Below are 288,358 nucleotides of genomic sequence, written 5' to 3' on the forward strand. Positions count from 1 at the left end.
TATGTATAATTCCACATGTGTTAATTCATAGTTTGGATGCCTTCAGTGTGAATCTACAATTTTCATAGTCATGAAAATAAAGAAAACTCTTTGATTGAGAAGGTGTGTCCAAACTTTTGGTCTGTACTGTATATGTAGGGCAATGGACAGTATCAGTAGAACAGTGGATGGTATCAGTGGGCAGGGACTGTTGTCAGTAGTTTATTTTTATTTATTTTTTTACTATTACATTTTACAATTTAATTTTATTGATTATTTTTTTACAATTTTTTTACAATCATTTTTTATTATTTTCTTTCACAATTTTTTAGGAGCACCATTGGGGGGTCTTTGCTGAGATATCAGGGGCCTAAACAGACCCCTGATATCTCACTTTTGAGACAGAGAAAGGGGTTGAGGACAGAGATTCCAGAGTCCCTTTCTTTGCAGCCAAGCAGCAGGGGGAATCTGTGCAGCACAGGATGATTAGGGTGTGCCTGGGCACACCTGGCTGGCACACCCTGTGTGCACTCCAATGGGTAGGTTCCAGTTTAGCTTGAAACTGAAGAGGTGAAGAGAATATTTGGACAGCTGCATATCCTAAGAACCACCTTTATTATCCTATTTCATGAGACAGCAAACAAGTACAGTGAATAATCATAGCCAATGATTGGCTATGGCTATGATTAAGTGCTGTTAAAGCATGAAACATGTAACTTCTTGTACAGCTCCCTCTTCACTGAACCTGTTTGCTGTCTCATGGAATAAGACAATAAAGGTGGCTCTTAGGGTGTGCGGCTGTCCAGGTAATCTCTTAACCATGATCCTGATTTGTAGTATCCAAGTATTGTCAGGTAGCGAGCACTTCCTTCATTCTCTGCCTGACCTGCACTGAGATATAAAGAATGCTTCTATATTTCCTCTTGACACCATTTGCACTGGAAATGAAGGAGTTTTTGCCATCTGACTCCAACTGCATATTTTTAACCATAAAAGGGTTTGGGGTATAACAAAGCTGACTCTTCAATTTGGGCAGTAGTTGAGTGAGCCTCCAAAAACATGTCTTGCCCACGTCCCCATTGGTGACTATGCCTGCCACTGTCCCCTGTGACATTCTGTGGATTTTGACATGAGGCTGACCGCTGAACGCTCAACCTTGACATCTCCAGAGATGAAAACAGCAATCCCACCACACAGCACCATATCCTTTATAGAACAATGTAGGTACCCCTTTAAATTAAAACAAAGCTACTAATACCAATGACTGTTGTAGTGCTCCAGTATTGAGGATTTCTTGGGCTGTAGGCAATCACCATCATCACATGTTTTGGGTTGGTCTCAAAGTCCAATGGCTGCAAGATGAACAGACTGCCAGAGGTTTCTCCAATGTGAAACAAGGAAGACACTTTGGTGAATGAATACATAATAAGAGCATTGTCTCCTGTGTCCGCATCTGCTGCAGAAACATTCAGTATCTAAAAAAAAAACAATCATGTTAATGTAACATAGGAAAGATAGACAGGGAGTGAAGCCTTGTATGGGATTTGTAATTGCTCAGTAGAATGAGAATAACATCTTGTTGACAGGTGTTACATTTTCTGATTTTTAATATTGTATATTAGGTACCCTATTTATCGGGGTATTGCGCGCTCCGGTGTATAGCACGCACCCCTAAAGTGGACCCGACATTCCTGTACAAAAACATTTTAGTACTTACAGTTTTGGTGTCTTGCGCGGCATCCATCGGCGGCCTCGTCGGGTCCGGCGTCCGTCTGTGGCTTCGGGTGTCCCCGCATCGTCCCCGCTTGATCCCCGCTTTCCCGCGCCGAGTTTGAATACTGCGCCGGCATATACCGAGCGCAGTACACTTGTGTATAGTCGGGCAGGCTTGGCTACTCTCGCGCTCACGTCCTGTACGTCCAGGACGTGAGCGTGAGAGGATCCGAGCCTGCCTGACTATACACGAGTGTACTGCGCTCGGTATATGCCGGCGCAGTATTCAAACGCGGTGCGGGAAAGCGGGTATAGGCGTATACCGCGCACCCACGATTTTGCCCTGATTTTCAGGGCAAAAAAGTGTGTGGTATACGCCGATAAATACAGTATTTGTAAAGAGGTTGATCTTATGCTATTTACATTGTTAAAGCGTAGCTCCACCCTAAAGTGGAACTTCCGCTCATCTGAACCCTCCCCCCCTCCGGTGTAACATTGAGCAACTTTCAGGGAAGAGGGGGGTGCAGATACCTGTCTAAGAAAGGTATTTGCACCCACTTCCGGGAACACACTTTGCGGGGACCTGCGGGTAGTGCGTCACTTCCCTACCTGTCCCAAAGCCCCCCCCCCCCCCGTTGTGTTTTGGGAAACACACGGCTCCCAGAACACAGCAGAGGAACAGTGAGGACGGCGCAACGCGTCTCGCACATGCGCAGTAGGGAATTGGGCAGTGAAGCCGCCAAGTCTTCACTTCCTAAATTCCCTTACCGAAGATGGCGGTGGGGGCAGCAGAGAGACGTGCGATTGCTCGTCTTCTGCTGCTGACGTCGCTGGACTCCAGGACAGGTAAGTGTCTATTTATTAAAAGTCAGAAGCTGCAGTATTTGTAGTTGCTGGCTTTTAATATTTTTTTTTACGGTGGAGCTCCGCTTTAAGGCTTCTTCTCACCTACATACATGGTTTATCTCAGCGGTGCACCACATGATGACTGCATAAAAGGACTGAACCACTTTTCTCCCCAGCGCTGGTTCTGGCAAGCTCAGTAGATTGCTTTACAAAGGGCCTTTCCTAAATATACATAATATAACTGCATACTAACATTTATATGTAAAGTTGATCCAGGGAATGACCGATTGCCTCTCGGGAGATCTGGAAGGATATTTTTCCCTTGCTGGAGCAAATTGGATCATGCTCTGCTGGGGTTTTTTGCCTTCCTCTGGATAAACCGTGAGTGAAGGATTGTGTATATGGGATTATATGATATTTTTTATTTATTTATGTTTTGTTCTTTTTCCCTTTTATAGGTTGAATTAGATGGACTTGTGCCTTTTTTCAACCTAACTATGTAACTTTATTTAACCGCTTGCCGACCGCCTCCTGCAGATATACGTCAGCAGAATGGCACGGCTGCGCAAAGTAACGTACCCGTATGTCACTTTGAATTTGGTCACGCGCCTGCCACGAGCTCCGTGACCATGCCAGTGGAATCCGCTGGCTCGATATCCGCCGGGTGCCCGCGATTGTGTCACGGAGCTGAAGAACGGGGAGATGCCAGTGTAAACACAGCATTTCCCCGTTCTGCCTAGTGACAGGACACTGATCGTCTGCTCCCTCTCATCGGGAGCAGTGATCAGTGTCATGTCACTGCTAGCCCATCCCCCAGACAGTTAGAATCACTCCCTAGGACACACTTAATCCCTTCAGTGCCCCCTACTGGTTAACCCCTTCACTGCCAGTGTCATTTACACAGTAATCAGTGTATTTTTATAGCACTGATCGCTGTATAAATGACAATGGTCCCAAAATGGCTTCAAAAGTGTCTGATGTGTCCGCCATAATGTCGCAGTCACGATAAAAATCGCTGATCGCCGCCATTACTAGTAAAAAGAAATTTTTTTTTAATAACACACGGTCGGATTTTTTTGCAAACTTGCTCATTTTGAAGTTTGTTGGTAAAAACAGACTTAGTATCTAATATACTGTAGTAGATTGTGTTACATAAGCGGTGCTGTTTTCTGCCATCAGTATGAGAAACTTCAGCGCTGCTGCAGAATACATAGAAAGTTGGTATTAGCGCTTCTCCGCAAATCAGAGGAAGCCTTGTATTTTTTCAATGAATACAAGGCTTCCTTTTATGGCAGAGGTGGAGATCATGACCCATTCTGCCTGCATCTCCACTTCACCCAATTAGAGAAAGCTATGTTATCATTGAAAAAATACAAGGCTTTTGAATGACAGAGATGCTCTGATATTGACTATCTTTATATCCGATAGAAGTGTCTCGTACTGCTATCGGAAAAAAGCAGTTTACTGTATTATAGCAAAATGTTCTACTGTATATTAGAGAATAAACAGCAGCCAGTGCATTCTGGCATGCAAATCCTTTATTTGGTCCAAGCTGGACCAAATAAAAATGCTAAAAATGAATCTGGATTGACGCTTATGTCTTTACATTTTCTATAAATACTGAGGATAGATACCACATACGGAGCTTCATTTTCCTTTACAGTAACTTCATACAGACTTTGTTCAAATATAGGAGGGTTATCATCAACATCTTGAACAGTAACACAGATCATTATTCTGGATAATAAAGGGGGAGTCCCAGAATCCTGTGCCTGTAAAGAAAAATACAGGAGTGTAAAATCCCAAGCAGCAAATTATCTTACATGATTTCATAAGTAATTATGTGACACCTTGCAGTGTATATAGTGTAATCTGAATTGAAGCCTAAGTGCAGCCAAAATAAAATAAAAAATGAAAAATCAGCACAAGGGACATAACTTACAATCAGTATGGTATGTCCCTTGTGCTGATTCCTCTTCTGTTAAAAAAAATACTCCTCTGTACATGCTCCCCCATCCCCACGGCCAGTGAAGTGGTGGTTTACAGAACTAAGGGGCTGTCACAGGCTCTCACCAAGAGAGGGTGACAACACTACTCCTCCAAAGATACAGTACAATGACTGTCAGAATGTATATACTGGCAGGATGACCAGGTGAAAAAATGAATTCTAAAAAAAAAAAAAATGCAGCCACAACATGTAGGCACTGGTAAGTTTAGTACATTACATTTTTGCTCCTGGGTATGCTTTACCTAATTTCAGGGCAGGTTTATGGGGAGAAAACAGTTGAAAAGAGTTGGTGTCTACATTTCATACCAACACAAGCAATATGGCAAAGAAGCAGAATGCTGATTTCAGACTTACTATTACTGTGAGTTCATAGCTATCTGTTGTCTCTCTATCCAATGGCTTGTAATTGGACAATTGGCCCGTAGAATTGTCAATGTGGAAAATGCCATCAAAGTCATTTTTCAGCATGTATGTCACAGAACCATTATTACCGTTGTCTTTGTCAGTTGCCCTTATGAGTCCCAAATCAAGGAAATTCTCATTTTCCTGGCATATGACATTTTTATGAATGACAGGTGAGAATACTGGAACATTATCATTCATATCGAGTACAGTAACAACAACCTATGAAAAAAACACAGAGGTCACATAGATTAGTGCTAATCAAGGGTTAGCAGATCTGATCAATTCAAATTGGTGACTACAAATTGTTTTGATCATTCTTTGTTTGCCTTTGCTTGCAGTAAAACCAATGAAAATTGTCAGGTCACCTGTGGCCAGGTGACAAATGCACCCTGATGGAGACAGGGGTGCACCGCAAGGTAGTGAACCCAATAACAGACTGCTGCGGATGGACAGGAAACGTGAACCCAAGATTCCCCAGGGTGCGGAGTCTAAGGTCCAGCAGGTGCTCACCAGAGCCTCTGGTGGTGAGAATGGCCTTCGCTGCAACTGAACCCAGGTCACTGCCCCTGGGGTCCCCCAGGTCACGCTCCGTAGGGAGAGAGAGGAAACCGTCACTGAGGACACAAGGGATGGTGATGGGTAAGCCGAGGTCAGGGCAACAGGCAGACAAGGGTAACCAAGGGACAGGCCAAAAGGTCAGGGTCACAGGCAAACAGGAGTAGTCAGAGACGAGCCAAAATCGGTACACAGAAAGGTAAATGTAGCACACGGCAGACAGGAACAAGCTAACAAACAAAGTTGAACAGCAAAGCAGACCTGCAGTGCAACAGTTAATATAGACTTCCTGGGATGGCCTGGGTGGGACCATACAGGGAGGAGAGATGATAAAAGGCAGCCAGATGAGGGAGTCAGGCCTTTAATGAACAAAGCTGTATTACAGTTACATGAATAAAATACAAGGCATACAGAATGCTAAAATATGCTTACATATAAACATGCACACGCTACCTCCATCAAGTCCAACCTATGTGTGTGATTATATGTCAGTATTACCTTGTATATCCCTGTATGCTGTGGTCATTCAGGTGCTTATCTAATAGTTTCTTGAAATTATCAATGCTTCCCACTGAGACCACCGCCTGTGGAAGGGAATTCCACATCCTTGCCACTCTTACAGTAAAGAACCCTCTACGCAGTTTAAGGTTAAACCTCTTTTCTTCACATTTTAATGGTGGCCACGTGTCTTGACAGTCTTTCTTTCTGTTATAGTGTGGCTTCTAATGTTGTCCCTTCCTTTGCCTGTACTTTTATTTTGGAAAGTTTGCTACCCATGGACATAGTCCTTTCAAATTGGGTACATTTTCTACGAGGGGTGCATTTTTGTCTACAATTTCTGGATGGCAGCTCAGTACCATAAATTCCATTTGTCAAATACTGTATGTCAAAAGGTCAGGCTATTGTTGACTCTTATTGAAAGAACTACAATTAATATAGAAAACATCAATCATAAATAAAATATAGTCCATAAAACAGCTATAAGTCCATGAGTAAATGCCCAAGATGCCGCTGGGGTGTGAGTCCATAGGATCTTGTGGGATTTAGGTCATTTTGATAATATTTCTGCCTATGTGTGTATAACCTTTTCGTTTTTAATTCAGAGTTTTTACGCAGTACTTCACAATTGTTAGCATTGTTTTGGACACATATAGGATAATAATATCTTGATGTATCCATCTGTGATCCATATTCATATATGAGGACAGCAGCCTCTTTAAGGCCTTCCATTGATCTTTAGAACAAAGGATATCTTGGACAGCTGCACTCCAAACCAACGTAGCTTTATTTTAAAATGGGAAACAAGCACTACAAGCCACAGCAATGGAACTTAGGACACCTGATGCATTTCACACTACACTTAGGGGTAGATTCACTAAGACTTACGACGGGCGTATCAGTAGATACGCCGTCGTAAGTCTGAATCCCCGCCGTCGTATATTTAAGCGTATTCTTAAACTGAGATACGCTTAAATATTGCTAAGATACGACCGGCGTAGGTCTCCTACACCGTCATATCTTAACTCCATATTTACGCTGGCCGCTAGGGGCGTGTACGCTGATTTACGCCTAGAATATGTAAATCAGCTAGATACGCCAATTCACGAACGTACGCCCGGCCGTCGCAGTAAAGATACGCTGTTTACGTAAGGGGTTTTCAGGCGTAAAGATAAACCACCAAAAACATGGCGCAGCCAATGTTAAGTATGGACGTCGGAACCGCGTCGAATTTTCCAAATTTTACGTCGTTTTCGTAACTCATCCGTGAATGGGGCTGACCGTAATTTACGTTAACGTCGAAAGCATGACGATTTGCCAACGTCATTTGGAGCATGCGCACTGGGATACGTCCACGGACGGCGCATGCGCCGTTCGATCGAAACGTCATTTATGTGGGGTCACATATACATAAAACACGCCCACAGCTTCAACATTTAAATTAGGCGGGCTTACACCAGCCCTAATACGCTACGCCGCCGTAACTTCGGCGGCAAAATCTTTGAAAATACCAAACTCGCCTCTCAAAGTTACGGCGGCGTAGCGTATAGGAGATTAGCTATTCCTGAAGTAAGACTAGGAGAAGCTACATTCTACTTGGTCTCCAGTGTTTCTACATTTAGGACCTAATGCTTTGCTTCTTGCAAGCATTTACTGTATACTGGCATGTTGTCATTTAACACATGTAGCGCTCTGAAGAAGATGCTTGATTATTTTGGGTTCTTTGTACTGTGCCTCGACTCCAAGAACTACTTTGTCCCCTGTGACACCTCTGGTTGAACAAAAGTTGCTGCAAGCACATATAAAGACAGGAGTATAGATACCTTTAACTTTGCTGTGAATTACTACCAGAAAATAAACACAAGACCGTTTAGTGGCAAATTAACTCAATATATTGGTACTGGTTAGAATAAATGGTGGTTTGAGCATAAATGAGCACACAGGAGGTAAATTTGAACACAGTCTGCTAGACAGTGTAACATCTATGTCAAGGTAACTTAGAATAGAGTTCTGTACCACTATACTGGAATCAACACATGAATCAGCAATAAACGGAGCATATAAACTTTAACTGCAATGTGAATAAGAATACTGCAACATGGTTAGAGTGCACTCTAAAGGAATAACTAGAATATGGTGCAGCATCCCCTAAGAAGTAAAGGAGCAAAAATCTCTGTGTATCAACTGTAAAAGTGCAGTCTTTAGTCCTGACTCTTCAGCTGGCTAACGTTGGGGCCCATTGGTACCATTGGTGCGCATGAGAAAAATCACAATAAAGCCTGCAGGCTGTAACAGAGCTACAAGACAGCTGTGTAGTCAGGTTCTTAGGCCGGGTACTAACGAGCAAACATGTACGATGAAAGCGGTCCGTCGGACCGTTTTCACCGTACATGCCTGCCAGAGGGCTTCTGTACGATGGTTGTACTAACCATCGTACAGAAGTCCGCGCGTAAACAATACGCAGGGCGTGTCCGCGTCGTCGCCGCGACGATGACGCGGCGATGACGCGGAGACGTGGGCGGGCCTGCCATTTAAAGGCTTCCACGCATGCGTCAAAGTCATTCGACGCATGCGAGGGACGGCGGGCGCTCGGACATGTACGGTAGGTCTGTACTGACGACCGTACATGTCCGAGCGGGCAGGATTCCAGCGGACGGTTTTAAAACACGTCCAGGAATATTTGCCCGCTGGGAAAAGGCCCGGCGGGCAAATGTTTGCTGGAATTTGGCCCGCTCGCACCTACACACGACCGAACATGTATGCTGAAACTGGCCCGCGGACCAGTTTCAGCATACATGTTTGGTCGTGTGTACGGGGCCTAAGGGCTCAGTCTCTAGTGGCAAAGGGTCATAGCAGCAAGGCCCTCTCACTAAACCCTGTGACACAGCAGCAAGGATTCCTCCAGTTGGATGTCTGTTCACTGTGGGTTGCCAGGAGCAACTCTGCTCCTCAGCACGGCATGAACTGTATTCTGGTGATGACTCAGTACCCACAGGTCAGAGCTCTGCACGCTCCAGTCCTCAATACAGCAGAGGACTCACTCTCTCTCACTCTGTCTTTCCTCTAAAAATAAAGATAAAAGGTCTGCAGTCACCGGTGATACACCTCCATCCCTGTCTTTCCTCTAGGATGGTCCAGGATGGTCCCTACAGCACAGAGCCAACTATTTTCTCACTCTTTCTCCCCGCACTGGCATCTCTACAACACAGCTGGCAACTGCGCTTCTGTTCTCTGCGTCAGCGGTTGGGGGGGGGGGGGGGGGACTGGGGGATGAAGGATAAAAGAAGAACGGCACAGGAATGCACTGCACAGTGCTCTTTTAGCAAAAAATATCATTTAATATCAGTTTAAAGAGCAAACAACTAATGCAAAATTAAATAATCCTTACCACAACAGCTCCAGTACTGGGTGGTTCCCCTGTATCCACAGCTTTCACCATCACACTATAACTGTCTTGATCCTCTCGGTTCAGCATGATGCTTGTTATGATTGTCCCGTTGTCAGTAATGGAAAAAGTATCTGTGTATGTCTCAAGGGAATACATTACTAACAGATCTGGCCCAGTATAGAATTGTACTGTCCCAACTTCAGTTCCTGGTGGAATCCCTTCATCAGTGCTGAAATTGTAGCTGGAATGCAGAAACCCTGTGCATCCTGTTGTTACTGTAACTAAAACTGTAGCTGGAAAATACATTTAGAACAGCAAGATGTTTGGAAACTGTCTGTAGTTATCAAAATTAATGTATTTCTTCACTTTAGGCAGTATTACATTTTATGTTAGGTTTTGCATTTCCTAATAATTCAAACACAATTGTAATAATTACATACATGAAATTTAGAAAAGGTAGGCGTCAAAAATAACATTGACATTATTTTCTTCCTTTTATGCCTCTAACATACCTGGGAACTTTCCCAAGTAACTGAGGGATGATTAACCTCCCTGGCGGTATGATTCTTTCAGAAAAAACATGCTGAAAGCGGTACCATTATTTGCAAGGAAATTTGGCGTTTTATATTGTAGGCCTGTAATTTTTAGAAATAACTCACTTAAATCTGACCAAACAAGATTCTAATAGGCATCCCGGGTATGACATTTTTTTAAAAACAAAATTATAAATTATAATATAATAAATAATTATAAATAATTATAACAAATAATAATATAATTATAATAAAAATTATTCAATAATGTAATCAAATTAAAATCACTGAAATTTGCTCAGTTGCAGAATTGTTGCTGTCATTATTTTATTTTTTTTATGACGAATTTCCCCACAAATCGCTATCGCACAATTCTGCAAGTGATTATAATTTATTATCGCTGTTTTTTAGCTGATCTAAAACTATTTTTGACATAAAGGGACACTTTTGGTTGCTATGGACAATCTACAGTTTGCAGGGAGAAAGAAACGTTTTTATTATATAAAATGACATGCATGACACAGGACAGACCACTAGGGACAAGGGGGGTGTGTTTTTTTTTACATACAGTACTGTAATCTATAAGATTACAGTATACTGTATGTATAGTGTTTGTTTACTTTTTTGAATTTGGCGCCGTTCTCCGTCCCCGTGCGTCGTAACGTCGCAGGGAACGGAGATCGGCGTCACACGGAGGCACTGTGTGAATCGAGCGAGGTCCCGCTCGCTCACACAGCGCGGTGGCATCGCTGGATCCAGGGACAAGGTAAGTAAAAAGTGCCTGTGGATCTAGCGAGGCAAGCCCGAGTCTGACTCTGGGTTACCGATCGCAGCAGGAAAATCTAACCCCGAGTCAGACTCGGGAACACCGCCAGGCAGGTTAATAAAGTATTGTATGTCATACTTTTAGCATAAATATCAGTGCAAATTAAAAATAAGTGTCCTTACTCAAGTTGGGAGTGTTTGTCAAGCTGCGCTAAATCACTTTAAAGCCCTGTATACACGATCGGGATTCCCGGCGGTATAAAGTCCGCCAGGAATCCCGATGAGAAACCCGAGAACCTGCTCGGTAAGTTTCCCCGTGCACACATGGCCGGGTTTTCCGTCAGGAAAACTGCGGGAAGAGCTTTGGCCGGGAATCCCGGCGGTGTGTATGCTCCCTTGCAGTATTTCCCCATAGGAAAACTGCTGGGTTAAAAACCGCTGGGAATCCCAGCAGGAAAATAGAGAGCAGGTTCTCTATTTTCCCGCCGGAATTCCCGGCAGTTTTCCTGTTGGGAAAACTGTGGGGAAGCATACACACGGCCGGTTTTCCCGGCCAAAAGCTCTCCCCGCAGTTTTCTTGGCAGGAAAACCGGTCGCGTGTGTACGAGGTTTAAGGCTCAATCACACCAGTGCACAGATCAATACACCCTTGAATTAGGTTGTGTAAATCCACCCAGGAGGTACAGTTGTGGGACCAAGTCTCCGAACAAGGTCTGTCTGCATTCAGAGCCATGCATCAGTCCCATATGGGGGTGTACTCAGGGTTATTCTTGCAGATTAGTGAAGATCTATGTAGCCCTCATCATGTCATTATACTTTACAACCCTAATAATATAAGATTGTATTCATATTGACCCTTATATTATTATTGTACATCAGGCTTATAGCAATCCTGAGTTTAAGGTAGCAGCTCTATCCAGCAATGGTTGCATGATATCCAATCTGGTGCAGGATTCCATGAGCGCTTGTTTGTTGTGTTTGAGATTAAGCCTCATTCTCAGATCCAATTTTTTCCTTTTTTGATACTTTACAACCCGACTGCATGTAACTGGTGGACCTCCTGTGTTTATCAAGCAGATAATTATGGCCCTCTGCATGGATATATTGTTTTGTGCGCCCAAGTGAATGAGACCTCAAAGTGATATTTGACAGTCTCTATTACAGTAATATCTGAAAGCACTTGCACCAATGTTCTAAATTAAAAACTGTTTTAAATATACACCATTACCACATTGGCATAAATACTTGCTCACAATCCCAGTCCTGTCTGACGGCTACCAGTCACTATGCTTGGCTTCACCCTGACTAGTTTTGTCTGTTGACATCATCAAAGGGTCGATGTCAACCAGACGAAACTAGTCAGGTTGAAGCCAAACATAGGGCCAGATTCACAGAGAAGATACGACGGCGTATCTCCTGATCGGGACCCCCCCCCCGCTACATGCGGCGGTCGGATCCCCTAGGGGAGCAATTCGGCACGACGGCGCGGCTATTCGTTTATAGCCGCTCCGTCGCGATCGCTCCCCGGAGCTGAAGAACGGGGAGAGCTTTATGTAAACACGGCTTCCCCGTGCTTCACTGTGGCGGCGTATCGATCGAGTGATCCCTTATATAAGGGAGACTCGATCGATGACGTCAGTCCTACAGCCACACCCCCCTACACACAAAGTGAACACTAACTCCTACAGCGCCCCCTGTGGTTAACTCCCAAACTGCAACTGTCATTTTCACAATAAACAATGCAATTTAAATGCATTTTTTGCTGTGAAAATGACAATGGTCCCAAAAATGTGTCAAAATTGTCCGAAGTGTCCGCCATAATGTCGCAGTCACGAAAGAAATCGCTGATCGCCGCCATTAGTAGTAAAAAAAAAAAAAATTATAAAAATGCAATAAAACTATCCCCTATTTTGTAAACGCTATAAATTTTGCGCAAACCAATCGATAAACGCTTTATTTTTTTAGATATGTTTTTGGGGGATATTTATTATAGCAAAAAGTAAAAAATATTGCATTTTTTCAAAATTGACGCTATAATTTTCGTTTATAGCGCAAAAAATAAAAACCGCAGAGGTGATCAAATACCACCAAAAGAAAGCTCTATTTATGGGGAAAAAAGGACGCCAATTTTGTTTGGGAGCCACGTTGCATGACCGCGCAATTGTCTGTTAAAGCGACGCAGTGCCGAATTGTAAAAACCCCTTGGGTCATTTAGCTGCATATTGGTCCGGTCCTTAAGTGGTTAAAAAATAACGTCGTTTGCGTAAACCGTCCGGGAATACGGAATTACGATACGCGCGTCGCCGTTCAAAAAAATGACGTCACTTCGCGCAAAGCACGGCGGGAGTTCGGAAACGGAGCATGCGCGGTAGGTCCGGCGCGGGAGCGCGCCTAATTTAAGAGGCACACGCCCATTTGAATTGGCCCACCTTGCGCCGGAGGCCGCCGGCATAAGTTTTCATCACGAGTGCTAGGTGAATCGGGCACTTGCGATGAAAAATTGCGGCGGTGTAACGTATCTACGATACGTTATGCTGCCGCTCATCTATTTGAATCTGGCCCATAGTGACTGGTAGCCATCAGACAGGACTGGGATCGTGAGCAATCATCCCCGTGCTACAGGAAGCAGTGTGCGGTAGGAGACGCCGAGTATCCACTGTGCTGACGGTTCATGATATATCCAATGCTGTTTGATCAGAGTTGTTTGTGAGTGCGAATTTTATTGGTTTTGGGAATGTCTATTTAATAAATCTTTTAAACGGGTTCACACTATGTCAGTTCCCTTTATTTCTCTATGTAAATTCTGAGGAATCAGAGCGATCATTTGTGAGAGATTGGAGACACCTGCCGGAGACCGTCTTTATACTTTATGCCTGCAGTTCTTATCTCTGGGGTAAGAGTTTAGACTGGAGGGGGCTTCTATCTGCACAACCCCCTCCATTTCCTCTGAGTACGTGTGTGGTGGTGACATACACAGGACCGCAGCAAGATTGTCTTCTCTTTTTCTCCCTTTGGGATTAAGTGGACTATTTACATATATTTACCTTTCCCAAATTATTTTCGGGCTCATTATATGGACTTTATACCATTATTGTACATCAGGCTTATAGCAATCCTGAGTTTAAGGTAGCAGCAATGGTTGCTTGAAATCCAATCTGGTGCAGGATTCCATGAGCGCTTGTTTGTTGTGTTTGAGATTAAGCCTCATTCTCAGATAAATTTTTTCTTTTTTTGATACTTTACAACCCGACTGCATGTAACTGGTGGACCTTCTGTGTTTATCAAGCAGATAATTATGGCCCTCTGCATGGATATATTGTTTTGTGCGCCCAAGTGAATGAGACCTCAAAGTGATATTTGACAGTCTCTATTAATATCTGAAAGCACTTGCACCAGTGTTCTAAATTAAAAACTGTTTAAAATATACACCATTACCACATTGGCATAAATACTGTAATGGGAAGGGTAATGGGAGGAAGCAAGTAACAGTACTGCAGAGGGGAGACAAACGAAAATTAATTCTAGTGCAACACTTTTATTTATTTGGCTCATACAACGCTAAATAAGCGTTCTTAAAGCGGAACTTTACCCATAACAACTTGATAAAAAATAATCTTCTTTAGCAAGGAATATACATTCCACATTAATAATTATTCTACCAAAATGAGTGTGTGCTGTAAATTGCTGCCATTTTGCTGAAGGCCAGAACAATAGTAAATATTTAGGCTGTCAGCAGGTCGGCCTCTAGTGGCTGATTTTCAGCATGATGCCAAAATCGAAGAGCAACTGAGCATGTGCAGAGCAGGGTGAGACAATGTATTACTGGATTTTATACAGTATAGGTACTTATTTTTACTGTTTTACCTGCAAATGGGGCCAGTTTGAGGTGATCTATCAGGACTTAATTTTCTGACTAAAGTTACACTTTAAGGGCCAGATTCACGTAGCCCAGCGGATCTATAGATCCGCTCGATCTACGTGAATTAAGATCCCCTCCCGCAAGTTTAGGAGGCAAGTGGCTAATTCACAAACCACTTACCTCCAAACTTGCGACGGCGGATCCTAAATCCCCCAGCGGAATTCAAATTCCGCGGCTAGGGGAGTGTCATATTTAAATCAGGCGCGTTCCCGCGCCGATTTAAATGCGCAGGCGCCGTCCGTGAAATTTCCCGGCGTGCATTGCTCCCACTGACATCGCTAGGACGTCAGTGGTTGCGACGCTTACGTAAACGACGTCCGTCCTTTATTCGAGAACGACTTACGCAAACGACGTTAAAAAATGTAAATTCGACGCGGGAACGTCGGCTATACTTAACATTGGCTGCGCCTGATAAAAGAAAGGGTAAGTATACGACGGAAAACCGCTACGGAAACGACGCAAGAACACTGCGACGGGTCCGCGTACGTCCGTGAATTTGCGTATCTCGCTGATTTACATATTATTTATCGTAAATCAGCGGGAACGCCCCCAGCGCCATTTTTAAATTGAAAAAAAGATCCGACAGTGTAACACATTGTAACACTGTCGGATCTAGCCCTATCTATGCGTATCTGATTCTATGAATCAGGCACATAGATAGGACCAGTTTACGTCAGAGATACGATGGTGTATCTGTAGATACACCGTCGTATCTCTTTGTGAATCTGGCCCTAAGAAATTAACACAAAAAATCATCAATGCGCCAATCTTGGTTAACCTCTCTGAGTGAGTCTAATGCCGCAGACACACGACCATTTTTAATGGTCTAGAAAAAAACGATGTTTTTTTCAACCCGATTATTGTTAAGCCTGCCTTGCCCTACACACGATCATAAAAAAAAAATGCTCTAGCAAAGCGCGGTGACATACAACGGCACTATAAAGTGCCCTTGGGGCTGCTTTTGCTGATTTTGTGTTAGTAAAAGTTTGGTGAGAGACGATTCTCGCTTTTCAGTCTGTTACAGCGTGATGAATGTGTTAGTAAAAGTTTGGTAAGAGACGATTCGCGCTTTTCAGTCTGTTACAGCGTGATGAATGTGCTATCTCCATTACGAACGCTAGTTTTACCAGAACGAGCGCTCCCATCTCATAACTTGCTTCTGAGCATGCGTGTTATTTTCACGTCGTTAAAGCCTACACACGACAATTTTTTACGACGTTGAGAACGTGAAAAACATCATGAAAATGTAGAGCATGTCCTTAATTTTTAATGCCCATTTTTAACGTAGCGAAAAATGCTCTGGAGCCCACACACGATCGTTTTTAATGACATAAAAAAAATCGTGTGTACACGGCATTAGACTGGGGCAGGGGAAGGGCCAAGAGCACTGCACCAAAATGGCAAACATTCATTCAATGGCTTTTTAGCGGCACACAAATATGGGGCCAACATTGTTGTGGTTTAGAACCCAAAACAGACATTTATCAAAAGACAATTGGATAAAAGCCAGAATTCTTTAGGAAAATGTACCGTATATACTCGGGTATAAGCCGAGTTTTTCAGCACTTTTTTTGTGCTGAAAATGTCCCCCTCGGGTTATACTCGAGTCACCTTTTTGTGCCTGATCTCCTGGATTTTGGGGACCCGGTACCAGCCCGCCGTAGGTCCTCTGAACCCCAAACTTGCCACACATGTAGCCCCACTCTTCCTCTACAAGTGTGCAAAGTTTTTTGTCCGGAAGACCTACGGCCGGGCACCCCTTCCATAGAATCCTGTGTTAAATGGTAATTTCACTGGTGAATTTGCAGAGCCGGTACCGGCCAGTCGTAGATCCCCTGGAACTTGGCACACATTTAGCCCCATTTCTCCTTTACAAGTGTGCAAAGTTTTTTGTCTGGGGGACCTACAGCTGGGGAGCACTGATTTTTTTCAAAGCCGGGCACCCCTTCTATAGACTCCCATGTTAAACGTCAGTCTAGTCATGGACACAGTGAGGCATGGACACAGTGAGGCATGGACACAGTGAGGCATGGGCACAATGAGGCATGGGTACAGTGAGGCATGGGCACAGTGAGGCATGCACATGGACACAGTGAGGCAAAGTGAGGCACAGTGAGGCATGCAGATGGACACCCTAGGCTTATACTCGAGTCAATACGTTTTGCCATTTTTTTGTGGTAAAATTAGGTGCCTCGGCTTTTATATTCGGGTCAGCTTATACTTGAGTATATACGGTATTACTAATAGAATCACTTACCATTTGAAGATAAAATTGGAACCCCATGATCAGTAGCAATGACGATTAGCGGGTTGCTACTTTCCATACAAACAGCAGGTATATTGCTTGTTCGAGATATTACTCCACTTTGTTCATCTATAGAAAATCCATGATGGGGTTTTGAAAACCTGCAAATATTGTAGCATCTTTTAGGCTGGGTTCACACTAGTGAAAATTGGATACCGGTTTCCCTGCATCCAATTTGCATGACAGCAAATGGCTCTTGAAGCCAGTTCACACATCTGTGTGTGTAAGATTTTTATAACCATTTCATTATCTTTTTATCTTTTTAATACCAAAATTAAAGTATCCTTTTATAAAAAAAAACATCATTACCTGTAAGATATCTGTGAATTTTTTCCAATATCCAAATCTTTAGCGGACACTACAAGAACTGGGTCTCCTGTTTTCGTTGCACTCAAGGTTAGGTGTACAGAATATACAGACTGTGTAAAAGTCGGGGCATTATCATTAACATCCTGGACAGCTACAACAAGATCTGCAAAACTCTGTGGAAATCAAACATATTTTACTGATACATATAGCACATAGGACACGTTACATCCTTACTGACATGTAGCAGTCATTTTACTGATATAGTTTATTTTTGTAAATGCACTAAAATATAATATGAACTGTAAAGGCCTATGTTTTGAATAGAGTAGGGACCTTTATTGGTTTTAATTGCTGCTCTGTCCTTTTGGGGAGATTCAGCCTCTTATTGGGACCCATTAACACTGTCCCCAGAGAGAAACAGGAGAACAATGTATACAGCTTACACAGAAACTGGAGTAAAGTGGAAATCTGCCAGTGGGGACAGCCATCAAAAATGTACTAACTCTACTCCACTATTCAAAATTGTAAAAAAAAACATGTATCTCTCATTTTACTCTATTGCTGAGAGATATGTTTCTTCGGTAGATGCCCATACTTTGATTTTTAAATTACTCTGTAATCAGTAGGGTCTGATAAAGACACATCGCCTATTAATGTACTATAATGTTCAATAAGCCATTACCAATTCCTGTTGACTATATACAATACTCTAAGAAAAAAGGGGGGGACCACCCGAAGGTGTTTGGGACTTTAAATGAGAATACCTCTGTGATGTATCTCCATCCTTGTGTCTGGACTTTATATGAGATTACATCCATACTATATCTCCATCCCATATGTGGAAAATTGCAACGTCCCAAATTCCCTTCGTTGCAATTTTATATACAATACTCATTTTTGTTGTGGTGTTGTGCTTTATTGTTTTAATTACAGGTAGATCATCCATATGTTCATGATAATCACAATACACAGTCAACCTAAAATGTATAAGTCATCTTGTGTCAGCATAGCTGATTGGATAATATGTCTAAATAAAACAATTACCCCATTACCTTTCGTGGTGGCATCCCATTATCTGCAGCTATTAAGAAGATCACATATCTATCCTTAGTTTCTCTGTCCAAGGATCCATTTACAAGGATAATCCCATTCTACGGGATAAAAGGCAATACATATTATTGTGAAACCTAGACCATGCTTTTCTATTTGTGTTGAGCCATAAACATAAAAATTGCTCAGTGAAGACAATGGGCCAGATCCTCAGAGCGAGTACGCCGGCGTATCTACTGATACGCCGGCGTACTTTCAAATTACCCGCGTCGTATCTTTAGTTTGAATCCTCAAACCAAGATACGACGGCATCTGGGTTCGATCCGACAGGCGTACGGCTTTGTACGCCTTCGGATCTTAGATGCAATACTTTGGCGTCCGCTGGGTGGAGTTCTCGTCGTTTTCCGCGTCGGGTATGCAAATTAGCTATTTCCGTCGATCCACGAACGTACGCGCGGCCGTCGCATTCTCTTACGTCGTCTCTAGTCGGCTTTTTCCGGCGTATAGTTAAAGCTGGTATTTTGCGGCGTATAGTTAGATTTGCCATGTTAAGTATGGCCGTCGTTCCCACGTCGAAATTTGAATTTTTTATTTTTTTTTGCATAAGTCATCCGTGAATCGGGATGGATGTAACTCACGTCCAAGTTAAAAAAATTACGTCCTAGCGACGTCATTTAGCGCAATGCACGGCGGGAAATTTCGGGACGGCGCATGCGCAGTTCATTCGGCGCGGGGACGCGCTTCATTTAAATTAAACACGCCCCCTACCCGCCCAATTTAAAATCCGCCGCCAGAAATACACTACGCCGCCGTAACTTAAGGCGCAAATTCTTTGAGGATTTGAAATTCCGCCAGGTAAGGTACGGCGGCGTAGCGTATCTTTGATATGCTGCGCCCATCTATTTCTCTGTAAATCTACCCCAATGTTATTACAAAGAATTGCAGATCAACCAAGATGTGACAAAACATAATGATGATACCACACAATTAAGCTGGGTGTTGTATTATAAAGATTATCACTTTCATATAGGAGTACTTTATTTTCTGTGGTCAAATGGTATAGATTTGCTATGGGTCTTTTTTAATAAGTCTACAGTCTATTTACAAAATTTAGTAACTCTTAACTATCATAATCTATAATTTATTAAAAAATAAACAAAACCTATTTCTTATCAGTCGCCATGCTTGAAAGCAGTTTCCTCCCCACCATAATGAAATAATGAAATATGAAACTCTTGATTAAAACCATTTAAAGCGTATCTAAACCCAAGAACTCAAATGTAATATTATGCCGCTAAACAGTTCTTAGATAAGACAGAAATGTTGGCTCCCTAGGCTGCCCTCCTGACTTGGACTACAAACGCCTCCCACTCTTCATAGCTCCAGAACATAGGGATTATAATATTATTTGAGATTTTAGTTCAGTGCACAGGAGGTTACAAGAGGTTACAAGAGGTTACAAGGACTTAGCCCTTTGCCTGAAAAGGACTAATGCAGCCTCAACATTGAAAGAAGGGTAAGCTTTTGTTAATATACTTTAACTAACCTCTTCACGCCAGTGCCTCCTGGCCCTTTGAGTGGTTTAGGTTGCCGGGAGGTGGGGGCGGAGCTTAAGATCATGTGGCATGATTGTCTGTCACGTGATCATAAAAACTCAGATTGCAAGCAGAGTTCGGGAGCTTTCGGTTAGGCGCCGGCAACAAGGCGCGCACTCTCAGCACAGCTGTAGTGACCGCAGTTCATGCAAATATGTGGCCTCTCGGCGCCAAGGACCAGGCGCACAGAGGCCGCAAATTTGCATGCGGCCGGCACCAAGGGGTTAATCTCAAGTGTCTATTGACTCAGGTACATTACTACCACTACCCTTAACTGTGTACCATATTTTCTAAACAATCCATTATGTTTCGCATACAGTAATTAAAAATACTTTACTGTGCCTGTTTTACATGTGGTTTAATATTTGATGAAAATGCTATAATAAATTTACTAAAATAATAAAAAGAGTACCTTTAGAATTTATCAAAAGTATCTCTTGAGGTACACATATTTTGGTAAAGAGTCAGTTAGAGAATACCTATTCTCATTGCACTGTGCATGTATTAAAGTGGTTGTAAACCCTTAGGCCTTGTACACACGACCGAACATGTCTGCTGAAACTGGTCCGTGGACCAGTTTCCGCGGACATGTTCGGTCGTGTGTAGGGCCTACCGGACAATTTTCCGGCCCAGCGGACAGGTTTCCAGCGGACAAAAGTTTCTTAGCATGCTAAGAAACATGTCCGATGGAAAGCTGTCCGTCGGACATGTCCGATGGTTAGTACAACTCATCGGACATGTCCGCTGGCCCGAAATCCCACGCATGCGTCGAAGTGATTCGACGAATGCGTGGAAGCATTGAACTTCCTGGGTCGCGCACGTTGCCACGTCATCGTCGCCGCCACGTCACCGCCATGTCACCGCGTATTCTGTCCGCGGGGAATTTGGTCTGATGGTGTGTACACACATCAGACCAAATGCTCCCAGCAGACATGTCCGATGAAAACAGTCCGCGGACTGTTTTCATCGGACATGTCTGGTCGTGTGTACGAGGCCTTACATATAGCCACTAAAGTGACTAACCTGTTGTTTGATACAGAAAGATAAAAAAAAATCCTCCTCCATAAATTGCATCTGTTTATCTGCAGCCCTCTCTCCTCTATGGCCTTCTAAAGCACACAGATCAAAGGATTTTTCTCAGCTCCAGAAGGCAGGGGGTGGTGATCTGAACTCACACATGACACTGCATGAGAGGAGAGCTCAATGTAATCTTAGACCTGATTTCGAGGGAATGGACACACCCCATTTACACTTACTCATAGGAAAAAATACGCAGTTGAGGCTGTCAATCAGCTTCTGTGTCCTAAAATCATGGTCAAGTCAATCTGTTGGGATTTTTTTAAATGTGACTCTCAGAAGTGATTAAAGCAGTCTGCAGCAGGAGAAGAGACCAGATAGGAATGACACTAGGAGCTTTGGATTGAGGCTATTGCACACTATAGAATGATATGCTTTATTCACTTTTTATTTCAGAGGTTTACATCCACTTTAAATAACCATAGATGCTTTTGTTTTGAACTACAACCCATACAACTATAAAAATCACAGTTAAAGGATACTGAATATAAATTCTTACTTTTTGTACAATGAAAATGTCTTTATTTTCAGAGGTGACTGTAGTTTGTCCATTTAATCCTGCATCCTGGTCAATAACCTTCACTTCACCTAGTGGGAGAGGAATAGTATAATCCCCCTCAGGGACAGTAAAAAATAGAGGCTGGTTTTCAAACTCTGGATTATTATCATTAACATCCGTTACAGTAATAATAACCAATGTGCTGGAATTCTGCCTAGCTGTCTCTGCGTCAAACACCCAAACCTGAAAAACATGGAACGCAATTCAGAGTTCATTTTGCCATAACAAAAAAAAAAAATTGATAATTCACATTCATCAATTTTTATATCATGTGAGGGGGAGGGTGCAAAAATGTGATTAATGTTGTCTTTAACAAAGGTTCTACTGCAATGGTCTATCAAAAATAATTCCTTTACAACCATAAATACAAGGGGCTAGATTCAGAGAGAATTTACGCCGGCGTATCTATATATACGCCGCGTAAATTCAAATCTGCGCCGGCGTATCTTCTTTCTGTATTCAGAAAGCAAGATACGCCGACATTAGCCTAAGATACGACTGGCATAAGTCTCTTACGCCGTCGTATCTTAGGGTGCATTCTCACGCTGGCCGCTAGGTGGCGCTCCCGTCGTTTTCGGCGTAGAGTATGCAAATTACCTAGTTACGCCGATTCACAAAGGTACGTGCGCCCGGCGGTAGTTTTTTACGTCGTTTGCGTAAGGCTTTTTCGGCGTAACGTTGCTCCTGCTATTAGGAGGAGCAGCCAATGTTAAGTATGGACGTCGTTCCCACTTCGAAATTTGAATTTTTTACGTTGTTTGCGTAAGTCGTTCGTGAATAGGGCTGGACGTAATTTACGTTCACGTCGAAACCAATACGTCGTTGCGGCGTACTTGAGAGCAATGCACACTGGGATATGTACACACGCGCCGTTCGTAAAACACATCAGGTCATCACACATTAGCATAAAACACGCCCCCTTCCACATTTGAATTACGTGGGCTTATGCCGGCCCCATTTACGCTACGCCGCCGCAACTTACGGAGCAAGTGCTTTGTGAATACTGCACTTGCTCCTGTAAGTTGCGTCGGCGTAGCGTAAATACAATACGCTGCGCCGCCGTAACTAGGCGCGCAGGTACCTGAATCTGCCCCAAGGATTGCAGGTTCAGATAAAGGTGAATAAAGTTCAAATTTTACATTTTCAAAAGAACAAAATAGTATTGTACAGCGTTTTAATGCAAGTTCATACTGTATATGATAGATAGTGTATATTGGAAGAGCTGGAAATCTGACATCACCTCCCTGCCTCTCCAACTTGCCCAATCAAAAATGCTTTTGCATTCATTAAGAAAATTGCAAATTGGCCTCTGAATGACACCTTGACCCCGATTGGGTGACCCCCTGTGTTCACAGTAAAGCAGGCCAGCTGCTTGGCATGGGAAACGGAGATTACTGTAGTAGCTGTCCTTACTTCATTCATTTCGAGCTTCCATGGGGACATACATACATGTAACTATGTAAAAAATGCAATACCTAGAATTCAGATTTAAACAAGAAATATGGGAATTGTTTTTATTTTGGAATTATACTTACGTAGGTGGATGCAGCATTGGTCCGATGCTGTATCTGTCCCCTGCCGGCTCTAAGGCTAATAACCAAGCGATCAAACACCGCTGATCGCTCAGTTCTCACAGCTCCCTGAGCTGTCAGTCACCACTGTCTGCTCTGCCCATCTAGCACTTATTGGAGCACTGGGCTGTGAAGGGGGTGGGTGGGAGCTGCTAGGTCAGGCTCTTAGCAGCTCGCTGAGAGGCTGAGCCGGGTGCTGGTCCAGGCATGTGGGCGGATCCCGATGTTCAAGATCTTTCCTAAGCCTGGACTGGCTCTGTGACGTCAGCTGTCAGCGGGCTTTAGCCCGTTGTCCACTAAAATAGGTCACAGGAGTGTAGAACGAACTGTACTTCTGTGATCCACGGGAAAAGTACAGACAAACAAGCTTTGGCTGTACTTCTCCTTAACGGCGGGTTTACACTACCCACAGAGAAAAACTTTTAGGTAGTGATCACACAGATGGGAAGCGGCGTCTTGTGTTTTTACAGCAGCAGATACTCTTTCTCCTTTTTTTCTAAACTTTAATGGAATGTCACAAAGTGCCAGCTTTCCATAGTTTTGTATGACAATTTGACAGTGCATTTAGCCAATTGCCGATGCCTCACTTAGAAGTATGGTGGAAATATCGGCATTGTTGCGCTGGATCACGTATCTAAAACGTGATCCAGCACTTCCGGGTAGGGGGCGTGCTCCTGCCTGTCTGGCTGTACTGTGTTTAGTCACAGCACAAGCCAATCAGCGGGTGCCAACAAATGATTGAACGCCGGCACCCACTGATCGGCTCCAGCATGCACTCGTCCACGATGTCACAAGGGGGCAGGACCACCAGGTGACATAGCCAGGTAGCCCCTTACCTATATAAGAACTGTCAAATGGCAGAGCCTGCAGTAGGCGGCCAGCCTTCATGGACAGCGGGAGCGTTTTTTTTTTCTTTTTCGGATCGGCGGTGCACGGGTGGCTTTATTTACAATGAATTTACATTGGGGGATACTGTTTTTTGTTTTTTTAACAGTTAACTAATAATAACTTACCTTGACGAATATTTGAGTTGTTAATTCTCTATCAATTTCACCATGACTCAGATACATCACTCCTTTTTTGTCAACTCTGAACTTAGTGTCATTAGTTGTAAAATATCCACCAGACAGCGCTTTCTGGAAAAATAAAATAAAAGATCATATGTTTTGAAATAACATCATATTATGACTGTATTCATTAGTAAAACTGAGAATCCATATTTAAGACAAAAAGAATCCCTTCATTAAATAAATACCTTCACCACCAAACAGGGTCGGTTCTACCACTAGGCAAAATAGGCAGCTGCCTAGGACACACTGCTGCCTAGGGGCGCCCGGCCACTGGTGTTTCTACTCTCCTCTCTCTGCAACAAGCAACTTATGCTGCGTACACACGATCAGGCTTTTGCCCGGCCAAAAGCACATCGTAATTTCCGATGGAATTTCTCTGATGGGGCATACACGCCGTCGGAATTTCATGGGTATACATGGGCAGGACAAATGAGGTGGAGTCAGGGGTGGGACCAGTCAGGGGTGGAACTCTAAGAGGAAAAGGTGGAGCCTAAAGAGGAAGGGGTGTGGTTTACAGGTGACAGGGCAGGTCTTAAACAGGAAGGGGTGGGTCGTATTTAAATTAGGTGTTCACCTTCATGCGTTTGGATGCGTAGGATTGCCGGGTAGGCTAGGGAGAACCGGATTTGGTTGTTGTGCAGAGTTGAGTCAAGGGGGGTGCGGTAAAATTAGGTCAAAAATCATTGCGCCAGCCCTGCCATCAAACATCATGTAAATACAACAACAAAAATATAAATTATATTAATCCAAGAAACAGATTAAAAAATAGAGCAAAAGACATCCCAATATGCACACCAACAAGGTTAAAACCTCTAAAAGCAAGCCCAAATCCAATATCAGCAGTCCACAATAAGAAAATTACAGAGTCCCTAGCTGGAGTGACCCAGTTCACAAATATGCAAAGATAAATTTAATTTGACCAGCTATGGATAAATATCAAGCAATGGGGTTAATTTGTTAAAGACAAATAGGCTGTTAATTTTACAAGATTAGTTGTAAGGGAATTTTCCCGAAAACTTAGTGACTGTGGTGAAATTTCACTTTGCAAAACAATATCCAATCATGTGCAAGAAAAAAAATGCATTTTTGCTTCCACGTCATTGGACGATGGAAGTCAGCAATGCTTCATCTCATTCACTAAACTCTGGGGGAAAATCCCTTGCAAAGTCAAACCTCCCTTGCAGTCTCGTTGCCTTTTGTATATTACCCCAATGTGTATATTATTATATTATTATTATTATACACGATTTATATAGCGCCAACAATTAACGCAGCGCTTTACAATGTAAGGGGGAGGCGGGGGCAGCACAATTACAATACAGTTCAATACAGAAATAATAATAAAATAAAATAATAATAATAATAATAATAATAATAATAATAATAATAATAATAATAATAATCACAAATCACAGTGAGGTTCTGGCTGGCAGGATTTTGGATGATATGTTTGGACTTGCTTTGTGATTGAGAGTATTGATGGGTGGTCAGTGTTCTATCAATGCTACCCAAATGTTTGAGATGAACAAGATTTGCTGTAGAAATAAAGGGATAGGTATGGAAGATGGAGTAGTCCAGAACAGGGGGCAGATTGTTGGGGAAGGGTGTGGTGCAGGTGGCAGATATGAGGATTAGTATGGCGAGAAATTGGAGGTGGAATAGACTTGTAGTACAGGGAAAAGATAGAGAGTATTAATCACTGTTGGGCACTGACTGGCATGATTGTTAATGGTTTGCTTGTGTCAACTCAGTTTCTCCTATACAAATGGTAAGGACTCCAGGGTGAGTCCTCTGAGACCTCGTACACACAACCGTTTTCCTCGACAAAATCCATCAAGAAACGTTTTTTTTTGCAGAGAAAAACGGTCGTGTGTATCGTGGATTTCGATGAGAAAAAAAGAGAACAAGCTCTCATTTTTCTCGTCTGGAGTCTCAATTTCCTCGTCGTGTTTCTCGTTGGGCTGGTTTACGACGAGAAACACGTTCGTGTGTATGCTTAGAAACCCGCGCATGCTCAGAATAAAGTATGAGACGGGAGCGTACCTTCGGTAAAAGTAGCGTTCGTAATGGAGATAGCACATTCGTCACGCTGTAACAGACTGAAAAGCGCGAAACGTCTCTCACCAAACTTTTACTTAACACGCAGTAACATGAGATTAGTAAAAGCAGCCCCAAGGGTGGCGCCAGTGGAATCAAACTTCCCCTTTATAGTGCCGTCGTACGTGTTGTACGTCACCGCGTTTGAGAACGACGAGATTTTGTCTTGACAGTGTGTACACAAAGAAAGCTTGACAAGATTCTCGACAAGCCTGACAAGGAACTCGTCGAGGAAAACGATGTTTCTTTTACGACGAGTTTCTCGGTCGTGTGTACGAGGCCTTAGATTTTGTTTTCTCAGAATCTTAAGTTCTGGTCTGGGTCCTGGAGCCTGAAAACCTCCATTCCTAGATCCACATCTTACCTGGTAGCTAGACCTCATTGACGGTCTCAGCCATCCACAGGCCTTTATGTTAGCTGACTGATACTTAGGGCTCTCTCTGTCTCTCCAGTGAAAACCTACTGCTGTATGAAAAGGCTGAGTGCTGACAGACCACTAAAAAGATGCTGCCTGTTTGTTTTGAGGAACCCATTAGAAGGCACCCTGCTAGTCATGAACTGACCTGCATTGAGTTAGTCGCACAGATGTGCAAGTGTTTTGTTTGTTTAATGCTACAGACTCACTAGAGGTGTACAATACTGTACGCCCAAGCAGGGCCATGTTTACCTGCACAGGTGTTCCCTGCATTACCCTTCAGGCAGTCCCATTGATGTCTATTGGTACACAGCAGCTGCTGTATCCCAATATGACACCTGTGTCAGTGTTGATGCGGGCCCCTGAACACAGACAGTGTAAGTTCGGGGACCCACACCTGCATGCAACCGCACCCACATGGGAGTCATATTGGGAAACAGCAGCTGTGTCTGTGCAACCGCTGTGTCCTAAAATATATAAATGGGACTGCCCACATAGGGATGCATGGAATACCTGTGCCTACCTACATGGTCCTGCATTGGTGTACGGTACTGTCTTCCAATAATGCTATCTTGAAAAGGAAATAAAGAAGAAAAATCAGACTATACAGGCCAGGCACAGAGTCTAGAAGTCATACATAAAAACATACAATGCTTATTGAGAGGTCCTCATGTGTCAACGCTTTTTGCTAAAGTTAGCTTCATCAGGACTCATGAAAAAACATTACAGCAATCATCTCAGCACCAAAGCACCAACACACAATCAGCCCCCTGGGCAGGCATCGGAGCATTAAGGGGAGCCCAATGAGACACAGAGGTAGTCAAGGTATATCACCTAATATTGCCTTAAATTTCTCCTGTATAGATAGCCATGTGTGTCCAGGCAGAAAAAAGCTCAGATCAAAGATCGGATCTCTCAAAAGGGCCAACTGTTCATTCAAGGAATCAATTTCATCAACAAGATGGTAAGAGTCCAAATCTAACCATTTGTAACTGAAGGGTTAGGAAACCAGGAAATAGATCATGAGAACTCCTAAAGATACCAGGCTAAATGTAACTACCCTCATAAATGCATTGGTCAGCCATGGGGAGCCCACACAACGTGTGCAAGATGCATCCAAGATGGAAACTGTCCAGGTGGCCGATACTGCCGCAGCAGTTGAGCTCCCCTTGATGCTCTGATGACTGTCAAGGGGCTCTTTGTGTGTTGGTGCTTTGGCGTTGAGATGGTTGCTGTAGTGGTTTCATTCGTCCTGATGAAGCCAACTTTGGTGAAAAGCGTCGACACACGAGGACCTCTCAATCAGCGTATGTAATCTGTAAAGCATATCAACATCCATTGTTGTATGAATATATACAGACAATCTCATAAGCACAACTTCAAAATTGTTTTTAATTACAAAAAATACTTACTGTATGATTTTTGTTTTAATGATGTTATGTAATAAAATTCAGTTTTTTATATGACTTCTAGCCTGTATAGTACAATTTCTCTTCTTTTTAATTTTTTTTATTTATATAGTATGAATGTTGGCCACGAGTTTCACATTCATGTTTTCAATAATGCTACCTTATTTATCCCATAGTCATAATGTGTAATGCCACGTACACACGATCATCCGATGAAAACGGACTGATGGATTTTTTTTATCAGATATCCGATGAAGCTGACTTTCATCAGTCTTGCCTACACACCATCAGTTAAAAATCCGATCGTGTCCAACGCAGTGACGTAAAACACAACGATGTGCAGAGAAAAATTAAGTTCAATGCTTCCGAGCATGCGTCGACTTGATTCTGAGCATGCATGGATTTTTGACCGATGGATTTCCCCACAGACGATCGTTTTTTCCTATAATTTTTTTTAACCATCAGGAAGTTTTAAAACAAGTTCTCCGATGGGAAAAAAAACCGATGGGTCCCGCACACGATCGGTTCGTCCGATAAAAACGGTCCATCGGACCGTTTTCATCAGACGAATCGTTCGTGTGTACAGGGCATAAGCCTGTCAATATTTTAAAGGGGTTGTAAAGGTTAATTTTTTTTCTAAATATGTTCCTTTAAGCTTGTGCATTGTTGGTTCACTTACCTTTTCCTTCCTAAATGTTTTTTCTCTTTGTTTTCTTTGTCTGAATTTCTCACTTCCTGTTCCTCCTCAGTAAGCTGTTCAGTAAGCTGTTCTGACTGACTTTCCACCACTCGGATGATGGTGGAAAGCTTACTGAGGAGAAACAGGAAGTGATAAATCGAAGGAAAAGGTTAGTGAACCAACAATGCACTAGCTTAAAGGAACCTATTTAGAAAATAAAAAACGAACCTTTACAACCCCTTTAAGGCCTCATGCACACTGGGCAATAAAAGCGCCACTTTTAGCCTAGGTTCACACTGCTGCAAATTCAAAATCGCGGTAAAATGCGCGATTTTACCGCGATTTTGCCGCGATTTCGGCCGCAATTTAATGTAAATCGCGGCCCGAAATCGCAAAAAGTAGTACAGGAACTACTTTTTGAAATCGCAGATGCGGCGTCGCACTGATTAGGACAGTGCCATTGCCGACAATTGCCGCCGATTTGAGATGCGATTTGACATGTCAAATCGCATCTCAAATCGTTCCAAATCGTACCCAGTGTGAACCAGGGCTCTAGCACATTTGCTTTTTTTTTTTCTAAACGCCCCTCAGTGTTAGCCAATGTCTCCATGCACAAACACGTGTGTACAGGCGTTTAGCGAGTTTAGCGCTTGAGAGTTAATTTATTTCAATAGCCAGAATACATTATTAGGCCCCTTTCACAAGGCCGGTTTGTTGCGGCAGCCGGATTCCTGTGGCAAGAATCGGAGGCTTCTTGCTGTTAAAATGACAGGGTTTTGTGATCAGCCCATTTAAACAAATGGCGGGCAGACAGTAGCCACTGCTGATCGCATGTAGCTGCACACAAAGCGATTAGCTGTGGTTCGGGACAATGTTGGAGCCTGAATGCAGTTGACTGTGTTGTAGTGAGATGACTGCGTCCAGGCTCAGACATCTGTCCCAAACGGCAGCTAATCACTCTGTGTGTGTCTACATGCTGATCGCATAACCTGGTCATTCCAGAATCTGCAGATTCTTGCCATAGGAATCCAGTGGCCACAACAAACCACCTGTGTGAATGGGGTCTTATTCTGGCTAATGAAATTACCGTAGTTATGGCCCAAGTGTTTGCTGTGCCTAAATACATCTAAACACACCTAATTGTGTTTGCAAAAACGTGGCTTTAGGCGTAATTATGATGCCTATTTTCTCCTGCCAGGTATTCAGGAGAGTTGGGCAAACACCCGGTGTGCATACAGCCTTAGAATGTGCAAAATGACAACGAGGGGAACTGTGCACTGGACAGTAGGTTAAAAGTAAACAATGTGATAGTGTGGGAATGTTATGATCTTAGCTCAGGAATGTAGATAATTTGTAACATTCTATGAATGAAGGCCCGCTAACAATGTTTTCATTGTTTTACAATATGTACGCGTGTCTTCATTCATAGAAAATCTTCTTCTGGTGCAGTTAACCTGTGAAAAAAAACTGCAATGAAACAAAGTAAAAAATATTTGTTAATACTAAACTTAAGTGCTAAATACCACAAAACATAAATGTTTTAACATATTTGTTAAATAATGCTTTTTTTTTGTAGTGAATTGACTACTTTTGAGGTAAATACTGCATGAGTTATTTTAAGGCAAAACTATTTATCTCTTTGTAAATTGCCCCCAGAGCCCAGTAGTGCCCTCAATATATCATGTATTATATATATATATATAATCAATAATCAATATAGCATCTATTACAGCAAGTTCATTTGCAAGGCCTATTAGGAGACATGGGGCACAACTTACCTCATCTTTGTCACTGGCTTTAAGTAGCAAGACCTGCGATCCAGGAGGTAAGTGTTCAGGTACTAAGGCTTCATAAACGGACTGTGAGAACTGAGGAGGGTTGTCATTTTCATCCAAAATAGTAACAAGGACCACAGAATCTGCACTTTTCAGATGATTATTTTGCTGAGTAGCCTGAACAATAAAAATGGCGGGAATCACACATGGTATTCAGGGTTTTCCTGCAGTGTATGTGAGATAATACATCAGCTCCTGTCTTTATGTTATTTCTGTGAGTTCTTAAATAGAACATTTATCTAATAAAAGAGTTTTTCCCAAAGTTTTGGTATTTATTAATATACTCGTACCCTGAATGTTTGAGGGGGGACTATTCCATGCTTTACATTCTATACATTCATAAAAGAACATGTCTCTCCTGTCTCTGCCATAAACAGACCTCTTTTTACTTCCTTTTCCTGCTCCACCAGTGATTAACAATTGTCAAACGCTAGACGCATTGCAGCCAAACTCCAGCCAAACATTTAATTCCATTTTGAGCAGGGAAAAGTAAGAGCTTGTTCACATTTGACTAAATTTCTAACGCTTCACAAACTACCCCACAAACACTTATTTTTAAATGGCAAGTGACATTATAGGAAAATAAATAATTTTACCGCCCCAAATGTCTGCAAGAGCGGTTACCATAGACTTGAATGGGAGGCACTGAAAGGCTTCAAGCGCCTTCTGACTCGACGTGAGGTTTCCATTTTGAAATGAAGCGATGCTAATGCTTTATGTTTTGATATTGTGAACAGCCCTGTGTGCTGTCCATTGTATCATTTACATAGGCGTTTGAGGGGCTTTTTAACGCCCCTCAAATGCCTGCTTTTAATGCCAGTGTAAACTTAGAGCCTCTGTCAGGTTTTTACCTCCATTTCTTTTCCTGTTGAGGAGATTTTACCTCAGGTCTCTGAATGGCATCTGTGCTCAGTGGACCACCTCCTTTGTTTACAAGGCATCAGGCCGGGCACTCTGCACAGGGCCTGGAAGCAAGTGGAGATCACTGGAGTAAGGCCCCTTTCAGACGTCCGCTCTGCTCGTCCGTTCATTACAAGTCCGTTTACGGACTTGTAATGAATCCCTATGGGATCGCGTCCGTTAGTGGATGGAGCATCCGCTAACGTCCGCGACCATCTGCGTCCGTCGGGATCCGCTTTTGCGAACGGAAGAAACCCTATTTTTCTTCCGTCCGGCGGAGCGGAGCGGATGCAGACAGACAGACGGTCCGTCTGCATCCGATCCCCCATAGGGGAGAGTGGAGCAGAGACAGGGCGGTCTCTGCACTGTGTGCGGGGACCGCCCTATCCGCCGACAGTTCAGCGGGGATGACGGAGGATCCCTGCTGAGCTTTGGCTGACACAAGGAGCGGACACAGAAACGGTCCGCTCCGTGTGAAAGGACCCTAAGGGTGTCTACTTCAGTGATTTCCAGTTTCCAGGGGCATTGGCAGGTACGTCATATAGATAGTTACATCGGTCCATGCTGGATCAATGTAATGCCCTGTACACACGATCGGGCTTTTGCCCGGCCAAATCACATCGCAATAGAACATGTTCTATATCTAAACTCCAACGGAATTCCCCTGAATATCCGATGAAAAAACTTAGATGGGGCTACACACGATCGGAATTCCGATCGTGTGTACAAGGCATAAGAGATATGAGAGCAACTTAGAAATAAAAACCCTCCCCACCAACCAAAATACTATATCTATACGTGATAGTGCACCCAAACTCACTAAGAAAAGCAAAATACCCTACATGTTTCACTCTAAGAAAGATCTTCGTTGGGGGGTGCATAAAATAAAATAAGTGCTCAAAATGAAAAGGGCTGTAGCCACCACATGGCAAATGGCAACTCAGCTTCTATAGATACTTCTTGACAGCGTCATCTAGTGGAGTTTAATTACTTCCGCTCCGGAAGGTTTTCCCACCCTCCCACCCCTTCATGACCAGACCATTTTTTGCGACGCGGCACTGTCCTTTTTTCCCCAGAAATATAGCTTTTTTTGGTGGTATTTGATTACCTCTGCGGTTATTATTTTTTGCGCTATAAACAAAAAAAGACAGACAAAGAAAGAAATGAAATGCGGTGATCTGAGCCTGGAGTTCAGTGGAAATTACAAAGGAGCTAGCGAGCAGAGGGTCTTGGGGGGAGCGAAGAGAATGGTTTTGTTTGTATTTTGAGAAATGTGTTGTATATGGTTTACCTAATCGCCCCCAATGTATACATCAAAGTTTGCACAAAGATAACAGAAATAAATAATGGTATATTTTCACTTACATATATGATGTACTAGAAAACCGTAGTACTTTTCTCAAGAAAAATAAATACCTTAATGTACACTCTGATGGATGATACAGCCTCTCTGTCCAACTCTCTAACAAGTGAAATAACTCCATTGAAATTGTTGATGAAAAAAGCAGTGCTGTACTCAGCAGGGTGAACTGCAATAGAAAAATACACAATAAGAATCACCGGTATTTCTCATAATGACCAAGATTCACCGTACACATACAGAAACTGTTTAAGATTTCAAAAATACATTATGATGTTTATCTTTCAGAATATAGACAGTGTATATTCAGTTAGCACATTATTGCAGCATTTACATATAATAGTAAAACACAATTGCTACACACTCAATCTGCAACAGTGTAATTTTTTTGTAAAATGTAATACAATATGATAACATGGAGGCATTCTGTACACAGCAGGTGTACAGAATGCCTCCAAAAATTTAATTTCTTACTTCTGTGAAGAAGTCTACACTAAGATACAATGCAGATATTAGGCATCCTCTGCAACAAAAATTATTTATTTTTTGTGATAATCCCCAAGGATTAATTACTTGTAAAACTACATCTTTTGTCATCAAAATGTGTATCAGGTGATTATGATAAACCAGACCCTCCAATTCAAAAAGCACTCTGCACAGGACATGGTCAAACCAAGAGCTATAAATAACTTCAGAGAAGAAAAAGGTAGGGATCTGCAACAAAGTTTGTTAAAATCCTTGCCGTGTTTTTGCTCTCAACAAAAATGGAGTTACTCATTAAAGCTAAAGTTTAGGTATGATTTATATTACAAATTTACATTGATCCAGCTGCTGCTATAACTATAGTACTACAGTGATTTGCAGCTTCCACGGGAATTGGCTAAGTATTGGAAAAGCATTCCTAAATTGGTCCAAGCTATCAATGTAACTTTGCAGTAAAAATCATACCTAAACTTTAGCTTTAAAGTAAATTTTTATTGAAACTTTACAATTTACACGTTTAATCTCCAAATTTTTGTTAAAGCGGTGGTTCCCCTAAAATACAATTTTAACATTGCTTTTCCCAAATAAATTACGATTAGAATCGGCCGGTTTTATTAAAAAAAAAAGGTCCGTACATACCGTTTGTTATATTCAATCCCACCGCCACTTCCGGGTACGATGCTGGCGGTGGGCGTTCCTAATTGATGGACAGGCATCCGACCGACGCATACATCGCGTCACGAGATGCCGAAAGAAGCCGAACGTCGGTGCGCATGCGCCGTATAGAGCCGCACCGACGTTCGGCTTCTTTCGGCATCTCGTGACGCGATGTATGCGTCGGTCGGATGCCTGTCCATCAATTAGGAACGCCCACCGCCAGCATCGTACCCGGAAGTGGCGGTGGGATTGAATATAACAAACGGTATGTACGGACCTTTTTTTTTTTATAAAACCGGCCGATTCTAATCGTAATTTATTTGGGAAAAGCAATGTTAAAATTTTATTTTTAGGGGAACCACCGCTTTAATATAAAATATACAGATTGTTTGAATAACCACTAGAGGGAGTAATCCCTATGCTCTGGCTTTTAGCGACTATATGACTTTTAAGAAATTGGAGAGCATTAATGACCTGGCTGATTATTAGACTTAGGCCCCTTTCACACTGATGAAGTTCCGCCAGTGGATCCACCCACTCAGCAGGGGATCTCTTCCACTCTTTTCACTTAGCAGGTGGATGACAAGTCCCTGTCTGCTCCACTGATGCAGTGCAAACACAGCCCACTGTCCTCTATGGGCTGTTGGATGGAAACAACTGTTTTCATCCAACTCTCATTTGATCCTATTTTCCAGATGGATGGGGAATGGCTCCCCATTCGTCTGTTTTCAGTGGACAGGATCGGATGTCGGCGGGTGTCAGCAGACATATGTCTGCTGACATCCACCGCTTCATAGAGAGCAATGGATGGTCCAATATGGTCTGCCTGATAAACGGACAGGTGGACCGATCAGTCCGTCAGTGTAAAAGGGGCCCTACATTGCAGGAAGAAGAAGAAAAGCACAACCACTGCAAAAGTGTCTGTGCTTGATTACACTCTCCATAGTACATAGTCCCAATCCATCTTAGGAGCGAGAGGGTGTGGCGACATTCCTAAATACAGTGGGGCCATGTGCTGAATTTTGGATCTTGGCCCCTTCAAGGTTCTCCTTCTAAGTATTTCCAAATGTTTGCAGCTATGTCATCTTTGGTACCTGCTGTCACATATACTGCTATGATTGTAATATTTGTTCTGGCTTCTGGCTGTAACATAGAGCTGTACAGGAAATCTATTGGTAAAGCTTACCATTACTGATATTGTAAGTCACTGTTTCATTAATGCCGATATCACCATCAATAGCTTTTATTTCCTTGGGATGGGTAGATAATTTACCCTTCTGGAATAAAATGTTAAACCATTATGTCAGTATATACCAATACATAATAATAACCATAATATATGTATTCGTTTTGATTCCTTCATCCAACATAACCCTGGTCACACTACACCACACAGGACTGATCCTAGGGTCACAGGCGCCTGGGTGCAGAAATATTTCTGGCGCCCCACATGGGCGTGGTCATTTTACTAACTCCTCCCCTTTACAAATGTTTCTATGGCAACGTCTCAACCACAGAAATGCTCCCCCACAAAGTCTTCGTTACCCTGGGATCTTTACACGATCTCTAAACAATAAACAAAATACAGGAATAGAAGCAGAGTACTTATTGGGACCTGGAGGGGGACCTCTCTGATGGACACAGAGAAAGCTTCTGTTAGAGAGTCTGTTAGAAAGACCCCGAGACACACTACAGACATGATACAGGAGTTGGTCAGAGACTGCAGACATAGTACAGGAGATGATCAGAGACTGCATACATAGTACAGGAAATGATCAGAGACTGCAGACATAGTACAGGAGATGATCAGAGACTGCAGACATAGTACAGGAGATGATTAGAGACTATGCAATCTATCATGCCATAAAACACCTAGAGTAGGGGCAGCCCAGAGCATGTGTAAAGGGATGCAGGGGATGCCATCCTCCAGCACACTGAACACTGTGACTCACCTCGGTTCTCTCTGCAGTCCGAGATAGAGATTGGAGGGGGAGGCATTCCAAATGGAGTTGGTAGAGACAGTGTGGGATCCCAGACTCCCAGTGTGAGGAATTCATTCCATGCCCATCAGCAGCCACTGAAAACTAGAACCCTCCTGTCAGGAAGAGGATTGACCCCTCCCCCGAGCACTGCCAGAAGGAGGGGAGAACTCTGGCACTTTGGCACCCCCACCTCAGCAGGCGCCTGGGTGCAAAGCACCCTGTGCACCCGGCCTAGGATCGGCCCTGACACCACATTCCCACCCATTGCCAGTAATATGCATCTCTTTGGGGTCCAAGAAGAATCATAAACATGTAAAATAGGTATATATCTCATACTATTGTTATACTGTATAACTCAGCCTACTCCATAGAGCATTCAATATGGCATATTTACCAGGCAGGGTGTAATAGCATAATGTATAGTGGTTTACTTACATGGTTTTCAAGAACTGATGCTTCATATAGAGGGTAAATAAAATGAGGATTCATAGTGTCCACGTCTTTTATGTCTATATGAACCGGAACTCTGCTAGAATAGCCTTTTTTATCCTATTTACATTTTTTTAATAAAGATTGAATTATAAAGGGATACATATTAAAAATACATAGATCAACACATTGATGTTGAAACTTAATCCAATATATATATATATATACATAGCATTGATCAGGTATACCAAGATGAATAAGGAACATATGTAAGAAGCTTCTAAGACTCTTTCACAAGGGCAGCCATGGAGCGGTAAAAACAAGTCGTTTTTTGGTGGCCCCTCACCCTCCCAACCACACATCTATATTGCAGTGCTATGGGGCTGTACGCATGTGACACTTTGCTTCACAACAATTTTAACTTGGCTTGCAAAATTTAACTGGAGTCTGTCAAAACTCACCCATTAAAGTCAATGAGTTTACGACGGGATTGCTTCCTGAACTCTACCGCCCCACAGGGACCACTAGTAAAAACAGATTTGTTTTCCCTTTCCCTAGAAGAACAGTCTAGTCTAGAGGATATCTTTTTAAGATTTTTCGCTTGAGGAAACTTTAAATATGGGAGGGGTTAGGGCATGGGATACTCAAAGATGCTCAGTAACATTAACAAGAGGACAGTCTTCTCTTTAAGTGAATGTTGGAAAGTCTATGCCCCCGCAGCTGAAGACCATGAGGTAACTTTCTAAACAGTCTAAGACCTCACAGCTAGGGATCATGAGGCAAATCTCTTTCACATTTGGTTACCCTGCATCTATGCAGAACTATTGGTAGCCAATGCGATTCCCAGAACACTGCACAGTTACAGGTGTCAATTTAGGGTCTTTACTTAAAAACAATACTTTACTTCAAAACAGTACTTGCACACTGCTATGCTCAAAAAAATATTATATAGATAACAGTGTCTTAATATTATTTAGATCGCTCACACCAAACACCCTCTCACAAATGTGTGTATGCTAAATAACCAAAACTGAAAATGGTGCTGTGCTCCTTTGCCAACAACTCAGTAGTGATACAGATATCATTAAACATTAACCAAAACTGTGATGAAATACCTTGACATTAAAATATTGAAAAAATTATATACATAAACAGAAAAATTCAAGTCCTTCTATGGTGTTGCAAAATCATCAACTATTTTTAAATATGTAGTCCATCCAAAAGACAAATGCTACAGTCCTTGTTGTATAGTAACCAGCAGTATCCCCCGGCGGAATTCAAATTCCGCGGCTAGGGGGAGTGTAGTATTTAAATCAGCCTTGTTCCCGCGCCGATTTAAATGCGCATGCGCCGTCCGTGAATTTTCCCGGCGTGCATTGCTCCCAATGACGTCGCTAGGACGTCATTGGTTTCGGCGTGAGCGTAACTTGCGTCCAGCGCTTTTGTGAATCGACGTACGCAAACGACGTAAAAAAAATAAATTCAACGCGGGAACGACGGCCATACTTAACATTGGCTGCGCCTCATAGAAGCAGGGGTAACTATGCGCTGGGAAAACCCTTAGGTAAACGTCGTAAAAACACTGCGTCGGGCCCGCGTACGTTCTTGAATTGGCGTATCTCGCTGATTTACATATTCTTGGCGTAAATCAGCGAGAACGCCCCCCAGCGGCCATTTTTTAATTGCAGTTAAGATCCGACGGTGTAACACAGTTACACCTGTCGGATCTTAGGCATATCTATGCGTAACTGATTCTATGAATCAGTCGCATAGATACGACCGGCCTAACTCAGAGATACGACGGTGTATCAGGAGATACACCGTCGTATCTCTTTGAGAATCTGGCCCATAATCTTGATCTTCTACAGATTACCACCGCTTTGTGTAACTCATCACCAGCATGCAATTGTGGCTTTCCTCAACCAGATGTGCCCTCATCTGGGGGATATGACCAATAAATGGTCACTATGCGCCTTTTTCCCACCATTGCGGATATTTTTGATCCAATGATATAGACACCGCCCAAGTCTTATTTCCTCTCCTCCGCTTCACCTCCTCTCAATCAATCAACATGAAAATAGACTATACATAGTGCTTAATATTTTATTAAAAAACAAATGTAGATACACTCACATTTGTAGGGATATCCCCCTGAGCAAGCCACGTGACCTGTGGCGTAACAAGGGGAGGGACTGACTGACGTCAGGGCGTGTTGTGAACACGAGAAAATGTGGTGAAACGAGCCCGGGAATACAGTAATGTTATAGGATTTGGATGCTTTTAACAGCCTGGTGCACTCATTGTATCAACATTATTTTTTTTTATAAAATATTGAATGTTTGATAAAGTTATTGAATCTGTGTAGAAGATCACAATCATAAATCTACACTCTGCTGTTACTATACAACAAGAACTGTAGCATTTGTCTTTTGGATGGACTTCATATTAAAAAATAGTTGATGATTTTGCAACACAGTAGAAGGACTGGAATTTTTCTGTTTATGTATATAATTTTTTCGATATTTTAATGTCACTGTAATTTATCACAGTTTTAATTTATGTTTATTATTTAAAGTGACAGTATCACTACTGAATTATTATAATAGGCACGTGGCACAATTTTCAGTCTTGGTTATTTTGGGTCTTTATTTACCAATCCACAGGACAGCTGCCACCTTCCAGCTTTCTCCAGACATGGTCCAGTCAGTTAAACAGTCCTTTTCCAGACCAGTTCTCTTGTGATATGGCCCTGCACCCAGCTTCTAGGAAGACCAGGCCCTCAGCCCTGACACCACTGAGGTATCTAGAACAGCTATACAATCCAAGGGATGCCTAAGGAGAGCAGCCCTCAAGCCTTGGTACCCTCATGAAATAGAACCCAGCTCTTTAGTGCTTCAGATTATTTATCACTTTTCCAGCCCCCTTCAGGACACTCCTCTCCAGGGATTGGCTGCAGCATGATAACCAGGCTGGTTATTTGAATCTCCTGCCCTAAGCTCTGGAAGCAATCAAACTCCCAGCTTGTGAAACCCTGAACAGACCAGAACAAGCAATCAGTGCTCCCTTGACTAAGGAAGGAGCCAAAAAGTAAATTTGCCTAGCATCCTTCACTAGGAGGTGCTACACTTGTGTACTTTTAGACTTGTGCACAGATGCTTGAGCTCAACAAACACAGTTAAAAAAAACAGTTAGAATTTAAAAGTACACTCCAAACAAACTGAAAATAAAACCTGCAAATGCATAGACAACACGTTCTACCTGCTAAGGAATATTTTCTTAAAACAACAATCCACCTCTCTCCCTTCTGTCAGAAATCTGGTGATCTGATGGCTCTTTGTGCTTACCTGTACATAAATACACCCACTGTAAGCTTCCTGCTGTTTGTTAACTACAGAAAACCTGATGTATTAACTATTTTGCTGCCAGAGCAGTTTTTGCACATTTTAGGCCTGAAGATTAGTTAAACCCCCCAAATATTATATATTTTATGAAAGCAGACACTGAAGAATAAAATCGTGGTAGTTGCAATTTTTTTATGTCATGCAATATTAGCACAGTGCCTCTGTGCCCTACCCAACAACACTACTGCAAGATAGAACGGTTAGGTTGGTGACCTTTTTCTTCTCTGCTGTTGATAAGCAATAGATCACTGGCCTGTTACAGCTTATAAGAAGTTAGGGACAGCACCACACTGAAAGAGTTATCACTTGGGTGCATGTTTAAGAACAATTGCTCATAGGACTACGCAATGCAGTACTGCCAAATGAAAGATAAAGTGACGAGCGCAATAAAGTGACTGTGTATCCAATGTGTTAATCAGTGAATGAGACTGATAATAAACTAAAAATGAAACACAGTGCTAAAAAAGCATCAATAATGAATGAATGATTTGGCCATTCATTCATTATTGATGCTTTTTTAGCACTGTGTTTCATTTTTAGTTTATTATCAGTCTCATTCACTGATTAACACATTGGATACACAGTCACTTTATTGCGCTCGTCACTTTATCTTTCATCACTTTACTGTATTTTTATTTATATTTATACACCATCAGATTGAGCAGCATTTTCACCCCAGTCCATTACACTTTTTAATTTCTCATCTCAAGGTTTACTAGGTAGACGCGAGAGCACCCCCACATTACCTTAGTACTGCCAAATGACCTCAGACTGATAACCCTTGAAGCAGGAAGGGCTGTCACAGGTCTGCCCGTGTCCACCAGGCACAAACTGAATGAGCATGAATTTCAATAATTCGACATCTGTCCCGTTCGGACGTATGGATTTCCTGCTGAACTAACTTGTTTTGTCAAGATTTTGGGGTTGTGTTCGATATGTGCAAAGAGAGATCACCCAAATACTTAAAATTATAACATTTATTAAAAGTACCGTATTTTCCGGCGTATAAGACGACTCGGCGTATAAGACGACCCCCTAATTTTCCAGGAAAAATTTTGGTTTTGGGATATACTCGCCGTATAAGACTACCCCCTTCCTACTAGTCTTTCTGGAAGCTGAGGGGTAGCCAGAACAACCGCTGACAGAAACAACCGCTGACAGAAACAGGCTTTTTTCAAGCCTCACTATGCCATTACATGCCCCACTATGCCATTACATGCCCCACAGTGCCATTACATGCCCCACGGTGCCATTACATGCCCCACTGTGCCATTACATGCCCCCACTGTGCCATTACATGCCCCCACTGTGCCATTACTTGCCCCTACAGTGCCATCACATTACATGCCCCCACAGTGCCATCACATTAGATGCCCCCACAGTGCCATCACATTACATGCCCCCACAGTGCCATCACATTACATGCCCCCACAGTGCCATCACATTACTTGCCCCCACAGTGCCATCACATTACTTGCCCCCACAGTGCCATCACATTACTTGCCCCCACAGTGCCATCACATTACTTGCCCCCACAGTGCCATCACTTGCCCACACAGTGCCATCACTTGCCCCCACTTACCCCCCCACTGTGCCATCACTCACATTTTGCAGGCTGGTGACAGTCTCCGTCTGCTGCGAGCGTCCATGATTTCAAAGCCGCGCCGTCTTCTTAGCGTGTCCTGTGATTGGCGGAACACAAATTTTCCCAGTAGCGCCTCTGTTCTGTGTTCCGCCAATCACGGATGCCTTCTCATCTCGTCCGAGGATGAGAAGGCATCCGTGATAGGCGGAACACAGAACAGAGGCGCTGCTGGGAAGTTTTGTGTTCCGCCAATCACAGGACAAGCTGAGAAGACGGCGCGGCTTTGAAATTATGAACGATCGCAGCTGCACGGAGACCGTACCCGGCATATAAGACGACCCCCGACTTTGGATGCATTTTTTTGCATCCAAAAAGTCGTCTTATACGCCGGAAAATACGGTAATGACAGATACAGATAATGATAAAGAAAATATAACAAGAATACTTAAGTAAAGATGCTGTTTCGCCAAGGAGTCCCCCATAAAGACATGGCTGGGTAAGCAGACCAGACACTTGCATGATGTATGATGCAGCTTTGGAGATGGGACTCTGATCATCTGGCCATGCTGCATGTGCAGGGGGACTCCATGGCAAAACGGCATCTTTAGTATTCTTGCCATACGTTCTTTATCTTTATCTGCATCTGTCATTTCTTTTAATAAATGTTATACTTTTAAGTATTTGTGTGATCTCTCTTTGCCAAAAAATGTGACAAAACAGGACTCAACTACATGTGAATGGATCCCTAAAGGTAAATATACAATAAGCTCTATGACAGTATTATTGGGTTAGCTGCCTTACCATAGCTTTAGCAATCAGAGCGTATTTGTTAATTGTGTTGAATTCCAATGGTTTGGCCAGTACAATTATTCCTCTTAGGGGGTCCATATGAAAATAATCACTGTGTTGCCCCTATGTGATCAAAGGAAATCAATTTAGCATAGTTTAATATTCTACTTACATTCTACTAATGAAAATTACTTTCATTATCTAAATTAGAGTAGAGAAACCATAGCTGGACTCTCTGTGTATCTATAGGCAACATAATCGATTTGTCTCTTCTAGGCACAGTCTGGGGAATTCAAAAATAGTGTTGTAGACACATTTTAGAATTACGTTTCAGAGACATGACATCAACATCAACCTATCCATGTGACACTGAGAAAGAAATGTCCATACTGCCATCACACTGGCAGGCACATGGTCAAGGAGTTTCAAATAGAGGTGGGTGGAGCCTGGTAGGGAACTGAGAAATTATTTTACCATCCGGCCCATCAACAGGTATACTGTGAGCAATCATAAACCATAAACTGACATAGTCTAAGGGGCCATTAGACTGACCCCAGAATTTAACTTGAGGGCATAGTTCATTACAACAACGTCAATTGCTGGCAAAGTCAAAACAGCCAATAAAGCTGTGACAAAACATCAGAGCAGGCGGGTGGGTGGTCAACTTTTCTGTCAGCTGACTCTCCTCATGTCAGAGGGGCGTGCCTCAATGTAAACCTTCTAGAGTCCGGGCTCTGCCCCATTCCCTTGATTTAGATCAGGGATCTCCAAACTACGGCCTCCAACTGTTGCAAAACTACACATCCCATTGTAAAACTCTGCAATTCACAACTATGACTAAGCATGATGGGAATTATAGCTCCTGAACAACTGGACTGCCATAGTTTGGAGACCCCAGATTTAGATCAACTCCCGCTGTATGCAATGCTTCCATTAGTCAAGGCTCCCTTTCCCTAGAGGGGTTCAAGGGGCCTTCATTATTGAATCCCCCAAGTATATTTTACAGCAACATTGCTCAATCTGTGATCCAGGGACCACATGGCACCTTCAGGCTTTCCCCATATAACTCTTTGCGATGGCAAAGTAGCTACAGGCATGATGAATTTTCACCTGAAATTCAGCAAGAGTGATTCTGAATACTGTTGTGCATTATGCTGGGTATCATAGTTTGCATAGTTATATGTGAACAAATTTACTTATGTTTAGGTGGGCCCTCACATTACATGGTACTTTTAACTCTAAAGAAAGTTGTACAGAACATATGCAATTAGATTGTACAATGTATGGACAGCTTTAATGATGGCCAAATACAGTTCCCTGAAGGTTCAACACAGGTGCTCTAAAGCTAGAGCTGACATACTGTACATCATTCCAAATAAAAAAAATAATGAACACATTAAGAAAGAAATTCGCAGGAATGTATGAGATATCAGAGGTTACACAGCAACAATGGAGTAAAACAAAAATCATATATATATATATACTATAAATAAATAAATACTGTATAAATATATATATATATATATATATATATATATATATATATATATATATATATATACAGTATATATATACACATATACAAACACAAGTGTTTTTACTGGATAATACTCTACTCACCAAAAGAGTGTATTTCAGAAGAGTTGTAGAGTTGTCTTTAGCCTCCACATGTAAAATCACAGTATTGATATCACTTGTCTATACAGAAAAAAATGTATACGGATTAACTGATATTCAGATGTTGTAAACGTTGTGCCAATCAAACAATCATTCACACAATGGCACCACAGTAAACTGTGGTAATACATGGTCAACGTAAATAAAGAAATTTCTGTCATTTGTCATATGACTCGTAGATTCTGAATCAACACATCATGCCTGCAAAGATGAGGTACAACTTTTGGATTTAAAAACATATTCATTATCTGATGCAAAATCTGTTTCTTCCTTCATACATTTGGCCTTTTGTAGTTTAGTTTAACTTGAGGAGAAGATATGGACAGCCGCACACCAAAGAAACCTTAAAAAGGTGGCCTTTAATGGTAAAAGGAAAAAAGGCACTACAAAGCACAGAAAGCAGTGGTGTATATATACTGACGCGTTTCGTCGTAGTTTAGTTTGTTTTTGCATTCAAGCTTTCCAGAATCTGTGAGCTGCTTTTAAATTACATTGTTTCTTGCACAGAAAACATTAATGAGTTTCTTGTTGCATGATACTGTTTTTATTTCTTTTTTTTACATCTTTAACCACTTGATTTCTGGAAGACTTATCCCCTTTCATGACCAGGCTATTTTTTGTGATACGGCACTGCCTTACTTTAACTGACACTTGCACAGTCACACAATACTGTACCCAAAAAAATGAATGTACATTTTTTCCACAAATAGAGATTTCTTTTGGTGGTATTTGATGACCACTGTGTTTTTTATTTTTTGCGCGATAAACAAAAAAAATACTGAGAACATTTTTGGCCTGATGGCTGATTTCTCTTCTAGGTCTTCCTGAACTCACGGCCAGGTCTATAGTTGCGTTCATCCCTCCCATGATCCGAACCGTGCCTGGGCTGATCTCTTTTCTGGCCTAGCAGCCGAAGATCCTGGGGCAGGAAACCTGACTTGCCACCCGTGGCACAGATAATGGCACCATCTAATTTATTGCCAAAGAGAGAGGAACCTTTAAAGGGGATCCTACACCACGCCTGTTTAGAGGCAGGATCGGCTACCAAAGGGCGCAGCCACAAGGTGTGCTTAGCAGTGACGGATGAAAGCATGACCCGTGCCACCAAGCAAATTATGTCGAGAAAAGCTGACGCCAGCCTCAGCTTATGCACAGCCGAACTCCTGGCCACTTCTTCAGAGACGCTTCTCAGGGACGCATCCAGGTCATACGTCAAGGCTTTGGACAGGGCTGCAAGAGCTAGTTTACAGGCCATACCTGCTTGTAACGGTCACCACCGTTTACGACCTTCCATCCCATCCAAGACAGCTTATCGACACTCCACAATCAGGCAAACGAACACGGCCTATAAGATTTCCCTCCAGACACGAGACACACAGCTCTGTGTTCTGGTTTCAAATGTAATACAACTTTAATGGTTTCTTTCAGTCTTATATACAGTACAAGGCATTAAAGGAACAATCAACTCCCCACCCACACATCACACCGTGGGGGCTTCAATCACATTCTTTAAGCTAATTACTAATCATTCTAGACATGTCGGTGCCGGCCTATAATTATCATGATCTAACATCTAATCACTGCACATTCCTTCATTAACAGCATAACAAACAAAACACCATCACACACAATGATCTCTTCTTAATCCATATCCCCAGACAGACGTTCTGTCTTCGCATACAGCTTGACCAAAAGGTATTTACACCTCTGAGCATCAATAGGCTTAAAGCAGTGTTATCACACAATGAAAGGTCTTCCAGAAGCAGACTCAATTAGCATGTCACTAGTCAGGGCTAATCATAGAAATTAGTCACTATTGACTGGTTGCGTCACAATTAACCAACATCTTGCAGTATCTCAAAATCCTGCAATATGAACTATCAGTGATGTCCCCTGTCCTGTAATTTAGGACATAATTTCTCAGTCACCCTATGGCCCTATAGGACATAAGGTGACCCTAGACATAAGACTCCTTGGTGACGCCGGTACAGGAGTACCCCTCATCCTTACAAAGTCTCTGGGTGTCCCGGGTCATTCTGTTACATCTCTCCCCTTTCGGTGGGAGACTGACACAGGAGGAGACCCCGAACGGGTTGACTCCGAAGTTAGTCAGTAGTACTAGTCCTTCAATGCTGGTATCCATACCGTACCCCAAATAAATTGCTCCAAACAAAGCATTACTCACCCCGCCAACCTCTGTCTCTCTCAGAGAACCTGCCTGCCGCTGAGGAGAGGCCTGGACTGGCCCTTCTCCCTGGAGTCCTTTCAGCCGCTGGAGAGAAGACAGGGTGACTGGGCTCAGTCCATCATGTGGTTGGGGATCTGGGCCAACTGGACCCCATCCCTGGGGTATACCAGTGGAGACTGAAGTCCCATCCACTGGTAGGTGAAAATCCCCCGATCCTTGCAAAGCCAAGCCGACATCCTCCTGTTTCGGTGACGCACCATTTTCTGGGGTTGTGTCAGTGGAGACCACAGTCCCATCCACTGCCCCAGGAACTCCCTCTTCCGTTAGTAGAGAGCAGAGGCTTGTGGCACTCTGCTCTGTTGCCAGCTCTTCCGCTGGGTTGCTTTGAGTGGAGACCACAGTCCCATCCACTCCCACAGGAACTCCTTCTCCTGCTAGTTGAGAGCAGAGGCTTGTGGCACTCTGCTCCGTTGCCAGCCCTTCTGCTGGGTCGCTTTGAGGGGAGACCACAGTCCCATCCCCTGATGTCAGCTCGAACTGCAGTTGTGTGCAGCAGCCAGTAGCATCCTGCCCTGCCGCCAGCGTTTCAGCTGGGAGTAAACGCTTTACCACCACAGCTTGTTGCTTGGGAGAGGGGCCAATTGCCCCGGCTCCCTGGAACTCCACTTTCATGGTGACTGGCATCTGTACCTCTCCTCTCTCTTCAGTTGGTGCTGCTGTGACTTCTGCTGCTGCAGCACCTCTTTGCTGTAGCCAAGTGGCATCCACAGCCGCTATAACCCGGTCTATGATCTCCGGTGGAGGATTAGGTCCATACTGTGCCAGTTCACGTCTAACAGCCCGGTCAAAAAACTCTTCATCGGGTGTCCTGTCTGTTATGCTGGGCCTTTCTGTTAAGCTGGGCCTTTCAGCTCTATCTATTTGGACAAGCTCTGTAATAATGTCCCTTCTCTTACGATTGCAGGCCGATCTGCCCCGGCTCTCCAGTAAGTCCTTGAGGGAAGAGAGCTTCAGCCGTTCATACAGCGTCTCCATTGTCCTGTGTCCTTGTATCCGTCCTTTAAGTGATGGAATTATCCCGCTGCTAGCCACCACTGTAACGGTCACCACCGTTTACTAGGCATGTGCATTTTGTTTCGTTCCGAATCGAAATTCGGACAAATTTTTCATTATTCGGACATTCGGATGCATACGAATTCCCGAATTGCAATATTAATGAATTTACCGAATCTGAACGAACGTTTTCGATTCCGAATCGAAAACCCGCGGACAAAATTCGATCGGAATTTGAATTTTTTTTTTTTTTTTTTAATTCCGATCGAATTTCGTCCGTGGGTTTTCGATTTGGAATTCAATTTTTTTTTTTTTTTTCGAATTCCGATCGAATTTCGTCCGCGGGTTTTCGATTTGGAATTCGAAAAAAAATTTTTTTTTTTTTTGTGAATTCCGATCGAATTTCGTCCGTGGGTTTTCGATTTGGAATTCGAATTTTTTTTTTTTTTTTCGAATTCCGATCGAATTTCGAAATTATATTCGAAGAGAGAATTTTCGAATTCGACCGGATTTTTTGAAATTCGGTCGAAAACGAACGAGTTCCGAAAACGAATTTAACACATGTAACGAACCTAACTTAATGAAATTAATTAAATAACGAATTAAAACGAAACGAAACAAAATTTTATCCTTTTGCACATGCCTACCGTTTACGACCTTCCATCCCATCCAAGACAGCTTATCGACACTCCACAATCAGGCAAACGAACACGGCCCATGAGAATTCCCCCCAGACACGAGACACACAGCTCTGTGTTCTGGTTTCAAATGTAATACAACTTTAATGGTTTCTTTCAGTCTTATATACAGTACAAGGCATTAAAGGAACAATCAACTCCCCACCCACACATCATACCGTGGGGGCTTTAATCACATTCTTTGAGCTAATTACTAATCATTAGAAAAAAGGTGGAGTTGCGCTAACAAATATAATAGTGGTGTGTATCCCGTAATCAAGGGAATAAATCAAAAAAATATCCAGTGATAAAAAAGAAAAAATTATAATAAAATATTTTTCTCAATAATGAAAACTAAAAAGTCTTGACAAAAAATGTGATAACTGTGATCAAAAAATCATAAGTCATTCATGTGAGTAAACAAGAACATAGGTGATTTGTTCAAAGATGGTGGAAAAATCTGGAAAGAAATCAAACGGTGAACATGGATCCCAAATATCTGGTATTGATGACCCTTACCAGATAGATTGATCCTTAAGGATCAGGCCAAGCAAGCAGCCACACACCTGGACTGCACAGGGGATCGGAATCTTTAGGATCCTCACAATAGGTTCTCCAGCAGAGTTTCCAAGAAAAAAACAAATATACAAAAAATAGTGTGATACTGTATGGAACACTTAATGGTAAATATCACCCAGTGACTGGCAGACCAACAGTGAAACAAAAAGACCACCACCACAGTACACACTGCTCCTTACCAGAGCCCTAGGGGTGACGTCAGCACGCGAGAGAGGAATTCGTTCCATTACCGGCCGGAATTGTTTTATGCTGTTTTATCTCAACTATGCTGTAAGTGCATTACCTTTTTACCTAATAAATCCTTAAATGATGTCACACTATTGTGAGTTCTCTTCCACATGTGTATACACCATCTGAATATTCGTTTGAGGATCGATCTGACCATTCCCTATCCTGCTGCACACATCTCATTTACTGTTTGCGCTAGCCATCCCTAGGGCTCTGGTAAGGAGCAGTGTGTACTGTGGTGGTGGTCTTTTTGTTTCACTGTTGGTCTGCCAGTCACTGGGTGATATTTACCATTAAGTGTTCCATACAGTATCACACTATTTTTTGTATATTTGTTTTTTTCTTGGAAACTCTGCTGGAGAACCTATTGTGAGGATCCTAAAGATTCCGATCCCCTGTGCAGTCCAGGTGTGTGGCTGCTTGCTTGGCCTGATCCTTAAGGATCAATCTATCTGGTAAGGGTCATCAATACCAGATATTTGGGATCCATGTTCACCGTTTGATTTCTTTCCAGATTTTTCCACCATCTTTGAACAAATCACCTATGTTCTTGTTTACTCACATGAATGACTTATGATTTTTTGATCACAGTTATCACATTTTTTGTCAAGACTTTTTAGTTTTCATTATTGAGAAAAATATTTTATTATAATTTTTTCTTTTTTATCACTGGATATTTTTTTTATTTATTCCCTTGATTACGGGATACATACCACTATTATATTTGTTAGCGCAACTCCACCTTTTTTCTATTGTTCACTTTTGTTTGTATAAACATTTGAGTTTGCGGCTATGTATATGTTTACTTGATAAGCGCACTTTTTCTTCTTTTTGTCAATTACTAATCATTCTAGACATGTCGGTGCCGGCCTATAATTATCATGATCTAAGATCTAATCACTGCACATTCCTTCATTAACAGCATAACAAACAAAACACCATCACACACAATGATCTCTTCTTAATCCATATCCCTAGACAGACGTTCTGTCTTCGCATACAGCTTGACCAAAAGGTATTCACACCTCTGAGCATCAATAGGCTTAAAGCAGTGTTATCACACAATGAAATGTCTTCCAGAAGCAGACTCAATTAGCATGTCACTAGTCAGGGCTAATCATAGAAATTAGTCACTATTGACTGGTTGGGTCACAATTAACCAACATCTTGCAGTATCTCAAAATCCTGCAATATGAACTATCAGTGATGTCCCCTGTCCTGTAATTTAGGACATAATTTCTCAGTCACCCTATCGCCCTATCGGACATAAGGTGACCCTAGACATAAGACTCCTTGGTGACGCCGGTACAGGAGTACCCCTCATCCTTACAAAGTCTCTGGGTGTCCCGGGTCATTCTGTTACACTGCTTTTATATAAATCCGCTTGAGGTCAGTATCGATTCGCCTCTCTAGGCCATCCTTGAAGGATACAGTATTTTACAGTGCAGGGTTGCCAACCTCCAGCAGCATTTTTTATTGACAAAACATGGAAAATTTACAGGCAGAGCACATTTTTTACTGGCAACCTGAGAAGTTACAAAACTCCTTTTGAAAAATTACACAGTAAATATTTGAACATTATAAGCATGATATGGAAACACTTACAATACCTATAACAAAGTAATTTGCTTGATTTACACTTAAAAAGTCAACACATCATGAAATTATTAGCCCCTGATATTTACTGGCAGTTGTAAAAAATCACTGATATTTACAAACTGTCAGTAAATTTACTGGCGGTTGGCAACCCTGCTCCAGTGGGAGAGTGACGTGTCTCACCAATCTCATTAAGACTGTGTCAATAAGGGGAGCTGACTCCAGATTTTTCACGTCCTCACGTTAGAACGGATACATTTTTGCCACTTTGGTTAGCAAGGAGATCTTCCTCTCGACGCCACCCCATTTGTCAGTAATAATCTCGCCAAATTCCACAAAAAGGGGAAGTTTGGGTGCCTTTTCTTGAGGCGTTTGAAATATTTCCTCTATTTGGAGGGTGCCTCCACTGGCTCTTCCCACCTCAAAGCTTCCTTGTCTACTTTGACCAACGGTGGTACTAAGGAAAAATAAAACCCGCACTGGGGTCGTCTACCTCCACCTCGCTGTCTGAGGCTTCAATTGAAGAGTGGCTTGGCTGGGAGGGACCCAGAGCCCCAAGATTGTCTCCCACAGGGGCTGACACTGTGTCGATAGAAGGGTTATGGGTACGGACAATTTACTTATGGATTCCTGGACCACCCATCTGACCAGTGATTCCATTTGTTGGTCTCCACCCTCTCTCTCACTCACGGCTCGGGTATAGCATGGTTCGCAGAGCGATTTGCCTTCAGGGACCTGAGACCCACATCCCCAGCAAGCTTTTCTTTCAGAGCAGCTGGAATGGTGGTGAGGTTTTTGGCTCTTCTCTGTGTTGCCTAGACCTAGAGGGCAATCTACGGTGTCTGGAACTTAAAGAGGAATGACGGCCTTGTGATCTAGGGTGGTCTTTATCTTCACGTGCCGTATGTTGGTGTTCAGGCCTAGAAGGGCTAAGAGAAAAGATAAGAGTAAACAGCTCCTGGTCAAATGAACCCAAACCAGAGAGGAAGAAAGGGAAAACCAATCCTACCTGCAGCGTACACAAGGCAGTGACACATCTATGGCAGAAACAGCTCAGTAACTAAAGATGTAACCATCAAAATGGACATGAGACAGAGCATGACAACAGCCAGCAGCCAGAGAGCCTGCAGCATATGCACATGCCTCAGCAAAAAGACAAAAGTGCCTGAGGAAGCCGCTGCATAAGCCTGCAGTATATTCTCAAGGAATAGAAAACAAAGAATACAGCGCGCAGAGGTTAAGTAGATGTCACTTTATAGTCTTAAAAATATTGAGAAACGAAAAAACATAAACATGAACTGATAAAATAGCAGCAAAAATAGCAAAAAATGGAAACCAAAAATCACTGTGGGGAGATGGTAGAAAGTACTTCCAAAAAGTGAGCACACTGTGGTGTGGGGGAGATGATACGATACCTCAGCAGCCGCTTTCACACCTCCATGCAGGAGGATGGGGACAGGCAGTAGAGGGGTGGTGTCCACACCGAGAGCAATCGATGGTACAGCTCACATGCAGGGAGGGATATTGCTGGTCACCCAGTTGCAACAGAGAGTCCGATGGGAGTGGAATCCTCCTCACGACTGAGAAATGGAGCGGCGGGGAAGGTCCTGGATGGATGCGGCCGAGCCGAGCCAGTGACGCCGCCGCGTCAGTCAGAGCGAGGAGGGGCGGGATCTCCACTGTGTCACAGAGAGGAGGGAAGGAAACGGTGTCCGGACGCCGTTGTACATCGATTGCTCTCGGCGTGGACACCACCCCTCTACTGCCTGTCCCCATCCTCCTGCATGGAGGTGTGAAAGTGGCTGCTGAGGTATCGTATCATCTCCCCACACCACAGTGTGCTCACTTTTTGGAAGTACTTTCTACCATCTCCCCACAGTGATTTTTGGTTTCCACCTTACCATCACTTCTGTGCATGCATTGTGGACTGTCTATCACATTTTATGCATTCATTTTTTGCTATTTTTGCTGCTATTTTATCAGTTCATGTTTATGCTTTTTCGTTTCTCAATATTTTTAAGACTATAAAGTGACATCTACTTAACCTCTGCGCGCTGTATTCTTTGTTTTCTGTTTCATTGCCCATGTCTCCTAGTGGTTGACAGCAGCACGGAAGGTTTTTAGTATTTCTTTTTTACAACACAGAACACTGTGTATCACCGTTGTCATGGTGTAGCGCTACCGGTGGGATTTTTTTGTATTACTTTATTCTCAAGGAATAGCTGCTTTGTTTAAATCTGCCACTGTTGATGACGTCACCACCTCCTGCAGCGCACCTGCACTGGGACCAATGGCGTTTATGCGGATGCGCAACCACCGCCATCTTGCTGGAACCGCGTATGCGCAGACCAAGCCTCAGTTTCGAGCAGACAAGCCTAGGAAACCCCTGAAGTGGCAGACTGGGATGCAGGTGCGTTCCAGCTATTATGGCCTTAGACACCAGAGCCAGAGAAAAAAACGGAGACAAACGACACAAATACACTGCTGCCATTAAAGATTGTTTGTTATCACCACAGCATGGCCACGATCAGACCTGGAACGAGGAGCTGCTGCTGCACTCGCTGCACGACCAGGGCATTTAAAAGGCCACCCGCTAATTGCTGTGACGTTTGGCCATATTGCCACTTGCCTGCCAATGGCCAGGCTAGTAAGCTCTTCATGGCACCGCATTTATCGCCCGTATCCACCCCGCTAATAGCTGGGGTTTTCTCGACACCAGAGAAAAAACACCTGAATCCACAACATTGCGTGCATACCGCCAGCCCTGGATCGCAGATATCTTCACAAAAGGTAAGACTTCATCTTGGTCCTCTGAGGAGGACAAAAAAGGAAAATGGCTTTTGGCTCGGAACAAAGATTTATGGGAGTGGGGTTCTACGAGGTATGAAGGGGCGTGGCTAAACCCCTATGTATACTGCCATGGAGTCTGTCAGGAAACACTTTTTTTTCTTTCTGCTATAAAACATATCCAATAAAAAAATTGAAAAAATCGAATTTCTTCATCTCTTTAGGCCAATATATATTCTGCTACATGTTTTTAGTAATAATGGCGGTGATCAGGGGGCAGGGGGACTGCGATATTGCGGCTGTCAGTTGGACGCTAACTGACACTTTTGACACATTTCTGTCACTGTACTAATGACACTGGCTGGGAAGGGTTTAAACATCTAGGGTGATCAAAGGGTAAAATGTGTTTTGGTGTACACTCTGTCCTGTTTTTACTAGGGGAAGAAATGGATTCTAGTCCCGGCTTTGCAGGAATACAGAATCCATTTCTTCCCCCCTGTCAGAGCAGTAATCTGCCATGTTTATATAGGCAGATCGCCATTTTGCGTTCTTTACAGAAGATCAGCGCACGCAGGAGGATATCAAGTGCACGACACCCACAACTCAGATTCTGCTGTAAATATTTACAACCGAAGCGTCAGACCGGTGGCACGCGCCCCCTGCAAGCAGAAATGCCAAATCACATACTGTATATATATGTGATCCAACACTCAGCTGCCACCCTGTAGCAGTAAAACTGCTATAGGGTGGTCAGCAAGTGATTAAAGCAGACTCTGTGACAGAAGCACCATAATTATTAATGCTTTCTGTTTTACACTTTCATCCACAAGCTTGCCCTTAACCCTTAACATATTCCAATGTCAGTTCATCATGTAGACTATATACAGAACTTCTAACAGGTTATGGGCACAGTCATAGCCCAGAAATCCAGAGAAATGCTGAGAAACCAGGCATAGCCCAGGCATAGCCAGCTACAGCAAATAAGAAGTGCAAGATGCAGCAACAGAAAGAACACTGCAAAAGAATAAAATAAAATGGCCAGCAACAAAGCTGTGACAAAGCTTACATTTGCAAATCTGACAAACCAGAACTACCAGTCTTGGAAATCCAAGATAAAAATGCTGCTAATAAGAGAAGGTACATGGAAATGTACAGTATGAATTAATTTAAGACAGAACACCCTTCAGATGAGTGAATAGAGAAAGAGCAAAACGTTCAGAGCACAATCTCTCTTAAGCCGTGTACACACGATCGGTTTGTCCGATGAAAAAAGACCGATGGACAAAAAATAGAACATGTTTTAAATTTTTCCTATGGATAAAAAAACGATAGGAAATTCCGATCGTCTGTGTAGAACTCCATTGGAAAAAAATCCACGCATGCTCAGAATCAAGTCGACGAATGCTCAGAAGCATTGAACTTAATTTTTTTTGGCTCGTCGTAGTGTTTTACGTCACCGTGTTCTGGCACGGTTGAAATTTAGGCCCAGATTCACAAAGAACTTACCGCGGCGTATCTCGAGATGCGCGGCGTAAGTGTATATATACGCCACCGTATCTATGCGCCGTACCCACAGAACCAGATACGCCTGAAAATAGGCTTCTTCCGACCGACATAACTTTCCTACGCCGGCGTAGCGTGGGCGCATATTTACGCTGGACGCATCTGTCGCTCCCATTGATTTTGTATTCAAATATGCAAATGAGGAAGATACAGCGTTTCACGACCGTACGTGCGCCCGACGCAGGCTACGCGCGGTGCGCGTAAGCTGTACGTCCGGCCTTAAGTTACCCCTCATAAAGCAGGGGTAACTTTGCACCAGATGTGCACAGGTCAGCTGGAGAGCAGCTGCAGCAGCACCATTACGGACGAGATGAGCAACCACACTTGCAGGACAACACATCCGTATGCCAACATGCCAGGGGCAGGCATGGTCATAGCACTACTAGTGTGTTCAGAGGCGCGTAGAAGGAGGAGGGCACAGGAGAGGATATACCGGCCGCGCATGAACGGGGATTCGGAGGTGTATCGCATCTTCAGATTCAGCACTGCTGCCATCCTGGAACTAGCCACAACCCTGCATGATGACATCACCAGCAAGACACATCACGCACATGCAGTGCAGCCACTGGTCAAAGTACTGGCAACACTGCATTTCCTCGCCAGTGGATCATTCTAGCATACAAGTGGAGTCGTGTCTGGGATGTCACATACACACGACCGTTTTTCTCGGCAAAAATGTTCTGCCAACATTTTTCTTGATGGATTTTGCCGAAGAAAACGGTCATGTGTACGAGGCCTTACTGTCTTGTGCATGATTGACCACTGTCAACACCAATTAAGCCCGTCCCCCTTACACCATACACCAATGAATCCCTCTTCAGTACTTCATGACTAACATGCTATGTTTTGGGGATGCACGCGGACCCCTTCCTAAAACAAATGTTTTTTTGTAGGTTGGTGGATCATCAGTCATCTTTCATCTGTTAGATTAATACAAGGTACAAGTTTAAAAAATGACTTACCTCTAACAAGGATACTCTGTAAATATCTTGAACAAACACTGGTCCATCACTATGCATTTTGTTGGAGGTTATGTTCTGGGCATTCTTATTGGTAAGAAAACATAACATTTTTTTTTTGTGTGACCAAAGCATCATTGACATTTCCTCATTACCGATACCTAACATTCCTAAACATGCCTTACTTTACATAACACATATGTGAGCAAGAGTCTTTCCTGTTCTATACCTGAATTCTGATGTTGGATTTGTAAACCAGAAGAAGATGAGTTTTTTTAAATTAGAGTCAAACCTACCTATCTCTTCCCCAATGCCATAGACCTCATAGCTTTGTTGGAAGTGGCAAGTCTTTACAACTGATGCCCATAATTATATCTTTCCATGTTTGTGGAGATAATGCATTTCCTATGGGGATGTCAGTTTGGAACAGTTAATTTAGTTACTCATCCACTAGACATAAAGGCCCAGATTCTCGTAGGAGATACGACGGCGTATCTCCAGATGCGCCGTCGTATCTCTGAGTCTGAGCCGTCGTATCTTGGCGCCTGATTCAAAGAATCAGATACGCCAAAATTTAACTAAGATACGACCAGCGTAAGTCTCTTACGCCGTCGTATCTTAACTGCATATTTACGCTGGCCACTAGGGGCGTGTACGCTGATTTACGCCTAGAAATATGTAAATCAGCTAGATACGCCAATTCACGAACGTACGCCCATCTGTCGCATTACAGATACGCCGTTTACGTTAGGCTTTTCCCGGCGTAAAGTTACCCCTGCTATATGAGGCGTAACAATGTTAAGTATGGACGTCGGAACAGCGTCTAATTTTTCACGTTTTACGTCGTTTGCGTAAGTCGTTCGCGAATAGGGCTGTGTGTCATTTACGTTCACGTCGAAAGCATTGGCTTCTTGTGGGTTAATTTGGAGCATGCGCACTGGGATACTTTCACGGATGGCGCATGCGCCGTTCGTAAAAAGCGTCATTTACGTGGGGTCACATTAAATTGACATAACACAGGCCCACATCTTCCACATTTGAGTTAGGCAGGCTTATGCCGGCCTATTTACGCTACGCCGCCGCAACTTTGGTTTGAGATACTGCACTTGCCTGTCAAAGTTGCGGAGGCGTAACGTAAATAGGATACTTTACGCCCGCACAAAGATACGCGCTTCTACGTGAATCCGGGCCTGAGTATTCTGCCAGTTAGGGATACAGACAGCAATACAATATCACTTTCGACAGAGGTTCTAACTCTTACCTACTCTGTCAAAGACAAAGAAAAAAATGTTTTTGGTAGAGTTGGGCTTTGATATTTAATGGTCCCCTAGCAAAAATGTATATTTTTGCATGTATAATGTCAGGCTGTTTTTATTATAAGAAAAATTAAGCCTGACCAGAAGGTTTATAGATATTTGTTAAATTGAGATTGCCATGTACAGTGCCTTGAAAGAAGTATTCACACCCCCTGAATTTTTCCACATGTTGTCATGTTACAACTAAAAACGTAAATGTATTTTATTGGGATTTTATGTGATAGATCAGGGGTCTCCAAACTGCGGCCCTGGGGCCAGATGTGGCCCTTTGCTTGCCTTAATGCGGCCCTTGGGGCATTATTCCATCCAATTTAAATGGGGGCATAATTCTTGTTGCTGACACCAATGGGGCACTATTCCTCCAACTGACACCATCAATTCTTTCCATTAACACCAACGATGGGGCACTAGTCCTCCCACTGTCACTATAGATATGGTATAATTAACTCCCAATGGGCACCTGGAATTTTTTTTACTCCCAATGGCGCTAGTCTGGCCCCCCTAAAGTCTGAAGGACCGTAAACTGGCCCTTTGATTAGAAAGTTTGGAGACCCCTGTGATAGATCAACACAAAGTGGCACCTAATTGAAAACCTATTAGAGTCTGCAAAAGATTTGAGACTGGGGCAGAAGTTCACATTCCAACAGGACAACGACCTTAAACATACAGCCAGAGCTACAATGGAATGGTTTTCGAACAAAGCAAATATTCATGTGTTAGAATGGACCAGCCAAAGTCTAGACTTAAATCCAATTGAGAATCTGTGGCAAGATTTGAAAATTGCTGTTTATAGACACTCTCCATCCAATCTGACAGAGCTTGAGCGATTTTCCAAAGAAGAATGGACAAACATGTCACTCTCTAAATTTGCAAAGCTAGTAGAGACATCCCCAAAAAGACTTGCAGATGTAATTGCAGAGAAAGGTGGTTCTACAGAGTATTGACACAGGGGGGCTGGAATCCTGGATACAAATGCACCCCACACTTTTCACTTTTCAAAATTTTGAAAAACATTTATAATTTTCCTTCCACTTCACAATTATGTGACACTTTATATTGGTCTATCACATAAAATCCCAATAAAATACATCTACATTTTTGGTTGTAACATGACAAAATGTGGAAAATTTCAAGGGGTATAAATACTTTTTCAAGGCATTGTAAATGCACTGAAGGGACTACAATCACTATTAAGTGCAATTCCAAGAATAAGCAGCATAATGGATTTCTGGGCATTCTGGGCCAGATTCACAGAAGAGATACGACGGCGTATCTCTGATACGCCATCGTATCTCTCAGAGTATCTATGCGACTGATTCATAGAATCAGTTCCGCATAGATAGCCCTAAGATCTGACAGGTGTAATTGACTTATACCATCGGATCTTAGGATGCAGTACCTCGGCCGCCGCTGGGTGGAGTTTGCGTTGTTTTCCTGCGTCGGGTATGCTAATGAGCATTTACGGCGATCCACAACGGTTTTCGCGTTCGTTACGTCGTCGCTAGTAATTTTTTCCTGTTGCAAATTTACACCTGCTTTAACATGGCTTAACTTTAGTCGAGCCATGTTAAAGTATGGCCGTCCTTCCCGGGTCGAATTTCAATTTTTTTTTATTTTGGCGTAAGACGTCCGGGAATACGAATGGACGCTACGCATGTCGCAGTTCTAAAAAATTACGTCACATCGCGCAAAGCACGGTGGGAATTTCCAAACTGAGCATGCGAAGTTCGTCCGGCGCGGGAGTGCGCCTAATTTAAATGGTACACGCCCCATTTGAATTGGCCGGGCTTGCGCCGGACGTGTTTACGATACACCGCCGCAAGTTTACAGGTAAGTGCTTTGTGGATCAGGCACTTACACTGAAAACTTGCGGCGGTGTAACGTAAACGGGTTACGTTGCGCCGCCGCAAAGGTACGAGAATCTGGCCCTAGATCCCTAACTGCAAGAACTTTTTGTACTGTTACCCATCTACCCTTGAGGCATATCTAAACCCAAAATTTTTATGGATTGTACCTAACAGTCCTTAGAAATGGTTGCTGCATTGGTTTAATTTTCCAAGCTCTTTTCTCATTTCTTTTTCACCTGGTGATCTAGCTCACTGACTGTACTGTTACTTTTGAATAAGTCATAGAGATAGCTCTGGGCTTCCCTCCTGATTTGAACTAAATAAATCTTCCTCTGTTTATTCATTTGGTATGGGGGGGTAGTCTATTTCTTATAGCTGTATACATTTGAGCTTTCAGTTCAGCTCATGGGGAGTGAAAAGGACATAGCATGTCTGGCAAGAACAGATCAACAAGAATTTTCTAAAGTAGCAGAAAAATTAGTTTAAAAATGAAAACCAATGCAGTGACCATATCTAAAGGTTTTATACGTTGCTATCTATCTATCTATCTATCTATCTATCTATCTATCTATCTATCTATCTATCTAAGACCTACAAAGATGCCAAATTGCTGATCTGTAACATTTTACTTACATTCTCTCGTAAGCAACCGATTAGATCAGTCAGTGCTTCATCCTACAGGAAAATAAAAATTATCATCAATAGGTAAGAGCAGAATGAGTACATTTGGGTGGTGACACCAATAGAGAAAGTGGTGTCACCATCTTGGCTTTACCGTCTTGCAGAAATGTGTGAATGACAAAAGTTGAACTGGGCTGTATTACAAATTCTTTGGCAAATAAAACAGTTCTATTTTGCCTCGTACACACGGCTGGACTTTCCAAGAAAAAAGTCCGACTGGCTTTTTTTTCCTCGGAAAGTCCGGACGTGTGTAGCCTCCATCTGACTTTTTTTGTCGGAAGTCCGACGGACCTTAGATAGAGAACCTGTTCTCTATCTTTCCGATGGACTAACGGCGGACTTTTGCATGGTGCGTACAAGGCATTAGTGTATCTCAACCTTGCGTCTTGCTGTTGGTAGGTGCGAACCTAGCAGGACCTTAAATTGGAAGCGAAGGTCATTTAAATAAATTCTGTTGGGATGACCTCAGGGAGAGTTGAATGCTGAAAGAGCCAGGTAATTGTGGGTAGAGCGGCCAAGGAGGATCCTATTTGAGGTGCAAAGTGGAAGCAACAATTGTGCAGTCAAGTTGCAGTTTAGTTGATTTCTTCCTGTGCGAGTCAGGCCTCGTACACACGACCGAGTTTCTCGGCAAAAACCAGCAAGAAACTTGCTGGGATTTTTTTTTTGCTGAGGAAACCGGTCGTGTGTACATTTTCCGACGAGGAAACTGTTGAGGATCCCGTCGAGCCAAAAAGAGAGCATGTCTTCTTTTTCCTCAACGGGAATGGAGAAACTTGCCTTGTCGAGTTCCTCGACAGCCTAACAAGGAACTCGACGAGGAAAACGATGTGTTTCGCCCGTCGAGTTCCTCGCTCGTGTGTACAAGGCTTCAGACTTCTCTACCAAAACTAAACAAGTAAACTTACCAACAGTATTGTTTCTTCTACTCAGGTATGTGATCGTGAAAATTGTGCTTCTGCTACTGTCAACCTTCAAGCCTTTGCTCACCTGCATTGAGCTAAAACATAATTTTTTTTTTAGCTAGGGGCTCCTTCAGAACGGCAGCTGGAGGGTGAGGGGGGCGTTTAAGATGGATGGCTAAGCTGCAGTTTTATGCCTCTTGATCGCTCACCTGAACTGTCACAATACAGCAGGACAGGGCTGTACACGTCCTGCTTTGCATCATCTGGATTTTTAACCTGGGGTGAAGGGTTTGACAAATAGCACCACTTGTCAAATTTGCTCATTGAATTCACTGGAAAAATGAAAGAGCCTAAGAAATAAAATTTTTAAAGGTTTTTATTGCTGTCTGTGTTGCCATGCCATGAGTAAAATTTGCCCAAAAGTTGGCCATACACACATATATATCTTCTGTTCATTCAGCCCCTAGGAAGAACAAAATAAATCGTATAGATTCCTCCATTCTGCTAAACAATTTTCTCTGCTGGTGCCCCCAGCTGGCAGAATACACAACTGTGACTGTAGCTGATTTGCTGCAGTCACTGATTGGCTGATAATTCAGGTCAAAGTTTGTCGAACCAGGTGGCGTCAATAGGACCACCCAAAGATTTGGGCAGATTTAGCAGAAAATGGACAAACTTCAATCCGCGTATGACTAGCTTTAGTTCTTTTGACTCCCTGTGTCATGAATTACCTCGGCCACCAGAGGGCGCTAGCGGCGCATCGGCACGCGCAATGCGCGCGCAACCACGGCATCGCGCTCGTGCACGCGCGCACCGGCGGTAACGGCGCACGGGAGCGCGCACCGGCGGTAACGGCGCGCGGGCACGTGCAGGCGTCCATTTGGCGCCAAAACAACCTACTTAAAGTGTCCTGGGAGCCTGGCCCCTTGCTGTCCGGTCTGCAGCGTTTCCTGAGACCACCTGTACCTGTACCTGTACCTGTACCAACTACTCCTGCTTGATCCAGATCCTGATACCCGGCTTGTCTTCATTGTTCCTGTCTTCCGCCTGCCCTGACCTCGGCTTGCTCTGACCATCCTTCTGCCTGACCCCTGGTACTCCGCTGACCGTCTGTTGCCGACCCGGCTAGTCGACCTCTCTGTTACCTGGGCCTCTCCTGTTACCAGTCCGGCTGCTCCTGCCTATCCAGTCTTCTGGGACCCTGTCCAGTCTTCTGGGACCTGCTGCGGCCAGACTTTCAGAATACCTTCCTTTCCGGCTTACCTGCTGTTCCAGTGCTCCTGCATCCAGGCTGCTACTTACCGGCCTGCACCTGCCTCTCAGAGACTTCCTTGGACTCCGCAGAAGCTCCATCCGGCCCCTGCACCAGCGTCATCCCTGGCGCTTGTGCGACTCTGCATTCCCGCTCCCCCTGTCTACTCTACCAGGGGTCCGGGATCAGAGGAGCAACAGCAGCCACTTCCTGCACGTCGGGCTCATCCTTAAGGTACGTGACAGTACCGGACAGCCATGTCCGAGCCCGCGCAGGGAGTGGATCCGATGCAGGAACTCTGCCGCCATTTGGAAGGACTAACCCAGGCCGTCCGAACCCTGCAAGAAGGTTACACACGTCTGGAAAATCGGGTCCAAGCCTTGTCCACTCCTGCCACAGCCTCTGCGACTTCAGGAGCATCCGCTTCGCCATCAGTAATAATGCTGCCACCTGAACCTAAAGTTCCCATGCCCGAGAGGTTTGCGGGAGAACGTAACAAATTCCGAGCCTTCCGCAACGCTTGCGAATTATACTTCGCCCTCCAACCCCGGACTTTCTCTCTGGAAGCTACTAAGGTGGGCTTCGTCGTTTCGCTACTGTCTGGCGAACCGCAAACCTGGGCTCATCGCCTCATGGAGATCAAGGATGAATCACTTGACAACTTAACCGCCTTTTTCCAGGCTATGTCTCTGCTTTATGAGGACCCGCATCAGACCGCCACTGCAGAAGCCGCATTACATGCTCTACAACAGGGTCGCAGACCCGCCGAAGACTATGTGTCCGAATTCCGCAAATGGTGTTCTGACACAACCTGGAACGACTCGGCTCTCTGCTACCAGTTTCGCCTTGGCCTGTCCGAACCGCTAAAGGACGAGCTGGCCCGGGTAGGAGTTCCTGGGACCCTGGACGCTTTAATCAACTTGACCATCCAGATCGATCGACGCCTGAGGGAGCGCAGGACTGAAAGGACCACTGCCCCATCCCGTCCGGTCTGGATGATGCCACGGGTACCTTCCACGTTCAATCCACCTCTACCAGCGCCCACAGCCTCTTCTACCCCTGATAATTCAGAGCCTATGCAGCTAGGCCTCCTTCGCCCTTCACTTACTCCGGAGGAACGACAACGCCGTAGAGCCAACAACCTGTGCCTGTATTGCGGGGAGTCCGGACACTACGTGAGGACCTGTCCTGCCAAGCTGCGTAAGTGTCAATCCTTGTCGTCTGTATCCCTACCTGTCCGTCCAAGCAATTCCACTCATCTGGCTATCCTTGTTTTATTCCAGCTTCCAGGAAGAACTATACAAACCAGCGCCATTATTGATTCAGGAGCCTGTAGCTGCTTTTTGGATCAATCATTTGCCTTCAGATATCAGATTCCTCTCCGCCCCAGGTCTACTGGACTTTCTGTGTACTTAGCAGACGGCTCGGTGTTAAAATCTGGTCCCGTTACCCAGGAGACCCAGCCTCTTGCCACCACCATTGCCGATAACCACCACGAACTCTTATGCTTGGATGTGATCAACTCCCCTCTGTTCCCTGTCATACTGGGAGTACCATGGCTCCAAGTCCACAACCCCCAGATTGACTGGGCCACTGGTAAAATTGACTTCAACTCTCCATTCTGCCGACAGCATTGCCTGCAACTACCGTCTCCACCCCTGCCATTACTCTGTTCGGACTCTGACATTGAGACTCGTCAATCCGTCCCAGAAATTTATCATGACTATCTGGATGTTTTCAGCAAAAAGGGGGCCGAGACCCTCCCACCCCACAGGGCCTATGACTGCCCCATCGAACTCCTCCCTGGTGCCGAAGTCCCCTTCGGAAGGATCTTCCCCTTAACCGGACTTGAACTTGAGACCCTGAAAACCTATATCGATGACAGCTTGAGGAGGGGGTTCATCCGTGCCTCCACGTCACCCGCGGGTGCAGGCATCTTTTTTGTTGAAAAGAAAGACCATTCCCTTCGCCCCTGTGTGGACTACCGGGAACTCAACAAAATAACTATTAAAAACAGATACCCTCTTCCCTTGGTACCCGAACTATTCCAGCGTCTGGGGTCCGCGGTCATTTTTACTAAATTGGACCTCCGAGGGGCCTACAACCTTGTCCGCATACGCGAAGGCGATGAGTGGAAGACCGCCTTCCGTACCCGTTTCGGGCACTTTGAATATCTAGTCATGCCCTTTGGGCTCTGTAATGCTCCGGCAACATTCCAACATTTTGTCAATGACATTTTTAGAGATTATCTGGACCTCTTTGTGATTGTCTATCTGGATGATATCCTAATCTTCTCCCCTTCCCTAGAGAAACACCGTGTACATGTGAGGAAGGTGCTTGAACGTCTCCGTATCCACGGACTGTACGCAAAACCCAGCAAATGCGAATTCGAGCGCCCCAGTATACAGTTTCTGGGACTTATCATCTCTGTAAGGGGCGTTGAGATGGATCCTCAGAAAGTTTCCGCAATACTTGACTGGCCAGCTCCGACTGACAGAAAAAGTGTTCAGCGATTCGTCGGGTTTGCGAATTTTTATAGGAAGTTCATCAAAGCCTTTTCCAACATCATTTCTCCTATAACGGACTTGACTAAACTGTCTGCTCGGTTTCGCTGGACACCAGAGGCCCAAGCAGCCTTCGAAACCCTGAAAGGCTTGTTCACCTCGGCATCCATTCTGAGACATCCCGACGCAAGCCTGCCCTACATTCTTGAAGTGGATGCATCTGAAACCGCGGTTGGAGCAGTCCTCTCTCAGAGGCAGGGTCCCAAGGCATTGCTATATCCCGTCGCTTACTTTTCCCGTAAACTATCTGAAGCAGAAAAAAAATTACGATGTTGGAGACCGAGAGCTGTTGGCGATAAAAGCCGCCTTGGAGGAGTGGCGGTACCTCCTGGAAGGAGCAGCGCACCCGATTTTGATTTTTACAGATCACAAAAACCTGGAGTACCTAAAGGTAGCCAAGAGACTTAGACCACGCCAGGCCAGGTGGGCACTTTTTTTTACAAGGTTTTCATTCCACATCACGTACAGGCCAGGGTCGAAAAATGTCAAACCGGATGCTCTTTCCCGCATGTACGCCAGTTCGGAGCCTCCCAATCCTCCGGATACTATTCTGTCATCAGGGAACTTTTTGCTACTACAAAGAGACTTGGTACCCCAGATCAGGCAGGCATCCGCTGGCATTTCTTCTCCACCTGATCCGGAGCTACAATCCAGGGACGGTCTGCTATGGTACCGGGATAAGATCTTCGTACCCGAGGGGCTGCGAGTTAATGTTCTGGGCTCCTGTCATGACCACAAGCTGGCTGGGCACTTTGGGATACAAAAGACCGCTGAACTTCTGCAACGCACCTTTTGGTGGCCCCAACTTCTAAAGGACTGCAAAGAGTATGTGGAATCATGCACTACGTGCATTCGAAACAAAGGTAGTAAACTCAGAGCCTGGGGGCTCCTTAAACCATTACCCGTACCGGAAAGACCTTGGAGAAGGATCTCCATGGACTTCATCGTGGAACTTCCCCCATCAGAGGGCTTCACCACTATCTTTGTGGTAGTGGACAGGCTGTCTAAGATGGCACACTTTGTCCCCTTAAAGGGCACACCCTCGGCTCCAGAGACGGCTAAAGCCTTCATCAGAGAAATTGTCAGACTCCACGGCGTTCCTGCGGATATTGTGTCCGACCGTGGAGTACAGTTCACATCTAGGTTTTGGAGGGCACTTTGCAGTAGTCTCGAGATTGGCCTATCGTTTTCCTCAGCATACCACCCCCAGTCAAATGGGCAGACGGAGAGGACGAATCAGACCCTTGAACAGTATCTCCGCTGCTTCTCGTCCTTTTCGCAAGAAGACTGGGTTTCTCTGCTGCCCTTGGCGGAGTTCGCCTATAATAATTCTATCCATTCGGCCACCAAACAGTCTCCTTTTTTTGCCAACTACGGGTTCCACCCACTGTTCCTCTCTAATTCTGTTCCAGAAAGTACGGTACCCGCCGTTCAAGACACCTTGGATTTCTTTAACTCAAATAACAGGATCCTGCAGGAAACCATGACCCAAACACAGGAACGTAATAAGGAAATCTTTGACAGGAGAAGAAGGGGGGAACTCAACTTAGTACCCGGAACTAAAGTTTACTTGTCCACTTTGAACTTAAGGCTTGCATGCCCTACGAAGAAATTGGGTCCTAAATTCGTGGGTCCCTTTGCTGTCAAGAGAAGGATAAACGAGGTGGCCTACGAACTTGACTTACCGGAGTCCTTTCGAATCCACCCGGTGTTTCACGTGGCCCTGCTCAAACCGGACGTCCCCAACTCCTTCCCTGGACGGGATACCGATCCCCCAGAACCAGTATTAGTCGACGGTGAGGAGGAATTTGAGGTGGAATCTATCCTGGATTGCAGGAAGAGACGCAACCAAATTCAGTTCCTTGTTAAATGGAAGGGGTATGGGCCAGAGGAAAATTCATGGGAACCGGAGGACAACATACACGCCGAAAGACTAATTCAGTTGTTTAAAGACTCTCACCCGCTGAAGATGACTCAGTTGGGCATCCGGAGGCTGCCCCTTGGGGGGGGGCAATGTCATGAATTACCTCGGCCACCAGAGGGCGCTAGCGGCGCATCGGCACGCGCAATGCGCGCGCAACCACGGCATCGCGCTCGTGCACGCGCGCACCGGCGGTAACGGCGCACGGGAGCGCGCACCGGCGGTAACGGCGCGCGGGCACGTGCAGGCGTCCATTTGGCGCCAAAACAACCTACTTAAAGTGTCCTGGGAGCCTGGCCCCTTGCTGTCCGGTCTGCAGCGTTTCCTGAGACCACCTGTACCTGTACCTGTACCTGTACCAACTACTCCTGCTTGATCCAGATCCTGATACCCGGCTTGTCTTCATTGTTCCTGTCTTCCGCCTGCCCTGACCTCGGCTTGCTCTGACCATCCTTCTGCCTGACCCCTGGTACTCCGCTGACCGTCTGTTGCCGACCCGGCTAGTCGACCTCTCTGTTACCTGGGCCTCTCCTGTTACCAGTCCGGCTGCTCCTGCCTATCCAGTCTTCTGGGACCCTGTCCAGTCTTCTGGGACCTGCTGCGGCCAGACTTTCAGAATACCTTCCTTTCCGGCTTACCTGCTGTTCCAGTGCTCCTGCATCCAGGCTGCTACTTACCGGCCTGCACCTGCCTCTCAGAGACTTCCTTGGACTCCGCAGAAGCTCCATCCGGCCCCTGCACCAGCGTCATCCCTGGCGCTTGTGCGACTCTGCATTCCCGCTCCCCCTGTCTACTCTACCAGGGGTCCGGGATCAGAGGAGCAACAGCAGCCACTTCCTGCACGTCGGGCTCATCCTTAAGGTACGTGACACCCTGTCACTGGGATAGGGAGTGAAGGAAAATTGCTTTAGTGAAGACACAAACAGCAAACAAAACACCCTTGAATTGTATAGCGGTGTCAGTGGATGTAATGGGAATTACCCAGCGGAAACATAGGGAGCAATAAAACAGGCTCTTATGATTCACCACTCTATCTGAAATACACATTTTGGCTAGAACAGGGTTCAAAATGCTGGTTCTTGTTATGATTTGGATATAGACCTAATGAAAAGGTAAAAACAAAAAAAGATACGTAGATTTTACCAGAGTGGTTTTTCTCAATGTCTTCTTGGTCTTGGATGCTGTTTTTCTGAATATGTCATCATATATAGGTTCCAATCCGATTTTGTCCTCTGTGATCTGATTGCCTTGCAGGTGAATGGTGTTGGTTTTAGGGAATTGTTTAACATCACCTACAGCAGAAGAAATGTTATCGTGGGTTCCATGATTTACTATAATGGGCTCTATGATTAATTTTGAATCTGTAAACCAGGGCTTTGTCCTTAGTTCTTCCCCTTGCTGTCTGCACTGTCTATGATCGGAAGTGGCCTTTTATGTCTGTTATGCCGCGTACACACGATCGGAAATTCCGACAACAAAATCTTGGATTTTGTTCAGACGGAATGTTGGCTCAAACTTGTGTTGCATACACACGTTCACACAAATGCTGTCGGAAATTCCGAACGTCAAGAACGCGGTGTTTTTTTGTGCGTTGGGATTGCATACAGATGATCGGAATTTCCGACAAGAACTTTTCTTGACGGAAAAATTGAGAACCAGCTCTCAAATTTTTGTTGTCAGAAATTCCGACAGAAAAAGTCTGATGGAACCTATACATGGTCGGAATTTCCAACCAAAAGCTCACATGGAACTTTTCTTGTCGGAATTTCCGATCATGTGTATGTGGCATTAGGGTCTCCTGAGACAACATTGTGTCACCAGAGTTCCTAACTTTTCCAAACTGACATGGTCATAATAAAGGTCAATTATGGTATCTTCCTCCTTTTGTTTTGTTCATCCTTTGGCCTCTCTGTAATGTAAAATAACCACGAGGATGGGAACTAATTGAGAAACAACTTTTGAGTTTGCATTGGTGTGACACCAAATCTGGTGATATATCTCCTTTGTGTTCCATCCCTCAGGACAGAAAAACAAAACAAAAAAAAAACAACATTTTAATTGTGTCTAATAGGCAAGGCTTTCTTTTGTTTTTGTGTTATAGGACATTGGCTGACCATACACAGCAAATTTCAGCCAATTCATTATGAAACAAGCAAAATTCACTCAGTGGGTGCCCCTGTTGGCCACTTTCCACACAACATCCTTCAGAAAACAAAATACCGGGGCTGAAATTTTTTGGCCAAACAGCAGCTGCATAAGCCAAAATACCTGCTGTTTAGGTATTTTGACAGCTGGCAGGGATGGCTGTCAAAATACAATAGCTGCAACATGGAATTCTACTATGCATGCTATATGGCGTGGATGGAGGAATCTTTTCAAATATAAACGTGAATTGCCAGTTTGTGTCTAAAGTCATTTACAGTTGCTTAGCGAATAAATGGCTGTCTTGGGAGAAATAAATATGAGCTGGTGATTTTCCAATTTTCCATTTCAGAATACTGTATGTGCAAATTATAACCCTGATGCACAACAGCTCTATCCACTTTGGGGCAGGTCCACAAAATAATTAATAGATACGCCGGTGTAATTTTAAATTTCCCGCGTCGTATCTTTGTTTTGTATCTACAAAACAAGATACGACGGCATCTGGGATCGATCCGACAGGCGTACGTCTTATTACGCCGTCTGATCTTAGGTGCATTTTTTTCGGCCGGCCGCTAGGTGGCATTTCCGTCGAATTCCGCGTCGAGTATGCAAATTAGCTAGTTACAGGGATCCACGAACGTACGTCTGGCCGACGCATTTTTTAACGTCGTTTGCGTTCGGCTTTTTCCGGCATATAGTTAAAGCTGCTATATGGTGGCGTACTCAATGTTAAGTATGGCCGTCGTTCCCGTGTCAAAATTTTAATTTTTTAAGTCGTTTGCGTAAGTCTTTCGCGAAAAGGGATTTTAATAGAATGACGTCACCCTCGGAAGCATTGGCTTGTTCCGGTTTAATTTTGAGCATGCGCACTGGGATACCCCCACGAACGGCGCATGCGCCGTTCAAAAAAAATGTTGTTTGCGTCGGGTCACAACGTATTTACATAAAACACGCCCCCATCACAGCCATTTGAATTCCGCGCCCTTATGCCGCCAAAGATACACTACGCCGCCGTAACTTACGGCGCAAATTCTTTAAGGATTCGACAAAAAATAAGTTACGACGGCGTAGTGTATCTTAAATACCCTGCGCCCGGCGGAAAAATGCGCGGAGGTACATGAATCTGCCCCTTTGACTTTAACCTGGCTAATATGTGTACATATTTAATGACTTCACCCAAACTTCATAGGCATACCTACATTTTAGTTCTGAGGCACTAAACCAAAGCACTGTGCAGCTTTTAAATGTTTTATGGATACACCATTTTTATAACACATGTAAAATATAACATTGTACATAAGATATTCTGTGTATAATAAATGCTATATTTTATGAACACTGTTCAGAGAAATGTTTGAGAATACAAAGTAACATTATTGTTACTTTGTATTTACTCTGCTTTACACATATACAGATCAAAGGGGTAAGCTTCAATCTGTATATGATGACAGTTAAAACCAGATAAGTAAAACAAAAATTGCTCTTATTTAACCCCCAAATAAACCTATAGTTTACCCTAAACAACCCTAATATGTCCTCTCTTCAAATTAGATATTTTTTCCTGACATTTTTACTTGTTTATTTCTATTTGTCTAAAGCTAGGTTCACGTTCCACATTTGTGTTCCTATTTTAATGACTTACGGAGGGGAAATAATATTCCTGACCACGAAAACGTAGCGTATCTACACGTTATACCGAAACCGGGTCGGGATCACGAAGATTGCGCTAACTATTGCCCAATCTCCTTGATCAATACAGATCTAAAGATATTGACGAAGGTGCTAGCATTCAGACTAAATACATTTCTTTCAAAATACATCCACCCTGACCAGGCTGGATTTGTCCCCAACCGTCAGGCATCAGATCAGACTCGCAGAGTCATAAACTTAATCTCGGCAGTCCAGTCGGACTGGGACTGTAAGGGACCTAGGCGGGGAATGCTGCTTTCGCTTGACATCCAGAAGGCATTCGACTCTCTCTTGCGGGAATACCTTTTTGATGTATTGCACCGTTTCGGTTTCGGCGAGCGCTTTCTGGTCCTCTTGCGAACGCTGTACTATTCTCCCTCAGCATTATTGAGATTGAGGGGCTATTCATCCCCACCATTCGATATCAAAAGGGGAACAAGGCAAGGCTGTCCGTTATCGCCGCTGCTATTTGTTTTAGCAATTGAGCCTTTGGCAATAAAAATCCGTTCGAGTCCGGATATCAAGGGTATCGTTTGTGGGGAGGACGAGCACAAGTGCTTGTTCTTTGCAGATGACCTACTATTGACATTGTCGTCGCCCAATACTTCCCTCCCTAACCTATACGCGATTTTGCAACCATTTTCAGAAATTTCAGGACTCCGAATTAATCATGAAAAATCAAGAGCACTATATCTTTACCGAAATCAACTCAGGAGACTCTTGAGCGATCGCACAGGTTCAAGTGGGACACGGAAGCTCTTCCTTACCTCGGTATAAATTTGACCTCATCTATTCAAGCGTTGTATAGGCAGAATTACCCAGCCCTATTTAAACGCCTATCAGACGATTTGGCCAGATGGCAGATTCACCCCCCTTCGTGGTTTGGCAGATTGCACTCAATAAAAATGAATGTACTACCCAAGGTTTTATATTTGTTTCGTACCTTGCCTGTGTCACTAGTTCGATCTGACCTCCACATATTCCAAAAGAAGATTTTACAATTCATCTGGGGAGATAAGAGGCCTAGGGTGAATAGGGGTACTATGTACACACCAAAGCAAAGGGGTGGCTTGGGACTGCCTGACCTTATGAAGTACTTTTATGTGGCCCAGTTGGCCCAACTTACGAGGTACCATTCTCAAAAGCCTAACGCAATATGGATGACTATGGAATCCTATTCCTGTCGCCCTGATTTGATATCTCATATTATGTGGCTTCCTATGAAGGACAGGCCGGTCATACTGTGTCCTACACTGTCCTTCTCGTTGGAAATTTGGGACAGGCTCTCCAGGACTAGGACGTTTAAATCCCCTCACAATCCGTTAGCATCCTTGTTAAAGAACAGGGATTTCACCCCGGGCCTCTCTCCAGTAGGGTTTCATAGGTGGACAAATAAGGGTCTTTTACGAATTGCCGATCTTTGTGATCACAAAGGGATATTGTCGGAGAGAACATTAGTTGAAAAATACCAAATGCCAGTAACTGAACGCTTTAGATATACGCAACTGTACCACTTTTTGCAAACTGTCGCCCGTAAAGGCGATCTAACTACTATGACTTCTATTGAATATTTATGTAGGCAATATGATAAAGTCAGGGGCCATATTTCTGCTATTTATTCTATCCTGTCATACTCCTCGAAAAAGCTGGGCTATATGCTCCAATCGGAGCAGGATTTGCAGGAAACTTTCGAGATTGATGAATGGCACAGGCTGTCGGAATCGGCGTCTCGATCGATCATGAATACTTCCATTATAGAAGCTAACTACAAGGTCTTGCTGAGGTGGTATATGGTCCCGGCTAGACTGGCCGCTTTTGTGCCGGGTGCCTCTCGGGAATGCTTTAGAGGATGCGGACAGACGGGATCCACATACCATAAGTGGTGGACCTGTCCTAGGGTCCGGAGATTCTGGATCAGGGTGTACAATTTCATCTACTCCCTGACCCAGATCAATTTAGTTAAAGCTGCTAAACATGCGCTCCTGGGGGGGTAAGATACCTGACGCTTCAGGATCCCAGAGAAGGCTGGTGGCATTCATATTCACCTCAGCGAAAATAACCATAGCGAGAAACTGGAAGTCCGCGGCCTTGCCATTTGATCAACTTAAATACAAATTGTCCTGGCATATGTTGAATGAGCGGCTAACGGCAATCACGCAGGACAAGATGAAACAGTTCCATAAAGTCTGGGATCCATGGATCTGCTACTTAACTGGTGATCCTGGGTCGAGTGGTTCTAAGGCCTAGTACACACGAGAGGATCGATCTGCGGAAACGGTCCGGGGGTCCGTTTCCGCGGATAAATCCTCTGGCGGATTTCGATCTCATGGTTTTACTAACCATGAGTTCAAAATCCCCGCGGAATTCCCTCCACGGTGACGTGACGTGCCGTCGCCGCGATGATAACGTGGCGACGTGCGCGACGCTGTGATATAAGGACTTCCACGCAGGCGTCGAATCATTACGACGCATGCGGGGGATGGATTCGGACGGATTGATCCGGTGAGTCTGTACAGACCAGCGGATCAATCCGTTGGACTGGATTCCAGCGGATCGATTTCTTAGCATGTTAAGAAATTTTGATCCGCTGGAAATCCATCGGGCCGAAAAATTTCCGTGGATAAATATCCGCTGGATTGTACACACCAGGGGATCTATCCGCTGAAACCGATCCGCGGATAAATTCCAGCGGATGGATCCTCTCGTGTGTGCGGGGCCTTAGGTTTATCTTGTGGATTATTTTACGGTGCGCGGAGCCTCAACTCTCCCCCTTCCCCCCTCTTCTTTCTCATCCCACTGTCTCCTTTCCTATTGTTCTCCAACGGGGCTGACTCCCCCTTTTTTTGCTTTACTACCTCCTTTTCACATATCTGGAGTGTTGTTTACTAACGTCTAAATTGCCAATTGTATGATGTGGATTTATATATGATTTGGGGGGTCATAACCCTCGTAGGCAATGGCACGTTGTGATGGTGAACAGATTGTCAAATCATTATCTATAGAAGGAAGTTACGTTGATATGTATTACTTTTTGTCTGTGAAGAAAACTAATAAACACTATTGAAACATAAAGCTAGGTTCACACCGGTGTGCTGCGGTTTGGGCGCAGTGCGATTTACCCGCAGTTGTAAGTGCACTCCCACTGACTTCTATTAGATCATGCATTTTCTGAAAGAGCAAAGATGCAGCATGCAGGTCTTTGATGCACTTTCATAAAAAGCACAGTCTAATAGAAGTCAATGGGAGTACACTTAAAACCGCACAAACAATCGCGTTGCACCCAAACCGCAGCACACCAGTGTGAATCAGCTCTAAGACCCCTTTCACACTGTAGCGTTTTTACAGCGTTTTAGTGTTAAAAATAGCGCTATTAAAACTCTCTCAATGCATCTCAATGGACCCTTTCACACCGAGTCCTGCAAGCAGCATCTTTGGAGCAGCTTTTGGGCGCTGAAAAAAAACCGCTCCAAAAACTCCCCTCTCCATTGAAATGAATTGAAAGCGCTCTTTAAAACGCCTTGCTCTTTCACACTGAGGCGTTGCACTGGCGGGGCGTGGAGAAAAGTCCTGTAAGCAACATCTTTGGAGCAGCTTTTGGGCGCTGAAAAAAACGCTCCAAAAACGCCCCTCTCCATTGAAATGAATTGAAAGCGCTGTAAAAACGCCTTGCCCTTTCACACTGAGGCACTGCAAAACACCCTAAAATGTTGGGGTCTTAGCGGTGCTTTACCAGCATTTGTTCGGGCGCTGGCAGTGTGAAAGGGCTCTGAAAGCACTCAGGCTTTCACATTGGGATTGCAGATGAGGCTTCTTTCAGGCACTTTACAGGCTTTTTTTTAACGCCAAAGCGCTTGAAAAACGCTTGAATAACGCCCGAAAAACCTGTGAAAAGGGCCCAACTTATAATATTTACACTTTTATCATTTTTATTAATTTCTTTTTATTTTTCTCTTTAATTTAATTTGTACTTTGCAATGCTCTCTACCAGAATCATAAGTATGCACATCCTATTGCATTAGGGTGTGCACCCCTTATCAAAAAAACAGTGAATGAATGGGAAGTGCTCTGTGCTGAGTGGCTTCCTGTTCATTCACAAACTGAAGCATAGTAAACACAGTTTGCTATGCCTCATTTATGAATAAACACAGTGAGCGAGTGTGTTTATTTAGAAAAGGAACTATTTACTAGCCCCTTCTTCCCCACTCTTCATCCTGAAATATCCCCTGCAGCAGGGGGAAAGGAGAGGAGGGAAGCCAGCAGCACTGCAGGGTGGGGGGGACCTGGAAAGTAGGGGAAATCAGCAACACACATAGTAATTAGGCACCTAGCACGCCCCCTGCGCACGCCTATGACCAGAATTATAATTTTAGCATAATGTTAATATAAAAATTATTATACATTTTTAAATTAGCACTGATCAAAGTAGAAAACATTTGGTGCTTTTTTCTCTGGGTTGCGTAAAAAATGAAATAATATTTGCAAGACAATATCACCCAAAGAAACAATTTTGTCTTAGAAATAAACAATAGACTCCATGTTATACTTTGTTATCTTAGGTAATGACAAAATGGTTGCCAATAAACTGGCTGATAGCAGAAAAGAAAATTGCTCTGGTCCACAGGTGTGAGAACTGAGGTTGTTAAACAAGGTACCTGAGTTTACCATATGACATGTCACAAGATATTTACTCTATTTCTACATTTACATAAGGATAGATTCTGGGGAAATTATCATGAATACTGTATATAAACTGTAGAGTTAGCCTACATTCACATGTCTGTTACACAGACCTAAAAAAAATCTCCTGGTTATAAAGCAAATAGCAAAAGTTCCTGTGAAAATAGATCCATTTAAATCAATTTAAATATTTAAATAGCATTTTAATTTAAATCTTTTTTTGATGGTGTTACGGATTCTCACATATACCCGGTGAAGTGAACAGTCTCAGATGATACACAGAGATGAAACAGATCCTCCTATGGAACTTTAACTTGTATATCTGCGGTCTTCAGCTGTATATACTGTTTAGAAAGTGCACATCGTGTTAGAATTTTCTCTTCCTCATTCAGCAGTAGCAGTGTAGTCTTGGATTACACTGAGAGACAGCTGATTGGAGGAAAGGCACACACCCACTCCAGATAGGCAGAGACTTTCAGAGCTGTGCTGTGACAAGTCAAGCTGTCTGCTAATCTGTTTATAGCAGCCTTCCTGACACAAATATCCGCCTGGTTGTATCACCTGTCGGAGAACCTGTCAGAAGTTATCAGGCTGATAATAGAAGAACGAAGCAGGAGAAAGCCACAATACTTAGTGCTTTGAAGAGAGATAAGAAAACACTGCAGATATACAGTATATGCCCAGCTCGCATTTCATGAATCAGGTTTACATCCACTTTAAGCCGGGTACACACAAGCTGAATGTCGGGACTCGGGAGACATTTGCTAGTTAAAAAAAAACGCCTGACATTTTGCCAGTGTGCATGTTAGACAAGCATGCTGGAAAATGGCGGAGAGCTCTGATCGTAGTGTACTGGAGGGGGGGGGGGGGGGACTGCACCCTGTCAGAACACAACAACTCAGTGGGGGAGATAGATGTACTGGCTTTGCATAGTGAGTACAGCGGCTCCGACCAGAGCTGACAGTTTTTATTTTTTTTAACCCACTGGGTTGAACTGAAAAACGTTATAGTGTGTACCCGGCTTTAATGCCTGCTTTTTTGTTTTGGATGTACTGTTTGGAAGACAAAGTACTGCTGCAAAAAAAGGACTATGCATATGGCAGAAAACAAAGCTTATATCAGCCAACATTTGTCTTCTGTATATTTCAGATTGCCATTTGGCTATTATGTACAGTGCATTTTAATCCAATCAGATCCTCCAGTATGAGCCACTGCATAAGGTACAAACCACTCTGCTTCTGACCATCTAACCTGGCATTATGGAAAATAATTTATTAACTAAGCTCAGGAAATTGTATTTAGAAAAAGTAGAACAATGCTCAGGAGCTGGGTATAGTGGGCCAGATTCAGGTACAAATGCGGCGGCGTAACGTATCGTCTATACGTTAAACCGCCGCAAGTTTTCATTGCAAGTGCCTGATTCACCAAGCACTTGCGTGTAAACTTACGGCGGCGGCGTCCGGCGCAAGCCCGCCTAATTCAAATGGGGCGTGTGCCATTTCAATTAGGCGCGCTCCCGCGCCGGACGTACTGCGCATGCTCCGTTTTGAAATTTCTGCCGTGCCTTGCGCGAAGTGACGTCATTTTTTTGAACGCCGACGTGCGTAACGTACTTTCGTATTCCTGGACATCTTACGCAAAAAAAAAAAAAATATTTGAAATTCGACTCGGGAACGACAGCCATACTTTAACATGGCTCGTCTAAATTTAAGCCATGTTAAAGCAGTCGTAACTTTGCGACGGGAAAAAATACTAGCGACGACGTAACGCACGCGAAAACCTTCGTGGATCGCCGTAAAAGCTAATTTGCATACCCGACGCTGGAAAACTACGCAAACTCCACCCAGCGGCGGCCGAAGTATTGCATCCTAAGATCCGACGGCGTAAGTCCATTACACCTGTCGGATCTTAGGGCTATCTATGCGTAACTGATTCTATGAATCAGCCGCATAGATACTCTCAGAGATACGACGGCGTATCAGGAGATACGCCGTCGTATCTCGTCTGTGAATCTGGCCCAGTGTACCTACTGATGTGGGTCCTATAGGAGGGTCTGTCAAATGACATCCATTTAAAAGGCCCGCACATCAGCTACAAAGCTTCAGCTTGTGTATTCTACAACTACTGTACAGTCCTGTTATTCCACATGTCATGTAACCTTCAGTCCTTGTATTCCTCATATCATGTAGCCTTTAGTGCTGGTATTCTTCATTTCTTGTAACCTTCAGGCCTGGTATTCCTCATATCATGTAGCCTTTAGTACTGGTATTCCTCATATCATGTAGCCTTAGTACTGGTATTCCTCATATCATGTAGCCTTAGTACTGGTATTCCTCATATCATGTAGCCTTAGTACTGGTATTCCTCATATCATGTAGCGGAGCCTTTAGTACTGGTATTCCTCATATCATGTAGCCTTTAGTACTGGTATTCCTCATTTCTTGTAACCTTCAGGCCTGGTATTCCTCATATCATGTAGCAAAGCCTTTAGTACTGGTATTCCTAATTTCTTGTAACCTTCAGGCCTGGTATTCCTCATATCATGCAGCCTTTAGTACTGGTATTCCTCATATCATGTAGCCTTAGTACTGGTATTCCTCATATCATGTAGCGGAGCCTTTAGTACTGGTATTCCTCATTTCTTGTAACCTTCAGGCCTGGTATTCCTCATATCATGTAGCCTTTAGTGCTGGTATTCCTCATACAGTATCATGTAACCTTCAGTCTTGGTATGCCACATGTCATGTAACCTTCAGTCCTGATATTTCTTATTTCATGTAACCTTCAGACCTGGTATCCAACATTTTGTGTAACCTTCAGGCCCTTCCAATCCTCATAGCATGTAACCAACCATCTGTCTTGGTATTCCACATTTCATGTAAACTTCAGTCCTTGTATTCCACATTTCCTTGTCAAAATATCTTTTTTATGTGATTCAAAAAAAATTGTACAAGTAACACATAACAAATACATTACATAGGGGAGAAACTCTGTTGCACATATACAATAATATATTAATCCAATGAAGATTTAACTGATACAATATTTGATACAAAATTTTAGTTACTATCGAAAACATATAGGCAGGAAGCTATAAAGCGATTCTCAGTACAATAACTTCTTGTATTAATAAATTCCTAAGTTAGAATTTCGATCAGTACAAATAAATATCAAGCTAATAATGAGAGTGTTGAAAAAATAGTACTGAATCAAAAACCAAAAAGAAGTAAAAAGAAAAACCGAGAAAAAGAGAGAGGGCGTAAAATAAAGGAGTCTGCAGGACTAGGCCGAGATCCACTGCCACCGACTAAAAAGCATAATAGGTATTTACAATGCTTAGGCTACCATGGTATAAGTACTTTTAGGTAGATTCAGGTAGAGTTAGGCCGACTTATCAGTAGATAAGTCGACCTAACTCAGAATCTACGCCGACTTATGTTTAAGCGTATGCTCAAACAGAGATACGCTTAAACATAACTAAGATAAGACGGCTTGCGCCGTCCTATCTTAGGTTGCAATTTTTCAGATGGCCGCTAGGTGGCGCTTCCATTGCGGTCGGCGTAGAATATGTAAATGAGTTGATACGCCGTTTCACGAACGTACGCCCGGCCACCACAGTAGTTTTACGCCGCTTCCGTAAGGCATTAGCAGGCCTAAAGTTATTCCACCTATTAGGTGGAATAACAATGTTAAAGTATGGCCGCCGTTCCCGCTGCAAGATTCAATTTTTTTTCCGTCGTTTGCGTAAGTCGTCCTCGAATCGGGATTTACGTAGTTTACGTCCACGTCGAAATCAATAGGCCCGTGCGGCGTACATAGCCGCAATGCACACTGGGAAATGTAGGCGCCCGGCGCAGTCTAAAAAAAACCTTAAAAAACGTGAGGTCAAGCCTCATTATCATTAAACACGCCCCCCCCCCCCCCCCAACACATTTGAATTAGGCGCCCTTACGCCCGCCCGCTTTAGGCTGCGCCGGCGTATATTAGCAGGCAAGTATATTGAGAATCATTACTAGCCTAGCTAATTTACGGCGGCGTAGCCTAAACACGCTAAGCTACGCCGCCGTAACTTTATTCCAATGTACCTGAATCTACCTATTTGTTATAAAAGGATATTGGCATTGCATAGGTATTCCACAATTCATGTAAACTTCAGTCCTGGTATTCCTCATTTCATGCTACCTTCAGGTCTGATAGTCCACAAGTCATATAGCCTTTTGGGTCTTTATTTCGCACGTCATATAACCTTCAGCCCTGGTAGTCCAAAGCTGCAGAAGCGTTTAGCTGAGGTATTTGAATATCCAAAATTTACTACTGATTTTAATCCAGGCTAAAGTTCTCCAATAAGATCAACCCGCATGTTTTTTTTTATAATACTTCTCATCCCCAAAGTGATTAATTAACAATAATATTTATATGAGGTTTAAAAATGTCCTATAATTATGCAATAAACTATGGAATGAAATATGCCAGTAACAGAGCTTAATAGATAAAGTTAAAATGACTTACCATTTGTCCATTGCGGCAGTGTAATAATACTGAGTATGAGATAAAGGAGAAATTCCTTTAAATGCAGATCCATCGAGGCATAGGATAAGTAATAGAGCCGCACCCTTGATGTCCTTTTCTTACTTGTAGATAATTGGGTACGTAACATAGAACACTACTCATCTCGTCATGATTAAACAAAGAGTCATCACACACAGCCAGGCACTGCATATTAAATTATGGTATTATTTGACAAACATATTTACAGCATGATTTATTCTGTAAATAGAGTAGATCATAGTGTTGTGTTCTTTTTTTTAAAAAAACTTAATCATTTTCTACAGCAGATGTCCCTGGACACCAATTACTATATGTATATTTCATGAATATTCATCTATTTGTCACCCATCTGTAGCAAATGAATAGCCTGATAGTCAAACTTTACCATGTGGACTCTGTATTAGTCAATTACTTCAGTTTTTTTCTGTTCTCACGCACAACTTTGTAGGTCTGTAAAAGGTTCTTATTTATCCAGGTTAATGTATAGCTAGCAGTAGTTAGTCACATTCATCTGGACTTCTGTAATGTTGAGCCCTGATTCACACTGGGTACGATTTGAGATGCGATTTGACATGTCAAATCGCATATCAAATCGGCGGCATTTGCCGGCAATGGCACTGTCCTAATCGGTGAAACGCCACATCTGCGGCGCTGCACTGATTTCAAAAAGTAGTTCCTGTACTACTTTTTGCGATTTCGGGCCGCGATTTACATTGAACCCTGCACAGATGTCTCTTAAATCGCAGCCGAAATCGCGGCAAAATCGCAGCCGCGATTTTACCACGATTTTGAATTCGCAGCAGTGTGAACCTAGCCTCTAGGTAATATTCTGATTATCCAAGCTGCTTCTTCAGTTTTAGTTAGCACCAGGAACATACCTCGTTCAGTCACCTTAGCAAAATGACCATGCAGACACTGATTTCCCCAATAATATGATGGTAGGTGTGAAATTTGCGAAAAAAAGTGCAATAGCGTAAGGAAGGGTTATAATCCCTGTTTGGAGACAAATGAAGATAAAACCTATCAGAGAGATTTCCCTTCCATTCTTGTCCCATAGCCATAACAGAAAGTGGTAAGAAATCCTTCCAAAGTGAGGGAATCCCTGGTTTTCGCCAGATTCCCCAGAACTAGTGTCCCAATTTGAATATTTCCCCTCTATTACTGTTGTGTAGAGAGCCCAAAATTTGGGATTTTCTTTTACTTTTGATGATAAAGGTAAACATGTCAATTAGAGAGGATACAGTTACACGGACAGCAATATTGACAGAACACATAGACAGATGTTATAATCCCTCTCTATTTCGTCCAAAATTGAAAAAAGTTTAGTCTTTAGTTATACTTTAACCACTTGCCTACTGGGCACTTATACCCCCTTCCTGCCCAGGCCAATTTTTAGCGCTGTTGCACTTTGAATGACAATTGAGCAGTCATGCAACACTGTACCCAAACAACATTTTTATTATTTTTTTTCACACATATAGAGCTTTCTCCATCAGCTTTCTCCATCACTCCAGCCCTCTAGTCCACGGGCAGCTTCTTCCCCTCTTCATCTCCTCTGTGTCTTCCCCGTGTTAGTGGAAGGGAGCCTGGCTATCACCGATCATCATGTGGTGTGCGGTGAGCTGTCATCAGATGCCTCCGCTGCCACTTTGTACATTTGAAAGCGCTGATCACCTTTTATAATGTAAGTGTTTTTACCTACATAAAACATTGGTACCTTTCAGTTTTACGCTATGTGTCTTTCTCTTCTTCTCCTACATCTCTACATATTGGTTTAAATTTTGGCCCACATTGGGTACCCCTGAAAGCGACCTTTTTTTCTGATTTGATCCTTGGGTTCCTCTCTGATTGACGTGCGAGATGTCTCCGTAAGGCCTCGTACACACGACTGTTTTCCTTGACAAAATCCATCAAGAAAATTGGTGGCAGAGCTTTTTTGCCAAGGAAAACGGTCGTGTGTATGTTTTTCATCAAGAAAACTGTCATGGATCTAGACGAGAAAAAAAAATAGAACATGTTCTCTTTTTTCTCGTCAGGAGTCAAAAATGTCCTCGTCGTGTTTCTCGTCGGACTGGTTTACGACAAGAAACACCTTTGTGTGTATGCTTATAAACCCGCGTATGCTCAGAATAAAGTATGAGACGGGAGCGCACCTTCGGTAAAGGTAGCGTTCGTAATGGAGATAGCACATTCGTCACGCTGTAACAGACTGAAAAGTGCAAATCGTCTCTTACCAAACTTTTACTTAACACGCAGTAACATGAGATTAGCAAAAGCAGCCCCGAGGGTTGTGCCAGTGGAATCAAACTTGCCCTTTATAGTGCTGTCGTACGTGTTGTACATCACCGCGTTTGAAAACAACGAGATTTTGTCTTGACAGTGTGTACGCAAAGAAAGCTTGACAAAATTCTCGACAAGCCTGACAAGAACCTCGTTGAGGATAACAATGTTTCTTTTACGACCAGATTCTCGGTCGTGTGTATGAGGCCTGAGAATTGCAGTCGATGATCCAGGCCTGAGAGTGGTTTATACCCTGCTTTACTGACCCTCTGGGCATATGTCCATTAGGGTACAGTATCTCTGGTAAGCCTTCCTTTCAATGATAGGTGGTGGATTTCTTTACTGCACTTCCTTCCGAGGCATTGGGACTATTATCACCAATTTTCATCACATTGGACTTTTTTTTCACATATATTTATTTAGATTTTATATATACACCATCCAGTGTCTATACATATACATCACTTTTTTGGTTGATATAATGAAAATATTGGACTAAGGATCACCCCTTTCTTTTTAAATGCTAGCCCCCATATCAAAAACAAATAGGTTACTAAAGTTACTAAAATTCTCGTAAGACAAAATCCCAATTTCGGAAGTGATGTGATGTATTGTATTGTATTCATGAATTTCCATTCATGCGTGGACTTGGTCACTCAATGGATTTTGTACAAATACTATACTAAATACATGAAAATTGTTTGTTCTGTTATCTTGAGAGAACATTTTTAGTGCTCATCCCTTCGGATATTTTTTCATGAGCTGTCGTGATTGGATCTTGAAAGCTCTGTATTGGTCACTCAAGGGTTTTCGTACAAATACTATATTAATTACATGAAAATTGTTTGCTCTGTTATGTTGCAAGAAAAGTTTTAGTGCTTGTGCTTGTCCCTTCGGATATTTTCTCATGAACTGTTGTGATTGGCTCTTGAAAGCTGTGTAAGAACGAATAGATTATCAGATGCTCCGAATGTGTTTTTTTCCCAACAGATATTCTCATTGTGTGTAGTAGACATAAAACAGAAAGCGTGTTACTGCCAGAATCACCAGTTGTAAATAAAAAAAAAAAAAGAAAACAAATGCAGCCATCATATCTAAGGACCGTTAAGCTGCAGTAATTGGTTTTTGGACTTAGATACGCAATACGTCCAGCCCCTGAGATAAATTCATGGTTGATGATAACAAAAACTCTGCTCATATAAATTTAAAAAAAAATGTTAAGTACTGGTTTAAGAAAATAAACAACACCATTTTTTTTAAATAAGTTTAATTAAAAAGAGGATTTACAGCTAAAATAACACTTTTGGAAATTAATTCTAGCAGCATTCCAAACAGCAGAAAACTTGCCAAGCAAGAGGTAAAACAACTAATAAATAATTTCAGCTGTCCATATGGACAAATTAATAAATCACAATAAATTCTTAGCAGTACACATTCAAAGTATACTGCCTATACTTATGTTGCCCGTCCCGTGCCAAAACGAGGTTTTGATCTGCAAAGAAAAAGTGCCAATAAGTTAACAAATGAGTGAAAGTTTCCAGATAACAGAAGAAGGCTGCTGACAAAAAAGGAGTGAGGCCGGGTTCACACTGGGACAACAAACACTCTGACAACATTGGGACCTTATGTTGCATGACGTGTGAAAATCAATGTTTCCCTATGGGAGCCGTCTTAACTGGTCCGACACAAGTCTGTCAAACTTTGAAAATGCTCCCTGCACTACTTTGGTCCGACTTTGGTCCTACTTTAGCCCATATAATATCACTGAAGTCGGATCAAAGTAGGATCCTTGTCCTAACCAACCGACTTATGACATCTGATATGGTGATTATAGCAGCAGTAAAATAAATTTATCTCACTCTGGGATTGTTTTGATTGGTCAAAAGACAAGTCAGACTATCTCAAAGTCAGAGCAAAATCTTATCTTGTTCATTCAATTTGGATGGAAGTAGGACCAAAGTAGGACAGATGCCACAGGGCAAAGTAGGATGACATTTGTAAAACAGTCGTAGTGTGAACCCAGCCTAATGCACACACACATCTTCAATAAATCAGGGAGATTTGAAAGCAGAATAGTATATTGATGAAAAAGTAAATGGCGGTGATATTCGGGAAAATATGTATATCAATATCATAAACATTTGTGAATAGTGGAGATACATGAAGGTGCCACATGGGAACTTTATATGTAAAAACGAGGACTTTGAATTGTATCCTGTGGCACAACGCTGTATCCTGGCCTAGGCCAACAAGGCCCAGGCCTAGGGCAGCACTTTGCCGGGGAGCAGCACGTAAAGAGTCCCAACCGTCTTATAGGGCTGACTGGGCTGAGAGGTAAATTAGTCGAGTACCCCTATACATTGGTCGCAACTGTGGGGGGCGCTGCTTCTAAGTTTGACTGTTCTATCATCCTGGCCCACAAACCTTCCTCACTGTGCTATATGTTTTCTGCTGTACCATTGGCATGGTTATATCTTCTAAGTCCTCTCCACAAAATTATCAGAAATTTGTGCTTAAAGTAGAACTATAGGCAACACTTTTTCTTTTTTTTTCATTTTGTTTCATTTTGGATAGAGTAAGGGAGGGTTATAGCCCCCGTCAGTTTATTTTTTACCATCGCTATCCTATTGCAGAGATTTCCCTTCACTTCCTGCCCCATAGCCAAACAGGAAGTGAGAGGAAATCTAAATTAAGGGAATCCATTGCCTCGCCCCAGGCCCTCAGAACTAGTGTCCCCACTCGAAAATTTCAGGGTGGGTCTTAAACAGAAAGAGGCGTGGACTTGACAGGAAGGGGTGGATCATATTTAAATTAGGGGGTGCACGAGTTTAGTCAGGCCTAGGGCAGTACAAATCCTAAATACACTACTGCTGTGGCCAACAGGAAGCCGGAGAAGAGACAGACAAAGCAACAGAATTAATTGAACAAAAGGACAGTTGAATGGGGTCAACGTCATTAGTGGAAGACAAAAGCAGAAATTGTTACAAAAGTCAAAGTAGAATACAATTAATGGCTATGTGAGAAGAACAGTGATCTTTTGCAATTTCCTACTGAAGAAACCATAGTGATTTCCTATGGAATCGCTCACTAATTTTACAGTGATATGTAGCTCAGTGATTGAGTTTGAGCAGTGTTTCATGTCAGAAACCAGCACACCAGCAACAATTGCTCTGAATTCACCTCTATTGATTAACAGTGGCGGCTGGTGTTTTTTTTGTTGGGGGGGGGGGGCCGGCAAACAACCACCCACCCCCCCCGCTGCTAGTTGTACTTATCCCAATGTGGCGGGTGGCTAACATGGTGGTGCAGTAGCTCGGCTCCGAGTCCTCTCCTCCACTGTGGCTTCCAGCTCCTCCCCTCCTCCTTCTAGGCGTCCAATAGGATCGCCTCTCCTTTCAGCCAATCGGGTAACCTGATTGGCTGGGAGGAGGATCAGTGTTACAACAGCGAATATTAATTCGCTGTTGTAACAAACCTGAGTAGGGCTAAGAGCGCACACTCTGCGAACCGAGCCCACCCTATTTTGAAGCCTATTAGAGCCTCTCCCCATTGGAATTCATGCACTGATGTCCTGAAAGGGGCCGGACGCATGAAAAGGGAAGACGCCAATGGACAGGGGGTGGCGCCTGTGCACTCTTAATGGACTTGATTAGCTACAAATCTCTAGAGAGCAATTTGTAGCAGAACACTGTGGGGAGTTAATAAAACTGGTGCACTGAGCTGTGCATGGTAGCCAATCATTTTCTAACCTCAGCTTGATCAATTAAGCTTTAGCAAAAAAAAACTGAAAGTTGATTAGTTACTATGCAGAGCCACACCAGATTTAGAATTCTTCAGTTTTAGTAAATAACCCCACTAAGCCAAGGCTGTAGCACTATTTAACCTAGTAGCAGTGATAAATCTCTTCTTAATGACAAATAGACAGTGGTCTTAAAGGTGGTCATACACATATCGATTTGTGATCGATCTAGGTATCAGTAATCTCAAGCAAGCGATATTCATGAATTAAAATGTTAAACAATAGAGCACAAATGGTATTATTACCATTTATAAAAATGATAATTTAATTCATCTGATTACGATGGGTTGACGAACACACATGCACTTACTAAATCGATCAAGTGGTTGATCTTTGGTTTATGATTCTTACTCATTTAAGTACATTTTAGTCACATTGAATACATACTTTATGTGGCCACTAAGATACCAGCATTGTAGCTGTATAATGTAAAGGAAAGTAATGGATACATTTTGAAAGCCATTTAAAATGTCTAAAGTCCCCCTCCAAAAAGAATTCTGTTTTGTATTAAATTGAAATAAAAGTCTATATTTTTATTACTATTTATTACGTCTATATATTCTTAACCACTTGACCTCCAGAAGATTTACCCTCCTTCTTGACCAGGCCATGTTTTGCTATATGGCACTGCGTTGTTTTGACTGACAATTGCGCGGTCATGCAACGCTGTACATAAATGAAATTTATGTCCCTTTTCCCTTTTTTTGGTGGCATTTGATCACCGCTAGGTTTTTTAAAAAAAGCAGACAATTTAAAAAAATATATATATTTTTTACTTTCATCTCTAAAACATATCCAATATCTCAAGCTGGGCTGTATGCGTCTATAGACATACACAGCATGGCTTCCCCACGCCTCTGCCCCTCTTCTCACAGGATTCGACTGACGGCAACAGCAGCCAATGGCTCCTGCTGCTGCCTATGTGTCCTGTGAGAAGAGCAAGAGAGTACCACGCTGGATCGAGAAAGGACTCAGGTAAGTGTTTGGGGGGGAAGGGAGGGGGGCAAGTAGTGGTGGAACAAAACTTCATGAGCATACCTTAATATAGTGAATTAATCACTATATTAAGGTGGCAACATTTGGGGACCTCACAGGGGTGCAGAGTGAGCTTTTATTGCTGTCTACATCTCTTCTGGGGATAATAAAACCCTATTTTTGTCCTTGTGACTGAAAGTAATGGGAAAATCAAGACTTTGAACTGTCACCAGAGCAGTGGAGAAATCTTCTATAGGGGACACCTGTTCTAGAAAAAGTGAGGATTTCCTGCACTTTGAAGAGATTTGCTTTGAAGAGATTTTTGTTGTGTATGTAGGATTGGAAGTGAAATCTCCCCCAATGGCACATAGGCAGCCAAAAAAGCCCTGACAAGGATTTAACCATGTCCTAACCTATCAAAAAAAAAAAAATCTTTAAATATACTTTTAAGACTGTTTGCACATAATAATACAATGCACTATGATTTATATATAGACATACACATCGAATGAATTGTGATCAGTGTGTGGCCATCTCAGCTTGGCTTCTGTCAAAGAGGACATGCATTTGATCGACCTCAGTCAAAAGAACATGCTGGGAAACTTTTATTCATCAGTGGCTGCAGTCGCTGTTTTGTATATTCTGACAGCAGAGGGATCCGCTATTAGAATACAATGTCCCGGCAGAGGGAGATTCCGCCATCAACCTCCCTGGCGGTATGATTATTTCAGATTTTAGGTGCTGAAAGCAGTACCATTATATAAATAATTATAACAAATAATAATATAATTATAATAAAAAATATTCAATAATGTAATCAACTCAAAATCACAAAAATTTGCTCAGTTGCACAATTGTCGCTGTCATTACTTTTATTTTTTTATGACGAATTTCCCCACAAATCGCTATCGCTCAATTCTGCAAGTGATTATAATTTATTATCGATGTTTTCTAGCTGCTCTAAAACCATTTTTGACATAAAGGGACACTTTTGGTTGCTATGGACAATATACAGTTTGCAGGCAGAAAGAACAGTTTTTATTATATAAAAGTACATGTAGGGCACTGGGCAGACCACTAGGGACAAGGGGGGTGTGTATTTTTTACATACAGTACTGTAATCTACAAGATTACAGTATACTGTATGTAAGGTGTTTGTTTACGTTTTTGAATTTGCCGCCGTTCTCCACCCCCGTGCGTCGTAACTTTGCAGGGAACGGAGATCGGCGGCACACAGAGGCACTGTGTTATTCGAGCGAGTACCCGCTCGCTCACACAGCGCTGGGGCATCACTGGATCCAGGGACAAGGTAAGTAACTTGTGCCTGTGGATTCAGCGAGGCGAGCCCGAGTCTGACTCGGGGTTACCGGTCGCAGCACAAAAATGTAACCCTGAGTCAGACTCGGGAATACCGCCAGGGGGGTTAAGTGGTTGGAGGAATCTGTTGGCTGTTCACCCACTTGCTTAAAGGCCCATACACACGAATGGATTTTCCGACGGGAATTCTGTGATGACAGGCTGTTGTAGAAAATCTGACCGTTTGTGTGCTCCAGGCATCTGGCCCTCCAGGCAATTTCATGTGGCCCTCGCACTTCCAGCTCTCCTCTGGTCCTCCTCCGGACCCTTACTTTCTGCTTTTAAGAAATGCATCCAGTTTCTTAAAGGAAAGGGGGTGCACTGTGATGTAAGGAAGAGTGGGGGACTCAACTTCTGATGGTGGGGTGGCTCTTGACATTTAATGTAAAGGGGAGGGGATGCGCTGGACATCTAATTTTACAGATACAACCGGCCCTTTTGAGGGCAATCGCAATGCTGATGAGGCCCACGATGAAATTGAGTTTGACACCCTTGCTTTACATGCTCAAAAAAGAAAAAATAACAAAAAAATTGCATTTATTATTGTTTTTACAAAAAAAAAAATATTTTTTAAATGAAAAAAATTCAAAAAGATAAGAAAGTATGGGCAGACTTAGGAACATATTTCCACTGCTCTATAAAACCATGCATTTACCTAGGGTTCTTCTCTGTGTTACTTTGTCGGCTATTGGTCTGAACAGAGGCTTTGATTTGAGCTTCAAGTCTGGAGTAAATCCCACCTGCCTGCTGAGATCAGAAATATTCAGGATTTATATAATTACACAAATATTTGGAGGAGCAGTAATATCCATAAGCAATCTATTGTATCTGTGCACTGTGTACACCAGGAACAGACTATTACATATAACGGAATAAGAACATATAACAGAACAGAATAAAAACTTAAAAACCTTCAACGACAAAAATAATACAAGGGATGCACACTTTTATAAAATTGGGAAAGTTGTAGGCGGAAAATACAAACTAAATAAATGAGTACATTTTAGAGGAATATGCATTGTATGATGTATATAGACTAAGGCCCCGTACACACCATAGAATCCATCCGCAGATAAATCCCAGCAGATGGGTTTCAGCGGATAGATCCTATGGTGTGTACACGCCAGCGGATCTTTTTCCGCGGATATATCTCCCCTGGGATGGATTCCAGCAGATCGGATATTTGCTGACATGCAGAACATATCCATCTGCTGGAGTCCATCCCAACAGATGGATCCGCTGGTCTGTACAGACTCACCGGATCCATCCGTCCGAAGGGATCCCCCGCATGCGTCGTAATGATTCGACGCATGCGTGGAATTCCTTATATGACAGCGTCGCGCACGTCGCTGCGTCATAATCACGGCGACGGCGCGACACGTCATCGCCAGAGGATTTCGGCGCGGATTTCAATGCGATGGTGAGTACACTCCATCGCAGAGAAATCTGCTGAAATCCTCGAGAGGATTTATCCGCGGAAACGGTCCGCTGGACCGTATCCACGGATAAATCCTCCCGTGTGTATGGGGCCTTAAAGTGGATGTAAACCCCCCCCAACAAAAAAACTTTTTTGATGTCACAATGTACAGTATAAGATTTCCTATCATCTGTGCCCAGTCTTGCCACACAGAGTTAATCCAGCTCTGAGCAATCCTCTTTTTATTGCTCAGGGAAATAAAACAGACTTCCAGATAAAAAACAAAGTCCTTGCTTGAGTGACAGGTTATTTACATATCTTGTGCACTGCTTGCAGACATACACAGCTTCTGTAACAGTGCCCAATTCACATCCCCCTCCCCTCTTCCCTCCAGCTCTATGTATATTCTGATGGCTGTTGCATTTTCTCATGGCACTGAACTGTGACTCACCCCATATTTTGAAAACATTTAATCAAAACACAGGGGAGGGGATGGGAATTGTGCACTTTTTTTCAGAAGCAAGGACTTTGGTTTTTATCTGGAAGTCTGTTGTATTTCACTGAACAATAAAAGAGGATTGCTCAGAGCTGGATTAACTCTGTGTGGCAAGACTGGGCACAGAGGATAGGAAATCTTATACTCTACATTGTGACATAATTTTAAGGGAAACAAAAGGTCTCTAAAGGGAATCATTGGGAAATGCTTGGATTTGCTTAGCCCACAATGCTAATGCACACAAGACGTTTAAAAAACGCCAGGAAAAAGCAGCGTTAAAAACACGCTGTTAGCCACGTTTTTAAATAGCACTTATGGCCATTTTTTGGCTTATCGGATTTTTGCCATTTGTTCAGTAAACACACTCCCTAAAATGTAACGCTTGTTACAGCATTTAGCCACGTTAAGCAGTTTTTTTGGCATTTTAACAGCTAAACAGCCTCTGCTCCTGGATGCACAAGCTTTTGTTTTTTTTCTACTACCTCTAAACACTTACGCCTCCAAACACCTCTGTCTGAAAGTTTGTGTGTACATGGACACACAGGGGCAGATCCACATACCTACGCTGCGCCCGGCGCAGATGTGAGATACGCTATGCCGCTGTAACTTACTTTGCAAATCTTTGAATCCTGAAAGAATTTGCGCCGTAAGTTACAGCGGCGTAGTGTATCTCTCGCGGCGTAAGGGCGCGGAATTCAAATGCGGCGAGTAGGGGGCGTGTTTCATTTAAATGAAGCACGTCCCCGCGCCGAACGAACTGCGCATGCCCCGTCCGTCAAAACTCCCAGGCTGCATTGCCTCAAATGACGTCGCAAGGACGTCATTGTTTTTGATGTGAATGTAAATGGCGTCCAGCCCCATTCACGGATGACTTACGCAAACAACGTAAAATTTTCAAAATTATACGCGGGAACGACGGCCATACTTAACATTGAGTACGCCACCAGATAGCAGCTTTAACTATACACCGGAAAAAGCCGAACGGAAACGACCTAAAAGAATGCGACGGCCGCTCGTACGTTTGTGGATCGTCGGAAATAGCTAATTTGCATACTCAATGCGGATTACGACGTGAACGCCACCCAGCGGCCGCCGGAAAATTGCATCTTAGATCCGACGGCGTACTAAGGCGTACGCCTGTCGGATCTAACACAGATGCCGTTGTATCTTGTTTGGTGGATACCAAAACAAAGATACGTCGCGCAAAATCTAAAATTATGCGGCGTATCAACAGATACGCCGGCGTAATTTCTTTGAGGATCTGCCCCACAGGCTAACATGGAGGGTCTTTTAGAGGCAGTTAAAAAATGTCAGATGCCCCTAACAGCAGATGAAAAAATGCCCTGTGTGCACGAGTCCTTAATCTTACAAAGCAAATTCAAAAATCATTTGCGTTTTTCATGAAAGAAATAAAAATGTCAGATTTTAATAAAACAGCTCGATTTCAACAGACTTTAATTTAAGAGGAAACTATTTTTGTCTTTACAACCCCTTTAAGACCAGGCTACTTACTTCTTTCCCATCTTTGGACTTCACACGTTCAAGATCTCCTAGTCTTATTTTTATGAGATGGCCTGTAATTTCAGTCATTCTTCTCTGGTCTGAAACACGGATAAATGACGTTTAGCTACATTGTGCACAATTCTTTGGGTTTTTCCACTTCTAGAAGCTGTAACATATAATGGGCTCCAATCACAGAACCAGATTGCATGTGATATTTAGGTGTTTTCCCAAATACCACATGTGATCCTGAAAATGTAAATTTAATGCTGCTTTATGAGGTATTTACCGCATAAATTAAAAACGCTCAGTAAATACCGCATATAACAAATGCGATATTTAAAGCGTTTGTTAACCAAAAGAGCCGCCCTTCCCCCCTCCTGCTGCTCTCATAATACTAACCTGTATTGCAGTGTCTCCCTCTGTTAATGATTTATAAATATAAATGCTGTAAATACCTAATTTCACAGCCCAGATTGTGATCACATGACCAGCCAGCTCTCTCCTCCTCTCCTCCAGACTGACATTGGCAGAGGAATCTCAGCCTGCCCTCTGCCTCTCTCAGAGAAAGAAAGGAGAATGCTGGCCAGTCAGGTGATTGCAATCTCGACTCTGAAATTAGCTATTTGCAGCATTTATTTTTAGAAATCACACACAGAGGGGGATACTACAATAGGAAGCAGCGCTGATGATGTATACATGTTAGAGTGGCTTAACAACCACTTTAACCACTTAAGACCCGGACCATTATGCAGGTTAAGGACCTTGCCGCTGTTTGTGATTCGGCACTGCTTTTTTTAAACTGACAATTGCGCAGTCATGCGACGTGCCTCCCAAACAAAATTGGCGTCCTTTTTTTTCCCACAAATAGAGCGCCAATTTTGAAAAAAAATATCCACAAAAAGATATAAAAAAAATTTTTTTTGCTTAGTTTAGGCCGATAAGTATTCTTCTACCTATTTTTGTTAAAAAAAAAAAATCGCAATAAGCGTTTATCGATTGGTTTTCGCAAAAATTATAGTGTTTACAAAATAGGGAATAGTTTTATGTCATTTTTATTAATATTTTTTTTTTTTTTACTAGTAATGGCGGCGATCAGCGATTTTTTTTTGTGACTGCGACATTATGGCGGACACATCGGACACTTTTGACACATTTTTGGGACCATTGTCATTTTTACAGTGAAAAGTGTTATAAAAATGCACTGATTACTGTGAAAATGACAATGGCAGTGAATGGGTCAACCACTAACCCTAAGGGGTTAATTGTGCCCTAAGGGAGTAATTCTTACTGTAGGGGGCGTGGCTGTAGGCGTGACGTCACTGATCGTCGTTCCCTATATCAGGGAACAGACAATCAGTGTCACTGCCACACAGAAGAATGGGGAAGGTGTTTATACACACCTCTCCCCATTCTTCAGCTTCTGTGACCGATCGCGAAAGACACGGGCGGCAATCAGGTCCGCGGGTCCCGCGTTCACGGAGCTTCGGACCGGGTCGCCCAGCCGTGCCATTCTGCCGACGTATATGTGCAGGAGGCGGTCCTTAAGTGGTTAAGGAACCGGCAGCCTCCAGCATCCTTAACAACCTGTCAACAACCCGGTTGTTAAGGAGCGGGCGGTCGGCCAGCCGCATCTTTAACAATTTATGAGTCATCAGCTTAAAGTAAAAAAATGTAATTAACAAAAAAAAAAAAAACAGGAAAAAAAATGGCATGAGGGTCCCCCCAAATCCATACCAGGTTCTTTGGGTATGGTATACATTTTGAAGGGGATCCCCACGCCAATTCTTTTTGTTTAAAAAATACATACCAGACCCTTATTCGACCATTCAGCCTGGCAGGTCAGGAAAGGGAGTGCCCCCCCCCTTGAACCATACCAGGGCACTCAACATGGGGGAGGAGCTTTGGGGCAGCACCATGTCCCAGTAACAAGGGCCTCTTCCCAACAACCCTGACTGGTGGTTGTGGGGGTCTGCGAACAGGAATCTGGACTGGAAGCCCCTTTAACAAGGAGGCTCCCAGATCCCAAGCCCCCCCCCCATGTGAAGGAGTATGGGGTACATAGTACACCTACTCCTTCACAAAAAAAATAAAAAAAATGTGCAGTGTAAAAAAAGACATTAGACAGCTTTTGACCTTATTTATAAAACAAAAACAAAAGTGGTGATCCCGTCCCTTGTGATGTCGTCGGCAGGGGCATGCTGGGTCGATGGCATCACAAGGGGGCGGGGTCATCTTTTGATGTCAGCCCCTTCGACGGCTGAAGTCTTGGGCGCAAGCATACTTTTTTTTCTCGGGTTGGCAGCGGCATGATTGACGATGGATCTACACCAGAAGACATTTGTTTTTATAATAAAAGACTTGTCAAAAACTGTCTAATGCATTATTTAACACTACACATTTTGTTGGGGGTCAGTGAGTATGTGCCCTATACTTATTCACATAGAGGAGGGGCTGGGATTTGTTAAAGAGGGCTTCCAGATCCTGATAAACACCACACCCCCAGACCACAACAACCACCGGCCAGGGTTGTGGGAAAAAGGCCCTTGTCTCCATAAACATGGGGACAAGGTGCTTTGAGATGCCGGCCTGCATGCTCCGATAAGGGTCTGGTGTAGATTTTGGGGGGCCCCACACCATTTTTTTAAAATTTAGGTGCGGTGGTTCCCTTCAAAATTCATACTAGACCTGACCGTGGTCGTGGACCCCACACAGTTTTTTTCACATTTTCCAATTGTTTCCTTTACGAAATTACTGGGAAACCCTTGGAACAGCTGAGGACTCATTGGCTGTTAAAGACATGGTGGCCGCCCGCTCCTCAACAACCATATTGTTTAGTGGTTGTTAAGGACAAGGGTGGAAGCTCGCTCCCTAACAACGCCTATTTATTAATGTTAATAAATACGCCAGCTACCGTCAGGTGTTAAATTACCGCATGTTTTCACTACTAAAATACTGCATAACATCATAAAAATAACTCATGCAGTATTTTAGTAGCTTTAATAGTGAATGCCAAAAAACTCTTTGAAAAACGCTGTGTGGTATCTTCGGATACTCAGTTGCGGTAAGATTCCGCTTTTTGAATGGAGCCCATAGTAAGACAAGGTACAGAAAATCCACAATACAAGCTGCAGTTTCTACGAGACCCTGTCACCACAGGGTCACTTCTACAAACCAGGCAGACAGTAATAGAAGAGGCTATATACTTACCTTTTTGATAGCTCATGTGTTGAAATGTGATCCTTTTGCTGCTCCCCAGCGGCGGCATGTATGTAAAAGTTCCAGGTGTGTAGAGTACCTGCTGCCCCACTGCACACTGTAACTTTTCCCACCAGCTTGTATGTTACTACAGGACATAGGAGCTGACAGCAGGAAATGCAGCATGGGGTATCAGGTACTATCTTACCTGAAGTACTGGATACCTGCATTGGCTGGTGAACAGCATTGCAGCGGCTTTTCAACACAAACAGCTAAAAATGTAAGTATATTTCTTCTTTTATTACTAGTAGTCGTGTTCGTAGAAGTGACCTTGTGGTGACTGGGAAAGGCTTTTCACAGCAGTTGGAATGGAAAATTGTGTAGCTATTTCACCAACTTCCACCATCAAAGTCCACAGTGGATTTAAAAAGGCAGAAGGTGGTCCGCTTTTACTCAGAACAGAAACATCAGTTTTAGCTGGACTCTCCCTTTAAGCACTGAATGTGATAATCATACAAACCTTCTTCTCTCTGAGCATCTTGGTTAAACCTCATGGAACGAGATGCATCCCATTTACTTCTCTGCACACTCACCCTGTTAAAACAGAAAAAAAACAGATTAAAACTAAATATACCATACACAACATTCTAAGATGTAAACTCAAGAGAATAATGTGCTAAAAATACTTACGTAAATGGAGATGAGTCTCGAGATGACTGTTAAGAAATACCATAATGTATTATTTGATCACATTAGTACTGGATTATTTTACATTCCTAAACTATAATTTAAAAGCATAAAATGCATTGCACTTGATAAGCTCAAAACATGCAAACAATTTCTTAAATTGGATTGCTTTATTTTTTCTTAATATGGTTCATTATTCCTAAATCATTGTTTTCTTTTTTAGATTTATGAGAAAGAGGACACTATCTTAAAATGAATGCTAAGTAGTGCTATCCTATGTGCATTCCATAGTACTGATTGCACAATACAGGGCAATTTTATTATTTCACCTATTGTTACAATTACACAGGGATGGACTGGCCATTGGGACTACAGGGAGTTTCCCGGTGGGCCGATGGCTCAGTGGACCGCCGCCCCCCTCCGCTCCTCTGTCTCTCCCTTCCTGCAGCTCTCACCTCCTCTCCCTCCCCGCAGTGCTCACCTGGGGGGAACAAAGAAGCAGGGGGAAGACCAGAGGAGCAGGGGGGACGACAGAGGAGCATGGGGGAGGGGACAGACAGCTGACTCAACAGCTATGGCCTGGAAGTTTCTCACTTCTGCCTAATCTTGTCCCATAAGGGGGGGGCACCAAACTGATTCTTTGCCCCGGGTGAAAAAATGTCTAGCTTCCCCACTGGTACTGCCTATAAGAGTACCAGTACCAGCCGTTCTACTCTAATAAAGTAGAACGGCTAGTGGCTAGTGAAGGGGGAGAGGGGGCTTGGGTGGCCGGGGGGGTGTGGGAGTTGTCCGGCCGCCATGGGAGAGACCTGTCAAAGTGGGCCAGTCTGGATGAAGTCCAGGGCCAAATTTTTGTCCCAGTCCAGCCCTGCAATTACACATACACACTGGGGAAGATTTACTAAAACTGGAGCACTCAGAATCTAACGCATCTGTGCACGGTAGCCAATCAGCTTCTAATTTCAGATTGTTCAATTAAGCTTTGACAATAATACCTAAAAGCTGCACACGATTTTGCAATCTCTGGTTTTAGGTAATCTCCCCCCAAAACGTCCAGAAAAAAAATCACACTACTCTCACTTTATTGAGCATTTTACACCAAGAGTGGGTGCCAGCTCAGTTGGGGCTTGCCCTGCTGCCGCCCATATAGTTAGAGGTTTCTGAATGAAAAAAACATAGCCCATGTAATCTGTGTGCAACAAACATTATTGTATTATGACATGAACACCCTGCCAACACATTTCCTCCGAGTATAGGGTTTACTCTTTAAGAACCTTAACGTGGATGTAAACCCACTTTTTTTATGTCACAATGTACAGTATAAGATTTCCTATCATCTGTGCCCAGTCTTGCCACACAGAGTTAATCCAGCTCTGAGCAATCATCTTTTATTGTTCAGTGAAATACAACAGACTTCCAGATAAAAACCAAAGTGCACAATTCACATCCCCTCCCCTGTGTTTTGATTAAATGTTTTCAAAATATGGGGTGAGTCACAGTTCAGTGCCATGAGAAAATGCAACAGCCATCAGAATATACATAGAGCTGGAGGGAAGAGGGGAGGGGGGTGTGAATTGAGCACTTTTTACAGAAGCTGTGTATGTCTGCAAGCAGTGCACGAGATATGTGAATAACCTGTTACTCAAGCAAGGACTTTGGTTTTTATCTGGAAGTCTGTTTTATTTCCCCTTATTTCCCTGAACAATAAAAAGAGGGTTGCTCAGAGCTGGATTAACTCTGTGTGAATTAACTCTGTGTGGCAAGACTGGGCACAGATGATAGGAAATCTTATTATCTACATTGTGACATCAAAAAAATTTGGGGGGTTTACATCCACTTTAATGTTCCAAATTGCTCCTCATAAACACCATTATATAATTCATAAATATTGGGCAGTATATAAATCTATGCAAAGAGGAAGTAGGAGATTTGGGAAAGAAATATTATACCTGTGATCAAGACATAGAAAACTACAGCTGGGCTATTAATGCCAATACATCTAACAACAAAACCCTCCAGAATTTAAGAGAGGAAAACAATAGATATTACTGTATGTGTAAAGCTGGAATCTGAATGTTCTGTGTGCATTGCAGAATGTATGGTAAGATACATGCATAGTTGTGAATGGGTCTGTTTCCGATTCACATTAGAATGCAGCGCATAGACTTGAACCAGCAAAATCTGAAATAAAAGGTATTTCTACTTGAAGTGCATTTTTTGCAGCAAAATGCATGAATTTAGCTGCGTGAAAATAGAAAAATGTGAATAGGCCCTCAATATAAAATGATATTAAATTATCATAAGTAGATATAATTGTATATTGACACATGATATCCACCGTTGAGCTGCCTTGTGCTTTGGAGGAATTGGTTATAAGATTATATCTAACAGCATTATAGATGTCATAATATTCACCACCTCCCTCTTTGACATGCTCCTCTTTTGAGGCACATTGTATCCATCTATTTTCTTCTGTTTCTCTAAGGCCCCGTACACACGACAGAGTTTCTCGGCAGAATTCAGCGAGAAACTTGGTCAGAGCCGGATTCTGCCGAGAAAGTCTGTCGTGTGTACACTTTCGGCCCGATGGAGCCGCCGAGGAACTCGTCGAGAAAATAGAGAACATGTTCTCTATTTTCTCGTTGTTCTATGGGAGAACTCGGCCCGCCGAGCTCCTCGGCGGCTTCAGGGCTGAACTCGCCGAGGAACTCGATGTGTTTGGCACGTCGAGTTCCTCGGCCGTGTGTACGGGGCCTAAGACTCGCTGTCATCTACCAGCCCCGTCTTCCTTGATGACTTCTCTGCCTGGCTACCTTACTTTCTCTCTTCTAAAAACCCCACAATCATTCTTGGTGACTTCAACATACCTGGTAATGCTAATACTACTACTGCTTCTAAGCTTCTCAGTCTAACCTCATCTCTTGACCTGACGCAATGGATACAGGCTCCTGCACACTCCAATGGCAACACAGTTGACCTTGTCTTATCCTATATATGCACTCCGTGCAACCTCTCCAACAATCCTCACCTACTCTCTGATCATCACCTTATTAGTTTCGCTCTCTCCCTGTGTCAGGAAAGGTTCCATCCGCTGGTGCTATTTATTATCTGTCTCGCAGTACTGCGTTTCACCAGCAGGTGTCTCCTGGCAGTTTGGAACTGTCAGGAGAACTTCTCCCTGCTGGTGTTATATCACCTTTGGGACGCAGTACTGGTCTCCACCAGCGGATGGACCCTGGCAGTGTGGAGACGGCCTTTACTGTGCTCAGGTGTGACCTGAACTTAATCACCACACCTCTACATCTTCCAGTTCCTGCTGATTTTCCGTCCTCAATCCATCTTATGACCTCCCGTGTATGACCTCGGCCTGGCCTGTTTATGAGTATGGTATCGCCCATAACTGTACATATTGTCTCTAGTATCGTTTTGTCACTGCTTGTTTATTTATTTACTGCACTGTGTTTTGTTGGAGGTGGTGGGGTGTTACCCCCTTTTCTTAATAAATTATTATACTTACCTATATACGTCTTGGGTTTCCTCTTTTGCAGTCACAGTCTGGTCTACCAGCTTCCCTGACACCCTGTCTTCCACCTCCAACAGCCTAACAGTCAAGCCTTGTACACACGCTCGGTTTACTCCACAAGAACCAGCAAGAAAACTGCTGGCAGAGCTTTCTTGCCGAGTATACCGAGCGTGTGTACGAGGCTTTCAGGTTTCTCGTCAAGAAAACTGGCCAGAATCTAGACGAGAAAAATAGAGACCATGTTCTCTATTTTTCTCGTCGTGAGATTCTCGGCAGTGTGTATACTTACCTGTTGCCGTGAAAACCTGTGCATGCTTGAAATGACTTTGACGCATGCGCGGTAGCTTCCTAGGCATAGGTAGGGTGCAGCAAGATGGCGGCGACGGCATCGAATGTGACGAGCGCATGCTCATCATATGCAATGAAGTCACCCCGTTCTTGCCTTTCAAGAGAACCGCGGTTCTTTTGAAAGGAGAGTCTGTACACTCGGGCGGCATAAGATTCTTGCCAAGAATCTCGTCGGGAAAAACTAGGGTTTTTTCCTGATGAGATTCTGGCCCGTGTGTACAGGGCTTTACTCGTAGAAGTCTTCGGCACCTCAACCCTTCTCTTCGATACTCTGCTACTGACCATCTCTATGACAAAATCTCACCCCTGCCCTGCCCCAACCTAGCCACTTCTGTCTATACCAGTTCACTGTCATTCTCCCTAGACAAGCTTGCCCCCTCACTACACGCAGAATCAGGCCCCGACCACTACATCCCTGCCAAACAGACGACACCAGAATTATCCGCGCTCTTGAGCATCTTTGGTGTAAGTCTAAGTACCAGTAAGACTTCAACCAATATAAATATGCCCTCCTAAAATACAATTCCTGCCTCCTCACTGCCAAGCAGACCAATTTTATTACTCACATTAACATTCTCATCTAGTTTCCCAGAACACAAGGGGGGGAGGGGGACGGGAACTGACGTTCTGCCCGCAGTCTACTTGCAGACTGTATGGCCGGAAGTGGGTGCAAATACCTGTCTTAGACAGGTATCTCCACCCCCCTCCCCCCTGAAAGGTGCCAAATGTGACACCGGAGTGGGGAGGGTTCCGATGAGCGGAAGTTCCACTTTAGGGTGGAGCTCCGCTTTAACACCCCATGTCCACAGGTACAATTCTAACTTTCCTCATTCAACCCTGCTAGTATAAACAAGGTTGCTGAACTTTTTTCTAACACCCATTTAACCACCTGCTCCCTCGCAAATGCTACGCTCGACCTCTGACTAATCTACACTCTTTAACTCACACCATCAACCTCTCCCTCTCTTCTGGCATCTTCCCCAACTCAAACATGCGCTATCTATACCTCCTCCCTGGGTCAGTTGATTGCCTCCCATGGCTTTCAATATCATCTCTACGATGATGACACCCAAATCTATCTCTCCACCCCTCAGCTCACTCCATTAGTCTTCTCACGCATTGCCAATTTACTAACAGACATATTAGCCTGGATGTTACATCACATCCTCAAACTCAACCTATCCAAAACCGAGCTCATGATATTTTCTCCCCCATGTTCCTCCTCCCCCGATATTTCTCTGTCAAAAAAATAAACAGCTGTGCCAGGCCGCGTGCCCTGCGGCCCCCCCCCACCCCAAAGTACCCTGTCCCCATGTTGATAAGGACAGGGCCTCTTCCCAACAACCCTGGCCGTTGGTTGTCGGGGTAAGTGTCGGGGTAAGTGTAAAAGAAAATAAACACACAACGCTGGGTTTTAAAATAATTTATTAGTCAGCTCCGGGGGTCTTCTCCGCTCTCAAGGGGGGTCTTCTCCACTCTCCGGGGGGGGGTCTTCTTCCGTCTTCTCCACTCTCCGATGTCATCTCGGCGCTCCCCGGTTCTTCTCCCGCTCGCTCTCCAGTGCCTTCTTCGGGGCTGGCCGCCGCCATCTTCTTTTTAGCTCTTTTACTAGCGGCGGCGCAGCCCGCTCTTCTTTGTCATCTTCTGCCTTCTTCTTTTCTTCAGATGTTGACCCGTCGCTTCCTCCTGCTGTAATGCTGGGTGTCCGGTGCGTGATGATTTATATAGGCCTCTTATGATGTCACAGTCCCATCATGCTCCGGGACTGGGTTTATTTTCTTTTACACTTTTCCTCCAGGTGAATGGGTAGGGGTACGATGTACCCCATACTCATTCACCTAGGGTGGGGGGGCCGGTATCTGGGAGCCCCCTTATTAAAGGTGGCTCCCAGATTCCGATAGGCCCCCCCGCCCGCAGACCCTGACAACCAACGGCCAGGGTTGTCGGGAAGAGGCCCCCCTGCCCCAGAGCACCCAACCCCCCCATGTTGAGGGCATGCGGCCTGGTACGGCTCAGGAGGCGGGGGGCGCTCGCTTGTCCCCACTCCTTTCCTGACCGGCCGGGCAGCGTGCTTGGATACAGGTATGGATTGTGGGCAGACCCCCATGCCGTTTTTTCGGCATAGGGGTATCTCCTTGCAATCCATACCAGATCTAAGGGCCTGGTATGCCCCTGGGGGGGAAACCATGCTGTTTTTTTATTTAAAATTTGGCGTGGAGTTCCCCCTCATGATGCATACCAAACGCCGCGGCTAGAATTGGCGGGAATCCAAGTTGGATCCCCGTCGCTTCTATGACGTGCTCGCTGGAATGTGCTTTTTCTATTCCAGCGAGTGCGAGATGTCGGCACCATGTCGCTGAGAATCAGCGCGATGCCGTCGTGCTGGAAACACATTCTCGGCGACAGGTATTGTACTTTTAGATGGTCCCTGAAAACACATCTCTTCAGAGAAGCCTATCTTGTCCCCTCCTAACAACTGTACATTATTTTCTCCATAAGCACATTCCCAAACAGTTATTAACTCTTGTATCTCTTGACAATCCCTCTTAGATTGTAAGCTCTAATGAGCAGGGCTCTCTGATTCCTATTTTTTAAAGTGTATTGTTGTTGTACTGTCTACCCTCAAGTTGTAAAGTGCTGCGCAAACTGTCCGCGCTATATAAATCCTGGATTATAATAATAATAATAACATTATGATACTGTACTCTAACTATGTTCCCAAGTTGGTCACCCTCTAGCATCCCTGCACCTTTAGAACCATTTCTTGGACATGTTAAAAGTCTCTACAGACTGGAAGCTGAGAATAAGGAAAAAGCATCCATCATGCATAGTTGAGAGAAAAACATGGTGGAACTTGGAGCTCTGAGTAACCATGGACAGTTGTCACACCAACCAAGTAATCTGCTTGTCTATGGCTAGTTTCAGGCCTCGACAAAATCCGGGCGCAAGGTCGCAATTGTGACAAGAAATTGTGACCTGTCGCCTGGGGAAGCTTAGGGCTGCAGAAGGCCGCAAAGGCGTGGCCTCAATTACCGGCCGGCGCGGGGCGCGATCGCGGCGGGCCCGCGCCCGCCGGTAATTGAGGCCGCAGCTTTGCGGCCTTCACAGAATGAAGCTGAGGCCTGCAGAAGGAATCTAGGAGTGGCCATCTTGCTGTGGCCGTTGGCATTCCAGGTTACATTACAAGTAGCAAAAAACAGCAGTTCTAATGTGTTTTTTCACTGTTTTCACTGCCATCTCCTTCCCTCTAATTAGAACCCCCAAACATTATATATATTTTTTATTCTAACACCCTAGAGAATAAAATGGCGGTCGTTCCAATACTTTCTGTCACACCGTATTTGCGCAGCGGTCTTACAAGCGCACTTTTTTGGGGAAAAAATACACTTTTTTAATAAAAAAAATAAGACAATAGTAAAGTTAGCCCAATTTTTTTTATATTGTGAAAGATAATGTTACGCCGAGTAAATTGATACCCAACATGTCATGCTTCAAAATTGTGTCCGCTCGTGGAATGGCGACAAACTTTTACCCTTTAAAATCTACATAGGTGACGTTTAAAAAATTCTACAGGTTGCATGTTTTGAGTTACAGAGAGGAGGTCTAGGGCTAGAATTATTGCTCTCGCTCTACCAATCGCGGCGATGCCTCAAATGTGTGGTTTGAATACCGTTTACATATGCGGGCGCTACTCACGTATGCGTTCGCTTCTGCGCGCAAGCTTGGCAGGGCGGGTGCGTTTTTTTGGCTCCTAACTTTTTTAGCTGGCTCCTAGATTCCAAGCAAATTTGTCAAACCCTGGCTAGTTTAACTGAAGGTGGTAAGCTCACAGGCTTCACTTAAAATGTCATGTTAAAGGATGCTTCAGTGTTACAGAGCCATATGGAAATGAAGAATAGGATCAAGTATTTACCTTTTCTTGTGTTTTTTCTTTTTTGTGAATACTAGGTGAAGATACTTGTTTTTTGGGTTGTCTACTGAACTTCTTTAGTTTCTCTTTTCTCCCTGCTAAACAGAGTTGTGTTTAAGTAAGGTCATTTAATTAAAATCTAAGATACAAATAATAAAAAAAAAAAAACACCAAACAAAATTATTAAGAGGTGACCACAAAAAGCTCATAACTCATGCGGAAATAAATAAGAAAGACCAACACTTGCACTCAAAAGGTAAGCAGTGAATTTGATCTCTTCTCAGCTGAAATCAAAAGTACACTATCGGGTTTGTTGGGTTCTTACTGACATCACTTAAAGGGGAGTTCCACCCACAATTTCACTTTTTAAATATAAATACCCCTGTAATACACAAGCTTAATGTAGTCTAGTAAAGTTAGTCTGTAAACTAAGGTCCGGTTGTTAGAGCATTTAGTTAGTTTATAATCTAGAAATAGACCGTGGCCATCTTAAGTGTGGGCATCATGAAGCCAGACTGTATGACTTCCTGGATTTCAGCCTTGCAGATCTTGCACATGCTCAGTGCTGCACAAACGATGTAATAGGTTTCAGTCAGGTTTCCATAGCTACAGGAGTGTCAGAGGAAGTTGCCGCCCCTTCTCTATGCAAATAGGCTATTTACAAGGACTACTGGGATACATGATGCCTATCCCAGAAACCCTTGCGACTTAATAGCCTAGGCTAATAAGGAGGAGGAAGTAATGAAGGACTACAAAATAAAGGTATTTACAACCAACCAAATAAATAAAAATTGTCCATTCTGAACACTATGAGATTAGGGCATGCAGCACAGACAAACATAAAAAAATGGGTGGAACTCCACTTTAAAGCGGGAGTTCACCCATTTATTAAAAAAAAAAAAAATTCCCCCTTAGATTCCTGCTCGTTTGGTCTAGGGGAATCGGCTAGTTGTTTTAAAATATGAGCTGTACTTACCGTTTTCGAGATGCATCTTCTTCCGTCGCTTCCGGGTATGGGTCTTTGGGAGCGGGCGTTCCTTCTTGATTGACAGTCTTCCGAGAGGCTTCCGACAGTCGCATCCATCGCGTCACTCGTAGCCGAAAGAAGCCGAACGTCGGTGCGGCTCTATACTGCGCCTGCGCACCGACGTTCGGCTTCTTTCGGAAAATCGTGACGCGATGGATGCGACCGTCGGAAGCCTCTCGGAAGACTGTCAATCAAGAAGGAACGCCCAGTCCCGCAGCCCAGACCCGGAAGCGACGGAGAGGATGCATCTCGTAAACGGGTAAGTACTGCTCATATTTTAAAACAAATAGCCGATTCCCCTAGACAAAACGAGCAGGAATCTCAGGCTAAAAAGTGCTCTCTAAGGGTGAACCTCCGCTTTAAGTACAAAGTGTGCTTGCAAACACTAAAATGCACTCCAGAAACTATCCAGCTATTTCGATTCTGATGAGCTGTTAATAGGGATTGGAAAAAAAAGGTGGTCAATACCTTTGATCAAGCATATACCCATCATAATGATTATCGGTGGGTGCCGTAGACATAATATTGGCGATTGGAGAGGAGCGCCCGATGTCCAAAAAAAGTCTCACATGATGAGTTTTATAGCTGTTTATGGAATATAAAAGTAAACAAATAGAGCCAACGCATTTCAGGGGAAATTTCCTCCCCCTTCTTCAGGGCTAATACTGTATATAGAGAGAAAGATACTTTTTGGACATCGGATGCTCCTCTCCATTCGCCCAAGTTTTCCCTGTGTTAAAGCCTCCATTGTAGTTATCAGAAAGGTAGCAGCCCTAGACCCCAACAGAGTCTATCAACCACCACCTACAATTGGGAAACAACCCATTGGAAGTAATTCCCTTTATACCCTCCACGCGGTAACTTGCCGCTAGGCAGCCTCCAGCAGCATCAGTCCATCGCTGTCTTCCACTCAAACTTGTTAGACATAATATAGTTTGAGCTGGTTCAGCCAAATTAGAAGACACTGATCGTGTCTATATATCAAGAATTTCTCACAGCTTATTGGCAATAAATATTATGGAACGAGATGCATCTCATTTACATGGACACTGATTACATGGACACTTTTAAATTTCATACAAAAGTATGAAATACTAATGTATGAAAACCAAAGTAAACAATGCAAAAGCTAAAATAGCGGTGTCATTGACGGTAAATTACATTAACAATATGTCTACCTTTCTTCTTTGACACTTCCTCTTCATCTCCAACCTCATCTTCAGTCACCTCAGATCCAGTTGTATAATCGTCCTCTTCTGATAGTAATGACTGTTGCTTCTAGAAGAAGACATGTCTTGATCAAAGTACAACCAGGGATGTGAACATTGGGACACACACACATACACACACTTGTGGTTACATATCAAACATGCTGGCGTAGGTCTCAAAACTAGGTAAAGTAGGCTTTGGCGACACAATAGCTCAGGTAACACTATTTATCTGAATTATTTATATAAAATGCACAAATTAATAAATAAAAATGGCTAGTATACCTAAAAATGTGTACAAGATATACATAAAACTCTAAGGCCTTGTACAGACAATCGAACATGTCCGATGAAAACGGTCCGCGGACCGTTTTCATCGGACATGTCTGCTCTGAGATTTTGGTCTGATGGTTGTACACACCATCAAACCAAAATCCCTGCAGACAGACAGCGTGGTGACGTGGCGGTGAAGTTGACGCCGCCACGTCCGCAAACCCGGAAGTTCAATGCTTCCATGCATGCGTCGAATCACTTTGACGCCATGCGCGGGTTCTCGGGCCAGCGGACATGTCCGAAGAGTCGTACTGACCATGCATGCTAAGAAACTTGTGTCCGCTGGAAACCTGTCCGCTAGGCCGGAAAATTGTCCGGTCGGCCCTACACACGACCGAACATGTCCGCGGAAACTGGTCTCGTACACACGACCCAGGAACTTGTCGTAAATGAAACATCGTTTTCCTCGACGAGGTCCTTGTTGGGCTTGTCGAGAACCTTGACAAGCTTTCTTTGCGTACACACTGTCAAGACAAAATCTCATCGTTCTCAAACGCGGTGACGTAAAACACGTACGACGGCACTATAAAGGGGAAGTTTGATTCCACTGGCGCCACCCTTCTGAGCATGTGCGGGTTTCTAAGCATACACACGAACGTGTTTCTCGTCGAAAACCAGCCTGACGAGGAACACGACGAGGTAATTGAGACTCCCTCATCGAGTTCCACAACAGTTTTTTCGATGAAAAACATACACATGACCGTTTTCCTTGGCAAAAAAAGCTCCGCCACCAAGTTTCTTGATGGATTCTGTCGAGGAAAACGTGTGTACGAGGCCTTATGCAAAATAAATCACTACAAACATGTCGTGTCCCAATAATAAATAAACCCAAATTACATAATGTTCATATATCATCATTATAATGCAATCACATCTCAAAAAACCATAGGACAATCCTTTCACTCCAATGGATACAAGTCAGATCAAAATGAACAATCCAAAAGTACAAAGAAGATTTGCAAGTTCCACAAGTGCCTTTCTTGTGCTCAAAGTAAAAATGCAAACTGTACAATTCAAAATGTGTTCCCCCAGGTAATTCACACTGACCAGGTTATGTTGACCCGTTTAAAAATTATGTACGATCATAGTGCACTCTAGGAATTGACAATTCACAAAGCTCCCTTATATACCCCTATGTATATACCTATGTGCCTCATAGGTATTGCATCTTAGAGAATTTCAAACACAAGACTAGAAAAGGCTTCCATATTGCAAAGCTACATACAGTATAGGTTTATTAGAGATAGAAACAACAACAAAACCACCATCACAAATTGTGGTGCTAACCAGCACAGTTAAAAAGCGCTTGCAGTGTATAGTGAATGGGCCAGATCCACAAAAGAATTACGCCGGTGTATCTCTTGATACGCCGCGTAATTTCAAATTTTGCGCGTCGTATCTTTGTTTTGTATTTACAAAACAAGATACGACTGTATCTCGGATCGATCCGACAGGCGTACGTCTTAGTACGCCATCGGATCTTAGGTGCAATTTTTCGGCGGCCGCTAGGTGGCGTTTCCGTCGATTTCCGCATCGAGTATGCAAATTAGCTAGTTACGGCGATCCACGAACGTACGTCCGGCCGACTCATTTTTTACGTCGTTTGCGTTCGGCTTTTTCCGGCGTATAGTTAAACCTGCTATTATGAGGCGTACTCAATGTTAAGTATGGCCGTCGTTCCCGCCTCGCATTTTGAATTTTTTACGTCGTTTGCGTAAGTCGTTCGCGAATAGGGATTTGCGTAGAGTGACGTCACCGTCTTAAACATTGGCTTGTTCCGGTTTCATTTCAAGCATGCGCACTGGGATACCCCCACGGACGGCGCATGCGCCGTTAAAAAAAACGTTGTTTACGTCGGGTCGCGATGTATTTACATAAAACACGCCCCCATTACATCCATTTGAATTCCGCGCCCTTACGCCGCCAAAGATACACTACGCCGCCGTAACTTATGTCGCAAATTCTTTGAGGATTAAAAAAAAAAAAAAAATACGGCGGCGTAGTATATCTTAGATACGCTGCGCCCGGCGGAAAGATGCGCGGAGGTACGTGGATCTGCCCCTATATGTATGCATATTTAATACATAGTAAATCTTTCTTTTATAATCTCACTGATATTTAGTACACCTGCATAGTGTAGGGTTTCACACAGGAGCGCAAAACTTATAACTAAAACATATTTATCTGAATGGACAAAGACTGACCTGAATGATCATAGCTGCCACTCAGGGCTGGCCCAAAACATTGTGCTGCCTGGGTCCAAGAATAAAATACTGTCCCCTACCCACCAAAAAAATAAATCATGCCCACCTAAAGCCCCCACATCCATTGTTTTATATGATGATAATTAAAACTAAAATTACATTTATCAGCAAGTCAGATTTACATGCAACAGCACCGTGTCTATATGTAAAATGATAGAACATACCATTATGTTAAATTCCAAGAGGTGGGCTAGGGCAGTATATAGACAGGCTAGGGTAGTGTAGGGGCAGGCTGGGGTAGCATATGGAAAGGCTTGGGTAGTATATGGACAGGCTAGGGCAGTATATAGACAGGCTAGGGTAGTATATAGACAGGCTAGGGCAGTATATAGACAGGCTAGGGCAGTATATAGACAGGCTAGGGTAGTATATAGACAGGCTAGGGTAGTATATAGACAGGCTAGGGTAGTATATAGACAGGCTAGGGTAGTATATAGACAGGCTAGGGTAGTATATAGACAGGCGAGGGTAGTATATAGACAGGCGAGGGTAGTATATAGACAGGCGAGGGTAGTATATAGACAGGCGAGGGTAGTATATAGACAGGCTAGGGTAGTATATAGACAGGCAAGGGTAGTATATAGACAGGCTAGGGTAGTATATAGACAGGCTAGGGTAGTGTATAGACAGGCTAGCGTAGTATATAGACAGGCTAGGGTAGTATATAGACAGGCGAGGATAGTATATAGACAGGCTAGGGTAGTATATAGACAGGCTAGAGTAGTTTTGTTAGTTTGAATGCTTTTATGACTGGGCAAGTTGCCACTTCCCAGCTAAACAGTATACATTGATACTTACATACCTGGCACATATTTTAATGATATCACAGTAAAATGTCCAGGTGTAAATATAAACGAGAAGCAGGGAAATTACTTACCAATTGTAGGGTGAAGTTTTTAAGTAAAAGAAACTAGCCATGAAAGGAATATACAGAGGAAACAAAAAACATGAAAAGGGAGAGATAACTTAGATTAGCTGAAGAATATATACTTTGCGTTGAGAATATTTTATTCCAAGATATTAACGAAAACCAACATACTTATGTTTTCTCTGAGTAGTATCAAAAGTGAATTCAAAGACAACTGCATGCAAACCATTTTATTTTGTGTGGGCACTAGTGCTATTGATCACCTGCCAGTTTATTTAAACTTTCAGATACTTCAATGCCAAGAACTCATAAAAACACATACCTCTACCCCATTCCCCAAGGTCATCATGAAGGTGTCACCATCTCATTGTTGATTACCCACATATTTCTTTACAGAGAATCTATTAGGGAAACGTGGCAAAACGATTTGGCTTTAAATTGGCCACAGGAGTAGGGTGGGAAAATAAATATCTCACCACTGAAGTTATCAAAGAAAGACTAGGCTTAGTAATGCTGAGCTTGAGGTATCCATAGACATTGGGTAAGTGCCATGTAAACTTTGGTAGGACATCGATTAGGATATCCATGGAGGCTCTCTGAATACAGAACTCACCCTTGGCCAACAGATCTTGGAAGAAAGGGAGTCTATTGGTTGGGATGATTTTTCCAGTGCTAGAACCAAACCATGAGGTCAGGTTTACAAAAAAATAAAATGTAAACCACAGAGGGCCAAAGAAGAGGAATTTCTCTTTAAAAAACGCCATCAAGTGTTACATGCTCTTAGGCAAGACTTTAAACATTTAGTATAGGTTGGTGTTAAGAAGTATTTGTAATGGCTTTTGTGTAGACTGGTGTACAGGGTTAGCATTTTGCAACCAAAAGGTACCCAACTGAAAATCACTTAGTTACATTTGAAAGGCACTTAAAGGTTCTTAACCACTTCCCGACAGCCGTACGAATATGTGCGGCCGCAGGGTGGTTCTAAATCTCTGACAGGACGCATATATGCGTCCTCTGCTCTTCCAGGCCACTAGAGGGCGCGCGAGCGCCCGCCGCATTCCTGAGATACCGATGCGCGTGCCTGGTGGCCGCGATGTCCGCCAGTCACTCACAATCGGCAGTTACAGGGACAAGGACATGGATCTCTGTGTGTAAACACAGAGATCCATGTCCTGTCAGGGGAGAGAGGAGACCGATCTGTGTCCCTTGTACATAGGGACACAGCATCGGTCACCTCCCCCAGTCACCCCCCTCCCCCCACACAGTTAGAACACACCCAGGATACACATTTAACCCCTTCCATGCCCCCCTAGTGTTAACCCCTTCACTGCCAGTCACATTTATACAGTAATCGGTGCATTTTTATAGCACTGATCGCAGTATAAATGTGAATGGCGCCAAAAATGTGTCAAAAGTGTCCGATGTGTCCGTCATAACGCCGCAGTCCCAATAAAAATCGCAGATCGCCGCCATTACTAGTAAAAAAAAATAATAATAAAAATTAATAATAATTCTGTCCCTTATTTTGTAAGCGCTATAACTTTTGCGCAAACCAGTCGCTTATTGCGATTTTTTTTTTTTTTTTACCAAATATATGTAGAAGAATACGTATCGGCCTAAACTGAGAAAAGAAATGTTGTTTTTTTTTTTTTAAAAATGGGCTATTTATTATAGTAACAAGTAAAAAATATTGACGCTCTTTTTTTGTTTATAGCGCAAAAAATAAAAACCGCAGAGATGATCAAATACCACCAAAAGAAAGCTCTATTTGTGGGGAAAAAAGGACGCCAATTTTGTTTGGGAGCCACGTCGCACGACCGCGCAATTGTCAGTTAAAGCGACGCAGTGCCAGAAGCTGAAATTTCACCTGGTCAGGAAGGGGTATTCGTGCCCAGTAAGGTAGTGGTTAAAGGTCCCCCAATACACTGCTTTTCTTTGGAGTGTTTCCACACTCTTATCCATTATTTTAGTCAGCACATATTTCTGTTTTACATAAAAGACAAACTCACAGCATTGATTTCTGCAGCCTTCTGTGCATTTGCAGAGCTTGGTTCCAACTGGACATCACATTCAAGGCTCTTGTCTTGACTCAGTGTAATTCCAGAGTCCCTGTAGATAAGAGCATTTGGATCTATAAGTGTTCAGTGATAGTATATGAGATATTAATTTGGAGGGAGGTTTTCCCGTATTTCTTACCCATTCAAGTCATTAGAAAAAGGCACAACTATAATATGCCTTCTCTGCAGCAGATCTGTTAGTAAGTCTGTAGAAGAACTCTTTGGTACATCATCCCCTTCTGGCAAACCAACAATATGGTCCCTCACTTTACAGCCCTAGAAGAGAAGTCATTTATATCATTTAAAAACTGAACATAGCTAGGCAAAGGAAGATCTACAGTAAATGTTAACAGGTCCGTAGGAAAATAACCAGAATTTATAACCCCCTAATCAGCAGCCTTATTCTATGGTACTGGATTGACCGAAGGACCTAAATTATGTTGTGCATATACAGTAAGCAACCACAGAGTGTACATTAAATTGTGAGCGGGCAGTAACATCAGTATACATTATATTACAGCCTCTGAAGATCGTACTGTTTGAGAGAATGCTGTTTTTGGGGTCTCATTCCACAACCTCTTTGAACTCAGGTCCATCAGATGTAATGATAGCAGTTCCATAACTGGGATGACTTATATTTTTGTCAACATTTAAACAGCTGGCTAACAAAGTACTGAAATTATGCATGAACAGCATGCACTGCACCAACTATTAACTTTTCATGCAACTGTGCATAATTATACAGCTGAGAATATTTGGCAATCAAGGTTCCCTAAGAGCCGGTTCACACTGGGGCGACCTGGGATCCGACTTCAAGCCGCCCAAAGTTGCCCAAAAGTCGCGCAGTCGATAAAATGAATGGAAGTGAATGGGAGCCGTCTTTATGTATACTACTGAAGTCGCTCCGACTTCAGAAAAGGTTCCTGTACTACTTCAATCAGACTTCTAGGCAACTTGTAGGCAACTTGTACCCACTGATTTCAATGGAAGTCGCCTCAGAAGTCTGATCACTGTCTTAACTGAAGCAACAATACAGGAAGGTAACATACATTTCTCAGGCCTCGTACACACGACCAAGTTTCTCGGCAAAAACCAGCAAGAAACTTGCTGGGAGATATTTTTTTGCCGAGGAAACCGGTCGTGTGTACATTTTCGTTGAGGAAACTGACGAGAAAATCGATGAGCCAAAAAGAGAGCAAGTTCTCTATTTCCTCGACGGGAATGGAGAAACTTGCCTTGTCGAGTTCCTCGACAGCCTAACAAGGAACTTGACGAGGAAAACGATGTGTTTCGCCCGTCGAGTTCCTCGGTCGTGTGTACGAGGCTTTAGGCAAACCCCTCCCTCCCACAGAGCTGATTGTTGTTTGATTGGCCACTGGAAAGCCTCCTCTCCTGGAGGCGACTTGAAGTTGCCTTGTACTGTCCTGGAGGCAACTTGAAGTTGCCTTGTAAGTTGCCTGATGATTCATACTCAACTCGTGTCCAAGTTGCCTCCCAAAGTCGTGCTGGAAGTCGTGTTGCCCCAGTGTGAATGGGCTCTAACACATAAGATGATTTTTACCCAATCCTGCTGAGATTAAACTACAGGAAGCATTACTAATCTAAGCAAAACAGTTGAATACATTTGGCCGACCACTGTTGTTACACCTATAAGCCGTCATACATCCCTTTTCTGTAACATAAAGCAGACTTTAAAAGACAGGTTCGCGTTAAAATTCCCCTACCCCCTTCCCTAAGCCCCTAAACACTTCCAAGTTATATCTCCTCCACAACTCCCATCCTTGCCTCCCCTCTCCCATAGGTGTGCGCGGGCACACCCTAATCACCCTGTGTGGTGCATATTCCCCCTATTTATAAACCAGATATTTCACAAAATAAAAAAAATGTTCTGCCTTTTTCCCCTAAAAAAAATTGGAAACTATTCAGAAAAAAATTCAATTGTAAAAATGAATATATAATATAATAATAAAAATAAAAACTACCGACACCATCCACTGCCCTACTGACACCAATCTCTGCCATTATGACACCGCCAGTTTATACACACATGCACACACTAATATGTGTTTGCAGGGGAGGGCTGGCAGCCCTAGGCCTGGGGGGCAAGTCCAGTCAAGTGGCCCACAGAGCGTGGAAAAGTGATGGATCGTTAAAAACAGTCTAAGATTTTTCATGATCACAAGAGTCCGCACAGAGGCCCCCCTTACATCAGAGTCCGCACAGACCCCATATACATTAGAGTCCGCACAGAGGCCCCCCTTACATCAGAGTCTGCACAGACCCCATATACATCAGAGTCCGCACAGAGCCTCCCCTTACATCAGAGTCCGCACAGAGGCCCCCCTTACATCAGAGTCCGCACAGAGGCCCCCCTTACATCAGAGTCTGCACAGACCCCATATACATCAGATCTGATGTAAGGGGTGTTCTGGGAAACTTGAATTAAGGGTGCATGCTGTGGACTATTGTGTAAAGAAGGTCTCTGCTCACCAAAGCCAGAGCACCCCTTTTTATACACTGGGAGGTAGGAGAGACTAGAGAGGGTGAGCTTACCAGGATGGAGGCTGAGGCGCAGGCAGGCTGTCTAATGCTTTTTTGGGTTCAAACTTCCTGTCCAGTACCCACACATGCCCGGGGAGTGTGGGCAGGGCAGACTCAGAAGGAGGAGGAGCAGATGAGCTCTATCTCTCCTTGTGTCTGTGCAGAGAGAGAGAAGGGGATGTCAGCGCTGGTGTGCGCTGAGGCTGAGCTATGTGTGAGATGAGACATAGCTCAGCTCTGCAGCCATCTACCTCGGAGCTGACACAGGCACAGCTGCACAGCGGGAGGGGAGCAGCGGCCGTGACCGTGTTAACAGAGCTCCAGCAGGCATATTCCTGCTCTGCAAAAACAGCATTTGGTAGTGGCGGCCGGTGGCTGTGCCTAGTGTCACCAGCCGGGAGGAGATTTCCACCATGCCCCCCCGCCAGCCCTCCCCTGTGTGTTTGAGCTTTGGGATGCACACCCTAAAGCAATAGTCTGCGCACACCTATGCCTCTCCCCATGTGCTTAAATCACTCTTTCTTGTGGTGTTTTTAATGTCTCACAGGAGAAATCTCGACTCGAGCTATCAGCATCTGTGCCATAACGCCCCATAAAGCAGAATGAGACTTACATGTACACTTAAAATTAAGTCCCTATCTAAGGCTATGGAGAGTTTCTGCATCAAGGCTATAAACACCTCGTAGGACAGCTACCAATGGAAAGAGATTTGTTTGCCCTAATTGAGCATGTTTACAGAAATGTCTTTCCCTGGTGGAAACCTACTTATATGATACAATGCACAGCCTTGTACTACACCAATGAAAAATATTAGTACAATAAATCCCACCTTTGGAAGCTGGGTGGGATCGAATCTGAGGACCTTCTGGTTACAACATGGGTAGAATCCAGTGCCTGGAGAATCCAAGGAACTTGCAGCACTGGGGTAAACAGCAGGCTCGGGGTGGTACTGGCAATGTGATAGCTCATTACACAGGAATGTCTAGAAATGCAGAAAATAAAAAGTATTGTAATACTGTATGTTAATACTTCATAATACAGCTGTACAATAAAGTATAAGTACATCTCTTATGCTGCGTACACACGGTCGGAATTTCCGACAAGAAAAGTTCGATGTGAGCTTTTGGTCGGAAATTCCTGACCGTGTGTAGGCTCCATCTGACTTTTTCTGTCGGAATTTCTGGCAGCAAAAATTTGAGAGCTGGTTCTCAATTTTCCGACGGGAAAAGTTCTTGTCTGAAATTCCGATTGTCTGTATGCAATTCTGACGTGCATTCGACACATGCTCGGAATCATTGAACTTAATTTTTCTCGGCTCGTTGTAGTGTTGTACGTCACCGTGTTCTTGACGGTCGGAATTTTGTGTGACCGTTTGTATGCAACACAAGTTTGAGCCAACATTTCGTCTGAAAAAAATCCACGATTTTCTTGTCAGAATTTCCGATCGTGTGTACACGGCATTAGTTGTCACTGGAAAAAGTGTCCTCGATTTCCTCTTTATTCTTGTGTGGTGATATCTAAGGAGAGGGTGAATCCCTACAGCGAGGACACAAACAGCAATAAAAACCTCTGTTTTTATCACTTGCATATGTTTTCTATTGTTTAACCACATCAATACAGGGCTTTAAAACCCACCTCCATACCGGGCCTATTCTGGCACTTCTCTCCTACATGTACAAATCATCATTCTTTTGCTAGAAAATTTCTCAGAACCCCCAAACATTATATATGTTTTTAGCAGACACCATAGGGAATAAAATGGCGGTCATTGCAATTTTTTATCTTGCACGGTATTTGCGCAATAATTTTTCAAACGCCTTTTTTTTGTAAAAAAAATGGTTTCATGAATTAAAAAATAACAAAACAGTAAAGTTAGCCCAATTTTTTGGGAAAATATGAAAGATGATGTTACGCCAAGTAAATAGATACCTAACATGTCATGCTTTAAAATTGCGCACACTCATGGAATGGCGCCAAACTTTGTTACTTAAAAATCTCCATAGGTGACGCTTTAAATTTTTTACAGGTTACCAGTTTAGAGTTACAGAGGAGGTCTAGTGCTAGAATTGTTGCACACGCTCTAACACACGCGTCAACACCTCACATGTGTGGTTTGAACGACGTTTACTTACGCGTGCATTCGCTTCTGAGCGCGAGCCACCGGGGACAGGGGCGTTTTAATTTTATTTATTTATTTTTTATTTTACTTATTTATAAATTTTTTTGAACTTTTTTTAATTTTTTATTTTTTTGATCGCTTTTATTCCTATTACAAGGAATGTAAACATCCCTTGTAATAGGAATAGTGTGTGACAGGTCCTCTTTAAGGAGAGATGCGGGGTCAATAAGACCTCACATCACTCCTCCATGCTGGAAAGAATAAGATCGTGAAAAAAAATTCACAGATCTCATTCTTACTAGCCGCAATTGCGGTTTGTTTACTTACGGGTACCCGGGCGTGGCGTCATCACATCGCGCCCGGGCCTCCGACAGTCATAGAGATGACTGGTGACCATCTGGTCACCAGTCATCTCTATGCTGCACATCCGGCGAACGGCGATCATCTCTCCGGGCCCCCAATGGGACGGGAGAGCCCGGAGAAGCACCGGATGGTGGCGGGAGGGGGGGATGTCCCCTGCCGCCGCCTATAAGAACGATCAACGCCGCTATGATCGTTCTTACGGTGCGCAGGATCGCGGCCGGAAGAAAATTATATCTGAATGATGCCTCTAGGTGCAGGCATCATTCAGATATCCCCACACAAAGCACAGGACGTCATATGACGTCCACCCGGGATAACAGATCCCCTTTTTGGACGTCAAATGACGGCGTGCGGGTTAAAAGTGGTTAAACGTGTTTGTACATTATGGGGGTTATTTACTAAAGGCAAATCCACTTTGCACTACAAGTGCAAACTACAAGTGCAAAGCGCACTTGAAATTGCACTGAAAGTGCACTTGGAAGGGCAGTCGCTGTAGATCCGAGGGGAACATGCAAGGAAAATAAAAACAGCATTTTAGCTTGCACATGATTGGATAATAAAATCAGCAGAGCTTCCCCTCATTTCAGATCTACCCCTCAGATTTACAGCAACTGCACTTCCAAGTGCAATTTCATGTGCTCTTTCAGTGCAATTTCAAGTGCACTTTTTGCACTTGTAGTTTGCACTTGTAATGCAAAGTGGATTTGCCTTTCGTAAATAACCCCCTATGTGTATTTATATACAGTGGGGTTGATTTACTAAAGGCAAATCCACTTTGCACTGCAAGTGCACTCGGACGTGCAGTCGCTGTAGATCTGAGGGGAAGATCTGAACTGAGGGGAAGCTCATTTCATCCAATCATGTGCAAGCAAAAATGCTGTTTTATATTTTCCTTGCATGTCCCCCTCAGATCCACAGTGACTGCACTTCCAAGTGCCCTTGCAGTGCAAAGTGGATTTGCCTTTAGTAAATAACCCCTTATCTCACAAAAGTGAGTACACCCCTCATTATTTTTGTAAATATTTTATTATATCTTTTCATGTGACAACACACTTTGCTACAGCTGTGTACAGCTTATATAACAGTATAAATTTGCTGTCCCCTCAAAATAACTCAACCACTGGCAACAAAAGTAAGTACACCCCTAAGTGTAAATGTCCAAATTGGGCACAATTAGCCATTTTCCCTCTCTGATGTCATGTGACTCGTAATGTTACAAGGTCTCGGGTGTGAATGGGGTGAATGGGGTGTTATCGCTCTCACTCTCTCATACTGGTCACTGGAAGTTCAACATGGCACCTCATGGCAAAGAACTCTGAGGATCTGATTTAGCAGGCCACCTGTGTTGAGGACATTCTATTGCCGGTCTTCTGGATTCGTTTTGGATCCCTGGAAGCCGGATTGATCTCAGGTCTACGGACTATCTGTTCTGATGTTTGATAGCTTATGGTGTGTCCACCACTGTTTTTTTTCTCTTTTGTATTCTTTTTTGTTTATTGATGTACTTTTTCAATAAAACTCTTTGTACAAGAACTCTGAGGATCTGAAAAGAAAAAACTTTTGTTGCTCTACATAAGGATAGCCTAGGCCAGTGATATGCAATTAGCGGACCTCCAGCTGTTGCAAAACTACAAGTTCCATCATGCCTCTGCCTCTATGTTCATGCTTGTAGATGTCTGAGTCTTGCTTTGCCTCATGGGAATTGTAGTTCTGCAACAGCTGGAGGTCCGCTAATTGCATATCACTGGCCTAGGCCAATGATGGCGAACCTTGGCACCCCAGATGTTTTGGAACTACATTTCCGATGATGCTCAACTATACCGCAGAGTGCATGAGCTTCATGGGAGATGTAGTTCCAAAACATCTGGGGTGCCAAGGTTCATCATCACTGGCCTAGGCTATAAGGAAATTGCCAAGACCCTAAAACTAAGCTGCAGCCAGGGGCGGACTGACCATTCGGGCATTGCCCGAGGGCCCCATGCCACTAGGGGGCCCCATCAGGGTTACCAGCCTCAGTAAAACCAGGGACAGTATGTAAAAATCTGTGTTTTTAAAAAAATCCCAGGATTATAGCTGCCCCGCCTCTCCAGTACCTTTTAGTGTGTGTATGTGTATTCTGTGCCTGTGTATGTAAAATGTGTATGTATACTGTATGTGTGTGTGTATACTGTGTGGCCCTATAATCTATTGCCTGGGGGCCCCATAGTCTCCTATTGCCCGGGAGCCCCATAATCTCCTATTGCCCGGGGGCCCCATGAGTTTTCAGTCCGCCCCTGGCTGCAGCACGGTGGCCAAGGCCGTCATTTTTGTATGTGTGCGCTGTAAAAAAAAATTCTGTTAAATTCAGCACGGTGACCAATACCATACAGAGGTTTAACAGGACAGGTTCAGCTCAGAACAGGCCTCGCCATGGTTGACCAAAGAAGTTGAGTGCATGTGCTCTTTGGGAAATAGATGTATGAGTGCTGCCAGTTTTGCTGCAGAGGTTGAAGGGGTGGGGGGTCAGCCTGCCAGTGCTTAGACGATACGCTGCACACTGCATCAAATTGGTCCGTGGCTGTCATCCCAGAAGGAAGCATCATCTAAAGACGATGCACAAGAAATCCTGCAAACAGTTTGCTGAAAACAAGCGGACTAAGGACATGGATTACTGGAACCATGACTTGTGGTCTGATGAGACCAAGACTAACTTATTTAGTTCAGATGGTATCAAGCTTGTGTGGCGGCAACCAGATGAGAAGTACAAAGACAAGTGTGTCTTGCCTACAGCAGTGGCATCTTAAGACTATTATAGGCCCCCTGGCAATACAGTGCACTGGGGCCCTGTCTACACAATCGTGCACAAGAATTTACTGACAAAAATCATGAAATTTACTGTCAGAACCACATTTTTTTTACTGGCACTGCAAAAAAAGTACCTAAAATTACAGTTTTACAAATTTCTTCATTGACATGAAGGTTAGGTTACTAAAACCCAGCCTGCTCAGAGTTTCCTCTTATATCAGAGTCTGCAGGATTCCCCCTTACAGTGAAAGGGAACTCTTATGTAAAAGGGAACACTGCAGATCATGATGTAAGGGGGAACTCTGATGTGGAGGGGGACTCTGGTGACCACAGACCACCATATATCAGAGTTCACTGCTTTCTCTTTACATCAGAGTTCCCACTTACATCAGGGTCCTTGCAGTGTAAGGGGTAATCCTGCAGACTCTGATGTAAAGGGGAACACCAGGAACTCTGATGTGTGGGGCACTCTGGTGACCAGAGACCACCTTCTGTAGAGAAAATACATCAGCAACCACCCGCCCCTTAGACTGGCCTGGCGGCGCTATCACTGACCTCCTCTCAGGTGCAACATGCATGGCTCAGTCAGATGGCTCCAGCTTGGCTGCTCTGGTTTTATCCTACTGTCTCCTCATGTCTGACTTCTCCCGTGACCCCCATCCCGGCAGGGCCCCCACTCTTGACTCCTCTTCAGACTCTTCCTCAGAGACTGTAGACACAATACAGTTCTACAGTTCTGACCCGCTGCTCTCCACCATTTTTTACTGGGGTCGCTGGGCAGCCGATGGGGCCCCCCAGGCAAGTGGGCCCCCGGGCAACTTCCCAGCGTGCCCAATGGAAAAGACAGCCCTGGCCTACAGTCAAGCTTGGTGGTGGGAGTGTCATGGTCTGGGGCTGCATGACTGCTGCCGGCACTGGGGAGTTACAGTTCATTGAGGGAACCATGAATGCCAACATGTACTGTGACATACTGAAGCAGAGCATGATCCCCTCCCTTCGGAGACTGAGCCGCAGGGCAATATTCCAACATGATAACGACCCCAAACACACCTCCAAGATGACCACTGCCTTGCTAAAGAAGCTGAGGCTAAAGGTGATGGACTGACCAAGCATGTCTCCAGACCTAAACTCTATTCAGCATCTATGGGGCACCCTGAAATGGAAGGTGGAGGAGTGCAAGGCCTCTAACATTTACCAGGTCTGTGATGTCATCATGGAGGAATGGAAGAGGACTCCAGTGGCAACCTGTGAAGCTTTGGTGAACTCCATGCCCAAGAGAGTTAAAGCAGGGGTTCTGCGGGAATGTGTTTTTTTTTTAGATCGTTCTTGCGCTCTTACCTTAGAAAATCTGGTACCCTCGTGTGCTAATCTTCTAGCCGCCAGCATCGTCTTTGTCCCGGAAAGGATATTTTATAAAAATGATAGATGGACGTTTCCATCTTCATTGTGGGCACTCTGAAGCCCAACAGGATTTGCTTCCGGGATACGGTGAATTAAATGGCGGAATTTTGTCCGCCCTCATCACATGACCGGCTGGAAAAGTCATGTGACATGCAGAAATCACGCGAGAGTTCGTGTGCTGGGTTCTAGAGAATCATCTCCTGGGCAGCGTCACGCTGTGCTCCCAGGAATCATTGCGGCGATGGCAGCCGAAGCGACACGCCCACTCCCGCGGGACTCAAACCAGGAAGTGCCTGGTGAAGATGACTGAAATAAGGTATGGAAGCTCTTTTAATGATTTTGGACAGCGAACTGTTAAAACATCCAGTCAGCCATTGTGTTTAACGCTGAGTAGCAAAATCGGGTGAACCTCCACTTCAAGGCAGTGCTGGAAAATAATGGTGGCCACACACAATATTGACACATTGGGCCCAATTTGGACATTTTCACTTGGGGTGTACTCACTTTTGTTGCCAGCGGTTTACACATTAATGGCTGTGTGTTGAGTTATTTTGAGGGGACAGAAAATGTACACTGTTATACAAGCTGTACACTCACTACTTTACATTGTAGCAAAGTGTCATTTCTTCAGTGTTGTCACATGAAAAGATATAATAAAATATTTACAAAAATGTGAGGGGTGTACTCACTTTTGTGAGATACTGTATGTATATTTATGTGCATGTTATGTGCTCCTATTTGAAGTCATGTAGACTGTGACACGCCAAGTTATTGAATTTCTAGCACTCCTCCATAGCCACTCACTTGCTTACACCTGGAACAAGTCAGCCAGTTTACAGTTCCCCACAGACGCCAGTAAACATCCCTCCAGGATTTAAGTTCCTCAAATGAACTTGTCAAGTATTCATGAATGTCCCAGGTTTTATCTCTGTAAATTCAAGAAAAAAAATAAGTGAATCCATGAATTTTGTTATTGTCGATCCAAATCTGATTTTAGAACAACACTCTATACACCCAGGGCCATATTCTCAAAAAATATCCGCCTGCTGCGCTTAGGGCACTTACACTCCGCTGTCCCAACTTACTGGAGCAGGTGTTGTATTCCCCAAACACTTGCTTCATAAGTTGGGACAGCGGAGTGTAAGTGTCCCGGCGTAGCCTGGCGGATCTCCAAGGGGGCGTCTTCTATTCAAATGAAGCGCGCCCCCGATGCGAAAGAACTGGGAATGCGCCGGGCTGCAAAAAGCCCAGTGCGCATGCTCCAGTTCTCGGCGGAAAACGTCAATGACGCCGACGTGTGCGTCATTGACGTAAAGTCGTATTCAAGAACGACTTACGTAAACGACGTACTCGACGAAAAAACACGACGGGGACCCGACGCCATCCGTAACATGGCCTACGCGAGACTTGCGGAAATTTAATCCTCCATATAGCAGGACTAAATTTCCGCTTACGCAAACGACGTTAGCGACGGTTACGCGACGCGAACTCGTTCGGGAATCGGCGTAGAAGGATCATTTGCATATGCAAATGACTCCTTCACGTAAATGCCATCTAGCGGCGGCCGGTGTCATTGCATTTAAGATCCGCCAGTGTAAGTGACTTACAGATGGCGGATCTTAAAGGAACACTAAAGGTTCATTTTTTATTAGATCAATTGATTGCTGTAAGCTAGAGCATTTAAATATCACTTACCTCGTTTTTCCTTTTGACCTCCAAAATACAGTAATCCAGGTTTGAAAATGCCATTTCCTGTCTCTCCTCTTCTTGCTTTCCACCAGCATCTGAGCTGTTTTTCATGGTGGAAAGCAGAATGTGCTCACCCCCTCCCTATGACTACAGCCCTGCGTGAAGATGCTCTTGTATCCCTCACAGGCATGGAGGCTAAGCCTAATGGGAACTGTAGTTCCCATTAGGCCGTGATGTAGCAAGAATGAATGCGCACCGCAAACCAGGAAGTCAGTGAGAATAATGATTCAGGAGTGCTGGAGGTGAATAAAACAGCTCGATTTCAACAGGTATCAAAATAGTTATAATGCAAAACATTACTTTTTATTTTATCAGCTACTGTCAGACTTTAATTTAAGGAAAATATTTTTGTCTTTACAACCCCTTTAAGTGTATCTATGCAAAAATGATTCTGAGAATCAGGAGCATAGATACACTGGCCAAAAAAGGGAGTTACGATGGAGTATCTGACTTACTCCATCGTAACTTCACTGAGAATATGGCCCCCAGACATTATTCTCACTCTGTCAGCAGGAAGAATTCACACTGCAGAGTCACACTGTAGACACAAACAGCTGTCACCAGCTGGATATAGCTATAATAAATATTCGTTCACTCTGCAAAATGTCTACCTTTTTTTTTTAAACAGTATCACAAGTGTAATGATTAAACGAGAAGCGTATAAGACGACCTTTTGGATGCAAAAAAAATGCATCCAAAGTCGGGGGTCGTCCTATACGCCGGATCTGTCTCCGTCAGGCTGCGGACATCCATGATTTAAAAGCCGCGCCTCCTCCTCAGACTGTTCCGTGATAGGCGGAACACTCATTTTCCCAGCAGGGCCTCTGTTCAGTGTTCCGCCTATCACAAATGCCTTCTCATCCTCGGACGAGAGGACGTCCGTGATAGGTGGAACACTGAACAGAGGCCCCGCTGGGAAAATTAGTGTTCCGCCTATCACGGAACAGTCTGAGGAGGAGGCGCGGCTTTTGAATCATGGATACCCGCAGCCTGAAACATGGATGTTCACAGCAAAAAAATAAGGTAGGGAGATCGTCTTGGCCGGCACAGTAGAGGCATGTGATGGACAGAGGAGGCATGGAATGGCACAGTGGGGGCATGGAATGGCACAGTGGAGGCATGGAATGGCACAGTGGAGGCATGGAATGGCACAGTGGAGGCATGGAATGGCACGGCACAGTGGGGCATGTAATGGCACGGCACAGTGGGGCATGTAATGGCACGGCACAGTGGGGCATGTAATGGCACGGCACAGTGGGGCATGTAATGGCACGGCACAGTGGGGCATGTAATGGCACGGCACAGTGGGGCATGTAATGGCACGGCACAGTGGGGCATGTAATGGCACGGCACAGTGGGGCATGTAATGGAATGGCACAGTGGGGCATGTAATGGAATGGCACAGAGGGGAAAGGAATGGAATGGCAAAGTGGGGCATGTAATGGAATGGCACAGTGAGGCATGTAATGGAATGGCACAGTGAGATTTGAAAAATGCCTGTTTCTGTCAGCGGTTGTTCCTGTCAGCGGTTGTTCTGGCTACCCCTCAGCTTCCAGACATACTAATAGGAAGGGGGTAGTCTTATACGGCGAGTATATCCCAAAACCAACATTTTTCCTGGAAAAATAGGGGGTCGTCTTATACGCCGGCAAATACGGTATGTGAAATCTTTTTTATAGCTATATCAGTGGTTAATCTCAAATTCATGTTGGGTGCTTGCCTCTGCCACCCTTTGGAAAATGCATCAACCCCTCCTATTGACTTGCCAGTTTAGCATAGTGAAGGGGGACAAAAAAGTGCACTTTGTTTGAAACTGCACTTATATGTTAAGCTCTGTACACACGATCCAATTTTATGGCCATAATTGTCTGACGGACGTGTTGTGTCGAATTATCCAACCGTGTGTATGCTGTATCAGACAATTATTGGTTGAATTAACGACAACAAAAGTTGGCTGCTCATGCTCACCAACTGTTGGGCAATAGATCTGTTACGTCGGTTTATCCGATTGTGTGTACGCAAGTCCGTCCAACTAAAATCCAAAGTACAAACACGCATGCTCAGAACCAATGCCAAACATCAGACAACAATAGCAGAAGTTGCCCAAACGGTGGTGGTGAAGAGCTGAAAAACCACGTGGTTTGGTGAATTTTGGCTGAAAATGTTGTGCCGTGTGTATGCAGAACAAGTTCACTGTCAACACCCTTCGGACCAAAATCCACAGAAAAGTCAGCTGGAAGTCTGATCGTGTGTACAAGGCTTTAGGGATAAGGCCATCCCTTGACATTCCATTTTTAAATGTCTAAAGCCCTGTACACACGGTAGGACTTTTGGCCAACCAACTTCAAAATCTGCAACTTTTCAAATTTGTCCGACCGTGTGTACGCTCCATCAGACCAACTTTTTCTGGTTTCATCCAACAAAAAGTTGGGTCTGCGAACGGACCAACTTTTCGGCAACAAAAGTCTGATGGTGCTTTGTGTGACCGTGTGTACAGCAATCCAACCAACTTTTGGACAAAGTGCAAATACGAATGCTCAAAACCAATGTTAAAAGCAAAAAACAATAGCAGAAGTTAACCAAAGGGTGGCGGTAAAGAGCAGAAAAGAGCAAAAAAAAACACATGATGTTAGGAAACTTTTAGAAAAGTTTGCAGAAAAGTCTGACTGTGTGTATGCTATGGGTGTGGCAGGACAAATCAATTAGGACAAAAATCCAAGGGAAATTTTGTTGGATGTCCTACCGTGTGTACGGGGCTTTAGGCGGGCAGTAGAGTCTCTGAAGATGATGCCCTGTGTCTAGCCTGTGCCTATAATAATAGTGGCACCATGGGGACGCAAGGATTAATTCAAAGACTAACAAACGATCTAAAAGGTAGTATGTGCAACTTAGCACTTTTTGATCAGATCAGGTTCTTTTTAAGCTAAAAGAGATAAAACTTTCAACATGCCAATTTACATGTTGCCTAGCAGCAAATAAAGGGTTCTGATCTAATCTGCAACATTCACACAGGCCTACCTAACTTCAATGAAATGTTCTAATTGATTACAGTAAATACACATATAAATATATATATTAGTGGCAGCAGGCAGGTTAAATTCCCTGGTTGCATCCAGGATGCAGTGTATATATCCCCTAGGTTCAGGCTTTATGCCAGTTTATACCTCTAGGGGGAGTGCTGGGAGTCCTGCTGGGAAGACTTGATGAGCCCAGCTGAATTAGGCTCATTAGGTCCTCTACAAAAACTCCCAGGATGCAGAGAGATATGCTCCAACCTGGAACCAGATCTGTGTGATTAGTCTGGGGAGTGTGATCTCTGTGCGGTGAGACCAAGCCTGTGTGGCTATTGCTAAGAGATTTAAACAGCAGGGAGTCAGGGACTGGGGCAGCACAAGGCTGTACCCAGTTGTTAGTTAGGCCCTTTTCACACTACAAAATAAATCCGTTTTAACAATCCGTATTAAAATCCGTCAGATAATGTTAAAAAACGGAAGTTATACGTCCTTTATAAAATATCATTAAAGTCTATGGGATTTTTTTATGTTCCGTAAAGATCCGTAATAGTCCGTTATAACGTACGGACGTTAGTTATAACGGAATATGTGACGGGTCTTGCACTATTTTTTGTCCATTTTTTGTCCGTTGCAAGTAACGGATATATTAACATCCGTTATATTTTAACATTGAAGTCTATGGCGCACGGACGTTAGTAAATGTCTCCGTAAATGTCCGTTATGTTAACGGACGTTAATTTTACTGAGCATGCTCAGTAAAGACTTCTGGAGCTGGACTTCAAGAAAGGGTGAAATGTTTTTTATTAACGGACGTTAGAAAGGAATGATATAACGGATGTATACGGATAAACATTATCCGTTTTCAATAAAGGAAGAATGGTAAAATATTTATCCGTATGTATCCGTTATTAAATCCGTTAATAAACGTCCGTTAATAGGTGTAATACGGATATTATAAAACGGACATACAATCCATAGTGTGAAAGAAGCCTTAGGCCGGGTACTCACGACCAAACATGTATGGTGAAAGCGGTCCGTCGGACCGTTTTCACCATACATGTCTGCCAGAGGGCTTCTGTACGATGGTTGTACACACCATCGTACAGAAGTCCGCGCGTAAACAATACGCGGGGCGTGTCCGCGGTGTCGCCGCGTCGATGACGCGGTGTCGCCGCGACAATGACGCGGCGACGTGGGCGGCCCGCCTTTAAAATGCTTCCACGCATGCGTCGAAGTCATTCGACGCATGCGAGGGACGGCGGGCGCCTGGACATGTACGGTAGGTCTGTACTGACGACCGTACATGTCCGAGCGGGCAGGATTCCAGCGGACTGTTTTAAAACAAGTCCAGGAATATTTGTCCGCTGGGAAAAGGCCCGGCGGGCAAATGTTTGCTGGAATTCGGCCCGCTCGCGCCCACACACGACCAAACATGTCTGCTGAAACTGGCCTGCGGGCCAGTTTCAGCAGACATGTTTGCTCGTGAGTATGGGGCCTTAGGGACACCAACATTTAAAGCGAGCAAGTCAAGTTGACCAGGATTTCTTTTTGTATGTCTTTTGTTTTCTGTCATATTTTAATTTGTATACAGTTCAAATAAAATCGCACCTTTTTGTTTTCCTCCTACCACTGTCTGCTGTGCCTAGTGTTTTTTGTGTGCTGAACCCTTCCAGGGGGTCACACACACCCGCTGCCGGGCTAACCCCTCACAATATATATCTTGATAACTGCATGGGTACACAAATGGAATTATGGTACAAGCCATCTTGTGTCCACTAAGAACTTGTTCACGCCAGGTACAGAAATGCGTGCAAAAGCATACAATTTCCTGCACCGTACAAAGATAAATATGCTAGCATGTGTACCATTATTTCCCAATGGTACCTCCATGCTTCTAGAAAACATGTGCAGTACCATGTTTGTGTGGAGAGAGTTTAAAAGCTGTGCCAGCACCTTTTTTTTGCACTTCGCACACATTGGGCAGCCTATTAAAATTAATGTCTGAGGATGAAAGAATGTCCGTAATAGGCGGAGCACTAAACACAGTGTCTGCTGGAAAACTGCATGTTCCGCCTATCATTATTATTATTATTATTATACAGGATTTATATAGCACCAACAGTGTGCGCAGCATCAGGGAAGACAGTACAGTCACAATACAATTCAATACAGGAAGGATCAGAGGGCCCTGCTCGTTAGAGCTTACAGTCTAAAAGGGAGGGTCAAGTGGAACAAAGGGTAGTAGCAGTGGGGGATGATCAGATGGACAAAATGAAAAATACAGTAGTTAGGTGTGGGTAGGATAGGCTTCTCTGAAGAGGAGGGTTTTTTAGAGATCCTCTAAAAGCTAATAGAGAAGGAGATAGACGGACAGATTGGAGTAAGAAGTTCCATAGGCTTGGAGAGGCTCTGGAAAAGTCCTGGAGACGAGCATGGGATGAGGTGATGAGAGAGCTAGAGAGCAGGAGGTCTTGAGAAGAACGAAGAAAACGATTAGGTTGGTATTTAGAGACTAGGTATTTAGAGACTATCATGGAACAGAACGAGGAGGAGGCGCAACTTTTCAAGAATGGCCGCCCGCCGTCTGACTCTGCAGTGCACCATAATCAGATAAACAGAACGAGGAGGAGGCGTGACTTTTCCAAAATGTCCACCCGCCGTCTGACTCTGCACCATAATCAGGTACACAGTCAGGAGTAAAGAATCATGTATGGCGATCGGCAAGGCTGCAATGGGCACATTGAGGTGAGATTGCAATGGGCACAGTGAGGTGAGATTGCAATGGGCACAGTGAGGCGTGCAAATGGGCATTGCTGACCCTCTTTTCCACTTACAGTAGCTGCTGCATTTCTCACCCTCGGCTTATACTCGAGTAAATACGTTTTCCCATTTTTTTTGTGGTAAAATTAGGTGCCTCGGCTTATACTCGAGTATATACGGTATATCAAGACATCGCTTGTATATCAAGTCAAGATGTATTGAAACATTTTGCTTGTCTTTCAAAATGCTCTCAAACCAAGGTTTTACTGTATGGGTAGCAAATTTAGGTGTCTAATCATACAGCCAATGGCCCGGATTCAAAGAGAATTGCGCTTTTTTTGCGGAGGCGCAGGGCAACGAGTTTGCCCTGCGCCCCCGCAAATTTGCTCCGCTGCCCTCGATTCACGGAGCAGTAGCTACGTAAATTGCGAGGGCGCGCCAGGCAAAATTGCCCGGCGCTAGAGCACGCAATTTAAATGATCCCGTAGGGGGCGGGAATCATTTAAATTAGGCCCGCTCCCTCGCCGAGCGTAGAGCGAAGGCTCCGTCGGGAAACTTTCCCGACGTGCATTGCGGCAAATGACGTCGCAAGGACGTCATTTGCTTCAGAGTGAACGTGAATGGCGTCCAGCGCCATTCACGAATCACTTACGCAAACGACGTAACATTCAAATATCGCGACGCGGGAACGACGGGTATCCTTTAGCATTGGCTGCCCCTACTATTAGAAGGGGCAGCCTTACGCTAAACACGCCGTACGGAAACGACGTAACTTGCGTACGCAGGGCTCGCGCAACATTGTGAATCGGTGTTAGTATGCAATTTGCATACTATACAGTGAGCACAATGGGAGCGCCCCCTAGCGGGCATCGCAAGAATGCAGCCTAAAATATGCGTGGCATAAGAGCCTTATGCCACGCAGATTTTAGGCTGCAGTCGGCGTTACGATGTTCCTGAATCAGGAGCATTCGTAACGCCGGAGCAAGTAAGCAATTGCGCTGTGTAACCTATGGTTACACAGGCGCAATTGCTTATTGAATCTGGGCCAATGAAAACAAAAATCGAATTTGTCCTAATGGTAACGAAGCACATGTCATTGCTCCTTCAATATGCAAACTGTTTAATACAAACCGCGATCTCCAACTCTCTGAAATAACCGTGTATAAAAACGTACTTTCAAAATGAATACTCACCTAAAGTATTCTACAAAACTATCTGACATTGATGTCAGGACGAACAAGAAAAGCATGAGATCTCTTTGTAGCCAGTCTCATACATATGCAGATATCCAACGACTTTTGCCTATTTTTTGAAGGGGGCAATAAAAAAGATAAAAAAAATCTGAAATTAAAATGTACAAACCTCACGTGAAAATAAACAATATTTCCATACTGGTCGATGTTGATTTTTCCAGGTAGACAGGCAATCTTCTGCTCTGCTTCCTTTGTCAACAGCTTCTTACATAAACAGCACCTACAAGAGAATATTTACACTGCTGATCTCCATAACCGCTGTTTACAACAAAGAATCTAACATTTATGTCTGACATGTGCTTACCTGTACAAAGTTGAAGCGTTCGATGGAGAATCTGGGTTCTTAAACTCTGAATCAAAAAGTCTTTCTATTTTTTTGCAGAATATTTTGCTGTAAAAAAAACAAAAAAAAAACAAACATACACTTACAAAATGCTAAAAGACAAGCTAAAAAAAAGTTCTCCCTGGTTCTACTTGCCGATAGGTGGAAGTCTAAAGGTGCCACCTTGCACATGCATAGGCCCAGATTCACAAAGCACTTACGCCGACGTATAACACGTTACGCCGACGTAAGTGCCAATGTGCGCCGGCGTATGTGTGCGACAGACCCACGAACCAACATGCGCTTAAAAACAGGCTACACCCTGCCGACGTAGCTTGCACACGCTGGCGTAGGGTGGGCGCACATATGGGCTGGGCGCATGTTGCTGCTCCCATTGATTAGCCATTCAAACATGCAAATTAGGGAAATACGCTGATTCACGAACGTGCGTGTGCCTGGCGCATGCTACGTATTGTGCATTGGACGTGTGTCTGGCTGGGCGTACATTATGTTCATGGCGTATGCGGTGATCCGACGTAGCTTAGGCAGTTATGCCGGCGTGGTTGTGAGCAGGCGCAGGGGGGTGCTGTGTATCCCCATAAATGACGTGCAACCCGGCAACAGACATGCACTGGTCTGCACCAGGGAACACAAGCCGGCGTATTGTGCGTTGGACGTGTGTCTGGCTGGGCGTACATTATGTTAATGGCGTATGCGGTGATCCAACGTAGCTTAGGCAGTTGTGCCGGCGTGGTTGTGAGCAGGCGCAGGGGGGTGCTGTGTATCCCCATAAATGACGTGCAACCCGGCAACAGACATGCACAGGTCTGCACCAGGGAACGCAAGCCAGCGTATTGTGTGTTGGACGTGTGTCTGGCTGGGCGCACATTATGTTCATGGCGTACGCGGTGATCCGACGTAGCTTAGGCAGTTGTGCCGGCGTGGTTGTGAGCAGGCGCAGGGGGGTGCTGTGTATGCGTCCATGTCATGGCGCATGCGCAGTTCGTGATACGTACCTGTCTGGCGCTCGGCCCATCATTTGCATGGGGTCACGCCCACTTCCACTTACGCCGGCGTGCGCCTTCGAAACCTACGCCACTCTGGCGCAGCGTTGGGAGCACTGGCTTGCTGAATGCAATGCTTGCCTCTCCGCGCTACGTTGGCGTGGCGTACGGTGTTTGCTCTACGGCGGCGTAATGTGCGCCTTGCTCTCTGTGAATCTGGGCCATAGCCTCCTTGATCTCCTTACACTCAACTTATCATTGCGTCCTCAATGTTCTTTCCTACTCTGCAGCTGTCCATACTTCTGGGTATGGTGGACCATGTGACCACCTTCCCTGTGACAAGGCTCATGTCTAGCAGCCAATCACTAGATCCAGGAACTGTTATATGACTGGGGAGAGTGAGGTCATCAACAATGGTAATCTCAGTGGTGGCTGCAGAGGAGGAATGATTGGCCAGGAAATGCTGGTCGGGTCGAGTATAAGGGGGTCAGAGCAGAGATACGGTCGGTTTACCCTGCATGGGCGAGGTTAAAGTTTCTCAGCAAAAGTGTAACTCAACATAAACTTTTTTTTGGGGGTAGAGTGAGGAGGTTTAGTATTAGTATTGGCTGATAGCAGAGGCATTGAAGAGTTGATTGAAAAATTCAAAGTAAATAAAAACTAGCATTTCTAAATACATTTTTTTTATTAAAATAATAAACATCTTATACATATCTGCTCTGTGCAATGGTATTGTAAAGAGCTGCCCCGAACCTCCTCTTCTGGGGTCCCCCTTCGGCACTGCTCCACCCCTTCTGTGTCTGCAAACTGTATGCCATGGGGCATATGTACAGGCTCAATCCCAAGCCGGGTTGTGTACATCCATAGACACACAAAGTGTGGCTTGGCCCCGCCCCCTGCCCTCTCTTCACAGCATTTGATTGACAGCAGCAGGAGCAAATAGCTGCTGCTGCTGCTGCTGCCTCAGTCCCAGTGGAGGGAGAGGGGAGAGAAGTTATGCAGCATTGCTGTGTGCTGGATTGATTGAGGAATATTTGTGGAAGAGGGCAAACAGCAAGTTGTAAAACTTTTCTTTACTTAAATGTAGAGAACGCATTAAAGGGGTTGTAAAGGTTTTTTTTTTCTAAATAACAAACATATCATACTTACCTCCACTCTGCAGTCTTCTGGGGTCCCTCGGCGGCTGTTTCGGCTCCTCCCCGCAAGAGCTAACCCCCTTCTGGGAAGCGCTCTTCCAAGGAGGTTAGCTTGCGGGCATGCTCCCGTGTAATACAGGGGCGGCCACAGCCACCAAGTGTATTACTCGGCCCCGCCTCCCGGCACGCCGCGTCATTGATTTGATTGACAGCAGAGGGAGCCAATGGCTGCGCTGCTATCAATCATCCATTGACGAGGCCACAAGAGCTGGGGAAACCAACGCGGGATCGCGCCCACGGAGATTCGGCCTCAGGTAAGTAAAACGGGGGATCGGGGGTGCCTGTAACTATCAGATGTTTTTTCACCTTAAAGCGGAGTTCCGGCCACAATTTCACTTTTTAAATATAAATACCCCTGTGATACACAAGCTTAATGTATTCTAGTAAAGTTAGTCTGTAAACGAAGGTCCGTTTTGTTAGGTTGTTACAGCATTTAGACACTTTATAAAATAGAAATTGACTGGGGCCATCTTAAGTGTGGGCATCATGAAGCCAGACTGTATGACTTCCTGGATTTCAGCCTTGCAGATCTAGCACATGCTCAGTGCTGCACAAGCAGTGTCAGATCAGGTTTCAGCACCTGTGCTGTCCAAGTCACATGATTCTTTGAGACTGGGGAGTGCACAGACTCCTGGAAAGTTACACCCACTACATTCCCAGGAGTCTGTGCGGTGTAGGTTAGGAAGCATTAAGCACCTAGGTGCAGGAAGTGGGAAGATTAACTATTCTGCCTAGCAACAACACTTTGAAGGCATCTAAAAAAAAAAAAAAATTCGTAAAGGACTAATGAATTTTTTTTAAAACTACTCATGTAATGTTATATTTATGGGTGGAACTCCACTTTAAAGGAGTTGTAAAGGAAACAGTTTTTTCACCTTAATGCATTCCGCCCCCAGCCCCCCGTTATACTTACCTGACCCCTCGAATGTCCCGCGCTCGGTCCCCGAGATCCTCTTCGCCGCTCAGCCTGGCCGCTGATTGGCTAGAGCGGATGGATTGAAAGCAGCGCAGCATTGGCTGGCGCTGCTGTCAATCACATCCAGTGACATGGCATGCAGAGGGGCGGGGCTGAGTGAAACAGTGAGCTGCTATGGGAGCGCGCCCGCAAGGACTACACACAATGCAAGCTCTCTCGCATGAATGTGTGTAGTTCTTGCGGGGAGGACCAGAGACAGCCGCCGAGGGACCCCAGAAGACGTGGATCGGGGCCACTTTGTGCAAAACAAGCTGCACAGTGGAGGCAAGTATAACATGTTAGTTAATTATTTTTTTGTTTGTTTACAACCTCTTCAATACATAGAATGCATTAAGGTGAAAAAACACAGAAGGTTTAGAACCCCTTTAAGGTCAAAAATGTTTTAGCTTTTGAACCAATTTAAAGTGGTTCTAAAGGCAAAAAGGTGTTTTTTTTGGTTACCTTAATGCATTCTCTGCATTAAGGTAAAAAACCTTCTGCATGCAGCTCCCCCCTCAGACCACTTTCATACTCACCTGAGCCCAATCTCGATACAGCGATGTGAACAAGAGCAGATGCTCTTTCCGCTCTCACCCTGCTCATTGGTTCTGTTACAGCTGCGGAAGCCGTTGGCTCCCCTTGCTGTCAATCACAGCCAGTGAGGAGAAAGCGGGGGTGGGGCCCAGCTGCACTCTGTGTGTCTTATGGACACACAGGGGCAGATTCTCAAAAGAGATACGCCGTCGTATCTCTGAGTCCGCCCGTCGTATCTATGCGCCCAATTCATAGAATCAGTTACGCATAGATAACCATTAGATCCAACAGGCGTAAGGCTCTTACGCTGTCGGATCTTAAATGCAATTTTTTTTTTCGCCGCTAGGTGTCGCTTTCCCGATCAAGTATGCAAAATACGCGAATTCCCGAACGTACGCACGACCGACGCAGTGAAGTTACAACGTTTACGTAAGATTTGCGACGTGTAAAGTTGCCCCTGGGTATATGAGGCACAGTCAATGTTAAGTATGGCCGTTGTTCCTGCGTCGAAATTTGAAAATTTACGTCGTTTGCGTAAGTCGTCCGTGAATGGCGCTGGACGCCATTTACGTTAACGTCTAAACCAATGACGTCCTTGCAAAGTCATTTAGCGCAATGCACGTCGGGAAATTTTAGAGACGGCGCATGCGCGGTACGTTCGGCGTGGGAACGCGCCTAATTTAAATGATCCACGCCCCCTACCCGGATCATTTGAATTAGGCTGGCTTGCGCCGGAGGATTTACACTACGCCGCCGCAACTTTACAGGCAAGTGCTTTGTGAATCAAGCACTTGCCCGTAAAACTTGCGGCGGCGTAACGTAAATGAGATACGTTACGCTGCCGCAAAGATGCGGGGATCTACAAGAATCTGGCCCACAGAGCTGACTTTGAGAGGATGCACGAATGCCCCCAAAGCAAGAGGCTTGCTATGGGGGCACTAGCTGGGGGAGGGGGGAGAGGCAGCACCAGCGGGGAGACCAGACAACAGGCTGCAAACATATTTTACCTACCAAGCTGCTCCACAGACACATATAATATAAACAAGGTTGTCTACCACACTCATTGGCGGCTGAAGCTAATTGGCTGCAGCTGCTGATCAAGCAAAATCTTCCAACATGTCCCTTTGTTCGATCGACTTCTGTTGAGCAGGGATGATCAAACACTGATCAAAATTCATGTGGTCCTTGTTGAACCGACCGCATTTGATCAGTGCATTGGCCATCCACTGTTCAAATAGAGTACAATGACAAAGAGAACAAACGACATAGCAACTATACAGCATTGCTAAACATTCAGAACACACACAAAACAATCCCATTTAGCTGCCCCATGTACAAATATAAACACAAACTATACACAGAAACAAGGATTTTCAAACATTAACACATAATCAATTGATTTCTATTAGGACTCTTTCACATGGAGCGCCCGTACAGGTCCGCCTGTCAGTTTTTTTTGTGGACCTGTACGGGCGCTCCGTGCTCCTCTATGGAGCCGCGGATGTCAGCGGTGACATGCCCGCTGACATCCGACCCGCTCCGATCCGCCAAAGTGTGACGGAGGAAAAACCTACTTTTCCATCCATCTGGCCGACCGGATCGGGTGAACACGGACATACGGTCCGTGTTCATCCGATCCCCCTCATAGGGGGGAGCGGAGAAAAGACAGGGCGGTCCCTGCACAGTGTGCGGGGACCGCCCTGTCATCCGCCGGCTCAGCGGGGATCAACGGAGCGATCCCCGCTGAGCAAGCGGAGGTGCACGGGGCGGATCATTACTGATCCGCCCAGTGTGAAAGGGGCCTTAGGTTAAAAAAATTCAATTGAAGATTTACAAAAACATTAAAAGACTCTGCTTTCTTTTAATTTTTACCCAGAATACAGTAGTTGAAAAGCAATAATAATAATAATAAAAAATAAAAAAATAAATCACTAAAAATTCCACCTGTAAAATGTGTTATGCCTTGTACACACGACCGTTTTTGATGTCAAGGAAAAAAACTGCGTGATTCTTGTCAAGCCTGCCTTGCATACACACGATCATGGAAAAAAAATGCTTGAGCAAAGCGCGGTGATGTACAACATGTACGACGGCACTATAAAGGGGAAGTTCCATTCGGATGGCGCCACCCTTTGGGCTGCCTTTGCTGATTTCGTGTTACTAAAAGTTTGGCGAGAGACGATTCGCGATTTTCAGTCTTCGTGGTTTTCAGTCTGTGATGCCGCCTACACACGATCATTTTTCGGCGTTAAAAAAAACGTTGTTTTAAAAAATGGCATTTAACCCTGGTTCACACTGGGTACGATTTGGAACGATTTGAGATGCGATTTGACATGTCAAATCGCATCTCAAATCGGCGGCAATTGTCGGCAATGGCACTGTCCTAATCAGTGCGACGCCGCATCTGCGATTTCAAAAAGTAGTTCCTGTACTACTTTTTGCGATTTCGGGCCGCGATTTACATTAAATTGCGGCCGAAATCGCGGCAAAATCGCAGCCGCGAAATCGCGCATTTTACCGCGATTTTGAATTCGCAGCAGTGTGAACCTAGGCTCAAAATGATCGTGTGTGGGCTTCACATCATTTTTCGGGTTCTGAAAAACGACAAAAAAAAATTCGAACATGCTGCATTTTTTAATGACGTTTTAAACAAAGTAGTTTTTCGGGTTGTAAAAAATTATCGTGTGTGGGCTAAAACAACGTTAAAAACCCGCGCATGCTCAGAAGCAAGTTATGAGACGGGAGCGTTCGTTCTGGTAAAACTACCATTCGTAATGGGGTAAGCACATTCATCACGCTGTAACAGACAGAAAAGCGCAAACCGTCTTTTACTAACACGGAATCAGCTAAAGCAGCCCCAAGGGTGGCGTCATCCGCATGGAACCTCCCCTTTATAGTGCCGTCGTTTGTGTTGTACGTCACCACGCTTTGCTAGAGCCCTTTTTTAAAACGATGGTGTGTGGGCAACGTCGTTTTAATGATGAAGTTGGAAAAACTTAGTTTTTTTCTATATGCCGAAAAACTTCGTTTTTTTCATGCTGAAAAATCGTGCATTACAGCGTGACGAATGTGCTATCTCCATTACAAACGCTAGTTTTACCAAAACGAGTGCTCCCGTCTCTTAACTTGCTTCTGAGCATGCGCGTTTTTTTCCCGTTGTTAAAGCCTACACACGACCGTTTTTCACGACGTGAAAAATGACGAGAAAAATTAGAGCATGTTCTAAATTTTTAATGGCCATTTTTCACGTCGAGAAAAATTCTCTGGAGCCCACACACGATCGTTTTTAATGACCAATTTAAAAAATTGCATTTTTCTCGTCATGAAAAACGGTCGTGTGTACGCGGCATTATTGTTACAAATATGGGGCCAGATTCACAGAAAAAGTACGCCGGAGTATCTTTATTTTGAATTCACAAACAAAGATACGACGGCATTTGGCTAAGATCCGACAGGCGTACGGCTTCGTACGCCTTCAGATCTTAGGATGCAATACTTCGGCGCCCGCTTGGTGGAGTTTGTGTCGTTTTCCTCATCGGGTATGCTAATTAGCTGTTTACGGCGATCCACGAAGGTAAGCGCGTTCGTCGCATTCTCTTACGTCGTCGCTAGTCGGCTTTTCCCGTCGTAAAGTTGCGATTGCTATTTAGGTGGTGTAAAATTAGACAGCCCATGTTAAAGTATGGCCGTCATTCACGCATCAAATTTCAAATCAATTTTTTTTTTGCGTAAGTCGTCCGGGAATACGAAAGTACGTAACGCACGTTGCCGTTCAAAACATTACGTCGGGGCAACGTCATTTCACGCAAAGCACGGCGGAAAATTTCAAAACGGAGCATGCGCAGTACGTTCAGCACGGGAACGCGCCTAATTGAAATGATACACGCCCCATTTGAATTAGGCGGGCTTGCGCCGGACGGCTTTACGCTACGCCGCCGCAAGTTTACAAGCAAGTGCTTTGTGAATCAAGCACTTGCGCAGAAAACTTGCGGTGGTGTAACGTAAATGGGATACGTTACGCCGCCGGATTTCTACATGAATCTGGCCCATGGAATTTACAATCTTTTTCCAACAGAGCTTTATGCAAAGTAAACTACATATACATTTTTGTTATTTTGTTATTTATACCTCTTAAATTTGTCTTTCCTGTCTTTTATATCATCTGCCTCATTATGAGTGAAGAGATCAGTGATCCTGGTTAATAAGTTGGCATTAATGCAGTTCATATTGCACGGGGTGGCTACAATGGCACTCATGTTCTTGTGACAGTAATTTATGCATGCCTCTACCTATACAAAGAAAGAGTAAAGAGAACAACAAATAAAAAATAGGATTCAGGTTCAAAATCAAGCGGTATTTGAATAGTGAGAAGTTAAACAGAAGAGGTAAATATATCCAGGGTATATTAAAACTGGAAAGTCACTTCCAAAAGCACCGTGTGCAAAATAGACAGAGGGGGGTATTTACGAAAGACAAATCCACTTAGCACTACAAGTGCAAAGTGCACATGAAATTGCACTGAGAATGCACTTGGAAGTGCAGTCGCTGTAAATCTGAGAGGTAGATCTGAAGTGAGGGGAAGCTCTGCTGATTTTATTTTCCAATCATATGCAAGCTAAAATGCTGTTTTTTATTTTCCTTGCATGACCCCCTCAGATCCACAGTGACTGCACTTCCAAGTGCACTTTCAGTCAATTTCAGGAGCACTTTGCACTTGTAGTGCAAAGTGGGCTTGCCTTTCCTAAATAACCCCCAGATTCCTAGGCAAGATCACCAGGTGAAATGAAAAAAAAAAAAAAAACATGAAAAATAAAAATAATGCAGCCACCAAATCTACAGACTTGTAAGCTGCAACATACCGTATTTATCGGGTATTGTGCGCTCTGGCGTATAGCGCGCACCCCTAATGTAGACCCGAAATTCCTGTAAAAAAACATTTTATTACTTACAGTTTTGGGGCCAGATCCACATAGCGAGTACGCCGGCGTATCTACTGATACGCCGGCTTACTTTCAAATTACCCGCGTCGTATCTTTAGTTTGAATCCTCAAACCAAGATACGACGGCTTCTGGGTTCGATCCGACAGGCGTACAGCTTCGTACGCCCTCGGATCGTAGGTGCAATACTTCGGCGCCCGCTGGGTGGAGTTTGCGTCGTTTTCCGTGTCGGGTATGCAAATTAGCTTTTTCCGACGATCCACGAACGTACGCGCGGCCGTCGCATTCTCTTACGTTGTCTCTAGTCGGCTTTTTCCAGCGTATAGTTAAAGCTGCTATTTTGCGGCGTATAGATAGACTTGCCATGTTAAAGTATGAGCGTCGTTCCCGCGTCGAAATTTGAATTTTTTTTTTTGCGTAAGTCGTCCGTGAATAGGGATTGACGTAAGTCACGTCTAAGTTAAAAAAATTACGTCATTGCAACGTCATTTCGCGCAAAGCACGGCGGGAAATTTCGAAACGGAGCATGCGCAGTTCAATCGGCGCGGGGACGCGGTTCATTTAAATTAATCACGCCCCCTACCCGCCGATTTGAATTCCGCCGCCAGAAATACACTATGCCGCCGTAGCTTACGGCGCAAAATCTTCCTGGATTTGACTTAAAGCCAGGTAAGATACAGCGGCGTAGCGTTACAGCGGCGTAGCGTATCTCTGATACGCTGCGCCTATCCAATTATATGTGGATCTGGCCCACGGTGTCTTGCCCGGCGTCCATCGGCGGCCTTGTCCGGTCCGGCGTCCATCTGCGGCCTCGGTGGTGTCCTCCCGGCTTCACCTGTGCTGTCTCCGAGTCGAATCCCCGCGCTCAGTTTGAACGCCTCCGCCGACATATACCGAGCGCAGTACACTTGGGCACGCTCGGCTTCTCACGCATAAACGTCACAGAGCGTGACCACGAGCGAAGCCGAGCCTGGCCGAATGTACCCGAGTGTACTGCGCTCGGTATATGTCGGCAGAGGCGTTCAAACTGAGCGCGGGAAGTGGGTATCGGCGTATCGGGCACCCACGTTTTCCCCCTTATTTTAAGGGGAAAAAAGTGCGCAGCATACGCCGATAAATACGGTATTTTTATTCTCGTAAATATATTTTTAGAGGAATTTGTTTATTATAGTCATGATTCTGTATGAAAAAACATGAATTAGGTATAATGTACTCACCAATGAATCCATCTTTAAAAATTCAGATGATATTAGTATTGAAATAACATTTCCAGGTTCTGCAGAAAAAAATAATTAATTAAAATAATAATAAAAAAAAATATATATATATATATATATATATATATATATATATATATATATATATATATATATATATATATATATATATACATACATACTTTTAGATAAATAAGAAAATTAACAGTATAAAAAACATAGCAGACTTGACAGACTATATAGCTTCTAAAAAAAAAAATCTCACAGTGATGGATGAAGGCTTTTAGAAAGCGATAGATAGGGAGGTTTCAGACATTGCTCCCATTGAAATGCATGCAAATATGAAGCTCTAAAAGACTATGGCCCGGATTCACATACATCGGCGCATATTTATGCCACCGTAGCGTATCTCTTTTACGCTACGCCGGCGCAGCGCACAGAGGCAAGCACTGGATTCACAAAGCACTTGCTCGCACTCGCTCTTAAAGATACGCTGGGTTTCCTCGGCGTAAGCCAGTGTAGGTGGAATTTGGCGTGAGCCATGCTAATGAGGCGTGACCCCATGCAAATGATGGGCCAAGCGTCATAGAAGTACTTAAAATGAACGGCGCATGCGCCGTCCCGTGGCCGCATCCCAGTGAGCGTAACCGACGTGAGCGTAACCTACGCCTAGTCATATTCACGTACAATGTAAACGACAAAAGATACGACGGCTTGTGTTCCCTGGTCCATACCTTTGCATGAGTTGCGCCTCCTATATGGGGAATAACTTTACGCCGGACGTACGACTTACGCAAACCGTGTATATTATGCACCAGGCGCAACTACGTTTGTGAATCGGCATATCTCCCTCATTTGGGAGCGGCAAATGCGCCCGGTGTAAATATGCGCCCACGATACGACGGCGTAGGCAAGTTACGTCGGTCGTAGGAAGCCTATTTTCAGGCGTATCTAGTTTTGTGGGCACGGCGCACAGATACGACGGCGCATATTTGCACTTACGCGACGTATCTCGAGATACGTCGGCGTAAGTGCTTTGTAAATCCGGGCCATAAAGTTTTTGTCCACAGTTTGTCAATGTAGTTCACCAAAGATCATAAGATGTTTTAAACACCCAGTGGGTGACACATGCACCTACGACCTACCATGTGAAAATTACATTTACTAAAATGCTTTTTGTTATTCAGAAACATGGCTGGAAAAAATCTGTTACAAGCGTTTATTTGTATTTTTTTCAGAAGGGAATAACAACAGTTACACCCAACGCTGTATCCTGGCAGGGGGGCAGCACGTAAAGCGTCCCAGCCGTCTTGGGCTACACTGTTAGTGTAGCGCCAGTCTTATGGGGCTGACTGGGCTGAGAGGCAAATTAGTCGAGTACCCCCATACATTGGTCGCAACTGTGGGGGGCGCTGCTTCTAATTTTGACTGTCCTATCATCACTGTGCTATATGATTTCGGCTGCACCATTGGCATGGCTATATCTTCTTATTCCTCTCCATAAAATTATCAGAAAATTGTGCTTAAAGTAGAACTATAGGCAACACTTTTTTTATTTTTTTCATTTTGGATAGAGTAAGGGAGGGTTATAGCCCGTCAGTTTATTTTTTACCATCGCTATCCCATTGCAGAGATTTCCCTTTACTTCCTGCCCCATAGCCAAACAGGAAGTGAGAGGAAATCTATGCAAATTAAGAGAATCCATTGCCCCGCCCCAGGCCTTTAGAACTAGTGTCCCCACTCGAAAATTTCAGGGTGGATCTTAAACAGAAAGAGGTGAGGCCTTGACAGGAAGGGGTAGGTCATATTTAAATTAGGGGGTTCACGAGTTTAGTCAGGCCTAGGGCAGCACAAATCCTAAATACACTACTGGTCACACCCACACAGAGGCTAAAACGTCTGATAGAGATAACAAAGCATCAGGGTAGAGCAATCAAACATCAGTAAACTTCCAGGGACTACAATAAGGTGTTGTTTGAGGGCTCTTCATGGGCCTAAAATTGCAGATAGGTGTTCTAGTTGAGAAGGTAGGCCCAGGCAGAAGAAAATGAGGAAGGGAAAGGGGTGGAAAGTAGACAGGTATAATAAAAACTGGTAGGTAAATGAGAATGGTCTAAACCAGGGCAGGGGGAAGGGATCGAGGAAGGTTTTGAAGGGCAGAAAACAGGGCAAGGTAACCACTTCAGCCCCAGAAGAATTGACCCCCTTTCTGACCAGAATACTTATTGCGATTCGGCACTGCGTCACTTTAACTGACAATTGCGCGGTTGTGTGACGCTGCACCCAAACAAAACTGACGTCCTTTTTCCCCACAAATATAGCTTTCTTTTGGTGGTATTTGATCACCTCTGTAGTTTTAATTTTTTGCGCTATAAACAATAAAAAAAAGCGACAATTTTGAAAAAAAAGCAATATTTTTTACTGTAAATATCCCCCAAAAATATATATATTAAAAAAAAAACAATTTTTTTCCACAGTTTAGGCCGATATGTATTCTTCTACATATTTTTGGTAACAAAAAAATCGCAATAAGCGTATATTAATTGGTTTGCGCAAAAGTTATAGCGTCTACAAAATAGAATTATAGCATTTTTTTTATATTATTTTTATGAGTAATGGCGGCAATCTGTGATTTTTATCGTGACTGTGACATTATGGTGGACGCATCGGACACTTTTGATGCTATTTTGGGATCATTGTCATTTATACAGCGATCAGTGCTATAAAAATGCACTGATTACTGTGTAAATGACACTGTCAGGGAGGGGGTTAACCACTAGGGGGTTATGTGTGTCCTAGGGAGTGATTCTAACTGTGGGGGGCTACCAGTGAAACGACAGTGATCACTGCTCCTGATGACAGAGTGCAGTAGATCACTGTCCTGTCACAAGGCAGAACAGGGAAATGCCTTGTTTACACAGGCATCCCCCTGTTCTGCAGCTCCGTGACACGATCACGGGGGCACGCGGCGGAGCTCGCAGAGGGCACGCGCCTGCAATCACGCTATTTACAGGTATGTCCATATGCGCAGTAATGCCATTTTGCCGACATAATTAGTCATGCAGCGGTCGGCAAGTGGGTAAGAAGTCAGGGACAATGCAGAAGAATTGGTAACCGGGTAGGCATACGTAAGGACGTATCCCCACGGACTCGAGCCTACGGGTCAGGGCAGGCAATGTACAAGATAGGTCAGTCTAGAAGAGTTCAAACCTGGGAAAGCATAAGTAAGCTACGTGTCCCATAATTTAAGAAATTCTGGACAGGAGTCATTAAGAATAGTACCGGCATCATGTTCCAAAAAAATAAGAATAAAAAAAAAGGATTATACTTACCAAGATTTGGTGACTCTTGCTGGTCACTGTCCTCTGCATTACGTTTAACATATTTTATCAGCCAATCAAAGATGTGCACATCACAGTGGACAGAAATGTCCACTTCCTCCCAACGTTGGGAATCTGTGGTTAAATACTCTGCAAAATACTTCATCTCGGATATCAGCAGATCCCGCGGACATATGAAATCTTCCTTAAGGTTCTTGGCTTCATCACATACATGAATGACCATATTGGGCCTTTAAAAAAAAAAAATTAAGATTTTAGAAATGTTCTAAGTGTCACATACAGCAAATGACAAGCGTACAGTAGATCTAAACAATGACTGGATAACATTTAGTGTGCTAGAAAAGTATGTATTATGAAACCATGCTATTTTTTCATAAAATACTGTGTAGCACCCTCTAGTGTGTAACTAGTGTAGGTAAGTTTATTTGGTATGACTCATGGTAACTGTGTGAGTCTGTAATTAGGTTGGGTTACTGCAGGTCAGGCTGGATGGCTCTACTGGGCAGGTCTCTGGTACCTCACTCTGGATCTAGAAACTTGGAGAATCTTCTGGAAGTTGGTGGGCGGAGGCCAGGAGGTCCTGATCTGCATACTGGTACCTCACTCTGGATCTAGAAACTTGGAGAATCTTCTGGAAGTTGGTGGGCGGAGGCCAGGAGGTCCTGATCTACTTTGGGGAATCTGGCCAATCCCCAGGCAGAGGGCCTGGCATTGTGACTGGGTCAGCCAATAAATATGGTGGAGTCTGGCCTGCAGGGGAGTCTAATGGAAGATGGAGTGCTGAGGCTGCTGTTGTGTGGCCTGGAAGGGCACCACGGGTCTGGGGGCTCTGTCTCCAGGCAGGAGCTGAGGAAAGGAAGAAGACGAAAACCTAAGAGAGGGCTTTCCATTACCTTTGGGCTTGTGCAGAAGACATCCGGGCTGGTATGGAAGCATCTGATCAGTTGGTGGCCTGAACAGGAATCTTGCCCAGTGCAGCGGCGAGCAAAGGACAGTTGGAGTACCTCAGCACACCCAGGGGCATACAAGGGGAAAGACTGCTAGACGTAGCATACTTTCCAATGACAGCGTTGTGCTAAATCCTGATCCCTTGTCCTGAGGAGTTCTTCAGAGCAGCCAGGTGGGCTGGTAGTCAAGCAGCCAGGTAGGCTGGTAGCATCTGCCAGTGTCAGAACAAAGTGAGGTTCTGCTGAATAGATACGACATTCCTGCATACAGTTGGGACTTTGTGCTATTTCACTAATGGGGACAGAGGGGACCGAGAGCTCCTAGTCTGTAAAAAACTGATCCATAGAGACTGCGTTTATTCTGGAGGGAGTACAGTCCAGGATCTTCATCACATATGGGCATCCCATAATTCCTATACCCTATCCAAGTTGTTTGCCCATGGACTGATTTCTTGTGCCTGGATGCAAGTTGGAAATACGTGTTGCCTGGCTGTGTAGGAATAGGGGGAACCAGTGACCAGAGGGGCTTTTGTCATCCTTCCATCCATCTTTTCTGCCCCATTCTGTCTATATGCACATCACTGCTCTGGACCAGCTTCCTGATAGTGATCAGTGGGCCATGTCTGCTTAAAGAGGAAGTAAATGCTCTCTAAAAAATAAAAAAAACACCCTGCAAGGCAAAGGCATAATGAGCTAGTATGCATAGCATACTAGCTCATTATGTAGTAGTTAACTGAGATCAAAGCCCCTGCAGCGGTCCTGGGTGACCTCCTCCGTCGCCGCCATGATACCCGGTGTGACTTCCGGGTATTGCTGCTCTGGCGCTGTGACTGGCCGGAGCCGCCCGTGCATGCGCGCGGGTGCCGCCACTAACGGCATGATCAGCGTTAGAAGCGGCACGCTCATGTGCATGCGCCGTAGACATCGGTGCCGGTATTTTCTGCAAATATCTCCTGAACCTTTTAGGTTTGGGAGATATTTGTTGCACCTACAGGTAAGCCTTAATCTAGGCTTACCTGTAGGTTAAAGTGGTTGTAATAGGTTTACAACCACTTTAATGTGTCAGTTTGGCCACTTGTAGTATCCAGCAGGGGTGCATGTGACAGGGTGACAACGCAGAAGCATGACTTGGAGACAACTGTGCCCCCATAACAAAAAGTACCTGAACAAGGGGCCAGATTCACAGAGCAGATATGACGGTGTATCTCCTGATACGCCGTCGTATCTGTTGTTCTATCTATGCGACTGATTCATAGAATCAGTTACGCATAGATATCCCTAAGATCCGACAGGTGTAATTGTTTTACACTGTCGGATCTTAAGATGCAGTACCGCGGCCGCCGCTGGGGGGAGTTCGCGTCGTAAACCAGCGATTTACGGCGATTCCCGACGGTTTTTTCGCGTTCGCTACGTCGCCGCTAGTCTAGTTTCCCGTCGCAAAGTTAGTCGTTTTTTTTGGTGCCTTGACTTTACACAGCAATCGTATTGCTGTATAAAGTATGGCCGTCGTTCCCGCGTCGAAATTTAAAAAATAACGTCGTTTGCGTAAGCCGTCCGGGAATACAGAATTACGCTACGCGCGTCGCCGTTCAAAAAAATGACGTCATGGCGCGCAATGCACGACGGGAGTTCGGAAACGGAGCATGCGCGGTAGGTCCGGCGCGGGAGCGCGCCTAATTTAAATGGCACACGCCCATTTAAATTGGCCCGCCTTGCGCCGGAGGCCGCCGGCGTAGGTTTTCATCGCAAGTGCTTGGTGAATCAGGCACTTGCGATGAAAAATTGCGGCGGTGTAACGTATCTACGATACGTTACGCCGCCGCTCTTCTATGTGAATCTGGCCCAAGGTCCTTTATGATAGGCTCACCAGGTATGTCCTAAATGAGAGCTGCAGATTTAAAAAGACTGAAACAACTTAAAATTACATTGACATGTCAAAGTTTATATGAGAGTTTAGTGACTTGGGCGAGATAAACTTTAATTGGCACTTTTGCACTACAGGTGATAATCTTTCAACAGATTCTGTATAGAATTCCTTTAGTGCATACCGCCCTCTCCTTGTATAAGACCATATAAGATAGGAAAAACATTTTCATACCCCTGGCTTCCAACAGTATGTTCTGCATTCACCGACGGGGAAGAGGTTTCATTCTCTGCAGAACATTTTCTTCCTGATGCAGCACCAGATCTTCCTTCAACACAAAAAAATATTTTGTGATTCTAGCAAGTTAGTTAGAGGGAGAGAAGGGTTTAATATATGTACAGATTAGCTAGTTGTGCTTTTATGTTTTTATTCGTTTTGAGAAACTACATAAGAAAAAAGATACATGTCCAACCTATGTGTGTGTAATTTTTATTCTCGAACAATTCCCCAAAAAAATTTAAAATACAGCTTCTTGAGGAAGATATCTGCAAGTCTTCTGAAGCTGTTGACAGTCTCATCTAGTAACACTTCCTGGGGGAGGGAGTTCCAAATGTTTACTGCTCTAACAGTAAAGAACCCTATTCTACAATCTAAGGTTACACCTCCTTTCTTCTAATGCTACGTACACACGGTCAGAATTTCCAATACTGAAATATTTTGTTTCGTAATTTTGTTTTCGTCCGAAAAATTAATTTATTTAGTTACTCCCGAAATTCGTTTTTATTTATTTTGTTTTTCATAAAAAAAATGCATTTGTCCAAAAATCCAAATTAAGGTCGAATCTGTCATTAAAGGCTTAGGCCGCGTACACACGATCAGTCAAAACCGATGAAAACGGACTGAAGCTGACTGATGGTCTGATGTGCCTACACACCATCGGTTAAAAAAACGATCGTGTCAGAACGCGGTGACGTAAAACACACGACGTGCTAAAAAAAAACGAAGTTCAATGCTTCCAAGCATGCGTCGGCTTGAATCTGAGCATGCGTGGCCTTTTGACCGATGCTTTTGCATACTAACGATCGGTTTTGACCCATCGGTTAGGCGTCCATCGGTCAAATTTTAAAGCAAGTTCTCTTTTTTTTGACCGAAGGATAACTGACCGATGGGGCCCACACACGATCGGTTTGGACCGATGAAACGGTCCTTCAGTCCGTTTTCATTGGTTTTGACTGATCGTGTGTACGCGGCCTTATGGTGTCCGTCGAATGTTCTAAGAAAAAAAAAGAAGATTCGACAGAATCTTTAAAAAAAATGTAAAAAAAAAAAATCTAATCTTCATGTCTCTCTATGTCGAATCTTTTCTCTCTGTGTCAAATCTTTTCTCTCTGTGTCGAATCTTTTCTCTCTATGTCGAATCTTTTCTCTCTATGTCGAATCTTTTCTCTCTGTGTCAAATCTTTTCTCTCTATGTCAAATCTTTTCTCTCTGTGTCGAATCTTTTCTCTCTGTGTCAAATCTTTTCTCTCTGTGTCGAATCTTTTCTCTCTGTGTCAAATCTTTTCTCTCTATGTCGAATCTTTTCTCTCTATGTCGAATCTTTTCTCTCTATGTTGAATCTTTTCTCTCTATGTCGAATCTTTTCTCTCAATGTCGAATCTTTTCTCTCAATGTCGAATCTTTTCTCTCAATGTCGACTCTTCTTCATGTCTCTATAATGTCGAATCTTTTCTCTCTATGTCGAATCTTTTCTCTTTATGTAGAATAATATTGGACTAATGGAGTTAAAGCGGTAGTTCACCCTCCTTCACCTCATTATTCCATTACTTTCGGCATCGTAGCGCGAGCTACGGTATGCCGGTCTTAAATTTTTAATCCCCGTACTCACTGTGCTATCGATGATTGAAGAATCCGACTCCCGCGGGGAATGGGCGTGCCTATGGAGAGGGAGGATGATTGACGGCCGGCTCTAGCATGTCACGCTCCCCGAAGACAGCCGGAGTAGGTCTCGGCTATTCACGGCGCCTGCGCACAGGCTATGCGCAGGCGCCGTGAATAGCCAAGCCTATTTCGGCTATTTCCGGAGAAGCGTGACGTGCCAGGGCCGACCGTCAATCACCTTCTCTCACCATAGGAACGCCCATTCCCCGGATTCTTCAATCATCGATAGCACAGTGAGTACGGGGATTAAAAATTTAGGACCGGCATACCGTAGCTCGCGCTACGATGCCGAAAGTAATGGTCTAATAAAAAAAAACATTTTTTTTTTTTTTTAACAGGGTGAACCCCCGCTTTAAGGTTAGGCACATTCGACCGCAACGAAAACGAAAATAAAGCATTTTTTAATGTCGGATCTTTCGTTTTTTGTTTTCTGTGCTTTCGTTATCGTTTGTTAAAACGATAACGAAAATACCTGAAATTCGGACGAAAATGCATTCGGACGAAAATGATTGCATATGTCTAATTTCCAACAACAAATGTTTGATGGGAGCTTGTTGTCGGAAATTCCGACCGTGTGTAGGCTCCATCGGACATTTGCTGTCGGATTTTCCGACAACAAAAATTTGAGAGCTGGTTTTCAAATTTTCCGACAACAAAACTTGTTGTCGGAAATTCCGAGCGTGTGTACACAATTCCGACGCACAAAATTCCATGCATGCTCGAAAATCAAGCAGAAGAGCCGCACTTGCTATTTTGCTTCATTTTTCTCGGCTCGTCGTACGCGTTCTTGACGTTTGCAATTTCCGACAACATTTGTGTGACTGATCATCTGTACGCGGCATAACCTTAAATCATGGCCACGTGCCCTTTTCAGGGACCTTAGAGGAAAACGGTTATTACAGTTACTGAGGACAACATTGAAATATTTGTACAGTGCATCTGAATAGTATTCACAGAGCTTCACTTTTTCCACATTTTGTTATGTAACAGCCTTTTTCCAAAATAGATTACTGTGACGGTAGTGGAACATATCCCCGTCAAGCATTCCCTTCTTCCCATAAAAGAAAATCACCCAATATTCCACGAGTAAAACTCCCTGGAATCGCCGAATAATCCACACATGAGCCAAAGCTTAATGCTGGAACAAGACTCTCTTTAATGGCAGCATTCTGCTAGTTATATACAGTTTACAAGCTAATCATCAATCAAAGAACAATGAAATCTTCACCCCCTTTTCACACACTGGGGCTCCCATACAGATTATAGGTAGACACTCTGGTGCCGACCCTGACAAGGCACATTTCTTTAGATAATGACATCAGTGAAGTTAATTACTACAACGAAGCAATCAGAATAATTAACATGAGCCAATTATCTAATCATTTAGCCTGACGATACAATACACATCTCTTAAGGGTAAACACAGGTCTTCTTCACACACAGACATTAAAATAGCAGGGAGAGAATTAAACTGAAGCATATAGGCAATTGCATAAAAGTATTTCACAATTACATTTATTATTTTCCTCAAAGGTCTACAAACAATACCCCATAGTGACAACATGAAAGAAGTTTGTTTGAAATCTTTGCAAATTTATTAAGAATAAAAAACGAAAACGATCACATGTACATAAGAATTCACAGCTTTTGCGTAATACTTTGGTGAAGTGCCTTTGGCACCAATTACAGCCTCAAGTCTTTTTGAGTATGATGCTACAAGCTTGGCACACCTATATTTTGGGCAGTTTCTCTCATTCTTCTTTGCAGGACCTCTCAAGCTACATTAGGTTGGGTGGGGACCGTCGGTGCATAGCCATTTTCATATCTCTCCAGAGATGTTCAATTCGGTTGAAGTCTGGACTCAAGGACTGGACTCAAGGACATTCACACAGTTGTCCCGTAGCCACTCCTTTGTTATCTTGGCTGTGTGCTTAGGGTCATTGCCCTGTTGGAAGATGAACCTTTTCCCCAGTCTGAGGTCCAGAGCGCTCTGGAGCAGGTTTTCATGAAGGATGTCTCTGTACATTGCTGCATTCATCTTTTCCTCAATCCTGACTAGTCTCCCAGTTCCTGCCACTAAAAACATTCTCACAGCATGCTGCCATCACCATGCTTCACTGTAGGGATGGTATTGGCCAGGTGAAGAGTGGTACCTGGTTTCCTCCAGACATGACGCTTCCATTCTGGCCAAAGAGTTCAATTTTTGTTTCATCAGACCAGAGAATTTTGTTTCGTATGGTCTGAGAGTCCTTCAGATACCTTTTTGGCAAACTCCAGGTGGGCTTTCATTTGCCTTTTACTGAGAAGTGTCTTCCGTCTGGCCACTCTAGCATTAAGCCTGAGTGCTGCAGAGATGATTGTTCTTCTGGAAGGTTCTCCTCTCTCCACAGAGAAACAATGGAGTTCTGTCAGAGTGACCATTGGGTTCTTGGTCACCTCCTTGACTAAGGCCCTTCTCCCCTGATCACTCAGTTTGGCCAGGTGGCCTGCTCTAGGAAGAGTCCTGGTTGTTCCAAACTTCTTCCATTTAGGGATGATGGAGGCCACTGTGCTCATTGGGACCTTCAATGCTGCAGAACATTTTCTGTACCCTTTTCCAGATCTGTGCCTCAATACAATCCTGTCTTGGAGGTCTACAGACAACTCCTTGGACTCCGTGACTTGGTTTGTGCTCTGACATGCACTGTTATCTGTGGGACTTTATATAGACAGGTGTGTGCCTTTCCAAATTATGTCCAATCAACTGGATTTACCACACATGGACTCCAATCAAGTTGTAGAAACATCTCAAGGATAATCAGTGGAAACAAAATGCACCTGAGATCAATTTTGAGTGTCATGGCAAAAGCTGTGAATACTTATGTTCATGGGATTTATTTATTTTTAATAAATTTGCAAAGATATCAAACAAACTTTTTTCATATTGTCATTATAGGGGTATTGTTTGTAGAATTTTGAGGAAAATAATAGATTTAATCCATTTTGGAATAAGGCTGTAATAACAAAATGTGGAAAAAGGGAAGCGATGTGAATACTTTTCCCGGATGTACTGTACATTGTAATTATATCCCCTCCTAAGTGCCTCGCCTCCAAAGTGAACAATTGTAGTCTATGTAATCGATCCCCATAGCTGAGCTCCTCCATTCCCCTTATTCATTTTGTTATCCGTTGCTGAACGCTTTCTAATTCTAATTTCTAAAACCTTTCCTGAGGTTTATGGACCAAAGCTAATCTGCATATCCGAGGTGAGGCAGAACCAGTGTAAAGGGGTAGAATGTTAGGTTTTTATCTCGTAAATGTTGTTGTTGTAGCTTTTCCTAATAATTTATGCATTTTGTGATTTTAGCGTCTCGTTTTATGACAGAAACCTGCTCTTCTATAAAGGCCTGTACACATGATCGGATATTCCAACAACAATTGTGTGATGGAAGGGCTTTGTCGGATAATCAGACCGTCTGTATGCTCCATCGGACAATTGTGACCGTGTCGTAACGCGCAGGGATTTGCCGTGGGCAGACGTAAACCAGGAGTGACGTGAGACGGCGCAGAGGATGCCACTGTTCATGATTTTATGCATTCGTTTATATTCTTTCATGTAAGCGCATTTTTACTTAAATAAATGTTCCTTAAAGAGGGGGTTCACCCTATAAAATTTTTTTTCTAGCATTAAATTAAGCATAGTAGCGCGAGCTACAGTATGCCTGTATTTATTTTTTTTGCCCCGTACTCACTGTGCAATCCTATAGTGAACATTCCGACTCCCCGCGGGGAATGGGCGTTCCTATCCATAGGGAAGATGATTGACGGCCGGCTCTGGCGCATCACGCTTCTCCGGAAATAGCCGAAATAGGACTTGGCTCTTCACGGCGCCTGCGCATAGTCTGTGCGCAGGCGCCGTATAGCGCCGTGAAGAGCCGAGACCTACTCCGGCTATCTTCGGGGAGCGTGACGTGTCATAGCCGGCGGCCCTCGTTTGTCCCCTTTTGTTCCCTGGTACAGAGAGCATACAGGTACTTTGATAAGGGACCGGGTGTAGCATTTGCTACTTGGACCGTGAGATACCAAGGAAACCAGTGTGTGGTTGATACATTTTGCGCTGTACTGCTGATTTGACCCTTTGCTGAGGTGAGAGTTCTGGGAGACCAGACCGGTGTCTTTGGTGGAGTTTCTCATTTCTCTTCGGGACTGGTGGACATCTATTTCCTTAGCAGTGTTGACTACCATTTCATTGCCTTTTCACTTATGGACTTTATTTGTGGTTGTGTATGTTAGATTTTTTGGTCACTTATACCACTTTTCACCACCTTTCCACAGCTTTTTCACATTTATTATTATTTTGTGTCTACCTTTTTTTTTGCGCAATGACCCAATTCACTATTTACTTATTATTGTTGTGTATACACTGCGTAGTTGTTGCTGCAATTATTTTATACTGTATATTTTGGTTGATTTATTTACTTAGTAGCGCAGAAGCTTTTTCACATAATATAGCATTTATGTACTTTTTTTTTGCAAAAATATCAAAGCTTTACATTAAATCTACAGTCACTTACTTTTCTTGTCCTAATCCACGTTTCCATTAGTAATGTCTTCTTCCTGATCAGACTATAGGTCATGACACAGGAAGGAGTTGACCAGCTGACCTCAATAGCACACACCCTGCATCATCCACCCTCCCATTCCCAGGTGCACATTTTTTGAATGAAATGCAATTAATCAGTGATCACCTTTCTCACTAAACACATAATCAGATTGCATAGTGTATGACCATCTTTATACAAGTACATAGAAGGGAGTGGACAGAAACACTCAGCTGGCAAGCCCCGTTCTCTGCATAGCATCTCTCGTTTTTAGAGAGGGGGAGGTGTTTTGAAGCACTCATCACACATAGGGCAGCCTATCCCCCTGCCCTACACACAGCAATCGCCCCAAAGAAGCTTCAGAACTTTTTTTAGAGTGGAGCTTGGTGTGTTTTTTTTACTGCAATTTTTGGTGCAGCGCATTTCTGAAATGCAAAGAAACGCACAGATGTGAATGGAGCCTTATTGTTCTTGTGTCATTGCATCAATTTTACATTTTTAGGCCCCATTCACATCTAGCATAGTGGGAGCTCACATTTTGTGTCTCGTTTTTCCTGTGGCACGCATAGGGCAGCCCGTTGATTTAAATTGGCTACACTACATGTGGCTATTAGGACATTTTGGCATTTTGTGGGTTGCGTGTTTTTTTACTTTGCTTTGATATTTTTGCAAAAAAGTACATGAATGCTATATTGGTGCATAGGGGAGCTGAAATTTAGAAGAGGAAAAAAAAAAAAAAAAAAAGGTACAAAGGTGAACTTACCCTTTAAACAAACCACTTCTAAAATAAAAAAACTGAGGCTGGATAAGGCTGGCTAGTGCATTGGGTTCTACTAATGCTTAGGGCAATATGCATTTAAATGCCTAGAACGCAGACTGCTTGCATTCCAGTACCTCTAGGTGCGTTGTCCTGCCCCATCCAGCAGCAGCAGCATGAGTTTGCTTCTCATAGAGCTTGACAGGCTGGATGGGGCACGGGCACCTGTGTCCTTTGCATGCAGATAAACACCAGAACCCCATGCTTTGTGCTTAAATGCCCAGTGAGCACAGGGCCTTAGGAGTGAGGAGCCCCGGGTAAGCTTCAAATTTTTTATTTCAGGCCTACCCAAGGCTGAAGGCCCCAGGGACATCGCTTTTTTGCCTGTGTGGCCACTTACCAAGCAACAGCAATGCCATGTTGGATGAAGAGAAGTGAAAACAAAAAAGACAGTGGCTAAGCTAAAAGGAGCTCAGTGCCTGGGGCATTGGCAAAGCACAAGTTCTCTTTAAACAATAACATGTTTTAAACTTATTTTTTTTTATTCCAAAATGTACTAAATTAGAAAAAAACATCAGATTTGTCACTGCAAGACAAACAATGGTATACAATCAAAATCTTTTAAAAACACGGCTCACCAGTCAGAGAGATGTTGCCTTGACCTGCAGTTTCATCCTCTTGATCCTCCGTTGAATCAAGCAGGGAAGATTTAATGTAGGTAGCCAGGCTTTCCAGGGGAATTCCTCCTGTTGCCAGTAGTGGATTATACTGATTGTCAACAGGCGATGTCCCACTGCTTTTTAATTCTTCAAATCTTTTGGCGCACTATGAATATAAATGCAGTAATTAGCTGATGTGAATTGACAAACAGTAGTAGAACATCAGGGCGATCGCTGCAGAGATGCATAGTGCACTACATAGGGAAGTTCCTAAGAAATCAAAGTAAAGTGGGTACTGTCATATCCCTCAAAGCTTGGATACTCGCCAATGATGCCCATTTCCCAGCTAGTCAGGTAACACATTAAAGGGGTTCCCTGTTTATACCTACAGAGTGTGGGGTGTAGGCTCTCTTTGGCCATGACCCTCAGCTGGTATGATGCTCTCTCAGAAAAACTCTGTGGCTGTCAAAGGCATAAGCGTAAGAATTTTCAAGAATTTGTATCAAAGTGATTCACATGTATGTTAGTAGCCCTGACACCAAAGCTGTATCTTGGCCTAGGCCAACAAGGCCCAGGCCTAGGGCAGCACTTTGCAGGGGGGGGCAGCATGAAAAGAGTCCCCGCCGGTTTGCGCTACACTTTTAGTGTAGCGCCAGTCTTATGAGGTGGACTGGGCCGCAAGATAAAGCGGCCGCACTGCTGCTGGTATGATAGGGATGGTGCAAACACAAGGGACACTGACATAGTCACCTATACCTGACAGGTAGGTAGTAGGACTCTCCTGCAATCTTTTGCTTGTGTCAGTTGTACATATTAGGGAATCTTAATTTCATTTCTGTTGATTGCTGATGAGAAAAATAAGCAGATGGATTTATTTGTTGCTGCCCTCAATCCTTCCTTTGCTCACTGCCTGGACCACATACCTTAATCACTGTGCTATATGTTTTCTTCTGCACCACTGGCATGGTTATATCCTCTTAGTCCTCCATACATTTAGCAGAAATGTGTGCTTAACCACTTAAGCCCCGGACCAATATGCTGCCTAAAGACCCAAGGGGTTTTTACAGTTCGGGACTGCGTCGCTTTAACAGACAATTGCGCGGTCGTGCGACGTGGCTCCCAAACAAAATTGGCGTCCCTTTTTCCCCACAAATAGAGCTTTCTTTTGGTGGTATTTGATCACCTCTGCGGTTTTTATTTTTTGCGCTATAAACAAAAATAGAGCGACAATTTTGAAAAAAATTCAATATTTTTTACTTTTTGCTATAATAAATATCCCCCAAAAACATATATAACATTTTTTTTTCCTCAGTTTAGGCCGATACGTATTCTTCTTCCTATTTTTGGTAAAAAAAAAAAAATCGCAATAATCGTTTATCGTTTGGTTTGTGCAAAATTTATAGCGTTTACAAAATAGGGGATAGTTTTATTGCATTTTTATTTTTTTTACTACTAATGGCGGCGATCAGCGATTTTTTTCGTGACTGCGACATTATGGCGGACACTTCGGACAATTTTGACACATTTTTGGGACCATTGTCATTTTCACAGCAAAAAATGCATTTAAATTGCATTCTTTATTGTGAAAATGACAGTTGCAGTTTGGGAGTTAACCACAGGGATGACTCGATCGATACGCCGCCACAGTGAAGCACGGGGAAGCTGTGTTTACATACGGCTCTCCCCGTTCTTCAGCTCCGGGGAGCGATCGCGACGGAGCGGCTATAAAAAAATAGCCGCACCGGATCGCTCCCCGAGGCTTACCGACCGCCGCATGTACCGGGGGGGGGGGGGTCCCGATCGGACCCCCGACCCACGTCAAGCAGAGGACGTACAGGTACGTGCATGTGCCTGTCCGTGCCATTCTGCTGACGTATATTTACATGAGGCGGTCCTTAAGTGGTTAAAGTAGAACTATAGGCAACACTTTTTTTTCCCATTTTGGATAGAGTAAAGGATGGTTATAGCCCCTGTTAATTTTTTATTTTTTATTGCCATCCGTTCATTTCCTGCCCCATAGCCAAACAGGAAGTGAGAGGAAATCTCTGCAGATTAAGGGAACTCCCCTCCTTCCCCAAGGCCCTCAGAACTAGTGTCCCCAGGGCAGGTTTTAAACAGGAAGGGGTGTGACCATGACAGGAAGGGGTGGATCATATTTAAATTAGGGTCGTACAAGTTTAGTCAGGCCTAGGACAGCACAAAACCTAAATACATCACTGCCTGACACTCTGTATACATTCACTGGTAAAGAATTATCAAATAGAAGAGAAGGCGCCGCTCACCAACCCAATGCATTAGTATGTAGATAAATGTGGCCTCAGCCAGCGCCACTCCAGCCACGTCCCCCTGACATGTTTCGCCCCCCTCACCGGGGCTTGGTCATAGAGATTTGACCATTCCCTGATGAGCAGGGCGAAACACGTCAGGGAGACGTAGCTGGAGTGGCGCTGGCTGAGGCCTTGTTCATTTACATACTAAAGGAGGCACCTTTTCTTCTCTTTGATGATGCTCTTACACCTCTGAAATAGTGCCAGGAGCGGGGGGGGGGGTGGGATTTCTCTTTCTCAGCTTAAAGAGGCACTGCTAGTTTCATTTGGATCCCTGATAAAGAAGTATTTGTTGGAGCTCCTTTCAATTCAGATAAGGTCTACAAATTCCCCACGATTATTGACATCACTAGGGTCCAAGGCACAAGTGGCTCACAGCAGAATGCTGTCACCAGGGCTTTTTTTCCAGGGGGAACTTGGGGGAACTCAGTTCCACCACCTCTGACTCAGACCCTTTGGTGCCTGATCACCACAATCACTTGTAAACACAGAAGTCTGGTTTCTGTGCTTACAAGTGACAGCTCTGCACTCTGTGTGTAACCCCCCTGAACTCTGAACTCTGTATGTAATGCAATCCTGGTATTTAATGCCCCTTTAAGACCCTTCTACTGTTTGTGAAATCTGAACGGGGTCGTGGTTGAGTTCCTGCACCTATTTTCGGAGAAAAAAAAGCTCTGGCTGTCACAAATAATTTCAAGTGCATTTGCAAACAAATACCTGTTGAACCTGTCAGTGAAGTCCTCCTAATGCACCTTCTTGTAATAGGGTGGCAATTATACTGCACCTGCAGAGTTGCAGCCATGTGGGCTGCGCTTGCTTGCACTACAGTGGGATAAAAAAATGTCACAGGTGGTGTGACTATGAGAATTGTCATTGCTAATTCACAAGTCTGTAGCTTGTAACTCAGCATCTGGCTACACCCAACCTTGCCCACTGCTTTCTGGATAGGCAGCACTGCCTCTATTGCTGAAATCCTCCCACTGTGTGCTACAGTGTCTATAACAGGGGTTTACAAACTGCGGCCCGAGGGCCAGATGTGGCCCTTTGCTAGCTTCTATCCGGCCCTTGGGGCACCATTCCTCCCACTGAGACCAACAATGGGGCACTCTTTCTTCCACTGATACCACTTATGGGATACTATTCCTCCTAATAGGGGCGCTACTCCTACTGACCACCAATCCTGAGGCCATATTTACTCTCACTGATGTTGACATTTTCTGCCCCTGCTGGCCACAATCCGGCCACTCCTACAGTCTGAAGGACAATAAACTGGCGCTTTGTTTGAAAAGTTTTGAGACCCCTGGTCTAGAAGATGGAGCATGTGAGACACAAATGAAGACGGTTTTGGCTCAGTCAGGGAAATTAACCTCTTGAAGACCACATAGCAGCATAACACAAGAAAGGTGGGTTTTAATGCCCAACCCCCGCACATATGCACTCACAACGGCAGGAGGTTTTGTGCTGACAGCGTGCTCACTGTACTCTCCCAGTACACTAACTTAGCTGTCGTCCAACAGCGGAATGAGCTCTCAATCATATAACCAATGCGGGAGCCTATTCCAGTGGTCACATGATACAGAAGCTGCGCCGCCTCCCAAGCACTAAAGCCCACTGAAAGGGAAGGAACATTTTTTTCTTGTGCATAATAGAAGTAATTGGATTTGGTACTTAGACTTAGATTTTATTTGTACATTAGATCATACACATCTATGCTTAGATTTTGAATTACTGTCATACTTATAATAATATGAAATCTGGACTCTAATTGGTTGTTGCAGTTACCTGTTTTCCCCTTTCTCTAGTATTATTCAGCTCTACTGAGTGCCAGTTTTATACAAATGTGAAGCCTTTTATTAGACCCAAATATGCAGCCATTTATTAGGCCCAAATGTGCGGCCTTTTATTAGACCCAAATGCGCGGCATTTTATTAGACCCAAATCTGCGGCCTTTTATCAGACCCAAACGTGCGGCCTTTTATTAGACCCAAATGTGCAGCCATTTATTAGGCCCAAATGTGCAGCCTTTTATCAGACCTAAATGTGCGGCCTTTTTTTAGACCCAAATGTGCAGCCTTTTATTAGACCCAAATGTGCGGCCTTTTATTAGACCCAAATGTGTGGCCTTTTATTAGGCCCAAATATGCAGCCATTTATTAGGCCCAAATGTGCAGCCTTTTATTAGGCCCAAATGTGCAGCCTTTTATTAGACCCAAATGTGCGGCCTTTTATTAGACCCAAATGTGTGGCCTTTTATTAGGCCCAAATAGGCAGCCTTTTATTAGGCCCAAATATGCAGCCATTTATTAGGCCCAAATGTGAAGCCATTTATTAGGCCCAAATGTGAAGCCTTTTATTAGACCCAAATGTGCAGCCTTTTATTAGGCCCAAATGTGCAGCCTTTTATTAGGCCCAAATATGCAGCCATTTATTAGGCCCAAATGTGCAGCCTTTTATTAGACCCAAATGTGCAGCCTTTTATTAGACCCAAATATGCCGCCTTTTATAAGACCCAAATATGCAGCCTTTTATTAGACCCAAATATGCAGCCTTTTATTAGACCCGTGACTCATAGGATGCGCACAGTGGGAAATCAGCCACCCGCAGGACCAGAGCCATCCACTCAAATGACTCATTGCCAACATTATCAGTAGAATAAAATAAACTGATCTCTTAAAATTGTAGAACAGTGTGAGGCTTTGCATCTTATTCTAGCTAAGTGATAGCAGACAGAAGAAATTTATGTTTTTGCATAATCCATTAATATCTAATTTTCAACAAATTAGTGCTCAGGTTAATCACAAACGCACTCTACGAAACTTTTAATTTTTTTATTTACTGTTACTGAAGTTTTAAAGCATATATTTTATCCCAAAAACAATGATCCCAGAATGTAGACCAAACATTCTCCATAGGGCCTTATGCACCTATGCATTTTTAGCGCTTTTTGCATTTTGCAGATTTGCACTACAGTCCATGTAACATGGTTTCCTATGGAAGACGTTCTGTAGTGCAAATCTGCAAAATGCAAAAAGCACTAAAAATGTATAGGTGTGAATCCAGCCTTATACTGTAGTCACCATATCACTGCCATCCAATCACAACATATTGTAGCAACAGCTGTCCTGCACCAAGAACTTCAAAAAGTACAGCTATTTTATTTTCCCGATAAAAGCAGCACAGCATTAAAACTGAAAAAAAAAGGCCACATTTCAGGGCCACGTTAGCTTTTTTCAATTTAAACAAATGTTGCTGGAAAAAGAGTTGGCGTGGGCTTGAAACGTTGTCATTGTTTTAGGTTTTTACCATGCAGTTTTTTTATGAGGAAATAAAATATCTTACAACTTATAACTTTTTACACGTTACTTTTTGAAGTGCCTGGTGTGGGACGTTTGCTGCAATCCCCAAAACAATCAAAATCATCAGGGTTAAAAGGGTTAGTCTTTGGCACAGCAGATTCCCGCACTTTAAAGGTGAGTAGGGAAACTAGGGGTCATTTTTAAATTTGGAAGGGTTAGTGTTGGGGTTTCAGAGAGGGTTGGTATAAGGGTTTGTGTTAAGCCCTGTACACACAATCGGATATCTGATGGAATCAAGGGGGTCTACCAGACCCAGCAAACACACAACCGTCATTTGAGATATCTGGATAGTGGTCACCGAGTGGATAAACAATACTATCATCAGGGTTAAAAGGGTTAAGCCTTGTACACACGATCAGTCCATCCGATGAGAACGGTCTGATGAACCGTTGTCATTGGTTAGCCGATGAAGCTGACTGATGGTCTATTGCGCCTACACACCATTGGTTAAAAAAACGATCGTGTCAGAACGCAGTGAAACACAACGACGTGCTGAAAAAAATGAAGTTCAATGCATTCCAAGCATGCGTCGACTTGATTCTGAGAATGTGTGGATTTTTAACCGATAGTTGTGCCTACTAACGATCGTTTTTTTCCCATTGGTTAGGAATTAATCGGTTAAATTTAAAGCAAGTTGGCTTTTTTTTAACCGATGGTTAAATAACCTATGGGGCCCACACACGATTGGTTTTGACCGATGAAAACGGTCCATCAGACCATCAGACCGTTGTCCTCTGGTTAACCTATCGTGTGTACGAGGCCTAAGTCTTTGGCACAGCAGATTCCTGCACTTTAAAGGTGAGTAGGGAAACTATGGGTCATTTTTAAATTTGGAAGGGTTAGTGTTGGGCTTTCAGAAAGTGTTGGTATAATAGTTTGTGTTAAGCCCTGTACACACGATCGGATATCTGATGGAATCTAATCCGATGGATTTTTTCGTCGGATTGCCGATGAAGCTGACTTTCATCAGTCTTGCCTACACACCATCAGTCTAAAATCTGATCGTGCCAAAACGCGGTGACATACAACACTACGACGAGCCGAAAAAAATGAAGTTCAATGCTTCCAAGCATGCGTCGACTTGATTCTGAGCATGCGTGGATTTTTGACCGATGGAGTTCCATACAGACGATTGGATTTTTCTATTGTTTTTTTATCCATAGGAAAAATTTAAAACATGTTCTATTTTTTTTTACACCGATGGAAATAAAACCGATGGGGCCCACACACGATCCGATGAAAACAGTCCATCGGTACAAACCGATCGTGTGTACGCGGCTTTAAGCTTATGGGGAGCATTAGCACAAGGATTAGGGTTACAGAGAAGATTAGTATAAAGATCAGTGTTGGGGTTACAGGAAGGGTTAGTTAAAGGGTTAGAATTTCGTTTACATGAAGTGTTAGCGTAGGAGTTAGTGTTGGGGTTACAGGGAGGACTGGTTTAAGGATTAGTGTTAAACTTACAGGGAAGGTTAACAAAAGGGTTAATGCTAGTGTTACAGGAAGGCCAAGTAAAAGCATTAGTGTGTAGCTTATTTTGAGTTAGTATTTGGGTCAGTGTAAAGATTACAGGGAGGGTTAGTATAAAAGTTAGTTTTATCATAAGGGTTTGTGTTAAGGTCAAAGTGAAGATCAGGGTAAGGATTCGTTTTAGGGTTACATGGAGGGTTGGTGTGATGGAGTCATAGAGCAGGGCATTGCTCACTGCATGAATTACTAATAGCAAATATCTCCCAATGCCTTAAAAAAACAAATGTATAGACTTCATACAGGTTTACATCAGTTATATGTCAATTATCCTGACATATTGTTTGTTGTATTTTTTTAAAAAATGACTGTGCAGTACAATGTAAAAATAATAAAAAAAAGAACATAAAGTTGACTATAGTATGTGAGAGAACACACACATTAGAAGCATTGTGCACAAGAAAGAAAAATACAAAATAAATATATTTGTATGTTTGTTTAATGGCTGTTTCCCAGTTGAGAAGATTTGCACTAAGGCCCAGATTCACAAAGAAGATACGACGGAGTATCTCAGATACTTTGTCGTATCTCTCAGAGTATCTATGCGACTGATTCATAGAATCAGTTACGCATAGATATCACTAAGATCCGACAGGTGTAATAGTTTTACACTGTCGGATCTTAGGATGCAGTACCGCGGCCGCCGCTGGGGGGAGTTTGCGTCGTAAACCAGCGTCGGGTATGCAAATTAGGAGTTACGGCGATCCACGACGGATTTTCGCGTTCGCTACGTCGCCGCTAGTCTAGTTTCCCGTCGCAAAGTTAGTCGTCGTTTTTGGTGCCTTAACTTTACACAGCAATCGTATTGCTGTATAAAGTATGGCCGTCGTTCCCACTTTGAAATGAAAAAATTCACATCGTTTGCGTAAGCCGTCCGGGAATACGGAATTACGCTACGCGCGTCGCCGTTCGAAAAAATTACGTCACTTCGCGCAAAGCACGGCGGGAGTTACGAAACGGAGCATGCGCAGTAAGTCCGGCACGGGAGCGCGCCTAATTTAAATGGCACACGCCCATTTAAATTACGCGGGCTTACGCCGGAGGCCGCCGGCGTAGTTTTCATCGCAAGTGCTTTGTGAATCAGGCACTTGCGATGCAAACTTGCAGCGGGGTAACGTATCTACGATACGTTACGCCGCCGCACTTCTACCTGAATCTGGCCCATTATTCCCATCTCAGTGACTGCAGTAACTAGAGAACAAAGTGAGGACGTCTTTCCCAGTAATGGTGCAGGAAACTGACCGAATTCTTAAACCTCCACCGTTATTAAAAAGTGTTTTATTGCTTTCTATTTATATGTTGAGGAGTTTTCCCCAACTTCCAATCTTGTTGATTTTGTTGATTTTTGTGTCCTTGTTGAAATCTTGAGTCTTATCACTTCCTGTCTTGCTGGCCACTAGTATAAAACATTGGGTAAGTCCTCTCCAACAGGAGCATGAACAGAAATAAAAATGGCAAGTTTCCCATTTTATACAATCTACCTAACTTATAGTGGTCGGGGCAATATTTTGTTATTGATTATTGTGAGCAGTGCATACTTTTGACAGCAATCAGCTGTATAATTAATTTATTTTTTATTATTATTTTTATCACGTTTTAGAAGAATTTTGGTATAAAACAGAGCCTATTGGGCATAACCAGGCTCAGCACATATGCATAGAAAAAACAACATACACGCAACAACAACTCTAGTGTCCTAGCTGGCACTGAAACCGGTCGCACACTCCATTAATTAAAGGGGTTGTAAAGACAAAAATATTTTCCTCTTAAATTAAAGTCTGACAGTAGCTGATAAAGTAAAAAGTAATGTTTTGCATTATAACTAGTTTGATACCTGTTGAAATCGAGCTGTTTTATTCACCTCCGTCACTCCTGAATCATTATTCTCACTGACTTCCTGGTTTGCGGTGCGCATTCATTCTTGCTACAACACGGCCTAATGGAAACTACAGTTCCCATTAGTCTTAGCCTCCATGCCTGTGAGGGATAAGAGAGCATCTTCACGCAGGGCTGTAGTCATAGGGAGGGGGTGAGCACATTCTGCTTTCCACCATGCAAAACTGCTCAGATGCTGGTGGAAAGCAAGAAGAGGAGAGACAGGAAATGGCATTTTCAAACCTGGATTACTGTATTTTGGAGGTCAAAAGGAAAAACGAGGTAAGTGATATTTAAATGCTCTAACTTACAGCAATAAATTGATCTAAAAAAAAAAAAACCCTTAGTGTTCCTTTAAGCACTCCTACAGAGTGCCTGGGTTCATCTACTCAGGGTTAAAAGTATCCAGGACTGGGTAAAAGGTGAAAATCTATATTCTCTAGAATTCCAATCAAGTATGATCCTCACAACATGCTCTTACGCTTGCCAGGAACACAGGGGTTTGAGCTACTTAGCCCGAAAGGTCTGGGTCCACATTAGTAGAAGGGGCCTCAATCCACATGTACCACACTTTGTGGAATTTTTTAGGGCACCCCCTTGATAGATAAGTGGCCTTGTATAATGGAAGCTAAGAATTGATTAACTTTTTCCATAAGGTTAAAGTTGGAGCACTGGACTTCCACTTGAGTACAATAATTTCTTGCATAAAATAATAGCCATCCTACAAGGGTTCTTGAGGCTCTGTGGTAGGCTAGGGGGTCTACCAGACCCAGCAAACAGACAACAATCGTTTGAGATATCTGGATAGTGGTCACCGAGTGGATAAACGATACTACAGCCACCCAAAACATTTGAATAAGAGGGCATTGCCAGAAGATATGTATGAGATTTGCGGAGTCTGTTAAGCACCACCAGCACACAGCAGGTACGGAGTGGTATATTCTGTGTAACCGTGCAGGAGTAAGATAAATTCTATGCAAAAATCCTAAATGTCTGTCCATGGACATCCTCTAAATTTTTTTCAGGGAGGGGCGCTTCAGCAGCGGCGATAAACAGTAGCATTTAACCATTTCTTCAAACGCTAGCGGGGGTTAAAAGCACCCCTCTAGCAGCCGAATATCGCAGCTAAAACGATGGTAAAGCGCCACTTTACCGATAACGTGGTCAGCTGGCAGTGTGAAATAGCTCTTGAGATAATTCAGCTTCACTCCATTCCCATATCAATAAAGCATAGAGAATGTACAGAACCCCCATTCAGCACAGATGGACCCCACCTTCAGCACAAACCCCACCTTCAGCACAGACCCCTCCATTCAGCACAGATGGACCCCCCTTCAGCACATACCCCCCCATTCCGGACAGACCCCTCCATTCAGCACAGACCACCCTTCAGCACAGATGGACCCCCTTTAAGCACAGACCCCCTTCAGCACATACCCCGCTTCAGTACAGACCCCCCCTTCAGCACAGATGGACCCCCCATTCAGCACAAACCCCCCTCCCCCATCCAATTCAGTACCTCAGATCAGCTATCAGCGCAGCACAGGCACAGCAGGTTCCCTCCCCCTGTGTACACATAAACACTGGAGAGGAGACAGCTTCACTCTGCTGGCTGTGCCTGTGTGACATCCAACTTGGGACCACTCAGACAGCTCGTGGCCGCAAAACTCTTCAACACCTTCTCGATTTTCCAGGGGGGGGGTCAATTGCCCCCCCTTGCCCTATGGAGCGGACGCCCATGTGTCTGTCCTTAGCTGAGACTAGCTGCAAAAAGGCACATTCCCATATCTCCTCCCAATCCTCATCATCTAGCTCAGGACAATCTAATGTCCTTTTATATCTGAGAGCCACAAGTCCAGAGTGAACAGAGGAGAGCACAACCTTATATATATTGGAGGTTTAACTAGAGTATCATCTCTAAGTACAGTCTCAAGGGTAGAGGTGTAGAAGGCTACCGAATGCATTTCGAACTGTGTATGAAATGCATGTCTAAGCTGCAAATATCTAAAGCAATATACGTTAAGGAGATCAAACTGAGTTTTCAAAACATCAAAGGTCTTAAATTCGCCTCCCAATCCTCATCATCTAGCCCAGGACAATCGAATCTCCATTTATATCTGAAAGCCTCCAGTCCCGAATGAACAGAGAGGTTTAACTACTAGAGTATCATCTCTAAATACAATCTAAAGGGTAGAGGTGTAGAAGGTTACAAATTGCATTTCGAACTGTGTATGAAATGCATGCCTAAGCTGCAAATATCAAAAGAAATATACGTTAAGGAGATCAAACCGAGTTTTCAAAACATCGAAGGTCTTAAATTCCTCACCTGAGCTGTATAAATTCTAGAAATGGAAGAATTCTAGAGTTACAATATCCGGATGAAGGCAGTGATGTGCTCACCTGGAAACCTCTAGAGAAATACAGTTGGAAAGTTCAGGTCTCAATGCTTGGCTCCCCTCTGCAGCCAGACAGTCGTAGGGAAACACCCCATAGATATCTTTGGAGCCGGCAACAAATTCTGGCTGCTTGCTAAGTAGTGCACATAGGTGTGGTTTCACCCAAACTATACAGCTGACAATCTGAATCAGAGCCAAAACTGTAAGTGTATAGAACATTATACTAACGGGACTCTTTTTTTCTTTCACTCTGCTACCCAGGCCCCTCACGTTCCAGCCCCGTACACACGGTCGAACCTTTGTCCGACAAAAAATCCCATTGGAATTCTGACACAACATGTTCTCTATCTATGATTGGTGATGGGGTGGGTATTACCGCGCTTACCACAAGAGTGGGGGGGAAGGGAAAAGGAAGGGGTACAGCTGCTGCACTAAATAGTGTATCAAACCAGAAACAAATGAAGAATAAAGGGGTAGTGCTGCGCTGTGAATAGGGAGTGGGATAACGTGCAGAGGAAGTGTAGCCAATCCTTATATATGGAAAAAAATGGAAAAAATGGAAAATATAGTCTGGCTACTAATCATGAGTAGCAATAATAAAAAATGATACTGGTATACCATACAAATAAATAAATATCATCAAAATAAACGTGCTACAATGCAGCCAAAGCTAGCTGAAGAAATGTGAAATACAGAGTGACAGTGCTGGTGTCATACAGTGAAATAAATAATAACAAACGTACTGATACACAATAAAGTGTACAGCGTGCGAAGCACACCAGTGACTGTAATAAACTAGGTTAAATGTCCATGCAGCAGATAACTATAAACATAGCAGCAGGCAAAATCCAAAATAAAAGTGCTGGTGTAGATGCCAAAGTGACGTGACTAAAGGGGTTGATTTCCGGTGTTTTCTTCAGAGTAAGTGAGGATGTCCCCTTACCTTACTGCTGTAAGGTAACAGCATAAAAACCCAGGTACACTTTTCTGGTCTTATCCACATAAGGTGTCATCAAAATGGACTGTAATTGGAAAAAAATAGATCCCTCTCGGTAGTCACGTCCAAACAGTGACAGTGACTTGCACCCAGGGAGATGAAAGTGCCAATAGTGCAGTATCGTTTTAAAATTGGGTTTATTCAAACAAAATAATACACTAGGTACTCACATTGTTGTGATAAAAACAGGCATATAAAAACAGGGCGTTCGCCAACGTCACCTCCGGTACCTCTTGGTGGACTCTATGTAATACTCTTACGCGTATTCGTCACTTCTCGTAACTTCTTCAGGAGTAATTAGAGGGAAAATAAGGGTACTGTTATATAGGGTGACCTATTAGTGGGACTGGAAGTGGGGCAGTGAGCTACTTCCGAAAAACCGGAAGTAGGGCAGCGGCCATTTTGTTGTGGCCTAATGGGTGAAAGCGGTGGTTCACCCTCCTTAACATCATTATACCATTACATTCGGCATCGTAGCGCGAGCTACGGTATGCCGGTCTTAAATTTTTAATCCCCGTACTCACTGTGCTATCGATCATTGAAGTTTCCGACTCCCGCGGGGAATGGGCGTGCCTATGGAGAGGGAGGATGATTGACGGCCGGCTCTGGCACGTCACGCTCCCCGAAGACAGCCGGAGTAGGTCTCGGCTCTTCACGGCGCCTGCGCACAGGCTATGCGCAGGCGCCGTGAAGAGCCAAGCCTATTTCGGCTATTTCCGGAGGAGCGTGACGTGCCAGGGCCGGCCGTCAATCACCTTCTCTCACCATAGGAACGCCCATTCACCGGAATCTTCAATGATCCATAGCACAGTGAGTACGGGGATAAAAAATGTAAGACCGGCATACTGTAGCTCGCGCTACGATGCCGAATGTAATGGTATAATAATTTTTATTTTTTTTTATTTTTTTAATAGGGTGAACCCCCGCTTGAAGTAAACAATGTGGCTTCCATTGAGGGGGTATTAGGGCATTAAACTGCGGGGTGCACTCAGCGCACCCTCTTTATCAAAAGCCAAAGAAGAAAAAACATAAACCATTATAGTCTGATCCTGTGTCTCTCACTTGTGAGAGTTTCACAGGAAGTTGGATGGCGGCCATTTTGCTGTTCTCTATCTAAACTTCGACAGAATTCATCGAAATTTCCAATGGAAATAATCCGATGGGGCAGGGCTCAAAATTTCAAGCCCTGAGCTACTAGCCAGGCCTCAAGAGTTACTCGCCACCAGTTGCCCCACCTAATTCATACACTGCTCCACGCCTAATTGGGCCCCTAAACACGCCCTCGTAGATTATCTCATGGAATGACACTGTTAAATGTTTTATGCAGAATCAAGTTACACAATTTAATATTACCAAAAACAACTTTAACAAAATGGGACAGGGCACTGGGGACAGACCAGAGAGACAGGGCACTGGGGGCAGACCAGAGGGACAGGGCACTGGGGGCAGACCAGAGGGACAGGGCACTAGAACTGGATCTCTTCCCCATTCTCTTGCTGTCTCCTCTGCAACTCCCATCCATCCATCCTCTCTCTCCCTCTCCTATTCATCTCATCATCAGGAGCCTGTGTGTGCGGCTCAACGCTTGCATGTCCCCACTTCCCCCTTTTATTCAGGCTGGCAGTGAGAAGAGGAGCTGCAGCACAGCGGGAGGGAGTACAATCCAGCGCCGAGATCCACACAACTGCACAGCCGTTGACACCATAGCACAGCGCACATAGACACCGCACAGCACACATTGAGACCAGTCTGCTCACAGTGCTCAGGCTGAACTCCTGGACACCTACATAGAGCACAAGGAGAAGAAAATTGCACAAACTGGAAGGCTGCCACTCTCATGTCAGGGCAACTTTCAGTGAGCGCTGCACTGCCTACCTGGGACACCCGGAGTGGTAATTTTCGCAATCCTCCACCTGACTCATTAATTCCTGCTCCCTACTCTCTGCTCTCCAGCTACATTGGTCGGGGGGGGGGGAGGGGGCAGGCTCAGAGAGGTCATACTGTTAGGTCCCATGGCTTAATGAGAATTGTAAGGAGAGCACCTATGTACTGCTCTGCCTGTGTGCGGCTCACCAGACTACTTTTCCCGAGCATGCACCTTTCCTCTTCGACCGCCAATCGCATCGGGGCTCTAAGTGTAGGCACAGATTGAAGGGACATTGGTCATGCAGCCCTGTCATCACTCGCCCCCAGCTTAAATCCACTCGCCAAATGCTAGCAGGCCAGTGGAAATTTTGAGGGCTGCGATGGGGCATACAGAAGGTCGGAATTTCCGATGGAAAATGTCCGTCTGACTTTTTCCATCGGAAATTCCGATCGTGTGTACGGGGCAAAACGTGACTCTGATCCACAGTTTTGATGGTCCTGGATTGATTCTTTGGTTACTCTGAATTTTGAGCAGTGCATAATATTGACAACAAGTGGTAGGATCACACTATCTGGATGAAAGCAGTGATGTGCTCACATGGATACCCGAGTAGAACCCTTTATTTACTTTTTAAAGTGTCATGTAGGGACAACTGCATTATGATAAAAAACGCGTTCTTGTAACAAATACACACCTAAACATCTATACATATACACACCTAAACAGACACACACAAACATACAGTAAAACCTTGGATTGCAAGCATAATTCGTTCCAGAAACATGCTTGTAATCCAAAGCACTTGTATATCAAAGCAAATTTCCCCATAAGAAATAATGGAAACTCAAATGATTCGTTCCACAACCATTTATTTACAGGTCCTTCAGTTTATAGTCCAAAGATTATAGCAATGTGATAGGTTGTGTAACCATAAACTGTCCATCCACAAATGGAAGCTTCCACAAGGGGATTAGAAGCAAAATCCAGCAGGAGCTACAGAGTATAAAAGAGAAGAGAGGCGCCTCTAAGTGTAGCAATATGTTGCTAAATGCTGTACCTTCATTAACTGGTTGCCGACCAGCCGCCGACGTTTTTTACGGCGGCCGGTCGGCTCCCCTGCGCGAGATCCTGTAGCTATACGTCGGCTCTCGCGCAGGCCACTAGGGGCGCGTGCGCGCCCCCCGCTTGCGCCCTAAGCTCGAGCGTGCGCCCTATGCTCGCACCCGACTCCCGTGCGCGTGCCCGGCGGGCGTGATCGCCGCCGGGCACACGCGATCGCTCGTTACAGAGCGAGGATCGGGAGCTGTGTGTGTAAACAGAAGATCAGTCATTCCCCTAGTGAGGCCACCCCCCTACAGTTAGAACACACCCAGGGAACATACTTAACCCCTTTACTGCCAGTGGCATTTTTTTAGTAATCCAATGCATTTTTATAGCACTGATCGCTATAAAAATGCCAATGGTCCCAAAAATGTGTCAAAAGTGTCCGAAGTGTCCGCCGTAATGTCGCAGAAAAATAATCGCTGATCGCCGCCATTACTAGTAAAAAAAAAAAATATTAATAAAAATACCCCCTATTTTGTAAATGCTATAACTTTTGCGCAAACCAATCAATAAAGGCTTATTGCGAAAAATATGTAGAAGAATACGTATCGGCCTAAACTGAGGATAAAAATCGTTTTTTTATATATTTTTGGGGGATATTTATTATAGCAAAAAGTAAAAAATATTCATTTTTTTGAAAATTGTCTCTCTATTTTTGTTTATAGCGCAAAAACTAAAAACTGCAGAGGTGATCAAATACCACCAAAAGAAAACTCTATTTGTGGGGAAAAAAGGACGCCAATTTTGTTTGGGAGCCACATCGCACGACCGCGCAATTGTCAGTTAATCGCAAAAAGTCATCTGGTCTTTGACCAGCAAAATGGTCCGGGGGTTAAGTGGTTAAATGTAACCATGTTGCTACACTTAGAGGCGCCGCTCTTCTCTTTTATACTCTGTAGCTCTTGCTGGATTTTGTTTCTAATCCCCTTGTGGAGGCTTCCATTGGTGGACGGACATTTTATGGTTACACAACCTATCGCATTTCTATAATCTTTTTATATGGACTATAAACTGAAGGACTTATGAATAAATGGTTGTAGAATGAATCATTGGAGTTTTCATTATTTCTTATGGGGAAACACGCTTTGATATACAAGTGCTTTGGATTACAAGTCGTGACATGACGCTACTTGTATATCAAGACATCACTTGTATATCAAGTCAAAACTTATTTAACCACTTCCCGACCGCCTCATGTAGATATACGTCGGCAGAATGTCACGGACAGGCACATCAACGTACCTGTACGTGCCTGCCTAGACGTGGGTCGGGGGTCCGATCGGGACCCCCCCGCTACAAGCGGCGGTCGGATCCCCTCGGGGAGCGATCCGGGACGACGGCGCGGCTATTTGTTTATAGCCGCTCCGTCGCGATCGCTCCCCGGAGCTGAAGAACGGGGAGAGCCGTATGTAAACACGGCTTCCCCGTGCTTCACTGTGGCGGCGTATCGATCGAGTGATCCCTTATATAAGGGAGACTCGATCGATGACGTCAGTCTTACAGCCACACCCCCCTACAGTTGTAAACACACACAAAGTGAACACTAACTCCTACAGCGCCCCCTGTGGTTAACTCCCAAACTGCAACTGTCATTTTCACAATAAACAATGCAATTTAAATGCATTTTTTGCTGTGAAAATGACAGTGGTCCCAAAAATGTGTCAAAATTGTCCGAAGTGTCCGCCATAATGTCGCAGTCACGAAAAAAATCGCTGATCGCCGCCATTAGTAGTAAAAAAAAAAAAATTAATAAAAATGCAATAAAACTATCCCCTATTTTGTAAACGCTATAAATTTTGCGCAAACCAATCGATAAACGCTTAATGCGATTTTTTTACCAAAAATAGGTAAACGAATACGTATCGGCCTAAACTGAGGAAAAAAACAATTTTAGATATGTTTTTGGGGGATATTTACTATAGCAAAAAGTAAAAAATATTGAATTTTTTTCAAAATTGTCGCTCTATTTTTGTTTATAGCGCAAAAAATAAAAACCGCAGAGGTGATCAAATACCACCAAAAGAAAGCTCTATTTGTGGGGAAAAAAGGACGCCAATTTTGTTTGGGAGCCACGTCGCACGACCGCGCAATTGTCTGTTAAAGCGACGCAGTGCCGAATTGTAAAAACCCCTTGGGTCATTTAGCTGCATATTGGTCCGGTCCTTAAGTGGTTAAACATTTTGCTTGTCTTGCAAAACGCTCTCAAACCAAGTTACTCTCCAACCAAGGTTTTACTGTACACACACAATCACACACACACTTACACACAATCAGCTTACCTCTTTAGATGTGTGCCCTGGAACAAGCCTTGCCACACTGTCCCAATTAATAGGCTGAGGGACCCCAACCAGGGAATATAAAATCATATCCAAAACCATCTGGTTATTGTCATATGGGAAATTATTGTTTTCTGAATATCCACGGCTCATCTTCGGTTTTGGTAGCTAAAAAAAAAAAAAACACTATAAAAAAAAATAAAGTAAACTGTTGCATAGATGTATGTTTCTGTGATTAATAAAAAATACTAATAAAAAAAAAGTATTGGCCCAATTGAAGCTTTTCCAAAATGTCTATTTTCTATTACATATTGTGAGTTGCTGATTAAACAACAAATAACACATTAATATGAGGTTATCGGGAAGAATCTGACAGATTTTAGGCTTTCCCCCCAGATACTTAACCTCCCTGGCAGATTACCTGTGCAGAAAGAAGGTGTGGTGTTGCAGGCAGCTTAGAAGCACAAAGTCCCTGCAATAAGCCAGTGGATGGATGGGCAGGCTGGTGCTGCAGGCAGGAGTGGACGCTGGCAGGGTGGTGCTCGTCGCTGCTTCATCCAATCAAAGAAGCTCTGCCTTTACCAGCCTGGGAAGTGAAAAAAGCCAGAAACAGTTTAATTCCAATCAGAGCTCATATATAATGTAGTGACAGCATGGTAGCCCGCTGGTGCTCCGGTATAAGCTGCACAGGCTGCCAGGCTGGTGTAACCCTTTCGTTGCCAATAAAGCTGCATTGCAGAAAATCACCTCTACATGAACAAAGAAGCTGGGGGATTAATTAAAATGCTAATTTTTGACAGAGCAAAGCAATTTTTACTGCAGAAGCATTACTATAAAAGCATGAATGATTGAACAAGTGTATTAATCTGACATATAATAAAGAAAAAGCTTTCAATGAGCATTAACAGGTCCAAGTGACTCTGGGATCTGAATATCTACTTGTCACTGTCCACCTCTACAGAGGATAAAGTACATGCAAATATAATTAGCTTTATATAAAACGCACGTACTATCCATGTAAATTCCAGCATTTAACCACTTAAGGACCTTGCCTGTTTTTCAGATTTGGTGTTTACAATATTAAAACAGTTTTTTTTTGCTAGAAAATGACTTAAAACCACCAAACATTATATATTTTTTTTCTAACACCCTAGAGAATAAAATGGCGCTCACTGCAATACTTTTTGTCACACCGTATTTGCGCAGCGGTCTTACAAGCGCTCTTTTTTGGGAAAAAAATCAATTTTTTGAATTGAAAAATAAGAAAACAGTAAAGTTAGCCCAATTTTTTTTTTATATTGTGAAAGATAATGTTACGCCGAGTTAAATGATACCCAACATGTCACGCTTCAAAATTGCGCCCGCTCGTGGAATGGCGTCAAACTTTTACCCTTAAAAATCTCCATAGGCGACTGTAACGATCACCACCGTTTACGACCTTCCATCAACCCACGACAGCTTATCTGACACTCCAACCATCCAACAGACATCAGACATCCCAATTCCCAGAATAACGAGACTTGCTCTGTTACTGGTTTCAAATGTATCACATGTTTAATGGTTAGCTCTCAAGTTTATATACAGTTCAAGCATGAAAGGAACAATCAAACTCTCCACCCACACATCACACCCTGGGGGGCTTCAATACACCTTCAGATGGGCTAATTGCTAAACATTCCAGACATTTTGGCGCCGGTCTATAATTAACATGACCTAATCACTGTGAAGGACTTTTTACCTATATGCTTCAGGTTAATCCTCCCTGCTTGTTTAAGGCTGTTAATGGTATTTACCCTTCTCCAGCCAGTCCTGTTTCAAATGTTAATTGCTCTAGTGTGTTGTGTGGAAAAGCCCTGTGTTTACTGGGTACTGTGATTAGATAAGTGGCTCATGTTAATTATGCTGATTGCTTCATTGTGGTAATTATCTCTCTATATGCAGGGTCGAGCTGTCTAGTTAATGTATTCAGTACAACTAGTAATTAGCATCACTGATCTCATTGTCTAAAGAGATGTGTCTGATCAGGTTAAACATAGCGGAGCCGAACCGGCTAGATACTGATTAGTTCAAAGAAATATCCTTATTTCAAAGGATCTGTATTGAAGACCCCCCACTGTGTAAGGGGGGGGGGCGGAGATTGTCACTGTAACAGTTGTAACCACATATAAGCTCTGTGTTAGACTATTAAAGTCTGTCTGGTTCCAGCAGTAAGCTTGTCTCATGTGTGGATGATTCTGTGATCTGTTATGGGAAGAAGGGACTGTTTGACGGGGATATCATACCAATACCGTAACAATTGGTTGGCAGCAGTGGGATTTTCCCTTCTATTCCCCTTTACATCCGGATTCCAAGCAGACACTGGAAGAACTACTGGAAGTTTGTGGAAGGATTGCTAGCAACAAAACCAAGCAGGTCATCATAGCAGAATTAATGGAGCGAGACCAGGAGGACGGGATTGCAGCAACGCCAGCAGTACAAGAGATGGAGACACCAGTGATTCAGGAAGAGGAACCACCAGCCAACAAGCTAATGGGAGAGAAGCTAGCATGGTTCGGTCCGAACCCAACGGCAGATGTGGTGCTGAAAGTGATGGACCTGTTAGCAAAGGCAGAACTACAGAAGGATAAACAAATAAGAGATGCAGAACTACAGAAGGATAAACAAATAAGAGACGCAGAGCTACAGTTAAAACTGGCAGCAGTCCAACAAGCAGCCGCACATCCTCCAAACAGTGAGTACAGCACAGCAGACGCAAGGAAGATTCCGTTTAGCGCTTTTAAAGCTTTTGATGAAAAGGACTGTGAGATTGATAACTACCTGGCAGATTTTGAGCGACAATGTAACCTGCACCGAATAGCTAGAGGAGAGTGGGTTGCAATATTGTCATGCAAACTGTCAGGCAAAGCTTCTGATGCTTTCCGGACCGTGCCAGATCAGGATATCCATAGCTACGCCCGGGTTAAAGAAGTGCTCCTGGCTCGTTATGCAGTAACCCCAGAGTCCCACCGACAGAAGTTCAGGGACTCACGCAAAACCACGGAAGACTCTTACGCGGAATGGGCATGCCAGTTATCCCTGTCGGCCTCTAACTGGGTTAACAGCAGCCAGGCCACCACCGCAGAGGACATTTTGCAACTAATGCTCCTGGAGCAATTTTACAATCACATCCAGACTGACGTCAAAGACTGGGTGAGAGATCGCAGGCCCATGACTCTACCAGAGGCCGCGAAATTGGCGGATGAATATGCGGATACTCGCAAGACGAACCAGGTCACACCACAGGTACAACCTCCACGACCAACGGCGCCCTCACACCCACCAGCCGCTAGATACCAACCTCCTAACAGACCGGTGACATCTAGCCCTTGCTATCCACGCCAGGAGGACAACAAACAACGCTGCTTCCGGTGCAAACAGCTGGGTCACTTCAAGCAGAATTGCCCCATGAATGACAACACCAGGTCAAATTGGTCTCAACCTGGGTACCGCCCACCAGCAGCAGCCCATTGTGTAGACTCGGCTTGGGATCCCCAGGAGCTGGGTCAGGAAGAACCATTGGGCACCCCTTACGAAGCCCTCACGGTACAATCTGTTATTACGGACAACAGGGAACACCATTGTCAGCTGGTCATGGGTGACAGCCATGAGCCGGAGGGGCCCTGGGGGGAGCTGGGCAGAAAGAGGCACCGCCGGCTACCCCCCAAGAAGAAGAGGTCCTGGAAGCCGTATAATCAGCTGACCTGGGAGGAGAAGAAGCGACTGGAGGAGAGGGAGTCGCAGCGGGCGTCCCAGATGCGGGCCGAGATGTTCACCAAGGGCCCACCGGTGGCCCCTTACACCACCACCCAGTTCCTGATGATGAAGGACCACGTGGAGAGCCTGCAGGACATGAGCAAGCAGGATCTGATCCGTAGTACATAGAGCTGGAGGAGTGCATAAGCCGCATGGAGGAGGAGAACAACCACCTGAGGTCACAGCGGGCTGACCCCCCCAGGCTCCATGAACTGGAGATGGAGCTGGAGAAGCTCAAAGAGGAGAACCGGCGGCTGCGGAGGGAGCAGAGGGTGGCTGACCCTATGGGGCACTGATCCCCCCCCCCCCCGGACTCTGAGCACCAGTGCTACAGCATTTCAACAAATATAACTTTTTCTTTTTTTTTTATGAATCTCCTGTGATTGTCACTTCAGAGCCATAACCTGCCCCCTCCCATAGCGGGACACCTAGATGGCGGCGCACAGACCCATTCGCCGTCTTCACACTGACTTCTGGTGACTCTGCAGATTGCACCAAGACTTGGGGACTGAACGGCGTGTGATCTGACGACCCGGTGGCATACCTGAGTCTGAAACAGTTGCCAAGGGAGGTCAGTTACGCCAAACGGAGTTAACCTCGAACTAAAAGCTCTGAACCCGTCAACCCTACTGGACCAGGGAAGGTCCAACCGGGTTTGCCGGAGCAGGGAGAAAAAGGGGGGCCATTGTGAAGGACTTTTTACCTATATGCTTCAGGTTAATCCTCCCTGCTTGTTTAAGGCTGTTAATGGTATTTACCCTTCTCCAGCCAGTCCTGTTTCAAATGTTAATTGCTCTAGTGTGTTGTGTGGAAAAGCCCTGTGTTTACTGGGTACTGTGATTAGATAAGTGGCTCATGTTAATTATGCTGATTGCTTCATTGTGGTAATTATCTCTCTATATGCAGGGTCGAGCTGTCTAGTTAATGTATTCAGTACAACTAGTAATTAGCGTCACTGATCTCATTGTCTAAAGAGATGTGTCTGATCAGGTTAAACATAGCGGAGCCGAACCGGCTAGATACTGATTAGTTCAAAGAAATATCCTTATTTCAAAGGATCTGTATTGAAGACCCCCCACTGTGTAAGGGGGGGGGGGCGGAGATTGTCACTGTAACAGTTGTAACCACATATAAGCTCTGTGTTAGACTATTAAAGTCTGTCTGGTTCCAGCAGTAAGCTTGTCTCATGCGTGGATGATTCTGTGAACTGTTATGGGAAGAAGGGACTGTTTGACGGGGATATCATACCAATACCGTCACAATCACTCCACCTGAGAAGTCACATTCCTTCATTAACAGAATTCAAACAAAACACCATCACACAATGATTTCCCCTCAATCCACATCTTTAGACAGACGTTCTGTCTCCGCATACAGCTTGACAAGTTCCATTCCACACACAAAACAGTATTTAGCATACATAATGAGAGATCCTGGACCAGACTCAATTAGCATGTCAACAGTCTACACAGAGAAATTAGTCACTAGGTTGACTGGTTGGGTCAAAATTAACCAACAACTTGCAATATCTCAAGATCCTGCAATATGAACTATCAGTAATGTCCCCTGTCCTGTAATTTCTAATTAATATTTCTCAGTCACCCTATGGCCCTTTTGGACATAAGGTGACCCTAGACATAAGACTCCTTGGTGACGCCAGCACAGGAGTACCCCTCATTCTTCCAAAGTCTCTGTTTTTCACGGGTCATTCCGTTACAGCAACGTTTAAAAAATTCTATAGGTTGCATCTTTTGAGTTACAGAGGAGGTCTGGGGCTAGGATTATTGCTCTCACTCTCAGGCCCCGTACTCACGACCAAACATGTCTGCTGAAACTGGTCCGCAGACCAGTTTCAGCAGACATGTTTGGCCGTGTGTTGGCCCGAGCGGACCATTTTGGGACGGATCAGACAGGTTTCCAGCGGACAACTGTTTCCCGGACTTGTTTTAAAACAGTCCGCTGGAAACCTGTCCGCCCGGACATGTACGGTCGTCTGTACAGACCTACCGTACATGTCCTGCCGCCCGCATCCCTCGCATGCGTCGAATGACTTCGACGCATGCGTGGAAGCATTTTTAAGGCGGCCCGCCCACGTCGCCGCGTCATTGTCGCGGCGACACCGCGTCATCGACGCGGCGACACCGCGGACACGCCCCGCGTAATGTTTACGCGCGGGCTTCTGTTCGATGGTGTGTATAGCCATCGAACAGAAGTCCCCGGGCAGTCCCCGGCCAGACATGTCCGATGGAAACGGTCTGCAGACCGTTTTCATCGGACATGTCCTGCCGTGAGTACAAGGCCTAACGATCGCAGTGATACCTCACATGTGTGGTTTGAACACCGTTTTTATATGCGGGCGCTACTCACGTATGCGTTCGCTTCTGCACGCGAGCTCGTCGGGACAGGGCGCTTTAAAAAAAAATTGTTTTCTTATTTCTTTTTATTTATTTTATAAATTTTTACACAAATAAAAGAAAAAGGGTTACAAGGAAAAAAGCATGACAGGTCCTCTATGAGATCTGGGGTCAAAAAGACCTCAGATCTCATATTTAGAAATGTTTAAAATGCAAAAAATAAAAAATAAATTTGTCATTTGAAAAAATGACAACAAGAAAATGTCACTTTAAGGCCCCGTACAGACGACCGAACATGTCTGCTGAAACAGGTCCGCGGACCAGTTTCAGCAGACATGTTCGGTCGTCTGTACAGCCGAGCGGACAGGATTCCAGTGTACATTTGCCCGCCGGGCCTTTTTCCAGCGGGCAAATATTTCCAAACTTGTTTAGAAACAGCCCGCTGGAATCCTGTCCGTCGGACATGTTCGGTCGTCTGTACAGACCTACCGTACATGTCCGAGCGGCCGCCATCCCTCGCATGCGTCGAATGACTTTGACGCATGCATGGAAGCATTGAACTGGCAGGGCCGCGCACGTCGCCGCGGCCTCGTATTGAGTACGCGCGGATTTCTGTATGATGGTGTGTACAGCCATCATACAGAAATCCCCGGGCAGACATGTACGCTGAAAACGTGTGTACAAGGCATAAGAAGCATGGGCAGAAGTGACGTTTTGACGTTGCTTCCGCCCTGCTATGCTATGGAGACGGGTGGGGGCCATCTTGCCCTCACTCGTATCACAGCCGAGCAGGAGACAACACCCGATCGCCTCCGCCGCTGCCGACGGCTCCGGTAAGCGGCGGAGGGTGCGGGAGAGCGGCGGGAGGGGGGCCCCTCTCCACCGCCGCCGATAACGGTGATTTTGTGGCTTATCCGCCGCGGAGACCACCATTATCGTTTAGAGGACCGCTCACTGAAAAGATGGATATCTCGGTTGTGGCAGCGGCTGCTGCCGTTACCGAGATATCCATCTTTAAGAAAAATGACGTATATTTACAGTGAGGGGTCCTTAAGTAGTTAAAGTTCTCTAAACTGGCAGGAATGAGGAGTGAGGACATGCCACGAACCACCAAGTGACGGTCAGGAATTTGCATTAACCACTTCACCCCCGGAAGAATGGGCTGCCCAATGACCGGGCCATTTTTTTGCGATATGGCACTGCGTCGCTTTAACCGCTTAAGGACCCCTTCACGCCGATATACGCTGGCAGATAGGCATGGCTGGGCACAAGCACGTACGTCGCCTTTAAGAGCCCAGCCGTGTGCTCCGTAACCAAGCCCGCAGGACATGCAGATCCGATCGTCGCCGGTGTCCCGCAATTGGGTCACAGAGCTGAAGAACGGGGAGAGGTAAGTGTATACAAACCTTTCCCTGTTCTTCCTAGTGTGGCTGTCACTGATCGTATGTTCCCTGTCATAGGGAACGACGATCAGTGACGTCACACGCAAAGCCACGCCCCCACATAGTAATAAACACTTCCTAGGAAACACTTAACCCCTTCAATGCCAGTTTCACAGTAATCAGTGCATTTTTATAACACTCTTCGCTGTAAAAATGACAATGGCCCCAAAATAGTGTCAAAAGTGTCCGCCATAATGTCTCAGTCACGAAAAAAAATCACTGATCGCCGCCATTAGTAGTAAAAAAAAAAAAAATGATCAACCACTTGAGACCTGCGCTATTGACAAAAGACGTCAACAGCGCAGCTCTCAGGTGCCATGGGCAGTGCTTTCCTCAGAGCCACGTTGTCACTTTCAGACGTGGTGGCTCCTCTCTGCTGCTTGGAAAAGGGGAGGTGGGAAGAGGGGGATGTAGCAGCTGCAGGAAAGGTGTGAGGGCCATATGAAATGATCTGGAGGGCCCGATTTGGCATGCAGGCCATGTGTTTGACTCATGTGAGCTACAGTATTTGTAGCTGCTATCTTTTATTTTATTCTGAAGAAGACTGGAGCTCCTCTTTAATAGCAGAATTACCAGCCACCTCATCTAAGGAGAGGTTAGCTGCAATATTATCAACTATTGTTCTTGGGTTTAGATACACTTTAGGATTATCATATGACCAGACACAATAAGTAAGCACATCCCCTTTCTATATTATATGCCCCCCCCCCCCCAATCATATCAGGAATTTGAAGAGTATTCTTCTGTGTAATATCAAATGCTGAATTCTAGCTTCATGTTTCAGATCCTTTCACAATGTCACATTGGAAGCATAACAGCCATGTGTGTTTGTGTGTGCTGAGCCATGTACAGGATCCTATAACTGACAGAGTATAATCACAGTATAATCCACACACTATATCCATCCATTCTATGTCATCATCAATGCACTGATCTTAAAACCAGATGGTGCTGGGTGATTACCATTCTCTATAATAGCACACTGATCTCTATGTAATTATTTGGGTGATTGCCATCAGGGCCGGCCTTTGGGTTGTGCGAGCTGTGCAGCCGCACAGGGCGCCATGGGCAACAGGGGCGCCGTGCGGCCATCACAGCTTGCAGAATGTGAGTTGCAGTCAGTTACTCACATGATCATCACAGGAGTCAGACTCCTATGAGTCACAGTAGCAGGTGCTGCCATGTCCCCCTGCCCTGGGACTGGGTGAAGAGCAATGCATCGGTTGCGGCACCTGAAAAAAATGGCTGCTGCCGGCCCCAAAAGGCACACTGCGCATGCGCCGCCGCTGCACGGGAAAGCCAGAAAACGCTTGGCTATTCTCGGGCAGACGGCGCATGCGCAGTGGCGTCTAAGCGCCGGGCAGGGCCATTTTTAAATGCAAAGCCGCACCGTCCACCGAAAGGTAAGTCATTTTAGGTGACCAGGGGGCGAAGGGTGAAGATGGGGGGCGCCACAGGATTAGCTCGCACAGGGTGCCTGAACACCTAAGGCCGGCCCTGATTGCCATTCTCTATTATAGAATACAGCACACTGGTCTCTATGTAATGATGAGACGTGAGTGATTACAATTCTGTATATTACAATACAGCACACTGGTCTCTATGTAATGATGTGACGTGAGTGATTACAATTCTGTATATTACAATACAGCACACTGGTCTCTATGTAATGATGTGGGGGATTAATATTCTGTATATTACAATACAGCACACTGATCTCTATATAATATTGTGGGTGATTAATATTCTCTATAATAGAACACACTGATCTCTATGTAATGATGTCGGTGATTACAATTCTCTATATTAGAATACAGCACACTGATCTCTATGTAATGATGTCGGTGATTACAATTCTCTATATTAGAATACAGCACACTGATCTCTATGTAATCATGTCGGTGATTACAATTCTCTATATTACAATACAGAACACTGATCTCTATATAATGATGTGGGGTGATTAATATTCTCTATATTACAATACAGCACACTGATCACTATATAATGATGTCGGTGATTACAATTCTCTATATTAGAATACAGCACACTGATCTCTATATAATGATGTGAGTGATTACAATTCTCTATATTACAATACAGAACACTGATCTCTATGTAATGATGAAGACAATGCACTGACTATATGGACAGGTGTATCGAGTCCTGTATACCCCATGCATCATCCCATACATTGCCATATAATACTAATAGAATAGAGGGGGCGTGTCCCTGCCATGTACCTCCAAGTCAGCGATGCCACCTGCACCATCCGTAGAATAAGCCAGGAGCCGGGGAGAATGATTAGCAGAAGACAACCTACCCTGCTTTACCACACCTGCAGGCTACTGCACCAACCAGAATGAAGAAGCCTGTGGCTGCCAGCCAATGAGGAGGCAGGAATGGACAGGCCAGGAGTATTGTATAAGGAAGGGGGGAGACGTCACTAAGGTTTGGCTGCAGCGAGCTTGGTTGGCTTGCCGCAGTGCAGCGGGCTGGCCTGTTCAGCGTCCATTCGTCTCATAGCAACGGGCAGAGGGCGGAGCCTGGATGTGGATGGATCAGGGGACACACCCTGCTGGACACCCTGCTGAGGCTGGTATTTATTACACATAAAGGGGGGCTCTGGGGGGTGACAGATGAGGAGCGGGCATGGTTACCAGGTTGCTGGTGGACTACAAGTCCCAGCACGTTGTAGTCCCTCCATAAATGGTAGGATACACATTGTCGTATTTAAAGGAACTCTCCTTTCTGTATGTGCTATGACATCACATGGCTCCCAATTTGTATATTTCAAAATGTAATATAAAGGAATAGTAGTGGGAAAAAAAGCACTTGTAGGTTTAACCACTTCATACCCGGAAAGTTTTTCCCCCTCCCTGACCAGACCTTTTTTTGCAATACGACACTGCGTCGCTTTAACTGACAATTGCGCGGCCGTGCGACGTTGTACCCAAATAAAATTGATGTCCTTTTTTTCCCCCACAAATAGAGCTTTCTTTTTGTGGTATTTGATCACCTCTGCATTTTTTTATATTTGCGCTATGAACAAAAAAAGAGCGACAAAAAAACGATGGTCCAGATTCAGGTAGGGGCGCGCACTGATACGGCGGCGCAGCGTATCGTTTTTACGCTACGCCTCCGTAAATTACTGGAGCTACGCTGCATTCACGAAGCATTTGCTCCGTAATTTGCGGTGGCGTATCGTAAAAGGGGCCGGCGTAAGGGCGCGTAATTTAAATGATCCCGTAGGGGGCGTGGATCATTTAAATTAGGCGCGTACCCGCGCCGAGCGTACTGCGCATGCTCCGTCTGGAAAATTTCCCGACGTGCATTGCGGTAAATGACGTCGCAAGGACGTCATTGGCTTCGACGTGAACGTAAATGGCGTCCAGCGCCATTCACGAACGAGTTACGCAAACGACGCAAAATTTGAAAATCGCGACGCGGGAACGACGTCCATACTTAACATTGGCTGCGCCTCCTAATAGCAGGAGCAGCCTTACGACGAAACGACTTACGCAAACGAAGTAAAAAACTACAGTCGGGCGCGCGTACGTTTGTGAATCAGCGTAAGTATGCAATTTGCATACTCTACGCTGACAACTACGGGAACGCCACCTAGCGGCCAGCGTCAGAATGCACCCTAAGATACGACGGCATAAGAGACTTATGCCAGTCGTATCTTTGGCTAAAGTCGGCGTATCGAGCTTTCTGAATACAGAAAGTAGATACATCGGCGCTACTTAGCAATTACGCTGCGTATCTATGGATACGCAGGCGTAATTGCTTTCTGAATCTACCCCGATATTTTTTACTTTTTGCTATAATAAATATCCTACAATTTTTTTACATTTTTTTTTTTTACCTCAGTTTAGGCCGATAGGTATTCTTCTACATATTTTTGGTAAACAAAATCGCAATAAGCGTATATTGATTGGTTTGTGGAAAGGTTATAGCGTTTACAAAAAAGGGAATAGATTTAATGCGTTTTTTTTGTTTTTTTTACTAGTAATAGCGGCGATCAGTGATTTTTATCGGGACTGCGACATTGCGGCGGACAGATCGTACACTTTTGACACTCTCTTGGGACCATTCACATTGATACAGCGATCAGTGCTATAAAAATGCTAATAGATGCCGTGGTTGTTTCTTCTCGTTATGGCCGGTGTCTTGACAAGCTGGTTCCCCTATCGGATAGGTTCTGGCCTTGATGGCGCAGGCTCTTGCTGGAGGCTGCCATTTTACTGAAGCCCAGAGCCCCTGAACAGCAGTAAATCATAAAATGGAACTAAATCCATTAATTTAACAGTTTAAAAAAAACAGTTACATTCCTGGGACCCCGCGATTGCTAACTGTCACATTTGCTTGTTTCCTCAACCAAACTGTCAGCTGCAGGTAAAAGGATTGGAGGGTTTAATTCCGCTTTAGGGCCAATTCACACTGGTGCGCTGTGCGAGATTGCACGTGATTCGCACCACACTGCAGTGCAAATCACGTGCGATGTCTGTGCGATGCAATTTCAGCCATACAGATAGTATAGCTGAAATCGCATTGCATTCAATGGGGGTGTCATTAGTGTTGTGTGACACTTCCCAGCAGTTTGCATATGGCAGTGTGAACTGCCGTGCGAGTCGGGTGCGATGTGGGAACCCGCAGTGGATTCACAGGGTTCCCGCATCGCACCAGTGTGAACCCAGCCTTTAGGCTGTCCGCAGATCGGCCTCTACAAATTCGGCAGCGCTTAACCACTTGGCGCCCGCCCGCCGTCGTTTGACAGCAGTATGGCACTCCTGCGCGAATCGCCGTAGCTGTATGGCGGGCGCTTTAAGGAGTCGCGCGCTTGCGCCGCTTGACATAGCAGCCAATGCGCGGGGCGCGGCTAATGTAAACAGAAAGATCTCTGTTCTGTCAGGGAAGTAGAGACAGATTGTCTGCTCCTAGTACTTAGGAGCAGCGATCGTTTTCCTCCCCCAGTCAGTCCCATCCCCCGCACAGTTAGAAACACACTGAGGGAACACACTTAACCCCTTGATCGCCCCCTAGTGTTAACCCCTTCCCTGCCAGTGACATTTATACAGTAATCAGTGGCTATTATTAGCTCTGATCGCTATATAATCGTCAATGGTCCCAAAATAGTGTCAAAGGTGTCTGATCTGTCCGCCACAATGTCGCAGTCCCAAAATTGATGCCATTACTGGATTTTACACAGTATAGGCAATTATTTTTAATGATTTACATAGCTATACCTGCAAAAGGGTCAGCCTAAGTGATCTAGCAGGACTTCATTTTCTGACTAAGGCCCCTTTCAGACGTCCGCTCCGCCTGTCCGTTATTACAAGTCCGTTAACGGACTTGTAATACATCCCTATGGGATCGCGTCCGTTAGCGGCGGAACGGAACGGATGCAGACGGACAGACGGTCCGTCTGCATCCGGTTCCCCATAGGGCAGAGCGAAGCTGAGACAGGGTGGTCCCTGCACTGTGTGCGGGGACCGCCCTATCCGCCGACAGCTCAGCGGGTATCCCCGCTGAGCCGACGGAGACACACGGAGCGGACCCAGAAACGGTCCGCTCCGTGTGAAAGAGCCCTAAAGTTCAACTTTAACAATTTCAAAAAACAGTTCCTGGAATGCCGGGATTGCTAACTGTCACATTTGCCTGTGTTCTCAACTGAACTGTCAAACCATCAAATGGCTGGTGTCAAATCTGATCACATAAATCACCACGGTTTCAAAAAACAGTTACATCCCTGGAACCCCGGGATTGCTAACTGTCACATTTGCTTGTTTCCTCAACCAAACTGTCAAACCATCAAATGGCAGTTGCAGATCAAACAGAAGCAGCTTTCTTGGCTGTAGCAGGGATATGCAATCAGCTGTTGCAGAACTCCCATGAGGCTATAGCAAGTCTCTGACAGCCACAGCATGACACCCAGAGGCATGATGGGACTTGTAGTTTTGCAAGGTCCGCTAATTGCATAGCCCTGCTGTAAAGGACTGGAGGGTTTAATTCCACTTTAAGGCTGTCACCAGATCGGCCTCTACAAATTTGGCACAGTCCCTAAAATTAGAGAGCAACTGAGCATGTGCAGAGCAGGGTGAGGCTTTTAAACAGTATAGGCACTTATTTGTAATGTTTTCCATAGCTATACCTGCAAAAGGAGCCAGACTAAAATCATCTATCAGGACTTCATTTTCTAATTAAAGTCCCACATGAATGATTTTAAAGGATAAGTTCACCTTTACAAAAAAATATATTTTGTAATGGACCTGTAAAGCATTGCTCCCATGATCAGCAGATTATGAGTGTAATGCCACAGTCCTGCTGTTAGCTGGATTCAGGTACGGGTGCGCAAATTTGCGGCGGCGTAGCCTAGCGTGTTTACACTACGCCGCCTTAAGTAAGAGAGGCAGGTACATGATTCTCAAAGCACTTGCCTCCTTACTTAGGGCGGCGTAGTGTCGCCTAATTCAAATAGGTTGGAGGGGGGCGTGTTTGATGGCAATGAGGCTTGACCTCACGTTTTTGACGTTTTTTTGTCACTGCGCATGCGCCGGGCAACTACATTTCCCAGTGTGCATTGCGGTTACGTATGCCGCACAGGCCTATTGATTTCGACGTGGACGTAAACGACGTAAATCCCGATTCCCACGACTTACGCAAACAACGTTAACATTTGGAATCTCGCGGCGGGAACGGCGGCCATACTTTAACATTGTTATTCCACCTAATAGGTGGAATAACTTTAGGCCTGTAAAGGCCTTACGTAAACGGCGTAAAACGACTGCGGCGGCCGGGCGTACGTTCGTGAATCGGCGTAGAAACTAATTTACATATTCTACGCTGGCCGCAATGGAAGCGCCACCTAGCGGCCATCCGAAAAATTGCAATCTAAGATAGGACGGCGCAAGCCGTCGTATCTTAGATATGTTTAAGCGTATCTCTGTTTGAGCATACGCTTAAACATAGGTCGGCGTAGATTCTGAGTTAGGCCGGCTTATCTACTGATAAGTCGGCCTAACTCTACCTGAATCTACCTATGTCTGTGTATGTGTCTTGCCATACCTTTTTATATGGCCAGGCAATTACACTGTGACAGGAAGACTTTTTTAATCCACTGCTCAGTGCCCCGATTTATTTAGCAAATAAGCAATTTTTCTCCTTCACTGATAAAGCTGCACTGATGGACACTGATAGGCTGCACTAATGGGCACTGTTGGGCATTGATGAGGTGGTACTAATATGTGGCACTGATGAGGCTGCACTGATGGGTGCCGATGAGGTGGCACTGATGAGGCAGCACTAGGGTTGCCACATCATCCCTTTAATCCAGGACACATATGAATATATGAATGACACAGGTTCTGAGGCTGATTTATTGCAGATAAGGCACCAAGTGAGTGCAATTACCACCTTAATCAGCCACAGAACCTGTGTAATTAATGTGTGTCCTGGATTAAAGGGATGATGTAGCAACCCTAGGCGGCACTGATGGGGCGGCGGTGATGGGCACTGATGAGGTTGTGCTGATAGGCTGCACTGATGGGCACTGATGAGGTGGCACTGATTGTCTGCTCTGATGGGCACTGATAGGCTGCACTGATAGGCGGCACTGATGAGCACTAATAAGGTGGCACTGATGAGGTGGCACTGATTGTCTGCGCTAGTTGGTACTGATGAGGTGGCACTGATGAGGTGGCACTGACAGGTGACACTGATGGGCACTGACAGGTGGCTCTGATGGGCACTGACAGGTGGCACTGATAAGCACTGATGAGGTAGCACTGATAGGCGTCACTCCCCAAGGGAAACATGATGTCGGAGGTGAGCGGGTAGTGAGAGCAAGCAGCCCATTGCGACCTGGCACCTGGGTTTTGTTGAGCCATGTGTTACACCCTGAATATGGGTGTAACATGTTACAAAAAGTGAACTTAACCTTTAAGTATAGAGCTATCCTTATTTAAAGCGGAGCTCCACCAAGAAAAAAGTGCATCTTGCTAGGCAGATCGTCCTAATCTGCCACTTGATCCGCGGTCCGTCTTCTTTCTTCTCCTCCTCGTGCTGCCTCCTGGGGAATGGGGGAGCTGTGTCTTCTGGGACATTGTGTGTGTCCCAGAAGACATCGCCCATTCACGTCGTGCCGCGCGGCTCGCGCATGCGCAGTAGGGAATCGGGCGGTGAAGGCTTCACTTCCTGATTTCCTCACCGAGGATGCCGGCGGGGCAGCCGAGACCCGAGCGATTGCTTGGTTTCGGCTGCCGTCATCGCGGGCACCCTGGACAGGTAAGCGTCCTTATTAAAAGTCAGCAGCTACAGTATTAGTTGCTGCTGACATTTAATTATTTTTTTTCAAAACCGGACCTCCTCTTTAACTGCTTGCCGACCAGCCGCGAGAGCCCGTAGCTATATGTCGGCTCTCGCGCAGGCCGACTCCCGTGCACGTGCCCGGCGGGCGCGAACGCCGCCGGGCACACGCGATCGCTCGTTACAGAGCGGGGACCGGGAGCTGTGTGTGTAAACACACAGCTCCTGGTCCTGTCAGGGAGAGAAATGCCTGACCGTCTGTTCATACAATGTATGAACAGAAGATCAGTCATTTCCCCTAGTCAGTCCACCCCCCCCTACAGTTAGAACACACCCAGGGAACATACGTAACTCCTTCCCCGCCCCCTAGTGTTAACCCCTTCACTGCCAGTGGCATTTTTATAGTAATCCAATGCATTTTTATAGCACTGATCGCTATAAAAATGCCAATGGTCCCAAAAATGTGTCAAAAGTGTCCGAAGTGTCCGCCAGTGTCGCAGTACCGAAAAAAAAATCGCTGATCGCCGCTATTACTAGTAAAAAAAATATATTAATAAAAATGCCATAAAATTACCCCCTATTTTGTAAACGCTATAACTTTTGTGCAAACCAATCAATAAACGCTTATTGCGATTTTTTTTTTTTTACGAAAAATATGTAGAATACGTATCGGCCTAAACTGAGGGAAAAAAACGTTTTTTTATATTTTTTGGGGGATATTTATTATAGCAAAAAGTAAAAAATATTCATTTTTTTCAAAATTGTCGCTCTATTTGTGTTTATAGTGCAAAAATTAAAAACCGCAGAGGTGATCAAATACCACCAAAAGAAAGCTCTATTTGTGGGGAAAAAAGGATGCCAATTTTGTTTGGGAGCCACGTCGCACGACTGCGCAATTGTCAGTTAAAGCGGCGCAGTGCCGAATCGCAAAAAGTGCTCTGGTCTTTGACTAGCAATATGGTCCGGGGATTAAGTGGTTAAAGGATACATTTACCTTTGGAACATGTTACATGTCCCACCCATTTTTAGGCGAGGTTCACACCTGTGCGGGTGATTGCCGCCGCGAGGCCGCACCTGTTCCTGCAGCCACAAAAATTTGCACAGAAAAACGCGGCATCTCTGAAATCTTGTCTTTCTACTGAATGTAAAGCGGACGTAAACCCATCCATAAAGCAGTTTCATTTCAGGCACGTGCCGGAAATGTAACACTCCCATTGGTTGTGCTCTCAACCAAACTGTCAAAGCATCCAATGACTGGTGTCATAACTGATCACATGTGCAGCATCATGGCAGTTGTAGATTAAACAGAGGCAAAGATGGCAACTTCCTTGGCTGAAAACGATGTGAGGGTTTACTTACACTTTAATAAAGGGTTAGCTACCTGGTATGTACATTTTTTTTCCATTTGAGTAACTAGAAAAACGTTGACCTATGAGGCCTTTTTTGTCTTTACAGTGGGAAGCGTTTTACAAATGTAGCAACCCTGGCTCATCCAAAGTATCGATAATGATGCAAAATTCTACAGATAACAAAACTGTGAATCGACCTTTACGTGTTAGAGTTAGCTGAAACTTCCCCTACCGAAATGACAGCCAGGTTTAAAAGGACCCCACGGATGAATGGACCAATAGTGTCAGAACTGGAACCCGCGACCTACCTCCGCCACTCATTTCATGTGAGCAGGACAAGCAAGTCGGAAAGTCTCCCCAGCATCGCAGGGATTGGCCTGGGGATTCAGGATGTCAAGTCAACACCTAATGTGTATTTTGGTAAACCAGGAAAAAGCATTCCCAGCATTATCTCAGCTGTCACATCGCGGAAGAGAGTCGCCAGCAAATCCGTTCAGGTAGAAACTTCTCTTGGCCGTGTTCCCTGATTCATATCCTAATGCTTTGAGTTGTTGCCTCTCCCTTCCTCATAATGAAGGTAATGGGCCAGATCCACAGAACAATTACGCCGGCGTATCTATTGATACGCCGCCTAATTTCAAAGTTCCCGCGTCGTATCTTTGTTTTGTATCTACAAAACAAGATACGACTGCATCTGGACTCGATCCGACAGGCGTACGTCTTAGTATGCCGTCGGATCTTAGGTGCATTTTTCCGGCGGCCGCTAGGTGGCGTTTCCATCGAATTCCGCGTCGAGTATGCAAATTAGCTAGATACGGCGATCCACGAACGTACGTCTGGCCGGCGCATTTTTTTACGTCGTTTGCGTTTTTTCCGGTGTATAGTTACCCCTGCTATATGAGGCGTACTCAATGTTAAGTATGGCCGTCGTTCCCGCGACAAATTTTGAATTTTTTACGTCGTTTTCGTAAGTCGTTCACGAATAGGGATTTGCGTAGAATGACGTCACCGTTGTAAGCATTGGCTTGTTCTGGTTTAATTTCGAACATGCGCACTGGGATGTTAAAAAAAAACGTTGTTTAGGTCGGGTCACAACGTATTTACATAAAACACGCCCCCATCACATCGATTTGAATTGCGCGCCCTTACGCCGCCAAAGATACACTACGCCGCCGTAACTTACGGCGCGCATTCTTTGAGGATTCGAAAAAAAAAGTAAGTTACGGCGGCGTAGTGTATCTTAGATACGCTACGCCCGACGGAAATATGCGCCAGGGTGCGTGGATCTGGCCCAATGTCTCTGTTCTTCAGCATAAAGCCCCGAGAGCCGATATTAAACTTGACAGATATGTAGAAATGACCTCAGTATAAATGTTTGCTTTATGTTGTGTACAATCTAATCTTGGTAATAATGTTACAGCTTTAGATTTATCAGTAAAGTTAGAATTTGAAGAAAGCTTTCCTTTGCAAAAACATTATTTCGCCTCTAGGCAGTACTGTGGTTTCTAAAATTAGTTTTTTAAAATCCAGCCACACAAGTTACAATCAGATTGTACAAACTCCATGCAAGTTTTTTAACCACTTAAGACCCGGACCAATATGCAGGTAAAGGACCTGGCCCCTTTTTGCGATTCGGCACTGCGTCGCTTTAACTGATAATTGCGCGCTCGTGCGACGTGGCTCCCAAACAAAATTGGCGTCCTTTTTTTCCCTACAAATAGAGCTTTCTTTTGGTGGCATTTGATCACCTCTATGGTTTTTATTTTTTGCGCTATAAACAAAAATAGAGCGACAATTTTGAAAAAAGTTCAATATTTTTTACTTTTTGCTGTAATAAATATCGCCCAAAAACATATCTAAAAAATTTTTTTTCCCTCAGTTTAGGCCGATACGTATTCTTCGACCTATTTTTAGTAAAAAAAATCGCAATAAGCGTTTATCGATTGGTTTGCGCAAAATTTATAGCGTTTACAAAATAGGGGAGAGTTTTATTGCATTTTTATTAATTAATTTTTTTTTACTACTAATGGCGGCGATCAGCGATTTTTTTCGTGACTGCGACATTATGGCGGACACTTCGGACAATTTTGACACATTTTTGGGACCATTGTCATTTTCACAGCAAAAAATGCATTTAAATTGCATTGTTTATTGTGAAAATGACAGTTGCAGTTTGGGAGTTAACCACAGGGGGCGCTGTAGGAGTTAGTGTTCACTTAGTGTGTGTTTACAACTGTAGGGGGGTGTGGCTGTAGGACTGACGTCATCGATCGAGTCTCCCTATAAAAGGGATCACTCGAACGATACGCCGCCACAGTGAAGCACGGGGAAGCCGTGTTTACATACGGCTCTCCCCGTTCTTCAGCTCCGGGGAGCGATCGCGACGGAGCGGCTATAAACGAATAGCCGCGCCTTCGTCCCGGATCGCTCCCCGAGGGAATCCGACCGCCGCATGTAGCGGGGGGGTCCCGATCGGACCCCCCACCCGCTAGAAGGCAAGGACGTACATGTACGCCCATTTGCCTGTACGTGCCATTCTGTGGACGTCCATATACATGCGGCGGTCGGGAAGTGGTTAAATGTAACCATATTGCTACACTTAGAAGCGCCTCTCTTCTCTTTTATACTCAGTTGTGACATGACGCTACCATTTTTTAAAACAGGGCTCGACAATATCCGGGCGCCCGGTCGCAATTGCGACAAGAAATTGTGACCTGGCGCCCGGGGAAGCTTAGGCCTGCAGAAGGCCGCAAAGCCGCGGTCTCAATTACCGGCCGGCGCGGGCCCACCGCAATCGCGCCGGGGGAGGTGGGGGCGTACGGAAACACAGGATCCTGTGTCTCCGTGCGCCCCCAGATCGTGCGGCCGGTCCAGGCCCGCTGGTAATTGAGGCCGCAGCTTTGCGGCCTGCTGCAGGCCTAAGTTTCCTTCTGTGATCTGGCGCCATTTTGTGGTGGCCGTTGGCATTACAAGTAAAACAGCAGTTCTAATGTGTTTTTCATTGTTTTCACTGCCATATCCTTCCCTCTAATTAGAACCCCCAAACATTATATCTATTTTTTATTCTAACACCCTAGAGAATAAAATGGCGGTCGTTGCAATACTTTCTGTCACACCGTATTTGCGCAGCGGTCTAACAAGCGCACTTTTTTGGGGAGAAAATACAGTTTTTTTAATTAAAAAATAAGACAACAGTAAAGTTAGCCCAATTTTTTTTTATATTGGGAAAGATAATGTTACGCCGAGTAAATTGATACCCAACATGTCACGCTTCAAAATTGCGTCCGCTCGTGGAATGGCGACAAACTTTTACCCTTTAAAATCTCCATAGGCGACGTTTAAAAAATTCTACAGGTTGCATGTTTTGAGTAACAGAGGAGGTCTAGAGCTATAATTATTGCTCTCGCTCTACCAATCATGGTGATACCTCACATGTGTGGTTTGAATACCGTTTACATATGCGCGCATTACTCACATATGCGTTCGCTTCTGTGTGCAAGCTCGGCGGGACGGGGCGCGTTTTATGGCTCCTAACTTTTTTAGCTGGCTCCTAGATTCCAAGCAAATTTGTCAAACCCTGTATTAAAACATTTTGCTTGTCTTGAAAAACGCTCTCAAACCAAGGTTTTACTGTATATACGATTTAAGTGCAAATATTGCTTGTCTCTTTCTTAGTTTCTGGCAATGACCAACAACACTTTGTAGTTGTATGTTGTATCCAATAACAATATTTTGCCCTTTAAACACTTCAGCCCCGGACCATTTGGCTGCCCAAAGACCAGAGCACTTTTTGCTAATCGGCACTGCGTCGCTTTAACTGACAATTGCGTGGTCGTGCAATGCGGCTCCCAAACAAAATGTACGTCCTTTTTTTCCCACAAATAGAGCTTTTATTTGGTGGTATTTGATCACCTCTGCGGTTTTTATTTTTTGCGCTATAAACAAAAATAGAGCGACAATTTTGAAAAAAAAAAACAATATGTTTTACTTGTTGCTATAAAAAAAAAACCCGAAAAATCGATCAAAAAAATGTTTTTTCCTCAGTTTAGGCCGATACGTATTCTTCTACATATTTTTGGTAAAAAAAAATCGCAATTAGCGTTTATTGATTGGTTTGCGCAAAAGTTATAGCGTCTACAAAATATGGGATAGTTTTATTAATAATTTTTTTTTTTACTAGTAATGATGGCGATCAGTGATTTTTATCGTGACTGCAACATTATGGCGGACACATCGGAAACTTTTGACGCCATTTTGGGACCATTGTCATTTATACAGTGATCAGTGCTATAAAAATAACACTGGCGATGAAGGGGTTAACCAGCACTGAAGGGGTTAAGTGTGTCCTAGGGATGTGTTCTAACTGTGGGGGGGAAGGGCTATGTGTGACACGACATTGATCACCGCTCCCGATCACAGGGAGCGGTGATCAGTGTCCGGTCACTAGGAAGAATGGGGATATGCTTGTTTACATCAGCATTTCCCCGTTCTTCCTCTCTGTGAGACGGGTATCCCTGAGGACATTAAGTCTGCAGGACCCGCGGTGGGACTCACGGAGCTCGCGGCGGGCACACGCGTGCCTACAATGCCGCATCCTAAAGGGGACATACATGTACGCCCATATGCCCAGCCGAGCCATTGTGTCGACGTATATCGTTGTGCGCTGGTCAGCATGTGGTTAAAGTATTACTTAACCCAGGACCCAGGATTCACTATATCTGGTCACAGTACACAGAACATGGAAATGCAGTTGTTTTAGTAAATATAAACTGCTAAATACCTTTTCTCATCGCCATTATATAGTAGACTTGTGACTTCTATCAGTGCCTGGTTAAAACTTGTAGGATGAGTTTTCATACTGCACTGGCTGTCCTATCAGGATTCAGGACCCCGTCCCTATGTCTGGACAGTGCTGATTGGCTGTGTGCCAAAACCCTCTAGCAATACACACCAAACTGAGCATGTGCAGTCTGACTCCACTAACTCTGTCTAATCTGGACATGTTTTGAAGTCAGTGGAAGTGAGTATAACAAGCATGCTTTACTGCATTTACAGACTGATTTTATTGTTGTGGGTTTAGTAATACTTTAAAGCGTTTCTTGGTTTACTATTTTTACTCCTGACTGGCCTGGGGAGGGGGGTGCGTGGAGTTGGGTGATTGTATGCAGTAGTGTATTTAGGTTTTGTGCTGCCCTAGGCCTGACTAAACTCGTGCACCCCCTAATTTAAATACGACCCACCCCTTCCTGTCAAGGCCACACCCCTTTCTGTTTAAGACCCACCCTGACATTTTCTAGTGGGGACACTAGTTCTTAGGGCCTGGTGGGGGGGGAGGGGGGATGGATTCCCTTAATTTGCATAGATTTCCTCTCACTTCCTGTTTGGCTATGCGGCAGGAAGTGAAGGGAAATCTCTGCAATGGGACAGGGATGGTAAAAAAATAAACTGACAGGGGCTATAACCCTCCCTTACTCTATCCAAAATGAAAAAAAAAAGTTTGCCTATAGTTCTACTTTAAGCACAAATTTCTGATATTTTTTATGGAGAGGACTAAGAAGATATAACCATGCCAATGGTGCAGCAGAAAACATATAGCACAGTGAGGAAGGTTTGTGGTCCAGGCTGATAGGACAGTCAAAATTAGAAGCAGCTTGCGTTACACTAACAGGCCCGGATTCACGTAGACTCGCGTATCTTTGTGCGGGCGTAACGTATCCTATTTACGTTACGCCTCCGCAACTTTGACAGGCAAGTGCCGTATTCTCAAACCAAAGTTGCGGCGGCGTAGCGTAAATAGGCCGGCGTAAGCCCGCCTAATTCAAATGTGGTCAATGTGGGCGTGTGTTATGTTAATTTAATGTGACCCCACGTAAATGACGCTTTTTACGAACGGCGCATGCGCCGTCCGTGAAAGTATCCCAGTGCGCATGCTCCAATCTAACCCGCAAGAAGCCAATGCTTTCGACATGAACGTAAATGACGCCCAGTCCTATTCGCGAACGACTTACGCAAACTACGTAAAATTTTCAAAATTCGACGCGGGAACGACGTCCATACTTAACATTGGTACGCCACATGTACGCCTCATATAGCAGGGGTAACTTTACGCCGGGAAAAGCCTAACGTAAACGGCGTATCTGTACTGCGTCGGCCGGGCGTACGTTCGTGAATTCGCGTATCTAGCTGATTTACATATTTCTAGGCGTAAATCAGCGTACACGCCCCTAGCGGCCAGTGTAAATATGCATTTAAGATACGACGGCGTAAGAGACTTACGCCTGTCGAATCTAATACAAATCTATGCGTAACTGATTCTTAGGCCCGTACACACGAGAGGATCGATCCGCTGAAATTGATCCGCGGATCGGTTTCAGCGGATAGATCCGCTGGTGTGTACGATCCAGCGGATATTTATCCGCGGATATATTTCGGGCCGACCGATTTCCAGTGGATAAAAATTTCTTAGCATGCTAAGAAATCTATCCGCTGGAATCGGCTCCAGCGGATCGATCCGGTGGTCTGTACAGACTCACCGGATCGATCCGTCCGAACCCATCCCTCGCATGCGTCGTAATGATTCGACGCATGCGTGGAATTCCTTATATGACAGCGTCGCGCACGTCGCCGCGATGATGATCATCATCGCGGCGACGGCGCGACACATCATCGCGATGGGAATTCGGCGCGGATTTCGATCCGATGGTGTGTACACTCCATCGGATCAAAATCCTCAGAGGATTTATCCGCGGAAACGGTCCGGAGGACCGTATCCGCGGATAAATCCTATCATGTGTACTAGGCCTAAGAATCAGGCGCATAGATACGACAGCTCGGACTCAGAGTTACGCCGGCGTATCTGGAGATACGCCGGCGTAACTCGTACGAGAATCCGGGCCACAGTGTACCACAATCTGGTGGGGACTCCTTCCGTGCTGCCCCCCTGCAAAGTGCTGCCCTAGGCCTGGGCCTTGTTGGCCTAGCCCAGGATACAGCGTTGATTGTATGATAAGATGTATAATGAAAAATGTTTCAATAAAGATTATAAAGTAAAAAAAAAAAAAAGCATGCGTTAATGGCTGGAGTGCTTTAGAGAAGAGGCTTCGAGAAAGTCAGATGAAGCAAAGAATAAGATAAGTATCACAGTTTATTCCTCTACCCCTACACTTAAGGCCGGGTACACACGGGCAAACATGTACGATGAAACCGGTCGGTCGGACCGTTTTCACCGTACATGTCTGCTCCGGGGACTTCAGTAAGATGGCTGTACTAATCATCGTACAGAAGTCCGCGCGTAAACAATACGCGGGGCGTGTCCGCGCCGTCGCCGCGGCGATGTGGGCGGGCCTGCCTTTTAAATGATTCCACTCAAGCGTCAAAGTCATTCGACGCATGCGAAGGGACGGCGGGCGCTCGGACATGTACGGTAGGTCTGTATAGACGACCATACATGTCCGAGCGGGCAGGATTCCAGCGGACGGTTTTAAAACAAGTCCAGGAATATTTGCCCGCTGGGAAAAGGCCCGGCGGGCAAATGTTTGCTGGAATTCTGCCCGCTCGCGCCTACACACGACCGAACATGTATGCTGAAACTGGTCCGCGGACCAGTTTCAGCATACATGTTTGGTCGTGTGTATGGGGCCTAACAAGCATTCAGCCCATTGTGAAGGGGTCATACTGCAAGGGCATTTGTATAGTGCCCAGTGTTGGGCTGTAACCTAACTATATAAGAAATCACATTTTTTTTAATTGATCATTTATTTATTTAATTGCAAAATGATAAGTACATGCAGACATATTACATCAGATGAAATATAATGGCACAACCATGGGTTGCTTCATTTTAGGTGTCCTCTGATGAAGAAAGTGCACTTCTGTCAAAAATAGAAGCTTTGCAAAAAGAAAATCTGCTCCTGAGATCATCTCTAAAAGAAAAAGAGGATGTGGTGGAAAAGCTCAGTAAAACCATTAGGAATAAGGTATCATATCATTAATTATTTTAAAAAAAATCGAAAGTGAAAAAAATGTGTGATGTATTCCACCAGACTCCGATTCCCGAGTAATGCCGCATACAGACGGCCGTTTTTTGTGATGAAAAAAAACGACGTTTCTAAAAAACGTCATTTAAAATGATAGAGTGTGGGCAAAATGTCGTTTTATGTCTTCAAAAAAAACGACAAAAAAATAATTCGAACATGCTTGAATTTTTTATGTCGTTTTTCAAAACGTTGTTTTTTGTGTCATAAAAAATGACCGTGTGTGGGCAAAACGACGTTTTTAAACCCGCGCATGCTCAAAAGCAAGTTAGGACGCGAGTTTGAATGGAACAGAGTGCCGTCGTACGCGCTGAACGTAACCGCGCTTTGCTAGAGCTTTTGGAAAAAACGATGGTGTGTATGCTCAGTCGTTTTTGAAAATTAAGTTTGAAAAACGTCGTTTTTTTTCATGCTAAAAAACAACGTTTTTTTCATCACAAAAAACGACCGTCTGTACGCCGCATTATCCTCGGATTTCTTTAGTGAAAGAATAGACTGTGATGCTCAAAGCAACAATTTTGAGCGTTCAGTGCTGTCGCACTTTGAATGACAATTGAGCGGTCATACAACACTGTATCTAAACACATTTTTTATAATTTTCTTCCCACAAATAGAGATTTCTTTTGGTGGTATTTGATCACCTATGCGGTTTTTATTTTTTGCGCTATAAACAAAGAAAGACTGACAATTTTGAAAAATAAAACTTATGGGCACTGATAGGCGGCACTGATGGGCCCAGATAGGTGGCACTGGATAGGCAGCACTAATGAGGAGCTACTGACAGGCATTAATGAGTGGCATCTGAAGGGCACTGACTGGCATTACTGATAGGGCACTGATTGGCACTTTTATGGGCACTGTTGTGGGCACTGATTGCCACTTTTATGGGCACTGGCAGGCGTTCTTTCTGGGGCACAGGCTGGCAGGTGCTGGGCACTTATTGGCAGCTGATGGGGGCTGCACAATCGGCTATCCCTATAAGCGTGAACCCAGAAAAGAAGTTTACTGGCACTTCCTGGTTCACTCGATGATCAGCTGTGTTTGGTCACAGCTGATCACGTGGTAAGAAGCCTCTGTCAGAGGCTCCATACCACGATCAGCGTTGCTGTGTGTCAGACTGAGCGTGCGCAGACTTGTTATCCTGATCACATCATATGACGTCCAATCAGGATAACTAAACCACTTTGCCACTGTCATATTGCTATATGATGGGCGGCAAGTGGCTAAAGGGGTTGTAAAGGAAAAAATGTTTTCCCTAAATAGCTTCCTTTACCTTAGTGCAGTCCTCCTTCACTTACCTCATCCTTCCATTTTGCTTTTAAATGTCCTTATTTCTTCTGAGAAATCCTCACTTCCTGTTCTTCTGTCTGAAACTCACCACAGTAATGCAAGGCTTTCTCCCTGGTGTGGAGAAAGCCTCTTGAGGGGGGAGGGGGTGAGCAGGAGTGTCAGGACGCCCACTAACCCACAGCTCCTTTCTCTATCTGCAAAGTAGAGAGTGTCCTGACTTGCCTGCTCACCCCCTCCCCCCTTAGGAGGCTTTCTCCACACCAGGGAGAAAGCCTCGCATTACGGTGGTGAGTTACAGACAGAAGAACAGGAAGTGAGGATTTCTCAGAAGAAATAAGGACATTTAAAGGCAAAATGGAAGGATGAGGTAAGTGAAGGAGGACCGCACTAAGGCAAAGGAAGCTATTTAGGGAAAAAATTATTTTCCTTTACAACCCCTTTAACCCCTTCCCGACCGCCGCATGTACATATACGTCGGCAGAATGGCACGTACAGGCACATTGGCGTACCTGTACGTCCCTGCCTAGACGTGGGTCGGGGGTCCGATCGGGACCCCCCCGCGACTTGCGGCGGTCGGGTCCCCTCGGGGAGCGATCCGGGACGACGGCGCGGCTATTTGTTTATAGCCGCTCCGTCGCGATCGCTCCCCGGAGCTGAAGAACGGGGAGAGCTGTGTGTAAACACGGCTTCCCCGTGCTTCACTATGGCGCTGCATCAATCGAGTGATCCCTTATATAGGGAGACTCGATCGATGACGTCATTCCTACAGCCACACCCCCCTACAGTTGTAAACACACACGCAGTGTACACCAAATCCTACAGCGCCACCTGTGGTTAACTCCCAAACTGCAACTGTCATTTTCACAATAAAGAATGCAATTTAAATGCATTTTTTGCTGTGAAAATGACAAAAATCCCAAAAATATGTAAAAATTGTCCGAAGTGTCCGCCATAATGTCGCAGTCACGAAAAAAATCGCTGATCGCCGACATTAGTAGTAAAAAAAAAAAAAATTAATAAAATGCAATAAAACTATCCCCTATTTTGTAAACGCTATAAATTTTGCGCAAACCAATCGATAAACGCTTATTGTGATTTTTTTTTACCAAAAATAGGTACAAGAATACGTATCGGCCTAAACTGAGGAAAAAAAAATTTTTTATATATGTTTTTGGGGGATATTTATTATAGCAAAAAGTAAAAAATATTGCATTTTTTTCAAAATTGTCGCTCTATTTTTGTTTATAGCGCAAAAAATAAAAACCGCCGAGGTGATCAAATACCACCAAAAGAAAGCTCTATTTGTGGGGAAAAAAGGACGACAATTTTGTTTGGGAGCCACGTCGCACGACCGCGCAATTGTCTGTTAAAGCGACGCAGTCCCAAACTGTAAAAACACCTTGGGTCTTTAGGCAGCAATATGGTCCGGGGCTTAAGTGGTTAAGGTAGAAAAACCTTCAGTATGCAGATTCCCCCACTCTATACTTACCTGAGCTTGATTTTGATCCAGTGATGTGCACGAGAGCAGCGGCCCTCCCAGGTCTCTCCCTCCTCACTGGCGATGAGGTTCTTTGACTCTCCTGGAACTGTTTGAATAATCTGACTGTTTACTATGTGATATTGGGAATCTATGACATCATTTGCTGCTCTGTATGGTAATGCTATATTTAGAGGTCAGCCTCTTTTGCAGGCTGGCACTGTATGTTTTTTTTTTTTTAAGCCTGTTGTACATCAATGGACAGCTAAGCAGAGACACCAATGCAAATGCATCTTTGAGGGACTATAAGGTCACCCTGATATGTGATTTGTTCTTAACCACTTCCATACAGGGCTTTTATACACACCTCCATACCGGGCCTATTCTGGCACTTCTCTCCTACATGTACAAATCATAATTTTTTTTGCTAGAAAATTACGCAGAACCCCCAAACATTATATATGTTTTTTTAGCAGACACCCTAGGGAATAAAACGACGGTCATTGAAACGTTTTATCTTTCACGGTATTTGTGCAATAATTTTTCAAACGCCTTTTTTTTGGAAAAAAAATTGTTTCATGAATCGGGGGACCCAGGCGTGACGTCATCACATCGCGCCCGGGTCCTCCGACGGTCATAGAAATGACTGGTGACCATCTGGTCACCAGTCATCTCTATGCTTCCTGCCAGCGCCTGACGATTCGTTTTCCGAGCCCCCGAAGGCACGGGAGAGCCCGGAGAAGCACCGGATAGCGGCGGGAGGGGGGGGATGTCCCCTCCCGCTGCCTGTAAGAACGATCTAGTGGCGGAAACCGCCTCTATGATCGTTCTTACGTTGTGCAGAATCGCCGGCAGAAGAGAAGGATATCTAAATGATGCCTCTAGCTGCAGGCATCATTCAGATATCCACCCGCAAAGCCCAGGACGTCATATGACGTCCACCCGGATCGTTAGAGGTCCTTTGTGGACGTTATATGACAATGGGCCGGTATTGAAGTGGTTAAAGTTTTCTTCTTTCATGAGCCAAATAAAAAAGTGCTAAATAACAGACTGTCCTGATGATTCAGTGGTATCGTCAGCCAAGATTCCATTTTTCATGAAAAGCTCCCAGGTGCTAGGACATTAGTGGAACAAACCATTATTGCTTTTATTGTAAATCAATACATGGAATTCTGCCATTCAGAGCATACATTAATAATGCACAGCGTGTGCCATTCATCAGCACGATGCCTTCAAGAAACCAACATTGTGCTTTTTTTAAACATTTCCCAACCATTGTGCTGCTAAGTGATGCTGGGTCATGGTTTTACCTCAGACTTATCACACTGCTGTATACAGTAAAATGAGAAATATTTGCCCCCTTCTTTTTTAACCACTTAAGGACCCCCTCACGCCGATACGTCAGCAGAATGGCACGGCTGGGCACAAGCACGTACCTGTACGTCCTCTTTAACCACTTAAGGACCGGACCAATATGCTGCCTAAAGACCCAAGGTGTTTTTACAATTTGGCACTGCGCTGCTTTAACTGGTAATTGCGCGGTCATGCAATGTTGTACCGAAACGAAATTTGCGTCCCTTTCTTCCCACAAATAGAGCATTCTTTTGATGGTATTTGATTGCCTCTGCGATTTTTATTTTTTGCGATATAAACGGAAAAAGATCGCAAATTTTGAAAAAAAATGATTTTTCTTATAACAAAAAGTAAAAAATATCGAATAAACTAAATTTTAGTCAAACATTTAGGCCAAAATGTATTCAGCCACATTTCTTTAGTAAAAAAAAATCTCAATCGCCAGCACTGTGGAGCTGCATATGCACTCAGGCTACAGCGCCGGAGAGGACGGTAAGCAGACAGGTAGGGGGATTTCATTGCAGAAGAGACATTGCATGTCTTCTCTACAATAAAAGCCTGCCTGTTCACTGTTTCTTATGGAACTTCAGTTTCACTTTACCCACTTGCCACCCGCGCTATAGCCAAAAGAAAAAAATATGGTTGTGACCCTCAGTTCGGAACTGCGCATGCGCAGTTCTGATCCAGAGCTGGCCAAGACCATCCGAGTGCCTGCTAAAGTGTGTTCGGGCAGCACTGGCGGAAGGGCAGGTCTGACGGAAGCAGTGCCTGAACGTCATGTGATGTCTTCGTGCAAGAGCCTCTTGTGCAGGTCTCTAGGATGGGAGCAAGGCAAGCCGGGAGCAGGAATGTCAGTGCTGATTAGACTGGAGTGGAGTGAAGGGACCACCTGGCGTGAAGAGAGACTGTCACTGTAACTCAGGAGAAGACGTGTCATGTCGGCGAAGTGTCATCATCATCATCTGTGCTGCTGCACACTGCTGTCTGTGTTACTGTTAGAGTCAGTTTCATCTGTGTGTGCCTGCCCATTCTAATGTCTTGCCCTGTCCCTGAGCTATTTAACCACTTCTCGTCCGCTCTATTGCTAAATGATGGCTACAGTGCGGACCCCAAATTGATGGGAGGACGTCAATAGACGTCCTTCCCTTCGTGCGCTCCTCGCGCGCCCCTGAAGGGCCCCTGAGACTCGAGTGATAACAGATCCGAGTAAGGGGACGGTCCAGGCCCCTTACCAGGTGATCAGCTGTCAGCCAATGACAGCTGATCATGTGATGTAAACAAAGCTCGGTAATCGTGAGGAGAAAAAAAGCTGATCACCGGCTTAGGTGCAAGGGACATCGGTCCAGAAGAGGAAGGAGGCACATATGCCTCGTGTGCCAATCTAAACCCCCTGCCAGTGCCAACTATCAATGCCCACCACCATTGGTGCCAATCAGTGCTGCCTATCAGTGCCCATCACTGCCACCCATCAGTGCCCATCGGTGCCACCTATCAATGCCACTTCTCAGTGTCCACCAGTGCCATCTATCAATGCCCTTCAGTGCCACCCACCAGTGCCACCTATCAGTGCCCACCAGTGCCGCCTATCAGTGCCCACCAATGCCGCCTATCAGTACCTATCAATGCAGCCCATCAGTGCAACCCATCAGTGCCCATTAATGAAGGAGAAAAATTACCTGTTTGCAAAATTTTATAACAAAATAAAAAATATATATATATAATTTATTTAAAAAAAAATCAGTCTTTTAAATTTTTTTAACAAAAAATAAAAACCGCAGAGGTGATCAAATACCACCAAAAGAAAGCTCTATTTGTGGGAAAAAAATTATAAAAATTTCATTTGGGTACAGCGTTGTATGACCATGCATCAGCGCTGAAAGCTGAAAATTGGTCTGGGCAGAAGGGGGGTTTAAGTGCCCAGTAAGCAAGTGGTTAATATATTGAAAAAATAAGATAAGAAAAAATGCTTTTTGCCTTTAATATCTACCTTAAATCATATTGCTAATTGCATATTATACTTGTTTGTACCCTAAATACTGAAATTTTCACCTAAAACTGTAGTTTTGTAACTTTCGGAAATGGCAGTAAAACTTGGCTGTGTCAGTAAATTTTGGGTGTCGTGTCAGTAAATTTCAATCTGATTGGTTGGCAACACTGACTGGGCCACATGGGGGTTTACCAAACTTTTTAATTGTAACGGAATGGCCCGTGGGACCTAGAGGCTCTTGAAGGGTGTGGGGTACTCCTGTTTCAGCTTCACCAATGACTTTTGTGTCTAGGGTCATCCTATGTCCACTAGGGGCATAGGATGACTGAGAAATTATATCTCAGATTACATGAGGTGGGACAGTATTGATAATCCTCAATATATTCAAGAATGTCTGAAAGAACTAATTACAGGTTGTTGATTCTGAACCCAACAGGTCAATAGAGTGATCCATTCATGTGGGAACACAGTCTGTTAAAGGTGTTAAATAAGTCTGCTACTGTCATGTAAACTAACCTTAGTCTGGCTTCTAAAGACCTTTTCATTGTGTGATGCTAATTAACACTGTATTGTGTGAATTTCTATTGATGATAAATGTGTATTGTATATCAGGTGAGAAGAGTCATGATGTCTGACTTGTCAGCTGTAGCTAATTAGCTCATGTGGATTGTGTCAGACCCAGTGCCAGAAAGTCTACCCAAGATGTGTATTGGAGGCTCGTTAGTACCCATTGTATGATGTTGTGGGTGGAGTGTATCATTGTCCCTTTGATTACTGCAGCATGCTTTTTGGTGTATATAAGAAGCCTGAGTTTCCCATTAACCACTTCCATACCGGGCACTTACGCACCTTCCTGCCCAAGCCAATTTTCAGCTTTCAGCACTGTCGCACTTTGAATGACAATTGCGCGGTCGTGCTACACTGTACCCAAACAATTTTTTTTATCATTTTGTTCCCACAAATAGAGCTTTATTTTGGTGGTATTTGATCATCTCTGCGGTTTTTATTTTTTGCGCTATAAACAAAAGAAGAGCGACAATTTAAAAAAAAACACTATTTTTTACTTTTTTATTTAATAAATATCACAATTTTTTTAAAAGAAACTTTTTTTCCCTCAGTTTAGGCCGATACGTATTCTTCTACATATTTTTGGTAAAAAAAAATTGCAATAATCATATATTGATTGGTTTGCGCAAAAGTTATAGCGTCTACAAAATAGGTGATAGATTTATGGCATTTTTATTTTATTTATTTTTTTACTAGTATTGGCGGTGATTTGCGATTTTTTTACTGTCACCGTGACATTGCGGCGAACACGTCAGACACTTTTGACACATTTTTGGGACCATTCACATTTATACAGCGATTAATGCTATAAATATGCATTGATTACTGTGTAAATGTGACTGGCAGGGAAGGGGTTAACCACTAGGGGGCGTTGAAGGGGTTAATATGTGTCCCTAAGATGTGTTATAACTGTAGGGGGGAGGGGACTCTCAAGGGGAGGAGACCGATGTGTGTTCCTCTGTACTGGGAACACACATTGGTCTCCTCACCGCTGACAGGAGGTGGATCTGTGTGTTTACACACACAGATCCACACTCCTGCCGTGATTACCGGCAATCGCGGGCATCCGGCGGCAATCGCGGCAGCCGGGCACCCGCGCCGGGTCACGAGCGTCGCCGCGCGCCCTAGATCGCCGGGAACGCAGGATGTCATATGACGTCCACCCGGATCGAGGAAGGGTTCCTGCCGCCGTCCTTTCACAATGACGCGGTAGGGATGTGGTTAAAATCTATTCCTGTTGAACCAGAGAACAGAGCTGTGTCTCGTTTCTGGGGAGTCTGTGTCGGCCATGTTCGTCTGCTGGATTCTGGAGTGTCGATAAGCTGTCGTGGGTTGGTGGAATGGAATATCGTAAACGGCGTAACCCCTGACCGTTACAATTGTTGGCTAGCAGTGGGATGATTCTATCGCCAGAAGAACAGCTACAAGAGGACACAGGACAATGGAGACACAGTATGAACGGCTGAAGCTCTCTTCCCTCAAGGACCTACTGGAGAGCCGGGGCAGACCGGCCAACAACCGTAAGAAAAGGGACATTATCGCAGAACTTGTCGAAATGGATAGAGCTGAAAGGCCCAGCGTAACAGACAGGACACCCGAGGAGGCAAGTTTTGATCGGGCTGTTAAACTAAGACTGGCACAGTATGGTCCTAATCCTCCACTGGAGATCATAGACCTGGTTATAGCGGCTGTGGATGCAACTTGGCTACATCAAAGAGGTGCTGCAGCAGCAGAAGTCACAGCAGCACCAACTGAAGAGAGAGGAGAGGTACAGATACCAGTCGCCATGGAAGAGGAATTCAGAAGGAGGTTACAAGAGATGCAGATACAGCACAGAGGACCAGTATTGGAGGAGGCTCTGCTTGGATGGTCTGAGTTGATCCATGGCCAACTCTGGAAGGAAGCGCTAGCTCTTGAGCAGCAACACCAGGGAAAGGTCCTCCCCTCCATCCATGTAAGGTACTGGCTGCAGTATGACGTACGAAAACTTAGTAAAATGCATGACTATCCTAGCAGATATGGGACAGTTGGCAAATATGATGTAATGCAAGACTATCATGGGGCTCCCATGCACCTGGGCCCCTGGGCAGTGCCCAAGTGTGCCCAGGCATTAAGACAGTCCTGAAGTATACAAGTCCTTTGCAGTCCCAGTATAAGTGTTCATAAGTTTTTGTGCTCAATATTAATACATCCGTGCTCCATAGATTTGTGCTCAGACTGGGTGCCCCACATGGATGTACACTCACCCCTATGTGTTGACCAACTATCTCTAGTTTTTTCATTCAAGCGTGTGGGGAGACCCCTGGAAGGATCCGTTGCTGGCGACATCTGCACTGGATATGCCTCATGGAAGTGGATATGGATGATAGAGAAAAAACCTCATTGTGCAATAAGGTTTAAAGATTTATTGCAGGGATCCTCAAACTACGGCCCTCCAGCTATTGCGGAACTACACATCCCATGAGGCATTGTAAAACTCTGACATTCACAGACTGGTCTAGGCATGATGGGAAGGGGGTGAGGAAGGGGTTAAATGTATTCCCTGGGTGTGTTCTAACTGTGTGTGGAGGGGGACTGACTGGGGGAGGTGACTGATGCTGTGTCCCTATGTACAAGGGACACACCATCGGTCTCCTCTCTCCCTGACAGGACGTGGAGCTCTGTGTTTACACACAGAGCTCCACGTCCCTGCTGTTACCGCCGATCGCGGGTGCCTGTCGGACATCACGGCCTCCAAGCACGTGCATCGGCATCTCAGCGATGCGCCGGGCACAGTGTTTCCCCGCTGTGGGGAATGCACATAAAAGGACGTCCAGGGACGTCCACCCGGCAGTTGAGAGCCCCGCTGTGGACGTCTTTCGTCTATAGCGCGGCTCTCTAGTGGGTAATATGAGAAAAAAAAAATCGGAGCACTTTTCATACAAAACCACCTACCGTATTTTCCGGCGTATAAGACGACTTTTTAACCCCTTAAAATCTTCTTAAAAGTCGGCGGTCGTCTTATACGCCGGTAACCTAACACCCCTTACCTTATCCTAAGACATGCAGAATCGCGGCCGTCCATTTTTCAAAGCCGCGCCTCCTACTTCTTCTGTTCCGTGATAGGCGGAACACTCAGCTTCCCAGGAGACACTGGGCCAGATTCACAAAAGAGATACGACGGCGTATCTCCTGATACGCCGTCGTATCTCTGTGTTAGGGCCGTCCTAACTATGCGACTGATTCATAGAATCAGTTACGCATAGCTAGCCCTAAGATCCGACAGGTGTAATTGAATTACACTGTCGGATCTTAAGGATACAATTCTAGGCCGGCCGCTAGGTGGTGAGGCCATTGCGGTCGGCGTAGAATATGCAAATGAATAGTTACGGCGATTCCCGAACGTCCGCGCTGCCCGTCGATCTAACTTTACGTCGTTTCCGTCGAGTTACGCCGCGTAAAATTAGGGCTGAGCCCTAGTTGTCCTAAGCCATGTTTGCATAAGTCGTCAGTGAATGGCGCTGGACGCCATTTACGTTAACGTCAAATCAAATGACGTCCGTGCGACGTCATTTAGCGCAATGCACGTCGGGTAATTTACCCGACGGAGCATGCGCAGTACGTTTAGCGCGGGAACGCGCCTAATTTAAATGGTGCGCGCCCCATTTGAATTGGGCGGGCTTGCGCCGAGCGCATTTACGATACACCGCCGCAAGTTTACAGGTAAGAGTTCTGAGAATCAGGCACTTACGCTGTAAACCTACGGCGGTGTAACGTAAATCACATACGTTACGCTGCCCAGGAGCAACGTAATTCTATGTGAATCTGGCCCACTGTGTTTAGTGTCCGCCTATCACGGAGGCCCTCTCGTCCTGTGTTTAGTGTCCACCTATCACGGAGGCCCTCTCGTCCTCGGACGAGAGGGCCTCCGTGATAGGCGAAAACTGAACACAGTGCCTCCTGGGAAGCTGAGTGTTCCGCCTATCACGGAACAGAAGACGTAGGAGGCGCGGCTTTTGAAAAAATGGACAGCCGCGATTCTGCATGTCTTAGGATAAGGTAAGGGCACAGCGAGTCTGGCATGTAATGGGGCACAGTCTGGCATGTAATGGGTCACAGTCTGGCATGTAATGGGTCACAGTCTGGCATGTAATGGGTCACAGTCTGGCATGTAATGGGTCACAGTCTGGCATGTAATGGGGCAAAGTCTGGCATGTAATGGGGCACAGTCTGGTATGTAATGGGGCACAGTCTGGCATGTAGTGGCACCAGGGCTCAAGTCCTGCGGGAACGCGTGGGAACGGAGTTCCTGCACTTTTTTCACAGCAGGAACTCAGTTCCCTTTGCAGGACTAGAGCAGCCGAGCCACCCGAGCCAATCCTTCACTGAGCGGCGATGCCCAGCTCGAGTCACTGTCAGGGGCAGGCGAACCTTAGTAATCGTTTATGTTACTGGCCGCTTCCTGTATATGGATTCATCGGGTAGTGTGCGGGTATTCCGTCACTTCCTCAATGCCGCAATGTCTCCTGGGAGCTTTTGTCATTGTTCCCAGGAGACATTGCGGAGGTCTGCAGCAAGTTATCACAGGATTTAGAAAGAACTTGCGGTTTAGTAATTATGCATATAAGCGTATATATTTTTTTTTTTGTGGGGGAGTGGGTCTTGGGTGGGAGTTCCCACACTTTTTTCCCCGGGACTTGACCCCTGAGTGGCACAGTCTGGCATGTAATGTTGGCACCGTGAGGAGAGGCATGACAAGTAGGAAGGGGGTAGTCTTATATGGCGAGTATATCCCAAAACCAACATTTTGGCTGGAAAATTAGGGGGTCGTCTTATACGCCGGCAAATACGGTATGTATTTTTTACTAGAAATAATAATAGATTTTTTGTATGTTTTATCTGTATATGTAACAACCATTTTGAAGCCTATATGTAGCTGGCGTGGTCTTGAATTGAAACCAACAATATTCTTTCACTGCAGACGTTGCAGTTTGCCAAAGACATTGAACTTGAAGTAAACAGCCATAAAACAAGCAGACAGTCGCTGGACAGAAGCCAGAGATTAGTGGAAGAGAAGGAGCAGCTCCTGAATTATAACATTCTGCATTATGAAAATGTCAACAGAGAACTGCAGAGTCAGGTGGGTGCGATGCATATCCATCATTCCAAACCTCTTCTGAAGATGTCTTTGTTCTAAAACATAAACTAATGTGACATCTTCTGTGTCTTATGAAAGTATGAAGAGACAGTCGCAGCACTTCGGGAACAAAGCCAAATCGAGGTCCACATCAGAGATGAAAAGATCCATAACCTGAAGCAGCAGATCTCGGAAGTTTTCAGAAATAAGTCATGGTACATTTACCCTGCAGATTTCACCTCTTTCTTCTTCATATGCTCTTCTAAAGCCCTCTACACACGGGCCAGAATCTCGTCAGGAAAAAAAAACCTTGTTTTTCCTGACGAGATTCTTGGCAAGAATCTCTTGCCGCCCTAGTGTAATGACCAGTGGCGGCTGGTGCTCAAAATTTTTGGGGGGGGCACAAACGAAAAAAGAAAAAAATTGCAGACTCACTGTGCCCATCAAACGCAGCCACTGTGCCATGCCATCAAACGCAGCCACTGTGTCATGCCATCAAACGCAGCCACTGTGCCATCAATTGTCACCACTGTGCCATGCAACGCAGCCACTGTGCCATCAATTGTCACCACCGTGCCATGCCATCAAACGCAGCCACTGTGCCATCAATTATCACCACTGTGCCATGCCATCAAATGCAGTCACTATGCCATCAATTTGCACCACTGTGCCATGCCATCAAACGCAGTCACTGTGCCATGCCATCAAACGCAGTCACTGTGCCATGCCATCAAACGCAGTCACTGTGCCATGCCATCAAATGCAGCCACTGTGCTATGCCATCAAACACAGCCACTGTGCCATCAATTGTCACCACTGTGCCATGCCATCAAACGCAGCCACTGTGCCCCTCAATTGTCGCCACTGTGCCAATTGTCACCACTGTGCCCTTTAATTGTCGCCACTGTGCATGTCACTGTGCCCTTTAATTGTTGCCACTGTGCCCTTTGTCACCACTGTGCCCTTTGTCGCCTCTGTGCCCTTTGTCGCCTCTGTGCCCATTGTCGCCGCTGTGCCCATTAATGCCACTGTGCCCATTGTCGCCGATGTGCCCTGTAAAATGCACCTACCTTACTTCTTCCACGTCCCTCGATGTCTTCTCCCGCCTTGGTGACGCTTCAGCCAATCATGTTACCGATAACCAGAATCGGGGAACCTGATTGGCTGAGACATCCGGGAGCCGAGGCCGCTGGCTCTGATAGGCACTTCCGCACAGCAAACCAGCTGCCGTTATTCAGGTTGCCGGCGCTCAATTTACGGCCATCTCTGAATAGACCAGCGGCAGCTGGCAACAATAACATACATTCATGCAATGCATGAATGTATGTTATTAGACTCAGTGGCGGGCGAGAGCCAGAGGGGGCGGCGCTCCAGCGCCCTCTATGGACGAACCGCCACTGGTACAGACTCTCCTTTCAAAAGAACCGCGGTTCTCTTGAAAGACAAGAATGCAGTGACGTCATCGCGTAGGACGAGCATGCACTCTTCACATTCGATGCCGTCACCGCCATCTTGCTGCACCCTACCTATGCCTAGGAAGCATGTTCTCTATTTTTCTCATCTAGATTCTGGGCAGTCTTCTTGTCGAGAAACCTGAAAGCCTCGTACACACGCTCGGTATACTCAGCAAGAAAACTCTGCCAGCAGTTTTCTTGCTGGTTCTTGCCGAGTAAACCAAGCGTGTGTATGGGGCTTTTCAGTTGTGTAATGGAGAAGTTTAACAGCATGGCACTGTACTATTTCAAATGTAGGCAGTTTCACCTACCCACCATTGTCAAAATAAAATGCAGTAATGGTAAGATACCCTTCTTAGGATCCCTGACACCCAGGGCCAAAAGGATATTATGAGTAGGGAAGAGTAAAGTGACTTCAGCAAAACTTATTTTATAGCAACATTTTAGGATTTCTCCTAAAAACTCTAATTTTCACCTAAAGCTCATCTACAGGGAAAATATATATATATTTTTTTTTGTGGAGGAGTTTGTAAATTAAAGGGGTTGTAAAGGTTCATTTTTTATTTTATAAATAGGTTCCTTTAACCACTTAAGGACCGCCTAATGCCGATATACGTCGGCAGAATGGCACGGCTGGGCACAATCACGTACCTGTACGTGATTGTTAAATGCCCAGCCGTGGGTCACGGGCGCGTGTCCGCGACCCGGTCCGAAGCTCCGCGGCCGCAGGACCCGCGGACCCGATCGCCGCCGGAGTCCCGCGATCGAGCGCCCCGGAGCTGAAGAACGGGGAGAGCTGTGTGTAAACACACCTTCCCTGTTCTTCGTTGTGGCGCTGTCATTGATCGTGTGTTCCCTGATATAGGGAAAGGCGATCAATGACGTCACACGTCCAGCCCCGCCCCCCTACAGTTAGAAACACATATGAGGTCACACTTAACCCCTTCAACGCCCCCTAGTGGTTAACTCCCAAACTGCAATTGTCATTTTTTACAGTAAACAATGCATTTTTATAGCTTTTTTTGCTGTGAAAATTACAATGGTCCCAAAAATGTGTCAAAATTGTCCGATGTGTCCGCCATAATGTCGCAGTCACGAAAAAAAACGCTGATCGCCGCCATTAGTTGTAAAAAAAATTTTTTTAGATAAAAATGCAATAAAACAATCCCTTATTTTGTAAACGCTATAAATTTTGCGCAAACCTATCGATAAACGCTTATTGCAATTTTTTTTACCAAAAATAGGTAGAAGAATACGTATCGGCCTAAACTGAGGGAAAAAAAATGTTATATTTGTTTTTGAGGGATATTTATTATAGCAAAAAGTAAAAAATATTGAATTTTTTTCAAAATTGTCGCTCTATTTTTGTTTATAGCGCAAAAAATAAAAACCGCAGAGGTGATCAAATACCACCAAAAGAAAGCTCTATTTGTGGGAAAAAAAGGAGCCAATTTTGTTTGGGAGCCACGTCGCACGACTGTGCAATTGTCAGTTAAATTGACGCAGTGCCGAATCACAAAAAGGGGCCTGGTCCTTTACCTGCATTTTGGTCCGGGTCCGGGTTATTTTCTAAATAGGTTCCTTTAAGCTAATGCATTGTTGGTTCACTTACCTTTTCCTTCGATTTCCCTTCTAAATGTTTTTTTCCTTTGTCTGAATTTCTCACTTCCTGTTCCTCCTCAGTAAGCTTGCCCCCATCATCCGAGCCGTTCTGGCAGGGGGTTAGTTAGCCAGAACAGCTTACTGAGGAGGAACAGGAAGTGAGAAATTCAGACAAAGAAAACAAAGAAAAAAAACATTTAGAAAGGAAATCAAAGGAAAAGGTTAGTGAGCCAACAATGCACTAGCTTAAAGGAACCTATTTAGAAAATAAAAAACAAACCTTTACAACCCCTTTAATAAAGATAAGGGGACGGATCCAGGATAGAAAAGAGCTTCCATCATCTTCTGGAGCTATTAAAAGCCCAAATCTCTTATTTTCCTGCATAGCCCAATACATGCTGTGATTGCATTGGTTGACCCTTATTCTATTTAATTGCACCCTCCCCCTAGTGGAGGGCACTGATGTGGGATCTGGGAGATTTCACTCTACAGCTATGAAACCGGTCATACTGTAGATCAGGGGAAGGCAACTTAAAGAGATGGAGATCTACTTGAACAAAACTGATGAAGTCAAAGATCACTGGGCACAGTGTCCTGTTGTTAGGGCCGGTTCACACCAGAACGCAATGCCAGAAAGGCATGTTCCCTGTGTGTATCCTGCACCATGTTCAACACGCACTGCCTTTGTGATCTACTGCGGGTAAAGATACATTGTTAACCCCAAACGTAGATTGCAAACACAGTGCACATAAAAAAAGAGTGCAGGGTTCAGGAGTATGTTACGCCCAGAATGCAGGGATCAGGAGTGTGTTACGCTCAGAATGCAGGGTTCAGGAGTATGTTACGCTCAGAATGCAGGGAGCAGGAATGTGTTGTGCTCAGAATGCAGGGATCAGGAGTGTTACACTCAGAGTGCAGGGAGCAGGAATGTGTTGCGCTCAGAATGCAGGGATCAGGAGTGTTACACTCAGAATGCAGGGAGCAGGAATGTGTTGCGCTCAGAATGCAGGGATCAGGAGTGTTACACTCAGAATGCAGGGATTAGGGGTGCGTTACCCTCAGAATGCAGGGTTAAGGAGTGTGTTGCGCTCATGAATGCAGGGATCAGGATTGTGTTGCACTCAGAATGCAGGGATCAGGATTGTTACGCTCAGAATGCAGGGATCAGGGGTGCATTACCCTCAGAATGCAGGGTTAAGGAGTGTGTTGTGCTCATGAATGCAGGGATCAGGATTGTGTTGCGCTCAGAATGCAGGGTTCAGGAATGCATTACCCTCACAATGCAGGGTTCGGGAGTGCGTTACGCTCAGAATGCATTGCATCCTACCTGTGTACATGAGACTGAGCAGCACAGTTCTGAACGGGGGGCGGGAGCAGGAGCTGGCCAAGTGACTTTTCATATTAACAAGCTGGTGGTTGCTTGCTTGGTCCTAAGTAACTAATCACCTGCGGGTTAACTAGAAAAGTTAACTTGGCCAGCTCCAGCACCTGCCTTCTGTCCTGTGCTGTGCTGCCTCTTACTCTCCGCTGTTCAATGATGACAGCAGCAGAGGAAGCAAGATGGAGAGAGGAGGACCAAAGGCTCGGCGGAGGAGGATAAGGGCAAAGACCAAAAGCTAGCAGTAGGAGGTGAGGGTCGACGGCGATGACCGGTTCCCGGTCTACCTGTCACCTACCAGTGGTCAATAGGCAGTCCGCGATCGACAGGTTGCCGACCCCGATAGTGGTCATTAATTGGGCATCCAGTCCTTCTTCAATAGTACAAACAAACTGGGCAAATAGTTTAACAGTTTAAGCGTTTATGTAGTACATGTTTTATTTCATGCCAACATATATCTCCAGCTAACCGGCGGGAAAATCATTCCATAGACATCCCATCATCTCCTAGTCCTGGCACCCCCAGATTATAGTCTATGGCCCGGATTCACATTCAGCGGCGCATAGTTATACCGGCGTAGCGTATCGAATATACGCTACGCCGACGTAGCGCAGAGCGGCGACCACAGTATTCACAAAGCACTTGCTCCCAACGTTGCGCCGGCGTAACGTAAATTCGTAGGCGTAGGCCAGCCTAATTCAAAGTAGGTGGAAGTAGGCGTGATCCATTTAAATGAAGCGTGACCCCATGCAAATGATGGGCCGAACGAACGGCGCATGTTCCCTCCCGTGGACGCATCCCAGTGCGCATGCTCAGAATCACGTTGAAAATACTCCCTAAGATACGTCGAATCAGTGCCTACGACGTGATAGTAACCTACGCCCATCCATATTCACGTAAACTATGTAAAATACGACGGCTGTTCCCTGGTCCATACCTTTGCATGAGTTGCGCCTCATAGATGGGGAATAATAGTAATAATAATAGTTTTGTTCTGTTCAGAGTGGAGAGCAGTGACTGCCAGTCACTGCTCTCCACTCTGCTCCTCCAGCGCTCACTGGAGCACTGGGCTGGGGAGAGGGTGGTTTCAGCTGGCTCTGGCTTTAACTTGCACGCTGACAGGCAAAGCCAACTGTCAATCAGGCAGCTGGATGGCTCCCAACAATATGGTCAAGATCCTTTCTAGCCTGGAGTGGCTCTGCCTTGTCAGCTGATAAGGGGAAATAGCCTGCTATCAGCTGACTTTAGGTAACATCCCTTTTATAGGGAGACTTGATCGATGACGTCAGACCTACAGCCACACCCCCCTACAGTTGTAAACACACACTAGGTGAACCCTAACTCCTTCAGCGCCCCCTGTGGTTAACTCCCAAACTGCAACTGTCATTTTTACAATAAACAATGCAATTTAAATGCATTTTTTGCTGTGAAAATGACAATGGTCCCAAAAATGTGTCAAAATTGTCCGAAGTGACCGCCATAATATAGCAGTCACGAAAAAAAATCGCTGATCGCCGCCATTAGTAGTAAAAAAAAAAAAAAACTATCCCCTATTTTGTAAACGCTATAAATTTTGCGCAAACCAATCGATAAACGCTTATTGCAATTTTTTTTTTGCAAAAATAGGTAGAAGAATACGTATCGGCCTAAACTGAGGAAATTTTTTTTTTTATATATGTTTTTGGGGGATATTTATTATAGCAAAAAGTAAAAAATATAGAATTTTTTTCAAAATTTTCGCTCTATTTTTGTTTATAGCGCAAAAAATAAAAACCGCAGAGGTGATCAAATACCACCAAAAGAAAGCTCTATTTGTGGGAAAAAAAGGACGTCAATTTTGTTTGGGAACCAAGTCGCACGACCGCGCAATTGTCTGTTAAAGCGACGCAGTGCCGATCGCAAAACCTGGCCTGGGCATTTAGCTGCCTAAAGGTCCGGGGCTTAAGTGGTTAAAAATGGCACATCTAAGTATGCAGGCACCCGGGGTAAAGCTGTCCACATAAACCATGCCCCGTACCACCGGCTCTCACCGCTGTCAGTCTGCAATCATGACCGGGAAGACTACCCTGCAGTAGAACGATCTGAAAGCGAGGCTTGAACCACTCGTTGAGCGCAGCGTGGAAGGGGCAATGAAGAGGATAGTCTATGTGGACAGCTTTACCCCGGATGCCTGTATACTTAGATGTGCCTGTTTTAATCCTCAACCATGTGAGTTTCTAAATGTTGTACCTTCATTAAATGTAACTGCATTGCTACACTTAGAGGCTCCTCTCTTCTCTTTTATACTCAGTTGTGATTTGACGCTACTTGTATATCAAGACATCGCTTGCATATCAAGTCAAAATGTATTTAAAAATGTTGCTTGTCTTGCAAAATGCTCTTAAACCAAGTTACTCTGAATCCAAGGTTTCACTGTGTTTTTATATGTGTTCTATCACTTCTGCAGGGAACATCAGAAGCAAATGGAAGACCTGCAGAAGGAAATAAGTCGATTGGCAGAGGAGGCTCAGTTGCTGCGCTCACAGCTGAAGAGAGATAACAGTTCCAGACAAGTGAGATCACTAGCAGTATTGTATCACTGGTGTTACTGTATTGCAGACCAGGATTTTCCCTACTCCATTTCTGCCATAAGACCTCTAAATGAAATATGCTGGTACCATGATCAGGATAATCTGTCTGGGGAAGTTTTATGGGGATTACAGCAGGCAAATCGGACTAAGCCAATGCTGCAATTAAGGCTTCTGTTGTAGTTCTCCTTACAAATACACAGGCATTCTGGAAGATGGTGTGTGAGAGCTGTTACCCAGCTTTGTATTCTTAACCACTTAACCCCCGGACCATATTGCTGGTCAAAGACCAGAGCACTTTTTGTGATTCGGCACTGCGTCGATTTAACTGATAATTGCGCGGTCGTGCGACGTGGCTCCCAAACAAAATTGGCGTCCTTTTTTTCCCATAAATAGAGCTTTCTTTTGGTGGTATTTGATCACCTCTGCAGTTTTTAGTTTTTGCGCTATAAACAAAAATAGAGCGACAATTTTGAAAAAAATTAATATTTTTTACTTTTTGCTATAATAAATATCCCCCAAAAATATATAAAAAAAAATATTTTTTTCCTCAGTTTAGGCAGAAACGTATTCTTCTACATATTTTTTGTAAAAAAAAATCGCAATAAGCGTTTATTGATTGGTTTGCGCAAAAGTTATAGCGTTTACAAAATAGGGGGTATTTTTATGGCATTTTTATTAATATTTTTTTTTACTAGTAATGGCGGCGATCAGCGATTTTTTTTTTTTCGGTACTGCGACATTATGGTGTTCACTTCGGACACTTTTGACACATTTTTGGGACCGTAGGCATTTTTATAGCGATCGGTGCTATAAAAATGCATTGGATTACTATAAAAATACCACTGGCAGTGAAGGGGTTAACACTAGGGGGCGGGGAAGGGGTTAAGTATGTTCCCTGGGTGTGTTCTAACTGTAAGGGGGGTGGCCTCACTAGGGGAAATTACTGATCTTCTGTTCATACATTGTATGAACAGAAGATCAGCATTTCTCTCCCTGACAGGACCGGGAGCTGTGTGTTTACACACACAGCTCCCGGTCCCCGCTCTGTAACGAGCGATCGAGTGTGCCCGGCGGTGATCGCGCCCGCACGGGAGACGGAAAAGAGCGGATGGGCCCCCCTAGTGGCCTGCGCGAGAGCCGACGTATAGCTACGTACTCTCGCGCAGGGGAGCCGACCTGCCGCCGTAAAACGACGGCGGCTGTTCGGCAAGCTGTTAAAGGAGAATTCTAACCTTCTAGCAATGCATAGGTACCAAATGGGGACAAAATTGATGGAAAGATGTCTTTCTGGGGAAAACAGGCAAAACAATATCTATTGATGTAGCAACACGACTCACTGGGGATAGCTTCCAGACTTGTCAGTGGACTAAAGCATCAAACCCCTTGGAAGAGTGAAGAATCCAGCATTCACATAATCCTGGCATGCTCAACATTTTGAAGAACAGGGGCCACTTAAAGTGTTACTAAACCCACAACACTAAACTCAGTCTGTATATGCAGTAAAGCAAGGGTAGGCAACCTCGGCCCTCAAACTACAAGTCCCATGAGACATTGCAAGACCCTGACAACCACAGGCAATACTCCAAGAGGCAGAAGCATGATGGGATTTGTAGTTTCACCACAGCTAGAGGGCCGAGGTTGCCTACCCCTGCAGTAAAGCATGCTTGTTATGCTCACTGTGGAACCTAAGGGGTTAATCATCCGCATTGTGTAAAAATCTGTTTGATCCTGTCTATTCTGATCCTCCCCTGCTTCCACTGTCCCCCTGATAATTTCCTGATAACACAGAGTCTATAGAGTCAGGCTACACATGCTCATTTTGGTGTGTATTGCTAGAGAGTAGGGTTGTCCCGATACCAATACCAGTATCGGTATCGGGACCAATACCGAGTATTTGCGGGAGTACTTGTACTCCCGCAAATACCCCCGATGCCTAAATAGAATACTTGCCCCCCCACCGCGCGGGGAACATTAGAGTCAGCTTTCGTTTGAATAGCTGTTTTCCCCGCCGCGCATAGACACTCCCCCTTGCTCGGGATTGGACGGATCTGTCCAATCGCGAGCAAGGGTGAGTGTCTCTATACACAGCGCGGCAGGGAAAACAGCTTATTCAAACGAAAGCTGACTGTAATGTTCCCTGCGCGGTGATTAACGCGGCGGCGGCATCATTTAGGTACGGGGGACATGGCTACATGTGGGGGGACATGGCTGGATATGTGGGGGACATGGCTGCAATATGTTTGGGGACATGGCTGCATATGTTTGGGGACATGGCTGCATATGTTTGGGGACATGGCTGCATATGTTTGGGGACATGGCTGCGTATATGGGGGACATGGCTGCAATATGTTTGGGGACATGGCTGCAAATATTTGGGGACATGGCTGCAAATGTTTGGGGACATGGCTGCATATGTGGGGGACATGGCTGCAATATGTTTGGGGACATGGCTGCAATATGTTTGGGGACATGGCTGCAATATGTTTGGGGACATGGCTGCAATATGTTTGGGGACATGGCTGCATATGTGGGGGGACATGGCTGCATATGTGGGGGGACATGGCTGCATATGTGGGGGGACATGGCTGCATTTGGGGACACATTTAAAAAAAAGTATCGGTATTCGGTATCGGCCGGCGAGTACATAAAAAAAAGTATCGGTACTTGTACTCAGTCCTAAAAAAGTGGTATCGGGACAACCCTACTAGAGAGGTTTTTCTTTTCTTGGGAGGGTGCATGTGATCAGCACTGTCCAGACAGAGGGTCAGGGGTCTTGCTGTCTAATAGGACAGTCAGAAAACTCCTCCTACAAGCTTTAACCAGTGCTTGGCTGAACACTTATAGAAGTCAAAAGACTGCTATATACTGCTGATGAGAAAAGGTATTTAGCAGTTTATATTTACCAAAATAATTGCATTTCCATGTTCTGTGTACTGTGGGAGACCAGATATAGTGAATGCAGGTTCCTGGGTTTAGTGACACTTTAAGTGATTTGGTAACCTGTCAGGACCACAATGAAATGAGATGGTTCAGAATTTCACATTTTTTATTTTGAATAGCATAATGTAGATTTTGGAGATACTTTTATATCCCTTTCTGGCTTTATGCAAGTCAACAATTCTTAATCGTAGGTCTTTTGAGAGCTCTTTTGTGCGAGGCATCATTCACATCAGGCAATGCTTCTTGTGAAAAGCAAACCCAGAACTGGTGTGTGTTTTTTATAGGGCAGGGCAGCAGTAACCAACACCTCCAATCTCATCTCATTGATTGGACTCCAGTTGGCTGACACCTCACTCCAATTAGCTCTTGGAGATGTCATTAGTCTAGGGGTTCACATACTTTTTCCACATGCCCTGTGAATGTTTACATGGTGTGTTAAATAAAAAACATGGTAACATTCAATTATTTGTGTGTTATTAGTTTAGGCAGACTGTGATTGTTTATTGTTGTGACTTAGATGAAGATCAGATCACATTTTATGACCAATTTGTGCAGAAATCCATATCATTCCAACAGGGTTCACATACTTTTTCTTGCAACTGTATATAACTGGCACAGAGAGGAATGCTTTTTTGTGTGTTTTCCAGTCTAAATATGTTTACAGTTTCTTTTGAGTGGATGTAGACCACCTTTGTAACCATATTACATGTATTGGCATAGGAGTGTGGAAAATGCAAGTCCTTGGCGGCAGCATTGGAAGACAGCCGGGTACAAATCAAACTAAAGAACAGAACAATTGAGGAGCTCCAGTCACTGTGCCGAAGGTTTCAAAATCAGCTCCAGGAGCAGGTATGCCATTTTTTCTTATTACATCTGCTAATTCTTGACTTTTTATTTTAGACTACATACAAAAGAAGCAACTATATGTTATAACATGTTAGACTTGGTTAAAGGGGTTGTAAAGGTTCGTCTTTTATTTTCTAAATAGGTTCCTTTAAGCTAGTGCATCATTGGTTCACTTACCTTTTCCTTCGATTTCCCTTCTAAAAAAAATTGTCTTTGTTTGAATTTCTCACTTCCTGTTTGTCCTCAGTAAGCTTTCCACCATCATCCGAGCGGTGGAAAGTCATTTAGAACAGCTTACTGAGGAGGAACAGGAAGTGAGAAATTCAGACAAAGAAAAAAAACATTTAGAAGGGTAATTGAAGGAAAAGGTAAGTGAACCAACAATGCACTAGCTTAAAGCAACATATTTAGAAAATAAAAAACGAACCTTTACAACCCCTTTAACCACCTTAGTACCGCACGCCGTCAAATGACGGCGGGCGGTATCCTCTCTTGTTCTGACAGGACGTCATATGACGTCCTGTCATTAGAGGCTGCTAGGGGGCGCGCACGCGCGCCGCCGGCAGCGCGCGCGCACCTGTCGCGTTACTGGGAACTGTGTGCGCGTGCCCGGCGGCCGCGATGGCCGCCGGGCACCCGCGATTGCCCGGTAACTGAGCGGGGACGTGGAGCTCTGTGTGTAAACACAGAGCTCCACGTCCTGTCAGGGCGAGAGGAGACCGATCTGTGTCTCTTGTACATAGAGACACAGATCGGTCACCTCCCCCAGTCACCCCCCCTCCCCCACAGTTAGAACACTAAGCAGCACTAACATTTAACCCCTTCCCCGCCCCCTAGTGGTTAACCCCTTCCCTGCCAGTCACATTTATACAGTAATCAATGCATATTTATAGCATTGTTCACTGTATAAATGTGAATGGTCCCAAAAATGTGTCAAAAAATGTCCGATGTGTCCGCTATAATATCGCAGTCCCGAAAAAAAATCGCAGATCGCCGCCATTCCTAGTACAAAAAAAATAAAACATAAATCATAATTATGTCCCCCTATTTTATAGGCAATATAACAAACCAGTCACTATACGGTTAATGCGATTTTTTTTTTAACAAAAATATGTAGAAGAATACGTATCGGCCTAAACGGAGATAAAACATTTTTTTTTTTAAAAAATGGGATATTTATTATAGCAAAAAGTAAAAAATATTGTGTTTTTTTTCAAAATTGTCAAGAAAGCTCTATTTGTGGGAAAAAAAGGACGTCAATTTTGTTTGGAAACCACGTCGCACGACCGCGCAATTGTCAGTTAAAGTGACGCAGTGCACGAAGCTAAAATTTAGTCTGGTCAGGAAGTAGGTTTATGTGCACAGTAGGCAAGTGGTTAAGGTGCGTACAATTAAATTGCTTAATACGATGAAGGAATTATGTAATCGTCCTCTAAAATGTGTTTTTGGCATTTTGTGTTTTGGTAGTGTTATGCCCTGTACACACAATCGGTTCATCCAATGAAAACGGACCGATGGATTTTTTCATCAGATATCCGATGAAGCTGACTTTCATAAGTCTTGCCTACACACCATCAGTTAAAAAAAAACTTTTGTGTCAGAACGCGGTGACGTAAAACACAACGACGTGCTGAGAAAAATGAAGTTCAATGCTTCCGAGCATGCGTCGACTTGATTCTGAGCATGCATGGATTTTTTAACCGATGGACTTGCCCACAGACGATCGTTTTTTTTCTATCGTTTTTTTAACCAGATAATTTTAAGTTTTTTCACCGATGGAAAAAAAAAACGATGGGGCCCACACACGATCAGTTTGTCCAAGGAAAACGGTCCATCGGACCGTTTTCATCAGACGAAACGTTTGTGTGTACGCGGCATTACAGCTGGCATTTAGTGTATCCATAGCCAGAAATTTCCTTTTAGTCTTGTATAGAGTCAGGTTCTTTTTTGTGATTTCCATGTCCCCAAAAAGATACCTTGGAGGTAACAACAGAATATGCAAAGCATGAATCAATTCCTAGGAAACTGAGAAGAGGCAAGAAAGCAAAACTTGTGGTGGAGTGTTTAGTGGCTACGGTTTCGGAAGGCGAATTTGTTTGTAATTACTGAGGGGAAGCATTAAAAACTTTATGGGGTTTCTATTCCTTCCCCACTTTAAAAAAAAAAGTATTACCTGGGCTTACACTTTTAAGCCCTAAATAGGTATAGCTGAATTGAAAATGTCACCAAATTTGTATTGCTTGTTTACAGTTTCTTGTGTCTACTTGTGATACTGAGCTATTCATCTATTTGTTTCTAGGAGAAAGTGCAGAAATTGCTTGTGACCAAAAACAAAAATGTGAAATAGCCAGCAAGAGCGCCTGTAGAGAACGGATATATCACACTGAAGGACTGTTACTACTCAAGCTTCGTAGTGTCACTGCAGGAACGTTGCCAGGATCACCTTGTGTCTTCATTTTACAGTGATCTGCTATGATTTGGATGCAGATTGTTTGAGTATCACTATATTTTTAATCCATGAATTCAGGTCAATATCAAAAGATAATAAAAACTGTATTTTTCAATGTGTGCTTTTAAGTAGTGATTTTTTATTAAGCGGACATTGCTCTTCAAGCGGAAGTAAAGAAAAGTGAATACCCTGCGCTGCCTATAGTGCAATAATGGTAGCTGCTAACACAGCTTATTCAAAAAAGCAAAAGTGACAAAAAAGATATATAAGTGTAGCGCTTAAAGTGATATGTTAAATATCAAAATACCATGATATATATAATAAAATTTACACAGAAATGAATAAATGTGAAACATAAATAAACAGTTTGTGCAACCCTTTGGGAAGAGGGTAATACCAATAAATGAATAATGTAATATACTTGATGTGATATCCAGTGAAATCAAAGTCCAACAAAACTTAGTGTTCAAAATAATTAATAGTATTGAAGTTCATTATTTCCACATTTCATCCAAGTGAGTGAGAAAAAATGAAGAAAATGCGTGACTTGTAGAGCGATAAGATCCCACCACCGGTAAAAGTGCAGGCTTACCAGAACTTATTGACCCCTAGTGGCGTATGCCAAGAGAGGTCAATCAAGGCTTATTATGACGGATGTCAAAACACGATCCTTAGCCAGGAATTGTAGACCCAATTGGATGATGTATCCGTAGATGGAATAGATCCCCAGAGACAGACTGGAACCTGCACTGGTGTAGGGCTCTCACAGCCAATTGGTTCAGTAAAATGGCGGTGCATAAGAAAGAGAAAAGAGAGGTGGCCACATAGCGTAACTCCGTATGCTAAAAAATAGCGAGTTTATTCACAGTTGACAAACTTACATTTGGCTGTTGTAAAGATTTCTTGCATGCAAAAATGGGGCGACAGTGGAGTCCTCCCGACGCGTTTCGTGGTCAAAAGCACATCGTCTTGATGTGCTTTTGACCACGAAACGCGTCGGGAGGACTCCACTGTCGCCCCATTTTTGCATGCAAGAAATCTTTACAACAGCCAAATGTAAGTTTGTCAGCTGTGAATAAACTCGCTATTTTTTAGCATACGGAGTTACGCTATGTGGCCACCTCTCTTTTCTCTTTCTTATGCACCGCCATTTTACTGAACCAATTGGCTGTGAGAGCCCTACACCAGTGCAGGTTCCAGTCTGTCTCTGGGGATCTATTCCATCTACGGATACATCATCCAATTGGGTCTTCAAGCGGAAGTAAACTCATTAACAAAAAAAAAAAAACACGAAAGGTAGGCTTTTTATATGAGGGACCAGTGGTAGCCTGTCTATACAGTGCGCGGGGGAGAAAAAATTCTCCCCCCCCCAATCCATGCACGTGGCCCCTAATCTGCAAGCGGGGTGCCAGACACATGGATTTCAACAGTTTTTTTTTTTTTTAAGCATGTGATTGGAGCCTAAGGGCCAGATTCTCAAAAGAGATACGACGGTGTATCTCAAGATACACCGGCGTATCTCTGTTTTTGGCCCCGGGTATCTATGCATCTGATTCCTAGAATCATTTACGCATAGATACGGCGTAGATCCGACAGGTGTAAGTCACTTACACCGTCGGATCTTAGATGTAATTCTACGCTGGCCGCTAGGTGGCGTTTACGTTGATTTCTCATTTGACTATGCAAATGAGCCTGATACGCCGATTCCCGAACGATTTTGAGCCGCCTCGTCGTCGTTTACGTTGTTTCCATAAGCATAAGGTTACCCCTTCTATATGAGGGGTAACCTTACGTCAATCCGCCGTATGCCATGTTAAGTATGGCGTCGGGTCAGCATCGTCTTTTTCAGTCGATGACGTCGTTTTACGTAGTTCGCGAATAGGACTTTACGTCAATGACGCTCACGTCGGCTTCATTGACGTTTTCCGTCGTGAGCTGGAGCATGCGCACTGGGCTATTTTTACGGCCGGCGCATGCGCAGTTCGATGGGCGCGCTTAATTTAAATACAAGCCGCCCCCTTTGAATTATGGGCCATTTACACTACGCCGCTGCAAATTACGGAGTAAGTGCTTGCAGAATACGGCACTTGCTCCAGTAAGTTGTGGCGGCGTAGTGTAAATGTCTTACACTACGCCGCCGCGGATTCTATGTGAATCTGCCCCTGAGGCTCTAATTGACTTAAAAAAAGGGTGAGCTCAGGGCGCAGTTGTGTGACAATAATGAATTAATATACGCTATTGTCTTCCTGATTCTCCTACCAGCCAATCAGGAAGTGGGTCCTGAGACCCGATTGGCCAGTCTCAGGACCCACTTACTGTTCAGACAGGAGGAGAAGCAGTAGCCCTGTAGCGAGGAGCAGCAGCCCTACCCCCAGACGGATCCTTGTCACCTGCTTAAGGTAAGGAGGCCTCTGTCCGTCTCCCGCGTGCACGGGGGGGGGTTGGAGTGATCGCCGCCTTCACATCCGTCTCCCATTGGGGTTTTATTGAGTGTGCAATGAGCCACACATGCACAGTCTAGTGTACAGTCTCTGCATGCTTTTGTGTTAGAACTCCCATGCACATGCAGGTTATGTCATCCCGGCACAGACAAATTAAAAGGCCAAAGGCTCCGAACACATTGCAGCGTAGGGTGGTATCGGTTTGCTTGGTAAGTCTGCCATAATGCGCAATTATGCTGTACTTAGTACCACAGTATGTCAAAACGCTCCTGGGGGCCCAAATATATTAATTTAAAGGGATTTGAACTAAGCACATATATATGTTGTATTTACTTGTTCATCTCCAAAGAAAGCTCTAATTGTCGTTTCTCTCTGGTGCTTTGTTCCTCTGTTATCAGCACGACGAGTCACTTCTGACAAGTTCTCCAACACATAAGATAATATGAGCTAAAATTTGTGTTGGGGAGGTAGAAAAGCAGGGAGCTTGTCTATTCGGAATACAGCTCTGCATGTTCCTTCATTCCTCTGCCTATGTGGAGGGTGTGTGTCCCTTTCCTCCAATCAGCTCTCACACAGTGTGACTGCAGCCTCTTCTCTGCTGCTAACAGATGAAGACATTTTTAACAGGATCTGCACTTGTGAAAGGGTGTAGAGAGGGGAAGACTGCAGTTAAAACAAGTAAAACTTATGTAGGAGGATTTGTTTTATCTCTGTGTATCTTACGAGGCTATTCACTTCAATGGGCATATGTGAGGGATTACATCCACCCTAATGTGGGGTTTACCTCTGCTTTAGGCTGGGTTCACACTATGTGCGGCCGCAGGGCACAGCAGGTGGGGGGGGGGGGGTCAACATTTTAGATCCATTTTTTTTTGGCTGAATTTGAACCTGAAACAGAGCCAAAGATGCACGGGAGTCTTCTCCTGTGCGCTACGTGGCCGCCTCAGGGATGTGAGAACCAGCATCCATTCAGAGCCCTTCACAGTCTCCTGTCATGCGAAGTGAACGTATTGCATTCGCAATAGTGTGAAACCAGCCTCTTGTGTGCAGTTGGTTTTGCACAGTGGCCTTGATCCTCCTCTTCTGGGGTCCCTTAGCGGTGCTTCTCCTCTTCTCGAGTGCCCCATTGGAGAGCCGCTCTCCCTCAGGGCACTCATGCAGGCACGCTCCCGTGTCCTGCTGCTGCGTCCATTGACACAGACAGCAGGACTCGGCCCCGCCCCCAAGTCATTGGATTTTATTGACAGCAGCAGGAGCCAATGGTGCTGCTACCAATCATCTAAGTAGGACCCGAGACACTGGACAGACCAAGTTCATGGGGCTGTATGCATTCAGGTGAAAAACCTTGAGGGTTTACAACCCCCCTTTAATGTCCAGCTCCCCCACTTCCCAAACAAACAAAGCAAATTAAAAACATTTAAACAAGAATGGAAAGAAAAAAAAATACACTCATACAGGTTTGAGGTTGAGCCCACTGAATGTCTGAGCATGCCAGAAGCTGTGGCGAGAGGTATTTTTTTCTCCTAAAGTATACATTTTCTAAAAAATAATTCTCCTTTGCATTTTTCTTTGTGGGGTGGCGGGGTAAGCAGACCATGCATTTTTACACAAAGTCTGTATTAAATCTATAACACCGTAATAGTTTGTATAAAAAAAAAGGTAGTATGGAATCAAAGGCTTATGTACAAAATGCGTACATGCATATGTCATTTTGAAGTTTGAAGCTTTCAGCTTTTAGCACAGTTTTGATTTACTAAATGACTTACACAGGAATGGAGATCTATTGAAAACTCATTTTGATTGGCCTTTGCTTAATTTGTTTGATTACCACCTCAATTTCGGTAGTTTGCTCGCTTGAAATTTAAAATAAAAGTGTCAGATTGTGTGACTAAGAACAGATTGAAAACCACAAAGCTGCCAAAAAGATCTTTACATCTATCAACAACTATATAGTACAAGGGTCTGCTTTACTGGTACTACACGCAGTAATGCAAGGCTTTCTCCCTGGTGTGGAGAAAGCCTCTTAAGGGGGGAGGGGGCGAGCAGGAGGGTCAGGACACTCTCTACTTTGCAGGTAGAGAAAGGAGCTGTGTGTTAGTGGGCATCCTGATACTCCTGCTCGCCCCCTCCCCCCTCAAGAGGCTTTCTCCACACCAGGGAGAAAGCCTCCCATTACTGTGTGGAGTTACAGACAGAAGAACAGGAAGTGAGGATTTCTCAGAAGAAATAAGGACATTTAAAAGCAAAATGGAAGGATGAGGTAAGTGAAGGAGGACTGCACTAAGGTAAAGGAAACTATTTGGGGGGGGGGAATCCTTTACAACCCCTTCAAGCTAGGATAGGGCTAGAACATTTTAGATTGGGGATTGGTCATTGGCTATTTTACTTTGAGTAATGCAAACTGCAAATGGGACTTCTTATGGCTTTTTTTCAACAATGGCTTTCTTCTTCCACTCTTCCATAAAGGCCAAATGTGTGGAGTGCATGGCCAATAGTGTTCTGTAGACAGATTCTTCCACCTGAGCTGCAGACCTCTGCAGCTCCTCCAGTTACCATGGGCCTCTTTGGCTGCTTCTCTCATTAATGCTCTCCTTGCCCGGCCTGTCAGTTCAGGTGGACGGCCATGTCTTGGTAAGTTAGCAGTTGTGCCATACTCTTTCTTTTTTCGAATGATGGCTTGAACAGTGCTCTGTGAGATGTTCAAAGCTTCAGGATATTATTTATAACCTAACCCTGCTTTAAACGTCTCCACAACTTTATCCCCGACATGTCTGGTGTGTTCCTTGGCCTTCATAATGCTGTTTGTTCACTAAGGTTCTCTAACAAACCTCTGAGGGCTTCACAGAACAGCTGTATTTACTAAAATTAAATTATACATAGATGGACTCCAATTACTAAATTAGGTGACTTCTGAAGGCAACTGGCTCCACTAGATTTTAGTTAGGGGTATCAGAGTAAAGGGGGCTCAATACAAATGCATGTCACACTTTGATATTTATTTGTAAAAAAAATTAAAACCATTTATAATTTTCCTTCCACTTCACAATTATGTGCCACTTTGTGTTGGTCTATCACATAAAATCCCAATAAAATACATTTACGTTTTTGTTTGTAACATGACAAAATGTGCAAAATTCCAAGGCACTGTCTTCATCAAAGCTTTTACCATTTGGCTATAGTTTGGGAGTCCGAATAGTTATCTTATCTCCCAGTTTCCCTTTCTGTTTGTGCCATTTCAGCCTAGATACAATTATGGGCTAATGGTCGTTTTTGCTCTATATGGGAAAATTACAACTCTGACTCTACTCGGGTAAGAGACAGAGTTTCAGAAATCTACTTGTTTGGGTGTTCCTTCGTCCTCAAAATTAAAATTGATAGGTATAGCTCACGTGACCCTTTATAAACTTAAAATAATATCTATTAAAATGGGTCATGTGCCTCAGTTAGTGCTTATCAACATTCCCTATCTCCAGGCAGTCATCTTGCTGGTTCGTATCCTCCCCTATGGTCTTCTGGTATCCACACGGATTATCCTGTTGGTGCAAGATCCAAGTTAAAATAATAAGTACCTCAGGTGAAAGAGCCTCCCGAGTAATCCATAGGCATTTCTGTACATGTGATCTGTAAAATTTAATATAGCAATGATGTATTTTTGTTAGACGTTCACTTTTGGCATATATTCTTCTCCGATGTATGTACAGTGCCTTGCGAAAGTATTCGGCCCCCTTGAACTTTGCGACCTTTTGCCACATTTCAGGCTTCAAACATAAAGATATAAAACTGTAATTTTTTTTGAAGAATCAACAACAAGTGGGACACAATCATGAAGTGGAACGAAATTTATTGGATATTTCAAACTTTAACAAATAAAAAACTGAAAAATTGGGCGTGCAAAATTATTCAGCCCCCTTAAGTTAATACTTTGTAGCGCCACCTTTTGCTGCGATTACAGCTGTAAGTTGCTTGGGGTATGTCTCTATCAGTTTTGCACATCGAGAGACTGAAATTTTTGCCCATTCCTCCTTGCAAAACAGCTCGAGCTCAGTGAGGTTGGATGGAGAGCGTTTGTGAACAGCAGTTTTCAGTTCTTTCCACAGATTCTCGATTGGATTCAGGTCTGGACTTTGACTTGGCCATTCTAACACCTGCATATGTTTATTTGTGAACCATTCCATTGTAGATTTTGCTTTATGTTTTGGATCATTGTCTTGTTGGAAGACAAATCTCCGCCCCAGTCTCAGGTCTTTTGCAGACTCCATCAGGTTTTCTTCCAGAATGGTCCTGTATTTGGCTCCATCCATCTTCCCATCAATTTTAACCATCTTCCCTGTCCCTGCTGAAGAAAAGCAGGCCCAAACCATGATGCTGCCACCACCATGTTTCACAGTGGGGATGGTGTGTTCAGGGTGATGAGCTGTGTTGCTTTTACGCCAAACATAACGTTTTGCATTGTTGCCAAAAAGTTTGATTTTGGTTTCATCTGACCAGAGCACCTTCTTCAACATTTTTGGTGTGTCTCCCAGGTGGCTTGTGGCAAACTTTAAACGACACTTTGTATGGATATCTTTAAGAAATGGCTTTCTTCTTGCCACTCTTCCATAAAGGCCAGATTTGTGCAGTATACGACTGATTGTTGTCCTATGGACAGAGTCTCCCACCTCAGCTGTAGATCTCTGCAGTTCATCCAGAGTGATCATGGGCCTCTTGGCTGCATCTCTGATCAGTCTTCTCCTTGTATGAGCTGAAAGTTTAGAGGGACACCAGGTCTTCGTAGATTTGCAGTGGTCTGGTTCTCATTCCATTTCAATATTAATCGCTTGCACAGTGCTCCTTGGGATGTTTAAAGCTTGGGAAATCTTTTTGTATCCAAATCCGGCTTTAAACTTCTCTACAACAGTATCTCGGACCTGCCTGGTGTGTTCCTTGTTCTTCATGATGCTCTCTGCGCTTTAAACAGACCTCTGAGACTATCACAGTGCAGGTGCATTTATACAGAGACTTGATTACACACGGGTGGATTCTATTAATCATTAGTCATTTAGGTCAACATTGGATCATTCAGAGATCCTCACTGAACTTCTGGAGAGAGTTTGCTGCACTGAAAGTAAAGGGGCTGAATAATTTTGCACGCCCAATTTTTCAGTTTTTTATTTGTTAAAAAAGTTTGAAATATCCAATAAATTTCGTTCCACTTCATGATTGTGTCCCACTTGTTGTTGATTCTTCAAAAAAAATTACAGTTTTATATCTTTAAAGCCTGAAATGTGGCAAAAGGTCGCAAAGTTCAAGGGGGCCGAATACTTTCGCAAGGCACTGTATATATTGCCTTTTATTTTTAGTGATTTTGCATGCAGTATTTCTAAAGTCTCCTGAAGAAGCCAGTGATTGGCAAAACATGTTGAGCTGCATTGTATTAAAACTTTAAACTTCTATTTATAATAACAGTTTGGCTATTTTTATAATAATTGGTGTTGGCACCTTGAAAATCCCATTTGTTTCTCTATACATACGTTTTGAATTTCTCAGGGATTATCCTTTTGGTGCAAGATAGTCTTTTTTGGTTTATTAAAGTAATTAAGGAGTACCTTAGGGGCCTTTGAGTGTCAGACACCAGGAAACTATACTTTTGTTAGCCGAATCTAGTGGCTAAAAAATGCATTGCTTAAAAAGGAGTTGTAAAGACAGAATTTTTTTTTTATCTTAATGCATTAAGATAAAAAACCTTCTGTGAGTAGCAGCACCCCCCAATCACCTACCAGATCTCCTTCTCTCTCCAGCAATGTCCACGATCCCCTCAGCCATCCAGTACACTTCTCCTGATTGGCTGAGTCAGAGCAGTGGCGCTATTGGCTGTCAAAGTCAGCCAGCCAATCAGGGCAGAGAGGGGGTGGGGCCAGGTCAGGGCTCTGTGTCTGAATGGATACACGGCGCTCTGCCTCAGCTTGGGTGACAACCTGCTGGCTGAGGGGCACTGAAAGGAGGGAGGGACTAGGGCTGCTCTGTGCAAAACCAACTGCACAGAGGAGGCAATTATAACATGTTTGTTATTTGTTTTTTATAGCGAGACTTTACAATCACTTTAAGCTGACATTACAATCTGAACAATATTCTTTGTATCACCCAACAATGGATGGATGGATGCATGCAAACCAAATGCAGTGTTTAGGCAGACCCTCACATTATAGGTTGTTGTGAACCTAAAAAGGATACAATTTGATTGTAAAGTTTATGGGCAGCTTTACCCTTCAAAATGTTCTGCTCAGCTCAATACATGTGCATGACAGCTTGAATAGAGGATATCACTTGCATTTACTAGACAGAAGAATGGAAGATGTCATACAAGCATTAAAAGCGTGGAACAGCCAGGCAACAAGCTGCATCTCATGCAATAACAGTATTTGCATGATGAGACCTTATTCTGCCCATACATTTTAGAATATGTAAAATATAATTATAACATGTAGATTCCAAGCTTCTGTCCTAAAGCTGACCTTCACCCTCATTTTTGCAAATTACATAAATCTTTTCAACACTCTCCTTTCACGGAATTGCGCACATTTATTTTCCTTTTGCTAAACACCATTTTTTTCCAAGTTCTCCTCCCTGAACTTCTGTATTTTTCACTTAGACGAGCATGTCCTCACTGTAGTGCTTGCACATGTGCACCCTCTACCTGTGGAATCATGATATTTACATATTGCCGATACCATGGCAATATGATTCCCTGGCTAAAGCATCACAGTGTTGTAAAGGCTCAAGGTTTTATGCCTGAAGGTAAAAAACCTCATCTGTGCAGCAGCCCCACCAAATCCTTACCTGATCTTCCTGCAGCCATGTGGAAGAAAGAAGAGCGATCTGTATGTGAATGGACACAGAGCAGCTTCGATCCTTCTCTTGTCAGCTCCTTTGCTGGTGCTTTTGGCCCCTCCTGCTGAATGCCCCCAGCGCAAGCTGCTTGCTCTGGAGGCACTCAGCAGGAGGGAGGGGCCAAGAGCACCGGCAACGGATCTGACAAGAGTAGAATCGGGGCCGCTCTGTGCAAAACCACTGCACAGAGCAGGTAAGAAAGCCTTTAACCACTTGAGACCCGCGCTATTGACAAAAGAAGTCAACAGCGCGGCTCTCAAGTGCCAAGTGGACGTCTTATTAAAAGCATTACCCGCGCGCGCCACTGGGTGGCGCGCAGCGGGTAAACACTGTCCCGGCGCATCGCTGAAGAGCCGATACGTGTACCTGGCGGCCACGATGTCCGCCAGGTACCCGCGATCGGCGGTGACACAGCAGGTGACAGCAGGGACGTGGAGCTCTGTGTGTAAACACAGAGCTCCACGTGCTGTCAGAGGAGAGGAGACCGATGGTGTGTCCCTTGTACATCGGGACACAGCATCGGTCACCTCCCCCAGTCACCCCCCTCCCCCCACACAGTTAGAACACACCCAGGGAATACATTTAACCCCTTCCTCACCCCCTAGTGTTAACCCCTGCCAGCCACATTTATACAGTAATTAGTGCATTTTTATAGCACTGATCGCTGTATAAATGTGAATGGTCCCAAATTTGTGTCAAAAGTGTCCGATATGTCCGCCGCAATATCGCAGTCCCAATAAAAATCGCAGATCGCCGCCATTACTAGTAAAAAAAAAAAAAAAAAAAAAATCATAATTATGTCCCCTATTTTGTAGGCGCTATAACTTTTGCGCAAACCAGTCGCTTATTGCGATTTTTTAATTTTTTATACAAAAATACGTAGAAAAATACGTATCGGCCTTAACTGAGAAAAAAAAAGTTTTAAAAAAATAAAATAAAAAAATGGGATATTTATTATAGCAACAAGTAAAAAATATATATTTTTTTAAATTGTCACTCTTTTTTTTGTTTATAGCGCAAAAAATAAAAACCGCAGAGGTGATCAAATACCACCAACATAAAGCTCTATTTGTGGGGAAAAAAGGACGTCAATTTTCTTTGGGAGCCACGTTGCACGACCGCGCAAATGTCAGTTAAAGCGACGCAGTGCCGTAAGCTGAAATTTCGCCTGGGCACGAAGAGGGTTTATGTGCCCAGTAAGCAAGTGGTTAATATCACTTTAAGGGTGGCCATACATTATACAATTTTCTTGTACAATTGCCTACCCGATTCATACAAAATTAAAAGCGTTTTAGGCTTGACCTCATATGATATGGTTTTGGTAAATCTAAAAGAAAATTGTATAATGTATAGCCAGCCTGTGTAGGATCTTCTATATGCAATTAGTGGACCTCCAGCTGTTGCAGAACTACAAGTCCCATTAGGCATAGCAAGACTGACAGCCACAAGCATGACACCCAGAGGCATGATGGGTAGTTTTGCAACAGCTGGAGGTCCGCTAATTGCATATCCCTGTTCTATTGCATCACAGGGGTTGACAAAGAATACCAGAAAGTAAAGGGACAGAATCCTCTGCTCTTACTGCAAATGGCCGCCAGGATATGACCAGGGAAGAGGACAGCTAAAAATATTGACGAAAACAACAGCCTTCATTTAGCAGTAAATAATATACATTTTTACATTGGCATTTTACATTTTTAATGGTGTCTGCATTTTACATTTTCACAATTTGGGTAAAGTAATAAAATTATTATCGTGTGAATCCGCCTGTGCAGGGAAATGTGATCCTTATCTGGATACATCAGCAAACCAGAAGCGCCGTGTAGCTGGCCTGAACATTGAGACACAATATATACAGAAGATCTGTGTTCTTTTAACATTTAAGATACAATTTTTTACAGATTAAAAAAATTTCAACAGTTCAAACTTTCCTCAAAAGTGCCAGTTACAAATTAACATTTAATCATATTTTTCCTTACCATCATTTCAAAAGAAGACAAAATGCATACCCGTTGTTGTACTGTATGTGTTAGGAGCGAGTGATCAGTAGTAACAAAGAAAAGTAAAAACTATGGAGGCCGATAGAACTGCATTCCTCCTTAAAATACTAGCTGCCTGGCTAGTATTGAGTCACTGAAAATCAGAACAGACACAGGAAAGTCAAAAGTCCTTATCTGTCGGCTTGTTCACTTAACTGACTCAAAGTCAGCAAGCATGAGAGCCAGTCAACTAGCATTCTCAAAAAGATGAAATCATCAGCGGTAGACTGCATGACAGAAATACTTTATAATAACAAAAGGGAGCATTTTGGCGCCAGGTACCGTATATTTCCCACAAATAACACTCACGTTTCCAACATAAAAACGGGACATGTTGACTTATATTAGACCCAATTTTAGGCACTCTTAACACTGGCAAGTGCCGTAGCTCAATGATACTTTATCTTGCAAAGTCCATATTAAGGTTGGCCATACACATTTCGATCAGCTAGTACAGGGGTGTCAGACTCCATTTCATTGTGGGCCGCATTAGCATTACGATTACCCTCAAAAGGGCCGGTTGTATCTGTAAGATTAGATGTCCAACGCATTCCCTCACCTTTACATAAGATGTCAAGAACCACCCCACCATCAGAAGTTGAGTCCCCCACTCTCCCTTACATCACAGTGCACCCCCCTTTCCTTATGCTGCTGCTGGATGCATTGCTTGAAAGCAGAAAGTAAGGGTCTGGAGTAGGACCAGAGGAGGACTGGAGCTCTCCTGCAGCGGCAGGAGAGGTGTGAGGGCCACATGAAATAGCCTGGAGGGCCGGATTCGGCCCGCAGACCTTGTGTTTGACACCTATGAGCCAACACCACTGTCAGAATTCACTGATCAGTGGCTGCAGGTGCTGACCATCCAAACATTTTCTGATATCTCTTACACACTGACTAAATTCAGCCAGCCCCTGTTGGTCCAGCCAAATTTCAATCAGTGTATGGACAGCTTAAAGTGGAGGTTCACCCTATAAAACATTTCTAACACTACATCCAGCCCAGTTCTGCAAATAAAATTACACTGACCTTTTTTTTTTTTTTGCCGTAGATCGCGTTTAGCCTTAGAATTCACCGCGGCTTCCGGGTAGGGAATCCCGCGGGAGTGGGCATTCCTATTGACATGCCAATTGATTGACATGCTAAACGACAGCGCATACAGCGCGTCACGACTTCCCGAAAGAAGCTCGGGTCGGCTCTATTCGGCGCAGGCTTCCTTCGGGAAGTCGTGACGCGCTGTGTGCGCCGTCGTTTAGCATGTCAATCAATTGGCATGTCAATAGGAACGCCCACTCCCGCGGGATCCCCTACCCGGAAGCCGCGAAGAATTCTAAGGTTAAACGCTATCTACAGCAAAAAAAAAAAAGAGAAGGTCAGTGTAATTTTATTTGCAGAACTGGGCTGGATGTAGTGTTAGAAATGTTTTATAGGGTAAACCTCCACTTTAAGGAGAATGCTAGATGGCTGCAGTACTGCATCACATTGATGAAAAACTCTACATTCATATTCAAATACGTGGCAAGTAGCACAGAACTGTCACTTTTAAACTAATGTGGGCATTCGTAACCTCAATCCTTTGTGCTGGTAAAAAAGAACACCCTGAAAAAAAATTGGGGTAAGCAAAAAAAAAAAAAGCAGAAGAAATAAAGATGTACAGCTTGTACAGTATCACTTTACTTACCATTCTATGTTATAATAGCTGCTGTCAGCCTTGAACAAAAATGTCAATAATAAAGATGGATGTAATATAGATGGCTGTGGCACACAATAATTTTTCGGGCATGAAAAAAAACGATGTTTCTCGGCATGTAGAAAAAACGAAGTTTTTCCAACTTTATCATTAAAACGACGTTGCCCACACACCATCGTTTTAAAAAAATGCTCTAGCAAAGCGCGGTGACATACAACACGTACGACGGCACTCTAAAGGGGAAGTTCCATTCGGATGACGCCACCCTTGGGGCTGCTTTAGCTGATTCCGTGTTAGTAAAAGACGATTCATGCTTTACTGTCTGTTACAGCGTGATGAATGTGCTTACTCCATTACGAATGGTAGTTTTAAAAGAACGAGCGCTCCCGTCTCATAACTTGCTTCTGAGCATGCGCAGGGTTTTTAACGTCGTTTTAGCCCACACACGATCATTTTCTACAACCCGAAAAACGACATTGTTTAAAAATGCAGCATGTTCGATTTTTTTTTTGTCGTTTTTCAGAAACCGGAAAATTATGTGAAGCCCACACACGATCATTTTAAATTACATTTTTTAAAAACAAAGTTTTTTTCATGCTGAAAAATGATCGTGTGTACGCGGCATTAGACCCAACAGCAGTTTATATCTCGACCCACTCCACCAAATTGGAGAGATCTCTTTGGGGGCCCCCTATAATACTAAAGGAACAAGGCAGAAACTGCAGCCACTGAGCTTCCCCACAGAAAGTAAGTGCCACTACTGTGCATCATACATCTCCAAACTGAACATGGGAGCAACAGCAGCTCCTTAGAGCCGGTTCACACTGGGGCGACAAGTCGCGTCCCGTTCTATTCAATAGAACTGTTCTAATAGGAGCGACGCAAGTCACTCTGACTTAGAAGGTTCCTGTACGACTTTGGGGGCGACTTGCATTGACTTCTATACAGAAGTCATTTTGCAAGTCGCCTCTGAAGACGTCTTCAGGACGCCTTGTCGAGTCGCCCCCGAAGTCGTGCCGCCCCTGTGTGAACCGGCTCTTAAGAGTGGAACTTCACTTTTCCAATCAACATTGATTATTTTTAATGCTTATGCTGCTAGCATTAGTAAATAGATAGGAAAGTATATTATATTTACTTGTTCTAAACTTTTTCTTTTTACATCTCTTCAGTTATTTCCTTGTTTCTTGCCTAGGCGAAAAATATCATACATTCCAGGAGTCTTCAGGAGAGAAGGGGGTGGGTTTTTCAGCTAAGCACACTCTCCTGCCTGCATGCTTGAGCTAAGGGCAGATGGATTCCAGGAAGAAAATTCTGCATGAATCATTTGCCCTTACTTAAAATGGCCACAACCAAAAAAAATGCTGGGGGGGGGGGGGGGTTCCAAAGTGATTTCTCAAAAAAAAAAAAAAAAAAAAAAAAAAAAAAAATGGAGATTATGGATGGGGGGGATTTGCTTTGAATATTTAAGGTTGAATTTAACCTCTTGGTGCCGACAGCAAGCAAATATACAGGCTCTCGGCACAGAGTGGCCGCAAATTTGTGTGCAATATTACAAAACAAGCTGTACTGAGAGCAGGCTCCTGGCAAACTAACAGAAAGCTCCCGACCGTTGTTTGCAACTGGGAGATTTCCGATCACATGACAGCCAATCACATGATCATAAACCCTGCCCGGCATCTGAAACCCCCTAAAAAGAGTCGGTAGTGTTTTAGGTTTGTGGTGCTTAGATGCAGTGAAGATCCGCTTTTAGCACAGCCCCCAAAGCCTCTCCCAAGGATAAAGATTACTGATGTCTGAATATTTCAAGATTGTTATGGACTTTTGCTCTAACTTTCTTATGCTCACGTAGAGAATTAACTTTTGGGTAAATGTTTCTGTTCTAATGGAATCAAAGTGCCAAAGTGAAGACTGCCAATAATTGCAAAGCAGGGCTGCACCAAGCGCTCAGGAGTTAGAATAAATTAAATGCGATGTACCATCATCAAATAGGATAAATATCAGGCAACAAGCGCTTAAAACTAAATAGCTTCATTGCACTATTAAATATGCCAACATCTCCAGACATATATTAGTTTAGATCTAAATTCCCTTTGAGTACATCTAGAGGCCAGTCTAGTGTTAAGTGAAGAGTTAAGCATCCCGCGCCGCGCTACAGCTGCAGTAATTGAGAGAATCCATCCGACATATATATGGCTATGCTTACCAACTACAGTACAAACAACCATTCATGCACTGCAGGGAACAGTAACTTTAGAACTGTTGACACGGCTTTACATTGCAGTTCTCTAAACACAAAATGTTTGTTTATACATCAAACGCGGCCCTGTGGCTTGAACTTGTTTCAACGCCAGGCCCTGTGCTTCTTGTTTCTACAAAAACTGACTCGAGGGCAGCTTCCTGATCTTCCAGCGTGGCTACGGAGGAGACGGTGCTCAGGGGCGCGATGTTGGGGAACGCTTGCTGTTCCTGTCTTTTCTCAGCCTCTCCTCCGGCTTTGCGTCCTCTTCTTTTGCCAAGGATTTTGATGTAGTTGGCAGGAACAAATCCTGTAGTTTGCCCATCCAAGCTTCCAAGCAGCCAGCCTCTTATTTTAGGTTGTTGTTCTAAAAACAAACACAGGTTATAAAGGTCACATGCTTACTTACGAACATTAAGTATTGAAGCAGATTCTTCTACCGATTAGTGTGCAAAGAGAAAAATAATCAATCACTTGTTGTAATCCCCAAGACATGAAATATGTACAAAGCATTAGAGCTGCAACCCCCCCCCCCCCCCCCCCCACAATCTCCAGGCTGGATGACCCGCAATTTTCGGGTCATTGACGGATCGGCACACACGTGATCCGTGGCACCGCAGAGCCGTTCCCCCCCCACATACATCTCTCGGCTGGCTCTGTCCATGGAACTCCGTCATTCCCCCCTCCTCCCCCGGCCACCGAGTCCGTCTCCTGTCCCTGCCGCCTATGTACACAGTGAGAGGGGTGAGCTCTGCTCTTCCCATCTCAGCTGTGACAGGAGTTCTAGCACAGTGCTAGGACTCCTGTTTTTGGAGGTGACAGGGTCAATAAAGAGAACATGTCACCTCCAATTGCTATCACACAGGGAATTGTTTTCTCCTGTGTGATAGCAATAAAGTTAAGTGAAAAAATAAAATAAAAATTATTAAATTAATAAAGTAAAGGTATAAAGGTTTACCATTTTAAAAAATCTTGAGAGAATAGTGATCTTTGTTCTAAGCAAAAGAATCGCGATTCTCATTTTACCCAGAATCGTGCAGCTCTACAAAGCATATCCTTCTATAGAGTGCATTTGTCTTAACCACTTAAGCCCCGGACCATTTTGCAGCTAAATGCCCAGGCCAGGTTTTGCGATTCGGCACTGCGTCGCTTTAACAGACAATTGCACGGTCGTGCGACGTGGCTCCCAAACAAAATTGGCGTTCTTTTTTTTCCACGAATAGAGCTTTCTTTTGGTGGTATTTTATCACCTCTGCGGTTTTTATTTTTTGCAATATAAACAAAAATAGAGCGACAATTTTGAAATAAAATCTATATTTTTTACTTTTTGCTATAATAAATATCCCCCAAAAACATATATAAAAATTTTTTTTTCCTCAGTTTAGGCCGATACGTATTCTTCTACCTATTTTTGGTAAAAAAATAAAAAAAATGCAATAAGCGTTTATCCATTGGTTTGCGCAAAATTTATAGCGTTTACAAAATAGGGGATAGTTTTATTGCATTTTTATTAACTTTTTTTTTTTTTTTACTACTATTGGCGGCGATCAGCGATTTTTTTTCGTGACTGCGACATTATGGCGGACACTTCGGCCAATTTTGACACATTTTTGGGACCATTGTCATTTTCACAGCAAAAAATGCATTTAAATTGCATTGTTTATTGTGAAAATGACAGTTGCAGTTTGGGAGTTAACCACAGGGGGCGCTGTAGGAGTTAGGGTTCACCTAGTGTGTGTTTACAACTGTAGGGGGGTGTGGCTGTAGGACTGACGTCATCGATCGAGTCTCCTTTATAAAAAGGATCACTCGATCGATACGCCGCCACAGTGAAGCACGGGGAAGCCGTGTTTACAGACCGTTCTTCAGCTCCGGGGAGCGATCGCGACTATAAACGAATAGCCGCGCCATCGTCCCGGATCGCTCCCCGAGGGAATCCGCCCGCCGCGGAGGGGGTCCCGATCGGACCCCGCTAGAAGGCAAGGACGTATATATACGCCCATCTGCCTGTCCGTGCCATTTTGCGGACATAAATAGTCGTGCGGCGGGCGTTAAGGGGTTAATTAAGAGTCACTTCTGCTGCTTCATTCCTCTCCTATCACCATGAATCACTTCCGACAAGTTTTACTGACACCAAGAGAAAAAAGGGTGACAGAGGAGGGATCTCCAGCTGACTGACAGCCTCAGCTCTGTTCCTATGTGAATGGGGTGTGTCCCTTCCCTCCAATCAGCTCTTAGAGCCCTCCTCACTGAGCTCTGCAGAGTAACTTCAGCTCTCTGCCCTCTCTTGACAGCTCAGACAAGCTTTATAAATTCTAGACTTTGAGACGACTGCAGATAAATGGGTACAACTTATGAAGGAGGATTTGTTTTCACCTCTGTGCATCATCTGAGGCCAGTCACTTCACTGGGTACATGTAAGGGTTTACAACCACTTTACCACAGTGAACCATTTATCCTGTTAGCAGGGAGCGTAGATCAGCAGACACCTCTCCTTCCTGTCGTATTACAGAGATGATCACTGCCCATCATCAAGAAGTCAGGAGCCAACAAGACATTTCCAGTCATGCAAGATGGACCAATAATCAGTAGACAAGGGGACCTAGGAACAGGAACCCTGTGACTCGGGTGGGAAGGATGAATAATCCTAGAAAATAACACACATACCTACACCAATTCTGAGAATGCGGTTTTGTCAGTGTATTTATTATTCTGAATAATGATTATGATCATTATTCACCCTCTGATCCTCTTTTCAATTTGAGCAGCCCATACAAATATGGCAACCCTATGACACACAGAATGTGAAAACATCTCCAGATCATACAAACTACCACCATCGTCTATTACACTTTCTCTCTGCTACAACACAGATAAGAGGGAGAAGATACAAATAAAAGAATTACCTTTGGGTGCCAGGTTTAGCATGTCGCCAGCATGGAAAGAAAGCTCCTCATCTGAAGTGGCTGCAAAGTCATATTCTGCTCTTCCCACAACATGGTCGCCTTCCCCACTTGCCCAGTCCAGGTTTTCTATTGAAGGCAAGAAATAAGAGTAACTAAGAGCACCTTCACAGTGGCTTAGGCAACATTAAAGCCCATGCGTTACGGTTGAGGGAACCCCTAAAACAAGCAAATCTCAACAGAATTACGTTTTGTGTGGACTTCACCTAGAAATAATAAAAAAAATTAAGTTACTGCTTCTTTAACCACTTCCATACTGGGCACTTAAACACTCTCCTGACCAGACCAATTTTCAGCTTTCAGGGCTCTCACACTTTGAATGACAATTACTCAGTCATGCAACACTGTACCCAAATGATTTTTTTGTCCTTTTTCCCCCCACAAATAGAGCTTTCTTTTGGTGGTATTTGATCACCTCTGTGTTTTTTATTTTTTGCGCTATTAATGAAAAAAGACCGAAAATTTAGAAAAAAAATGTTTTTTTCTTAGTTTCTGTGATAAAATTTTGCAAAATATTAATTTTTCTTCATAAATTTTGGCCACAATTTATACTGCTACATGTCTGATAAAAATAACCCAAATTTTGGGGAAATTATTTGGTCTGTGTGAAAGTTTTAGAGTCTACAAGCTATAGTGCAAATCATAATAAATTATCACATATGATCACACCTGATGTTTTGAAGGCCTATCTCATTTCTTGAGACCCTAACAAGCCAGGAAAGTACAAATGCCCCCCAAATAACCCCTTTTTGGAAAGTAGACATCCCAAGGTATTTAGTAAGAGGCATGGTGAGTTATTTGAAGTTGTAATTTTTTCCCAAAACACTTTGCAAAATTAAGATTTTTATTTTTTATTTAAAAAAATTCTCAAAAGTGTCATTGTAATAGTTTATTTCTCTCACATGGCATGTGCATACCACAAATGACACCCCAAAATACATTCTGCTACTCCTCCTGAGTAAAACGATACCCCATGTGTGAGACTTTTCCACTGCCTGGCTATATACCGATGCCCAACCTGCAGGGAGCGCCATCAGGGGTTTTAGGAGCATAAATTGCACATCTAACTAGTTGACAACCTATTACAATTTAGAAGGCCCTGGAACACCAGGACAATGGAATTACCCACAAAATGACCCCATTTTGGAAAGCTAACACCCTAACGTATAATCTATGAGGCATAATGAGTCTTTTCAACGGTTCATTTTTTTCCAGAAGTTTTTGGAATATGTGGAAAAAAAATGAAAAACGCATTTTTTTTACACAAAGTTGTCCATTGATAAGATATTTCCAACACATAGCATGTACATAGCAAAAATGACACCCCAAAATACATTCTGCTATTCCTCCTGAGTAAAACGATACCCCATGTGTGAGACTTTTTCACTGCCTGGCCACATACAGATGCCCAACATGCAGGGAGCGCCATCAGGGGTTTTAGGAGCATAAATTGCACATCTAACTAGTTGACAACCTATTACACGTTTGAAGGCCCTGGAACACCAGGACAATGGAATTACCCACAAAATGACCCCATTTTGGAAAGCTAACACCCCAACGTATAATCTATGAGGCATAATGAGTCTTTTCAACGGTTCATTTTTTTCCAGAAGTTTTTGGAATATGTGGAAAAAAAATGAAAAACGCATTTTTTTTACACAAAGTTGTCCATTGATAAGATATTTCCAACACATAGCATGTACATAGCAAAAATGACACCCCAAAATACATTCTGCTACTCCTCCTGAGTAAAACGATACCCCATGTGTGAGACTTCTACACAGCCTGACCACATATAGAGATCCAACATGCAAGGAACACCGTCAGGTGTTCCAGAGACACATAGCATGCACATACCAAGAATTACACCCCAAAATACATTATGCTGAGCAAAGCGTAAACAAAATATTACCTTGGTAATAGTAGCGCAGTTCTACACAGCAGGATAGCACTGGTCCAGGCAGCAGGCAGGGACTTGGTCAGCAACGTCCAGGCAGGGATACTGCAGGTGGTCAGTTCATGCAACAGGCAGAGGCATGATGGCATAGGTCCTACAGGCAGCAGGCAGAAGGAGGGCCTCGTTCAGGACAGAATGGGGACAGGGGTAGAGGCTTCTCCCACCCAAATCTCTTTGAAGCCTCCGGGCAACCAGACCCTAATCTAGCATGAGAAAACAAAAAAGTTTTCTTCATCCAGAAAAACTTTTCTGGCGCCCCTCACATATGTGAGACCCCTGTGTTCCCACTAGTCCAGTAGCAGGGTACAAGATCAGTCCATGAGGCAGGCAAAAACATGGTCAAACAGTCCGAGGTCAGTTCCAGATCAGGCAGAGGCAGTACAGAATCGTTAGGCAGAAGAATGGTCGAAAAACAGTCCAGGGTCAATTCCAAATCGGGCAGAGGTATTACAAAATCGTTGGGCAGAAGAATGGTCAAAAAACAGTCCAGGGTCAATTCCAAATCAGGCAGCGGTATTACAAAATCATTAGGCAGAAGGGTGGTCCAATAACAAGCAGGCAGTGGCATAAGGGGTGAGAAGGCAGGAACGGAGGATTACGTTTACCATACTAAACTAATACTTTAGTTTAGTATGGTAACGTTTGAAACAGTCAGTTACACAGAGGCCTGGTTGTGAAGGACACTCTGCACAATAATAAACTGTGTCCCGTCTGACTCCTCCACTGGTACACACTTTACATTTTTTTTGAGCTCGTCGGCCTGATGCTGTGGGAGGGATCTTATCCGGGAAGTGCCGTTCGGAGAGCCGACTTAAAACATCTGATCGGATGTTTTGGGGTAGGTTGGTTGGGAATATCAGGGAAGTGGTAATTTTCTCCAGGTAGCCAAGGAAGGGTAGGGGGTTTTGGGTTGATTTGCGGTAAACAATATGGGAGTTGTAGACGGCCAAATGAAAAAAATAAATTGCTACCTTTTTGTACCAATGGTACGTGCGTCTTGTGGCAAGGTATGGTTCCAACATTTGGTCGTTTAAGTCGACTCCCCCCATGAACGAATTGTAGTCCTGAATGCAGGTGGGTTTTTGGATGGTGGTGCCACGCCTTCTGCGGGTTTCAACAAAAGAATCGTTGTGGATGGAGGACAACATATATACGTCTATTCTGTCCCTCCACTTCACTGCCAGAACCTCCTTGTTGCGCAGACTCGCCGATTCCCCTTTCTTCAGCTTTGTATTCACAAAGCTTAGCGGAAAGCCTTTACGGTTCTTTCTGGCGGTGCCACATGCTGGCATCTTCTTTCGGTGCAGGTTGTGGAACAGAGGAAGAGACGTATAGAAGTTGTCCACGTACAGGTGGTATCCTTTATCAAGGAGGGGGTTGATGAGTTGCCAGACAACTTTCCCACTTGATCCCAAGTAGTCTGGGCAATCGGGGGGATTCAGCTGGGTGTCCTTCCCTTCGTACACCAAAAAGGAATACAGGTACCCTGTGGCTCGTTCGCAAAGTTTGTAGACCTTCACCCCATAGCGTGCCCTTTTGCTGGGTATAAATTGTTTGATTTTAAGTCGGCCACAAAATTTTACTAGGGACTCGTCGACACATACGTTTTGTTCCGGGGTATATATTTGGGGGAATAATTGCGAAAAGTAATCTAATAAGGGGCGAATTTTGAAAAGCCTGTCAAAATTGGGGTCATTTCGGGGAAGGCACTGTGTATTATCATTGAAGTGGAGGAACCTCATGATTATAAAATATCGGGATCTGGGCATTGTTGCGGAGAAAATTGGCATGTGGTAAATGGGGCGTTTTGACCAAAAGGAATGTTTTTCATTTTTTGGGTTGAGTCCCATGCAAAAAGTGAGGCCTAAAAAAATCCTGAACTCATCCACTGTAAGGTCTCTCCACTGGAAGGGACGGGCATAGGACGATGTGGGGTTCTTGATGATAAATTGTTGGGCATAAAGGTTGCACTGGGCCACAATGCTAGAAAGCAGTTCCTCAGGGAAAAATAAATCGAAAAATTGAATTGGGGAAAAATTGTCCGTGTTTACCTGGACTCCTGGCTGGGCAGTGAAAGGGGGAATGTTGGCTTCTCCGGAATTTGGAGGAAGCCACAGGGGGTACTGAAGGGCATAGGGAAGGCTGGCATGGGTCCTTGGCCTTTGTTGCTGGGGTACTGCGGTGCTGGTGGATGGCAATTCGGTAGAGGTGGATGGCACGACGGTACTGGTGGATGGCACTTCAGTATTGGTTGATGGCATGTCGGTGCTGGTGGATGGCATGTCGGTGCTGGTGGATGCCACTGCCTCCTCACCAGAGCACCTTCTTTTGGCGGGCTGACCATCTTCCCCCTCTGAACCTGTCGCTGTTCCACTGGTGTAGACTGGCTCATAGTCTACGTCCGAATCCGATTGGGAATCAGAAACAGGGAGCTCCACATTGCTCTCATCAGGTGCAGAAATAATCTGAAATGCCTCCTGTAAGGAATAGCGACGTTTTGACATTGCTGGCGGTGTGTGTGGCACAGATGTACACTGAGGTGGCACAGATGGGCAGAGATAGGGACTGAGGTGGCAGAGATGGGGACTGAGGTGGCAGAGATGGGGACTGAGGTGGTGGAACAGATGTACACTGATGAGGCAGCACAGATGTGTACTGATTGCACAGATGTGCACGGATGAGGCGGCACAGATGTGTACTGATTGCACAGATGTGCACGGATGAGGTGGCACAGATGTGCGCTGAGGCGGCACAGATGGGCACTGAGGTGTTACAGATGGGCCCTGATCACAGGTGGGCACAGGCGGTACTGATGGCAGAGGCGGTACTGATGGCACAGGTGGTACTGATGGCACAGGCAGTACTGATGGCACAGGCGGTACTGATGGCACAGGTGGTACTGATGGCACAGGTGGTACTGTGGCACGGGCGGTACTGATGGCACGGGCGGTACTGATGGCACGGGCGGTACTGATGGCACAGGCGTGGCACAGGTGGTACGGTGGCACGGGCGGTACGGTGGCACGGGCGGTACTGTGGCACGGGCGGTACTGTGGCACGGGCGGTACTGTGGCACGGGCGGTACTGTGGCACGGGCGGTACTGTGGCACGGGCGGTACTGGTGGCACGGGCGGTACTGGTGGCACGGGCGGTACTGGTGGCACAGGCAGTACTGGTGGCACAGGCGGGCACAGGTGGTACGGGCTGTACTGTGGCACGGGCTGTACTGTGGCACGGGCTGTACTGTGGCACGGGCTGTACTGTGGCACGGGCTGTACTGTGGCACGGGCTGTACTGTGGCACGGGCTGTACGGTGGCACGGGCTGTACGGTGGTACCAGGTGGGCACTGGTGGTACCAGGTGGGCACTGGTGGTACCAGGTGGGTACTGATTGGGCACTGATGGGCACTTTTTTAAACTTTTTTTAACTTTTTATATTATATGCACTTGTAGCACTGTATCAACTCACTCCCTCTCCACACACGCGGCGTCTGTGTGTGGAGAGAGAGACGGCAATGAGAGATGATCTCATATGTTTACATTTGAGATCATCCGTCATTGGCTGTCCAGATCGCGCTGTAAATAGCCGCTGTGATTGGCTATTTACCGCGATCTGTGTGCGGCTGTATCCAGGGGACGCGGTCAGCACATTAGTTCCCCGCTGTGCGCTCGTGAGCGCGCGCGGGGAACGAGCAAAGGGGAGGCCGTAAAAAGACGGCCTGTTAGAAATTCACAGCCGCGCTGAGGCCGTACAAAGTCGTACGGCCGTCAGCAACTGGTTAAAGTAAAAGTACTAAGGCCCGGATTCACGTAGAGCAGCACATCTTTAGACCGGCGTAGTGCATCTCATATGCGCTACGCCAACGTAAATCAGTGAGGCAAGAACAGTATTCACAAAGAATTCGCTCCCAAACTTGTGCTGGAGTAACGTAAATTGGCCAGCGTAAGCCCGCCTAATTCAAAGTAGGAAGGTAATGGGCGTGATCTATTAAAATGAAGCGTGACCCCATGTAAATGAAGGGCCGAACGAACGGCGCATGCTCAGAATCACGTCTAAGATACGACGACGGCTCAATGCCTACGACGTGAGGTAACCTACGCCCAGCCCCATTCACGTACGACTTACGTAAACGACGTAAAAACGACGTAAAATACAGAGTATGGGTTTTGTAGGTCTTTTTGTACCCAAAGGGGCATGGCGAGATGGAAGAGAGTCGGCTGGCACAATGCAGGGACTGTAATCTGTCCAAAGAAACATGACAAATATGCAGAGAATCCCGCCTTAGTCTAATTGGCCGCTTGTTGCAAGCCTGAAATAGAGCTAGAATAGGATTAGGAGATCCGTGTTCAGGGTGCAGAGTATAGGTTAAAGTGTTGCTAAACCTAAAAATGTTTTTTTTACCTTACTGCACGGTTTGCATTAAATTGGATGTAAACTCACTCTCATCCTTCTAAACTACTGCCATAGTGCTAATCTATAAGGATATAGACGTCTTCTGCATGTATCCTTACTTGTCAAATGTCTCTCCTCTGTCTGTTATAAGAACTGAAAAACTGCAGATTCTGTGAGTGGGCCTGTTGTATGAAGCTAGGTGGGTGGAGTCGTGATGTCAGTAGACTCCCCGCCCTCCTCTACACTCCCCTTGTCAACATGCATTTTGTCCTGTGTATTCCTTACACTAAATTCTGCTATGATCACTAACATCCAGTCAAAATCCAGAAAAGTAACCACATGACTTCAGAAAAGGAGTGGGGGTGGGAATTAAAAGATAATGCCTGTCTCCAGGCTAATGCATGAGATATGTAAATAAATGGTCATTCACAGCAAGGGGCGGAACGGACTAAGGTTTTTCTCTGTAAGTCCGTTTTATTTCACTTAACAATAAGAGGATTGCTCAGAGCCGGATTAATTCTGTGTGGCAAGACTGGGCACAGATGATAGGAAATCTTATACTGTACATTGCGACATCAAAAAAATAAATAATAATTTCAGGTTTACATCCGCTTTAGGGTAAAGAAATAAAATAAAAAAATCGGTGTCCCTGTCCCAGCCCTTTCCTGTGTCAAGGGGAAGAGAGGGGAGAAGATATCAGCGCGATGCACGGCTGCATCTTGTCTCCCCTTACTTCAGCAGCAGGATCGGGGCCACTCTGTGCAATACTACTGCACAGAGCAGGTTAGCATAATATGTTTTTTTAATTTTAATTAAAAAAAAAAATTGACTTTAGTAACACTTTATCCATTTAAGGACCGCCCACTGCATATATACTGCAGCAGGGTGGCCCTATTGCACGAAACGACATACCTGTATGTCATTTCATGCACGAGACACTGCAAGCTCAAGCCTGCTGCACAGCAGGGGAGCCAGTGTCCGCCGGCCAACCGCGATCGCTCCTGCTGCTGTCAGAGTCAGTGAGCCAATAAGGAGATAGACTGGGGGCCGAGCCGCAACTCAGTGTCTGAATGGACACACAGAGCTGCAGCCCCTCCTGGGGGCACTCGGCAGGAGGGAGGGGCCAGGAGCGCCAGCGAGGGACCAGAAAAGAAGAGGATCTGGGCTGCTCTTTGCAAAACCACTGCACAGAGCAGGCAAGTATAACATGTTTGTTATTTAAAAAACAAACAAGACTTTAGTATCAAAAGTGCAAGTACAGCCGTCATATTTGTGTAGACCAGGGGGTCTCCAAACTTTTCAAGTAAAGGGCAAGTTTACCGTCCTTCAGACTTTAGGGGGGGGCCAGATTGTGGCCAACTGGGGTAGAAAATGACCTAACATCAATGAGACATTGCCTCAAGGTTGTTGGTCAGTGGAAGAAATAGTGCCCCACCACTGGGAGGAATATTCCCCCCCGAGGGGGGGTCACAGTTTGGAGACCCCCGGTGTAGACAATGGTTATGGAACAGTAAGTATTTTCCACCCTGATACCCAATATTCCCCTGGAAGGGCAGAGCAAACACACTCCCAGTTCACTTCCTGGGTTTTGGTTTTATAAGAACGATGGCATTGGATACATTTTTATGTTATTTTCCCTCTACAGTTTTCTGGAAAGATCAACTTTTACTACCCTTCATGAAAATGATAAAAAGTTATACAGAGTATTAACCACTTAAGGACCGCCTCCTGCACATTAACGTCGGCTCCCGCGACCCAGTTCGAAGCTCCGTGACCGCGGACCCGATCGCCGCTGGAGTCCCGCGATCGGTCCCCGGAGCTGAAGAACGGGGAGAGCTGTGTGTAAACACAGCTTCCCCATTCTTCACTGTGGCGCTATCATCGATCGTGTGTTCCCATTTATAGGGAAACACAATCGATGACGTCACACCTACAGCCACACCCCCCTACAGTTTGAAACACAAATGAGGTCACACATAACCCCTTCAGTGCCCCCTTGTGGTTAACTCCCAAACTGCAATTGTAATTTTCACAGTAAACAATGCATTATAAATGCATTTTTTCTGTGAAAATGAGAATGGTCCCAAAAATGTGTCAAAATTGTCCGAAGTGTCCGCCATAATTTCGCAGTCATGAAAAAAAAAAAAAAAAAAAAAAAAAAAAAAAAAACGCTGATCGCCGCCATTGGTAGTAAAAAAATAAAATAATAAAAATGCAATAAAACTATCCCCTATTTTGTAAACGCTATAAATTTTGCGCAAACCAACCGATAAACGCTTATTGCGATTTTTTTTTATCAAAAATAGGTAGAAGAATACTTATCGCCCTAAACGGAGGAAAAATTATTATTTTTTTATATATTTTGAGGAATATTTATTATAGCAAAAAGTAAAAAAATATTGAATTTTTTTCAAAATTGTCGCTCTATTTTTGTTTATAGCGCAAAAAATAAAAACCGCAGAGGTGATCAAATACCACCAAAAGAAAGCTCTATTCGTGGGAAAAAAAGGACGCCAATTTTGTTTGGAAAACACGTCGCACGACCGCGCAATTGTCAGTTAAAGCGACGCAGTGCCGATTGGCAAAAACTGGCCGGGTCCTTTAGCTGCCTAAAAGGCCCGGGTCTTAAGTGGTTAAACACTGCACTCTATAACTGCTCATTTCCTATTTACCTTCAGTACTTTCTTCATTGCCCGAAGACAGCAACTTCCAGATGAGGTAGGGGCCACCGAGGATGACAGCAAAGAATAAGAAAATTGGCCACGATTTGGTTGAGTTGGTGGCATCATTCTCTGAGCCAAGACCAGCCACAGTACCTGCACTCTCAGTCCACAAATCCTCATTCTCCGAACCTCTCCGTAGACCCAGAAGTCTCTGCAAACGTCGGTACAGGAAGCCGATTGTTCTGACCAGTGCAAATGCAGAAAACACTTTAGTAAAGTGAATCTTTAGCCGAGAAAAGTGGTTTGCCACATCCAGTACTGCCCTGAAGCTATTATAAACAGCTGAGAAAGTAGCATCCATCATCATGCTGACTGAGGCAAAAGCTTGAACGATGCTCTCGATGGACTGGAACGCTCCGCGGCTGCTTTCTTCAGCTTGACGGACAAATCTGCTGGGAGTGGCATCATCTGTCTGGAATCGGTTATAACCAATCGCATTGCCGTAGCCATGGTTGTATGGGCTGTAGCCACCGTACATCGAACTGCCATATGAGCCATAAGAGCCAAAACTAGGCGAGAAAGAACTGTACGCAGGTCGGTAGGCATTAAGTGAACTTGTTCTGGTTTGCTGAGAAGGTCTGGGTAGTACCGGTGGTGGAACCCTGGTAAGAGCTGGCGGTCCTGGCCTGGTAATAGTGGTCCTCAAGTCAGCCGACCTAAGAAAAAAACACAAAATGTAACTTGACAACAAAATAGACAAAGTTTTCACACATATATTGTCTGTTTATGCGTTTCCCTGGAAACATACAAGCAGATTTAGGCCTTGTTTAGATTTGCAGTTATGGGTGGGGCTGCATTATTACCCCCCTTTTGAGGTTTCAAGATCCGTGGATTGGAGTGTACACATGCTGCGATTGCTTTACAAAAATTATGCGTTACAAAAATGATCCCCCCTTTAATGAGTCGCACTTAGCGAACAGTACTGCCTGCCAAATACAACCGCACCTTAGAACTTTAGGCCAAAAATAAAAAAAATGGACAAATAGGCATGAATTTTAATGCAGAAGAAATTCTGTCGCTTGTGCATAAATTTACTTACCTGGCTGCCAGCCTGCCCATGTGCACGTGCGGCTCACTGTACACATTTGGCAATGCTGAATCTGACTAAACTCCCATGCATGGGTAAAAATGACATCATCCCTGGCCAGCCAATGAAATCGTGTGGCGATCGAGACCCAGAAGCCAACAACCGGAAAAGGTCAGTGGCCGTGCGGGAAGCTGCTGTAAAAATGTCAAGAAACTTCCAGTGTTAATGAGGCCTAAAGGTAACTACAACGTTGCTGTTTGGCTTATTATCACATACAGGATTTCCAAGGAAGATTCCCTTTACCTCCCTACTGGATATTGTAGTAAAATAACTAACGGGGGAGTGGTTGCTCTAGTAAACCCTACAAACTGACAGACAATGGAAATCATAGGCCAAAGGCACAGAGATAATCAGAGCCACTCTATACTAGAGGTCGACCGATATGGGTTTTCCTGTGGCCGATGCCGATATTTAGAAATCGGGGCGGCCGATGGCGGATATATGATGCCGATTTTTGCGCCGATATTTTAGGCCTATTTTTTTTGGTGGCACTGGCTCGTGGCACTGGAAGATGGCACTAGCAGAAGGCACTGATTGGCAGGTGGCACTTATTGGCACTGGCAGGTTGCACTGGATGGCACTGAAAGATAGTACTAGCATATGGCACTGATTGGCAGGTGGCACTTATTGACACTGGCAGGTGGCACTAATTGGCAGATGGCACTGGCAGGTGCCACTAACAGGTGACACTGGTTGGCACTGACTGGCAGGTTGCACTGGATGGCACTGAAAGATAGTACTAGCAGATGGCACTGATTGGCAGGTGGCACTAATTGGCAGATGGCACTGGCAGGTGCCACTAACAGGTGACACTGGTTGGCACTGACTGGCAGATGGCACTGGTTGGCATTGGCAGGTGGCACTGATGGCTTTAGTTGGCACTGGTAGGTGGCACTGGATGGTGGCACTGGCATTGGCAGATGGCACTGGACGGCAAGTGGCACTGGCAGAAAAAAATAGGCACTGGCAAAAAAAAAATAGTGTCACCCCCCTCTCCCTCCTCAGTACAGACCCCCCTCTCCCTCCTCAGTACAGACACCCCCCCCCTGCCCTCCGTAGTACAGACACCAGAGAGCGGTGTGTGTCCCACGAGCGTGGGCCCCTCCTCCTCTGTGGGTGTAAACAGAGAGGAGGGCCGCCGCGCTGGGTGTACCAAGATGGCCGCGGCTCCGGAGCTAGGCCGAAGCCGTGGCCTTTCCTGATGCTGTGACCGCGGCGGCAATCCGCGGATTGCCGCCGTGGTCAAAGCATCAGGAAAGGCTGCAGCTTCGGCCTAGCTCCGGAGCCGTGTCACCGCTAGCGGCCATGTTAAATAATAAATATCAACCTAATTTGGATAAAAATCGGCTCATGCCGATTTCTTCAAAACGGCCAGATAACGGCCGATATATCGGTCGACCTCTACTCTATACCTTGTGATCACTGGGATAGCTAATCCCAGTGAGTGTTTCCATCGGAAAGCCCACCCCTTCCTCTCACAAGGCTGGGTTCACACTAGTGCGATGTGGGAAACCCTGCGAATCCTGTGCTGGTTCCCGCATCACACCTGAATTGCAGACAGTGCACGCTGACATTTGCAAACCCCTGCAGGTGTCAGTGTAAAGTTAATGATGCCCCCAGATCTGTTCGCAGACTGCAGTGCGAACTGTGAAACGCTACAGGAATGGGTGAACACCCTTGCCATCCGATTCCAGTGCGGACCCAAAAAAAAGAGGCCTTGTACCATTTTGGTCCGAATTCAGCCTGGCAAACCGTATGGCTGAATTCGCATCACACAGGCATCACCTGATCTGCACAGACACGTGGTGCGAATCACATGCAATGTCTGTGTTTGCACCTGTGTGATCGAGGAAGATTGAGGTGGTTAAAGGGAAAAGCTCAGAAATCTATGCTGCAATAACTTTAGTGGCTGTGCGAGTTCTGAGCTTGTATCTGAAATCAGAATGATAAGACAGCCTGTCCTTACAGGAAAAGATAAGAGAATTTAATAAGTAACTATGGCAGAATCTCCTCAATTGCCATTCCATGTCAGCATGACCGGTATTATGTTTAAACTTCACTCTGCAATAAAGTGTACAAGCAGCTAAAACTTAGTTTTGATTACAGTATGGAAGGGATGAAGTCCTATCAGGTCATTTCTTGATGTCCGTGTCCTGCTGAGATTTTCAGGCACAGCAATGTGTTTTTTTCAACAACTTCAACAAGCTGAAAAAACACAAAGGTTTACAACACCTATAATGGCTCATTAAGGCTCCTTTTAGACTTACAGTTGGGGGGGGGGGGGGGGTTTGCCGCCTGCTAACCGCACCCCCTTCAGCTGCTATAGGCAGTGACTGGAGATGTTCATATGCCGTGGCAAAGTTCACCCGACATGTAGCGATTGGCGGGCTACACATTCGATTAAATAGAAAAGAGCCACTAAGGCCCAACAACCTGACGATTGTTGCATCGCTTCCTCACTGCTTCTCAGTAGCCTCTGAAGTGCGATCTGAATGAGAATCGGCCTTCAGAGGCGAGAGCGATTTAGTCGCATGTCTCAGGCCCGGTTCACACTTATGCAGGTTATGGTAGATGCTTTTTCACACACGTTTTTGATGCGGTTTTGGAAATTTGTTTTATAGGTAGGCAACTCCTATCCTCGTATGGATTAGTGGTTTTAAATGGGAGGACACAAAGGATCCCCTCCACATCTTTCCAAATAACCGTTCTGTTCCTTTGGCGTAAGTTGTTACTACACACTAATGTAGGTATCACATTACAATACAATTGTACTTTTAGGCCCCATTCACACCTGAGCATTTTGTAGCTAGAAGCCTCAAGCTACAAAACGCTGGAGGGGGGGAATCAATTATTCTCTATGGAGAAAGTTCACAGAAGGCAAACACCTGACGCACAAAAAAAGTTCTGGAGCTTTTTAAAGTAGCTCAATTCGGGCGTTTTTCTTCTTTTTACATTGGTGACCCTTTGACCTGTTACATAGGCAGGTAATTCTAATCAGCACTCAAAAGAATGCAAACATGTAATAAAAACATTAGTGCAATATATAGGCAAAGCAAACATTTTGGGAGGTGTATGTTGTCTTGCAGGACAAACCAGCAGAAACACAAAAAATGCATTCTATTGAAGTCTATGGCAGGGTTCGACAAAGTCCGGGCGCCCGGTCGCAATTGTGACTAGAATTAGCGACCTGGTGCCCGGGGAAGCTTAGGCCTGCAGAAGGCCGCGGCCTCAATTGCATGCAGGGGCGCACAGAGACACATGATACCCCATCCTGTGTCTCCGTGCGCCCTCACCTCCCCCGCATTTGATCGCTTCGGGGCGCGCCGGTCGGTAATTGAGGCAGCGGCTTTGCGGCCTTCTGCAGGCCTAAGCTTCCTTCTGTGATCTGGCACCATCTCGTGGTGGCCCTTGGCATGACAAGTAAACCAGCAATTCTAATGGAGGTTCCCCAGTGTTTTCACTGCCATCTCCTTCCCTCTAATTAGAGCCCCCAAACATTATATATATTTTTTATTCTAACACCCTAAAGAATAAAATGGCGGTCGTTGCAATACTTTCTGTCACACCGTATTTGCGCAGCGGTCTTACAAGCGCACTTTTTTTAATTAAAAAATAAGACAACAGTAAAGTTATCCCAATTTTTTTTTAGATTGTGAAAGATAATGTTGGGCCGAGTAAATTGATACCCAACATGTCACTCTTCAAAATTGCGTCCGCTCGTGGAATAGCAACAAGCTTTTACCCTTTTAAATCTCCATAGGCAACGTTTAAAAAAAAATCTACATGTTGCATGTTTTGAGTTACAGAGGAGGTCTATTGCTAGAATTATTGCTCTCGCTCTACCAATCGCGGCGATACCTCACATGTGTGGTTTGAATACCGTTTACATATGCGGGCGCTACTCACGTATGCGTTCGCTTCTGCGCGCGAGCTCAGAGGGACGGGCCGCGTTTTCTGGCTCCTAACTCTTTTAGCTGGCTCCTAGATTCCAATCAAATCTGTCAAACCCTGGTCTATGGAACCAAATACGCAACCTGCTGTGGGCAAAAAAGTACCTGACCCTTTCCAAAAAAAAAACAAAAAAAACACACACACCAGTGTAAAATGCACAGATGTGAATGTGACTGATAGGAAACCATATAAAAAAGGAACTGTAGTTCGTTTCTGCGAAACTGAAAACATCTTGGAAAATGCATAGGTGTGAACCAGGCATAAATCTACACTTAGGCTGGTGTGTTTTAAATTGGTAGTAACACCTTTAAACCCCCCCCCCCCCAGGCTAAAATCACAATGTGCTAGTATGCGTCAAATACTAGCTCATTATGAAATACTTCCCTTAAAATGAAGCAGTGCAGCGGCACGCTATCACCACTGACAGGCCGTTCAGCTTTTCCCAGTCTTCCTTCCGGGTTCACGGGCTCCGGCTGACTGACTGGCCAGACCATGTTGACGTCACTCCCGCGCAGCACAGAGCTCTTAAAAGCAGGGGTCTCAAACTGGCAGCTATTGCAGAACTACAAGTCCCACGAGGCATTGCAAGGCCGACCGTTACAAGCATAGCTCCCACAGGCAGAGGTATGGTGGGACTTGTAGTTCTGCAACAGCTGGAGGGCTGCCCATTTGAGACCCCTGTCTTAAAGTGTTACTAAACCCAGTAATATGAAAATAGTTCATCCCCCCCACAGTGTGATGGCACCCACTACAACTCTGCTTCCTGGTGTCCCTCCTCTGGCGGGTTTTACCAGGGTGCGGTCCAACCCCCTGCACCCCCATAGCGACACTACCGGATTGAGCTGCACGATTAATCGGCAAGAACCGGTATCACAATTTTTTTCCCGTTGCGATCTTGACAAAGGGTTTCCCGATCTTTGGTATAAAAAATAATTTTCTCTCTGCTCTCAGCCTCAAAAGTCAGTCTGTGCCAAGTTTTAAAACATTCTAATCAGTGGAATGTTGAGGCTAAACATTGTATCCATTTGTCTTTTACATCAAAGGAATAGACATCTGTATGTAAATTAGAAACGTTTAACCACTTAAACACCAAACCTTTTGCTGACAGTCGTTCTTTTCAAGTTAAAATATTTTTTCTAGAAAATTACTTGGAACTCCCAAACACATTTTAGTAGAGACCCTAGAGCAGGGATATGCAATTGGCGGACCTCCAGCTGTTGCAGAACTACAATTCCCATGAGGCATAGCAAGACTCGACAGCCACAAGCATGACACCCAGAGGCAGAGGTATGATGGGACTTGTAGTTTTGCAACAGCTGGAGGTCCGCTAATTGCATATCCCTGCCCTAGAGACTAAAATGGTGGTTGTTACAATATTTTATGTCGCACTGTATTTGCACAGCGATCTTTCAAATGCAATTTTTGGGGAATAAATAACTTTAATGAATTTAGAAAAAAAAATAAAGTAAAGTTTGCCCAATTTATTTTTTTGTACAATGTGAACGATTTTACGCCGCAAGGATCGTGATCTTTATTCTAAGCATAAAAAAATTGTGATTCTCATTTCGGCCAGAAACGTGTAGCTCTACTACCAGACTAAAATAACTTGCGTGCAGTGCCCATACCACCTGACCTCTGTACTGCATTGCCCTGGATCGGAGCCGGTGTCTTGTCAATCTAGTTCCCCTATCGAGATGGTTCCCTGCTTGACTGCGCAGGCGCAGACATAGCCCACGGAAATCTCCAAACCTCAGGCGGCATCCAGGCTCATTCCTTAACATTCCCGTGGATTGGAGGATGCTAAAAAGAGCCAGGAGGCCGAGCGAGCGGAGTAAAGCAAGGACGTGAGGCCAACTGGCCACTAACAGGAAATTCCACGTCGCCCTGGACCTCTTGCTACAGCTGCTCAGGTTCGGCCATTTCCGACGGCTCGGATTGCGCCTGCGCAGTCAAGACGGGAACCATATCGATAGGAGGAACCATATCGTCAGCCCTGATGGGGCCCCCATGAGCACCTGGAGCCCCTGGGCAGTGCCCAGGGCTACCCGCTCGGTAAGACGGCCCTGAGTTATACTATCCCGCACCGGCCAATGAAGAGATCTGAAGACCAGCACTCAGAAGAAGATGAAGGCAAGGGACAGGGAGCACCGACGCAAAGGTTTAGCTCCGTTTTGGTGCCCAGCCGCTGTACAAATGTGTTTATAGAGCTCCAGGGTTCCGCACTTACCATTACCCCCCACTTTCTGGTGCCATTGGAAGGCTATATTCAATGTTATTGACTTTACCTGTCAGTGGTCATAATGTTATGACTGAGTGGTGCGTTTCAGTGAGGCGTGCGCCTGTGTACAGGCCTGGGAGAAATATATATATATATATATATATATATATATATATATATATATATATATATATATATATATACACACACACACACAGGCCTATGGGCTTCCCTGTGGCCTGTCCAGTGCTCAGGCTCTATACACAGTCTATGGTGACAGGTGCACACTTCCCCGTGTCTGCTCTTTGGACTTCACCCCCCAGCATGGCCTCTTCCTCCTCCCGCCTTCCCTCCTCACAACCCCCCCAGAACCCAACACACTCACTGGAAAGAGCTGCCTGGGATGCCCCCCAGGACCCTCCGGGTCTCCCACGGTTTAGGAGGAGCAGGCTGAGCCGCCATCCCGCTCTACCGCAAAGCCATACACAGGCCAGGCCAATCGCCAGCCGACAACCTCTTCAGAACTATTTCGAGGCTCCCCGATCACTTCACTCCCTGCCTTGCCATCCACAGGCATTACTAGTCGCTAGCGTCAGACCAGACCAATCACACATCGAACACTATCCACCAACAATTGCTTTTTGCCCAGAAATAATACAGAACTCTGCATGTTATATTAATGATTTAAGCATGTTTAATCAATCCCGCAAAGCGGTGTTTGTTTGCCTCCGCTAAATAGAGGTGTGCCCGGCCTTCTTTATGACATCAGTATGCGATTAGTATGGTCTTATGCTCGGCAAAGAAGTTACTTGTCCGTTCTCCTAATTCTTCCCCCGAAACAGGAAGCACGCGTGTTTGGGTCCATGTGATGTGTGGTCATTTGTGTGTTCAGGGATTGAAGATATTGGGACTTTCCTGTGACATGGTGGTCTGTATACAGTGATTGGGCTCACACTTCTTCCCTTCTCACTCTGTACATCAGCTGGGGGCCACCGAGTGACCACTGAGCAGGTAATAGAGGAGCATCATGTTCCTGTATTTGTATCTCCCTCTATAGAAGGAGGGTCTGTCTTGTCTGCAATAATACATATGGAATGCAGTGCTGGACATGACACCAATCCATTGTTATTCCACCACATGTGATGATAGTAGCAGCGTTTACATACAGGGTTGCCAACCCTTAAAGCGGAGTTCCACCCAAAAACTGAACTTCCGCTTTTCGAGACCCCCCCCCCCCTCCGGTGTCACATTTGGTACCTTTCAGGGAGAGGGGGGGGGGGTGCAGATACCTGTATAATACAGGTATTTGCACCACTTCCGGTGCATTGCCATGAAATGTGATTTGCCATGAAATGTGATGGTCCGCCTCCATCACATCCTATTGGCTCACTCCTGTCACGTGACAGTCTCAGCTAGGCTATCATAGGGAGAGGATCTCCTCTCCCTGTGATAGCTGAACCTGCACGGAGCTGTTAGCGTAGACCTGTATGCACAGTACTAAATTTAGTTTACTCGCGCACCCAGGGAGGTCAACCCCCGTGCAGTTCTTCAAAGGGCTAAGAGAGAGGAGAGGGGGGCAGGCAGATGGGAGGCTGCTCCATGTTACACTGGCTTCTCCTTCCTAACAGTATATGTAATATGTTACACCACAAGCCCAACACTACTGCACTGCCTGCTCCCAGTTACAGGCTGTGCATGATGTATATACTTGGACACACAGCCTGAGGGGCTTTCTCCTGCCTCATATAGCAGCAGCTCCGTGCAGGTTCAGCTATCACAGGGAGAGGAGATTCTCTCCCTATGATAGCCTAGCTGAGACTGATGACGTTTAACTATGTCACGTGACAGGAGTGAGCCAATAGGATGTGATGGAGGCGGACCATCACATTTCATGGCAAATCGCAATTCATGGCAATGCACCGGGTATTGACTCCCGTGAGAGTCACGCCCCTTCACGTCAGCCCCCCCCCCCAGCTGTCTTCTGGGAAACACACTGCTCCCAGGAGATAGGGGGGACCAGTGAGTGCGCGACGCGCTATTTGCGCATGCGCAGTGGGCAACCAGGCAGTGAAGCCGCAACGCTTCACTTCCCGATTTCCCTCACCGAGGATGGCGGCGGGGGGCAGCCGAGAGACGAGCGGTAGCCGACATCGCTGGACTCCAGGACAGGTAAGTGTCCATTTAATAAAAGTCAGCAGCTGCAGTATTTGTAGCTGCTGGCTTTTAATATTTTTTTTTTTTGCAGGACCTCTGCTTTAACGACTTGCTTACGGGCACTTTTACCCCCTTCCTGCCCAGGCCAGCTTTCAGCGCTGTCGCACTTTTAATGACAAATTCGTACTCTGCAACACTGTACAATAGCTATGACTAAGTACTGTTGCGAGTGTGAAACGCGTCAGCTTTTTTATCCTATACCCTGCTGTGGTTTGTACTTTTTGTTCTTTTGCACAAAAAGGGATTTTTATTGGAGTGCGGCTGTCCAGACCTTCCCCCTTCTGATTGCTATATGCTTAGTCTGCCCCTGATGCTTCCGCCTTGAGCAGAGTGCCATTTCCACACATCCACCTGGAGCGGCGATCCCTTCCCCTTCTGCAACACTGTACTCATATGACAGTTTATCATTTTATTTTTTCCATACAAATTAATCATCACCGGGCTTTTCAGTTTTTTGCTGAACAAAGAAAGAAAGACTGAAAATTTAGAAAAAAAAGCAACGTTTTCATATTTTGTAATAACATTTTACAAACGGGTAATTTTTCTCCTTATAGGCTGCACTGATGAGGCGGAAACTGATAGGTGATACTGATTGGCGGCACTGATTAGCACAGGGCTCGACAAATCCCGGGTGCCAGGTCGCCATGGCGACTAGAAATGGCGTCCTGGCGACTTGGCTTGGAAGGTGAGCTGGCGCCATCTCGTGGTGAGCCGTTGGTATTACAAGTTATTACCACCAGATGTGTAAGCTGGCGCCATCTGGTGGTGGCCATTGGTATTACAAGTTAAGCGTTACAAGTTAAACAGCAATTCTAATGTCATTTTTCACTGCCATCTTATTCCCTCTAATTAGAACCCCCCAAACATTATATATATTTTTTATCCTAACACCCTAGAGAATAAAATGGCGATCGTTGCAATGCTCTCTGTCACGCCGTATTTGCGCAGCGGTCTTGCAAGCACACTTTTTTGGGAAAAAATTACACTTTTTTTAATTAAAAAATAAGACAACAGTAAAGTTATCCCCATTTTTTTTAATATTATGAAAGATAATGTTACGCCGAGTAAATTCATACCCAACATGTCGCGCTTCAAAATTGCGTCCGCTCGTGGAATGCCGACAAACTTTTACCCTTTAAAATCTTCATAGGCGACGTTTAAAAAAATCTACAGGTTGCATGTTTTGAGTTACAGAGGGGGTCTAGGGCTAGAATTATTGCTCTCGCTCTACCAATCGCGGCGATACCTCACATGTGTGGTTTGAACACCATTTACATATGCAGGCGTTGCTCACATATGTGTTCGCTTCTGCGCGCAAGCTCGTCGGGACGGGGTGCATTTTCTGGCTCCTAACTTTTTTTAGCTGGCTCCTAGATTCCAAGCAAATTTGTCAAACCCTCGTACTGATGGGCACTGATGGATGTCACTGGTGGGCACTGATAAGCAGTACTGCAGGGCACTGATTGGCAGCACTGAATAGCGGCACTGATCTGCACTGTGTGGGACTGATGTCCCTCTAACAAAAGCCAGTTAATGGCTTTCTTCTTCTCTTCATGCTGACAGCATGAAGGGGGAAAAAAAGACGATAACCGGCTTCATTTCATTGGCTGCCAGCTGGTCACATGGTAAAGGGCACACTGTTATTGGCCCTTTGCCCGATCTGTGATTAGCCGAGTCCCAGGCACTTGGCGTTTACAGAGCATGCAGCATGAGAATGGGAGGAAGTCCTTTTGCGCCTTCCCGGCAATGTAAGCCCACGCTGTAGCCGCCTTTCGGCTATAGCGCAGGCGGCAAAATCGTGCAACTTTTAAGTCACGGCAGTGTAAAAGGAGCCTTAAGGAAATGTATAATGTATGGCCAGCCTTAGTTACTGAAGTTAAACGTTTTTTTTTTTCCATTATAGACAGAAAAGGGAGACCTATAACCCCTGTCAGGTTGTGTTTTTTTTACATTTTACTACGATTTCCCTTCAAGGGGTTGTAAAGGTTTGTTTTTATTTTCTAAATAGGTTCCCTTAAGCTAGTGCATTGTTGGTTCACTTACCTTTTCCTTTGATTTCCCTTCTAAATGTTTTTTTTCTTTGTCTGAATTTCTCACTTTCTGTTTCTCCTCAGTAAGCTTGCCCCCATCATCTGGCTGGGGGTTAGTCATCCAGAACAGCTTACTGAGGAGAAACAGGAAGTGAGAAATTCAGACAAAGAAAAAAAAACATTTAGAAGGCAAATCGAAGGAAAAGGTAAGTGAACCAACAATGCACTAGCTTAAAGGAACCAATTTAGAAAATAAAAAACAAACCTTTACAACCCCTTTCACTTCATGTCCCAATAGCCAAAAAAATAAGTGAGATTAAATCCTTCCAAAGTGAAAGAATCCCTGGTTGTCACCAGAACTGGTGTCCCCAATGAAACATTCCCCTTCTAGTCCTGTTCTGGTGACGATCCAAAATTTGGGATTTCTCTTGTTGACAACAGTGAACAGGACAAATGGGGTAAACCTAACTAATGGGGACACAGAGAGCAATAAAAAGCTGACGTGTTCTAATCCCGCTCCATTGTATCCAAAACGAAATAGAAAGTTTTGCATTTGAATTCACTTTGTATGAAAATGTTTTTGTTTTCTTTTTGAAAAAAACAAGATCGTAAAAGAAACTTGAAAGCTATCAATGTGATTTTTTTCCCCCTTTGAAAATGCTAGGTCTCTGGCAGTCAAGCTAAGTCCTCGGTGACCAGGAGCAGCCTCTACCGTATTTATCGCGGTATACCATGCTCCCGCGTATACCGCGCACCCCTAAAGTTGCCCCGAATCCTGTGGAAAAATTTTTTTTTTTGTACTTAGTTTTGGTGTCTTGCGCGGCGTCCATCGTCGGGTCCGGCGTCCTTCTGCGGCTTCGGGTGTCCTCTTCGTCGGGTCCGGCATCCTTCTGCGGCGGCCTCGCGTCCTCCCCGCTCGTTTCCCGCGCCGAGTTTGAATACTGCGCCGACATATACAGAGCGCAGTACACTCGTGTATTGTCGGCAATGCTCGGCAACTCTCGCGCTGACGTCCTGTACGTCCAGGACGTGAGCGCGGAAGGAGCCAAGACTGCCCGACTATACCAGAGTGTACTGCGCTCGGTATATGTCGGCGCAGTATTCAAAACTTGGCGCGGGTATCGGCGTATACCGCGCACCCACGATTTTGCCCTGATTTTCAGGGCAAAAAAGTGCGCGGTATACGCCGATAAATACGGTATCTGTCATGACATTTGCCACCAGACAGTTGATTTTGACAATATTTGTATAAGCTTTGTACGTGCATTTAATGTCATTTATGTATGTTATCTACCTGGTAAATGTTTCCTTTGGGTAGACATTCAAAGCCCCAACACTTCTGCGGGGTGCTGCCATCTTGGATGTGATGTCATTAGTCTTCGCAGACTGTCAGAAACCATGAATCGGACAGAGACAGAAGTACAGTTAAATCACACTTGTTTAATAATAAAAATAAATAGGTAAACAGAGTAAGTGTAGTCAAAACATAGCCCGAGTTCAGTAACCGGATCGGGTAGTCAGCCAAGCCAATGTCCAAGAGCCAGCGATAAAGGTAGTAGTACAGCAAGCAGGATCTGTAGCCAGAGGGAATGTCAGTCAAGCAGGTCTTCAACAGGAATGCAGGAGAAAGTCTCTTGTAATGTTGGGAAAGGGCAAATGAACTGGAAGGCTTTAAGTAGGCATAGCTGACAAGCAGAATCATCAACAGGTAGACCACTGTGGAGAGATGGGGGCTGGCAATTGGCTGACAGCTGAGCTGCCAGCACAGAGAAGGAAGGGCTGAGCCCAGCCCTGACACAGACTCAGAGCTGTCACACCTAAATATTCCCCTGGACATTTCCTCTATCTATCTATTAGAGCTGCACGATTAATTGTGGAGAGAATCGCGATCTCGATTAATCGTGGAGAGAATCGCGATCTCGATTCTCCCCGCGGGATGACCCGCGATTCTTCTGTTTCACGGCCGGTTCCACGTAACCAGCGTGGAACGCAAATGGCGCCGATATCGGAACCAACGCCAGCAGCCTGTGCCGCTGGATGGATGCCTGGGCTTCTCTTGCAGATCTGTACAACTGTAGTGTGTATCCATGCGCCACCCAGTGGTTGCCGGCGATACTGCTTCTGATGTATTAATCTTTCTCACAGTTCTGTACAACTGTGTGTATCCATGCACCACCCAATGGTTGCTGGCGGTACTGCTTCTGGTGTATAAAAAACAGACCAGTGATATGTCTATAATGTTAAAGACCATATAACTCCTATGAAAAAAGCAGAATCAAAGTTTGATTCTGCTTTTTTCATAGGAGTTCTATGGTCTTTAACATTATAGACATATCACTGGTCTGTTTTTTATATATTCATATTTTCAGATAAATCACAGGTTTGTTTATTTATTTGGGGGGGTTCTGGCATTCAGTTTTTGAGAATCGTGATCTTTAGTCTAAGCATAAGAATTGTGATTCTCATTTTTTTTTTTTTTTGTAAAATCTTTATTTGAGGATGGCATAGCGATACATCACAACAGTTGTTGTAAAAGAAAAGACATCTCACATCGAACAAGAAGCCATCAATATACAGTTTTTCAACATAACATTTAAGGAAAGACAAGGTAGCCTTTGGGGGAAGAGAAAGAGGAAGCAACTAATCCCATTGGGGGCCCACTACTTATGGGTGCATCACAGGGGGGACGTAGGGCCAGGCAGCGGGTCGAAAGCAGAGACCTCCCCCCTATATAATACTCACAAGACATAGGCCCAAGGCACATGGGCAGCACATCTCAAACATCATATTAGGTTGTGAAGAAAAAAAAAAAAAAAAGGGGGGGGGCACCTCGGTACCCGTAGGAGGGGCAGGGCGACCAGGGGCCAATCTAGCCAGTCAGACAGACAGCAAGTGAGGCTAAACATTTCGTGCAAGTTAACGGGATAGGCCGGCCGGGTGTGCCCGGGGGAGAAGGGGGGCCACCTAGGACCTCCATCTTACCTTCCCCCCCGCATCAGCCCCCACCGACCCCGCATCAATCGACAGGCCCGTCCCGGGGTGACAAAACAAGTGCCAAGCCCTCAAAGGGGCCAGGCTGCCCCCCCAGACGCAGGCCGCCGAGTCCGCTCAACCAGCCAGGGCCCCCAGCACCCACCCCCTCCCCCAGAACACCAACCACCCGGGTCCCCAGTATCAGCACAGTGTCTGTAGGTCCCAGTGGGAGAAGCGGAGAAGGTTAGAGAGAGAAAGACAAGAGGAGAAAAAAAAAGGGGGGGAGTGGGGAAAGTAGGAGAAGAGAAAGGGAGATAGAGAGGAACTAGGAACAGAAGGAACGTACCTGAGGTCAGACATCCAGCTCCTCCCCCGCGCCACTGGTCACCACCATCTCGCAGTGAGAGCAACCGTAAAGAAAAAGACACCCAAAGGATCTGAGGCGGCTCCACCTAGGGCAGAGTTACGGGCTATTGGGCCCGAGGTCTTTGCTTAAGGGAGGGGTCTGCTAACTCTAACAGCGCCACATCCAAACTGGAGGGGACAAGTCCCGGGTCCAGGAAGTACGTCGTCCAGGCCGACCAGGTGCTAGAGTAGCGCTCTCGGGTATTCCTGCAAGTGGCGATCCAGTCCTCCGCCTCCCGTATCTCACCCACCTTGCGAATCCATTCCTCCCTGCTGGGAACCTGCGGGCGCTTCCAGTATATTGGGAGCAGCCGTTTCGCTGCGTTTAAAAGATGGGGCAGCAGGCTTCGTTTATACCGGCTCGCCGGCATGGGAGGAATGTGCAACAGAAAGTGGGTCGGAGAGAACGGGATGTCCAGGTCCAGAATTTCCTTAATCTGGGACTGTACGTCCAACCAGAAAGGTCTGATCACTGGGCAATCCCACCAGATGTGCAGGAGTGTACCCCTATGGCCGCATCCTCTCCAGCATCGGTCAGACGCGGAAGGGTAGATCCTAGCCAAGTCCGCAGGTACCCGGTACCAGCGGGACAGCAGTTTATAGTTTGTTTCCTGTGTCTTAGAGTCAATGGAGCTAGAACGGGTGAATTGGTACAATTGTGCCAGCTGGTTAGGGGTGAAAGTCGTTTCTAAGTCTCGCTCCCATATCCGGACAAAAGTGGGCTTCTGTAGGGGGGACGCAAAGCTAAGCAAGCGGTAGAGTTCAGATATCATGTGTGGGATCGGCTCCTCTTCAATAAAGAGGCGCTCGAAGGCCTTGAGCGTAGAGGTGTCCCTGATTGGGTCCCCTTGGGTCGCAAAAAAGTGGTGAAGCTGTCGGTAGCGCCAAAAGTCCATGGGAAAGGACCCGTGCCGTCCTCTAAGTGTCTCTAGGGGCAAAAGCTTACCGTCTTGCAGGAGCTTACCGCAGCTAGCGTTACTATCATCCACCCATGGCCCGAAAAAACCCGCCTGCTCCCCCGGTGGAAACCACAGAAAGCCGCCTAACGGGGCCAAAGGGGACACAGGAGGGGCCAGCGCCAACCGAGCGTTGAGCCGGTCCCATGTCCTCAAGGTCTGAACCGTCAGCGGGGAGGCAGAGTCCGACAGTCCTCTATCCCCCCGGGACAGCCACGGGGCATAAGATAGGTTCCTACCCGCCATACACTTTTCCAGGGAGACCCAGATCTTAGAGGCTGCGTGAAAGCGCCAGTTAAGTATCCTCTGGAGGACAATTGCCCTGTGGTATCTCTGGATGTCAGGGAGACCTAAGCCCCCCACCTCCCTCGGGCGTGTGAGCACCCGGAGCGCGATTCTCGGCTTCCGGTTGTTCCAAATAAATTTAGATATCAGGCTAGACACCTGAGTGAAAAAACCCCGGGGAAGGGACATAGGCAACATCTGCATGTAGAACAGGATGCGTGGTAAGATATTCATCTTCACTACAGCCAACCTCCCCAGCCATGTAAAGGCCGTCTTAGTCCAGGAGGCCAAGTCATTTTTCACTGTAGCTAACAAGGGGGGGAAGTTGGCTGCATAAAGGGTATCATATCTATCCGTCAACCGGACACCTAGGTATTTCAGGGAGGACTTGGCCCAAGAAAACGGGAAGGCTGTCCGTAAGCGGTCTGCCAGTGAGGATGATATCTGGATAGGGAGTATTTCAGACTTCGAATAATTGATTTTAAAATTTGAAAGGGACCCGAAGTGGGTGAGTTCCCTCATCAGATTTGGCAACGAGATCAGGGGCTCCGTCAAGTGAAACAGCACGTCGTCAGCATAAGCTGAGAGCTTGTGCTCCGTGTGGCCCACCTTCAGCCCTCTAATATCGACATTCGCCCGGACGGTGCGTAAGAAAGGCTCCAACACCAGGGCAAACAGGATAGGTGACAACGGACACCCCTGTCTCGTGCCATTTCTTATCGGGAATCTGTGGGAAAGGAGTCCGTTGACCTTGACTTGAGCGTATGGGTCCGAGTACAACGCCATAATCCAAGACAGCATGTGTGCCCGAAGACCCATAGTTTCAAGGACAGCCTGAAGATAGCTCCAATCCACCCGGTCAAAAGCTTTCTCCGCGTCTGTGGAGAGAATGAGATACGGGGAGGAGTCAGCGGAGGTGCGCGCCCAGTGAATGAGGTGTGTTGCTCTGACAGAGTTGTCTCGGGCCTCACGGCCCGCCACAAACCCCGTCTGGTCAGGATGGACAATCAACGGGATCAGATGTTTTAGTCTGGTGGCGAGAATCTTTGCTAAGATTTTGACATCCACATTTAGGAGGGATATTGGTCTGTAACTTTGGGGCTGAGTCGGGTCCTTTCCGTCTTTGTGGATGACCGATATGTGAGCTAGCAACGCCTCACTAGGGATGGCATTTCCTGCTGCTATGGAGTTGAAATATTCACACATCGTTCCAGACAGCAGAGGCAGGAATTGCCTATAGTAAGCTTTAGTGAACCCATCAGGGCCAGGGCTTTTGCCACTGGGCAGGGACTTCACCGTAGCTTCTATCTCAGCGAGGGTGATAGGGGATTCTAATTGGGTGGCCTGATCGTCCGTCAGCGAGGGCAGGCCAGACGCCTTAAGGTAGCTATGGATGTCATTGAGTCTCGTGTCACTAACCCCAGGGGGGCGCGTCGAACCCAAGTCATACAGGGCCGCATAATAATCTCGGAACCCAGAGGCTATCTGGGAGGACCTAACCGCCAGTAACCCAGAGGGGAGGCACAGCTTGTGCACCAGCATTTGCGCACGTTTCTTCCTGAGTGCTCTGGCCAACATGCGGCCACATTTGTTTCCGTGCTCGTAATATTTGTGTGACATATAGCGCAGTTGTTTGCGCGCCTGGCGGTCTAGTAGACGGAGAAATAATTCTCTCGTATCAGTCAGTTCCCTCAATGCCTCTGGGTCGCCGGTATGCTTATGTCTAAGTTCAGCCCTTTGAAGGGCCTCTAGGACCCTGTTAAAGTCTACCTGTCGGGCCTTCTTTAGTCTAGAGCCCTGGGATATCAGTTCACCCCTCACTACCGCCTTGTGACCCTCCCACACCATACCTTTACTCACTCCCTCCGTGGTGTTTTCTCGGAAGTAGTGAGTCAAGACATCTGTCACCTTCGAGACAACTACCTCATCGTCCAGTAAGGACTCGTTTAGCCGCCACGACCAAGCCCGACGGGCGTCCGGCCGCAGGGCCAGCGTGGTCGACACCGGGGCATGGTCGGATATGGTAAGATTCCCAATGGATGAGGCCTGTAGTACCTCCAGGGCTAAGTGGTCTACACAGATGAGGTCTATACGAGTATAGACGTCGTGGACCTTTGAGTAGTAACTGTAGTCTCTGTCGGAAGGGTGCAATACACGCCAACTGTCAAACAAGCGGTGGGTCTGAAGGGATCGACGAAAGTGACGAAGGAAAACGTGCGAATGGGAGGGACGGTTACGGGAAGTGTCAAGCTGTGGGTCAGGACTAACATTAAAGTCGCCCCCCAGGACCAGGGCCCCTTCCCGAAAGTCCGCCAGGGAATCTAGGGTGTTGTCAAGGAATGAAAGTTGACCCGAGTTAGGGGCGTAGATCGTAGCCACGGTAAGCCTCTGACCCATAACCGAGCCCTTTAAGAAAACAAACCGTCCCAGAGGGTCTATTTTGCTTTCAGCAACCTGAAAGGGGCAGGATTTGTGTATGGCAATAGCCGTGCCTTTAGATTTAGTGTCCGGGGAGTTACTCAGGAACCACTGGTTATACAAATGAGTCGGGAGTTTGGGCAGAGATCGGGAGGTAAAATGCGTCTCTTGCAAAAGGACTACCTGTGCCCCAGACCTCTTCAATTCCCACCACAGTTTACTACGTTTACATGGGGAGCAAAGACCTCGGACATTATATGTGAGTACCTTAAGTGACGCCATCGGGGGGTCCGTTCGTGGAGAGAAATTCCATCTCTGGGGTGGATGCAGCGCGGGGGGTGGAGTCGGAGGCCGTTCCTGTGAGAGGGAAGCAGTCAAGAGAGAAGGAATAGAAGGGGGAGAGAGAGAGACAGTTAGTAACGGAGGGACAGATAAACAAAACATACAATAGTAGGGGGGTAAAAGCCCCCCATCTAAACACCAAGGGGATGGGCCCCGGGGTCAACCCTCCAAGGGAGGGGTCCCCAAGACTCATTCCCATTTCCCAAAGGGAAAATATACCTAATAAGGTATGGCCTACAGGGGGAACGTGGACCAACATGAGAGGGCAGGACGCGAGGGTCAGTCCCCGCACACCACCGCCTAGTAAACTTCAAACATTCAATTTAGGAGAGGAAATCAGCTCAGCGGGGTTCAAAAAAAAAAAAAAAAAAAAAAAAAAAGAGAATAAAAAAAAAAAAAAAAAAAAAAAAAAAAAAAAAAAAAAACAAACGGAAAACAGGAGCAGAGCTGTTAACGAAAAATAAACATAACGACTCAGAGTTAAGCTACGAAAGTGGGCACACTCGGGCTTGGATGTCAGGGGGACCCTCCGATGTGATAGGTCCTTGCTGGGCCCAGACCTCAGCTAAAGTCCATCTGTCAGAGCCAGGGTTAAGAGGCCCGGAGCCAGCCATCAGCATCGACAGTAGTTCTTGACATTAGTCCTTGACCCTGCAGGTCAACTAAGACACACTGCGTAGCCATGGCTGTAACCCCCCCCTCAAAACATAACAAAACACCCCCGCAGAGTCTGGGCTTAGAGGGGGCTGCACAGGCAGCAATGGGTGAGGGCTGGGGGGGGAGTGTGGTCAGTCACTGGGGATTGGCAAAAAGAAACAGGGGATAGGTAGGACCTGTCCACTCAGTGCCCCTGGGGGTCCGGACCCCGAGGGGAGCTGGCCGAGGGGCGTCTACGGTCGCGTCTGCGACTCCTGCGATTGACCGACATCCACGGTTGAGGAAGTTGCAGTTGGGGGTGTTCGGATAGCCCCCTCCAGTCAGGAAAGTCCACTGGTTCCAGTCCCAGGGTGTCCAGAAAATGCGGGAGATCATCCTTGTTGCGCAGCGTGGCCTGTCGGCCATCCTTAGATGCTTGGAGGTAGAAAGGGAAACCCCAGCGGTAGGTCAGTCCTGCTTTTTGTACAGCTTCAAGCAGCGGGCGAAGGGCTCTGCGCTGCATGAGAGTTCGCCGCGAGATATCCTGGTAAAGGGAAAGCTTGGCCCCGTCAAAATCGAAATGTTGCTTCCCACGCATCTTCTGCATAATTCTGTCTTTCAGGGTGTATTTATGAAGCTTGCAGATTACATCCCTGGGATTGTCCGGATCTTGAGAGGGGGGCCTAAGGGCCCTGTGGGCACGATCAATCTCGATGACTGCTGTTGCAGGCAGACCCAGAATCTCTCTGAATATGTCCTCCAATGTAGGGATAATGTCTCTGGGAGCAGTCGCCTCTGGCAGGCCGCGTATGCGGATATTGGCCCTCCTGCTGCGATTTTCAAAATCGTCGAGCTGGCAGAGTAGTGCTTCGATTTTCTGATCTTGGGCACTGCACCTGTCCTGTAGCATAGAGATTGCTGGCAGGGCCTCATCCAGTCTCTGTTCTACTGCCTCCATTCTGGCCCCTAGGTGGTTGGTATCCGCCTTCAATTGTGCTATGTCTGCGGTAAAGGCCTTCTCCACCCTGGCAGTAAACTTTTCTAGGTCAGCACGTGTGGGGAGAGACCAGATATGGCGCTTCAAATCCCCATCGCTCAGTACATCCGCCATGTCAGGGCCCTGTCCGTGGGAGGTGAAGGATCCCGGGGAGAGAGGGGGAGCCGTGTCACTCACCAACTCCGGAGAAGGGATCTGGGAGTCCGCTGCATGTTGTTGCTGCTGGAGCTGTAGCGCGGCCTTCTGCGACGCCTTGGATGCCTTAGCAGCTTTAGGTGTCGGCGCCATCTTGGAGGCTTCCGGGCCTGGTCCCCGCGCTCCGCCGAAGAAGGCCTCCAGCTGCTCCTGCCGGGTCCCGTCCGCTCTTGTCTGCTGGGAGAGTGCCCGCCGTCCCTGTGACATCTTCGGTGCTAATTGGGGAGCGATTCGCCCCTCCGTGCTGTGAAATAAGCCGCGGTGTACGAGGAGCTGAGGCGATGCACGTCCTCACTCCTCCATAGCCAAGCCACGCCCCCGTGATTCTCATTTTAAACAGAATCATGCAGCTCATCTATCTATCTATCTATCTATCTATCTATCTATCTATCTAGTGTAAATGTATGCAGGGAGGTGAAGAGAGGAGCGAAAGAGATAGGCACACACAGTGATTACACCCCCCCCCCCCCCCAGAAGAGGAGAGGGCTATGGCATGCAAAGGGGAGGGGGGCTGTGCTAGTGAATTAGACTCTTCCTGGAGTAGTCACAAAATAGCTAGCAATGTCCTGGGATGACCTTATCCCCTATAGCATGGGTGCTCAACCTGTGGCTCTCCAGCTGTTGCAAAACTACAATTCCCATAATGCCTCAGCCTTTGGGAGACATGCTTGTACCTGTCAGCGGCTTGCAATGCCTCATGGGAATTGTAGTTCCGCAACAGCTGGAGAGCCACAGGTTGAGCACCCATGCCCTATAGGCTGTGTACTATTGTGTGAGATATTAGTATTTTTATGTTTCTCTGTTACGCTATGTAAGAACCTGATCATTTAATGTTTATTGTGTTTTTCAGGTGTTGCAGCATGCTTCTGATAGAAGAGAAATATCGGACAGTTGCTGAAATCTTGTTCTCCTCGGGGACCTGTCCAAGATGTGTCCTTCGATTATGCTGTGTGGGCTTCCCAACTCCTTACCGTCTTCCATACAAGGTATCTCCATTTTATCAAGCACACATGATAAAATGGAAGTGAATAGAGGATCTTTAAAAAAGAAATAATAAAATGTAAAAATATTATTATTATACAGGATTTATATAGCACCAACAGTTTGCGCAGCACTTTACAAAATAAAGGCAGACAGCGCAGTTACGTTACAATTTGGTACAAGAGAAATCGGAGGGCCCTGCTCATTAAAGCTTACGATCTAAGAGTATGTTGTAAATTTGGAGCAAGCAGGATTAGGACACTATCTGGAAGTAGATCGGTGCTTGAAACTCATTATGGGCTCTGGGCTCTGGTAAACATTCTTGCCAAACAGTGCCTCTTGTATTTGAACACAATTCTGCTTAAATTCATGCATTCGAAGGGAATTGGCAGTATTTAAAAAGAAAAAGCTGTTTGATCTGCTTTAACATCTTAAGGACCGCCTCCTGCACATATACGTCGGCAGAATGGCACGGCTGGGCACAAGCACGTACAGGTACGTCCTCTTTAAGTGCCCAGCCGTGGGTGCGCGACCCGGTCCAAAGCTCTGTGACCGTGGGACCCGCGGACTCGATCGCTGCAGGAGTCCCGCGATCGGTCCCCGGAGCTGAAGAACGGGAAGAGCTGTGTGTAAACACAGCTTCCCCGTTCTTCACTGTGGCGCCGTCATTGATCGTGTGTTCCCTTTTATAGGGAAACACAATCAATGAAGTCACACGTCCAGCCCCACCCCCCTACAGTTAGAAACACAAATGAGGTCACACTTAACCCCTTCAGCGCCCCCTTGTGGTTAACTCCCAAACTGCAATTGTCATTTTCACAGTGCATTTTTTGCTGTGAAAATGACAATGGTTCCAAAAATGTGTCAAAATTGTCTGAAGTATCTGCCATAATGTCGCAGTCACGAAAAAAATCGCTGATCGCCGCCATTAGTAGTAAAAAAAAAAAAAAAATTATAAAAATGAAATAAAACTATCCCCTATTTTGTAAACGCTATAACCCAAACCGATAAACGCTTATTGCGTTTTTTTGTTTTTTTTACCAAAAATAGGTAGAAGAATACATATCGGCCTAAACTGAGGAAAACATTTTTTTTTATATATATTTTTGGGGGATATTTATTATAGCAAAAAGTAAAAAATATTGTATTTTTTTTTCAAAATTGTCGCTATATTTTTGTTTATAATTTTTGATCAAATACCACCGAAAGAAAGCTCTATTTGTGGGGAAAAAAAAGGATGCCAATTTTGTTTGGGAGCCACGTCGCACGACCGCGCAATTGTCAGTTAAAGCAACGCAGTGCCGAATTGCAAAAACTGGCCAGGTCCTTTAGCTGCCTAAAGGTCCGGGTCTTAAGTGGTTAATTTACATAAATAATGCACAGTGCTAAAAAAATGCTGTCGTAAACCTGTGAACCCAGTGAATAATGAAACCAATAAGTAATGAAAAAATAATAATATTTTTTTTTAAATCAGATTTTCTCTTTATACTTTTTATTTCTATTGTCCTTACATATGCGCTGTGTCTTTCTGATGCCGAATTGTTATGACAAAAATTACAAAGCGTGATCTAATTGTTATTATGGTCTATTCAGGCACTTACAGTATATAAAGCAAGTAAGGTCAGTACACAAATTAAACCAAATAAAACAAAGAGAAAAATTTGCTGTGTTTCAGGATCTGATGGAAGAGCTGCGGAAGTTCTTGACTCCCGGAGATGAAGGTGAAGCTGACGGTGACAAGGCTCCACCAAATAAGAAAGCTAGACTAGATGACTCTGATGGGTGTCCTGCTGAAGAAGCGCAGAGCGCAGAGACCTCTGGGGCTCCGAAAACCTGTAATTTGTGTTTGGGGATTCTGCAACACCTCAGTGATGCCGAGTTTGTCAAGAAGGTAATTTACACTGAGGGTGGGGGGTATAATGATTGATACTTGGGTTTTATCACACAAGTTCTACCTTGATTTCAAACTGCAGAACTTTTGTTGTAGAACTGTTGGGTATTTATGAAAAGTCGCTTTTGTTAAAGGTTGCTGTAAAATTTTGTTGATGTGTCATAGTCAGGGCTGTGGAGTCGGTAGATAAATGTTCCGACTCCGACTCCTCAGTTTTATGTACTTCCGACTCCGACTCCTCTGTATTAATATGCAAATGTATTTTATACATTCCTTGAGGGAAAGAAACGCAACCTACCACAGGACTACTGGCTGGGAAGCCAACAGTCTACTGTATTGCACAGTTTAAGCAAAAGACAAACACAATGAAAACAATGTTTTTTATTCTAAAAAATGATTTTCCTAGGAGAATCCCATAGTCATGTTTAAAGTTTAAGCTAACAATCGGAGTTTACAAGTTTTTATAGCCTTAGCTTAATGACAGCAGTTTTTCCAATGGTTTACAGCTTCAGTCTTGAACTATTGGCCCTCCATTCCCTTCACTTATACAAGTGTCTCACTCTCTAGTCCTGCAAAAAACATATTTATTTAATCCCCTATCAGTGAGAGGCTAGGTTACACATGGACGCTGCGTTCCCTGTAAAAGCAGAACACAACACTATGGAAAGTATAAGTATTGCAGCTCCTAATTGTGCGTTGCGTGCCATATAGTGAAGCACATGAAAAGCATGCTTCTTCACGGTCACTTAACGTGTTTGTTTTGCGGTTACGTGAGGCACTGCATGCATTGGTCTTTATTCTTACAGTAGAGAAGTCATTAATTATAACTGTTTGTGAATTGGGACATTTAAACTTGCTTTTCTTTTTTTTTTTTTAATTCCAATCTAAATTTAGTAGGAGTCGGAGTCGGTGCATTGTTTGCCGACTCCGACTCCAGGTACCCAAAATTTCCCCCGACTCCGACTCCTCGACTCCGACTCCACAGCCCTGGTCATAGTGTAGCACATCTGTATATTTTGTAGAGCACTGATCTCGTATACCTTTATATTTTCTTTACCATTCTTATGGCATTATCAACAACAATATGATCACAGCACTGCCTACCCATAAAACAACCCACCTCCCTTCCTACACAAGTGTCACCATGGCCTTGGTCTTTCACTTTCAGATGCATCGCTTGGTGGTGAGAGGGTTATTGCCAGACCAAAGCGCAGGCAGGAGTAGAACTCTTGCAAAACGTAAAAAGTATTGTCATAAGATATTCCGCGAAATGCAGCAGGTCTAGTTGGGGATTTTTTGTTACTAAAAGTATATGGTCAAACACCTTAGGTGGCCTATTATCTAGCTCTCTTTTCTTCTTGATTTATTTGGTTTACGATAAATAATCTTAAAAGAACGTGCTTATCTATTTTTAAAGGGGGTTGTAAAGGTTTGTTTTTTATTTTTTAAATGGGTTCCTTAAGCTAGTGCATTGTTGGTTCACTTACCTTTCCCTTCAATTTCCCTTCTAAATGGTAGAACATTTGTTTTGAAATACCTCAATCAGGAAAAATTGGTTTTGGTCACTAGATGACTCTTACGGTCACATGACCTAGTTTTAGAACAAAATATGATCAATTTCTTTGGAGCGGTGTGACTGTGTGTCGGATTCATTCAGAGAACTTTTATACATTGACCCCTAAGGCCCCTTTCAGACTGAGGCAGGAGCTGCGGTTGCGGTATAACGCCGCTAAATATAGCGGCGCTATACCGCCGGAATTGCCGCGGGTATCAGCCGCTAGCGGTGCGGTATTAACCCCCGCTAGCGGCCGATAAAGAGTTAATATCGCCCGCAATGCGCCTCTATAGAGGCGCATTGCGGGCGGTATTGCCGCGGTTCCCATTGTTTTCAATGGGAAGGAGCGGTGAAGGAGCGGTATACACGCCGCTCCTCTCACCGCTCCAAAGATGCTGCTGACAGGAGATTTTTTTGTCTCCCGCCAGCGCATCGCCTCAGTGTGAAAGCCCTCGGGCTTTCACATTGAGTCTGCAGTGCAGGAGTTTTTCAGGCGGGATAGCAGCGCTATTTTTAGCGCTTTACCGCCTGAAAAACTCCTCAATGTGAAAGGGGCCTTACTGAAGCACAAATGGAAAATGTCCAGTCACGCATGTTCTGATTGTGTTGCCTTTTCCAAAATAATAAAAATAATTTTAGATTTTTTTTCTTCTTTTTTTCTTTACATCAGACCTTTCATAAAGTCCAGTCTGCGGGATATGAGTTCAAAGACTTTGTTTTCTCAGTGTCTTTGCCAGCACAGCTCTTGGTGAGAGAGGTAAAGTATATTTTGCTTTCCCATTGTGTCTTCCATTAGGTGCTGCTTTAGGCTCCCATGACCAAGTTTTAGCCATAATGAACCTGGCTTTGACCTGGAGGATGAGAAAGTGAAGGTGTCACAAATAGTAACCCATCACATTATTCTAACCTGCTAAAGACAAAATCTTCTGGTTGCTTAGAACAGAACAAATATTGATATATGATGCATGGCTAATACCCAGTAGACTTCTTGTATGAACAGTCTAACTGTAGTACTTTCTGTATTTCTTCCTTGGCAACCAATCGGCTTTAAATGTTCCTCTTGCTAGGGGTCAATAAGAAAATGTTGGGGCAAATCACATATAATTCTTTACTTTAATGGTTTCTACATGAAGTTGATTGTATGTGTGTGTGTGTGTGTGTGTGTGTGTGTGTGTGTGTGTATATTATATATATATATATATATATATATATATATATATATATATATATATATATATATATATATATATACACACCCCAATATTAAGAACACAATAAAGGATCTATTGGTAAACGGCGCTGATGTTGCATAAGTGTCCAGCTTCACATCAAATAAATAAAATGATGACGTGGCAAAAATAGTCCTAAAGTTGTAAGTGCTTCTAGGCTTAAGTGGGTAGTGCACCCTTCACCAACTTCAAATCTTCACCAACAGTGGCACTCGTCCCTTCTGGGGTTCACACTCACCAGAAGGATGAATAAAACAAGCCTTGAAAATCAATTATTTTTCACTCAGAACTCCGTCACCATCTCAGAAGGCAGCAGGGGTTAATTCCCAATGTTGGTTCATATAAAACACAAAAAACACCAAAATAGTGCAATACTGCTTTAATGAATTAACCCCTCATACAGAGTACCCCGCTTCTGATCTGCGTACATTAAAGCCACTTGATAATGAACATGTAAGGTAGTGTGTGATCACCGCTGTAGTACAATACCCGGAATCCGCGCTTGATGATGCCCACACAGCGCTGAAGAAAATCCTTCCTGGATACAGGTCTCAAGGCGGTGGAACGCACTCCTCGCTCACAATACTTCCTGGTCACGCAGTTGTAGCCATGCCCTTTTGATGTGTTTAAAGGCTTAGTACTACGCGATCAACATGAGGGAAAATGTGGAGGAAAGAGGGACATTGATCGTTGGGAGCTTTGCAAAGATAAACTTATCCTTCAACTTTGGCTTAGCAATTCGACGGAGCGGCCTGTGAACCGAGACTGGGCGAGCGGGAGACAGGTAGAGACACCCAGTGGCACCATGGGGCATTACAAGTTGAAATGCTAAGCCAAAGTTGAAGGATACGTTTATCTTTGCATTGCTCCCAACGAGGAAGGGGTTAATTATGTTCCCTAGGTGTGTTCTAACTGAAGGGGGGGTGGGACTGACTAGGGGAAATGACAGATCGCTGTTCATACATTGTATGAACAGACGAACAGTCATTTCTCACCCTGACAGGACCGGGAGCTGTGTGTTTACACACACAGCTCCCGGTTCTCGCTCTGTAACAAGCGATCGCGGGTGCCCAGCGGTGATCGCCCCCGCCGGACACGTTCGTGGCACCAGGGGCGAGCAGGGGGCGTGCATGTCCCTAGTGGCTGAAATGCAAAATTACGTGATTTTGCGCAGCCGACCTGCCGCCGTAAAACTGCGGTGGTTGGTCGGCAAGCGGTTAAAGTTCAAATTTCCACAGGGATTTTGGGGACTGTAGTGGTTAATTGGGGCAGCCAGCCGAGGGATGTATGTGGGGGGAGAGGGGAGGACGGATGGCTGCAAACATGTTATGCTAGAAAGGAAAGCAACTCGCCGCCCGTATGTTGAAACTGTCTCCACGCTGCTTGCACACAGCCCTGCCTCCTCCTAACACCACGCTGTGATAGACGGAACACATCTCCGCATTAGACCCGCATTCTGTCTATCACAGTGTGGTTAGGAGCAGGCGGAGCTGTGTGCGAGCAGAGCGGAGACAATTTCAATGTGTGTTTTACCGCTCTGCAATCCCGCGTTGTACCACTAGTCATTATCGGCAATTTTTAAGTTGTTTCGGCATTTCCCCAAAACAACTATTTTCGGCCGATATATCGGTGCATCCCTACAATATACATAAAAAACTGTAGCACTTTATTCAGGATGAGTCAAGCCCTGTTGACAGTTACAGTTTAACCACCTGAGCCCCGGGCCATTGTCAAATGACGGCTTCACGGTGGCTCTGAAAATCCAACAGGACGTCATATGACGTCTTGAATTCCTCCGGCCACTGGGGCCTAAACATCTCGGTCCTGGGTTCACGCCTCTGTTTTTTGGTGCTTTTTGCAGAAACACACTACAGTTCATTTACATGGTTTCCTATGGGACACTTGTGATATAAATGAAAGAAAGAGGGCGCTGCGGTCCCTGTCAGGAACCAGTAATTGGTGCACTTGTGAATGCAATGAATCCAAAATAAATTGGGTAGTGATACCAGCAAAAAAAGTGAATTCAATAAAAAGTCCCAATATAAAAGAGTTAAGAATAAAGAGTCCAGCATTCAATTCTTGATGAAACAACACATAACGATTATTCTTATCATGTGATCTCAATCCCAGGTGGAAATAACAGCCTTCACCATCTATTCATTTACACCTGAAGTGCTCTGGAATAATAATGTGCTTACCACAACACATGGACCCCTTAACCACTTGGGATCCGCGCTATGGACGAAAGACGTCCACAGAGCGGCTCAAGTGCCGGGTGGACGTCCCTGTTTTCCATTCCCCGGGTGCGCAGCGGGGAAACAACGTGCCCGACGCATTGCTCGGGAGCCGATGCGTGTGCCTGGCGGCCGTGATGTCCGCCAGACACCCGCGATCGTCGGTGACACAGCAGAGACGTGGAGCTCTGTGTGTAAACACAGAGCTCCACGTGCTGTCAGGGAGAGAGGAGACCGTTCTGTGTCCCTTTACATAGGGACACAGCATCGGTCACCTCCCCCAGTCAGTCCCCTCCCCCCACACAGTAAGAACACACCCAGGGAAAACATTTAACCCCTTCCTCACCCCCTAGTGTTAACCCCTTCACTGCCAGTCACATTTATACAGTAATTAGTGCATTTTTATAGCACTGATTGCTGTATAAATGTGAATGGTCCCAAAATTGTGTCCGATACGTCCGCCGCAATATCGCAGGCCTGACAAAAAAAATCGTAAATCGCCGCCTACTAGTAAAAAAAAAAAAAAAACATAAATTATCCCTTATTTTGTAGGCGCTATAACTTTTGCGCAAACCAATCAATATACGCTTATTGTGATTTTTTTTTTTTTTTTACCAAAATAATGTAGAAGAATACTTATCGGCCTAAACCGAGGGTAATTATTTTTTTTTTTTTAAATTGGGATATTATTATAACAAAAAGTAAAAAATATTGTGTTTTTTTTCCAAATTTTCAGTTTTTTTATGTTTATAGCGCAAAAAATTTAAATCGCAGAGGTAATCAAATACCACCAAAAGAAAGCTCTATTTGTGGGAAAAAAAATCTAAAAATATAATTTGGGTACAGTGTTGTATGACCATGCAATCGTCATTCAAAATGTGTCAGCGCTGAAAGCTGAAAATTAGTCTGGGCACGAAGGGGGTTTAAGAGCCCAGTAATGAAGTGGTTAAGTGAAAAAGTGGGTCATGTACGCTTGGCAGGATAAGTGCCTGCACACTCTGCGGCATGGACTGTAACCAGGACTCCAATATCATGTGCGGTGTATGTTCAAACCATAAAAAAAAATGGGAACCCAATAGCGTGATACCGTTTAATTAAAAGACATTAAAATCATACAGCTGTTTGGCCTCTTACTTGAAAAAGTGCCTGCCCGACACTGGGACTGTGTGCGTGTCAATTCCTCAGAAAGGACCACTGCTCAGCACCTTGTGGCTGGTGGTCCTGCGGGGAGACTCGCTTGACAAATGCCGGGATCAGCTGGGGTAGATGTGACCAGATCAGAGCCGCCGACATATGTTTCGTGCTATGCACGTCACCTATGGGACACGTTCACATCCATGATTTTTTTTCAGCTGCTGCGTATTTGGAAAGGGCAAGGAGTTTTTAACGCAAAACAGTGCTATTTCGTTTTTTTTGGTTCAAGATACTTCAATAGAGAAGCTGCAGAAAAGCATGTAATTTTGTTTTTGCGGCAATTTATGTTTTGTAATCTGTCCAACAAGAAATTGGCCCAAAAAAATTTAAAAATTCAATTTTTGTTTCTTTAATCCGATTAATCGAAACAATAATCGGCCAACTAATCGATTATGAAAATAATCGTTAGTTGCAGCCCTAATAGATACGTTGGAAACATTGTTGCTGTTGCACCCTAGGTTGGTTGAAAACACAGAAGATGATAATACGTTTTATTGAGCTAACATAACATTATGGGAAGAAGATGTTATAAATGACTGTTCCCAGATATGTTTATCAAGCTATTGCCAATCTAATCATTGAACCTGATATGTATGGAGTAGGGATGGTAGGTAGCATGCATTGGTATGTATCGTTCTATATATCTCCCATATTTCCATCCCTTTAGAGCTGTAGGCTGCCTTTGCTGACCTACCCTGTTGAAAATGTTAACTGCCTGGCAGTCTTGATTTTCCTCTGGACTCAAAATGTACTGAAGATATCAGATTTTTCTTGCTACTTTCTTTTGCCTGGTGGGAAAGTTAACTAGCATTTTGACATTTGGATCAAAAGTAACAATCTGCATAATATTCCTTTCAATTCATTTTTCCCTTTACTATGAGTGGCATTACATTCGCCAGCAGAGGGAGCTCATACACAAGCAACATGTTCATATTTGACATTTCAGGGGCAGACTTTCGATGTTTAGATGCGTTCTCTTTTAATGAAGTTTTCTTAAGTATTCTTTCCACCCCTTCATTAAAGCCATTTGCCTAAATACCTTTAGCTTCACTCCCAAGATCTTAACCGTGTTACTCTGAAGCCCCATACACACTATCAGTTTTCCTGCAGGTTTTTGTCTTCAGGTTTACCAAAACCATGTAGGGCAAGGGCCTACCTGATTGCATATGAATTGAAACTCTAATGCCCTGTACACACGATCGGTTCGTCTGATGAAAACTGACCCATGGACCGTTTTCATCGGAGGAACCGATCGTGTGTGGGCCCCATCAGTTTTTTTTCCCCATCAGTGAAAAAAATAGAACCTGTTTTTTAAAATTTGTGTATGGTTAAAAAAACGATAGGAAAAAAAAGATAGTCTGTGGGGAAATCCATCGGTCAAAAATCCATGCATTCTCAGAATCAAGTCGACGCATGCTCGGAAGCATTGAACTTCATTTTTCTCTGCACATCGTTGTGTTTTACGTCACCGCGTTGGACACGATTGGATTTTTAACCGATGGTGTGTAGGCAAGACTGATGAAAGTCAGCTTCATCGGATATCTGATGAAAAAATCCATCGGTTTGTTTTCATCAGACGAACCCATCGTGTGTACGGGGCATTAAAGTTTGACCTCATATTAGATGGTTTTGGTAAACCTGAAGACAAAAACCTGCAGAAAAACTGATAGTGTGTATGGGGCTTAACTCTTCAGAGTATTTTCAGAATAAAAGTCCCAGACTCATTTTGTTCCAACTAGAGCAGGCTTTCTCAACTTTTTGAACATGGAGGAACCCTTGAAGTAAATATCTACAACTCATGATGCATTATTGTGATGGTCATTGGGAAGTGCGCTTTTCTTCTTGTGATCATTTGGAAGAATTCCCCCCTTTCAGATAGGTTAAAATATAATTGCTTTCAGTGGGAACATGTATATAATATATAAAAAACAGACACCTTTTGGAGGAGCCCTAGATGAGACCCACGCACTCTATGGCCCTGTACACACGATCAGTCCAAACCGATGAAAACGGACTGAAGTTAAGTTTCATCGGTTCACCGATGAAGCTGACTGATGGTCTGATGTGCCTACACACCATCAGTTCAAAAACAGATCGAGTCCAACGCAGTGACGTAAAACACAACGACGCGCTGAAAAAAATGAAGTTCAATGCTTTCATGACTTGATTCTGAGCATGCCCGGGTTTGGAAACGATGCCTTTGTGTACTAACCATCGGTTTTGACCGATCTGTCAGGCGTCCATCGGTCCAATTTTAAAGCAAGTTCTCTTGTTTCTGGACTGAAGGACTACAGACCGATGGGGCGTACACACGTCGGTTTGGACCGATGAAACTGAACTTCGGTCCGTTTTCATCTGTTTGGACTGATCGTGTGTACAAGGCCTATGGCTAGGCCTGTACTCCACTGGATTGCTGAGGGCCACCAAGAATATATTTTTCAGCAAAATCTGGATGGTGCCTTACATTCCTTTTGTACAATCCCAATTCCCAAAAACTTGGGACGCTGTGTAAAATCTAAAAAAAAAACTGAATGATTTGCCTTTTTATTCACAATAGAAAATAGACAACATATCAAGTGTTTTAAACTGAGAAAATTTACCATTTTAGAAAAAAAAAAAGGTAACTTTGAAAATCATTAGCAGCAGCACGTCTCAAAAAAGTTAAGACACGGCAACAAAAGGCTGGCAAAGTAAGTGGTACTAACGAGAAAGATGGAAGAACATTTTGGAAATAATTAGGTTAATTGTCAACAGGTCATTAACCTATGATTGGGTATCAAAAAAGAGAGTCAGATTGTCTTGGACGTAAAGATGGGCAGAAATTCACCAATCTGTGAAAAGCTGCATCTAAAAATGATCGACATTTTTTGAGAACCTGGAGAAATCTCTGTGCCCTAGTGACAAGTCTAAAGTTTTGGATGCCCTTAGATGGCAGTGCATTAAAACAGGTATGATTCTGTGATAGTCATCACTGCTTGGACACAGGAATCCTTCCAAAAATCACTGTGAACACCATTCACTGTGCTGTTAAAAAATGCAAGGTACAGCTCTATCATGCAAGGAAGCCATATCTGAACATTATCTAGAAATGCTACTGTCTTCTCTGGGCCAAAGCTCATTTAAAATGGTCTGTTGCAAAGTGAAAAGCTATTGTGTGGTCAGACAAATCAAAATTGACATTCTTTTTGACAACTGTGGGTGACACATCCTCTGGACTAAAGAGGAGAAGCTTGTTATCAGTGCTCAGTTCAAAAGCCTGCATCTCTTATGGCAGTGGTTCTCAACCATTCTTGTGGCGTGACCCCTTGATAAAATTTCCCAAGTTGTGGGGACCCCTAACAGTAAAATTTATTTTTGTAGCGTGGGTTGTCGGCACTCAAGGCAAGACAAGTAATTTGTGCCCCTTCCACTCGTACAGTATTAAAACCCCTTATGGTTCATTTTAGGATGTTCTCCTTTTTTCCCTTTTATCTGTCTGTATCCTAATTTCTTGTCCCCCCCCCCCCCCATCCCTCTCTCTAGCTATCTTTCTTGTTATTTCTCTTATTCTTTCTCTCCCTTTTTTCTTTGTTCCTCCCCCTCTTTTCCTCTCCCTTCCATGTATTCTCCATTTGTATTCCTTCTCTTACTCCTTGGTGGGGGGGAATGGGATGAGTGGCAGTGCTGGAGGTGGGGTGGGATCACTGGCAGTGCTGGGGAGAGTTCTGAGGAGCCAACATAGGTGCTCTTGATCAAAGTCATCTGCTGATCTGAGAACTGTAGTGAGGACTTTTAATGGCAACTATAATCACAGGTAGTGTTACTCACTTTGTCTCTGACTTTGTGGCATCTCGTAGCAGTGACACCTATGCCAAAATCAGGAAGCTGACCTCTAGTATCTGCCCCCAAGCCATGCCATGAACTGAATGGGCGGCTGCAAAGAGGCTGAGTGGGTGGCCATGGGTTCCAGGAACAGCCCTGCTTGGCAGGCTCTAAAAAAGCTGGAAGAGCGATGCAGGCTTCAGGAACAGACCAGGATTCGGTGACCCTGGCAAATCATCATTCGACCACTGTCTTATGGTATGGGGGGCGCATTAGTGCCTAAGGAAGTGGGCAGCTTGCACATCTGAAAATGCACCATTATTTCTGAAAGATATTTCCAGGATTTAAAGCAGCATATGCTCCCATCCAGATGAGGTCTTTTTCAGGGAAGGCCTTGCATATTTCAGCTGGACAATGCTAAACCGCATACTGCATCCATGACAACAGTATGGCTTCATAGTAGAAGAAGCCGGGTGCTTAACTGGCCTGCCTGCAGTCCAGACCTTTTCGCCAATTGAAAATATTTGGCACATCTTAAAATGAAAAATCTGTCGGCAAGTGGTTAAAGGATAGTTCACCTTTTGTAAAAGAAAAGAATACATGCACATCTTTTTGCAGGTAAAAATATATGTATTTTTATTACTTTTGTAACTATGAGCCCGCAAAAAACTGGGGGCTATGGGTGAGTTCAGATCGCACTATACCACCTGCTATCCAAGACACTGACTGAAGATGGGGAACCTATTGAGGATCCTTACCAATTATTATATACAGTGAGGAAAATAAGTATTTGAACACCCTGCTATTTTGCAAGTTCTCCCACTTGGAAATCATGGAGGGGTCTGAAATTGTCATCGTAGGTGCATGTCCACTGTGAGAGACATAATCAAAAAAAAAAAATCCAGAAATCACAATTTATGATTTTTTAACTATTTATTTGTATGATACAGCTGCAAATAAGTATTTGAACACCTGTCTATCAGCTAGAATTCTGACCCTCAAAGACCTGTTAGTCTGCCTTTAAAATGTCCACCTCCACTCCATTTATTATCCTAAATTAGATGCACCTGTTTGAGGTCATTAGCTGCATAAAGAGTGACTCCTGTCCACCTTATACAATCAGTAAGAATCCAACTACTAACATGGCCAAGACCAAAGAGCTGTCCAAAGACACTAGAGACAAAATTGTACACCTCCACAAGGCTAGAAAGGGCTACGGGGAAATTTCCAAGCAGCTTGGTGAAAAAAGGTCCACTGTTGGAGCAATCATTAGAAAATGGAAGAAGCTAAACATGACTGTCAATCTCCCTCGGACTGGGGCTCCATGCAAAATCTCACCTCGTGGGGTCTCAATGATCCTAAGAAAGGTGAGAAATCAGCCCAGGACTACACGGGAGGAGCTGGTCAATGACCTGAAAAGAGCTGGGACCACCGTTTCCAAGGTTACTGTTGGTAATACACTAAGACGTCATGGTTTGAAATCATGCATGGCACGGAAGGTTCCCCTGCTTAAACCAGCACATGTCAAGGCCCGTCTTAAGTTTGCCAATGACCATTTGGATGATCCAGAGGAGTCATGGGAGAAAGTCATGTGGTCAGATGAGACCAAAATAGAACTTTTTGGTCATAATTCCACTAACCATGTTTGGAGGAAGAAGAATGATGAGTACCATCCCAAGAACACCACCCCTACTGTGAAGCATGGGGGTGGTAGCATCATGCTTTGGGGGTGTTTTTCTGCACATGGGACAGGGCGACTGCACTGTATTAAGGAGAGGATGACCGGGGCCATGTATTGCGAGATTTTGGGCAACAACCTCCTTCCCTCAGTTAGACCTTTGAAGATGGGTCGAGGCTGGGTCTTCCAACATGACAATGACCCGAAGCACACAGCCAGGATAACCAAGGAGTGGCTCTGTAAGAAGCATATCAAGGTTCTGGCGTGGCCTAGCCAGTCTCCAGACCTAAACCTAATAGAGAATCTTTGGAGGGAGCTCAAACTCAGTGTTTCTCTGCGACAGCCCAGAAACCTGACTGAATATTAACATTGATTTTCTCAGGTGTTCAAATACTTATTTGCAGCTGTATCATACAAATAAATAGTTAAAAAAAAAATCATACATTGTGATTTCTGGATTTTTTTTTTTGATTATGTGTCTCACAGTGGACATGCACCTACGATAACAATTTCAGACCCCTTCATTATTTCCAAGTGAGAGAACTTGCAAAATAGCAGGGTGTTCAAATACTTATTTTCATCACTGTGTGTATATATATAATTTTTTGTTTTTTATCTTTTTACTGCTGTATTGAAATATATACTGTTGTACTGGTGATCTATACTTCAAGCTTATGACCAAGGTTTGGGTTACATAATTGTTCTTCAATATTTGTTCTAAATGTAATGAATGGACATAATGTATATTTTACATGGTGATACTTGACCACTGTTTGCTCAATTTTCTGTGTTTTACCTAATTGTATACAAATTTTATTGTGTACTATAAAGTTACCCTTTAAAAACAAATAGGGGGCAAAAATGCTTCATCCTGACACATAAACTATCTTTAGCCACCAAGACTCAAGAAAAAGGATTCACGATAGTGACTAGATGGTATAGATGCCCCATCGTCTATACAACGTATTCATCCATCATTATAGGACACATTTTGGCGATGTCTGTCTGAATTCCACATTCACATTTGGTGGGATTGCCCACCAGTGAGGACATTTTGGCAAACAATCTTTGACCTGTATTGCAGACTGATGGCGACATCCATCATACCCTCACCCTAAGTAGCACTCTTGTGCTCCCAGGACCCCTTAAATCAGTAAAAAGTGATGTACACCTTTTGGCTGCTGCCATGGGAAGCGATTCCCAGACACTAAACATTGACGACCATGCCTTCCCTGGGGGATTGGGCTGCTGAAATGGACCGTATTAGAGATCTGGAACGTCTGTTGGCCCAGGAAAATTGAAAAGATGAGCAATTCTCTATCACTTGGACTTCATGGTCCATGTTCTGTTATTCCACAGAGTTTCTCTTGTGGACGGACGGCAACTCAACCACCACTACCTCATAGCCTAGGAGCGTGTGTGTGTGCCCCCCCCCAGTTTTCCCTAACGCTTCTTCCTTTCTGCTTTTTCCTTTCTTCCTCCTCGCTCATATAGTCATCTATTTGCGTACCTTAACCACTTCCCTTCCGGCCTATAGCAGATTGACGGCCGAGAAGTGGTTCTGTTATCCTGACTGAGCGTCATATGACATCCAGCAGGATAACATGCCGGCGCGCACGGCAATAGAAGGTGCTGTGTGTCAGTCTGACGCACTGCATCTCCAATCGTAGTAAGGAGCCTCTGACAGAGGCTTCTTACCACGTGATCAGCTGTGACCAATCACAGCTGATCATCGTTTGAACCGGGAGGTGCTGGTAAATGTCGTTCCTCGGTTCGCACTGACAGGGAGAGCTGATCGGCAGCTATCCCTGTCAGAGGGAGGGTCTGTGCTGATACTCGGCACATTGATTATCAGCACAGCCCCCATCAGATGTGTCTATCAGCTGCTAGTCAGTGCACCATCAATAAAGTCTGTAAGTGCCCACCTCAGTGCCCAGCAGTAACACCTGTCAGTACCTCATCATCAGTGCCATCTATTGGTGTCCATCAGTGCTGCATATCCGTGCCGCCTTTTGGTGCCCATTAGTGTTGCATATCAGTGCCGATCAATTCTACATATTGGTGCTGCCTCATCAGTGCCCGTCGGTGAAGGAGAAAACAATATTTTATGACAAACTAAGAATTTCTTTTTCCAAAACTTTTTGCATATGTGAATCCACAAACATATATAAATTCTTAATTGGTGCAAACAAACCGTAATCGTTTTCCTTTTTAGTCTAATGTGATATTGTGGTGGCCGTTTTCTTGTGTTTCCGAGTGGTCGGCCATTTTCCAAGGGACTGGGAAGCAATCTTATTGTCACCCATATGTTATCTGAAGGTGTATGTGACCGTGATCAGTGCTAAACTATGTTCAGGTTTTTATCAGAAATTCAGTAGGTTTATAGAAAAGCACCTCCCTTGAATCTTTGCATAGGTTTTATTGCAGTATTGATCAAATTAAATGGTAGAGATGCAACCGTAGTCCCTGCACCCTCAGAAAGACCCTTAATATGTAAATTGTGCCTATGCACGCTGCACATGCATCAAATCAGCCACTCACACAGTCAGCTTCAGGGATTGGGGTTAGATAGAAGTATTGGGTACAATTTACTTCTCCTACCACCTTCACATTCCCTAATATAATCACAGTTGTGCCTCACCCAAGAGGGTATATATAGCCAGGGCTGCTGATAGGGGGGGACCACCAGCCCTCCTGTAGGGGGCCCCGGCACACAGAGGGGCCCAGACAGCAGTAGGTTTGGTGGAGAACAATGCCCTCCGTGTTGGTGGAGAACAATGCCCTCCGCCACTGAGCTTCTTCCATTGTCCGGAGAGGGGGTTGTGCTAGCGAACCTTGGCACCCCAGATGTTTTGGAATTACATTTCCCATGATGCTCATGCACTCTGCAGTGTAGTTGAGAATCATGGGAAATGTAGTTCCAAAACATCTGGGGTGCCAAGGCTCGTCATAACTGTGCTAGGAGGAGGGATTTGTGGGAATGTGTACTATGTGAGGGATTGAAGAAAGAAAATTTGTGCTGGGAGGGGAGATGCGGGTGATTGTGTACCAGGAGCCGATGAGGGAATTCGGTGTTAATAGATGGGATTGGGGGAATTGTGCAGGCGGGGGAGATTTGTACTAGGAGGGGGAATTGGGGTGGCATTTGTGTCCATTAATAATGATTTTCATGTATTTATTGTGAAAATATTGTATAGAATACCGTCAGGTGTGTGTGTGTGTGTGTGTGTGTGTGTGGGGGGGGGGGGGGCGGCCCATTATGTAGGCTGTACGGGGCCCCATGATTCCTAACAGCGGCCCTGTATATAGCTGTTGGCTGAATAGGATGTAAATGCGTTTTAAAGCAGGTAAATGTTTCATGGGCCGCCCTAAGGGCTTATTCCAGGTATTATAGTCCAGGGTTAATTGGATGTCCTTTTAACCTTAAGGGCTCGGCTGTCATTTACCTACTGGAGGCAATATTGGCTATTTTAAAATACAGGCTATAATGTCCAGAGGAGAAGCCTGCGTGTCTCACCTTCCTGAATGATACAAACTTAAAAAGTTCATGAGTCGGGGGCGTGGCCGGGATGTGAACAAGAGCAGACGTGTGGTGACTGAGCTCCGCTCCTACCGACATCCTGTACTGATTCCAGCGCCGATTCCTGCTACCAGAACCTACCTTCCAGACACCCTGGGGCGGAAGAGGGCACCCGGCACCCCGCGGCCTCCTCCGTTGTCTCCGGGCAAGCTCCGTTCCTCCGCCGGGACCGGCGAGCGCGTCGCGGCGGCCATCTTGCCCACGAGGCTTCCAGCACAGGAGATGTCGGCCAACTCTCCAGCCTCCCCTAATCCACCTGCATCCCTTGCCGCTTCACATGCCGAGCTCCTGGCGGCCATCAAGGAGGGTCGGGACTCGGTAATGATCAAGATCGATCACCTAGTGGCGGATGTTAGCCTCATCCGCCATGACATGGACAAATTTAGGGCCCGGTTCGCGGAGGCGGAGGGCCGCATATCGCAGCTGGAGGACTCCACCAGAGGGGATTCCAGGGACCTGCATGCTCTTCAACTGCAGGTCAGGGCCCTCCAGGAGAAATCTATCGATACCGAAAATCGCCTGAGGAGGAACAACGTCAGGGTCCTGGGCCTGCCCGAGAGGGCTGAGGGCCCCAGGCCTGCAGAATTCACCGAGGCCTTCCTGATTTCCCTCCTGGGACTGCCTGCCATGCCGCCCACGTTCGTTGTCGAAAGGGCCCACAGGGTCCCACCTAAGCCTCCGATCCCTGGGGCCCCCCCTAGGCCTTTCCTGCTAAGGCTGCTCAATTACCGGGATAGGGATCGTATCCTGGCGGCTGCCAGGGAGAAGAGGGATCTGCAATACAACGGGGCCAAAATCATGCTTTTTCCTGATTACTCGCCAGAAGTACAGCACAAACGCCGCTCCTTCACCGAGGTGAGGAGGTGCCTGCGAGATCAAGGTCTCAAATTCAGTCTACTCTATCCCAGCAAGCTGAGAGTGATTGATGGCGACCGCACCCGTTTCTTCACGGACCCCGATGCGGCTTTGGCGTGGTTGGAGAGCCGGTGAGGATCTCTTCTTGCGGCAAGTACCCCCTCTTTCAGAGGTTTCTACACCTTGTTTTGCCACCTTTATTCCACACGGGTCGTATGTCCCCCCCCTAAATGTCATGGTGATATGGCGCCCTGCCCTACGTTCCCCCTGGGGCTATTATGTTTGACATGCAGTTATCCTGCTGCTTTACTGGAACCGGAGCTCCTGTTTGCCCCCTTTTCTTTTACTGCTGGGTACAGGTGGCGGTGGCGGCTGCCCTGCCTTTTTCTCCCCCTTCCCTCCGTTGATGGGCACTCAAATCTGACCTATTTCGCTGGATGAGACCTGACAAGTGCCCCATGATCCGACACCCTGTTTCGCCATGTGCGCAAGTGTGCCCTCTCCCTGACTTCCAGCATTTTCTTCCCCCCTCATGGCTTGCACATAATACTGGTCGCTACATCCTACCCCGACCGGGAATCGGTCCTTTCTCCAGATGCTAGGTGATGGGATGCTCAGTCCACGAACTTGAAACACGTCAACCCGACTTTGTCATGAGGCAGCACCCCAGAACTGCTGCCCCCCCTTCCCCTATGCTCTGCTCCCTCATCCCCTCCTTTTTTTCTTTTGTCCATGTTTTTTTTTTCCTTTTTTTCTCCCATGTGTCCCCCCTTGTTATCCAGAGCCGGGACACTGATCGCGGGTCTATGCTGCGCC

General features: G+C 44.7%; 4 protein-coding genes across 8 annotated transcripts in view; 2 read left to right on the top strand and 2 right to left on the bottom strand.

Annotated features, from left to right (window-relative positions):
- Positions 1-82,557: 82,557 nt before the first annotated feature.
- On the bottom strand, positions 82,558-180,150 carry SANBR (SANT and BTB domain regulator of CSR). 3 transcript variants are annotated; one of them, XM_040351123.1, is made up of 22 exons: positions 180,060-180,150; positions 170,650-170,814; positions 170,232-170,396; positions 152,483-152,669; positions 144,801-144,894; positions 141,747-141,985; positions 138,415-138,473; positions 136,388-136,548; positions 128,553-128,639; positions 128,358-128,468; positions 120,277-120,400; positions 113,635-113,787; positions 110,404-110,540; positions 110,217-110,316; positions 108,217-108,249; positions 104,713-104,812; positions 102,511-102,602; positions 94,730-94,755; positions 94,560-94,633; positions 90,854-90,942; positions 88,084-88,175; positions 82,558-82,790 (listed from the first exon to the last, which is right to left on the bottom strand). In XM_040351123.1, exons 3-22 carry the CDS (start codon positions 170,379-170,381, stop codon positions 82,754-82,756), a joined length of 2,145 nt encoding a protein of 714 aa, XP_040207057.1. In that variant the 5' UTR covers positions 170,382-170,396; positions 170,650-170,814; positions 180,060-180,150; the 3' UTR covers positions 82,558-82,753. The 3 variants fall into 3 exon arrangements, with proteins under 3 accessions (XP_040207057.1, XP_040207056.1, XP_040207058.1); XM_040351122.1 differs by having other exon boundaries at positions 82,559-82,790; positions 102,511-102,605; positions 180,060-180,149; XM_040351124.1 differs by lacking the exon at positions 108,217-108,249 and having other exon boundaries at positions 82,559-82,790; positions 102,511-102,605; positions 180,060-180,149.
- Positions 180,151-180,305: 155 nt separating this feature from the next.
- On the top strand, positions 180,306-220,651 carry LOC120937705 (protein FAM184A-like). 2 transcript variants are annotated; one of them, XM_040351125.1, is made up of 8 exons: positions 180,307-180,415; positions 187,579-187,969; positions 195,317-195,448; positions 207,140-207,298; positions 207,395-207,510; positions 214,176-214,281; positions 217,960-218,088; positions 220,385-220,651. In XM_040351125.1, exons 2-8 carry the CDS (start codon positions 187,709-187,711, stop codon positions 220,430-220,432), a joined length of 951 nt encoding a protein of 316 aa, XP_040207059.1. In that variant the 5' UTR covers positions 180,307-180,415; positions 187,579-187,708; the 3' UTR covers positions 220,433-220,651. The 2 variants fall into 2 exon arrangements, with proteins under 2 accessions (XP_040207060.1, XP_040207059.1); XM_040351126.1 differs by lacking the exon at positions 195,317-195,448 and having other exon boundaries at positions 180,306-180,415.
- Positions 220,652-235,577: 14,926 nt separating this feature from the next.
- On the bottom strand, positions 235,578-255,647 carry PEX13 (peroxisomal biogenesis factor 13). The gene is made up of 4 exons (XM_040351143.1): positions 255,479-255,647; positions 247,787-248,493; positions 238,708-238,833; positions 235,578-236,168 (listed from the first exon to the last, which is right to left on the bottom strand). Exons 1-4 carry the CDS (start codon positions 255,553-255,555, stop codon positions 235,870-235,872), a joined length of 1,209 nt encoding a protein of 402 aa, XP_040207077.1. The 5' UTR covers positions 255,556-255,647; the 3' UTR covers positions 235,578-235,869.
- A 232-nt stretch (positions 255,648-255,879) lies between these two features.
- Positions 255,880-288,358, top strand: part of PUS10 (pseudouridine synthase 10) — a 124,407-nt gene continuing 91,928 nt past the window's right edge. The window contains exons 1-4 of one of the 2 annotated variants that reach the window (XM_040351140.1): positions 255,880-256,104; positions 269,395-269,530; positions 271,201-271,416; positions 273,642-273,728. In XM_040351140.1, coding sequence (XP_040207074.1) covers positions 269,405-269,530; positions 271,201-271,416; positions 273,642-273,728 — 429 coding nt within the window. In that variant the 5' untranslated portion in view covers positions 255,880-256,104; positions 269,395-269,404. The remainder of the gene's footprint in view (positions 256,105-269,394; positions 269,531-271,200; positions 271,417-273,641; positions 273,729-288,358) is intronic. The other variant, XM_040351142.1, reaches the window with a different exon arrangement.

This window comes from Rana temporaria, chromosome 4 (assembly GCF_905171775.1).
Source record: "Rana temporaria chromosome 4, aRanTem1.1, whole genome shotgun sequence".
In the NCBI taxonomy this organism is placed as follows: domain Eukaryota; kingdom Metazoa; phylum Chordata; class Amphibia; order Anura; family Ranidae; genus Rana; species Rana temporaria.

Excerpts from the sequence above, each read along its gene's own strand:
- SANBR (XM_040351122.1), bottom strand. The coding sequence starts at position 170,381 with ATGAGCCGTGGATATTCAGAAAACAATAATTTCCCATATGACAATAAC. Across the intron at positions 144,895-152,482 it reads AGGCAACATCTCTCTGACTG|GAAGATCTGGTGCTGCATCA; the intron begins GTGAGCCGTGTT and ends TTTGTGTTGAAG. Across the intron at positions 128,469-128,552 it reads AACGCTTCAACTTTGTACAG|GTGCTGTTTATGTAAGAAGC; the intron begins GTAAGCACATGT and ends ATTCTCTTGTAG.
- LOC120937705 (XM_040351125.1), top strand. The coding sequence starts at position 187,709 with ATGACAGCCAGGTTTAAAAGGACCCCACGGATGAATGGACCAATAGTG. Across the intron at positions 195,449-207,139 it reads GTAAAACCATTAGGAATAAG|ACGTTGCAGTTTGCCAAAGA; the intron begins GTATCATATCAT and ends CTTTCACTGCAG. Across the intron at positions 207,511-214,175 it reads GTTTTCAGAAATAAGTCATG|GGAACATCAGAAGCAAATGG; the intron begins GTACATTTACCC and ends TCACTTCTGCAG.
- PEX13 (XM_040351143.1), bottom strand. The coding sequence starts at position 255,555 with ATGGCGGCTCAGCCTGCTCCTCCTAAACCGTGGGAGACCCGGAGGGTC. Across the intron at positions 248,494-255,478 it reads ATCCCAGGCAGCTCTTTCCA|GTCGGCTGACTTGAGGACCA; the intron begins GTGAGTGTGTTG and ends TTTTTTTCTTAG. Across the intron at positions 238,834-247,786 it reads CAATGAAGAAAGTACTGAAG|AAAACCTGGACTGGGCAAGT; the intron begins GTAAATAGGAAA and ends TGCCTTCAATAG.